A 238,150-nucleotide genomic window follows, 5' to 3' on the forward strand; every position below is an offset into this window, starting at 1 on the left:
TTAATAAGAAATATATTGAGTGTTCCTGCTATTTTGCTAGTGGGTCTGGCAGCCTTTAAAATTCAGGTTTGCAAGCTTACCTCTATAATAAACGATGAGTCAATCTTGGGGCTAGAGTTTTAAGAGAAGCCCTAGAAAGTCTGTGAGTTGCAATAATATCATGAGAAGTAGCAGAGGGATACACTATTTTTGCAGACTGCAGCCTCATGCACCACATTCCCACCATGTGGCGAAGCAAAGGTAGCAAGGGATCATTCGTAGCATGCTAGAGGACATTTCCTATACTCTGTGTAAAGTTTCCTTGCTTTGATAACTCAGCTAAATGCCTTCCCATGATGTGCCAAGATACTTTCTCCACTGTCTGAGAGGAGAGAGAGGGAGAGCAGGATGCATTAGGCTACAAGGAAGGGGGGAAATGTGTTTCCTGTCTCCCCACTGGAATGAGCTCTGCCCTACTCCTATCCCTGGGGTCAGAGGAGGGACAAGAAATGGGGAGATGGACAGATGGACGTGAAACCTGTGCTCGCACAAGCAGCACAGTCTGCATCATGGGCCCACGTTAAAGCTGTGTGTTTCCCTCTTTCTGCAGCTGCTGCAGGTGGGAAGCTCGCTCTGCCTGCCAGCCCCTGTGCAGCAGCACCTCCTGCTTCTGGCTGGGTGACAGGACCTGGACAGGAAAGCCTGTTTGGGTGGCCCTGTGAGCCCACCTGGAAGTGTTGGCAAATGCACAACTAACCCTGCTGTCTGAAAAAATGCAGAAGTTTGGGTAAGCCTCCAAGCTTGTCAATGCTGAGGTGTTCCTGGCTATGGAACCATGTCTTAAAGTTGGTAGGAGACTGTTGTGAATTAACCCCAGCCGGCAACTAAGCACCACACATTCGCTCACTCACTCCCTCACAACGGGATGGGGGAGAGAATCAGAAGAGTAAAAGTGAGAAAACTCGTGGGTTGAGATAAAAACAGTTTAATAGGTAAAGCAAAAGCCACACGCACAAGCAAAGCAAAGCAAGGAATTCATTCACTCCTTCCCATTGGCAGGCAGGTGTTCAGCCACCTCCAGGAAAGCAGGGCTCCATCACGTGTAACGGTTACTTGGGAAGACAAACGCCATCACTCCGAATGTCCCCCCCCTTCCTTCTTCTTTCCCCAGCTTTTTATCGCTGTCTATTAAACTGTCTTAAAGCAGCTCTTATGCATTACCCTGAAAGGGAAATTAAAATTGTAACTGCTCAGCAGTGGTAATTTGTGACTGAGGAATGATCTGGCACAGAGGGCAAGAAGGCCCAGCTGCAAGAAGGGGTTAAACTGGCTGGAAATGGGCTTCACATTTGCTAACCTCCAGTCAACTGGGACCTCCCCAGTTAGCCAGCACTGCTGATAAAGGATTGAAAGTGGCTTGGTGAGCACTTCTGCCAGCTCCCTCAGTACCCTTGGGTGGATCCCATCTGGCCCCATAGACTTGTGTGTGTCTATGTGATATAGCAGGTTGCTAACCAAAATGGCTGCCTGATGTTATATTCCTAAAACCTTATTTAAGCTTTAAAGCTTTAAGAGGTTGGCTAGAGGCAGACATCTTGTGTGGCATCCCCAGATGTTCTAAAACTATTCATAGTTATTTTCTGACCACAAGCATTGGTTTGAAACAAGTGTATATGCACTTCCTGGGGCCTCAGAAAACCCAGCACGGGCCATAGAACGAGGTTGCTCTGCTATGAGCATGCTCGTGTGTGTCTGGGAGAGTTGTATCAGGCTAGCTGCACTGCATCATTAGGGGCTGATAATTTTCTTGCCCAAGGTCACTCTTTTTGTGTGCTTGGACATGAGGAAAAGGTAATATCTCCTCAGGAGAGCATGTTCCTGCTTAGGGGAGGCCCCAGATATCCTCCCCTGGGGCAGCTGTTAGGAAGCATAACACTAGAGTTTCTAACTCTCCAAGAAGATGGCTTTTATCTTCCTAACAACAGGGGGTTCTGGTGGGCTTTGGCCCTTCCACACCTTTTTTCTACTGTTGGAATGGTCTCTGGTCTCATTTTCCATCCCCCTGTGGTGGGTCACAGAACTGCCTCAGCTCACTCTTGCACTTGGTCGCTCATTGGGCTGGGGTGTCTCCTCATGCTGCCACTCTTCCAGCACCCCTAGCTTCTTGAGCCCTGGTGGAGTCTAGATGCATCAGGACGAGACCCTAGGCAGACCCTCTGGCTAGCACATCACAGAGGACAGGACCTCGCACCAGCTTCCCATCGCCTGTGTCTGCCACTGATGACCTGAGTTCACCATGGCTTAAAGCACATCTTTTCCTGATGTCAACCAGTTAAGCTGTAAATCTTCTGGCTTACCATTTAACTCTTCAGGATCTTGCATGGGTGCAAACAGACACACAGATATAGCAAGGCACTTCATAAGATTTTCGAAGGCACCTTTGTTTTTCACTTTACAGCTCAAGAGTTGCACAGATCTGTACAAAACCAACTAACCCTCCTTGCACTTAACTGCCTCGGTTTTCTGATTATCTTGCAGAGTCCCTTCAGTCGACTGTAAGCCCACGGTTTGTCTTTCTTGATTTTGGTGGATCCCATTGCTAAATCATCCACCCTCACTTCACTGGGACATTCTGCCTGCTTGTCCTTTCTTACTCAAAGTTGGGAATCTTTTCTGATGTCTTTTTCTTTGGTGGTTGGGAACTTTCTGTCTCCAGCCTTCTGACTGGAAATAAGATAAAAATGGGGTTTCTTGAGCAAGAAACACCTGTTGTTGAGACAGTTTTTATCCTAGTAGATCACTGTTCTCATCTACCCATTTGTAATTTTCTCTAGTCTAGTTCTATATGTTCAAAATTCCAACATATTCAAAATAACAGCAATTCAAAAATAGCCTCATTCCAAGGTATCTGTCAGAAGCCGCCTGTTCCTTCCCTGTTATCCTTTCCCTCTTACCCTTCATTCTCTTATCTTCCACTCACCCTATTAGGCAAAGCAAGTACACTAGGGCCAATCTCACAGAGCAATGGCATGAGGAAGGTGGATGGAGAAGACACTAAGTTTGCTGGTAGCTGGGAGGAAAGAGGGAATTTCATTATCAGATGTGATTTGATGACAAGAGTTGATGCCAGAAAGAGCAGCTCTATGAGTGAGGGCAGTGAGCTGCACAGATAGACCCCTCAGCAGAAACCTGCCTAGAGATATGGGGTCCCGAGCAATAAGCTAGGAAGCACTTGGTGTTGAGTGAGAACTTGGCATTAATCAGGCAATGTTTACTCTGCAGATGAGATGTAAATATACTAGAAAAACTGGGGGACTTGACTAAAACACAGTGGAACAATGAGAGGGAACATGAGCTAAAGGAGTTTGCAGGTGGACCCCTGCGAGCAGGAGCTGGGGGGCACAGGGGACAGTGCGACCTGTTCAACAGATTGGATGAAGATTAGGACTTATGTGAAGGGAATATAAATTCAGGAGTCACAGTAGGGTTCAAACTAGCACAAGGGTGGCTGTGTGTCTAGGAAAAAGCAATACCCAGACAGTAATATATCACGATATGTGTGAACTACTACCCCCACAATTAAGATGGATCATACGGGCTAAGATTGCATGGCAAACTAATAACAGCATTCAAAAGGCACAGACACTGTTTAACAGTTTATACAGTGAAAAGTCAAAAGAAAAAACTTTACCCCATGCTAAAGGGCCAGCGTGTAAGCTGCCACAACACAGCTTTTGGTAGGGCAATGTCTAATCTTTCTCCTGCAGACTCCTAAAGGCAAAATCTCCAGTGAATTCTGTGGGATGGAGACAACTATGACTCACCAGTGCTACTGAGGGGATATTAATGAAATGCTGTGGTATCGTTGTCCATTATTTTATCAAAACTGAAGTAATTCTCTCACAGTTTTAGTAAGTGAAAGGAAATAAACAGAGGGAGGGGGGTAAGACCATGTCACAACAACTGAGATATTCATGAATATAGTGTCTTGAATATTTATTCTAATAGCAAAAGGAAAAAAACTTTCAACAAAGAATTAAAGAAGCAAAATCCACTTGGTATACGGAAGTCACATACAAATAGAATATCCAATGGAATACACATGGTCTCTACTTCCACATAGAATTAAAACTCTGCACATGGATAAAACTTGTACTTCACGTTCAGACAAGAGCTCCCATGGATATATGCAGAAGATTCACAAAATTTGTCACCCAGCAGCATTTTAAACTAACATATTTTTTAGAACCACAGTCACTATATTGCAGTAATAGTTGGGGGAGGAGGGACAGATTGAGTCTCACCCCCTCACAAATGTATCCTAAGCAAGTACTTCTTTTCTTCAGGAACAATTCAGCAAGTAAGTTAGCTTGAGGGAGCCAGAACAGCTACATATTTTCAAGGTAAGTATTTATCTTTGTGTATGTAATCACATGTCTATGAGGAATAATAAAAATACTAGGTAAAATTATCTGCCGGCCCCTGAACAGTCAGGTCACTTAGGAATAAAAAGTTTAGGTAATGCATCCTCAGTCCTGTAGCAGCCTGCATATCTGTATTTAAGTGGTACCTCATATTATGACTGTTAATTTGTCTGCTGCTCAACTATAAAGATAGCCAGAATTTCCTTTTTTATTAAGCAATACCAAATTTATCTCCAAATACATTTTCATTTCACTCTGGTCTTTATAATTTTGCAGAAGTTTTCATGGCAAAAGGTATAAAACCAGGAAGAATTTTAAGGGCTGCTCAAGTCATTGCAAGTACCTTCCTGTGCTACTTAATGCAATTTGGCTACTTTGCTTTCACAGAGAAACTATTTGATGACATAGGAAAGGAAAACCATGCTACTGGTTTCCAGTAGGCCTTAGAGTTTGATTCTTTGTCTGATCAGGCTAAATTAAAAAAAAATCCAAACCTAAATCAACCTTGTACATTGTCACAAAAATGCATCAGATGATCAAACTAAAAATCTACTTATGTACCTTTTAATGTGTTACTAACGAAAACAACTTGTTATGAAAACTGTTCAGCAAAAACAGTTACTCTCCTTGGCCCAGACTCAGTGGCCCATCTCTATTTAGCAAATTTCCAAGGTGCATGACATGTTCCTTTGAAATCAGAGATGTAGCAAGAATTTGCAGAATGAGCTTCTCCTCTGCAGAGTCCATAGGCACAGCTGGGAACCCATGGCAGATCAGTGATTCAGGGTTTAAAGTCCCAAATGTACCCAAGGGTTTTGCTGAATAACGATGGCCTTGCTTGTGTGCTTAGAGAATTATTAGAAATATGCAAGGATAACTGGAAAGGAAAAAGAAATTATTGGATGTCTCCTTTTACTATCATGGTTAGGTAATGGGCTGAATTTTGTTTCCATTTATACTACAGCTTTACTGCTAACAGTGGAGTTGTTCAACATTGAGGGCCATGTAACAGTTGAGTGAAGAGTCTGGGTCAATATATTTAAGGATGTATCTTCCATCTTTAGGATCTAGAAAAGTTAAGAAACTTAATCAGCAGAAGTGACTAATTAAGGTCACCATCCACCATGCTGGACCATTTTGACTGTGGCCTTCAAGCTGTTCCCAAAAATGTTAACTCAGTGCACCAACTAAAGTTTTCTGAGTTATCTGCAAGAGTATTGGGTATTCCTATTTAATATTTCAGGTAAGTATTATGAGTTAACTGTATCAGATTAAAGAAAACATTCCCACATGATATTATGCAATACAGGCAGACAGAGCATGTAACTGATTCTTTAAGAATAAATAACTCACTGTAACTGCTGAGCTCTAGGAGGTTCTTTTAATGCTTCTAGAGAACATGCTTTAAAAATATAGGCAGATAGTTTAGAAATGGTTACAAGCATCTTCTGACCGAAAGCGCTGTCCCACTAGTGTTGGTGTAATGCGATCATTTTCAAAAAGGACACTCACAAGTCTAAAAGTAAAATTGACATGCACTTGCAGTAAACATACAGCTATCTTTTACCATCATCTCATATATGAAAAATAGCTCAAATGACTTAAGAATAGAGTATTCTTACACTACACTGGTAAAGCATTTACTATATAAATTTTACTACAAGACACATACAGCTACTGGAAATCTTAAGCCACGCAGGCATCATCAACAGGTTATCACACATACATGACACTTCTCCCTTTCACACAAGTTTATATACACTAAGTCATTAAATATTGCACTTATTGGCCCATGATTCCTCAGTTTTGAGGTATTAAAAATAGAAAACATATCTATTTTTATAACATATTTTCATGCAACATTTTGGACATTTCAGTTCCACGAACACTAGTATATAGGTTACACATTCTGACAGTCCAACTGAGCCATGACACATCTGACATTACTGACGAAATATTAAACAGGCGTTACAGCACAAACATTTCATTTAACACTAGTTGTGGGTACATGTCAGAATTACTCGAGGAAATTTATTGCCAGAAGTGGTAAGCAATCCCTAGCTTTCATTTCTGCATGTTATGCATGATCTTGAAGTTACTGGAAGATTAGGACTTATGCTTCCCCCCCAGATCAAATACCAGGTACCTTATTCTATAAATGACAAGCCATCTACACCTGCTGGAACCATGGATAATAAACCTATGGTCTGAAAATGTAACCCAGCTGATTTCTGGTGCTAATGAGCATTTATGGATAAATTCCACTGTGGCATTTAGGGAAGGCTGCACTGAACATGAACAAGTAGCAGTGGGAACTGAATGAGTGTCAAAGATGATGTACTGCTGTGTATATGTGTATACTATATGTGTGTAGTTACAATTTCTGCTTCAATGAACATCCATGGATAAACAAAGTAAAAAAAAAAAGAAAAAAAAAGAAAAAAAAAGAAAAAAATCTTAAATTGCAAAGATGAACTACATTTACCTCTTCTTAATAAAGAAGACTGGTAGAAATCATTCAAATAATTAAACGAGTTGCCTCTTTAAATGAGACTTGACAAATGATGAACCTTGGAGAATCTGGAGTCAGCATGTACCGAAGAGACTATGCATATGGATTAAATGGTGTAAATCAATACAACTCACTCCCCTGTTGGCATAAGTGAAGATCTGTTGCTTTACACCCCCGAGGGTTTAATCTGTGAGGATTTACATACTCATGGTCTCACACCGCTAAATCTGTCATCCTAAAGAGGAACTAGGCACATATACTGTGTGTCTGTCTATATGAAACAGGCCAAGGAGGAATCTTTCCTAACAGTCAGTCAGCAGAACAGTAATTTAGTTGATGCCCTTAAGAATGCAAGTAATAAAACTTGCCTCTCACAAACAAATATAGAGAAGAGTAGTTGGGGGGATTTTTTTTGGGGGGGGTGTTTCTTTTGGAATGCAAATCAGCATCATTCATCTGCTATTGAAGAAACAAAGGCATCATCATCATATGTAGAATTTGTACCACCATTTTTTCCCTAAAAATGGCAATTAATTAAACTCAAAGCATTCTCAAAGTTAGGATCAAACTCCAGCAGATTTTGTGCACCCTGAAATAGCACTTCATTCCTAAAATAAAGAAGGTGCATGTGGTATAGCTAAATATACAGAGCTGAGCAAACTGAGAAGAAAACTTAATCTTTCAGACTGATGCTCTGGAAAGGCCACATAGATGTAGTTGCTCAGGTAGTTTTTCTAGGCATTACATTAAGTATAAGCACAAAGGAACAAACAGTTCCAGGTAACAGTCACGTACACAGCTGTTCAGAGAGAGAGAGTATTTTTTGACAGAAAATCAGGCTAGTTCATATGTAATTCAAACACCAATCAAACAGGTCTAAATAAACCCAGCAACAACAACAACAACAAAGTCAGTAATAAGTTAGGTGCGATATAATGATCAGAACACTTGTGAAGATAAACTCTTATCACAATTGAAAACATGCATCTGAAGGTTCAGCCCAGCAGGGCTTGCTAGCTGTTTGGTGGGTTGGTGCCAGGAGGCACCACAGGAGCCAGTCACATCCCATGCTCCCAAGGCATTTTCTGAGCACTAGTTTGATCATGCAGCAAGCAAGACACTGTGAGAGCATGATAAGGCTGTGCATTAGCCATGCACAGGATTAGTCTGATGCTAAAAGCTTTAGTCTAGATCATAACTTGGAAAATGGGTTGTGTAGTATTAGTTCAGCTGGTACTATGGAGCTCAGGACCCTCTGTCCAAAGGCATCTAATCTCTCATAAATTTAATGTGCTCTGTGTGTCAACTGCTGTATCCCACCAAGTGCCCTAAATCTCAGCTGAAGAGGTTATCTGTGGCTGGCCCAATAAGGCTCCATGACATTCAGTCCTATTTCTGTGCTGAGAGTAACAACAAATTAGTGCAAAGTGTGTGAGTACTTTTGCACCAAGAATTGTGATGAGGCTGAAAATAGTTTTGGATTTCCTATCCCAGGTTTCAATTTAATGTTCCAGCCCTCTTCCATCACTAAAATATATCTCTTTTCAGCCTGGTACTTTCTCTTGCCAGAACTGTGCTACAACAGTGGATAGATCAGGGATCTAACCAAATCCTGCTTGTCTCCTCCAACAACTCATAATCAGTGACTACTGGATATATGTGAAGAACGAGCCATTGATTGTTTAAATTTTGGCCTTTGATCAAGTTGGGATGGGATTTCCAAAAGTGCTCATTATTAGCCTAACTCTACTTGCATTTAAGAAAATTGCAATTCTATCAATCACATAAGTCAATAGGAGCTGAACTAGATTGACACAGGCTGCTTTTGGAAATCCTACCCTATGAAACAGGTCAAGGCATAATTTTAAATAGAATGAAAATCCCAATCCTGCTAGTTCCCCCAGAATTCAAACTAAATTTTTAGAATGTTTGGGGAAGGGATAGTAAGCTACTACCCAAAAGCCTTTCTGTCTTTCATGTTTCTCTACAATAACCAGGTTCCAGCTGAGAGAAGTACTGAGATCATGATGCTTCTGATCTAAATCCGACCAAACTTTATAGCAGAAAACTCAATAATCCTGTGAAACACGTGGCTCTGAAAGCCAACCCGTGATGGAAAATCAAAGCCTACTAACAGTAGCTAACCCTGATTGTTCAGAAAAGGTCTACTTGAACTTCCACACATAGGATAAATTGGGTTCAATGGGACATCAGCAGGTCATCCAGCCCAACCTCCTGCTCAAAACAGAGTCAACTAAAAGGTCCAATCAATTTGCTCAGGGCTTTATCCAGTCTGATCTTGAAAACCTCCAAGGATTTGATGTGAACACTTTAAAAATTAATCTGACTAATTCTGAACTCTATGACAATGTCTGAGTGTCAATAAAAAGATCCTAGGAGTTTTTAATCTACTGACTGGTTCTGCTGTTGTACTTCAGATGAACCTTTTCATTATAACACATGGCTGGCAGTCTAATGACCAATGTTACTCTGACAGCTGCTTCCCCCATCCTCCCCATCCCATACAGAAGATCAGACATTTTGGAGGCCTGGGTGGTTAGTTGTCTCAGAAATCCAAAGGAGAGATTCTCCCTCTTTGATTTTGCTATTATTCTTCTGCCTGGTCTCTTGATGCAAAATGAAAAGCAATTAATTAATCTTAATTAAATAAAGAACTATCTATCACTCAATTTCTTTAAAAAGGTATATGCTAATAATGTATTGCCACCACTGATTAGACTCTACATGGTCATAAAGAGGCAGGGAGGGTCTGGAATTCATTGCAATGGAGTACAAGCAAGGTGTGGCTGTAGCAAGGGGCATCTTGGGGTCTTTTTTCCTTGTTACAACATGCACAGGAGATGACCATTTTGCAGTTAGCATCCCAGAGCAAAGCTGGGAGAATATTTGCACTTGTAGCTATGCTGCATGATCCAGGATATGCCCAAGCTCATGTAACATGTGACCATGTCTTCCTCTCTCCTTGCCTTGCCTGAGGATGGCTCAGACTAATAATACAGCCTAAACCTTTTCTAAAGGACTGAGGGCTGCAGCTGAGTGCTGTCTCAAGGCTTCCCTGCTCCCTTTTCTCCAGCAGGAATAACTGCACATAACAAGCATAGGGTGGAAAACTGCCCACCATCTCACACAAAGCTTCCTCAGCTTCTTATCACTTCTTTTTCCAAAGCAGCTGGTACCTAGTGGGTGAAGAGGTATCAATGAAAGTCTCTCAGCACAGTTATCAACATGCTACCTTAGATGGGGGAGACAAAATCAGCATCCCTGGAGAGAGACAGGGTTATGGTTGGGGTAGCACATGCCTCTTCCGCCTGGCTGCTCATCGGCCCAAAGAGGACAGTGCTTTCCCTTCATGGAGGTAAACAAGTGAAGGTTCAGCCTCCATGTCTACTAGGAAAACAAGCGCTTAAGGAAGCTAGCTAATAGGACAGACATTTGTTTAAAACCCCACAGTGAAGAAAGAACATTTATTCATTTAAGTTAGGCAGCCAATGTAGCACCCTGATGGCATATCCATTTTACATGTGTCTATATGCCTTGTCTGAAAGTCGTTTTTACTGTGTCAAAGTTTATGTAGGTTATTTAACCAGTAAAAAAGTGTGACCATTTTCTCTTAGTGTGTTTCAGGAGCTTATATAAATTACCTTTGAAAAAAGGTAATGTGCATAGAGGGATTTCTTTGCAGTTGTGAGCAGTTTGCAGTACCTTGTGTTCCTTTTTTAAATTTGTCTTCTAATTTTTCCCATTGCAGACATTTTAAGAAACGTCAGCCTTGTCCTAAATCCTGTCTAATAGGAACAATAAAACAGTTAACGCTTCTTCAATTATGCAATTTAGTTAAAAAAATGTCACTGTGACCCAAGTAAAGCAGTTGTACAAAGTACTCCAGGGCACAGATGCAAGAAACTGCCACCAAGTACTAGAAGAGTACTTTTAAAAACTGTGAAATATGAATATTTTTTAACACTTTATTAAAAAAGAATTTGTGTACTTTATTCTGCTATCTTCACAGCCTTTTGCTGATCTTATGAACGTATTCAGCCTAACTCCAGAAATGTTGACGATTTTTTACTCCTAAAGTTTTTAAAAATCTTGTGAATTTCTAATTGTCTTGTCAAAAAAAGATATCCTCATCGAAGTAAGTAAAATTGAGGTAAAACTCCAGTTCACTGACAACAGCAGCGCTTCTGCAAGAGGTCTGAGTGAAATACAAGTGTTTGTAGCCAGTGTGGTGATGGTTGTCTCAGTGACTGAATGGGAGATGAAATTCCTGAATGCTTAAGTATGCAGGTTTGACAGCAACATGACAAGACAGTTTTTGGCTATGAACTACTGAATGTAATGGATTTGGTTCTGCCAAGGGTAATATCAGAACTGTATGTTTAATATCTCATGCAGGTAGAAATGAAAAGAGCTAGTCAGCCCACAAGTACTGGGGCAGGTACTACTGGGATCTCTGTAATGATCCAGTTTCAGAAAGGTATTAGACAGACATGCAGCTTCCATGGAAATGTAAACATACTAGCTATTCAAACAGGATGCAGTACCTAGTATCTCTGAGGATCTGCACTGAACACCCACATCAGTTGGAAACTCACAGGGAAGTTCAGTAGCTTTGGGTCCAGGAAGGCTGGAGGTTTTTCCTTTCTAACTTCTGTAATTTCCAAGCAGCCATGATGTGTAACATAGTGAGCGTAGATTTGCCAAGGCAATACACTCCAGGAAGTGTCCCTTATACAAATGATCTGGACAGAATGAGCGATTGGCTCACTAGAGCAATATTTCTAAATTGATTTTTAGTCAGCAGAAAATATAAGTGACATCAGGAAGCTTATTCTAAAACACCTTGGCCACTACCCTAAGGTTTCAACTATATAATTTGAAACCCATGAAGCAAGAGTCAATTCTAGGCAAATGTGGTCTGAGGACATGGCACCAGCTGAAGTAAGTGTAATGTAAAGCAGTAAAAAGAAAAGAGAAACTAATAGCCATCCTGCATGCAAAAGCCAGATGCAAAAAAATGGATCGTCCTTTCAAACTAATAACATCTCCATCTCCATACACATACTCAACCAGCTGCTGATGTAGAATAAAAGACTTTTCTCCCAAATAAATTAATAAGACAGTATAAATAAAGGCATATAGACCATTCATAAATACTCTGTTGGCAACGGAACACACTGGAGCTGCCTTTGTTGATAGTTGCATTAACAGCCGCAGTTGGGCTGCTGTGGAGGAGGGGTGTCCTTTAGCCGTGTGTTCTGCTTGCTGGCAGCAATGGTGGGATCTATCTCCAGACTTTCTGACATTTTGTCACAGATGATATCCACGAGTCGCTCAAATGTCTGCTTGACGTTAATGTTGTCCTTGGCACTTGTTTCAAAAAATTCAAATCCTAAGAAAATAAACAACACATTTATGTTTGATGCATATCCAACATCTCCAATAAATATACAAACTTCTCTTGGGCAAGGAAGAGTGGAGAGACACACAGAAAGGAAATACATGAGAGCACAAATATAAAAGAGTGATATTGCAAGAGCAGTTAAAATTGTAACAAAATCAGAGTAACTACATTAGTGTTATTTGCTTTATACCAAGCCATATGAAATCAGGACTGGCCCAAATACATTCCCTTAAACAAATTCTACTTTAAAACAGTTTAATCTAAAAAGTGATGCCAGTTTGAGAGTGCTATTATTTTAGAAATGCCCTATATAACCAGTCATTGTGAAGGAATAATCTACTGCTCCATCTCTAACTATTATGTTCCTCTGAGCATTATTCAGCTGGAAACAGCCACTTCCATCATGACATTAACCTGGTGCCAAAATAGACAACTGTGTTTGGAAGTAATCAGGAAAAAAACAAGCAAGGCAAGAAAAGATTTCTGCAATTCGATATCTATTTAAGATAGAGGTAAATCCATGAGAACAAAGGGGCCCCCAACCCCCCAAACCAAACTAATAAACAAATACACAAACGCACATATTTTTCTTCCTTAATTAATTTATATAGAAGGACTTTTTATCTATCCATTCCCAATGACTACCCCAAAGGCAAAAATTACAGCTATCCTTAACCCAGAAGGGACACTGGAAGCCTTTATGGAGAAGATCCAGCTTTCCTAAGCTCTCTTCTCTGCCCCCATTTGTCCTACATCTTATCTCCCACATCTGCCTCCTCCATCTGGGCCAGGTTTGCAATTTGCTGGTCAGTCTACAATCCAGCAGGCTTCTGCCAGCTCTGGGTCTTCCCATGTTCTTACTTCCTTTGCAATTCCTTTGTCTTTTTCATTCGTTTGTTTTCTAAGCCTTTTCTGACATGCTCCATCTTTTCCCACAGTTACCACATTGCTCACCTGAGGGTTCATTGGTAATTTAAAACTTTCTCCTACTTCTGTCTTTCCACTGCCCAAAGGTTCAATATTAAGACAGTTTACAAAATGTCTAATCCACTGGTAATTTTACAGAAGTGGCTTAAACTTTGCAGAACTATTTTGATTCTTTCTGATTAACTCTGAATAACAATATGCAACTACCACTGTGTTTAATTATGAGGAAAATCCCAGTAAGAAAATGTCAGTCACTTGAAACTCTTGGCAGAAGGGAAGAAAAAAGCTCTTTTTTTTTTTTTTTAAATGTTATGTGCATTTTCTAGTGAACGGGCTAATCTTCTATTTCCAAAGGCCGCTTGAAATTTAAATGCAACTACTTTGATAACATTAGCACTATATATTCAATATGCCATCTAAACAAGATGTAATGTGCACATTCAGTCCTATAACTGCTTACCATGTAGCTTTCGCATGTTTGAGTACTAGCCTAGACTTACAGCAGATAATTATATTTAGCTTGGTATGATATCCCAGCATGTGCTAATAACCAATGCAAAAACTTAATGCTGTATTCTGAATTTTCTTCATATTTTTAATTTACATAAGGTGCCTTGTGTTGAAATAGCACAAAGTGCTAAATTGTTTAAATGCATAGGAGCTAAACACAGGCCAAAGTTAGTGTTCATAGGTAGTTTATACAATAAGAGATATAAACATTGTACAGGGATTTAGTCATACAACTTCTGTTAATATCAGCAAGAAGTGTGAGGATAACCTCACAGGTATGAGTATACATTGGTGTGAAAACTTTTCCTTTCCACATTTCTCTGGAAAGCAGGAAAACCATGCATAATAAAAGACCATATACAGAAATCATATACTGGGAGGCGGTTTGAATCTATATGTCATTGTTTTAGTTTAGCTTTGCTTACACGTCTCCTTTGTTGTAAACTAGAAGGAAAATAGGGAAAGCCAGTGTAGCTTCACTTGCTGGTGGCTTCAGCGCTCCCGCAGAGCTCCATGCAGGAGAAGACTGTTCAGATCTCTTGGGGAGGGCTTGGGGGAAGGAAGATCCTCCACATTTTCAGTGCTCTGTGTTGAAACCCAGCTGCAACCCTGTAGCACAGCAACACAGTCAGATTCTTCCACAACTGTTAGCGTCTGCTCCACAGGAAGCAGAAGGAAAGCTTCTGTTCCAAAGAGGAACAAGCAGGACCAGAGGGCAGAAGGTTTGAGGGACAATGAGGGGATGACTGAGAATTGGAACACCAAAGCCTTGGAGAAGATGACAGGAAGAAGAATGAATCTTAAGGACATTTTGGAGAGGAGCAGTTTTTAAAGATAAGAAGACAGAATAACTGGCACATGAGATGATCATGAAATGGCACATATGACAGGTACGTAAGAGATCTGGACAGAGAAAAGCAGAAAGTGAAAGGAAAAAAGTCACAAAAAAGAGAGGAGACCGATGTCAGGAAATACTGTAACATGGACAGGATCAAGAAAACAGGTCCACTACCACGGTGAGGATGTTCTGCATAAGAACACCATGAAAAACTGAGGCACCCATTTTCCAGGTAAAATAGTGTGCTGGCTTTGGCTGGGATAGAGTTAATTTTCTTCATAGTAGCTATTATGGGGCTATGTTTTGAATTTGTGCTGGAAACAGTGTTGATAATACAGGGATGGTTTCGTTATTGCTGAGCAGTGCTTACACAGTCAAGGCATTTTCTACTTCTCACACCACCCCACCATTGAGTAGGCTGGGGGTGGGCAAGAAGTTGGGAGGGGACACAGCTGGGACAGCTGACCCCAACTGACCAAAGGGATATTCCATACCATATGACGTCATGCTCAGTATATAAAGCTGGGGGAAGAAGAAGGAAGGGGGGGACGTTCAGAGTGATGGCGTTTGTCTTCCCAAGTAACTGTTACATGTGATGGAGCCCTGCTTTCCTGGGGATGGCTGAACACCTGCCTGCCGATGGGAAATAGTGAATGAATTCCTTGTTTTGCTTTGCTTGTGCGCATGGCTTTTGCTTTACCTATTAAACTGTCTTTATCTCAACCCATGAGTTTTCTTGCTTTTACTCTTCTGATTCTCTTCCCCATCCCACCGGGGAGAAGTGAGTGAGCATGTGTGATGCTTAGCTGCCTACTGGGGCTAAACCAATATGAAAGTATATCCTGCAACTGCAGCTATGGTAGCAGATCTGGCTATGCTGTGCTGTGCTTTGTAGACCAGCTGGATGGGACCTGTGCTGTCCAAACAAGCCCAAGGACTAGACTACGTTAAGAAAAGTATTAAAACAACATTAAGCCCAAAACAGGGCTTTGCTATAATTATCTCAGCAAAGAGCAGTGCTTTATCACTATTCTGGATAGAGCTAATATAAACATTGTTAACAGAAATGCTAAGATATTTATCCATCCTTTAGGGTGGCCAAATTAAAAATTAAAAAAAAAGCTAAAGGGGGACTCTCAGCTGTGACAGAACAGACAGACACGAGGGGCAGTTACTAGTAACGTGCTAGAAAACACCTTCTTTTCCAGTCTTTCAGAACAGAAGGTTTCCATATAAATTCCAGTTGTACTGATTTTGTTTGTGGCTTCCAGATACCTTTTGAAAGAGTGCATTTAGTGAATAAATTAGAGTCCTGTCAAAGAAATTTTTGTTTGTTTGTTTGTTTACATGAGACATTTGGTGAGCAAAAACAATCCCTTGCTTCTCATTGTCATTAAGTAACTTTCTTGTAACATAGCTCCAAGTGCATGAAAGCAATGGCAGGTTGGCATTTCTCCCCTGTAAAAAAACATCCTGGGGACAGGAGCCTTTAATTGGTCTGCCAATACCCTGCGTGCGTTGTAACTAAACAGAAGACTGGTGTTTGTCAGTGCTGTTAGTCTGTCTCTTTCCTCTGGCACTAACCTTTGCTCTTTAAAAAGAGCTAAAACACAATGAAGAGTGGAACTATGAACAAGCATGTTCCTGCACAACCCAATTATTTTCATTTTTTAATGCAAAGTTAGACGCAGCCATATGTCTGTGCTCTTGAAGCTGCTGACGACCCTGCCTTCTGCACCATGGCCTCCAGCCAGCCACAGAGGCAAAACAGAACTTGCAAGCTGTGTGCTGAGGTGCCAAGTCCCACTTGATTCCCAATTTAGATGCCAAAATTACAGCCCTAAAAATGCCTCTTCGGTTGCTGCCTAAACTCACAGATGCCTAATACCCCCAGTGTACCCACAGATGCCTAATGTACACAGATGCCTAATACCCACAGAGCTCATACCCCAAGGCATGTGAAGGTTCACCCCAGTCCTGATGCTGCAGAGCTGCTGTCTTGTGCCCCAGCCCTGGCAGGATTCAGAAACCAGCCATGTTCCTGCCCCATCTCAGGAGCAGGCATGGTCTTGCAGGCTTGGTCAGATCACACAGAAGTGCTGGGTGCCAAATTACACCCTGTATAAGCACACGGCACTGACAAACACTCTGCTTTCAGGCTTGCTGGGGTGCTAAATGGGTTTAATTTGAGGAACTCTAATCACCCCTGAATTGGGTCTCTGGGATCTCCCCAGTACAACCATTATGTATATACATGCCTGAGCCAAGAACAAAGTGAAAACAAAATAGACAAGGCAGGCTGATTTTGGTTTGAAGTGAGAAATTTTCTTCTTGGTTTTGGTGGAACATATTTTCAAAGCACTGGGAATCAAGAGAAGGAAAGAAAGAAAAAGATGAAAATAAAGACTTTAAGGAACAAATGGCACAAAAGAGGTGAGAAGAGAAAGGATGGAGAGAGGAAAAAAAAAGACCCAAAAATATGCAAAATAAGGTATGTGTTAAAATCTGAGGGATAAAATGACCACCTCTGTGAGTGACAAGCTGTGGACGCACACTGAAGCTCTGGGCACTGCTGACGCTGGGGCACGTAGCATTCACAGCCCTTTGCAGGTGCCCTGAATTCAACATGAGGGCTGGCTTCTGCCTGCCCTTGCAGAAGGGAATGTGAGAGATCACCCAGAAAGGGCCCATTTCGTTTTGCTTTCTGACATTGGTTGGTGGCCTCTGGGAAAAACAGTGTACCAGGATACATTTGCAAAGCAGGTGAGCGCACCCTAAGACATGCTCAGAAGTTCTGGGTGCTGCCAGCCATGGGTGACCCTGGGTGGCAGAGAGTAAACACACAAAATCTGATGGGAAGGGCACTGCCCTGAAAACTGCTTGATAGAACATGGAGTCAGAGGTGGATTTTAGTGGGACATCACACTAAATGATCACCAGAAGTCCCTTCCAACTAATGTTTCTATGATACAACAGCTCCGTTTCCCAGAGCCTTAACCAACCCGAGCCAAAAAGGTGGGATAGGATGAACGGGACCTTACAGCAAAGATGGACACACATTTGGGGCAGATCTTGCAGTATCCCCCTAGTACCTGGTGCAGCATGAGCACAACAGGCATAGTTTGAACCTATGGCAGGACTGTACTTCTACAGAAACCTTGTCTTAAAGATATAATACACCCTATAATGACAGAACTTGCAATTAAAAACTAATTAGTGTTTAAATAATTTGTAGCATACACATAGAAAATAGGAGTTGTACAGAAGCACATGAACAACCAAAGGCAAGAAAACATAAAATTATGTACCTAATTTGCAGGCACAGCCAAATGGCATAAGTAAATGGGGTAACTGTATGTCAAACTACATATGCAACCATCCATTTGCGTGTGCAGTTACTCAGTGTCTATTCAAAGCTCTGCGCACACCTCTGCCTGCTAAGCCTTTGCCAGAATGTAGATCACAATATATAATGCAGACCACAAATAAAAGGAATCAAGAAATTCATGCCATCTGTGAGTCATTCTTTTTATTTCTATTCTGACAAGTAACACCAAACTTTTATGAACGTATGAAGCTTTGAACTCAGCTGAGATGAATATGTTAGAAAAGCTGTGTGAGTAATGCAGCTGGCAAGTGTGCATGCATTTTGCTTGCAAGAAGTTCCAAGCCTTTTCTACTAAAATGCTTTAAAGCGTGTAAGTAAGTGCTGACTATATCAGGGTTTCACTTGATAGCCAATGCATGTAGTGCTCAGAGTAAACATTCATGAAGTGACAAAATAGCATAAGCATTTTGCTCTACACCCTTTTTTTAGTGATTAGTGAATAAACCTGTTTTAATGTGATTGCTGTGATCCCCACATCAATTACCATTACATTAATTTGTTCTCTCTACTGGCTGATTTGTCACATTTCTATATTTTCTTGGTATGACATCTCTGTGAAGTAAAGTTGCATGACTCAGCTGAATTTATTTGATCCTGTCTGTTTTCATCTGTAGTAAAGATAAGGGCTGGCGACCGGAAGATCACGTGCTGTACGGAAAGAGTTAAGGGTCGACCCTCCCTTGTCTCCGCCCCTTATAACATGACACACCTACTGCTGGGGGTATAAAGTCCGTGTTGGCTGGAGATCTGGTGGGATAATTTTGATGTGTAGTGTTTGCTACACAGTGGTGACCCCGGCGTGATCAGGCAACAGCGATGGAGCTCGCGGAACTCATAAAGGTACTAAAGTCGGTAACGACAAGGGTGCTCAAGAGGGGGTTTGCGGCAAGGCGGCGCCGACCTGCTGCACGTGGTGTGCTGATGGGGCAGGAATCTCCTGGGAACGAAAAGCCAACAAGTTTAGTTTCGGAGGGGACACAGGCTGGCTGGGAAGGAGTGGCCTGTGGGACACAGACGGAACCGTTGTTACTGGGGGCTGAGCCAACGGAGGAAGGGGAGGTGCAGGGAGACTATGGTGCAGCGGGAACAAAGGACTCGGGAAAGGTGTTCCCGATACAAGTGGGGAGTTTAGAGCGGCCGCCCACGGAACCTTCGGCACCTCCTGCACCGGCGGATCTGCCACTTACTCAATACCCCTGGGGCGAGTTGCAACAATGTGTGGAAAGGGAGCTGACTGATAGGTTGCTGGATTGGGTCCTGGGGGCCGATGTGGGATCCCAGCAGTATCGTGAACTACGTGAAGGAAGATGGTGGGAAGGAGAAAAAGAAGGCAAAACACCTGAGGACGCCCCATTGTATCCCAGTGATTGATGAGTGCTGGACACACAGAGAGCGGAGCGCAGGACATCGAAGGGGGGTGGTAGGGCTCCCCCGGCACTGTCAGTGATACCTGAGCCACCAGAGGGAACCCCTATCCCTGGGGCAATGGGAAATCAAACTGGTATTCCCTCACAGTGGAGGGAGCCTGTACACGATTACCCTATGAGCTCTGATAGCAGTGAGGGCGAAGGGGGTGACGAGGGATCCTCGATTGTTGCTCATCCGCCCCCGCTTCTGAGACGGACTAACGAGGTTTCAAGGGAACTTGAGGCATTGATCAGCCGATTGAGAGGGGTGGTGGCAAATGTGGAAAGTCTTATGCCAGGGGGAATGCCGAAAGAGAGGGCAAACGGGACGGATTGGCGGATGATTGCAAAAAATTGTGTCTTGGAAGGAGTGCGATTCCAGGCCCCTCCGATTCAAGCATTTCCTACCCGGGCAGCCCCAGGTGGAGGATATGAGTGGCAACCGTTAGATGCGAAGTTGGTGAAAGAATTGGTCACAACAGTGAAAAGTCATGGATTAAATTCCCCAGGAACCCAAGTCCTACTAGACTGTGTTTCTGCAACGCCGCTTGCACCTTTTGATATCATTCAGTTGATGCGGGCTGTATTGACCCCCTCGATGATGGTATTGTTTAGGGAGGAGTGGAGGAATCGGTGCACCCAAGTTGTTATCGAGGCGCAACAGGCCAACCATCCCATGGCAGGAGTGACTTTAGAGCAGTTGATGGGTGAAGGGCAGTTCGCAACTCCTCAGGCACAGGCTCAGCGAATGCGGGGGCGCGATTTTGCTGCATCTTCGAAAGCTGCCCAGGAAGCGATACGCATCATCGCGGCTCTTGATAAAAGGGAGCCTCCATGGGTCCAAATACAGCAATCGTTAAGTGAGCACTTCACAAAGTTTTTAGACCGGCTGCAAGCGGCGCTCCAGGTTGCTCGACTTCCTGAGCAGGCTAAGGAGGCGATATTGCTTGACTGTGCACGTACGCAAGCAAACCCACAAACTGCAGTGTTGCTAAGACAGTTACCCATAGGGACCACGCTTTCACAGATGATTCGTTACGTGCTGGAACAGGAACAGGCGCAAAGTATGCAACTGGTAGTGGCCGCAGTCCATGCAGCCTGCCGCGGCGCACGACTTACGTGCCATAAGTGTGGGGGGCAAGGACACATGGTGTGACAATGCCCTTGAAAAATAAACACCCCCGGAACAGGGGAAGGAGAGAGAGACCTATGATGCTGGCGCTGTGGGCGACTAGGCCGCAGAGCTCGACAGTGCAAATCGGGGAGTCAGCAAAGGAGACCAGGCTGGGGAAACGAGAAGAGGGGATGGCTGAGGGCCGTGCCATCCCCACCTGCCCCAGTGATCAGCTCAACAGGCCCGACGACAGCAGCGCAATGTATGGCACAGGGAGTCTCTCCTTCCCCGGGACCAGCACAGTCGCCTGCGGTCCCAATGATGCAATATCCAACTCAGCTGCCTTGGGGAGATGGGAGCGCGCAATAGAGGAGGCTGGGGATAGAGCCTCGCCGTATGTGGCACTCACCCTAAACATGACCACATGACCAGAAGTAGATATTATAGTTACCCCATGGCTCCCAGAGTTGGGGGGAACACCATGCCTCGTGTTAAGAGCCCTTTTAGATACAGGAGCGGATGTTACAGTAATCCCATCACATCTATGGCCAGATGATTGGCCACTCGAACCGAGAGGTTCGCTGCAAGGCGTGGGAGGCATGCAGACCTCGCATCAAAGCAGGAACCCAATGCAAATTATGTTGAAGGATCCGGAATCCGGACAAGCTAGGGTAGCATGGTGTAACCCCGCCATTGCTGAGTTACCCATTGTCATCTTGGGACGATGTTGCTTGCAGAAGATGAATATAGTGCTGCGTACAAATTTATCATAATGGCCACTGCCTGTGTCCGCCCATTAAAAGTCACCTGGTTGACAGATAAACCAGTGTGGGTAGAGCAGTGGCCATTGACAGAGGAAAAGAGGGCGGCTGTTCGACAATTGGTACAACGAGAACTTGACGCAGGACACATCGAACCCTCTACAAGTCCCTGGAACACCCCCATTTTCGTGATAAAGAAAAAATCGGGAGCGTGGCGACTGCTACATGATCTACGCGCAGTTAATGCATGTATACAAGACACGGGTCTGCTACAAGCGGGCCTCCCTTCTCCGGCCATGATTCCACCTGACTATCAAATAGTGGTTATAGATATTAGAGATTGCTTTTTTAGTGTTCCCTTGCATGAAGAAGATAGAGTACGCTTTGCCTTTACTGTTCCTGAGCCTAACAATCAACACCCATGTGCCAGATATCAATGGAAGGTGTTACCCCAGGGCATGAAAAACTCACCAGTCTCGTGTCAAATTGCTGTAGCTGCTGCGATACGCCCTATTTGAGAAAATTTCCCTACGGTCATCATTTTCCATTACATGGATGACGTGTTATTGGCGTCCAACCAAGAGGAGTTACTGGAAAAGGCACGCGTGCAGCTGATAGTCAGTTTGGAGCGACATGGGTTACACATTGAGCCTCGGAAAACACAGGTAGGGCGTGCAGTAAAGTATTTAGGTACTCAACTGAGGCCACGAAGCGTGACAGCACAATCATTTGAAATTCGGACTACAGTGACAACACTCCATGAGGCACAAAAATTAATTGGACAACTATTGTGGCTTAGAAACTTTATTCCAATATCTGAGGCAGAAATGACTACCTTATATCAACTCCTGAAAGGAGGAGATTCCCCCCTAGCTGCAAGGACTCTTTCAAGAAACCATCAGGAGATTCTTAGGACAATTATGGAGCGAGCCCAGCATTGGGGTCTCGCTCGATTTACACCTGAACAACCGGTCACTGCCCTGATTTACATGACCGATACTGCTGGCCGTGGTTTACTAATTCAAAATAATGGTGAAAAAGGCTGGCCTTTTGCTTGGTTGTATCAAGGCAAACCAAAGACGGCTTTAATTTCTTGGCCAACATTATTATCCCAGCTTATTCTCCGCTGTCGGAGGCAAACTCAACACTTAACAGGGAAGGACCCGGAGGTCATCGCATTGCCCTGTTCTTTGGCACAGTGGGAGTTGGTACTTCCACAAGTGGGGCTCCTGCAAGCGGCGATAGCTGAATTTACGGGTCGTATTGAAGGTCTAAGACCACACCCCTGTGGGGAGATAATCCAGGTACTCCATTTTTTGCCAGCTAGTGCCATAGTTGAACAACCCACCGGAGGCGGCACAGTTTTTACCGACGCGTCATCGATTACTGGGAAAGCTGTCGTTACATGGCAGGAGGATGGTCAGTGGACCCACATTAGTTATCAAGATCAAGGGCAATCCGTGCAGTATCTTGAGGCCAAAGCGGTATGGATGGCTCTCACTCAATGGCCCGAAGAGGCCTTGGATCTAATCACAGACTCTTGCTATGTATATAAGTTACTGAAGAAGTGCCGATGGGCACTTGGGGCAACGTCAGAGATTGCCGGAATGTTGCTCACCGCACTGCAAATGAGAACCGCTCCTGTCTGTCCTATCCATGTTAATAGTCATAGTTCCATACCGAGTTTTCTTTCTGCTGGGAATGAAGTAGCGGACAGCTTAGCAAAGAGCGTACTGGCGGTTGAAGAAACTTCTAACCTAAGGCGAGCTTTCCGCCTGCATGAGCTCCTCCACTGTGGAGCTCGCGGTTTAGCTAGGCTCGCTGGCGTTACGTTGCAAGATGCTCGCTCTGTGATTGCTGCTTGTCCTGTGTGTTCCAAAGGTCCCCTCTGGGAGGCAGGGGTAAACCCTCGAGGGTTGCAGCCCAACCAAATATGGCAGTCTGATGTTACGATTTATGAACCCTTTAATCCACGTAAGTATCTGCATGTCACAGTTGATACCTGCAGTGGAGTTATTTTAGCGACTATGCATGCTAAACAAAATGCTCTCGCAGTTATTTTACATTGGCAGGACTGTATGGCGCAACTTGGCATCCCACAAAAAATTAAAACAGATAATGGAGCGGCATATGTCAGCAAGAAGACAAAGGACTTTTGCGTGCGCTGGGATATTCAGTTGAGTCATGGCATTCCCTACAACAGTACGGGCCAAAGCATTGTAGAACGCGCGCACCGCACATTAAAAGGGTTACTCGACCGACTTAGGGAGGGGGAAAAGATAAGCCCAGGAACAGGGGTTCCCCCTCCCCTTGACCCTCCCTTATTTCGGGCACAGTGTCTGTTGATGACAGCACTAATTACCTTAAATCATACCATTCGAGGGAACACCTATAAAACCCAGACTGCAACCCAGGCACATTTCCGGCTCGATGAGAACGAAGGGCCTTACCCTTTGGTTCAAGTACGGGACCTGCAAACCCGTGAATGGGGGGGGCCTTATTCCCTCCGTTGCTTGGGACGTGGGTATGCGTGTGTGCAAACCGAGAAAGGGACGCTAGAATGGGTACCCAGTCGAAATATTCGACCGTATAGACATTAATCAATCTATTGAGTCTTATCTTGACAGGTTACCATTTCCCTATGCATCCTGATGGTGTGGGGGAGCAATGAGGGAGCCGCGACGAACTACTGGCTGGACTGGGCAAAATCCATGAACGTAACAGATGCGTGTCTGTATAAGTCTTACCATATATCGATTATTTTACACGTAGCTTCCCCAGCAAGATCCAGAGCTACTGGAGCTAAGGGAGGGGGAAATGTAGTAAAGACAAGGGCTGGCGACCGGAAGATCACGTGCTGTACGGAAAGAGTTAAGGGTCGACCCTCCCTTGTCTCCGCCCCTTATAACATGACACACCTACTGCTGGGGGTATAAAGCCCGTGTTGGCTGGAGATCTGGTGGGATAACCTTGATGTGTAGTGTTTGCTACATTCATCTCATTCTAACATTACTCTTTTAATGATGCTAATATGTTAAACAACCATGAACTAATCTCTCAAAAAAAGATGTACCACTTAAAAAAGTACTAAATAGGGTGACAAGGAATGGCTAAGGTGTGAGATGGTCTTTGCGTCTGGAATGATGAAATAGTCTGGGAATTTCAGCCTGGAGAAAAAGGAGGGGTACGATAGAGGTCTCTAAAGCCAGCAGTGGTACAGAGCAGGTAAGAGGAAACAATTGTTCACTGCCTCTCAGAATATAACAGATAACTCGGATAAACTGTGTATATTTAAAAGATGTTGTGGATGGTAAGATTTTATATGATTTCACAGACATCATTGGACAAGTCCATGGAAAAAAATCATGAAAGGGCTATTGAGTCAGGAGGCAGACCTGAAGGGCAAAGGAGTCCAGGAAGGCTGGATGTTATTCAAGACGGAAGTCTCAAAGGCACAGGAGCAGGCCATCCCCATGTGCCGCAAGTCGAGCAGACGGGGGAGAAGACCGGCCTGGCTGAACAGAGAGCTTTGGGTGGAACTCGGGGAAAAAAAGGAGAGCCTACCACCTTTGGAAGAAGGGGCAGGCAACTCAGGAGGACTACAAGGATGTTGTGAGGTTATGCAGGGAGAAGATTAGAAAGGCGAAGGCCCAGCTGGAACTTAAACTGGCCACCGCCGTTAAAGACAACAAAAAAAGTTTTTACAAATATATCAGCGACAAAAGGAGGGCCAAGAAGAATCTCCATCCTCTGTTGGATGCAGAGGCAAACATCGCCAAAAAAGGATGAGGAGAAGGCTGAGGTACTTAATGCCTTCTTTGCCTCAGTCTTTAATAGTCAGACCAGTTATCCTCAGGGTATTCAGCCCCCTGAGCTGGGAGATAGAGATGGGAAGCAGAATAAAGCTCCAGTAATCCAAGAGGTAACAGTTAGCGACCTGCTCCTCCACCTGGATGCTCACAAGTCTATGGGGCCAGATGGGATCCACCCAAGGATACTGAGGGAGCTGGCAGAGGAGCTCGCCAAGCCACTCTCCATCATTTATCAGCAGTCCTGGTCAACCGGGGAGGTCCTGGATGACTGGAAGTTAGCTAATGTGACACCCATCTACAAGAAGGGTCGGAAGGAGGATCCGGGGAACTACAGGCCTGTCAGCCTGACCTCGGTGCCAGGGAAGGTCATGGAGCAGATCATCTTGAGTGCCATTATGCAGCACGTGCGGGACAACTGGAGGATCAGGCTCAGCCAGCATGGGTTTATGAAAGGCAGGTCCTGCTTGACTAACCTGATCTCCTTCTATGGCAAGATGACCCGCTTAGTGGATGAGGGGAAAGGCTGTGGATGTTGTCCACTTGGACTTTAGTAAGGCCTTTGACACCGTTTCCCACAGCATTCTCCTGGAGAAACTGGCTGCTCACGGCTTGGATGGGTGCACTCTGCGCTGGGTTAAAGACTGGCTGAATGACCGAGCCCAGAGAGTGGTGGTGAATGGAATCAAATCCAGTTGGCGACCGGTCACGAGTGGTGTTCCCCAGGGCTCAGTACTGTGGGAAGTTCTCTTCAATATCTTCATTGATGATCTGGATGAGGGGATTGAGTGCACCCTCAGTAAGTTTGCAGCCAAGTTGGGTGGAAGTGTTGATCTGCTGGAGGGTAGGAAGGCCCTGCAGAGGGACCTGGACAGGCTGGATCGATGGGCCGGGGCCAACTGTATGAGATTCAACAAGGCTAAGGGCCGGGTCCTGCACTTGGGTCACAACAACCCCATGCAATGCTACAGGCTGGGGGAGGAGTGGCTGGAGAGCTGCCTGGCGGAAAAGGACCTGGGGTTGTTGGTTGGCAGCCGCCTGAACATGAGCCAGCAGTGTGCTCAGGTGGCCAAGAAGGCCAATGGCATCGTGGCTTGTATCAGGAATAGTGTGGCCAGCAGGACCAGGGAGGAGATAGTGCCCCTGCACTTGGCACTGGTGAGGCCGCACCTCGAGTACTGTGTTCAGTTTTGGGCCCCTCACTACAAGAAGGACATCGAGGTGCTGGAGCGTGTCCAAAGAAGGGCAAGGAAGCTGCTGAAGGGTCTAGAGAACAAGTCTTATGAGGAGCGGCTGAGGGAGCTGGGGTTGTTTAGTCTGGAGAAGAGGAGGCTGAGGGGAGACCTTATGGCTCTCTACAACTACCTGACAGGAGGCTGTAGTGAGGTGGAGGGTCGGTCTCTTCTCCCTAGTAACAATGAATAGGACGAGAGGAAACGGCCTCAAGCTGTGCCAGGGGAAGTTTAGGTTGGATATTAGGCAAAACTTCTTCACTGAAAGGGTAGTCAGGCATTGGAACAGGCTGCCCAGGGAAGTGGTTGAGTCTCCATCCCTGGAGGTATTTAAAAGATGGGTAGACGTGGTGCTCGAGGACATGGTTTCGTGGTGGACTTGGCAGTGCTAGGTTAACGGTTGGATTCGATGATCTTAAGGGTCTTTTGCAACCTTAACGATTCTATGATTCTATGAATATAAAGATACTGCCCACAAATCTAATTTGCTACAGTCTGGGAAAGTATCACTATATATTTGCCCTTTTATACCTTTCCCAAGGCACCTACTTCTGGCCATTACTGTAGGTAAGGTCGTATGCTGCTTGCAGCTATGATCTGTGGTCATATCACCATTGTTATGCTCTATGTCATTAATAACAATCTTTAAAAAAATATAAAATGGAAATGAGACAAATTCTGTCTTCATAAACATTCTGTTAATTTCCCTTCAAGGTCGGATCTGGTTTTATTAACCATTCCGTCTCTCTTTTGTGAACTTCCGTTAGTGTTATGAGGAGAGCTACTCAGAGCTACCACAGGATACTTGACTAGTTTTGCCAGGCTAAGGGCCGGGTCCTGCACTTGGGTCACAACAACCCCATGCAATGCTACAGGCTGGGGGAGGAGTGGCTGGAGAGCTGCCTGGCGGAAAAGGACCTGGGGGTGTTGGTTGGCAGCCGCCTGAACATGAGCCAGCAGTGTGCTCAGGTGGCCAAGAAGGCCAATGGCATCGTGGCTTGTATCAGGAATAGTGTGGCCAGCAGGACCAGGGAGGAGATAGTGCCCCTGCACTTGGCACTGGTGAGGCCGCACCTCGAGTACTGTGTTCAGTTTTGGGCCCCTCACTACAAGAAGGACATCGAGGTGCTGGAGCGTGTCCAAAGAAGGGCAAGGAAGCTGCTGAAGGGTCTAGAGAACAAGTCTTATGAGGAGCGGCTGAGGGAGCTGGGGTTGTTTAGTCTGGAGAAGAGGAGGCTGAGGGGAGACCTTATGGCTCTCTACAACTACCTGACAGGAGGCTGTAGTGAGGTGGAGGGTCGGTCTCTTCTCCCTAGTAACAATGAATAGGACGAGAGGAAACGGCCTCAAGCTGTGCCAGGGGAAGTTTAGGTTGGATATTAGGCAAAACTTCTTCACTGAAAGGGTAGTCAGGCATTGGAACAGGCTGCCCAGGGAAGTGGTTGAGTCTCCATCCCTGGAGGTATTTAAAAGATGGGTAGACGTGGTGCTCGAGGACATGGTTTCGTGGTGGACTTGGCAGTGCTAGGTTAACGGTTGGATTCGATGATCTTAAGGGTCTTTTGCAACCTTAACGATTCTATGATTCTATGAATATAAAGATACTGCCCACAAATCTAATTTGCTACAGTCTGGGAAAGTATCACTATATATTTGCCCTTTTATACCTTTCCCAAGGCACCTACTTCTGGCCATTACTGTAGGTAAGGTCGTATGCTGCTTGCAGCTATGATCTGTGGTCATATCACCATTGTTATGCTCTATGTCATTAATAACAATCTTTAAAAAAATATAAAATGGAAATGAGACAAATTCTGTCTTCATAAACATTCTGTTAATTTCCCTTCAAGGTCGGATCTGGTTTTATTAACCATTCCGTCTCTCTTTTGTGAACTTCCGTTAGTGTTATGAGGAGAGCTACTCAGAGCTACCACAGGATACTTGACTAGTTTTGCCAGACTTTAGCAGGTAATGAGACCTATTGCCAGTTGATCTAAACCATTTGTTTGGGATTATACTTGAGAAACAAACCAGCACTGAGATTTAAAGAAATGATTGATTATACCTCCTTAATAAAATTGAAGGCCACACTTTTCAAAGAGGTCAGCAGCCACAATTTACAATAACACTGTTCTCAACAGGACACCATGTTTCCCAGAGGGCTAAAAGCCCGGTGTTCTTTTTGACCTTTTGAAAACCCTGCCCAAAATGTACACGTGTTAATTTTCTCAGTGACTTCAAATAAACCAGGGCTAAAAATAAAACCACACTTGAGAACAGAGTGTTTCACAATATGTTCTTTGTACAGCATTCACGTGTTGTGCTTGTTTGTAATTGCGGCTGTAACCAACATTGCAGACCATGGCATTCAAAGGGCCCACAGTCTTAAAATGTCTTGCTGGACACAAAAATCTATATTGTTATTTTTAAAAGTTGTCCACAAGTGATGTTATCAACTCATGGCAGAGAAAGACGTTATCAACTCAATGGCAGAGAAAGAAAGAAAAGACAGTCCCAAGTGCTTGACACAACTCGTGCCCTTCAAACTGGCCAACATGGCCAGAGCACTTACTACAAGTCAGGGAAACTCATTCTTCTGCTTTTCCTGACACCACCTCCCACAATCTCTGAGCAGATTTAAGAAATGATTGCAGCTGTACAGAAAAGATATAAACATTTCTGTGTGCAGTCTGAGTACAGTAATTGACATACTGGATCAGAGCTACAATTTATCCAATACAATAATCTGCTCTTGAGATAGCCATAGGACATATATCTGAGAAAGGAAAACCCCAGAGTAGATAAAGATGGAGATAGAGGATAATCAGCTTCCATAAAGACTGAATTCTAAATCCCAGGAGTCAGAGTTCGCTTTAAAGCCTGAAACATGAGTTTTGATATCTATCTTATTACCCTTCTTTTTTTTTGCAAGCATTGGTTATTACACCTGAGGATTCTTGACTGTACAACATGCAAAGTTCATTCTCCTCCTGCTAAATTCATGACCTTGGGAATTGTTTGTCAACTCACTGCATTAATCTTTCTATAGGAAAATAGTTTGAGGAATAGAAATTCAGGTTAGTTATGTGACTTAAAGAAAAATCTTCAAACTCTACATTGCAGATTTACAGAGTGCCAGGCATTTTAGTGCCTGGTCTAAATTTGGGGTAAAAGTATACACTTACAAATTTTTTATCTCTTTCTCCATTGAATACACTTTCCTAGCTCATATTAAAATGAATAAATATTAGAAAAGCTCACAGAGGGAAGAACAGATTATAGAAATATATATAATGTGACAGGCATTTATTCAAAGAAAACCATCTTCTGTTAAAGCAGGTGCAATGGCAACCATTTTGGTTTTGTTGCAAACAGTTTAAAAAACTCAGTTCTTCACAAATGCTGGCAATTTTTCTGGACATAACTTGTTAAATCTTTTCTGTTACCTTTCAAGGACTAATTTATGGCTATTTTTAATGGATACTTTTGAGGTGTGCTTTTACACATATGTAATGCTTATTTAGACAGATGCGATAGGAAGCTATGTTATTCTGATGAAATTATTTACCAGGACAAGCAATTGTACAACTAGAAAAAAATATTTAAAAAAAAAAAAAGGTCAGCGAGCTATGAAAATACATAAATTAAAAACCACCAGCATGGAATTAGATGTAGCACAGGTGGTATACTGTGAAATGTCACCATCTCTTTCTGTTTCCCATGCAGTCATTCTTATAATACCCTTTCCCCTAAACACCTGTATAAGAATAGTGACAAGGAGATCTTAGTTACACACATGTTCACCAGAAGCCAGACTGAGCCTTTACCACAGTCAGTTTTAAAAATAATAATAATAACAACCCCATGCCCAGTACAGCACAGAAATTGACCTCCAATGATGTCAGGGTTTGATTTGCACACCTGCTGAACATGCTCTCCAGATATCAGCAAATTTGGAGAAAAAAACAGGCCAGGTAGTGTTATTATGATACTCTGGAGCTTTTCCATTACAGTTTGGCCAGTGTCGCCTCAAAAACATTTCATGGTATGAAAGGATATCACTGCTGGCCAGAAACAGAAAGAACACAGATGTTCACAGCTCCGTAATTTCCTGTGTGGACAACATTTGCCTCCAAGAGGGAGACTTTATGAAACAGAGGTTCATCTTATTTACACCTGTGTAAATGTGCAGCAGGTGAACTGATAGCAGTGGGAGTTGGATATTGGCGTCTTTCTGTTTTGGATTATTGTATTGGAAATCACAACCCAAATGTTCTCAACTTTCATAAAGGTCTAGTTCACATTTTGAGTAAACTGTTTCTTCAATCTCTCTTCTCCTCTCCTTCTCCTATTTTTTTTTGTTGGTTTGTTGGGGTTTTTTATTTTTTTTCCTGGCTAGAACATATCTGCCTATGGCTATAACTACTTAAACATATTGTGTATATACATATGCATACCTAATCTTGCTGCTTATCACAAAGGCCATAATGTACTTCCTATCTAAGGAGCAGCATAAGGAATGTTGTATCAGATATGTCTTTAGTCTAAGTCAGCCTCTGAACCAGCACTGGTCTTGTGGACACTTAGATGACAGACATGTCACAGCTCTGCATAAGGTCATCCCTGGACACATGTCCATTCTAATGATGTTACAGTTTTAGTGATATCAACAAGGACAGTTCAGACCTCAGCCTACAGAAACAAAAGGGAGGTGGTGTATGATGATTTCTTTACAGTGAGTGTATCACAAACATTTCATTACAAGTACTGTAGCAATTAATGACATCGTGCATTCTCACAAGCAATCATAAAGCTTTTGTAATTTCTTTTCTTACCAAGTTGCTCTGCTAAATGTTTGCCTCTCTCAGTGAAGATTACCCGTTCGTCCTCCATGTCACATTTGTTACCGACCAAAATAACCTGGGCATTCTCCCAAGAGTATGTCTTGATTTGAGTTGACCTTAAAAGAGAGACAGAGAGAGAGGGAGAAGTCAAAACAAAGCAAATTCCCCTTAAATCAAACAGAATTGCAACAAGGCAAAAAAGACAATACTGATTTTGACATCTAGGGTAACGTGATTCTGTTTAATTCTGGATTTCAAATAAACTAAGGATTATCTGTCAGGAATTATTATTACAGGAATATCATCAACACAGGTTTTGCTTTTTCTTGTTAAAACAAGACAGTCTTTTAGCATTTTCTCCTGCTATCAGCATTCTTCCTATATTTTTAGAAAGAAGCAGTGACACATTCTCCCACACAATTAAAAAAAGCATTTTCACATTTTAATGCAAATCTTATCATCTAAACCCAGAGCTTTGAAACAAAATCAACAGCTTATTAATTTCTTATCTTTCACCTTTTAAAATCAGGATCTAAATTTATCAGCAAAACTTCAAAGAAGTCATTCTGTCTTCCTTCTGTTGTTTCTCTCTAGCACATTCCACTATAGCTCTTTGATCTACCAGAACAACATTTACATTGTACATTAAGCCATCGACAGGGGCCGAGTTTGAACTTTAATTTACCTTCCGTTTAAATTATACAAGTATCTGAGGCCTTGAAACACCATAGGACCTTGAGTGCTGGTGGTAAAACAGCTCACCCTACAAAGCGCTCTTCTGCAATTTGAATGTGATGCAACCAATGGGCAACTTAGGAGCACGCTTGTAGGACCTCTCAGCTGCTGACTGCCGCCACTCTGCTGATACTCAGACCTGCTCTGTAGGAAGGAAAGATCCACGTCCTGGCTCCAGGCTCAGCCAGGAGTGATGCTGCTGGCTACCACCTTCTAACTACCCTTGAAAGTAGCGTAGGGTGCAGTAACCTTACTCTAAGCACTTACACTTTGCCTTGGACTTGTGACTATGCCTGGCTTTAGGCTCTGACTCAAGTGCTTGGTAGGATATGAATATCTCGTCTGTCCCCATATGCTCAATGGAGAGAGAAAGACATGTAGAGAATATCTCTTTCTCTACTTGGACAATACAGGGTGCTTAGGAAAACTGCACTGGTATAGAAACTAGCCTGCTTAACTAGACATTTAGGAGAGAGTACTCTGGAAGGGAATCCTGGTGTGTATCAGAGCCCTACATCTCTGTGAGAAAAGATGAAATAGCTTCAAAAATCTGTCACCTAAGTGTTTTGGAAGCTGGTCTGTGTGGGTGTTAATTTCACTAATGACCCCTTCTCATAACACAGCCGTTATCTCTACATATTCAGATCCCTGTCTGCAAAATGCTTAATGCACAAAAAAGACCATAATGTAGTCTGACAACCATTTCTAGTGAAAGACAAAAAATGGATCAAATCTCCCCAGATGGCTTTGCTTAGTGTGAGACCAGAGGGATGGACACGGGCAAAAACTGCTACAGGCTATCTTTGTACCCCTAGGTCCAATGACAATGCCCACAGGCCCAGACCCCCCTAGCATGAGTCAAAGCAGCCTACTGTAGTTTACCTTTAAGCCATGTGTGATGGGTCTGCGGTGCTGGGCAGAGGAATTTTAAAGGGAAGGATCACACTGCCTTTACGGTTGTTTTACTTCATCAGAATGACCAAAAAAGAAGCTGAAGCAAGCCCCAGGCATTTTGTGCTGTAGATTGTTCCCTTGGGCCTGTCCAGATATTTCCTTCAAGAAATGGATACTGTGCTATTTTAAATCTGCTTAAAAAATTATAGCAATTTGACTAGGCTATCATAAGGTACTGTGACCAAAGAGGAGGTCAGGCTTCCTTTACACTTATATTTTACTAAAGATATAATTGCTCTGAAAAAAGGGCACCATGCATTCATTTTGGTAGAAATGTACTTTTGGAATGATGCTGAGTTCTTCTGGAATTTGTGGTTAAACAAGATATGATTACTGTTTTTTAACCAGACCTATATTTGTTACCATAGCAAATTTGCAAATACTAATAATTCAAATGTCAGAGGATCTTAGTCCATTAAGGACTCTAAAAGAGTTTAGCTTTGAAAAATTATGAGCTGAGGGTCAATTGGTTCCCCTTATGTCAGCAGGATATTGAAGACGTTTGAAAAGCAAAATATACAGTAAAAATATTAAGCTTCACTGAAGGAATTAATTGCGTATTCTGCAAAGGTGAAATATAAGAAATTGATGAATGAAGAAATACAACCTAGAGAAATATCATCACACCAGTGTAAAGAGAACTCATTCAGCTTTGTTTTGCAGACTTTTGCTCCAGAGCCTTACCAGAGTTTCTTTGCTTAAGAATGTAAACCCCTTCATTTTACTGCAGCCAGATGTGATTTTTCATTCTATGAACTATGAATCTGTGCATTCAAATGCTTCTCATTACCAAAGCCACTTATTTTATTCTTAGACTTTTTTATCTGGTTTGCTTATGTCTCATCTTCTAGTTACAAGGAATTTTTTAAGCAACAAGAGAAGAGATGTTGTCCTTGATAATGATTCCAAAGGTTTATGTTTTGCAAAAGACTCTGTAGTGCAAAAATACAACTGACGAACTTTGAAAATCGGTCAAATGTATCCCCACCCAACCCCACTTCAGTAGGAGCTTGGATTCAAAGAGTATATGCCGTGGTTTAATCCCAGCCAGCAACTAAGCACCACACAGCTGCTTGCTCACTCCCCCCCGGTGGGATAGGGGAGAGAATCGGAAGGGTAAAAGGGAGAAAACTCATGGGTTGAGATAAAGACAGTTTAATAGGTAAAGCAAAAGCCGCGCACGCAAACAAAGCAAAGCAAGGAATTCATTCACTCCTTCCCATGAGCAGGCAGGCGTTCAGCCATCTCCAGGAAAGCAGGACTCCATCACGCATAATGGTTACTTGGGAAGACAAACGCCATCACGCCGAATGTCCCCCCCTTCCTTCTTCTTCCCCCAGCTTTATATACTGAGCATGATGTCATATGGTATGGAATAGCCCTTTGGCCAGTCTGGGTCAGCTGTCCTAGCTATGCTCCCTCCCAACTTCTTGTGCACTTGGCAGAGCATGGGAAGCTGAAAAGTCCTTGACTAGTATAAACACTACTCAGCAACAACCAAAACATCAGTGTGTTATCAATGTTATTCTCATCCTAAATCCAAAACACAGCACTATACCAGCTACTAAGAAGAAAATCAACTCTATCCCAGCTGAAACCAGGACAGTATAATAGGCTTATCACTGTTATGTTTTCTTTTAGACATACATTTCCACTGATGGCTTCTGTAGATTTTGATTCCCACAATTCTCCACAAAAGCCAACACACAAAAAAAGATTTTGCTGTTCCTTGCATATGTGACATTTCAAATGGCCGAGGCTTTTGATTAATCCAAAGCACATAACATTGTCCTTGTAAAGAACTTTAGCCTCAGGAAGACTGAAGACATGAAAAGGCAAAGCTGATGCTTGCAGTAAGCTGAATACGGCAATTCTTGTTCACTTTCACTGCCCTAGTATATGTCAATAGCAATTTACCCTGTAAATCTTTCACATTCTAGTTGTATGGTAGGCAGGCAATCTGCAATATGCTTGAATTTTTATAATGTATAGATACCAGAGGGGCAGATTAATGCAGGAATTCAGTGATCCATTACTTTCAGTGATCAACACAAGACTCATTCTCCCTGTACATATTCCTTGTCAGAAAAGAGCACTTGCTGAATGCTAACTAAAGCAATTCTATTTTCTCATCTTAAAACAGTACTGTATTTTCCAGTAATGGTTAAAAGTACTGTAAAGTTACATCAATAAATTTCCAAAAGAGTTTTGGACTATTATGACAGAAGACTCAAAGATAATATGTAGGCTTTTTCCTTTGTTTGATGGAATGAAATACTATGTGAAAAAATGTTCAAAATGCAGTTTTTCAATCCTACTTTCTTTGAAATGAACCCTGAAGAAAAGGCAAAGTTAAACAGTTCACACTGGCATATGTCCATATGCACACTGCTTCAGTACTAGCGTGCTACCTAGTTCTGCTCCTAGGAAATGCCTTGTAATACTTGTTAGTTCACAAAATATTCTTCTGAAAATTTTGCTTATTAGTTCCATTTAGTATAATGAGATTTTTGTATTTCTGCCACTTCTAACACTGTCATTTACTGAAGTAGAGAATAAACCCAGTGTTGCCTAGGCAAAGATATCCTCTGTTACCTCGTCTCATGAGCACACAGGTTTCAAAGTGAATATTACAATGCTTAAAATGGTGAACACAACATTATAAAGACCAAAGACACTATTATCATGCACTACCCTCTCCAAGTCTGCCAAAAAATTAAATGTCAGTTATGGTTATAACCAAGCATAGTGAAATGCACCTTCATGACCGAGATGAAGCAGTAGGTAAAAGGTCTATGTTGCAGCACATTTTCTTTTGGGAAAAGATCAGGTATGAGCTTAAAGGGCTACATCTATTCTCAGGTAAGACTCTGCTTTAGGTCTATAAAAGAATCAATTGAATAAAGAACTTGGTTCTAGCAGGGAGACTGAAACCAACCACGAAAGAACAAAAATTTCAAAGAAGCAGGAAACTAAACTTCGTGAAGCAGTGTGACCCTGTACCTCTGAACATGCAAGAGCTTCAAGTAATTGTCCAGGCAACAATGGTGGGGTGTGTGTGCTTGTGTAGGCAGCTTACAAGGAGTATTGCACAGCATGATGGAGTGGGATTCAGAAATACCCAGCCCTAGCTGGCTGAGGTAGCTGAGATGCTGGAAGCCAAGGTAGCTAGCACAGAGCAATATGGGAGCACTGCTGTGATGTTACTGTTGTGCAAGCTAGCTTGTTCACGTTAAATTACATGATAAAAGCTCATCTGCACATCCACAAAGGAGTACAGAGAGACAATGGCAGGTGAGGGAGCCCAAATAATATCCTGGCACTGGTTGCTTCCAGGCCTATCTCAAGAGCTATCAGCCTGTCAAAGGCCCACTTCCATAAGCCCAGAGGAGCATGGGGGCACAAAAGCTGGAGACAACCCAAATTAAAGACTCAGAATAAGGAACACCACATCCAGGCCCCTCCCAGGGCTGTCCCAGGAGAGCCTCAACCTCACTGTCCAGGCATAAAAACCATCACCATGAGTCAACACTGGAGCACCTTTTGGAATGAGTTGCTGCCTAGGGGTATGGGACACATGATGGGATGCAGAGGAAGAGCATTTCGGGATTGTACAGGACATTATGGCATGTTTAGGGGAGGAATCAAAGGCAGGGAAGGGGAGGGATTAAAGTAGAACAAGTGGGTTAGAACAAGTGTGGGAAAATAGAGGGGTAAGAGGCTAAAATGTGTCAGTTGTGTGTAAGGAGCTGGCTGGTCAGTACCCTTGTCTGGCCATGCCCTGAGCCTGATCAGCACAGGCTGTCCTATCTTCTTATTGAATTCCTTTCTAAGGGTTTCTCTAAGGGCGGGACCATGGGGGAGTTGCTACTGAGGAGCAGGGGAGTCCCGGCCAGCTCTGAGTGTGTGTGTGTTTGTGTGTGTGTGCATGTGGGATGGTCCATACCAGCAGCTGGAGTGGGGCTGTGGCCTCAGAGGCTTGTATGTCCATATACCAGCAACTGGGGAGACTGGGATCCAGGGGCAGCTACTGGGCAGTCTGAGTGTCTGAGCCCAGCTGATGGAGGGATCCATGCTGTATATATGACTACACATATATATATTCTTGCTAGTGGACCTCCATCCTGCTCTGCCAGGGAGGGGAGCAGGATGAGGCTGTTGGTGCTGTGTGTGTTTGTGGGAGTGCTCTGTGTGTCTGTCTGTGATCTGTGTGGCTGGTCATGTGATGTATAAGTGTGCGCTGTGTGCATGTGCCTCCTAGGAATACATCTTCAGGCTCACTGCTGGTTGGACTTGGGGCATAGAGCTACAGCAGCCTCGCCTCTCTCAGGCTGTCAGATCCAGTGTGATATATTTTCCCCTAAGAGTTCAGACTTAACTCAGCTACGCCTGGGTAACACTGCATTGTACCATGGAGATACTGCTACAGAAGCCAAACCTGCTACTTGTTGTACTTGATACATTTCAGGTTGCACCCACTGATTGGCATCTTAGAATTCACTCTGAATACATCTCCAGAAGATCACTTTTTATTAACTCATATATGTCCAGAACAAACATTAATCTAACCTGGAATAGACTGTGTATATTCTCACCTACAGACAGTAAAGATGGCAAACAAATATATTAGATAAAGATATGCCCATATAGTAAATACATCAGGAATATGAACTTTTAGAGACAGCCGCAATCTACACACTACTCTTTGGACTCAGAGCCCTCCAAGGACGCCTACAATCCCTAGAGGGGCTGGTTTCTATGGGCTTTTTAGATTAATTATGTAGTAAGTAAGTCACATGCACTGACAGCAGAGAATCACTCTAATGAAAATGCTCCAGAGGGGGCCATGTATAATGTTTATTCCAGCAAGTTCAGGGAACATGTTGTATTTCTGATGTTCTGGCTTCAGAAAGAAGTATGCAATTAACTGGAGTGCATCATCTTGCCAGGAAAACAAATAAAACAACAAAAAAAACCCCAACCCCAGTCCAAATAAACAAAACCCCTGTCAAAACCTTTTTTTTTTTAAGTTACTGTTATGTTGAGTTCACTGACTGGTTGATCTGAAAAAACTCTCTCATCTCTGTTTCCAGCATGATGCCTCCAAAGCCTTTTAGCTGAACTATCAGGGGCTGCAGGGTAGTGATGGGACCTGCAGTGGAGTCCAGGTTATCTATTCTAAAACTTTCTCAGTTTATTGGAGTATTTGGTGAGGGGGAGTGTCAGAGAAGCAGCTATGAGTTTGGAGGTGTGTCCAAAAGCATTTGGTGCCCCAAGTTGAATTTCCTCCCTTTATTTGCAGGTGAGAGTGCCGAATGCCTGGCTACCTCTGAGCAGAAAGGCTGGCTTTCCAACATTTTCAGGAGACATAATTTTCCTTCTCTAATTGAGGCAATGGAGGGTATCTTCCCACAGTCCCCTTCCTATGAAGTGGGAAGGTATGGCACACCCCCTCCAACCCCCAACACAGACTGGGATGGTAAAGGGAAGATCTGCCATTCCCATCTTTTCAGGGGATTGGATCGTTTCAGGAGCCCTTTCCCACCCTCATTGTCTGGGAGGAGCTCTGTCACTCTCCCCATTCAAGCCATCTTTTCCATGAGGTTAGTCTGAGGTCTCCCTCATGCTACCAAGTGTCTTTTAGATGTCAGTGTGTACCGTATGCTCTATTCCTTTCCCCATGCCCTCCATTACATCTCCTAAGCCCTTATTATTCCCAGCAAGCCTGATATGTGCCTTAGGAATGCCCCTATATCTTGGAGTTTTCCCATCTCCTCTCTCTATCCCACTCACCTTGGGGATATGATGGAGATGGGGCCTCTAGAGGATTATTCTATACAGAATCATAGAATCATAGAATGGTTTGGGTCGGAAGTGACCTTTAAAGGTCATCTAGTCCAACCCCCTGCAATGAGCAGGGACATCTGCAATTAGATCAGGTTGCTCAGAGCCCCCTCCAACCTGACCTTGAATGTTTCCAGGGATGGGGCATCTACCACCTCTTTGGGCAACCTGTTCCAGTGTTTCACCACCCTCATTGTAAAAAATATCTTCCTTATATCTAGTCTGAATCTACCCTCTTTTAGATTAAAGCCATTACCCCTTATCCTACCGCTACAGGCCCTATTAAAAAGTCTCTCTCCAAGCACATTAATTGATGGCAGTGCTCAATCTTGGTGGCCATTTGGAAGCTGGCTCTGTACCAGCTGCTCTGCACTTGGCACTCAGACCCTGCCACAGGGAGGGCAGGGAGAGAGGTGGCCTCAGGCTTTCCATCTGTTCTCCAGAATAACCCACTGATAGTGGGAGATGAGCCATACAAAACTATATAAACCTACCAACCAAAACCCCAACTCAACTTTCTAACTGGGATTCTGAAAACAGTGCTAGAGGTTAAAAATTTGAAGCTCTCTGAGCAAAAACAAGACAGAAGAGTCTTGGCTCTTCAGGCTTCTGAGTGATTAGTTTTCGATTCTTGGAGGGGGGTCAGCAAAACCACTACCTTGGACTTTTGGAGGGCAGACTTTGGCCTGTTCAGGAGCCTGGTTGAGAGAGTCCCTTGGGAGGCAGTCCTGAAGGGCAAAGGAGTCCAGGAAGGCTGGACATTCTTCAAGAAGGAAGTCTTAAAGGCACAGGAGCAGGCCGTCCCCATGTGCCGCAAGTCGAGCAGGCGGGGGAGAAGACCGGCCTGGCTGAACAGAGAGCTTTGGATGGAACTCAGGAAAAAAAGGAGAGCCTACCACCTTTGGAAGAAGGGGCAGGCAACTCAGGAGGACTACAAGGATGTTGTGAGGTTATGCAGGGAGAAGATTAGAAAGGCGAAGGCCCAGCTGGAACTTAAACTGGCCACCGCCGTTAAAGACAACAAAAAAAGTTTTTACAAATATATCAGCGACAAAAGGAGGGCCAAGAAGAATCTCCATCCTCTGTTGGATGCAGAGGCAAACATCGCCAAAAAAGGATGAGGAGAAGGCTGAGGTACTTAATGCCTTCTTTGCCTCAGTCTTTAATAGTCAGACCAGTTATCCTCAGGGTATTCAGCCCCCTGAGCTGGGAGATAGAGATGGGAAGCAGAATAAAGCTCCAGTAATCCAAGAGGTAACAGTTAGCGACCTGCTCCTCCACCTGGATGCTCACAAGTCTATGGGGCCAGATGGGATCCACCCAAGGATACTGAGGGAGCTGGCAGAGGAGCTCGCCAAGCCACTCTCCATCATTTATCAGCAGTCCTGGTCAACCGGGGAGGTCCTGGATGACTGGAAGTTAGCTAATGTGACACCCATCTACAAGAAGGGTCGGAAGGAGGATCCGGGGAACTACAGGCCTGTCAGCCTGACCTCGGTGCCAGGGAAGGTCATGGAGCAGATCATCTTGAGTGCCATTATGCAGCACGTGCGGGACAACTGGAGGATCAGGCTCAGCCAGCATGGGTTTATGAAAGGCAGGTCCTGCTTGACTAACCTGATCTCCTTCTATGGCAAGATGACCCGCTTAGTGGATGAGGGGAAAGGCTGTGGATGTTGTCCACTTGGACTTTAGTAAGGCCTTTGACACCGTTTCCCACAGCATTCTCCTGGAGAAACTGGCTGCTCACGGCTTGGATGGGTGCACTCTGCGCTGGGTTAAAGACTGGCTGAATGACCGAGCCCAGAGAGTGGTGGTGAATGGAATCAAATCCAGTTGGCGACCGGTCACGAGTGGTGTTCCCCAGGGCTCAGTACTGTGGGAAGTTCTCTTCAATATCTTCATTGATGATCTGGATGAGGGGATTGAGTGCACCCTCAGTAAGTTTGCAGCCAAGTTGGGTGGAAGTGTTGATCTGCTGGAGGGTAGGAAGGCCCTGCAGAGGGACCTGGACAGGCTGGATCGATGGGCCGGGGCCAACTGTATGAGATTCAACAAGGCTAAGGGCCGGGTCCTGCACTTGGGTCACAACAACCCCATGCAACGCTACAGGCTGGGGGAGGAGTGGCTGGAGAGCTGCCTGGCGGAAAAGGACCTGGGGTTGTTGGTTGGCAGCCGCCTGAACATGAGCCAGCAGTGTGCTCAGGTGGCCAAGAAGGCCAATGGCATCGTGGCTTGTATCAGGAATAGTGTGGCCAGCAGGACCAGGGAGGAGATAGTGCCCCTGCACTTGGCACTGGTGAGGCCGCACCTCGAGTACTGTGTTCAGTTTTGGGCCCCTCACTACAAGAAGGACATCGAGGTGCTGGAGCGTGTCCAAAGAAGGGCAAGGAAGCTGCTGAAGGGTCTAGAGAACAGAACAAGTCTTATGAGGAGCGGCTGAGGGAGCTGGGGTTGTTTAGTCTGGAGAAGAGGAGGCTGAGGGGAGACCTTATGGCTCTCTACAACTACCTGACAGGAGGCTGTAGTGAGGTGGAGGGTCGGTCTCTTCTCCCTAGTAACAATGAATAGGACGAGAGGAAACGGCCTCAAGCTGTGCCAGGGGAAGTTTAGGTTGGATATTAGGCAAAACTTCTTCACTGAAAGGGTAGTCAGGCATTGGAACAGGCTGCCCAGGGAAGTGGTTGAGTCTCCATCCCTGGAGGTATTTAAAAGATGGGTAGACGTGGTGCTCGAGGACATGGTTTCGTGGTGGACTTGGCAGTGCTAGGTTAACGGTTGGATTCGATGATCTTAAGGGTCTTTTGCAACCTTAACGATTCTATGATTCTATGAATATAAAGATACTGCCCACAAATCTAATTTGCTACAGTCTGGGAAAGTATCACTATATATTTGCCCTTTTATACCTTTCCCAAGGCACCTACTTCTGGCCATTACTGTAGGTAAGGTCGTATGCTGCTTGCAGCTATGATCTGTGGTCATATCACCATTGTTATGCTCTATGTCATTAATAACAATCTTTAAAAAAATATAAAATGGAAATGAGACAAATTCTGTCTTCATAAACATTCTGTTAATTTCCCTTCAAGGTCGGATCTGGTTTTATTAACCATTCCGTCTCTCTTTTGTGAACTTCCGTTAGTGTTATGAGGAGAGCTACTCAGAGCTACCACAGGATACTTGACTAGTTTTGCCAGGCTAAGGGCCGGGTCCTGCACTTGGGTCACAACAACCCCATGCAATGCTACAGGCTGGGGGAGGAGTGGCTGGAGAGCTGCCTGGCGGAAAAGGACCTGGGGGTGTTGGTTGGCAGCCGCCTGAACATGAGCCAGCAGTGTGCTCAGGTGGCCAAGAAGGCCAATGGCATTCTGGCTTGTATCAGGAATAGTGTGGCCAGCAGGACTAGGGAAGTGATCGTCTCCCTGTGCTTTGGAGCTGGTGAGGCCGCACCTCGAATACTGTGTTCAGCTTTGGGCCCCTCACTGCAGGAAGGACATTGAGGTGCTGGAGCGTGTCCAAAGAAGGGCAATGAAGCTGGTGAAGGGTCTAGAGAACAAGTCTTATGAGGAGCGGCTGAGGGAGCTGGGGTTGTTTAGTTTGGAGAAGAGGAGGCTGAGGGGAGACCTTATGGCTCTCTACAACTACCTGAAAGGAGGTTGTAGCGAGGTGGGGGTTGGTCTCTTCTACCAGGTAGCAAGCATCAGGATGTGAAGAAATGGCCTCAAGTTGTGCCAGGGGAGATTTAGATTGGATATTAGGAAAATTTTCTTCATGGAGAGACTGGTTAGGCATTGGAACAGGCCGCCCAGGGAAGTGGTGCAATCACAGTCCCTGGAAGTATTCAGAAAACGTGTGGATGTGGTGCTTAGGGACATGGTTTAGAGGTGGACCTGGCAGTTAGGTTAACGGTTGGACTCAATGATCTCAGAGGTGTTTTCCAACCTTAATGATTCTATGATTATTTGAATACTATACTTTTTCTGGCCATGATTATTGGCATAGTGGGAATATACTAGCAATAATTAGTAATAACATCAGCAAGAATAAAAAGAAGATCTTGATATTTGCCAGATTTTAGTAGAAATAATGAGCAGCTGGGGGAATACACAGCCCCAAGAAAAAGAACTAGCTTTGAGACACAGCTCAGGATATTTCCTCCTTCAGTTACTGATGATTGTCGTGGTTTAACCACAGCCGACAACTAAGCACCACACAGGCGCTCGCTCACTCCCCCACAATGGGATGGGGGAGAGAATCGGAAGGGTAAAAGTGAGAAAACTCGTGGATTGAGATAAAGACAGTTTAATAGGAAAAGCAAAAGCCACGCACGTAAACAAAGCAAAACAAGGAATTCATTCACTCCTTCCTATCATCAGGCAGGTGTTCAGCCATCTCCAGGAAAGCAGGGCTCCATCACGCGTAATGGTTACTTGGGAAGACAAACGCCATAACTCTGAATGTCCCCCCTTTCCATCTTCTTCCCCTATCTTTATATTGCTGAATGAGTAAAATGGCCAGTACTTTATACTGACTCATGGATGGTGGCAAATGCTCTCTGGGGGTGTCTACAGCAATGGAAGCAGAGCAACTGGAAGTGCAGTGGCAAACCCATCTGGGCTGCTGCATTGTGGCAAGATATTGCTGCCCGGGTAGAGAACCTGGTTGTAAAAGTACGTCACATAGATGCTCCCATGCCCAAGAGTCAGGCCACTGAAGAACATCAAAACCACCAGCAGGCTGCTAAGACTGAAGCGGCTCAGGTGGATCTGGACTGGCATCATAAGGGTGAGCTATTTATAGCTTGATGAGCCCATGACACATCAGGACATTTAGGAAGAGATGCAACATATAGATGGGCTCGTGATCGAGGGGTGGACTTGACTATTGATGCCATTGCACAGGTTATCCATGAATGTAAAACATGTGCCATAATCAAACAAGCCAAGCGGCTAAAGACTTTTTGGTATAGAGGACAATGGCTGAGATATCAATATGGGGAAGCCTGGCAGATCGATTTTATCACACTACCATGAACCTTCCATGGCAAGCACCATGTGCTTACAATGGTGGAAGCAACTACTGGAAACATACCCTGTGATCCATCCCATGCCACTGCCTGAAATACTATCTTGGGCCTTGAAAAGCAAGTCTTATGGCAACATGGCACCCCAGAAAGAATTGAATCAGACAATGGGACTCATTTCCAAAACAACTTCATAAACACCTGGGCCAAAGGGCATGGCATTGAGTGGGTGTATCACATCCCGTATCATGTACCAGCCTCCAGGATAATTGAACGATACAATGGACTGTTCAAAACTACGCTGAGAGCAATGGGTGCTGGGACATTCAAGCATTGGGATACACATTTAGCCGAAGCCACTTGGCTAGTTAACACTAGAGGATCTGCCAGTCGACCTGGCCCTGCCCAATCAAAACCCCTGCGCACTGTGGAAGGAGATAACATCTCTGTAGTATATTTAAGGATCTGATTGGGAAAAACAGTCTGGGTTATTCCTTCCTTAGGAAAGGGGAAACCCATTCGTGGGACTGCTTTTGCTCAAGGACCTGGGTGCACTTGGTGGGTAATGCAGAAGAATGGGGGAGTCCAATGTGTATCTCAAGGGGATTTAATCCTGGGTGAAAATAATCCATGATTTGAGTTGTATGATGGCAGTATTACATGATGCTGTATGCCACCACTGCTGTGGCTGCCATATGTCAAAGGTATTATAGCAGGAACCTCTCACTGCTATCCAGGCTAGAAGCAAGAGGAGGAATTCATTGCAATGTTAAAGTTTATGGCTTAGTCCAAAGGGACCAGGGGTGGAGACTGTAATGGAGACCTTTCAATTGTTGTAGCCCATGATTTGAGTTGCATGTTATAGGAAGTACTACAGCAGAAACCACCTGAACCAATGAAGGACGAATCTCACAAGAAGCAGTGCAAGTGCATCAGTAACTTGACTTGAGCTGGCTTTGGTGCCCAATAACTCCATGCAACACACCAGCTCTCCTGTCCTGAGTGAATATCATAACAGATGGAGCCCAAAGTCATAGACCAAATGAACTCAATGAACATTTTATAGATATTTATGGACATTTCACAAACATTTTATGGAGGAAAGGGGTGGTTAATGAGGATGTATTACAATAGGGTGGGACTTGAACGTGACATAAATGGTATGGAATAAGGGGTGGAGAATGTGCTGGTTTCAGCTGGGATAGAGTTAATTTTCTTCATAGTAGCTAGTATGGGGCTATGTTTTGGATTTGTGCTGAAAACAGTGTTGATAACACAGGGATGTTTTAGTTATTGCTGAGCAGTGCTTACACAGAGTCAAGGCCTTTTCTGTTTCTCACACCACCCCACCAGCGAGTAGGCTGGGGGTGCACAAGAAGTTGGGAGGGGACACAGCTGAGACAGCTGACCGCAGCTGACCAAAGGGATATTCCATATCATATGTCATGCTCGGCATTAAAACTAGTGGGGAGGTTGGCAGGGGGGCTGCTGCTCAGGGACTGGCTGGTCATCTGTTGGTTGGTGGTGAACAATTGTTTTCATTTGCATCACTTGTCTTTCTTGGGTTTTAGTTCTCTCTCTTTGATATTTTTCTTTTCATTACAATTATTATTATTATTTTATTTCAATTACTGAACTGTTTTTATCTCAACCCATGAGTTTCCTCACTTTTGCCCTTCTGATTCTCTCCCCCCATCCCGCTGCGGGGGAGTGAGCGAGTGGCTGTGTGCTGCTTAGTTGCTGGCTGGGGTTAAAGCACAACAGGAATGTTTGGATATTTGCAACTTCTAAATTCAAGCTATTGCTACTTATTTAATCATTCTGGCATGCTCCAGCTGAGGGCCATAAAAGCTCGATTATTATGGCCAATACAGATTTTTTTACCTCTTGCCTTCATGAACCCCTTTGTAATTATTGAAGCAGTTAGTGAAAACCAAGAAAAGCCATCAATAAAGGACATAATTATCAAAATAGAAATCTGAGGTAGATGAACCTGTGACAAGAATGGGGAAAATGCACAAGAGGTATGCTCTTCTCATAAAGGATTTACATCTAGTGGGCATCCTAGCATCTCCCCTTCTATTCAGAGTAGACTCATAATGCATTTGCGATGCTTTTTTCAGTGATGGTACCAGATAGAGAGTAGGCTAAGATGTCCCAGCAACACAAGAGTATTGAACATGGATGGAGGGGGCAAAGAAAGGGAAAAAAATGAACAAAGTAATTTTTTTCCATCCTCAGTATCACAAAGCAGCAAGGGAAAAGGATCCAGGGAGAAGTGGATGTAATAGCAAGAATGGTATATATCAACCTCTTTACTCTTGCAACAGACCTGGATACGTGAATATTGACCGGGACTGACCGTATTTGGTGTGTCAGTTATTGTTTATACAATATTATGTTTTCTGTCTGGATTGAAGGGCAAATTAATTGAAAAATGCCTTATGATTGTGAAATAAGCTGATATTGAAGAAACCGGAAGAATACCAATGACTCACCACTTCCTTCTGACAGGCTTTCTCTTCCTTGTGCAGAGCCAAAGAATGCACACCATGCAATGAAAGGCTACACATTTAACCTTCCCTTGGAGGAAGATAAATCGATGATGGAGAAGCTGCATGACAGGTGTGACACTAAGAAATTTCTGGTTCATTTACAGCCAGAAGGCTAGTCAAAATCAGCATTACCCAGAGCATCACAGGTTTTCAGTGGTTCGGTAGGAACTGGGTCTACTTTAAGGAAAATAAATTTAGCTTTGCCGGTGAACAAAACACAAAAGCTACCTTAACAGAAGATTCCACTACAAGTTTCTGAGGCCATAACTTTGTTTTAGAAAACCACATGCCACATTTCAGTTTTGACAGGTTATAAAGATAATCAAAATGAATCCAGTTCTTTTGGATGGTAAAAGTGAGCTAATATTTAATGTATAATTTTTTATAACATTATGCAAGGAAATATGACATATCATTTTGCAAAAAGTTGTTACTCAAAAAAAAAGAAAAAAAAAGGAGAGAACAGGTAAAGATGTAAGAACTGATATTCTCTGTGTATTTATGACATTTCTTCTTATGTAAGTAATTTAGTGATAATCCATTACCATCATTGTATGGAGGAAGTGTATGCTTGCTCAATAATGTCCACTCTTGGGAATGCCCTGGGTCTGTATTTAACACAACACAATAAGAACTGACATGGCATTGATAACTCTGTAATTGTGTGGTGCCTAAGATGGGAGATGATAGGCTTCACAGAGATTCATCAATCAGAATTTTCTTTCTTTTTAATCAACCATTTCTAACTGTTCTTACCTGGCACACAGAAGTGCCTTCCCATCCACAATCCTCTGCTGAGTACTTTATTGAATTACATTCTATTTTTAATGTAATATACAAGTAATTTTCTTAGTAGTCCATGAATTAGCTTTGGTGCCTTTTCTGTACGGTGTTGTTTCAAATAAGAGTACTAAGTGTCTGTTGTTGTCAGAAGAAGATTCTTTTCTGACACTAAAATGCAAATCCACTGGATATGGTATCAAATTAATATACTGTGGGCAAAAGACATTCATGTTCAAACTGTAATTCTTATGTATGTCCCTTTAGTTGGAGTTACAATGAAGGACTAGAAGACTGCAGGGCATACTTAATTTGTATTAATCAGGTTGCAGAGGTCCTCAATTTTTGCATCTTTGGCACAATCTCTGCATCCTGCTTTCTTCCCAGCTGTCAAATATACCTTGAAACTACTTTCCAATTCCAGTGTAGCAGGAGTCCAATTATGCACTTACTGCATTTAACAAAAAAAAAAAAAAGGCTGTGCTCTAAGTTAGAACAATACTCTGTATCCCTCCTCCCCAGTAACTCCTCTGCCTGAGCTCTAATGGCCATCTCTTTAGAAGAAAAGCCAACCAGGTGAGGTGTTTTCCTGTACCTGTACAGCCAGCACGCCGCAGCTGGCACTTAAACACCTGGTAGTAACTCTAAAAAGAGCATTAGTCAGAGTAAGGTCCTGACATTCAGTACATCACCGTGATGTCGTGCACCCTGGAAGCTTTTTTGTCATGGAGGCAGATGACAGAGTAGTCATATAGAAGCTCCCAACCTGCTCCCGGGCAAGGTGAACTTTACTGAAGGTGTGCAGAATTAATAAAAGACAGTAAATTCCTTGTCAAAGTCAACTGCATTTCTTTCCTTTTCTGATGTGTAGTATATACTTCTTTTCCAGGCTTTTTGTTTAGAAAAGTTGAACAGATGATTACACAGACAGTGAAGAAGAGACAACAAGTACTGTGTTAGACATTAAGGGCAGAGAGATCTTCCAGCCTACTTCTTTGTATTTTGTGTCATGATAAAACAATATGAAATACATTTCAATATTTAATTATTAATCCTACAACAAGGTTTACTTATGAGCAGACCAACTAACATAACACATTTTTCACAGTGGGACAAAGTAACGATACATGTTAATGAAGTGTTTTTATGTCATGTATAATGCCACAAGCTGTGTCATACTGTGGGAAGTGATTTAGCAAATAACCACACAGACAAAAGGCTGTACATTTTAATTTTCTCCCCACTGAGAAACCCACCATTAAATTATCATCCTTCAAAGCTACTACTAGACATGCACAGTGCACACAATCATCAAAAATTAGGATTTGAAAGGAGATTGGAAAAAAAGTATTTACAGGAAAATAATATTCATGGGAACAATAAAAGGCAAAATACAGTCTGCACTTGCACATCTTTTGACTATCCCCATGGTTTCATGTTCCAGATGCTTCCAAATAAATGATCCTGTTAATCACCAATTTATGTTGATTGAAGACTGTTGCTGGAACTCTGAGTAATGACCCTAATCAGTGCAGCTGATCCTAACTCTGGTATCTGAAAAACATAGCTGTGAAATAAGGGGATACTGAAGTCATTTACTAAAGCAACTACAGCATCTGTTTGAGTATATTACACTTTTAAGTAAATGAGCAATTTGCTGTCACTTTAAAATATTTTTTTTTGCTTGCCATTTTGTATTCATATATATATATATCAGGAAACAGATACAGACACATACATATGTGTCCTCACATTTGCTGTTTTTCTTTCTTGCAGTGATGTGCTTTTGATGATTTAAAAAAAAAAAAAGATAGTTAAGCAAGCAATATTGATGCTGAACAAGTCCTTTTAGTCCTACATGCTTCTATCTAATACTTCTCTCCTCACTGCACCAGCAATGGTCCCTTAACCCTGGACTGCACTACTATGCCGAAGAGCCTCTCTTGCACTTCTGCGGTTACCTATTATTCCCCCCTCCCCCCCTTCAGCCTCACAGAGCACTTGCACAGCAATGGCATTTTGGAGGTAGCAAAGTTTTTACAGGCAAAGTAAAGTTCTTTTGGTTTATAACAATGCTGATAATCCTGTAGCTATAATTTAGCTTGGTCGCACAGGGTGATTTATTTTGCCTTTTTTCTTAAATAGCAAATCCAGATTCATATTTGCAATATATATGGCAAGTATCTGGCAACAAGATGTCCTTATTTCAGGGAATTTCTCATTAAACAATTCTCTAGAATTCTGGATTGACTCTGACTTTTTACGGTCATATCTCATTATGAAATTTGTTGCATATTTGTGGACATTAATCCCTTTTTGCCTGTTTTGCCAGGAACGCCTTCCAAGTTTCTCTCATTTCTCAAATTCGCTGCTTTGGATTTTATTTCCTCTATTGTTTTAGCTTTCATTTTTTTTAAGTATAAATGAATTCTGCTATTGCTTCTCATATCTGATCTTGTTAGATCATTTTGAGTTATTTTTCTCATTCAGTATTTTGCACAACCTCTTTCATAAACAACTCAGTCTTATATGCACATAAATTGTGTTCTGAAATGCCTGTGTCCATGTTTTAATGAAGGGGTTAAAACTTATTAAGTCATAGAAGCCACCTGTGATAAATTATCTTGGACTATCCTTGTTAAGGATTCATCCAACTTGCAAGCCACATGTTAGGGCTATCATATGAGTCATTTTACTTCTCATTGATAAGATAGACAGCATTGTTTTACTACAACATCAAGGATATGTTACTTTTATAATACTACATTTTACACCAGAACTGGTATAAATCCTATCAGCATGTAACGTCTTATCTCCTGGAAGCAAAGCAAAGGAAATATTCAGAGCTATACTTGACCTCTAGACATAAAAATGTGATTCCACCATTGTGTCCTTGCACCAATACCTGTTTGGAAGTAATTTCCCTACATGGCTGTACACTGCAAGCACAAAAGATTTGAGGTCTGAAATTTTGAGTCAGAATATGTGTGGCCTAGTTTTCATCTGAACACTTGAGCTTCTGCCTTTTTTTTTCACAGATACCTGAAACTGGATTGGCAAAATGGCAACTGACTTAATCCCGCTGTTAAATGATACTGGTTAATCAGACGAGTATGAGTTATATAATTGTACCTTTCTTTTTTTCTTTGAAGCCCTGAAGGTAAGTTTTGAATTACTCTGGTCACACTTTGCTTTTGAGACACTGCTGAGCAAAATTCATTTTGTTAGGGCTGCCAGGAGCCAAAGACAACAGTAACAACCATTTCACTGTCTACATCCTGCCTGGCACAGGGTGTCAGGATTGTCCTGCTGACTCACCCTGCAAGCAAGTAAACTGCAGGTTTATTTCTGTTGACACACGGAAGCTGATCGGAGGCATTAGACTTTAGATTTTATTTCTAGGATTAAAAATAAAGCAAGAAAAAAATTGTAAAATAATGAAAGTCTTGTGTATTCATTCAGAATGTCAGTAGTGCTGCTACCTGATTCACAAATCAAAAGACTGTGTATATATATGTATACATATATATATAGTTGCCTCTCAAGCCCTAACTTTTATATATTTGAATTTTGTTCTCCATCACAATTCTTAAAATAAAAGTATAGTGCTTGTCCCTGACCCCAGAAGCTAGAGCTAAAAGGAAATCCTGAGTATAGTGGAAGCTGTCAGCAACATATGCAGGCATGAATACAACTTTTCAGTAAAAAATTTGGAGATTAGATTTAAAACTTTCTAACACTTTTGAAAACTGAACACAGATACAGCCTAAACCTCTCCTAAGGCTCATGTTGAACTTTCATAAATTAAAGTTTATCTCACTCTGCCTGTGAACACTTTAAAACATACTGTTTAAACCAGTGATAAAAACAGAGTGTTTAATATTGTCTTATTGACACTTCATCATTGACTTCAGCAGGTAGAGACCTAACATGTCCTAAGTAGGACATAACTGTGTGCATCAAACAGGTCCTTGGGTAGACAGGAATCTTTGGATAGAAAGCTTAGAAGGGCAAGAATCACAAAATCAGAAGTTCATCAGTTAAATTGTTCTGTATCCCCAACACAGTAGAGGATTACAAGATATAAGATTCCTGAAGTGATGTACTGGAAAATCAAGAGAATAAAGCATTTCCTATGCACTGTTCCAGAAATGAAAGTCTACAATTGCAAACAAGCAAGCATGAATGAATGAGTTGGACATCAGGTCTTTATAAGGCATGGAGTACAGGAAATGACTGTGCTTTACCAGAAGGTGTTTCCAGTGTGGACATAGCTATATCAACAAAACTGTATTTTGCCCTGGAATGTAATAAGCTATCATGCACTGCCAACTTTGATCCTATAGCAAATCAAAATAAAGCAGTAAAACTTTTGCCCATATAACCACATCTCTAATAGAGATGTCTATTGGCAGAGCTAGACAAGTTAAGGGTCACAACTCTTCACAGCTCTGACATAGATGGGCTGGCAGAGGTCTTTTTGGGTGCAATTCATCTGGTCTATTCTAGACAACTACTTTAGAATGAGATGAGTAATGAGCTAAAAGTGTCTGTTTCTTGCCATTGACCAAAAGGGATCCTTGTATGTTTAATTTGGATATGGATGTCTGCAATGTAGCAGCTAAATTTATTCTGAGGAGTCTCACCCACAGCTTTGGATCTTGCCAAGGTCTCCAAGGTTTCAGAACTCACTAACAGACTACAAGATTTGCCTACAAAACAACATTATCAGGTGAAGGTTTCCCATACACCTCTACTTTACAGATATAAACTAGCAAATGCATCCAAGCAGACTTATGTCATACCAGAGAAAGATTTCTGTAGAGCTATAATACTCAGAAGATCATTTAGCTAATGAACTTATATAAGCTTTGTGGGTATGAAACATTTCTAGCCAAGGCTGAACCCCTAAGGCATGTTCACTGCCTGTAACTCAAGAAGGAAAAACACAGGACTTTTAGCCTGTGGCAGACTACGAGAACAGCTGAGTACACCTGTGTGTGTATTTGTCGTGGTTTAACCCCAGTATGCAACTAAGCACCATGCAGCTGCTCACTCACCCTCCCTCACCACAATGGGATGGAGGAGAGAATTGGAAGAGTAAAAGGGAGAAAACTCGTGGGTTGAGATAAAGACAGTTTAACAGGTAAAGCAAAAGCTGCGCATGCAAGCAAAGCAAAACAAGGAATTCATTCACTACTTCCCATTGGCAGGCAGGTGTTCAGCCATCCCCAGGAAAGCAGGGCTCCATCACGCATAACGGTTACTTGGGAAGACAAACGCCATCAATCTGAATGTCCTCCCCCTTCCTCCTTCTTCCCCCAGCTTTACATGCTGAGCATGATGTCATATGGTATGGAATATCCCTTGTTCAGTTGAGAGTCAGCTGCCCCATCTGTGTCCCCTCCCAGCTTCTTGTGCACCCCCAGCCTACTCACTGGTGGGATGGTGTGAGAAGCAGAAAAGGTCTTGACTCCATGCAATCACTGCTCAGCAACAACTAAAACATCAATGTGTTATCAACATTATTCTCATCCTAAATCCAAAACACAGCACTATACCAGCTACTAGGAAGAAAATTAACTCTATCCCAGCTGAAACCAGGACAGTATTGCAGAACTGCAGAAGGGTTACAGTCTGGGGCAAGATGACACCATCTCCTGCCATCCAGCTTCCTTTCCCCCTTTCCTGTACAGTCCCCACTGTCTGATCTCTTTCTCAGAAGGAGCAGAGAGCCTCTCCTCTTTCATCTCTGCTGCAGACAGAATTATTATTCTCCTCATATTCCTTCATATGGCTTCAGTCTAAACCAAGCATCCCCAGGGAAGGTGGAAAAAAACTGTGATGGGTGGACATGAATTCTGAGGGGGTCTGGGCACATTTCCTAGGCTGAGCAGACAAGAAATGCCAATGTGACAATCTTCTGTCATATGGAAATCCTATGGACATCATCCTGACCCTGGGCCAAGTTGCAGGCCCAGCTTTGCCTTTTCCTCACCATTAGAGATGTGTAGAAACCCCAGTCTGGAGATAGAAGGACAGTGGGTGCAGGGACCTATATTTCCCACAAACCAGGTGCTGGTAGGGACTCTGACTTAATTAAGAAAAATGGGATTCTGTGGATCACTTAAAATCAGTAAGAATTCCTTGTGAGAATCCTAAATGCTGCAGCAATTAGCTCTGTATGAATCATTTAACTATTTATGTCCAGAAAGAGCTGTTAAATAAGCACTAAACACACTCAAATGTAAGCACATGTATTTAAAGAGAAGGCAAATTGTCTGTCTTTTTTTGAAAACCCAAGAACTAACCCAACTGCCACAAAACAGATCTGGAAAAAAAAATAAAAAAAGAAAAAGAAACAGAACATATAGATTTAAGAGGTTAACAAACCTCTTATTTCTTCCCTTATGTTTAGTTTGGCTATATCAAGCCAGTGACCACTACTTAAGATGCAGTGACTCTACTCATTGTTTCTGAAGCTTCAATTTGCTATGCAGAATCTCAGCATTCATTATTTTCTTAAAAAGGTAAAACTTCAACCAACAGTTGTTAAAACTCCTGGCAATAGAAGGCAAAAGCAATGCTACTGCTTGCATATGCAGGGAACCAGAAGCTCAAGTGCTACTAATAGCCTCACTCACCTCTGCTGGATGTAAGTCAGAAAGGCCTATTAGAAAGTCCATGGGGAGGAGAATTCCTCATCTGACCATTTGTCTGTGAATGGCACCACATTGGACTGTGATCGTATTTGGGGGATAACCATCTGTTTTCCTATGCTGATCAGTAGAGCTAAGAAAGGCTAAAAGGGAGGAGTGATGTATCTGAAAAGCCTGGATGGTATTAGCCACCAGGTCCCACAACAAAGAGAGGCTATGGCTGTCTTCATCTAGGAAAGTTCCTAGATTTCACTGAAGCTAAATTTTGTATAGCAACATTTGAAAGTGAGGTCTCTGTTGTTCACAGCTGAATGGGAAGTTACAGCAAACCTGGCTTCATTTATACATGCCTTTGTCAGAATATGATGGGACTAGAGCAAGAAATCTCTTTGGGTATAAAACCTTTACACCTCAGAAACTTCAACTAGCACTCATTGTCATCTTAGCAATGTGTGCTGCTCTGAGCTTATTTAATCCTATAGACATGGGGGATGCAGGTCAGAGTTACAAAAGATATTTAAGTGGTTAGTTCCTAGCTCCAACAAATTTTACTGTGGTCTGAGTGTTGATCCTTTTTTTTGAGATTTTTCCAAGACAGCTAAAAGATCATCTCCAGATTGTCATCTAACATGAGGACTTTATTGATAGATCTGCTCACAGACACAAGGTGTCCTCTGTAAGTAGGCTTTTGTACTGCGGATTGTGGACTTGCAGATTGGGGAACTGCCAGTGGGACCCATCAAGTGGTAAAGAGAAGGTCAATGGTACTCTATTAACAGAAAAGAAGAAGTTTCAAGCAGGTGGTTCAGTCTCATCAGGGTTTGTGTTCAAAGACACAAATGATGACTACCTCTCAGATAGACGGTCCATAAAAAGGAATGTATGCAATCCAAGGCCAACCTGAAGCACAGAGGTGGGAGGCTTGGGATGGAAAGTAGAATGAACTGCAATGCAACTGAACTACTCTCTTGAGGGCCACAAAGCCCCTGGGGAACATGCAGAGAGCTTCCAGAGGAACAGGGCTTGTCCCATGGACCTATGCTTCCCACAGCAATCCCATGACCTCCAGGTGAGCATCGATCGCTTCAGTCTTCCATACAGAAGTGGAGAAAAGAATTTGGATGACAAGGTATAAATCTATATTGTCTTTTCTGACTCGTCACAGCAGTGCTGAATGGATCAATCATTTCATAAACAAATTTAAACTTCTACCCCCTATACATCTGGCAGTGGAAGGCCTTAGAATGGAAGAGAGGATGTGACTGAGAAAGAAATTATGAGTTATCTGAAATCAGTCCAGTAAAGTAAAGTGGGATATGCACGAACAGATGGATAAGGGATAATCAAGTACCTTTTCTAACATTTGTGGCAGATAATCTCTGAAGGCTGAAGTGCCACACTCTCCTTAAACAATTTAGAACAGGAAAGTAAATCAGATAAAAAACAGGGACCACCGAAAGTGACACAAAAGGTTCTATTAATCTGTTGTAAACTGCATGTTACATATTTATATATAATGCATGAGTGAGTGAGCGAGTCTGAGAGAATAAACAAACATCCCTAATGTTACTAAAGCCCAGAACAAATATGCTATATTTTTGTTAATATAATGATTGCTAAATTAGAAAATCTTTCCTCCTTCTCCTCAATTTTGCCCTGAAGGTTTTTTTTAAATTTTTGAATAGTATTAGAAAGCCCTCAAAACCTAAACAACAGCTGCTTAAAGAGAAATCTGATGAATAACCAATATTAAGCAAAAAGAAATGTCTAAAGGCAGAAGACACCTATCAATGATATAAATCCTTAATATAACCAAAGCTCATTTTGCTGATTCACTTCCCATTTACTCACTCAGAGCTAAAATAAACATTAAAAAGCAAGATAAATTAAGAACATGTTCTCAGTCGGTGTGAAAAGAACTTAAAGATAAACAACTCATCTGAAGACAAGAGATACAGGAGAGGGAGGTAGCTGCTACACTGCACACCAAAAGGGAGTTGGGCCTATAGCATATATAAGCAATATGCACAAAGCCATCTTTGGCTGCCTTCAGAAGAGAGGCAGGGGTGCTGCAGGAAGATACCACAGAATCCTTATATGGAAAGAAGACAGTGTGGAGCAGCATGCAAAGCAGGATGAATTAAATGTGCTGCTTAAAAGAACAGCTTGCTTTTGTACTTCAGTGAAGTTCAAAGCTTTCTGGCCAACCACTTTAAGGATACCTAGCAATCAAATAAATGACTTATGTTATAAAACCTTCATGCAGAGAAACAGTAGGTAATGCAAAATCGATCTCTATATGTGTGCTGGTTTTGGCTGGGATAGAGTTAATTTTCTTCATAGCAGCTAGTATGAAGCTATGTTTTGAATTTGTGCTGGAAACTGTTGATAATACAGGGATGTTTTCGTTATTGCTGAGCAGTGCTTACACAGAGTCAAGGCCTTTTCTGCTTCTCACACTGCCCTGCCAGCGAGTAGGCTGGGGGTGCACAAGAAGTTGGGAGGGGACACAGCTGGGACAGATGACCCCAATTGACCAAAGGGCTATTCCATACCATATGACATCATGCTCAGCAATAAAAGCTGGATGAAGAAGAAGGAAGGGGAGGATGTTCAGAGTGATGGCATTTGTCTTCCAAGTATCTGTTACGAGTGATGGAGCCCTGCTTTCCTGGAGATGGCTGAACACCTGCCTGCCGATGGGAAGCAGTGAATGAATTCCTTGTTTTGCTTTGTGTGCAAGCCTGGCTTTTGCTTTACCTATTAAACTGTTTTTATCTCAACCCACGAGTTTTCTCACTTTTACTCTTCTGATTCTCTCCCCCATCCCGCTGTGGGGGGAGTGAGCGAGCTGCTCTGTGGTGCTTAGTTGCCGGCTGGGGTTAAACCACGACAATATGTCTCTGTCCCTTACCTTTGTTCAGGGCTTTAAAAAGAATACATAATACTTTTAAATGCAGGTATAAATGCTAAAGGCTGGGGGAAGGGAGAGACCCTCCACTGTATCGCTGTAGAAAGAAGCTGAGGACAACGCCCTCTATCCTGACCCCTGGAAGATGGGGCAAACCGGTTTTCCCAAAATTATACGTCAGGCATCCTGCCAGCTCATTCCTTGTGTGCAGACCTTTAGCTAAGGAATTCATGGTAAAACAGTCAGTATTGCCTGCCCTGTTAAGTGTATGTCTCTAAGCAGCAGGACACCTGGGCTCCAATCCTGATTATAAGAGTTTTATTGCTGACTGCAAAGCCACAGCAGGGAGTAAGGTGGCACAGGTCATCCTGAGGACTCACGGTGAAGAGCAGGATGTCTAATACCTTTGATTAGAGGGGAAAAAGGAAAAGCAAACACACTAGAACTTGACTTTTAATTCTCAGACTGACGACGAGGAAGAGGAGTATTTTTACTTGTAATCTGAAGTATTGATACATAAATCACTGACAGATACTAACTGTAGCATCCTAGCATTTTTTGTTTTGGTTTGATTTGTTTTTTTAGCAATCTATTTTGTGCTGTAACACTTCAAAGCTGATGACAACGATTTTCAGAGAAAGGACATCTAAAATTTGGAGTCACATTGTCCTGAGCTTTGAATTTTTGTGTTGAGTTCTGTTAAACTAGGTTGGTTGTTCAAGTGCCTCAATGTGGATTTACAAGTCTATTTTTGGACTGCCAATTAGAATAGTCACAGAATGGTTAGATCTATGCTCTGCTTGACTTTTCACAGATACACTAAATGGATGCAAACTCTACACTGTCCTTCTTTCTGAGCTTGCCCACAAGAGATGAGAAGAACTGCAAGCCTCCCATTTTCAGTGCCTCCTAAGGGTCTCCAGCACAGTGTGTGATATGTGGATGTCAGACATCCACATATTTGATCTTGAGGTGATCTTGACATGATCTGGCTCATTCTTTCAGTACCAAAAAAAAACAAATGGAATAAAGCTGCTGTTTCTTTCTCTGTGTCCTGGTTTCAGCTGGGATAGAGTCAATATTCTTCCTAGTAGCTGGTATAGTACTGTGTTTTGGGTTTAGGATGAGAATAATGTTGATAACACACTGATGTTTTAGTTGCTGCTAAGTAGTGCTTACACTAGTCAAGGACTTTTCACCTTCCCATGCTCTGCCAGGTGCACAAGAAGCTGGGAGGGGGCACAGCCAGGACAGCTGACCCAGGCTGGCCAAAGGGCTATTCCATACCATATGATGTCATGCTCAGTATATATACTGGGGGAGTTGGCCAGGGGGCAGCTATCGCTGCTTGGGGATGTGCTGGGCATTGGTCAGCGGGTGGTAAGCAATTGCATAGTGTATCACATGCTTTGTATATATTTAAACCACCCTATCCCTGTCCCTGAGTGAGCTGTGAGATATGCAAAAAAAATTCAGCTGTCGTCCAGGTGAGCACAGTGCCACCTGGCTGCTCTGATGCTGGGATAATGGGGCTAGTAGCCTGGAATTAGAGGGTAGGGAAGCCAAGCAGCTGGGATCCCTTTCTAGGGAAGGGGACATTGACAAAGCAATTGGAAAAAAGGCAAAAGTCCTCAGCCTCTGGAGGTGACTCATGTCAGGTGTGAAGGAAAGATATCCCTTCAAGGAAGATCTTATATGTCACCCAGGCAAGTGGACCACCATGGAGAGAGGTATCCAGTACCTGAGGGAATTAGCCATGCTGGAGGTGATTTATAATGACCTGGACAACGAGCAGTAATCCAAAGATCCAGATGAAGTCCAGTGCACACGACCCATGTGGTGGAAGTTTGTACGGAGCGCACCACCATCACACGCAAACTCTTTGGCAATAATGACCTGGAAAGATGAAGAAGGACCAACGGTGGATGAAATGGCTGGCCAACTTCGACAATATGAAGAAAGTCTACGGGCCTGCGTCTCAGCTGTGGAGAAACTGCCTGACGTGCTAGCTGAGAAATTATCCCGGGAGTTCCAGCGATTCAAAGAGGACATGTCCTACTCCTCGCCTGTACAGACCAGTATCTCAGCCATTAGGAGTAAGTGTCCCTCTGCTCAAGAGAGAAGATATAGTGGATACACACCACGGGGCACCCTGTGGTTTTATCTGCGTGACCACGGAGAGGACATGAGGAAGTGGGATGGAAAATCTGCCTCGACCCTAGAGGCATGGGTACGTGAGTTGCAAGGAAAAACAACTACAAAAGGGGGTTCTCCCAGGAGAGCTGCGGCTCCAGTTTCCAGCGAGCAGTTCCCCAGACAGAGTAGAAGGGCTGATTTTGCTTCCGATCTTAATAAAGGGGTTTTTGATTCGCATTTACAAGAAGTGAGTAACGAATGCTATGACCAGGACTAGAGGGGCCCTGCCTCCAGCCAGGTGGAGGAGAGGGACAACCGGGTGTACTGGACTGTGTGGATTCGATGGCCTGGCACATCAGACCCACAGGAGTATAAGGCTTTAGTAGACAGCGGTGCACAGTGTACCCGAATGCCATCAAGCTATGAAGGGGTAGAACCCACCTGTATTTCTGGAGTGACAGGGGGATCCCAAGAGATGACTGTATTGGAAGGCGAAGTGAGCTTAACCAGGAAGGAGTGGCAGAAGCACCCCATTGTGACTGGCCCAGAGGCTCTGTGCATCCTTGGCATAGACTACCTCAGGAGAGGGTATTTCAAGGACCCAAAAGGGTACTGGTGGGCTTTTGGTATAGCTGCCTTGGAGACGGAGGAAATTAAACAGCTGTCTACCCTGCCTGGTCTCTTGAAGGACCCTTCTGTTGTGGGGTTGCTGAGGGTCAAAGAACAACAGGTGCCAATCGCTACCACAACAGTGCACCGGCGGCAATATCGCACCAACAGAGACTCCCTGATTCCCATCCATAAGTTGATTCGTTGACTGGAGAGCCAAGGAGTGATCAGCAAGACTCGCTCACCTTTTAACAGTCCCATATGGCCAGTGCGAAAGTCTAATGGAGAGTGGAGGCTAACAGTAGACTATCGGGGCCTGAAGGAAGTCATGCCACCACTGAGCGCTGCTGTGCTGGACATGCTAGAACTTCAATACGAACTGCAGTCAAAGGCAGCCAAGTGGTATGCCACAACTGATATTGCTAATGCATTTTTCTCAATCCCTTTGGCAGCAGAGTGCAGGCCACAGTTTGCTTTCACTTGGAGGGGGGTCCAGTACACCTGGAATCGACTGCCCCAGGGGTGGAAACACAGCCCCACCATTTGCCATGGACTGATCCAGACTGCATTGGAACAGGGTGGGGCTCCGGAACACCTGCAGTACATTGATGACATCATCATGTGGGGCAACACAGCAGAAGAAGTTTATGAGAAAGGGAAGAAAATAGTCCAAATCCTTCTGGAGGCCGGCTTTGCCATAAAACAAAGTAAGGTCAAGGGACCTGCACAGGAGATCCAGTTCTTAGGAATAAAATGGCAAGATGGACGTCGTCAGATCCCAATGGATGTAATCAATAAAATAACAGCCATGTCTCCACCAACCAGCAAAAACGAAACACAAGCTTTCTTGGGTGTTGTGGGTTTTTGGAGAATGCATGTTCCAAATTACAGTCTGATCGTAAGCCCTCTCTATCAAGTGACCCGGAAGAAGAACGATTTCAAATGGGGCCCTGAGCAATGACAAGGCTTTGAACAAATTAAGCAGGAGATGATAGTTCATGCAGTAGCTCTTGGGCCAGTCCGGGCAGGACAAGATGTAAACAAATGTGCTCTACACCGCAGCTGGGGAGAACAGCCCTACCTGGAGCCTCTGGCAGAAAGCACCAGGGGAGACTCGAGGTCGACCCCTAGGGTTTTGGAGTCGAGGATACAGAGGATCCGAGGCCCGTTATACTCCAACTGAAAAAGAGATATAGGCAGCACATGAAGGGGTTCGAGCTGCTTTGGAAGTGGTTGGTACTGAAGCACAGCTCCTCTTGGCACCTGGACTGCCAGTGCTGGGCTGGATGTTCAAAGGGAGGGTCCCCTGTACACATCATGCAACTGATGCTACATGGAGTAAGTGGGTTGCACTGATCACACAATGGGCTCGAATACGAAACCCCAGTCACCCAGGAATCTTGGAAGTGATCATGGATTGGCCAGAAGGCAAAGATTTCGGAATATCACCAGAGGAGGAGGTGACGCGTGCTGAGGAGGCCCCACTGTATAATAAACTGCCAGAAAATGAGAAGCAATATGCCCTGTTGACTGATGGGTCCTGTCATCTTGTGGGGAAGCATCGGAGGTGGAAAGCTGCTGCATGGAATCCTGTACGACAAGTTGCAGAAACTACTGAAGGAGAAGGGGAATCGAGTCATTCTGCAGAGGTGAAAGCCATCCAGCTGGCTTGAGATATTGCTTAATGAGAGAAGTGGCCAATGCTCTATCTCTATACTGACTCATGGATGGTGGCAAATGCCCTGTGGGGGTGGTTGCAGCAATGGAAGCAGAGCAACTGGCAGCGCAGAGGCAAACCCATCTGGGATGCCACATTGTGGCAAGATATTGCTGCCTGGGTAGAGAACCTGGTTGTAAAAGTACATCACATAGATGCTCACATACCCAAGAGTCAGGCCACTGAAGAACATCAAAACAACCAGCAGGTGGATCAGGCTGCTAAGACTGAAGTGGCTCAGGTGGAGCTGGACTGGCAACATAAGGGGGAGCTATTTATAGCTTGGTGTTCCCATGACACCTCAGGCCTTCAAGCAAGAGATGCAACATATAGATGGGCTCGTGATCGAAGGGTGGACTTGACCTTGGACACTATTGCACAGGTTATCCATGAATGCGAAACATGAGCTGCAATCAAGCAAGCCAAGCGGTTCAAGCCTCTGTGGTACGGAGAACAATGGCTGAAATATCAATATGGGGAGGCCTGGCAGATTGATTATATCACACTCCCACAAACCCGCCAAGGCAAGCGCCATGTGCTTACAATGGTGGAAGCAACCACCAGATGGCTGGAAACATATCCCGTGCCCCATGCCACCACCCAGAACACTATCCTGGGCCTTGAAAAGCAAGTCCTATGGTGACATGGCACCCCAGAAAGAACTGAGTCAGACAACGGGACTCATTTCCGAAGCAACCTCGTAGACACCTGGGCCAAAGAGCATGGCATTGAGTGGGTATATCACATCCCCTATCATGCACCAGCCTCCGGGAAAATCGAACGATACAATGGACTGTTAAAGACTACACTGAGAGCAGTGGGTGGTGGGACATTCAAACATTGGGATACACATTTAGCAAAGGCCACCTGGTTAGTCAACACTAGGGGATCTGCCAGTCGAGCTGGCCCTGCCCAGTCAAGACTTTTATGTACTGTAGAGGGGGATAAAGTCCCTGTAGTGCACCTAAAATATATGCTGGGGAAGACAGTCTGGGTTACTCCTGCCTCAGGCAGAGGAAAACCCATTCATGGGATTGCTTTTGCTCAAGGACCTGGGTGCACTTGGTGGGTGATGCGGGAGGATGGGGAAGTCTGATGTGTACCTCAAGGGGATTTGATTTTGGGTGAAAATAGCCAATGAACTGAAGTATATAATGTTAGTTGCTGTATAATACTGGATGTCATCACTTCTGTGATTACTATGTGCCATATCAACAGTATACAGTAAGAATCACCCAGATTAATGAAGAATGAACTTTGAGGAAACCGAGCAAAGTGGAGCGGTGATGGAACCAGAACTGGCTTCAGCATGCAACAATCCAATACCACACACCATCTCTCCTGCCCTGAAAGACTGTTATGACATGAAGCTCAAAGTCATGGACTAAATGAACCCAATGAACATTTTAGAGGGATAGCCCATAGACTAAGGGAATTATATCTGTGTGTGTGTGTGTGTGTATATATATATATATCTCAAAAGACTGGAAAAGTGGTGGTGATTAATTGGAATGTATTGGAAAGGGTAGGACCTGGGTGTGACGTAGATGGTATGGAATAAGGGGTGGATACTGTCCTGGTTTCGGCTGGGATAGAGTTAATTTTCTTCCTAGTAGCTGGCATAGTGCTGTGTTTTGGATTTTGGATGAGAATAATGTTGATAACACACTGATGTTTTAGTTGTTGCTAAGTAGTGCTTACACTAGTAAAGGACTTTTCAGCTTCCCATGCTCTGCCCGGTGCACAAGAAGCTGGGAGGGGGCACAGCCAGGACAGCTAACCCAGACTGGCCAAAGGGCTATTCCATACCATATGGCATCATGGTCAGTACATAAACTGGGGAAGTTGGCTGGGGACGTGCTGGGCATCATTTGGTGGGTGGTGAGCAATTGTATAGTGTATCACTTGCTTTGTATATTATTATTGTATTATATTATTATTACTACTACTACTACTATTACTACTATTCTATTTCATTTTACTTCAGTTATTAAACTGTTCTTATCTCAACCCCCGAGTTTTCTCACCTTTACTCTTCCGATTCTCTCCCCCATCCCACCGGGGGTGGGGAGTGAGTGAGCGGTTGTGTGGTGCTTAGTTGCTGGCTGGGGTTAAACCACAACACACTGAAATCCCAGATTACTGCTTCTGGTTGGAATACTTCTGTACAAACCCCCTCATGTTTCCCATATTTCATCATGCCACCAAATCTCATCTCTGCATTACTGATAGCTCCAACCTGTATGTCCAACATTTCACTTTTCTAACAGTAACCTCCACACATTCTCCCAATCTGTCCTTTGTAAAAAGCAGCATGATGTTATCCTCCTTTGAATCTCTGCTGAGAAACAACCTGTTTAGTGATGTCTGTTTAAGGAGTAGCCAGCTGGGGTGCTGTGAATGAAGTTATTACACTAATTCTCACTGTTTCACTGGTATCCTGTGTTTCTTTCTGTTGCCTTATATCTTTATTCCTTATGCTTTACTCATACTTCTTTGGTCATGGATTTTTAAATTTTTTTATATTCATGTACAGCAATTAAAATAATGGTATGTCACTTACTCAAACTCGATAATAACAGAGAGAGCTGCAAACAGTGAAGGAAAAGCCCAAGGACTAAGTCAGACAGCAGGCTAGAGCAAAACACTTGGGTTTACAATACAGTATTGGTTTGTAGCTGTCTCACTCTTGGGGCCAGAAAAGAGTCAAGAGAGGAAACCAAACCCAGGCCTAGATGAAGGAGGAAGACATGAGAATTTTATGGACTGATACACATGAAGACCTCTGGCTCCTGTTTGTTTCTACTGTGTTCAGGGAAATAGGATACTGCATGCTCATTTGTAAATGAAAAAGATTATATTTTACCTGAATAATATAATAAATTTCTCCATCACAGAGAAACATCTGTGCTAAAGGCTAAATATCAGCTAACTGTGTGCACCAAGGAAAAAACAAGAATGATATTAAAAGAGCAATGCATCAATATTTAAAGTTAGTCCTAATTATTGCTGTAAAAGAATCATGTAGGGTGCTTTACAGGCATCATAAAATACCCCACACACTTCATAGCATTCTGAGGCTTTGGTAATAAAATAAAAACAGAATATAAACTCTTGTTTATTGTACTTTCAAGGATTTTATGTGTAATTCTACAAGGTCAAAGAGAATAACATTTCTTTTGCACATAAATTATTAAGGAAAAATTTTACTCTGCTCAAGTGCTCTGAAGAAATGTTTTCTATAAAGCTCAAGAATTGTTTTCCTCTTAGTTGTGAACCAGTTGGTTGACATAGTTTATTTGGACTGCTAAAAAGTTTGAAACTCTTTTTTAAGAAGTTTGTAAGGAGGAGGATTTGGACACATGAACTCCCAGTTGTTTCTCCACTCTTCCTGCTGGAGTTTTAGTGTAACAGACTAAACATGATGTCTCTCGATATTTACATCGACAGCAACATACAAGCTTATCTGATGATGAACTATGGCTCTGGGCTGCGAGCTGGTTGAGAAGCAGGTATATGTTTTATTTTGTTGAGTTGTGTATAGCAGCAATAATATGGAGGAAGAGCAGTCACAGATAGTTGAGGCATGGAAGTAGCATGTCAGGCTATTGCAGCTGTTTGTCTAGTAAACACAAGTAGGAAACTAAAGTACAGGACAAGCACTAAAATATCATCTAGAACAGGAGCTGGCTAAGAGACACAAGACACAGAGGGAAAGAAAACCAACATTTCATTTGGTGAAAAAAGAGCAGAAATGCCTCCAATTTTTGTGAAACAGTAAAAATAACATTCTGAAAAAACAAGGTAAAATGATAACACGCGGATATATCAGATAGGATAGTCAGGATGGAAGATGACTGAAAAATGCATCTTCTCAGAGGAGCACATTTAATGTTATTTTCTTTTTGGGGTTTGGCTGTTTCTCTGTCTTCTGCCTGTAAATACATAGAATAGGTTCCACCTTACCTAACCTGAGACATTTACAGTGTAAGTGTCCATGACTGTGGGTCAGTCACTGCTGACTCCCTCACTGGAGAGAGAAAGGCACTTTTAGGGCACAAATCACACAACCCATTTTAGATGTCTGTCTTAGGATGAGACAAATCATGTGACAAAAGTACCCAGTTCTCTGCACTGGCTGTAAAGTGAGCCTAGAGTAACTAGCACAGGGCAGATGCTGACATCTTGTCAGATGAATGCCAGCCTTACGAATCATCAACAGCTCATGATCCCAGCTTAATCATAACTCCTTTTCTTTCTTTTCTTTTCTTTTCTTTTCTTTTCTTTTCTTTTCTTTTCTTTTCTTTTCTTTTCTTTTCTTTTCTTTTCTTTTCTTTTCTTTTCTTTTCTTTTCTTTTCTTTTCTTTTCTTTTCTTTTCTTTTCTTTTCTTTTCTTTTCTTTTCCTTTCCTTTCCTTTCCTTTCCTTTCCTTTTCTTTTCTTTTCAAATACTGCGTGTAAGATATACATTGGCTAGAAAATTTCTACGTTTTAACTAGCTTATTCCAAAATGGGAATTTTTACTGGTTCTTCCATTTGTTTTTAATGACATATGGCCATCATATCAATAGCATAGTTTCACCTGACCTTCATCATAATAAAGCTTAACTCCAACATATAAATTGTTTGCAGAAGCTTTCTTGGAACAAGATGCTGAGTTCTAGTCACTCTGGCACAGAAATGTATAAATAAAACCAGCCTTGAGATGTAAATAAGACATGAGAAAAAGCATACTGTATGATATGGAAATTGGAATTTTTATGTCCTGTGAATAGTCAGTGTCCTATGTTCCTAAAACAAATAATGGCTTCATTTACATTTATTTTTGGTTCAGACAAGTGAATTTGTTAGCTTCACTGATAGAAACATGTAGCAAAACTGTTCAGCTATTTTTTAAATAAAAAAAAAGTACTAGAAAGTATTCTGTTGTCTTATAGTGGGTCGAATAACTGAGTACACTACAGCTGCCTGGTACTTGGATGGAAGCCTGTCCTGGGGTTTCAGGTGTCATAGCTGCAAGCCAGAGTTATGACCAGTTTAAGGCACATGAACACAAGAAGCTGAAAATCTTCATTCAGTTTGTTGCAACTGATGGATGGAAATAATAAAAAAGAATCTTTATTTAATAGGTAGCAGATGGAAGCCAAACAATAATTTTATGTGAGAAAAGCATATGAGACTTACAAATTGTAGGCCTCAAAAAAGAATATTTAAAGATAGTCTTTCCAGACCTCAGCCCTTTACATGGAATGAATTCTATTTTTCATGGTCAACATCTAATTTTTCCCGTTAAATACAATAATGATTGCCATACACAAAGTGGAGATGTCTTCTTGGGTACAGCACTGAGTAAATCAAGGCCTTCTGTTAAGTATAGATAATAGGGATGCTTTTAACCCTCCTTTAGCCCAGTAGTTCTTACAAAAAAACAAAGCACTGAAGGGACAAGTTTGCAAATAATTGTGGGTTAGTAGAACGGGCTTTATAAAAATCTTTGAATCCATACACAGCAGAAACCTGATGTTCTCTGAAGATGTTAGGAAGGCGAGCTTGAACAACTTGCCATGATAAAAGAGCTAGAGGGCATGAAGTTAATGCCTTCTTCAGATGTCTCGCATAGATAGCTATGGGAGTCAGAGAAACACAATAAAATCCATCCTGCAGGGACTTGTTTGGTGTCAGCATATTTTTAGGACAGTTTACAGCAAATAAATTGAATAGTGGGAGAGGATCTTTCTGATTTAATGTTTATGTAAGTAGACAAAGTATGTTTTGGGTTTTTTTTTTCAGTTTGCTGACCCTTTCCTTTATAAATACTTATAACAATGTTGTCCATTTTAAACATATCTATTTGCATCCTACCTTACAGTGGCTTGAATTTAGAGTGAGTCAGGCAATCCAAAGCCTTCTCTGCAATTTTCAAATATACTGAGTGGCTTAATAAAAATTAACACCTTTACATATTGATGTCTCTCTACTTATGTCTTTAGACCACCACAGTTACAACAACACTTGTACTATTCCCTGTGAATGATGGAAAATTTGGTTTGTGATATGTGTATAAAAATGAAGGATTTACTCAGACCTTCCTGTCTTTCAGTTTTGACACTACAAGTGATTCTACTAATTATGCAAAGAATTAGGGAACAGACAAATGCATAAATAAAACAGATTTTCTGTAGGAGGACTAAGATATTTTGAAATGAGTATTGTGATGTAACATATGTAGTCTTTCTCCAAAATTATTTTTGTTTAGGTTATGACATTCCTACACAGAGAAACTGGGGGAGGTAGAACTGTTAAGTAGGATGAAGAGAGATATGTCACCAACTTCAAGTCTGTCATAATGGGTATGTCAAAGTCTTCAAGCATTTTGGCTAAATTATCTTTGTTAAATCAGAAATGGATGGAAAACTATGCAGACCTACGGAGGACTGCTCATATGTGTGAGCAACGCATACTAGTCAAGGCATTGCGCTCCTCCACACACCCATCACACATCAGTATTTTATGATATCCCTTGGCAAGAGGCTTTGAAGCCAGTCATCTCAAAGTTTTACCATTGTGCCAAGATTTTATGTACAAAGTATGATCATTGTGACTAGTCTCAGTCAAAAATCAGTATTATTACATGCATTCAACCCATTCACATTTTTCTGTGAAGAATATCTGATAATATAAAACATAAGATTCAGCAGATAGGGTTGTTTTACAATAAAAAATGCATATTGATTCACAAAATAGCAGAGGCGGTGACTCTCAGTCACTCAATCAAACAGCTGTTAATTGACCAGCCAAGTACAGTACAGGGTTTCTCATCTACCCAAGTGGCATTTGTGTCTCTGAAGACATAAATTTGACCTTAAATTAGGTAGTGCATTAAGACGATTCTTTGAATAAGTTTGCAGTAAACATGTTTTGGAAGGAAAGATTAAATCTGTCTGAATGTCCTGAAGGGCTCTAAGAAGCTTAGTTATAAAAGCTAGCATTTTCCATCAGAAAACTATTTTGTCCCTAAGGAATAAAACCTAAGACAAAAAATACTCCAGGTGAAAAAAAGCAGGTGTATCAGGAAAGCATCTACAGAATGTCAGCTGCATACAAGGAGACTGCCCAATGAGGTAGTATCTTTTATTAGGCCAAGTGACAGAGCTGGGTAAACAGAAAAGCTTTCAGCCACATATATCCTTTTTTAAGTCTTCAGGAAAAAAGCCTAAAATCTTGTCTCTTTATTCCAACTGTATTAGTTTGTCCAATAAAAGCAGATTTTATTTGCATTCAGTTGTAACTTGATTTGAGTAAGGAGTGATTTTGAAAGTTTCCTCATCTAAGGCGGAGAAGAATCTAAAAACTGAGATCCTGGTGCAGCTTAATAAAAGTGCTTAGCTTCCCAACATGTTTTCCAGAGTACCCAAAAAGTAAGAGAACATATCTGCACAGAAACTGCATTTGCAGAAATGCCTTCAAGTGATTGGTGATAAGCAGAAAGGTGTTTTCCATGGTACAAAGCTATGAGTACCTACCTGAATCCTTCTGGTTCTGTAGGAATCTGATTCTTACAAGGAGCAAGAGTTGTCTCATACAGTTACGGAGGGATATAAAAATAATGACATTCAAATAAAAAGTTCTATGTATGCATTAGAAGTAAGCTGGAAAAAAGGGGAAATATAGAGCTGCTGAGTGAGTGGGGAAGAATTATGATGGCTTGACAAACTCCAAGTGTTCAATATCCTGTACTTCATACCTTATTCAGTCTTTAAAATAAAGATTGGTTCTCATGCATAATGCAAGTTTAATAGCAGGAGAGAAGTGCATGCCAAAACAGCAAAGATGTTAATGAATGTTCAGGCAATTTAGACGTATTTAAGTCAGCAGAGCCTGATGCTTCCTAAAGCTTTACAGAAACTGTTGAAGTATTCTCTAAACTATTAGCAATTATCTTTGAGTACTTCTGGAGTAGGTCCCAGGAAAGCTTAGAACACTTTAAAAACAAACAAACAAACAAACAAACAAACAAACAAACAAACAAAAAGTTAAAAGCAGAAGCTGAGAAATTATAGATCAGTAAGCCCACTTAATGGCTGGAAATATTTAAAACCAGAACAGTTTCCTGGCTCTTTAGGTATAACAAGTTCATAAGACATAGCCACCATAGATGTGTTACTGACATTGCTATGTCAATAACAAACAATGTCAGACCAATCTAGTTGCCTTCATTGATAGGCTAACTAACCTGGCACTTCCAGGGGAGAAAATGAATGAGATTTCTCTTGATTTTAGTAAGGTTAACATGCAGTAGGAATTTTCAATACAGCAGCAAAGGAAATATGTGGAAGAGAAACAGAACAAAATTAAAATCTGCCCTCAGATTAGTTATGAATCACTGTCAAGCTAGAAAGGCACTCTGAATGTGGTCTGTCAATGCATTTCTATTTGCTGCTGTATTAATGACTTGGATGACAGAATAAGGAAGACACTGATCAAATATGAAGACACCAAGCTGGAGGGAAGTATTTGCAAGCACTTCAGAGAATGGAATCAGAATTCTAAATGGTCTTGATAAGACTAATGGAGCAATCTGGAATCAATGAGATGAAATTTAATACAGACAAGTGAAAAGCGCTACCTTCTGGAAGAAGAGAGCAAATGCATAAATATGAGCTTTGAAATAACTGACTAGATGGTGTTTCTAAAGAAAAGGAGTCTGGGGCTGCAGTGACCAAAAACTCAGTATGGGTAATGTAGTGATAAAACAAATCTGACTCTCGGCAGAGTTAAGAGGTGTTATAAAAAACAAGGTTTATTCATTCTACTCAGCATTTGCAGGACTTTTGCTCTGTTTTGCATGCTACACTTTAATAAATGCACAGACAAATTAGGAAGATTGTAGAGGAGAAAAACAAGACAGATCAGAAGTTTAGAAAATATCATTTGTGAAAAAATATTAAAGGATTATAATTTTCATTTAGAAAGGGTGGTAGAAGAAACATAATAACAGTATTCTAATACTTAAACAAAGATACAAAGAAAAATAAATGATCAACCTCAACTGGAGACAGATCAAGAAACAATTTGCTTAATTTGCAATGAAGTAACTTTTTGCTATTAGGGCAAGCTTTCACACTGTAAAGATAAGATAGACAATCAATGAAACAGAGAGTCATGGAAGTTATGGGACCTCTTCTCTAGTGACTTTTAAGAATAGGATAGATAAACATTTTTTCAGGAACGAGCTAGCTCAATGATTCCCTAACTCTAGTTTGGGGCTACAATGACAAATTGTATAACACTAAGTGACTTTGTCAAATGTTTCACTGCTAGCTTGTAAAAATAGATTACTTCAGCATGCTTAAAGGCTGGATGATAAAAGTTGCATAGCCCATGAGAAATTGTGAGCGCTGACAGTGGCCCATGGGGAATATCTAGCACAGGGCTATGAACTAGACACTGTTCTGGGGTTCCCACAGCCCCTGTTGGCAGGGAGCATTTTGATTTCATGCTGCTTCTTTCTTAGTGATGTAGTTGACAAGCTTGGCTTACTATGAAAGGGTTAAAGGCAAAATAGACAAAGCCACTGCATCAAAATGCCTCCTGAAAAGCCTAGGGGCAAGGAGGATATTTAAATATCTTAGTCACTTAACTAAACAAAAGAAAGGCCTTTGTGATTTAGGGAGTAGTTAGAATGGTTGTAAGATAAGGGGCCTCCGGGATAATCCCATCTCAGACAACTGGGCCTTGGGAGAACAAATGCAGGGAAGATAGGAGGTCACAAAAGAATGACGACAGCCTTGAAGGACACAGTTTATGTAATGCTAGGACTGAGTTTGCGCAGAAGCAAAGGTCAATCAGCGAACACAGTGAAGAAGACTACGAGCCTTCATCTGAAGACCCCCAAAGACCACCTGAAGACCACCACGGGAGACGACTGCGCATGCGGATCGGACATTTGCATATATTAATGAGTTCCAGGAAATCTCATGTTTATGTAAATGATTTCTCGGAAATCCTGTGAATATGTAGGACTTTATAGTATATAATCTCTGAAAGTCCACCAAATCGGTGGAGCACTTATGGTGGAGAATCCCCAGTGCTGCCTAGCGCTGCAATAAAGAATACCTGCTTAATAGTAACTTCGTTGCTATTGAGTTTCATTTCAGGGACTCTCTGAATACTCCGTTTCTCCCTTGGGGGATTCGGACTGTGAGGAGAAGCATCCCTGAATTTTTGTATCAGTTTTGGCACCCCAGATGGGACCCTCTCTGTTCGGCTGCAGGACCCGTTGAGAACGGGACTCCCTAGGGTACCCCCGGAAAATTTCCGGAGGGACTCCTTGCCTCAATCGGATCGCTGCGGGAGCAGACAAGGACCGTCTTCGGAAAAAGGTATTCTTTCTTAAATTTGGTTTGGGACTAGTCATCTGTCGGAAACCCCTGTAAGCCGTGAGTGGTTCACGCTTGGTGGAGTATACCGGGCTGCTAGCGCCTTAAAGGTATACACTGGGGAGCACTTCGGTGCTCATCTGGGGGCACTTCGGTGCCCATCTGGGAGTACTTCGGTGCTCATCTGGGAGTCCTTCGGTGCCCATCTGGGAGCACTTCCGTGCTCTTTTGGAACGCTTGCATTTGGGTATATTGGATCTTGGCTTTGGAACTCGGTTATTTGATTTTGGGATTGTGTTTGGCATGGTATAAGGACAAGTAGTTGCTCTGTGTTTGCTTTTAGGATTTTTGTTCATTGTATTGGTATGTGAGCTTTTTGTTGTCAACAGTGTCTATACTGTCCTGCGCGTCTGTGAATGAGACGTACTTTGTATTGGTATTTGAGTGTTTTGTCGTCAAAAGTGTGTATGCTGTCCTGTGCGTGTGTGAATGAGACGTACTCTTAGTACAAAGCGAGTGCGGAGTCCTGATCCGCGGTTTCGTTGTCCCGCGAGGGAAACGGCCGGAGACGGACGAAGCGAAAGAAAAAGATTGTAAGGATGTAAAACAGTAACTCTGTAACCCTCTAAGTGGTAAAGTGTGGACCGTGGAACTAACTGTTAAGATACTGCGGGAATACAGGAGAGAACTAGGACCAATAAAATGGGAGGGTCACAACAAAGTAAAGAGATACCAAAGAAATCTCCATTAGGTTGCATTTTATATCACTGGAAGGACATAGGGGGTCCTCCTGGAGGAAATGTGAATAAGAAAACTCTAATTAAGTATTGTAATCAGTGATGGCCATTGTATAAATTAGATGATGAAGAAAAGTGGCCTTTGAATGGGACTCTGAAGTATAATGCCTTGCTGCAACTCCTGTTATTTTTAAGGAGGGAGGGAAAATAGGACGAAGCTATGTATGCGGATATGTTTTTCACCCTCCGAAATCACCCTGAGTCCCAGAAAGATTGTGGTTTTAATGTTGCTCCCCAAGATCCCATGGTGTTGGCTTTGGAAAAGGAAAATCAGAAAGAGTTAGGGAAGTTGAAGCGATGTTGTTCAGCATGTAGTATTGGACAGAGGTGTTTGAAGGTGAAAGAGAAACCCAGAAAGGCGGAAGAAGAGTGCCTTTCCAGATGGATGATGTGGATAAGTGGAAGGATGCAGTTAAGAGGTACAGGGAGGACCCAAGTGGGATTGCAAAAAGGTTTGAGTGGATTACTAAGAATTTGGACCCGGATTGGAAAGATGTGGATCTTATGCTAGGTGCTATGACTGAAACTGAGAAGCAGCTTGTATTAAAGGCAGCCCGAGCTCATGTAGAAACATAGATTGAGGGACGAGTGTTACAGGGCACAGCCGAAGATCATGTGCCCTCCAGGGACCCAGGTAGGGACCCTAATGATCCAGCTCAGTACCGTTTGTTGCAACGATACCGAACCTGGATCAAATTGGGAATAGAACATGCGATCCCAAAGGCAGTTAACTGGTCTGCTCTGTATGCTGTCAAGCAGGGGCAGACTGAAACGCCCACGGAGTTTTTAGATCACTTACGGGCTGCTGTGAGAAGATTTACTACTATGGAACCGGAGTCAGAAGCTGCCACGCAGCAGTTGGTATCTCTGTTTCTGGGACAATCCACTAATGACACCAGAAAGAAACTTCAGAAACTTAGGGAACCAGATATAAGGAATTTAGAAAAATTGCTGGAGGAAGCATGGAGAGTATATCGGAATGGGGAGGGGGAGGACAGAAGGAAACGGGGAAAGGAGATAGTGGCTGCATTAGCCACATTCTCTGTATTGAATCAAACCTTGTTACCTATAAGTAAACAAAATGTTAATGTTGTGGGAGCCACTGGGCAGGTTGAAAAAGCTTTTTTCTTGAAACCGTTAAAATTTAGAATTGGGAAGAGTGTGGGGATTCACAAATTTCTCTACCTGCCTGAGGCTCCTAGACTATTACTGGGAAGGGACCTATTAGAACAACTAAATCCCGAAATAAAATTTAGAAATGGGGAAATTGAGTTTAAAATACCAGACAAAAATCACATTGGAATTTTAAGCTTGGTTCTTACCGAACCCCAAATTAAAGAAGAAGAAATTATACAAGAAATAAAAGACCAGGTATACCCAGGAGCGTGGGCCTCAGGAATACCTGGAAAGGCTAAAAATGCTGAATTGGTTGTTGTTAAACTCAAAGAAGGGGCACGACCTGTTAAGATAAAGCAATACCCCTTGAAATTGGAAGATAGGTGAGGGGTAAAAAGTATTATAGAAGAGTTTATAAAATTTGGACTATTAATTGAATGCTCTTCAGAATATAACACTCCCATTTTGCCCGTCAAAAAGCCTGATGGCAAAACTTATCAATTGGTGCAAGATTTGCGGGTAATAAATAGTTGAAGATTTGTATCCAGTAGTGGCAAACCCATATACTCTGCTGACTGGTTTAAAGGAAACCTATGAATGGTTTACTGTGTTAGATTTAAAGGATGCATTCTTTTGCCTTACCTTGGCTCCAGAAAGCCGCAGTTTGTTTGCCTTTGAATGGGAAAACCCCGATACAGGACGAAAAACCCAACTGACCTGGACAGTGTTACCCCAAGGATTTAAAAACAGCCCTACCATTTTTGGAAATCAATTAGCTAAGGAATTGGAGACCTGGGGGAGGCCCCCAGGAAATGGGATTCTTTTGCAATATGTGGATGATATCTTAATAGCCACAGAAAAGGATGAAGAGTGCAAGGAATGGACTGTGAGCTTGTTGAATTTTCTGGGATTAAGTGGTTACCGAGTCTCATTACAGAAAGCCCAAATCTTGAAGAAGGAAGTAATATACCTGGGATTCGTGATTTCCAAGGGACAAAGACAGCTCGGGAATGACCGAAAGGAAGCTATCTGCAGAACTCCAGAACCGACCACGGTAAAAGAGCTTCAAACCTTTTGGGAAATGACAGGTTGGTGTTGATTATGGATCTATAATTATGGACTTTTGGTTAAACCTCTATATGAACTGTTGAAAAATAGCCAGACACAATTAATATGGACTGATGAAGCTAAGAGGGCATTCAAGGAAGTGAAACTGGAGCTAATGAAGGCTCCAGCTTTGGGCCTACCAGATGTAACGAAACCTTTCTGGCTGTCCTTGTATGAAAGGCAAGGAGTGGCTCTGGGAATTCTGGCCCAGAAGCTGGGTCCTTATAAACGAGCTGTAGCATACTTCTCTAAACAACTGGATGAAGTAAGCAAAGGATGGCTGGGATGCCTTTGGGCAGTGGCTGTCATTGTTTTGATTATCCAAGAAGCTGGAAAATTTACTTTGGGACAAAAGATGATTGTGCACACTTCCCACACTGTAACCTCCGTTTTAGATGATATAGAAGTCATAAGCGATAAACAGGAAATGGAGACTGTCCTGCATGATTGTATAGAAACTATTGAAACTGTATACGCAAGCAGACCAGACCTGAAGGAGGAGCTGCTGGAGGAAGCCGACCAAACCTGGTATACTGATGGGAGCAGTTTCTTAAAGAATGGAGTTCGAATGGCAGGATATGCTGTAACCACCACAGACCGACTGGTGGAAGCAAAGTCACCCCCTAAGGGGCACATCTGCACAACGAGCTGAAATAATTGCCCTAGTGAGAGCATTGGAGCTGGCCCAAGGGCTGTGAGTAAATATTTGGAAGGATTCAAAATATGCCTTTGGTGTAGTCCATGCCCATGGAGCAATTTGGAAGGAACGAGGACTCTTAACTGCTCAAGGGAAAGGTATAAAATATGCTGATATAATTTTAGACTTTTAGATGCTGTACAACTTCCGTCAGCAGTGGCGATTATGCACTGCAAAGGGCATCAGAAAGGTAACACTGACAGGGAAGTGGGAAATAAATTGGCTGATTATGAGGCAAGACGAGCTGCGGAACAAGGTGAGGTATTAAATATAATTCCTGAAAAATCTTTGCCATTACCTGAGACAAACATATGATTTAGATCTTTGTGAAACCACCTTTGACAGTATCTTATGTGGACAACAGTCTCAATTATATGAACCATGGTTATTAGAACATTCTGTTAACAATTGCAAATGGATGATCCTGTCTCCTGATGTGTTTGTAGAAATTAATGCCAGACGTGTGTGTTTAGTGACTAATAACTCATCGGTAGTTGAAGAATATCACCTAATCACTGCCTTTATGTGTTCGCATATACAGAAGAACAAGTGGCAATGTTTTGGCTTAAATATAAGTCGTGCAAACATATCTCTGGAAAAATTAAACAAAATCTTGAACCAATAATAACTAAGGATAAACTTATTGAACTGTCTAGTCAAATTAAAGATGATACCTCCCATCATTGGTGGGATATCTTTTGGGATACCCTCTGCAGAGAAAACTTTGAACGTTCTAGTCCACCCACTCTTGATATTATTGGTGTTTGTTACTATACTAACAGTTGTCAATTGCCTTTTGTGGTATAAGCTGAAGAAATTGGCTATGAGAGTTTGGGCCTTGCCTAAGGTGATAAAATATGAAAACTTAAGACCTTTGTAAAGAAATTTACAAAGTTTAAAGAAAAGGGGGGAATGAAAGGGTTAAAGCCAAGATAGACAAAGCCACTGCATCAAAATGCCTCCTGAAAAGCCTAGGGGCAAGGAGGATATTTAAATATCTTAGTCACTAAACTAAACAAAAGAAAGGCCTTTGTGATTTAGAGAATAGTTAGAACGGTTGTAAGATAAGGGGCCTCCGGGATAATCCCATCTCAGACAACTGGGCCTTGGGAGAACAAATGCATGGAAGATAGGAAGTCACAAAAGAATGACGACAGCCTTGAAGGACACAGTTTATGTAATGCTAGGACTGAGTTTGCGCAGAAGCAAAGGTCAATCAGCGAACGCAGTGAAGAAGACTACGAGCCTTCATCTGAAGACCCCCAAAGACCACCTGAAGACCACCACGGGAGACGACTGCGCATGCGGATCGGACATTTGCATATATTAATGAGTTCCAGGAAATCTCATGTTTATGTAAATGATTTCTCGGAAATCCTGTGAATATGTAGGATTTTATAGTATACAATCTCTGAAAGTCCACCAAATCGGTGGAGCACTTATGGTGGAGAATCCCCAGTGCTGCCCAGCGCTGCAATAAAGAATATCTGCTTAATAGTAACTTCGTTGCTATTGAGTTTCATTTCAGGGACTCTCTGAATACTCCGTTTCTCCCTTGGGGAGATTCGAACTGTGAGGAGAAGCATCCATGAATTTTTGTATCACTTTGGCTCCTTCCATAGTCAAAGCAAAGGCACAGGGCCTGGCAGAGAGCAGTTCATTCAACTGTATAATGACCGTGAAAGTTTAGTAGATGAATTTCTCCTCCCAGGTTGTAATTTCTCTTCTTTGATTATAAATAGAGCCTTGGTGACTGGCTTAGATTAATATCTAATTTAAAGTTAGGAGAGATCGATTCTATTATAACTGACTGATCATATTGCTTAGTCATCTATATATACACAGATCAAAGGGTCCAAGTAAGACAAATGAACATTGATTAATATGTAATACATATAGAAAGTAAACAGACTTTTAAGAGGTTGAAGATGCTAGATACGACGAGAAAATATCGATAGAGAAAATTAACTTTGGACTAGAAATATAAATAAAGATCAAAGGCAAAAAAAAAATCCAGCAGAGACCTGAGCAATTACCAAGACAAATGTTTACTGACAAGCTCCAAAACTCCTCCAATGTAGGAATCTACTGAACATGAAGTACATGTTCTGCAACATCTGTATAATCAAGATAATAAGCAGCTTTCAAAATAACACAATTAATAGACCTTCTCTTGTGACCAAGATGTTAAAGGCTATTAAACAAGACCTAAACAGGATACTGCTATATTGATACAAAAATTCACAGTCCGAATCTCCCCAAGGGAGAAACGGAGTATTCAGAGAGTCCCTGAAATGAAACTCAATAGCAACGAAGTTACTATTAAGCAGGTATTCTTTATTGCAGCGCTGGGCAGCACTGGGGATTCTCCACCATAAGCGCTCCACCGATTTGGTAGACTTTCAGAGATTATATACTATAAAGTCCTACATATTCACAGGATTTCCGAGAAATCATTTACATAAACATGGGATTTCCTGGAACTCATTAATATATGCAAATGTCCGATCCGCATGCGCAGTTGTCTCCCGTGGTGGTCTTCAGGTGGTCTTTGGGGGTCTTCAGATGAAGGCTCGTAGTCTTCTTCACTGTGTTCGCTGATTGACCTTTGCTTCTGCGCAAACTCAGTCCTAGCATTACATAAACTGTGTCCTTCAAGGCTGTCGTCATTCTTTTGTGACTTCCTATCTTCCATGCATTTGTTCTCCCAAGGCCCAGTTGTCTGAGATGGGATTATCCCGGAGGCCCCTTATCTTACAACCGTTCTAACTATTCTCTAAATCACAAAGGCCTTTCTTTTGTTTAGTTAAGTGACTAAGATATTTAAATATCCTCCTTGCCCCTAGGCTTTTCAGGAGGCATTTTGATGCAGTGGCTTTGTCTATCTTGGCTTTAACCCTTTCATTATCAACAACTTGAATTAAGCAATATTGTAAAATAAATACTTTAAAAATAAATATGCCCATGCACAAAGGATGCATTTTGCTTTCCTGATGATTTAGGCAGAAATAACCTATGATGTGTTTTATGCTGATTGTTATAAGACATTTTCCAGAAGAGGCAGTTAGAGAAACACTCAACACTTTAATAAAAGAAACATGAATCCATTTCGCCACTTCTCCTTGAACTGTGCACCATGCACTGAGACTCTGCAGAATTTCCATTACAGATGGAAATGCTTCTGAAAGTCACCCTCGCTAGAGTCACCCAAAGCAATCGCAAACATTAAAGTTTACTCATGACAGTAGCTTTCTTCTTCTAATTCTGACAATAGAAGACTAATTACAACACTTTCTCAAACTGAAGTTTAAGATGATCCTTGGTGTTACAAATTAAATTGAAGGCATGGATATTTGAACAGCACTGTATTCACTCATATATAGTTGAAGAGACCTTGACAGAATTTTATTTGGTGAATCACCTGTTTCTTTTATTTGAGACACTGTCACAGGTAGTATCTTTTATTAAGCTGATTTATCTAATTGATACAACTGGCCACTTTTCAGACAACAAATTAAATTTTCAAAAGCTAAACAGAAAGTGTGTATCAGACTGCATGGAAATTATATTATGAATGACTTAAGGCAGTTAGACATTCTTTGATTAATACTAGTGAATTATATGATTAATAGATTACTAGAGCTAGAGCATTTCTATTGGATTATTGTCCTAGTTTCAGCTGGGATAGAGTTAATTTTCTTCTTAGTAGCTGGTATAGTGCTGTGTTTTGGGTTTAGGGTGAGAATAATGTTGATAACACACTGGTGTTTTAGTTGTTGCTAAGTAGTGCTTACACTAGTCAAGGACTTTTCAGCTTCCCATGCTCTGCCCGGTGCACAAGAAGCTGGGAGGGGGCACAGCCAGGACCGCTGACCCAGACTGGCCAAAGGGCTATTCCATACCATGTGACATCATGCTCAGTATATAAACTGGGGGAAGAAGAAGGAAGGGGGAACATTCGGAGTGATGGCGTTTGTCTTCCCAAGTAACCGTTACACGTGATGGAGCCCTGCTTTCCTGGGGATGGCTGAACACCTGCCTGCCGATGGGAAGGAGTGAATGAATTCCTTGTTTTGCTTTGTTTGTGTGCGCAGCTTTTGCTTTACCTGTTTAACTGTTCTATTTCATTTTATTTCAATTATTTAACTGTTCTTATCTCAACCCACGAGTTTTCTCCCTTTTACCCTTCCGATTCTCTCCCCCATCCCACCGGTGGGGGAGTGAGCAAGCGGCTGTGTGGTGCTTAGTTGCTGGTTGGGGTTAAACCACGACACTTATTATATAGAAGATCATGTTTTATATCTTTATTAAGTCTTCTATTAGAGTGAGCTATGGATTTGACACATCTATTGTGTCAGAACAGGAGCAGTTTCTGTCTTGCAGCAATTGCTTTGTTTTATTTTACTCTGAGACCCGTTTAGGAAATTCTAAATTGCTTGTATGGTCAATATTTAAATAAAACAAAAGCAAAATAAATTATAATTGGACATGCTTTCTATAAAATACTGGCAACATTCAGAATGTCCTTAATGAGGTATCATTTCCCTGCTTTTTTCCAGATAAAAGAAGATATTTTTGCAAGGCTTTTTTCATTGCCTCCCTCCACTCTGTACTTTTGTGTGCTCTCCTGCCATACATTTTGTGTTCCAACCCTCCCAAAGCCTTAGTGTCTCAATAGGAAAAATCATTTTAAGAAAAAAAAGAATGATCTTTCAAACTTTTTACAGGAAATATTTTAATGTGTGTGGAATGTGCAAAGAGAACTCTCTAAAATGAATGTTCTGCCTTTACATGCTGTTATCAGATGTGTGGAGCAACTATCTAATGCAACAGAGAAGATAGCAATTTATGCATTAAATGGTATTATTAAATATCATTTGCCTCTATTAACACATCCTCATTACTCTCTATAAAATACAGTACCCTTCCTAGCCTATATAGAGAGCAGAGAACAAAGGAAACTACAGTGACCTGACATCCAGATACCCAGGAATTCATCCAAAATTAATCTGCCTTTCCTGTAAGAGCAATTTGTTCAAGTGCTGCTTGGCACCACTTACAATACCTCTAAAAATGTGCTACTGAGACACCTGCATTTACAGTTTAAATATTAACCACATCCTATTTACTTTTGTTGTCTCCTTTGTCATAGTGGAAAGAAAGCAGCACGTGGTGTGTGTGTACGTGTGTGTGTTAAAGTTCAAACTATATCTCAGGAAATGAAAAAAAGCATTCAGCTTCACAAAAAGGTGGAAGCACAGCAGAGATTTATAGAGGATGGGATTGGTTACCTTGGAAACAGGTTTGAATTCTTTCATCAAACAACAAGATGCTCAGTGATGACCTATTTCCAACTGCTGTGTATGGATTTAAGGTGGAACTTTTTGTAAAGTTTATACTAAAAGGTCTTCCTATCAACACTGAGTATTTGTGTACTGCTTAAGTGCATTACTTTGTTTCTTCTACACTTCTAAGCCCTTAAAGTGAGGAAGATATTTGAGAACAGAAAAGCAAAAGTGTAGAAGTATGTGATAATCTCCTTGACAAGAATTTGTTTCCAATGTATTTGAAGTGAACACTTAAAAACATTTTGGCCAACATATTATCTTCTTTACAATAACTACTTAATGAATATAGGTGAACAACTGCTTATGGAAAGAAGCCACTCATCATCCTATTACAGAATTTAAAAACCTGAGATAAAGTTCCGCCAGATATTTAGCATTATTTTGTCTTCCATGACCTCAGCTCCAAAGATTTGTTTTATTTTTGCAAGAACTGACATTTTACATGGCATTTTTGCATGAAGCCTATTACAGCTGGCACTCAGTTCTGATAAGGCTTTTAATGCAGTGCATTAACAATAGAAGGGTAACTGTGTCTAAAAATCTACCTTTCTCATCATATCGTATTAAACTTCAGTGTATAGGAAAATGAAAACGGAAAGGATCATTAATGTAGGGATGATACACACAAACATACAGATGGAGCATGTGTACAGCACCATGTGTTACTAATTTAGGGATCCTCCTAGGTAGTCTGGATGGCTAAGTGGTACAATGCAACACAGCATCACACAGAGACGTGACATCAAATCCCAGAAGCAGTCAGTATTGTCTGGTGTGTATGCCAATTATCATCTGTTCTGAACTATTTTGGGGAAATTTACTCTCTGTTCCTTGGCATCATGGAAAGCCCAAGTTGGGGAATGAGCAGAAAGAAAGGAAAGCCAAAAACTCACCAACTGAAATTCAACTGAACCTGATGAAGGAAGAAAATAATAGAGGATTGCATAAAGCAATACTGTGCAAATAGAATTGGGCTGCATTCCTAATGTACGGTTAGTTCATATCATCATACCTAAGTGATAATGTGATTTTTAGAGCCATTCTTAAAGTCATTGTATATATCATATTTTCTGAAGTCTTCCATTTTTTAATAATTTCCAGGGAGAACAGATGGATTTGTTTGTGCTAGGGCATGTTTCTTGCAAGGAAATATATTAAAAGGTTATATGTTTGCAGCATTCTAAATGCCAAGATTTTATTTCTCTTAAAAATTCTCATAAAATTCAGCATTTTCTTTGAAATACCAGCTCTTGAGATTGTGATATTACATGTAATTTTAATGTATTTTTTTAAAAAAGCAAACAAGGGATATTATTGGCTCTCATGGTTCTTGGTAAAGGTCTGAAAACATTTAAAACACAAAAAAAAGGTGTAAAGGTACCTCAGAACCTCAACTTACTACAGATCACATTAACTGTCTTGGGGTCAAGAGGCTTATCTTCACATGCGATACTTCTGTCATTCTTAGCAGTGAAATGAACTCGGGTTGTGAGACTGCTTAGGTTTTAGATTCTGGCTGGAAGGCCACTTATCTTTTGGGGGAGCAGTGGTGGTGGTGGAAGCAATTTGGAGCACAATTCTCTTCCAACTTAGTTGGTAGCTACTCCAGCACTACTACTATTCTGGAATTAAAAGACACTGAACTCTTTTCAGAGAAAATGTATAACCATAGTCCTGTTTATTTGTGGCATTGAGAGGCCTATGGCAAATGTCTTTGCACATCTTTCCTGTTCTGAGCGGAATTGTATTAGTTTATTTGCCTAAAATAAACCTGAAACATTTAGTGGTTTTTCAGCTTTGTTGAATAGCCTTAATTATAAAGACTTTTCAGACTGAATTCACAAGCCAACAACAAGGAATACTCACCTCTTTTCTCAGGTGAATTGTTAGGGCTATAAGGGCACCAGGGTATACACTTTTATTTTCATTCTTTGATTCTCATAACACAAAAATATATATTGAATGCATCTTATAAAAAATCACATCAACTTCTACAAAAGGTATGAAAAATACCTTTGGAATATCCCACAGTACGGCAGTTAGGACACACCACTGAGAACAGCAACCAATGTAGGCTCAAAACTTCTCACATAGAAAAAGGAATTAAATCCAGCTGCCTACATGAGTTGCAAGTGCTCTAAACACTGGCCTCTATGGTAAAAAAGGATCCCTGCCATTGAAATTGTTAGTTTGGGAAGAGCGCCTAATTCCTTCTCTTTATTTCCATTGCAAATGTACAGGTGGAAACAAAACAAAAAAAAATTGAGTCCTTTGCAAGCCACACAGTACCTTTCACCACAAAGTATTACCAGTTTTAAGAGAGAACAAAATATTTTCTTCACTCTGATATTTTTCCTTCCAGTTCTTGGGTAATAATATTCTTTTGGAGACAAAAGAGAAGATTCTTGGACTGACTGAAATATTTTGTTTTAGTTTGACCACAGAAACAGGACTTGCCCAGCCCAATGATTTAGCCAGCTGCAGGTCAGATAGGATATGCTCCATACCTGTATACAGGAACCTACTTCTTGTCTTTAAAATGCTGGGCACATATCTGGCAGACCATAGCTGAAAATGATTATCAGAGCATTTATTTCTAGGTCCTTCTTCAGTGTATACTGTGTTCAGATCAGATAATTATAGACACTCTTACAATAAAGTTTAAAAATCCACCATAAAATCATTCATATTGACAAAGTGTCAACAATTAGGCTATAATGTCTTTGCAGTTCATAATGCCCCCAAAGTCCAATTGTCTGCTTTTCCTGTTATATATTGACACACAAGTATAAGTAATATATTTTACAGACCTCATTCTCATATTCTTCCATTATTCTAATTAACTCTGTCTAGTTGAAGATTAACACCTTCCTTCCTAGGACATCTGTCAACTGTGTAACATCACAGATCGCCTTTTACCTAAACCAGAAATCTTTTGTAAGTTAATACAAATGATTTTGTGTCTCCATTCTTCCCTAGATTTTTTTTTTCTTTTTTGTTAATAGCTCAGTACAGATCAGCAACATCAAAAATCAGGTTGAAATATATGCGGGAAAACTGATATTGGACAGGCTGCTCATCTACAGCACAGTTGCTTAAGCTGAAGAGCTGAAACCCAACTATTTCTTCAGTTCTGAATCTATGAAAAATGGTATTCTACTGGTAGATCTTCCAAGCACTCCTTTAACAGTCATACACATTTGAAAATGATAATAAAGCACTGTGGATATATAATTTATGTGAGGTATAGCCAAAGTAATTACACATTATTAATGCTGATCTATAAACAAGCTACTTTAAGTTTTAATTTGCTCAAGGAATACAGTGGCAATGTCCTTTTAATCATCCCAAGAAGCAACATGCTGGCTGAAGTTTTTTTAGATACTTTAAAACCCAGTGTATCCGTCTTCTTTAATGTGTGTAAGACACCAAACATGAGACGTGCTTTGCTCAACAGACATTCTGATATTTGTTATGTTTATAGTTTATACTATATTTGCCACCTGCTCACTAAGTTACAGATATATGATTACATAGAATTGTGTTTAAATAAATGGATATTATGAATTAGCTGCTGCAATGAATTAATACACCAAGCAAAGCAATAAATGTCTGGAGGAAGAAACAAGCTCAGCTCCAGTGTATTTCATTTTCATTTTTCATCTCTGCAGTTTTGTATATGTCAGGAGGCATACATTTTGACATATTTTTTACTGTGAACATGATATTTTGGCTTAGTATATGTCTGGAATTTGTTTAAAACTTGACAGGCTTATATTCTTGAACCCTATCCCATGCAGGTCTAAAGCTCTGCTGAGAACATCAAGGACACCAGTGCTCCAGGAAGCTTGCCCAGCCCTGGCATGTGCCCTGGCTGAGCAGACAGGTTCCTGCGGCTTCTAAATAAATAACTTGCTCTGGCTTTAAACTGTCCCTGTCCTGGAAGCTGAACAACACTTCTTTCGCGTCACGGTGAGCTAGCACAAAATGTGCACCACTTGTCAGCCATCAGTGAAGACATGGGGAGTTTCCCAAAATGGAAAATGGCTGGAACGAGTACAGCCAATGCTCCTGACTTGATGAAAGCCCATCAGAACCACTTCATTTCTCAATTCACTTTCTTCAAAAAAGTGAAATTATTCTTACCATTGTTTCCTATCCTTCTTGAGCACAGTATCTCACTGTTCAGACTCCTAACCCCCCTTTCTTATTAGCCATTTAATTTGGGCCTTTTATTTTGCACTCATGCTATTTTCTAGTTTATTATATAGTTGTCTCTCAAAAAGCCAAAGCCCAAAGAAATAATCTACATCCTGAAATGTCCTAATTTATACCTTTTAGTGCCCAGAGAACAAGCAGAAAAACACAACAAAATAATTAGTTGCTTGATTTAATAGAAAAGATTCCATCTCATTTTCTTCATGCCTTTTGCTTCTTTCCCCCCCTATCCAAATCCTAAGCAAAACTGAAAGACATTCCCAGCAATCTTCATTCCTAAGGCTCAGAAGGAAACCATGTACTCCATGGTAAGGTATGTATACATTCTTTTCAGAAATTCTCATTCCTGTCCCTTGGGTTTTTTTATGAATGCAGAATTCAATTTTAAAAAAAATCACTACAAAATGGTAATCAAAAGGAATGCTATAAATGCTAATTAATTGCTGAATATTAAATAAGCAATATTCCAAGCATTCATATTTCTCAAGCACTTAATTAGGAAGGACTTACTGATTTCATCCTTGATAGCCTTAGCTATATATGAAAAAGAGAAAGCAAAAGACATTTAAAACTTGATTTTTAATAGTGTGGAGGACTTCAGCTCTCTCTGCAGCAGATTCTTATGTGTATGATATTGGCCATGGCTGTAAAAAAAGGAAAAAAACAAAAAGGAGAGCAACCAATGTAATGAATCAATAGTTTTCAATGAAGTATACCTAGGAAAGTACCACAGTGCCTTCAGGATAAACAAAAAAGTCCAAAAACCAATACAGTAAAAATGAAGATAATGAAATCTGTATTGACTGATTGACTTAATAATGCTTAAAAGCGAAACCAAACACTTGTGTTTATGAGCATTTCCCCCCTAGGATTCCTATGCAGAATGTATTGAGTTTGTTTTTGTGTTCAAATCTTACCACATAAGAAAGGAGTGCTGCATTTCCTGGAGTTTTTAATTAATAGTCATATCAGTGATCTCTAATAAAAACAACTTAAATATATTCAAATATTGAAATAATTATTTTATGATGCCATTCACCTCCTTGTGACTTTTACTACTAGAAGAAGATCCTTTTTTTCAAGATCGAAATCAGGATCTTTATTTCAAGTCAGTCCAAGTCTAGGAGAGAGCAGTATTGACTCCATTACAAGATACACTATTAACAGGGTGAATAAGCATAGGAAATATAGAAACAAATGGATGTGTACATACATCATGGAATAAGACAGTTAATGATTCAAGTATTCTACTAAATAAGAATGAGCCTACATTATTTTTATTTTATTTATTATTTTAATTTCCCTTAACAAGTTTTGCAACTTGTAAAGCTTCATTTTTATTCATTTCCTCCAACATCTTTATTAAAGAAAATGAAATCTAGAAACTGGTTTCAATATACTGTATTTTGGTGAGACTGCTGCACATCACAGTAAGCCTGATTAAAGTGACACAGTGAAAACTTGGTCTCACTGAAGTCAGAGGGAGTTTTCCATTTTGCTTTGCATTCAAGTCAAAGCAAAACTTGCATGGGTCTAGGATCCAGATACCCTGCTTAAAAAACTTCCAGGTTTTGTTAAGAGGAAAACAAAAAGGTGTAGATGCAACGGGAGACAATAAAGCAGAAAAGGACTGGGTGTCCCACATGATCTCAGCTATGTAAGCAATATTCCACTATGAAAACAGCAAACAACAACAAATTCAGAAGATTTGCTAGAGTATGAAAGCAGGTAATTACTCAGGGGTAACAAGATTATTAGGGCAATGGGAAGCTATGCCACTATATCCCAGCAAGAAACCATAAAAGACCTTTGCCATTACAAAGGCAAAAACCATTTGCAAGTAATAAAGCTGTGACAGGGATCCATGCAATCTGTAGGATTCTACAATAACATTTTAATCCAACATGCACATACAGTGCAACTTTACACTTCAAAACTCTCCTCCAGTTCTGTCTGACTGGCTAGGCACAAACAGAGGCTAGTAAGGTCTGTCCATGGCTGGGGAATAAGCAGTCTGCATATGAGGCAGCTTTAGTCTGCTTTCATAAAAGCAAACTTAAGCACTTCCTCTATATATGATAATAGTATGGAGGAACATGGGAGACAGTGTCCAGCATACCTCATGGAAATATGAACTGCCTTAACCTACCCAATAACATAAGCCTTTACTTTCATCACCTTTCTGTAACTCATGGGATGAACTTGGACTTAGTACTTGGACTTCTTCCTTCAGAAAACAGTGTGGGTTGCCAGCCACACTCAGGGAGAAGAGCTGACTATGTTCTTACAGTAGGGTGCTGCTCATACAAGTGGGGATAACTGTGCTCTTCCAAGCCATTCCAGCACTACTTCTTGGATAGCACAGTTCTCTGCTATTTTAAGCTGAGTGTGCTTTGAAAGTGCATTCTAGCCCTTAGTGCTCAGGACATGATTTTGTGGAGAAAGGGCTGTCATCATCAGCTTCAGCTTTGTGCTATGAATATACAAGATCAATATTGAAACACCCTTGTTTGGTCTTTTGCTACACTGTTCTCAAGATAACCTTTGCTGTCAGAAAAGTAAACTTCAGCAGTTTATTATATAAAATCAGACTGAAATGCAAGAGAGCTGCTTCAGAGACTTTCTAGCTGTGTCCATGAGTGGGCTCTGGCAGACCCTAAGTGAAAACAGAACCATTCCAAGACTTGTTCAAATATATTTTACAAACCTCCTTCTACTTTATGCAGTGCTCTTATTCTGCAGCATTCTCCTTCTTCCTAGCAAAAGCCTTTTCCCTTCCTCCTTCATCCCTTCCCATGAAGCCTTTTGCCAGTTAAGTGAAGAGGGGATAAACCCCATTTTTGGAAGAAGAGTCTCAAGAAGATGCTGGTGTTCTGGACTCAGGAGAAAAATGAAGAACACCAACAAAAATGAAGATGTCAATATGCTAGAGGGTATGGAAGATAGCTCAGCCATCTTCTTTCTCACAGAGTAGTGAGAAATGATTTTAAAAGAGCTGCAGTGGAGACTAGGGAGAGAAATCAGCATGGGGGGGATGTATGAATTAAATAAAGATCAATAACAGAAATATCAGATAAAGATAGGCTTCCAGCAGCAGTTCCCCAGTGATTTTGATGTGTGAGCCCTCCTGCTCCATCCCACTCACAATCTGAGGACGTGCTCAAGCAGTGGGGGGTGATCCTTGCTGCCTTGTTCCCCAGCCCTCACTCAGCCCCCTCTGATTAGTGGCATCTTCTGGTTCCCACAGGTCCCTGTGATACCTCCCACAGACCTGTGACCCCCTGCTGTGAGGACTGTGCCCCTCAGCAAGAGCTGCTGCCCTTCACCTACTGCAGAAGTAGCCTTAAGGAAAGCTCCCTGAAACCTACTGAAAACATTTTATGATGGGGTTTGAACTTTTAAATCAAAGGTTTACTATTTTCAAGATGAAAAACACTTGGATAAGGATTTGCATAAATTTCCATGTGTAATATGCATATTTAATTTCAGGGTTTAGCAGAAAGAAAAAGATAAGAAAATTATCTTCATCAGAGCAATGTTGTCCAGGCTACTGTGTTGTTTAAGCCTAACACCAGATATGAATATGGGCCAACAGTGTGCCCTGGCAGCCAAAAGGGCCAACTGTCTCCTGGGTGCATCAAGCACAGCATAGCTAGCTGGTCGAGGGAGGTGATTGTCCCACTCTACACTGCACTGGTGCGGCCCCACCTCGAGTACTGTGTGCAGTTTTGGGTGCCTCAATATAAGGAGGACATCAAACTATTAGCGTGTGTCCAGAGGAGGGTGACCAAGATGGTGAAAGGTCTCGATGGCAAGACTTACAAGGAGCGGCTGAGGTCACTTGGTTTGTTCAGCTTGGAGAAGAGAAGGCTGAGGGGTGACCTCATCACAGTCTACAACTTCTTCGAGGGGGGAGCAGCGGAGGGGGAGGTGCTGATGTCTCTCTGGTGACCAGCGATAGGACACAAGGAAATGGTATGAAGCTGCATCAGGGGAAGTTCAGATAGGACATTAGGAAAAGGTTCTTCACTGAGAGGGTGGTCGATCACTGAACAGGCTCCCCGGGGAAGTGGTCATGGTACCAAGCCTGTCAGAGTTCAAGGAGTGTCTGGACGACGCTCTTAGTCATATGGTTTAGTGTTAGGTAATCCTGTGAGGAGCAGGGAGTTGGACTTGATGATCCTTATGGGTCCCTTCCAACTCGAGATATTCTATGATTCTATGTTATCAGGAAGAGCCTTTAAAAAAACAGGCATATGTTCTTTTTCGTCACTGAGAGTTGTTTTCCAGGCAAACCTAAAGCCATGTTTTGGCAATATCAGTAATAAGAGAGGGTAATACGTTAATTTCTGCCACATCCAAAACTTCAAGAAACCAATAAAGATTTTAGATGATGTTGAATATTTTTTGTTGGTCTGTCATGAGTGTTAAGAATGATCTGATGAAAATTATAGAAGCCTGTAATGAAAAATAAAAATATAGATTTGAAACATTTTCCTACTATCATAGATTCCTTTTTTTGGGGGGGAGAATCAGTTGCAGTATATACTGCTCCTCAAATCTCTAGGGATATGCCCCGCCCTTGACTTTGAAATGCAGGGATACTCTTTTTTTTGGAAATGCTGGGACAAACATTTTGGAAGACTTTGGAGTGGGTCTATGAAACTGGAAAGCATGTAGGTGGTTTGAGCTGGCACCAGTTTAGAATTTGTGAGCCAAACAAAATTTGATGACAAACTGTCATGGTTTAACCCCAGCAGGCAACTAAGCACCACACAGCCACTTGCTCAGTCCCCCGCAGCGGGATGGGGGGAGAGAATCGGAAGGGTAAAAGTGATAAAACTCATGGGTTGAGATAAAAACAGTTTAATAATGGAAATAAAATATTATAATAATAATAATAATAATAATAATAATAATAATAATAATAATAATATTGTAATGAAAAGGAAAATAACAAAGAGAGAAAAACAAAGGAAGAACCTCTGAGGAAGAAACAACCCAGACTCTTTTTCCCAACCAGTTCCTTAAATGTACTACGGGGACCTGATTGACTTCCACAGTGCGCAGGGGTTTTGATTGGACAGGGCCAGGTCGACTGGCAGATCCTCTAGTGCTAGCTAGCCAAGTGGCTTTGGCTAAATGTGTATCCCAATGCTTGAATGTCCCAGCACCCATTGCTCTCAGTGTAGTCTTTAACAGTCCATTGTATCATTCAATTGTCCTGGAGGCTGGTGCATGATAGGGGATGTGATACACCCAATCAATGCCATGCTCCTGGGCCCAGGTGTTTATGAAGTTGTTTTGGAAATGAGTCCCATTGTCTGATTCATTTCCTTCGGGGTGCCATGTCGCCATAAAACTTGCTTTTCAAGGCCCAAGACAGTATTCCGGGCAGTGGCGTGGGTCACAGGGTATGTTTCCAACCATCCAGTAGTTGCTTCCACCATTGTAAGCACATGGTGCTTGCCATGGAAGGTTCATGGTAGTGTGATAAAATCGATCTGCCAGGCTTCCCCATATTGATATCTCAGCCATTGTCCTCTATACCAAACAGTCTTTAGCCGCTTGGCTTGTTTGATTATGGCACATGTTTTACATTCATGGATAACCTGTGCAATGGCATCAATAGTCAAGTCCACCCCTCGATCACGAGCCCATCTATATGTTGCATCTCTTCCTAAATGTCCTGATGTGTCATGGGCTCATCAAGCTATAAATAGCTCACCCTTATGATGCCAGTCCAGATCCACCTGAGCCGCTTCAGTCTTAGCAGCCTGCTGGTGGTTTTGATGTTCTTCAGTGGCCTGACTCTTGGGCATGGGAGCATCTATGTGACGTACTTTTACAACCAGGTTCTCTACCTGGGCAGCAATATCTTGCCACAATGCGGCAGCCCAGATGGGTTTGCCACTGCACTTCCAGTTGCTCTGCTTCCATTGCTGTAGACACCCCCGGAGAGCATTTGCCACCATCCATGAGTCAGTATGAAGCACTGGCCACTTTTCTCATTTAGCAATATCTAAAGCCAGCTGGATGGCTTTCACTTCTGCAAAATGACTCAATTCACCTTCTCCTTCAGCAGTTTCTGCAACTTGTCATGTAGGACTTCACACAGCAGCTTTCCACCTTCGATGTTTTCCCACAATACGACAGGATCCATCTGTAAACAGGGCATATTGCTTTTCATTTTCTGGTAATTTGTTATACAGTGGGGCCTCTTCAGCATGAGCCACCTCCTCTGGCGACACTCCGAAGTTTGGGCCCTCTGGCCAGTCCATGATCACTTCCAGAATTCCTGGGTGGTTGGGGTTTCCCATTCGAGCCTGTTGCATTATCTGTGTGACCCTCTTACTCCACATAGCATCAGATGCATGATGTGTACAGGGGACCCTCCCTTTGAACATCCAGCACAGGCAATCGAGGTGCCAAGAGGAGCTGTGCTTCAGTACCAACCAACTTCTGAAGCAGCTCGAGCTCCTTCATATGCTGCTAATATTTCTTTTTTAGTTGGGGTGTAACGGGCTTCAGATCCTCTATATCCCCGTCTCCAAAACCCTAGGGGTCGACCTCGAGTCTTCCTAAGCGCTTTCTGCCAGAGACTCCAGGTGGGGCTGTTATCCCTGGCTGCTGTGTAAAGCACATTTTTTACATCTTGCCTTGCCCAGACTGGCCCAAGGGCTACTGCATGAACTATCTCCTGTTTAATTTGGTCAAAGGCTTGCTGCTGCTCAGGGCCCCATTCAAAGTCATTCTTCTTCTGGGTCACTCGATAGAGAGGGCTTACGATCAGACTGTAATTTGGAATATGCATTCTCCAAAAAAACACGACACGTAAGAAAGCTTGTGTTTCTTTTTTGTTAGTTGGTGGGGACATAGCTGTTATTTTGTCGATCACATCCATTGGGATCTGACGATGTCCATCTTGCCATTTTATTCCTAAAAAATGGATCTCCCATGCAGGTTCCTTGACCTTACTTTGTTTTATGGCAAAACCAGCTTTCAAAGGAATCTGGATTATTCTTCTCCCTTTCTCAAAAACTTCTGCTGCTGTGTTGCCCCACACGATGATGTCATCAATGTATTGCAGGTGTTCAGGAGCTTCACCTTGTTCCAGTGCAGTCTGGATCAGTCCATGGCAAATGGTGGGGCTGTGTTTCCACCCCTGGGGCAGTCGATTCCAGGTGTATTGGATGCCCCTCCAAGTGAAAGCAAACTGTGGCCTGCACTCTGCTGCCAAAGGGATTGAGAAAAACGTGATAGTTATATCAATTGTCACATACCATTTGGCAGCCTTTGACTCCAGTTCACATTGGAGTTCTAGCATGTCTGGTACAGAGCACTCAGCAGCAGCGTGACTTCGTTCAGGCCCTGATAGTCCACTGTTAGCCTCCACTCTCCGTTAGACTTTTGCACTGGCCATATGGGACTGTTAAAGGGTGAGCGAGTCTTGCTGATCACTCCTTGACTCTCCAGTCACCAGATCAGCTTATGGATCAGCAATGGAGACCAGGGAGTCTCCATTGGTGTGATACTGTCGCCAGTGCACTGTCATGGTAGCAATTGGCACCTGCTGTTATTTAACCCGCAGCAACCCCACCACAGATGGATCCTCTGAGAGACCAGGCAAGCTAGGCAGCTGCTTAATCTTCTCCGTACTCAAGGCAGCTATACCAAAAGCCCACCGGTACCCTTTTGGGTCCTTGAAATACCCTCTCCTCAGGTAGTCTATGCCAAGGATACATGGGGCCTCTGGACCAGTCACAATGGGGTGCTTTTGCCACTCATTCCCAGTTAGGCTTACCTCAGCCTCCAACACAGACAGCTGCTGGGATCCCCCTGTCACTCCAGAAATGCAGATTCATTCTGCCTCTTTGTAATCTGATGGTATTAGAGTACACTGTGCACCAGTGTCCACCAGAGCTTTTTTACTCCTGTGGGGCTGATGTGCCAGGACATTGAATCCACACAGTCCAGTAAACCCGGTTGTCCCTTTCTTCCGCCTGGCCAAAAGCAGGGCCCCTCTATTCCTGGTCGGAGCATTCATTACTTGATTTTTGTAACTGCAAACCAGAAGTCCCTTCATCAGGGTCTAAAGTACGATCAGCCCTTCTACTCTGCCCAATAGACACTGGAGCAGTAATTTTCCTGGATGGATGCCTTTTGGCTGTTGTTTTTCCTTGCAGTTCCTGTACCTGAGCTTCTAGTCTCCAGGTAGGTTCACCATCCCACTTCCTCATGTCCTCTCCCTGCTCACGCAGGAAGAACCACAGGGTTGCACGTGGTGTGTGCCACCGGTACCCTCTCCCTTGAACAGAAAAAGGCTGACTCTTAATAGCTGAGATCTTGGCTGGAGTGTGTGAGGAAGACCTATCCTTCTTGGTTTGCTCGGACAGTTTTTGGGTCAGTTTCTCCACAACCGAGATGCAGGCCTGTAGGGAGGAAGTGATATTATCTTCGTATTCTGAGAATTGTCTGGCCAATCCATCCATAGTTGGTGCCTCCGTGTCTGTCCAGCTCATTATTGCCAGAGTGTTGACATATGACATTGGTGCATTTCGTACAAACGTTCGCCACATGGACCGCGTGCACCGGATTTCATGCCGGTCTTTGGATACCTGGTTGTCATCCAGGTTGTTATAGATCCCCTCCACCATGGCTAAATCCCTCAGATACTGGATACCTCCCTCAATGGTGGTCCGTTTGCTTCGGGAATTTGCAAGTTCTTCCTTGAAGGGATACCTGTCCTTCACACTCGACAGGAGTCGCCGCCAAAGACTGAGCGCTCCTGCCCTTTTTCCAATCCCTTTGTCAATGGCCTTATCCCTAGCAAGGGATCCCAGCTGCCAAGCTTCCTTACCCTCTAATTCCTGACTATTGGCCCCAATATCCCAGCATTGGAGTAACTAGCTGAGAATTAGCTCGCCTGGTTGACAGCTGAAATCTTTTTGCATATCTTGCATCTCACTTAGGGATAGGGTAGTTTCTGTCTCATTTATGATTTCAGTCTCTTCCTCCTCCTGTTCTTGTGACTGCTCTGCTGCAGAACAGGCTGCCTCTTCTGTTTCTTTCTCCTGCTCCCTCTTAGGAGAAGCTTCTTCATCCCTTACTAAACGAGTTGACTTCCGCTTCCATTGTTTCTTTTTAGTTATAGGGGCAACTGATATAGTGTCTGGTTTAGCCATAATGCCTGTTGGCATGTTTTCAGATCCAGAGACCCTCTCTTCTCCTTGAGGGTGCTGCATAATACTGAGCAGTGTTTGGTAGATGCTAGCCAGGCCCCAGCACAGTGCGGTAAGTTGTGCCTCTTTGGAATAGCCAGGGCGTTTTTTCTTTCAAACATTCTATCACTTCATCAGGTTTCTGCACTTGTTCAGGAGTGAAGTTCCAGACCATTGGAGGTGAGAAGTTCTCTAGATACCTGCCCATATTCTCCCGCATGCCTTGCCACCCATGACCATACTGTCGTGGAGCCTGGGTCATGTTCCTAAATAGCTTGTTAACCTTAGACAAAACCAAAACAATAATCCTAAGAAATGCCAATAGAAGTATTTTAACTACTCAAGGATGTTCAAGATACTGAAAAGTTATTATAACGAGGGAGAAAATGTCAGAGAAGGAAGTGGTAAAGGTGCCATTCTATATTTCCTCCACAAAAAACCTCTCAGAGAAAGAAGTGTAATTGCTAATCATCTCCATGCGATGGTACCCGAAGTATGAATATGGTTCAGTATAATCAAAGATGTATATCATCAAATCTGTTATTATCTCAAAACCTTCGTGCCCCACGTTGGGCACCAAAAAAGGACTGTCGTGGTTTAACCACAGATGGTAACTGAGCACCAAATAGCTGCTTGCTCACTCCCCCCGCAGCAGGATGGGGGAGAGAATCAGAAGGGTAAAAGTGAGAAAACTCGTGGGTTGAGATAAAACCAGTTTAATAATTAAAAGGAAATAATAATAACTTTTAAAATTTGTAAGGAAAAGAGGGAAAAAAAACAGAGAGAGGAAAATAAAACCCAAGAAAGACAAGTGATGCAAATGAAAACAATTGCTCACCACCAACCGACAGATGCCCAGCCAGTCCCCAAGCAGCAGCCCCCCCTCCCAACCTCCCCGCTAGTTTTAATGCTGAGCATGACGTCATATGGTATGGAATAGCCCTTTGGCCAGTCTGGGTCAGCTGTCCTGGCTGTGTCCCCTCCCAGCTTCTTGTGCACCCCCAGCCTACTCGCTGGCGGGGCAGTGTGAGGAGCAGAAAAGGCCTTGACTCTGTGTGAGCACTGCTCAGCAATAAATAAAACATCCCTGTGTTATCAACATGGTTTCCAGCACAAATCCAAAACATAGCCCCATACTAGCTCCTATGAAGAAAATTAAGTCTATCCCAGCCAAAACTAGCACAAAATCTTTTGAGGGAAAAGATAAGACATCATCTCAGAGAACTAAGTTTTCCATATGCAATTTACAACATCAGGAATTCAGTACCAAACAATGGGTTAAAAATGGCTAAGCAAACTGACCTGGGATAGAGAGTTTTGTTTAAATATTTTAAAACACATTTGTTCCACCAAGAATAAATTTTGATAAATGTCTTGATACTAAGCAGGTACACGGTGCACTGGGTGAAGAACTGGCTGAATGACAGGGCTCAAAGGGTTGTAGTGAATGGGGCTACATTTGGCTGGTGACCAGCCACCAGCGGTGTTCCTCAGGGCTCAATCCTAGGGCCAGTTCTGTTCAATATATTTATCAATGATCTGGATGCAGGAGTTGAATGCACCATTAGCAGGTTTGCTAATGATACCCAACTGGGAGGTGCTGTTGACTGTCTCGAGGGACAAAAGGCCTTGCAGAGACATCTAGATAGACTGGAGCATTGGGCAAGCATCAATGGCATGAAATTTAACAAGTCCAAATACCGGATTCTGCACCTGGGATGGAGTAACCCCAGGCACAACTATAAATTGGGAGAGGAGTGGCTGGAGAGCAGCCCCGCAGAAAGGGATCTGGGGGTGCTGGTTGACAGCAGGCTCAATATGAGTCAGCAGTGTGCCCTGGCAGCCAAGAGGGCAAACTGCATCCTGGGGTGCATCAAACACAGTATAACCAACTGGTCAAGAGAGGTGATTATCCCTCTGTATTTAGAGTTGGTGCGACCTCACCTTGAGTATTGTGTATAGCTCTGGGCCCCACAATTTAAGAAGGATGTTAAGGTCCTTAAATGCATCCAGAGGAGGGCAACAAAGCTGGTGAAAGGGCTGGAAGGCATGTCCTATGAGGAGAGGCTAAGGACTCTGGGTTTGTCTAGTTTGGAGAAAAGGAGGCTGAGGGGCGACCTCATTGCTCTCTACAGCTTCCTGAGGAGGGGAAGTGGAGAGGGAGGTGCTGAGCTCTTTTCCCTGGTATCCAGTGACAGGACATGTGGGAACATTTCAAAGCTGCATCAGGGGAGATTCTGACTTGACATTAGGAAGCATTTCTTTACAGAGAGGGTGGTCAAACACTGGAATAGGCTTCCTAGAGAGATGGTCGATGCCCCATGCCTGTCAGTGTTTAAGAGGCATTTGGACAATGCCCTTAATAATATGCTTCAGGTCAGCCCTGAAATGGTCAGGCAGTTGGACTAGATGATCGTTGTAGGTCCCTTCCAAATGAAATATTCTGTTCTGTTCTGTTCTGTTCTGTTCTGTTCTATTCTATTCTATTCTATTCTATTCTATTCTGAGTGGGAAAAAATATTTTGGTTTTGAAGCATATCTAATTTGCCACTGGCCTTAATTCTTCTTACAGGAATAAAAAGTGAAAAGGAAAAGTAAAATAAAGCAGGTATTCACAGTTTATGAAGAAGCAAAGAATTTTAGTGTCATTTTGTGCATAACAGAAGTCCATTACCAATAGTGAACATTAAAAGGGAAAACTGTAAATTTCATGTAATTGCAACCACTAATATTTCAAATTGTAAAATGTGTTTTGGTTTCCTATATTTAAGTCTGTAAAGAATACCAGTTCCCTGATGTTCATCCATTGTGCAGAAAAAAGACTTAGATAGAAACAAAAAATATTCCAATCTGTGATTCCTTTGAAATATTAAACCTTAAATTTCACTCTCTTCTTTTCACTGAATATAATTTGTGCAATATTAGTGTTTCTTTCTTTTGTTTTATATAGGAGAATGCCATGAAACTATCCAACAACGTGCAACTTCTTGCACCTGCTTGGTGTAAGCTGACTCTAAGTTGCATTGTTGAGTTGAGGTTGCTGTTGGCTGCCTGGCAGACACTCAGTTTGTGTGTGGATTACCAGCGAACATGATGCAGCTCATGTCTGGACACAGCCCCGTGGGACAGAGCTCCCGAGGACGTGCACAGGGAATGGCATACACGGCTTGAGTCTGCTCTCTGTGCAGCAGAACCGCACAAATTGTGCTGCATGTCAGGTCATATGTTTTGGCAAAGATGGATGGAGGCTAAATTTGCCGAGAAGCACTTTCCAGATTTGTATCCTGATATATAGCAAATAATGGATTTTTCTTAAATTATAGAACTAAGTTCAATATTGAGAGGTAAAAGAAAAATAGCCTGTCTGTAGTTCAAGCGTGTGCTGAGCATGAATATTAGACTGACATTTTCTAGGTGGAAGCAAAAAGAAGGTACTCTTTAGAACGTATGCACTTTAGAATTGCATGTAGCAGTACTGACATTCACTTAATAGGCTTAATTTGCTTTGAGGACTTTTTACATTTGCCCATTAACATGCTAATGTATTTTCCAATTTTATTAATTATTTCTCTTAATGACAATTCAAAAAATGCCATCGTGTCTCTTATTACAAGAGAGACACGGCAGAACACAGAAAAAATTTCTAGTGCACTGCAGCCATAGCTGCTAACTTGTAGTTCACTTGAGGTACTAAAAGGAAAGAAAAAGCTAATAGTTTGAAGAAATGGAACAATTTTTTTCACAATGTTGTCCAGAATGACAACTGGTACTGGTATATCCAGTAAATCCAGCTGCCAAATGCCATGTTGTAGTGAATGTTCATATTTTTTAAGCCTTAATTCTGATTATCTTGAATTGATAGTAGCATAGTCACTTTTTAAGGTTCTGCTTTAACAATCTCAAATGATACTTTGAAGAATTTAATTCAAGCCATGTATACTATAGGGAAAAAAAACCCAAACAACATTTCTGGTAATGGCTGAATGCATAATATTGCACAGCTCAAGATCTACTCTGGATGTATCTGATGGCTACTGTTTTATTTCTGTTTTCTTTGCCCAGACCCAATTCCCAGTAACCATCTCCCATGTGTTATAGGCACTGATGAAGGATGCAAAATTAGAATTTCATTCTGTTGGCTTTAATTTGAAATTAACTTAATTTTCATGTTGTTCCAAGCATATTGGTTAGCACTACATTCTGCAAGAAGTTCCTATGGAACTGTACAAGTAAACACAGCACAACAGAGTTCTTAAATCAGAAATTGCCTGCTGTGTCCTAAGCCTCTGTCTCCTTCAAAAAATAGGCAGATTATGTACCTTCTGCCAGCTGATTCCTTCCCAAAGGTGATGAGCTTGAGCAGAGTGAAGATGGGGAGCCCTTTAAATGACATTAGAGAAAAAAGCAAGAGAAAAAGAGGAAAAAGAAGCATCTTTCATGGAAGACCCTCTGAACTTCTTAAGAAGATCTGTAAGCATACTCCTTTCCAACAGGGACATTAAAAAATATCCATCTTATAATTTTTAAGAAATACTTTATTTTTTAAAGAGTGTGGGCAATCAAAGTTTTTCCTAGGATGCTGTCCTCCCAGCTCATCCGGAATGCAGGAAGAACTGGTTCTGTAGACCTTGACAGGCTCACAAAACACAGATCATCTGAAAACTTTAATAATTCAGAGGTCTTAGGCTCCTTCAGCCTTGTGTGTCTCCTGAGGAAGCATCCCTGAATCTGAGACTTCAGCAATGTGGAATTCTCAGGTTTTGAATTCCTGCACAAGGAAGCCCTCCACATCAGTGCTTTCAGCAGTCACCAGACAATGATAAAGATATTGCCGGACAAACACTTGAAGTTGGGACAACATTTTCAGGTGCAGAGGAGCAACTTAAAGTGAGTGTAAACCACTATACACAATGTGCTCTCTGTCCCTGTCTAGCCTTCAGACTTTGCAAAGTTTCAAGTCAAGCCAGCTGGGTTTCAACCTAGAACATAAAAATTCAGTCTTTTAGATCATGGTTTACATTTCTGCTGTTTCTGACCTAGCTGGAGACACTGCATTAGAAATATCCTGAGTATAAATAACTCTTCAACCCCAAACCAGTCATTAAAAGTCTAGAAAGGTTGTATTTATAAAAAAACAGGTTTAACTTCAACTCAGGGGCATTTTTTTCCTGTTGTTTCTATAGAACTTAACATACTGAGTTGATAGCATTTGCAAAGAAAGTACAAAGCCTTCAACCTCTCCTTTCTACCGTAAGGAACCACTGCCATAAAGCAGTGGTCTACACCTTATGTGGACTGAACCACTAAGAGGAAAGGGGGCATAAAAGCTCCTAGTGAAATGTAATGATGAAAAAGGCTAAAAAATGTAAATGCTACAGGTGGTAGCATAAAAGAGGAATGAATGCAACCACTGTGACATTATAACTGAACTAAAAGAAATATGCATTCAAGTGGCATGAAGCCATTCTCAACATTCACTTATTTCCTCTTCAGATTTAATAAGAAGGAATTTGTTAAAGAAAATCAGATTTCACTAGACCAGTTACTTGAAATGTGTGGATGCTATCTAAAGAATTCAGCTCAATGGCATGTTTTGGTTATTGCTTGTTTCTAATTTAGACCTCAGCCAGGCAGAAAAATTATGCTCTACAAGTGGTTCCTATTTATAAGAAATAAAGCTGTTCCCAAAATCTGCATCTTTTTAGGGTGGCATGATCAACATGCACCAAAGCACTGCAAGGTACACACTTGACACTTGCAGCATTAGCTACATTTCTAAAGGAAAAAGCCTCCTGGAAAAGGCATCTTCAAATTCTGAGCAGAGCTCCATAGGAGATCTGCTGAGTCAAAGCATGTTTGCTTTGCTGTTTCTGCTAGCAGCCAGATTTTCAGCACACATCTACTCTCACTGAATAGAAACAGAAACTGTTGGTCTTTGTGAATTTCTGAAAATCTGTATCTATAAAGGAGAATATTGTTCAGTGCTGTGACTACTGCCACTGGCATTTTTTTCAGAGGAAACACATTCAGAGACTGACCTAGCATTGCTTCCTAGCCAGCAGTACTGGCTTGTTCAGGCTGTCCCGGGAAAAGGGTCATGTACACAGGTTGCTCACCTAACCTGCTACCAGAGGCAGAAGTAAGAGCTAAGTGAGAGAAACTAACTTCCTCCTACCTGAGTCAAATGAATACTCTTAATAATGATCCTTTCTGTCTGAGGAAGACAAATTCTATTTCCCCATTTTGTCTAGACCTATAACATTCATTTGGAATTTCAGTATTGTAAATAATACACTCCAACTGTTTTCCATCATAGAAAAAGTTTACGCAGATACTGAGTGTTTCCTTTGTCTTGATGCATGAACAACTACAAATATTTCACAAAGAAAAATAAAGTGACAAAAAAACCCGTTAGCTACAAAATTAAAATTCAAAATGCTTCTGAAATCTAGATCAGGAAAGTATTTTTGCCTGTTACTTTACTGTTTTCATTTCATTTTAGCATTCTCTAAAGAATTGGAAATACATACTTAAAAATACAGTCAGTTTGGAGAATACTAGCAGAATACACTGCAGAGATAAAAGTAGGTGACTGGTTCTTCTTCAGGAGAACTAGTTAGAAGATTAGCACTGCTCCCTAAAACTAACATACAGAAACAAATTAGTCCCTGAAAATGATTACAACCTGAATTAGCTCTCAATGGAGAAATGGAAAAGGGTAATCATTAACTTGAGACGTGGCTAGGGGTCCTGTATAAATCTTCTTGGAGAAATACTCGTCACTTATTTTATCAAAGTTTTTAAACATTTAGAATAACTGCTGATAAAGTCTATAGATGATGCAAAAAATGTCCAAATGGTACAAAATTATTAAGGACCTGTCAATTATGTAGGTCAGTCTGAACTGTCCACCAAACTAGGCTCATTTAAACAGTATCTGTTGTAGTACACCTGAAACTATACAGGGAACATCATAGCTATTCAGAGGACACAGGTTAGGTGAACATACCCTAGAAGTTAGCAATTCTGAAGTGACTGAGCAATTATAGGACATGAGAACTGGCAGTGTATTCTTAGCATCATCCTCTGGATGAGACTGAAAGCAATAAATCACTGGGTGTACATACAGAGGAACTATCAAAAGGTAGAAACTCAAGATTTCTCATGCCAAAAGTTTTTGAATCTCAAAAAAAATCTCTATTTAGGTTACAACTTTGTTGTTACCATCATTTGTAATCTTTAAGTTTTTTGATTTTACTTAGCGACGGTAAGATATAAATGTTTCCTGAAGCATCTGCAGTATGGTTGAAATTTATTGGACCTTCAAGTCATTTAGCCAAACTCTTAGGCAAAAAACTTTCTCAGTCTCACAGAGTGGTGGACAAATGCTTAGCTACTATACTGTTGCATATATTGGTGTTAATCGTTTAGATAAAATTAAAGACACTAATTTTTTTTTAATGTAAAATGTTAATAGTCAAATTAGATATAGCATTTCTCACAGCTGAATAGATTCATGCTGATCTAGGTATGGCATCTGGAAATACGACTATCCATCTGTTGTTATAAAGGAGAAATGTCAGCCAGACTTCAGATTGAAAAAAATGCCTTTCAGTATGAATACAACAGCTTTGAACAAACTGCTTTTAAAGAAGCATCCCAACACACATTTGAAATCAAACTCCTTTATCCAAATCTGAAAGGCACCTGTAGATTCATTGTCCTGACTGCAGTGCAGTTTCTAGATCAAGCCTTGAAACTGATGGGATTTGAGCTTGGATTTGGCCAATTGTGCATGTATATGAAATGGCACTGCTGTCTTCACAGGCACATTTATCACAGGGAAAAGCATTTTAAGCCCCAGAGAGGCTTAAAAGCTCCCACTCCCTCCCCCCATATCTTTCACAAATGCACAGACACATGTGCGCAGTCATGCTTGCTCTTCTGCAACATTGGTAATTGTGAGTTTTCTTTAACTTCTCTCACATTCAGAAGCAAGCTGTAGTTTTGTAATTACTATCAAAATTGGAGCATGGGCTAATCAAAAACAATTATCAGCTGTGAGATGGGAGGAACAAAACAGAGGAAGAACAGCAGGGCGGCAACTGGGCTCATGAAATTAAAAATAAAAGCAAATCTATGTCTCATCCTGACAAGTGAGGCACTCTGCTGCTCTGTCATCCCTTTCATCATGCACATGACTGCTCAATAGCTTTCAGCACATAATCATGCAATCTCTCCTGTCCACCAAATTTTTATAGTAGCTACCAACTGTTTGTAGAGCTTATAGATATATTGATGGAAAAATAATATTTCACAAACCTATTTAAGAACACCATAGCTTTTAAATATTTTCTTGTTTCATTTTACAGGGATTTATTTATTTTTTAAATTAGTATGAAGCCTAGTTATTTTTCAATAGGAGAGAGAGTGCCAACCACACCAGATCTAGGAGGCTGGAAAACAAACAGGTGGGAAAATTAATAAGTACTCATATTTACACTTGCTATAAAGAAACCTTTGTATCAGAGGAAGCTAGATAATACATGGCATGGCATCTAGTTTGCACAGAGATGGGGTAATGAGATTTGCAGATTACAGCTGGTCCCAGACAGCTATTATCACCCAGTTAACCCAGTGCTTGAATGAAATCAGCCCATGGACAACGGACAGCAGAGGCAAAGCAAGAAAGTGCATCAGCTAGCAGGCTTAGGAAGTAGTGGTGTTGGCAGGCTCAACTGCAGGTTCAGCTGGGAGGCCGGGTGTACTCCTTGATTCTCTGGTTTTGCTAAACTTTCATAGCAGCATCTACAAATAAGACTTTCAGCTACCTCCTGTTAGGTAGGACATTCTGTCTCATGCTGTTGAACAGAGCAGTACTCACAACTGTGTAACAGCAAGCCCTCAGCATGATGCCTCCAGCTTTTACAAAATGGGCAGAACATCCCTTTGGCGTAACAAGTCACAGTGAGCAAATGTGTCTTCCCCTTTGAGTATCAAGCAGAGACTCCTCTCAGATAAATTCAGTTGTCCAAAAGCTAGTTGTCTGGTCTATACTAGTCATGTAAGCTTATTGATTCTCTAGTAAATGGAAAGAGACACTTGTAAGAGCAATTCAGTGTAGAGTCGTACAGATAACTGATGGGGAGAAGAAGGTGGGACACACTCTGGAGTTGTCCCTTTCCCCTGGAGGAGTGTGAATGACTACATCCCTAGTGCTTACACAGGAAATGTTAGGCAACCCAAGATCCCATTTCTTGTAGAGCAGAATCAAGCTAAGGTTCTCAGTTCTTATTTTCAGAGAGCTGAATGTTTGGGTATAGGAATGCTTGAGCACGGCAAATGAGTGATATCAAATATTCTCTGTGATATTTAATACGAATTACAAGTTTTACTTACCAGTCCTGCACAGCATTGAAGGATTCTTCATTCGTGATGTCATACATTAAAATGAAGCCCATTGCACCCCGGTAGTAAGCCGTGGTAATTGTTCTGTATCTCTCCTGACCTGCTGTGTCCTGAAACAATAAGAAAAAAAATTTTTACATGTTGCAAATAAAATGACAATTTCTTTTTCTTTTAAAATAGGAAGAAAACTCTGACAACAGTCATTGTACAACTCTGCAATCCTACTCATAAAACTAATCAAGGGGAAGAAAATTGAGAATAACAGGAAAAAGGAGAATTCTGTGCTGGATCATAATAGGAGGGACACATCCATTCTGTCATGAGGTGAGAGGGGAGAGAAGCAGAAAGGCATGGCCCTGTGTCAGGTCATATAACAGGAGTCATTCACTGATTCATGTCATGCAACAACCTGAGAGTCGGGTGAGAACCTTGTCTCCTGCTCCTGTCTTGGAGTTTGCTAGCAGTTCCTTACCTCAAACCAGTTTTCTCCCTCATTCTCTGTATCTCATCCTCCTGCCTTTAAAGTGAGAAATGTAAGTCTTCCTTTCTCCTACTCCTTGCTTTATTTATTTCCATTAAAAAATCTTCAGGGCAGGAACTACCTGTTACTGCATTTATATGCAATGTCTCGAATAACCACCCATGTCTGTACTAAGATCGTGAGACACCAGCGATAACTAAAATACAAGAAATGCATAACTATTTCCTGTTCCAACATACCTATTTAACATTTTTAAACCATAAACATTAAAAGCTTTAGATGAAACATACATAACATTTCAGTGCAATACTGTAACTGTCTAACAGATCATCTGTGCATATTCAATTTAAACAGACTTTGAAACTTAACTGCATTATTTCAGATTTTTTGAGTGGATAAGAAATAGTTTACAATATGAACAAATTTATTTAATTTGTCTTCCTACAGAGACAGAACAATAACCAATGATAGATAATGTTTTATTTGGATTGTTTTCTGAAATGGTTCCTGGGCTAGTAGCACTGCCTTTTGAATAAGAGAAAAAAAGATTAAGTGGGCCGCCTTCTTTACACATATATCATTGTGCTGGTTTTGGCTGGGATAGACTTAATTTTCTTCATAGGAGCTAGTATGGGGCTATGTTTTGGATTTGTGCTGGAAACCGTGTTGATAACACAGGGATGTTTTAGTTATTGCTGAGCAGTGCTCACACAGAGTCAAGGCCTTTTCTGCTCCTCACACTGCCCCGCCAGCGAGTAGGCTGGGGGTGCACAAGAAGTTGGGAGGGGACACAGCCAGGACAGCTGACCCAGACTGGCCAAAGGGCTATTCCATACCATATGACATCATGCTCAGTATATAAAGCTGGGGGAAGAAGAAGGAAGGGGAGGATGTTCGGAGTGATGGTGTTTGTCTTCCCGAGTATCCGTTACACGTGATGGAGCCCTGCTTTCCTGGTGATGGCTGAACGCCTGCCTGCCAATGGGAAGGAGTGAATGAATTCCTCGTTTTGTTTTGCTTGCATGTGCAGCTTTTGCTTTACTTATTAAACTGTCTATCTCAACCCATGAGTTTTCTCCCTTTCACCCTTCTGATTCTCTCCCCCATCCCACCAGGGGGGAGTGAGCGAGTGGCTGTGTGGTGTTTAGTTGCCGGCTGGGGTTAAACTACGACAATCATTCATCTTGTAAACTAATAAAGTAAAAAAAGGAGATTCTACATACATCAGAAACCACTTGCAGAATAAGAAACATAACAAAGTCAGTTACTGAAACCAAACAAGGTCTTAGGTAAAATATATGGATTCTGTTCATTCTGGATTACAGCTGCTACTGCTTTGATGTAGTTTCACTGATCCAAGACGGAAAGCTAATGTAGAAGTTAGATCCTAATAGGTCTCACAGGAGGTTAGGCTATGTCTTTGCAGGAAAGGCCAGACAGACCTAAACTTTTTCTGCTTATACTCTGAGCTGGGCAAGCCTATACCAACTGTGGTCTGGAGGTTAGATAGCTGCATTAACAGAACTGCTCCCAAACTTTTTGGTGGTATTACTGAATATTAAGGTATTAAGACTCTTGCGCTAAGCCTCTGCACATTCTAATACTCAGAGGTCAGTTCTTTCTCAGTAGGTCATAGTCTGTAAATAAGAGGAAAGTATCATTGAAATGTTGAGTAAAATAATTTATTAGCAGAAGAACAATCACCTGTCATTATTTAAAACAATTTATTTTTATTTCTTTTATGAAATAAGGTTTACTCTCACATGTTTTGCTGGCTTAATTTATTTGATTTGATATTAGAGAAAAGAGCTGGGAGGGACAGAAGGAAAATATGGCCTATAGCAAGCACACAACACAGCCTTTCTGTACAGAAGAGAGATGATTTTCAAACAAGTTTTGTCAGTGTCTATCTGCTTGTTTGTCAGACATGTATGGTTGGAAATATGATGGCATGACAAGCAGGAGCCCACTGCTACTGAAGCAAAGCTTATTTTGCTGTGGGTGATTTCCACTGAAGCCTGTCTGCAGATAAGAGTGAACAGCCCTAGCAATAAAGCAGTAAGTCAGCGAGGCTTCCTATCCAAGATACCAACTACTTTCTGCGCAGTGTTAAAGGGAGTTAGTATGGGCTTAGGCATTCTTGATTAAAGAGAAAAAAATGAGTGTAAAGGAAGACAAATCAAGATAAAAGTTCTTAAATCATTTTCCACAAAGGGAAATGAAACTGCAGATGAGGATCCAAACATTGACTGACTTTGGGATAGGAGATGCTCTTCTGGACTTAGGCATTTGGTTTGTGTCAGTCAGGGAAGGAACCAGGTATTTGGGGTTGCTCTCAATACAGGCATCTAATAGGTGGCTGTAGCTAATGCTATGTTAATGAGATGATAATAAAGAAGATTTTCTAAAGTGGTATTTCAGTGTATGGCATAGATGGATGACCATGAATAAAGTGGAGTTTATTAGTTTCAAATGTTGATAATCACATTCCTGTTGGTACTATTTTCAATTCACTTGCTATAAGAAGCAACTGAAATTTTAATTGGCCTAACATACAAATTCTGCAGTAGAGTGTTTATGATCATGTAAGAAATGAACCCAAATATCAGTAATCAATGTTGTCAAAACTTTTGTGTTCCACACATTCATAAGCAACTCCTTTGTATTCTAACTAGAATATATTCATAAATACCCTAAAGACAGCTCCTTTTGTGCGACCTTTAAGGAACTCAAATATCATTTGTCAGGAGGCATAGCACATTAGAAACATCAAATACTTTAATATTAAACATTCTATTTTATTACAATGATTTAATTTATTTGAGACAGATAATGCAAAAATGTAAGTGTCCTTTCTCTCTGCTTATTAGCTTTTATTCTTATGGAAGAACTGAGCAGAAAAGAACTAATTTCCATATTTCATCATATTTATATCTGCAAATCACTATGATTTTTATCCTCAGGTACTGGTTTGTACTTGAAGAAAACCTTTTCCAATTCAGGTATGGTTACTGGCGGCTGCTGTTATCTTAGCCCTTTTTGCAAGACCATGGAATTGATCTGATGACCATCTTTTTAGGTTTAAATTCTGAAATATGATGTCCGTATTTTCACTGAATGATGTTTACTTCTGAGCAAACTAAATAAAATATGCCTGAGGAAGAATAAAATTTGACATGTTATTGACTAGCATTTTAACCAAGGCAGTTCATTTCCATCTTTGATGGGCAGAAAACAAGACACACAGATCATCTTGGGGTCCTTTTAATTCATGTAGGTAATGTCTGATAAGGACAACTGACTGTTCATTAAAGAAGTAGAGTGGAAAAGCAGAAGGGAATGAATGGCAGTGAGGGAATGCTTTATGAAAAGTTCCATGCAAAGAAGAAAAATAGGGGTATTTTACAAAACTTAATCAAAACAAAACATAAAGGGTCTCAGCAGCTGCAAGGAATATTTTCAAATATCATATTCACTTTCATAAATTCTGTTTTTAATAAAGCTCCCACAATTCCATTAGCTTCTGGTTAGGTGATCCTATCTTAGTGAATCTTTTTTAATAGGCACCAGATTTTAGATATTAAATCACAGAACAATGAGGTTCAGTGGACATAGTACTTTAGAAATTATCCAGTTTCTGAGCACTGTATGCAGCATGCTGGCTAATAGCCCATGGTCCTGAGTATTTGGAAGACTACGAGACTTGCAGTTTGGCCTTGTGTGCTCTGATGTCTCTAGTATGTTTTGTTTGGGTTTTTTTCCCTTAATTCTTTCATCTATGATTGAAATTAGGTATTTGCAAACATTTTTATGCTCCATATCCTGATATGTATAATTTCATATTACAAAAATTCATTGCTTTTTGCCAGAAATTTGATAGCCAAAAGGACCAGTAAAGATCTTGAATAGGGCATGTATATCTGTAGGCAGTGAAAGAAGAATGGTAGAGGTATAGACTGAGTGCAAAATGTCTATTTCTGGCTCAGGGTGAAGATAGCAATCTGGTACATATTTGGCCAACTGTCCTTTCTCATATATGTATCAAATAGGATCTGGAGATAGATAATCCTAGATTACCTTGGCTGTTCATTTGCGTTAAACTTAAAGCTGTGAATTTGACAGTACAATAAAGCTTAAAGTGAAGATACACTAGTTATTTTTACAGTAACTACATGAACCAGGTTTTTGTCATGTGCTTCTCCCTTGAAGCCACCCTTTAATAATATTATGGGAAATTTCCTACAGATTCTCATTATTGCCACGTAACTGCCATACCACTGAAGGCCTTAGTGTATGGGGAATGCACCAGCTGCTGACAACAATGCTCACAGAGGAATGGAGAGATATAATGTAATAGCCATCTGCGCAAGTAGAAACACTTAGAAATAGCGAGCTAGCTGATTCTAGAAGAACCCGTATTCCACATGAAGAGTTTATGGGGCTGGAAAGTTTCAAAACACAAAACAGAGAAACCAATGTTCTGATAGTAATCTTGAAAATAGTAACTATCTAGGCTTGCAAAGTATGGTTAGCTGAGTTAACTTAGCAGAATTAAATCCCCCTTACTGTCAAGTCCTGCTAAGCTAGACTTCATCCAGAGTGTGCCATACTAGCTTAGACTATACCAATGTTTTTGAGCAATACATTAAATCAGGCCCTTCTTGAATTCATTTGCTGAGTGTGTGCTCTCCCTCCCACCCTTGCCTAGCACTGCACCACTGACAGGAACAATACTTTATGTAGATAACTTCCAAGTGGAGTTACTAATTTTTAATGCAGACAGTTTTGAAGGTGAAAGCAAACAGCATTTGACAGCAAGAACTTTTAATGAGCCTGTCATGAAGGAATTCAGTCTGCAAAACACAAACTGATTTTGTTGCACACTCACGTGACTCTGTGCCTCTGCATTTCTGTCCTGTATGCTAAACATCATACAAATATCATTTTAGATCCATCCATTTCCCCACATTACAAGTTTTACTCATATCACAATACAGCTTGTGTTATGTGCCAAAAAAACTGGCTGCAGTAGAGGAGGATTTCTTGGACAGCGTCTATATCTCTGCTGCACATCCACAACATTTGAAGACAGGCAAACAGAAAGATAAAATTAGAAATGTGAATTGGGTGAATTCTCGCTTTGCAGGTCAACATTTTCTGTTAAGGTAAACAAAATTGGCACAGCAATCAAGAACTGCAGCTCCTTTATGAGTTTCATGTTTCTTTCCTGCTGTTGCTTCCCAAAGGTTATTTATATACTCCATCAAAGAGACTAATTTTTCTAATTTCTCCTATTGATACATAAAAGGACTCGAGGCAGTAAGTGAATGAAAATCTAAACTGGCTCTTTTCAGAGCAGCACAAAAGACGTATCTGATCCTTCCTCAGGGATCTCTGGGATTTCAGGGAAGAAAGGATAAAAAGAAAAGTATGACAAAAACCCAACCAAAACAGTAAGAAAGCTGTTCAGGGAGGGGCAAGGGACAACCTCTACAAGAATCCTCTGAGACGGAGGGTGGACAGGGGTAAACCCACCTGAAGCCTGCAGCTAGCCACCCAGGAAGATCAGCTATGGGTCTATAGCAGAAGCAACTGGGCAAGGCACAAAGAAAGGAAAGGGAGGAAAGCTACTGGAGCAGGAGGAGCTGACTATCCTGGGAGCATCGTTTCTCAACAAACAGCACTTCCAACAGAAAGTGTTAGGCACATAGAAACACAGACATATGAACATTTACAACTAGGAATGGAAAACACAGTTCAAAACAGTTTCTTTATTTAATGTATGCACAAAAGATGTAACACTGCATATCGCCAACTCAGTCTGCTTATGTACCTATCTCCTGTCAACAGCTCTTTCCAGACTTCTCATGGCTTTGGTTTCCCTGGAATTCTGTTCTTTTATATACATATGTGTGTATGCATGTGTGCATGTGATTGTAGAAATATACATATACGTATATTAAAAAAAAAACATTTGGAGCTTGAAAAGCCAGCTACTCAGCTTGCCAGTACACATCTGCTAGAGCTGTATGCTAGTCCTTAGAACTCATCCCAAAATCACAGCTGACAGTTCATTCATTGTATGGGAGGGATGTGGGAACATTGCAGGGCCAGCTGGAAATAGCTGGGGCCAGAGCACCAGGGAGAGGCATTATTCCAAATGCAGCTAGTAAAATGGGCCTGGGAGGGCTGTCCTGGCAGGCAGAAGGTGGGGCAGAGCTTACCCTAGAGGGATAGTTTGGCTCCCAGAAAGTCCAAGTCAGGGTTGTAAAAGTACTTTACTGCCAGATTTGCTTCCTCTCACTCCATCCATGCAGCTGGTCACTGTGCCTGAAGTTCATTTTGTCGTGGTTTAACCCCAGCCAGCAACTAAGCACCACACAGCCGCTCGCTCACCTTCCCTCTCTGGTGGGATGGGGGAGAGAATTGGAAGAGTAAAAGTGAAAAAAACTCATGGATTGAGATAAGAACAGTTTAATAATTGAAATATAATTATAATAATAATAAAATTGTAATGAAAAGGAAAACAACGAGAGAGAAACAGAGAAACAAAACCCAGGAAAAACAAGTGATGGAACTGCTCACCACCCACTGACCGATGCCCAGCCCATCCCCGAGCAGCGATCACTGCCCCCAGCCAACTCCCCCAGCTTATATACTGAGCATGACCTCATACGGTATGGAATAGCCCTTTGGCCAGTCTGGGTCAGCTGTCCTGGCCGTGCTCCCTCCCAGCTTCTTGTGCACCAGGCAGAGCATGGGAAGCTGAAAAGTCCTTGACCAGAGTAAGCACTACTTAGCAATAACTAAAACATCAGTGTGTTATCAACATTATTCTCATACTAAACCCAAAACACAGCACTATACCAGCTACTAAGAAGAAAATTAACTCTATCCCAGCCGAAACCAGGACACATTTCCTTTTACATTTTCTATTTTTCTCTTTTCCTGTTCTTTCTTCTCTCTCCTTCTTTATTTTTAAGACTCACATAAATCTTTCATTCTCTGCAGTCCAACTGCCATGCCTTCCTGAAGCACAAAGCTTAGCAAAGCCATGGTATCACTGCCTCCTTTCTAGCCCAGTGTAGCTTGACCTCAGCTGTCGCCTGTTCTGGATACGTTTTGAGTCCCTCAGCCATTTTAGTGCAGTCCTCTCTTTCCCTGCCACAAGCTACAGCTTTCTCCTTGTCCTGTCTTCACTTTGATTGTGGCCTGTCCTGCTCTGGGGGAAGTGAGGATCAATTTCTCTGGTACTCTTCCCCATCTTTGAACATACTTTATAAAACATCTGTCAGATCAGTGAGACCTGGAATTCTCTTCATAAGTAAAATAGATTAATTAAAGTACTACTTAATATTTTAACTAAACTTCATGTTAGGTCTTAAGAAGGATTTCTGTTTCTGGAAAGACTCAGGTTTTACTTTCGAGATATCTTTTTTCTTTTATTTTATGAAGTGTTGCAAAATCAAACATTAAGTACAGCTCAAAAAATGTATAGTGGAAATCATGAATTTACAAAATATTCTAATTTGCAGTTCATATAATAAGGCAAGTATTTTTTTCTGAGTAAAATTAAAAGGCAAATTAATATTGGAGCTCAGCTTGTAACTACAGCTAGGGAAAAATCAGTTGAATAACTTTCTATTTATTTGTATTATTTTTAATTACTTGTAAATCAGACCGTAAAAATTTCTCGTGTTTCTCAGAAAAAAATGAGACAACAGAGAGCTATTCTGAAAAAATATGTTCTATACAAGCAAAACCAGCAAAGCTATGATAAGGATCTTTGCTCTACAGGCAGCTATTACCATACAGGAAGCAGCACTGGAAAACCATGTGATATTCTTAGTTTTGTCATATTTAATTTTTAAAGCTCCTGCTCCCAGAGTCCTGTGATTGTGCGACTTCTTTTTTTTTTTAATCTTTGTAGTTAGAGACCAAAAATGTGGCCCAGTGCATAAGGAAAAAAGAAAAGGCATTTAATATGGACTGAAATTACTGTATTAAGAATAAAACTTCTACTAAAACCAAAATCATTTAGAAATTCTGACACCTGGTACTGAATTCTGGCAAAGCTTGGAAGGATCAGAACAACCTGCTTTTGAGTGAAAGGGACACAAAAGAATATTAGATCTATAATAACAGAAGGAATGGTAATCTTAGAAACCTGACACTCAAACACACTATGGACAATTTTCAAACTTGACAGAAAGTCTCCTTAACCTCCAGGAATTTACTTGATACCTTTGAAACTAAACAAACAGTGGTCATCATACTTACAGTGGGATGAGGATAGGTTGCAACAGAGTCAATCCTAATGTTGTGAGACTTATGCCTATTAGGAAAACAAGAAGCAGAGCTGTTTCATCCGTATATGAAGCTGACACTAAACACTTGGCTTTGGTGACTGCTAAAGGTATTTGCAACTTGATGGTGTTTCAAACTGGCTCTTCCATCCACAAAGCACTTGGTAGCCTAAAAATAGGTGTGTTCTTGCCCTATGACAAAAGTGGTAGGTTTTTTGTTTTTGTTTTTTTTTACAGCTGTGCTAAAGCTTTTACATCTTTGTCTGATCTTCCACCATTTTTTAAAGGCATTTGTCTTTCATTTAGCAGAGATGGGAAAAAGCACTGAGCTAAAATATAAATTCAAAGATTTTGAGTCAAGCTGGCTATTATCACATAAACAGAGCAGCGTCCAGGTGTATTGCAATGCCACAATACCTTTCTCCCTCTTCCCATTTCTGTACTTTGATTATATACTTATAAATCTTTTGGATTAACTACTCTCTTGAACTTGTTATTCGTAAAATATGAGTAATAAGCTTTCAGTTCTCTCCCTTGTAATTCTGTCTTATTCTGTATCTTGAAGACAGTTTTCTCTATTAATATTCATTACTCATATTTAATTAACTTACCCTTATTATTCAGAATGAGGTGGGCTCCATGGATAGAGGAAAGTTTGACCAGCCATTTTGATAATAGCTCTATGTTAGTGGCTTATTGCACTGCAAAAATTTGTATAATACTGTCATCATGTTACAATATTATGCAAATCCTTCTCCACTGATTAGCTAACAGTACCTCTTAGCTATTGAGAGCTATGAACATAATTATTTCCTCATGACACCACTGATCTTAGCACATTCTTGTTCTGGGCCTTTTTTAGGAGCACAGTTTTGCAACTCACCAGTTCCAATAGAAAAGAGAATTAGTGGTATAAAGGACCTTTTAAAGCCATAAACCAATCACTCTTGCCAGAAACTCTCTCTCTCCACCTCTGCTTTTCCTTGTGATAAAACCCTGTGTTTAAATCTGCAGTGAAGTTTCTCTAATTTGGAACAAATTACAGGAATGTTCCTATTAAACATTATTAACCTTCCAAACCTTCCCAGGAGTAAAAGAATGCATTTCCGTGAAGAATATTAAGTTTACAAAACACATTTAAAGGCTCATTAGAATTACTATCAATTCATGCTTTTTACATAAAAATGTTTTAAATCTCATTTACCTATAAAAAGGAAAAGAAACATTCTGCAATAAAGAACAAGCCATATTTTACCTATTTTAAGCAAGAAACTATAAATGCAATATTTCTGGAAGAGTTCAGGCATGGCTGAAGTTCAGTCCCATTCAGACTAGTATAAGGCGCAGCTTAGTGTTTAAAAAAAATACAGAATAAAAGTACCAGACTACAGCGTGGTCTGTGCTAAAACAGTTTCCTCTTGCTTTGTCAACATAATGTTGGTTTAGAGCTGTCTGGAAGATTCCTTGTGCAGTGATCTGTAGGTAACTTTTGTATTATCCTCTTTCTATGGCTGTGGCAGACATTTTCTGTGGCAGACATCAAAGATACCTGAAGAAATTCTGGTAGGTCTTTTTATATCATACCTTAGGCAGGTTTTTTAGGATTTTAAGGCTTAGCTGAAAAAGCAGCTGGTGCTTTCTGGAGAACTTCACCAGCGATGTATCGAAGGCACACAATGCAACCACCTTTTCTCAGCTGGCAATGCAGCTCCTTCATGCCTTTCAGGGAGCTGCTCCCTCCCTTGACACAAAATTCTGGGGTGCAACTGGTCAAGAGAGGTGATTATCCCTCTGTATTTAGAGTTGGTGCGACCTCACCTTGAGTATTGTGTATAGCTCTGGGCCCCACAATTTAAGAAGGATGTTAAGGTCCTTAAATGCATCCAGAGGAGGGCAACAAAGCTGGTGAAAGGGCTGGAAGGCATGTCCTATGAGGAGAGGCTAAGGACTTTGGGCTTGTCTAGTTTGGAGAAAAGGAGGCTGAGGGACGACCTCATTGCTCTCTACAGCTTCCTGAGGAGGGGAAGTGGAGAGGGAGGTGCTGAGCTCTTTTCCCTGGTATCCAGTGACAGGACATGTGGGAATGGCTCAAAGTTGGATCAGGGGAGGTTTAGACTTGATATTAGGAAGCATTTCTTTACCAAGAGGGTGGTCAAACACTGGAACAGGCTTCCTAGAGAGGTGGTCGATGCCCCATGCCTGTCAGTGTTTAAGAGGCATTTGGACAATGCCCTTACTAACATGCTTTAACTTTTGGTCAGCCCTGAAATGGTCAGGCAGTTGGACTAGATGATCGTTGTAGGTCCCTTCCAACTGAAATCTATTCTATTCTATTCTGTTCTGTTCTGTTTTGTTCTATTCAAAATTTCTTCCAAAAATGGAGCAATAAGTGAAGCAAAGAACAGGTATCAAAAGAAGGATATTAACTAGGAATTTTTCCTCCTATATTTCAAAAAGCATCAGGCAATCAAAGTATCAGCAAGATGTCTACACATGAAGGAATAGGGTTTGAAGTTTTACCAGTGCCTATGGAACTTGACAAGTCCAGAAGTCCCCACACAGAGAAGTAACTTCCAACAGGAATTCAGGCTTTCAGGTGCTTTGCTGGATGAGGACTAGTATGGTAATCACATTCTGGGATAAAATCTTAGATGAACAAACATTACTTCTTGGACTTTTAAGGAAATCTGATTTTTTTAGACTTAGGTAAAGAAAGAGAGGTGAGGGTTAACATAATTTGTAAAACTAACACTGTTTAGAAATTTATGAAAAGAATGTGAAACTGCTGATGCTTTATCATTTACAAGTGATGACCATTTTTAACTATTACATATGAATAACAGTTTCCTGACTACTCACAGACAGTAAATAATATGAAAATATTATTTGAAATATGAAATATGAAAAAAATCAAATAAAATTCACTAAAAATACTCATTATATTAGTGCTAAATTAACTGAAGAAATAATAAAGCCAGTTTTGATTTTTGATGCAATGTTATTTTACTGGAAAATGCTGAATTATCCAAAATGAACTTTTGCTGAAGTTTATGCTTGTGTGTAAAATTTTGTTACAGCAGGTAATTGGATCAAATCAAATCCATCAAGGAATTACTGGCCAAAACTATAAAGTAACTCCCACCAGAAACAGGTACTAGGTCATAGGTTGTAGAAATCCACGGAGTAACAGAATCATAAAAATGTTGGCTGGAAGGGACTGCTAGGTATGGTGGACCTGACTCCAAGCGCCCAGGCTATCTTCTAGTTCACATTTACAAACTTATAGAGCACAACATACACAAAGGCACAAGAGATGCTATATCACTTTAATTTGTGCAATTATTTTGAAGAATCACTTCTACTACATCACCCAAATACAACAGATCCTTTTAGCATCCAAGTAGATAGATTTCTCAGTTTTCTGAGAAACTCAGTTTCTAGTTTTACACTACTGATTTAATTTTCCTTTGGTTTATTTTTTAAATCAGCAAGTGAACCAGTGGATTATGGGATCCAATAACATGAAATTTTCAAGCAGAGTACAATTAGAGAAAAAAGACTTCTTGGTTCTGTAACTCTAATAGTTACATTATATCCACGCTTGTTTTTCTTTAAAATAACAAAATGTATGTTTACAAAGGCAGAAATCCTAGATCATATAATTAGTAAATTAATTAACCTTTTAGCAAGGTTAATTACCAAAACCATTTATGCTGATCAAGTAAAGGGGGACAATTCTATCAATCATCCCTGAAACTGCAGTGTCATCACAAGATGTCAAATCAAGTACCAAAGAAAAACAGAATGAAAAAATTTTGACCAGTTAAGGCAGAAGGCCTGATTGAAATGCACCTTTCTTTCCAAAAATATTCTGTAATTCTTATATATATTACCAGGCAGAATGATTGACATAGGTTATTTGGAAAGTTTTGAATGCAAATATTTCAATAAAATAAAACATACTGTTATAAAAAATTTCTAAAGGTAGGATTTAGATCTCATATGATGTACTATAATTAGTGTCATTCTTCAGCTGTGATTTTCAAACTACAAGTATTTTTCCAGTAATCAGAGTTCTTCTGTCTTAATGCATCATAAAGGAATAAGAAAGTATAGTCTAATGGAAGCAGAAAAATGACCAGCTGTGAAATCTGTAGCAAGTATAATTATAATGAGAGCTAGATTAAAGCACTAGCTACTACAAAATTTGGCTTATATGCAGTCAAAGAACAGTCTAAAAACAAATTGAGTGTAAATAACTTTCAAAGGGATTCGCTGCCTACAGTGCAGCACTGACTACATTGGAGCAGTAGATGTTCGATGACAACAATTCTGCTTTAATTTATACACTGTGCAATTTCTTCTCTAATTTAAAATTCAGTAAAACTAAGATGCAGCTTCCTGGAAGCCACCATATTCTACTACAGCTCTATCCCATTTCTTCCCAGTCTTCTAACTGTCACATAATAGCGGTTTTATAGTAGTAGTGGTGTTTGCTAATTTGTAAACAATATAGTCTCACAGGTGTATGTTTCTGTGTATATACACAAATGTATAAATATATATATGTATATAATATGACCATATGTATATAAAAAATAAAACATATATGTTCTACTATTCCTATTATGATAGAAAGATTTTTTTGTGAACTTGCCCTAAATATTATGTCTTTATGTAAGGGATAAAGAAAGAAAATTTTTCACATTGCAAATTTGTGCTTACAGTCTCAGAATTCTGACTGACCTCATCAGAGCATGAGGAGAAGAAAATGTATCTATTCATAATTGTTCCCATATACATTTACATTTCATTAATTATAAACAAAGAGGAGAGTTACCTTACAGAAGAGTTAAACTCAGGAGTATGAATCAGAAATGCAAGCATACTAGGATATTATTTACCGAAGAAAATCAAATATAAAGTTAAATGTAAAAGATGATAGCCAATCAGATGAATCTTTTTCAATTACAGATTAGACTAAAAATTTCAAAAGTCAAGTTAAGAAATCCCTTGATAGAGCAGCTGTTAAGTACACAGCAGAGTTAACATAATTCACGTTCCTTAACTGTGCCTCTCCAGGCCTCTTTCACTCCAAAAGACATCTTTTTGGGTGCACGTGTATTTTCCCTGCATGCAATCTCTGCCTTTGGCTGCTGCAACCTGAATAGAAACCCCAGTAATCTTTTCACGGAATATAACACTGACCATCATATTAACTGGAAATTGCATTATCAGACACCCCATGTGTTCTTTGATCCTAGATAAAAAATTTCTACCCTGATTTGATTAAATTGCAGTACATATTCTCTCGTTGTGCAGACATAACTGAATCATCATCCATCAGCTGACAAAATGCTACTGTGACTGACAAGACTTGAATAAAGAAAGATCAAAGTGAGATTTTTGTCCCAGAAAAGAGGTGGGGTTTTTTTCTTCTAATATACTGGGAAAAAATAATAATAATAAAAATCTCAGTTCTGGTCATTTCACATATAAGCATGCTCAAAGACTGTTTCTTCAAGGAAGTAAGAGGAGGATAATTTACCAGAGTTGTTTATTACTCAGCTCCACACAGGCTCCCAGGGGTTCGTGTTTCAGCCCACAGCACATAGCTCAAACAGAAGTTGTTGATTTTGCTAAATCTAACTGATGCTAACTCTGTGTGTGGTCCTTCCAAACATCTGCCATCACAAACAGCAATTTTAGAAGATGACAGAACTCACTACTTAAACCTGGAAATTATATTCAATCCAAAAAGCACTGAAATGTGCTTTGGGTTTCAAAGTGACCTTTACTGATGAGTGGAGGCAGCAAATGAATGTGGGGAACACATGATTTTTCTCCCATTTTTTTCCCTTTTAATCTTCAGAATGATGAAAATATGATCTGTAATGACACACAATTTTGGCTAAAAGATGGCCGTACTACAATCCTTTGTTTTGTACTACATTTTCTTTGATGCCAAGTACCTGCAATGCCCAGTAACTTTGATGGAAGTTACATGTTCTCCAAATTTACAAAAATCAAACTTCTCTTTTGTGCCTATACAGGAGTTTCTGAGTACTTCAGGTACCCAGTCTTCAAAACTGTGAATAAGGACAGCTCCATAGGACAGCATCAGGAGTTCAAGAAGGCTGAAGATGTAATTGACGCTAAAGAAATAGCAATGATTAATAGGATTTGAAATGCAAAAGGAAGGAGGCCAAATTCTGTCCTTAGATACACAAAATAATTAAACAAGCACATATACCTCAATGAAATCCAGACTGATGCAAACCAAAGTGAAGATCTAACTTCCCAAATTAAAGAATTAAAATTTTGAGTATTTTATTCCTACTGACATTGGTTTCACCATAACATTTACCTTTCTGTATAATGTGGTGATGTATTTATGTGTTTCTATGTTTTAATTATATTAACTTCCTAGTACTTCCTGAAGAAAAATTATGTGGGTTTTTTTTTTAAGTGTCTATTTCAGTGTTAGACCTTTCCCAAAGCAGATATACCAGGAGGAAAAACAACTCAAGTGTTTATGGAAAGATTACACAAACTGTTGACTCATCACCAGATACTATATACGAAAAGTTCAAGTGGTTCTAGCATGGATATTTCATAATAAAGTATTACATATACTTGACAGCGCAATATAGGGAAATAGTAGAGTCAATCAATAACTAATTAATACTTTTATATCACAAAGTTATGGTAAGCAAAATACACTCAGTTTAGTCACTTCATATATCTAAGCATGATCTTAATCTCATGGCACAATTTAATTGAACTTGGAGCAAAATTACTAACCACAAAAATGATTCTCCTCTGAAATGTTTTATTAGACTTACCATATGCTTATCTAAAGTAGAAAAGCTGGAATGTCAAAGTCACTCAGTATTTTTTCAGAACATGCTGTCTTTGGAAAGACTGCTGAAAATAACCTGTTATCCATTCCAATGTTTAGCAGAAAAGTGTATAGCAACAAATCTATCTTTTTAGACCACAATAATTTCATTTTTTCAGAATTATAAAAATAAGTCCCTCCTTTAAAAAAAAGTATACAAGTTCAAACATAAAATTGTTAATTCCATTTTTATATAGGATAATTTAGGCTAAATCCTACTAAAAAGGGGGATGGGGGAGGAATATACTGTCTATGGTAGGTGGTATACTTTCAACCTGTGAGGTCCAAACAAGTATCTATCTACTCCTCCAACTATCACCCCAGAATCCATGTACTATGATTAGGGCTAGTGAAGGTTGAACTGACTGAAGTGTGACATGAGGCATGAGCAAGGATATGGGTCATGAGGCATCAGTGACAATAGATGAAATATGGGTCCTGACCGATGAGCTAAGATCATTCATATTCCATGATGGTGGCTCAATAAAAACTCACTTAACTTAGGAAGTTCAGATTTGTTTGGGGTTTTTGTTTGTTCGTATTTTAATTCAGTTAATAGTATAACAGAATGCTGAATACTAAAGCAAGAAAAATCTGCATGGTGCAGTTTCTTTCTTTCTTTCTTAGTGCTCAATACAACAGCTATACTTTGCAGTTTAAACACGATGCATTGTCCTCTCTGTCTTCTCTCTGACTCTTAAAGCTCCTTTGTGCATATAATAACCTATTTATCACTATAGTACGATGAAATAGGTAAACTGAATACCTGCCAGGTGGAGTGTCTGAAACACAGAAAAGCTTCAGCGAGTTGTCCATGTATAGCGGCACAGAATATTAAATCCAAGACCTCTTTTAACCATGCCAGCTTTCCTCTTCCCTTCCAACTCTCTCTCTTGCTGAGAAGAGAGACTGAATCCTTAGTACAGTGTTCATTTGCTCCTAAAGCAGTGAAATCTGCTGTGTATTATCATGACATATCTTCCCTCTAATAAAGAAAACTCAATCACAACACAATGCCTGACTGCAGAACAAAGATACCTCCAGCTATTATATTATTTACATATATACTCAGAGATGCGTAATGGGTATTTCACTGGTTTATATGAGAGAGTTTGGTAGTGTTAATAAAAATAATAAACATAAGGCTAAGGACTGAATTTTAAGAAAGATACAGTTAAAAATATTTATTTCTGTGAAAATATAGATAACTGTTTCTAATAGGTATCTAGTATTCCTCTGCATTTTTTAAGTTACTAACTACACAGAATAAACTTATAAATTAGATCTATGTCATTAAGAAACAACAGCACAGATAATATCCTGTGTTATTTAGTATATAAAAATGCATGCTATATTAATCCAACCTATAACCTAAACCAAAACTTAGACCAGATAAGACAACTCTTGATTTTCAATGAATTTTTAAGAATTAATCATGACGTCTTTTTTTAGTGAAAAACCTATCACATTATTTTGCATTTTTCTTAAGCAGGGACAGGGATTATAACTGCTACATATTTTTATGTGGATTCACTACCATGAGTAATTTGGATTTGAAATTTTACTAGAGCATTGGACAAAAAAAAAAAATTGACTCTGAACTTAAAAGACAGAACTAAATGTTCTTTTTTAATACTGTTAACAGGTGCAGCAGACTTGATCAGTATCAGTCTTCTTACCTTATTTACATTAAGGTAAATATGGATCTGTTACTTGAATGGTTTAACTCATGATATATATTTGTGTCTTTCAGTAGGCTTTTCTATTCTGTGTTACATATTTTTGGATTTGGTTGATTTTGTAAACACAGTCCCTATGAACTAATCATCTGTCTCATTTAATGTTTTTCCTTCAGAGCTTCCAAGCCAAAGCAACATTTTCAAAATTCTCAAAAGTAAAAATTTTGAAATTGCAGTTCCCAGAAATTTCTAGCATAGATTCACTAGCACGTTCATCCAAAGCAACTTGTACGGAAGGTAGACTTTTAGATTTATATTGTTTTCTTATTATTTAGTGTTAGACTTGTATTGTTTTCTGACCTACAGTGGATATTTACTGCACTAACACACCAAGTATTGTGATGTGAGTTTAGCCTAAGCTAAAGAGGTCTGGAAGTCATTACTTTGTATTCTCATGAGATATTGCAAAGTTTTATATTTATGCTGATTTCTAGCAAGACTCCCCTCAAGTCATGGGAGACATGGGTCAGTTTGTAAGGGCTGTAGAATTAGACTTACAGCACTGTCAGAGTAATTTTAATTATGTCAAATTGAAGCAACACCAACTCCTTTGTATTTTTTTTTCCATTTTAGGAGTTTGTTTTTTTAGTTCCTCAAAGAACATATCAAATGAATGAGAATTCTAGTATAAGGGCACACTATTATTTTAATTGGTTTACTTTCCTAATGAATTTTTTTAAAGGGGGAGCTACATGACAGCCCTCCTGGCTGCCAGGGCACACTGTTGGCTCACGTTCAACTTGCCGTCGACCAGAACCCCCAGATCCCTCTCCGCGGGGCTGCTCTCCAGCCTCTCATTCCCCAGTCTGTATGTACATCCGGGGTTGCCATGTCCCAGGTGCAAAATCCGGCACTTGCCCTTGTTAAACTTCATACGGTTGGTGATTGCCCAGCTCTCTAATTTGTCCAGATCTCTCTGCAAGGCCTCTCTGCCCTTGAGAGTGTCAACGGCTCCTCCCAATTCTGTGTCATCGGCAAACTTTGATAACAAACCTTCAAGTCCTGCATCCAAGTCCTTTATGAAGATATTGAAGAGCACTGGCCCCAAGATGGATCCCTGCGGAACCCCGCTAGTGATTGGACGCCAGCCCGATGTAACCCCATTTACTATAACCCTTTGAGCCCGACCTGTCAGCCAATTGCACACCCATTGCATTATGTGTTTATCCAGCTGTATGCTGGACATTTTGTCCAGGAGGATACTGTGAGAGGCAGTATCGAAAGCTTTACTGAAATCCAAAAAGATTACATCGACTGGCTTCCCTTGGTCAACTAGGTGGGTAACCTTGTCATAGAAGGAAATCAAGTCAATCAAGCAGGACTTTCCCCTCGTGAATCCATGCTGGCTTGGACCAATGACTGCGTTGTCTTTCAGGTGTTTTTCAATAACTCCCAGAATAATCTTCTCCATGATTCTGCCAGGCACGGAGGTGAGACTGACAGGGCTGTAGTTACCAGGGTCATCCCTGTTGACCCTCTTGAAGACTGGGACAACATTTGCCAGCTTCCAGTCAACTGGGACCTCCCTAGATTCCCAGGAGCATTGAAAAATCATTGAGAGAGGTCTCGCTATGACATCAGCCAGCTCTTTCAGTACCCTGGGATGAATCCCATCGGGCCCCATTGACTTATAGGGATCCAGCTGGAGCAGAAAATCCCGCACAAGTTTGGGGTTGGTTGGGAGTTTGTCGTTCTCGCAGTCATGGTTCTCTAGCCCAGGGCTCTGGGGGTCCCAGAGCCCATCATCGGTGTTGAAGACCGAGGTGAAGAAAGCATTAAATGTCTCTGCTTTGTCTACATCTCTGTTTGTGAGGTGACCGTGCTCATCAAGTAATGGGCCAATGTTATTTTTGGCCTGCCTTTTGCTATTTATATATATAAAAAAGCCTTTTTTATTGTCCTTCACAGTAGTGGCCAGCTTCAGCTCTAGTTGAGCTTTGGCCACGCGTATTTCCTCCCTACAGTGGCGAACGGCATCCCTGTAGTCATAGAAACATAGAAACATAGAATCATAGAATCATAGAATCGTCAAGGCTGGAAAAGACCCTTAAGATCATCGAGTCCAACCGTTAACCTATCACAGCCAGGTCCATCACTAAACCATGTCCTCGAGCACCACATCTATTCGTTCTTTAAATACCTCCAGGGATGGAGACTCAACCACTTCCCTGGGTAGCCTATTCCAATGCTTGACCACCCTTTCAGTGAAGAAGGTTTTCCTAATATCTAACCTAAACCTCCCCTGGCGCAGCTTGAGGCCGTTTCCTCTCGTCCTATCACTCGTTACTAGAGAGAAGAGACCGACCCCCACCTTGCTACAACCTCCTTTCAGGTAGTTCTAGAGAACAATAAGGTCTCCCCTCAGCCTCCTGTTCTCCAGGCTAAACAGCCCCAGTTCCCTCAGCCTCTCCTCATAAGACTTGTTCTCTAGACCCTTCACCAGTTTCGTTGCCCTTCTCTGGACATGCTCCAGCACCTCGATGTCCTTCTTGTAGTGAGGGGCCCAAAACTGAACACGGTACTCAAGGTGCGGCCTCACCAGTGCCGAGTGCAGGGGCACTATCACCTCCCTGCTCCTGCTGGCCACACTATTCTTGATACAGGCCAGGATGCCATTGGCCTTCTTGGCCACCTGAGCACACTGCTGGCTCATGTTCAGGCGGCTGTCAACCAACACCCCCAGGTCCTTTTCTGCCAGGCAGCTCTCCAGCCACTCCTCCCCAAGCCTGTAGCGTTGCATGGGGTTGTTGTGACCCAAGTGCAGGACCCGGCACTTAGCCTTGTTGAATCTCATGCAGTTGGCCCCGGCCCAATGATCCAGCCTGTCCAGGTCCCTCTGCAGGGCCTTCCTACCCTCCAGCAGATCAACACTTCCACCCAACTTGGTGTCATCAGCAAACTTACTGAGGGTGCACTCAATCCCCTCATCCAGTTCATCAATGAAGATGTTGAACAGGACCGGCCCCAACACTGAGCCCTGGGGAACACCACTCGTGACCAGTCGCCAACTGGATTTGACTCCATTCACCACTACTCTCTGGGCTCGGCTGTCCAGCCAGTTTTTAACCCAGCGTAGAGTGCACCCATCCAAGCCGTGAGCAGCCATCTTCTCCAGGAGAATGCTGTGGGAGACAGTGTCAAAGGCTTTACTAAAGTCCAAGTAAACAACATCCACAGCCTTCCCCTCATCCACTAAGCGGGTCACCTTGTCATAGAAGAAGACCAGGTTAGTCAAGCAGGACCTGCCTTTCATAAACCCATGCTGGCTGAGCCTGATCGCCTGGTTGTCCCGCACGTGCTGCATAATGGCACTCAAGATGATTTGTTCCATGACCTTCCCTGGCACCGAGGTCAGGCTGACAGGCCTGTATTTCCCCGGATCCTCCTGCCATCCCTTCTTGTAGAGGGGAGTCACATTTGCTAGCTTCCAGTCATCTGGAACCTCCCCGGTTGACCAGGACTGCTGATAAATGATGGAGAGTGGCTTGGCAAGCTCCTCTGCCAGCTCCCTCAGTATCCTCGGGTGGATCCCATCTGGCCCCATGGACTTGTGCGCATCCAGGTGGAGGAGCAGGTCAGTGACTGCCACCTCTTCAACAACTGGGACTTCACTCTGCATCCTATCTCCATCTCCCAGCTCAGGGGCCTGAAAAACCCGAGGATGACTAGCTTGACTATTAAAGACTGAGGCAAAGAAGGCATTAAGTAACTCAGCCTTCTCCTCATCCTTCGTGGCAAGGTTACCTTCTGCATCCAACAAAGGAGGGAGATTCTCCCTGGCCCTCCTTTTGTCACTGACATATTTATAAAAACTTTTTTTATTATCTTTAACGGCGGTGGCCAGTTTAAGTTCCAGCTGGGCCTTCGCCTTTCTGATCTTCTCCCTGCATATCCTCACAACATCCCTGTAATCCCCCTGAGTCGCCTGCCCCTTCTTCCAAAGGCAGTAAGCTCTCCTTTTTTTCCTGAGTTCCAGCCAAAGCTCTCTGTTCAGCCAGGCCGGTCTTCTCCCCTGCCTGCTCGACTTGCGGCACATGGGGACGGCCTGCTCCTGCGCCTTTGAGATTTCCTTCTTGAGTAACATCCAGCCTTCCTGGACTCCTTTGCCCTTCAGGACTGCCTCCCAAGGGACTCTGTTAACCAGACTCCTGAACAGCCCAAAGTCCGCCCTTCTAAAGTTCAGGGTAGCGGTCTTGCTGACCCCCTTCCTTACCTCTCCAAGAAGTGAAAACTCTATCATGTCATGTTTGCTGAGCTCAAGACAGCCTCCGACCACCACATCACCCACCAGGCCTTCTCTGTTCGTAAACAGCAGGTCCAGCGGGGTACCTCCCCTGGTTGGCTCGCTTACCAGCTGCGTCAGGAAGTTATCTTCCACACACTCCAGGAACCTCCGAGACTGCTTCCTCTCTGTTGTGTTGTATTTCCACAGATATCTGGTAAATTGAAGTCCCCCACGAGAACAAGGGCTAGGGATTGTGAGACTTCAGCCAACCGCTTGTAGAATACTTCATCTGTTTCCTCATCCTGGTTGGGTGGTCTGTAACAGACTCCCACCAGGATATCTGCCTTGTTAGCCTTCCCTCTGATCTTTACCCATAAGCACTCAACCTTATCATTACCTTTGTTGAGCTCTAGACAGTCAAAACACTCCCTAACGTACAAGGCTACCCCACCACCTCTCCTTCCTAGCCTGTCCCTTCTAAAGAGCTTGTAGCCATCCATTGCAGCACTCCAGTTGTGTGAGTCATCCCACCATGTTTCCGTGATGGCGACCACATCATAGTTTTCCTGCCGCACAGTGGCTTCCAGCTCCTTCTGTTTATTGCCCATGCTGCGTGCATTGGTGTAAATGCACTTCAGTTGGGCTATAGATCTCTTCACCAACACAGGCATGCCACCCCTAGGCTCATCCCTAGCAAGCCTGGTTTTATCCCCTCCCCCCTTCGCATCTAGTTTAAAGCTCTCTCAATGAGGCCAGCTAACTCCTGGGCCAGGATCCTTTTCCCCCTTTGCGACAGGTGAACCCCATCTGTCTCCAGCAGGCCTGGTGCCATGTAAACTGCCCCATGGTCGAAAAACCCAAAATTCCGCCGCTGGCACCAGCCTCCGATCCATGTGTTGTTGAGGTGGGTCTTCCTGTTCCTTTCCATATGCCTCCCGGCTACTGATGGGATGGAGGAAAACACCACCTGTGCTCCTGATCCTTCAAGCAATCGCCCATGTCGTCCTCCCATGTCATCTGAATATGAGGCAGTTTAGGTTAAAACAACCATTTTTTAAGACAGAGGTATTCCTGGATTTGTTCCAATAATTTTTTCAGGGTGAGCAGGGTAAAGGATTGATTTCTTCATGCTGCAATATATCTACCCGTAGCTTCCTGCTAAGGTAGGGAAAATGTTTTAGACAGTCTCCATTAAACATGGGTGATTTTTTCCAATTCAGCACCTCCACAAAAGCTCTTCTGTAAAAATCTAAAAGCTGTTTCAATTTCCTGAAAAACATATCAACATAATTCTCAGCTTAAATATTAAGGCTACTCCACTGAAATACTGAATTTCTGTATTTCCATATATGAATGAAACCTATATCTAAGGAACATTAAGACAATAATACACACTTGCAGCTTTTTTTTTAAGAGAAAACCCCTGAAGGTCATAAGCAATTTACATTACACTTCTCTGCGTCTGTCCATGTCCCAAGGACAGTAACAAATGAATGCATTTTCATTGCTTTCCTCAGTGATCTTAAGACTGCAAAGGTAGTCTTCTGGTGTATTATAGCTTGATGTTTATGCAAAATCTGTTTTATCAAGATTTGTGGTATATACATGCAGTTATCACAGCAAATGGATTCTGCCAGAAAATTTGTCTTTTTCAGCTATATTTTAGGAACTTCTAATTATATGCTAATGACATTTATGCTTCCACAAGTATATGGTGTAGGGCACGAGAAGACTTTGTTACGGTAACCTGGGATAGTTCACTTCTTCCCGTCTGAGTATGTAGAGTCCCAAGCACGTTTTATCTTGTTGTCATGGTAACCCAGAATAGTTCGCTTCCCCCCCTCCATCTGCACCCATGGCTGCCAACATGGCGGCCAGCTGCAGATCTCGGAAGTCGGACAACAGCACCTGCATTACATCAGTGAGTTTGCTAATGAGCAAAACAAGACATTGCATATGTATGATGTTAATCAGCACAAGTTTTATTATGCTTCCCTGCGGTGCTTTCCCTTGAGCTTCACCCCCAAGCAGAGCTCCACTGCGTCAGGTCCCCATTTTGACTAACATTGGTGTCCTGGGGCTCCCACCATGGTAATACTACACTTTCAATAAAGCCAAAGCTTTCACTCACTGAGTGTCATGCCTCGTCCCTGAGGAATCTGCACCTGCTTTTCACTCATAACATATGGGAACACACTGCAGTATAAATTTGATCCAGATCCAGAACAGGCAGCTTGGCACATTTTTATTGAATTAACCAGAATGCACCCTTGTAGTAATTAATTTGACATTATGCTTGTATATCATTTGCACAATGACAGACATTATCTGATTCAGTGTAAGGTTAGAGTGACTCAAGTAAATATGATATAAAGCTGTCTCATACAAAGGGATCTCAAGTATTTATCAAACAAATTTGATCCGGCAGAAGAGTTTATACAAGATCAGTGCTTTCTATATGCAGTGATGCGGTGGCAACTGTGATTCAATACTCTACTCCATCCAGCATTGTTTTCTCAGAAAACCACAGTCTATCCTGAGAAAAGAGTGGAATTTGATAATTTTATCATCTCTCAGCCTGGAGCATTTCCCCACTTGAGCAGAATTAGACTTTGTGCTTAATGTTGGTCTAAAATAAACTCTGAAGTGGACAGACAATGCCTGAGAGCTCATCCACATTATAAGGCTCTCTTGTACATGTCCTGCTGGGCCTGAAAAAGTTTTTAGAAGAAATATTGAGAACACTTATGGGCTTGCTGCTATGAAAACAGAAAAGGCCTGAAGAAGATCTGGTGAATATCTGGACAATTCATAGATATATGCATATAAACAGTCCTTCTCCACACAAATTTGCTCAACTTCCTCCTTGTTTTATCTTTTAAACAAACACCTATGTCCTCTGAGTTTAGTCCTCAGTTACTGTTGGAGTTGGGACTTGAAGGCTAACTGACAACACAAATTAAGCTAACACTTGGGGATGGGAAACTTCAAGTGTCAGTGTGCTCCAACTTGGATATAGGACCTATAGAAGAAGCAGGAGTTAAAGTGTGGCCACATCAGAAAGAAAAGGTAAAAGGTCAAGCAGAAGAGCAATGAGAGGTTTGGCTAAGGTGCACAAGCAGAGGTGTACACATGCTGCAAGGCCAGATACAGTTTGAAGGCAAGTAAAAGGTGAAGAACACCAACCACAGAGAAATGCAGGGTCTGCAGCTAGAAGCAGGCATGACAAAAGAAAGGCTAAGAAAGCCAGTCAGAAAGAGGTATCAGGATCAGTGTAACAGTAAACAAGATCAGGAACAAGGATGAAGTTAAGAACTAAGCAGGTTGGGAGAATATAGTACAGGAGCTGATATACAGATCAGGGCTAGAATAGACAGGAGCCAAAGACAGGGACAATAAAATAAAAGATGAAGATAATGTAATCCAGAAACTGGCTGAATAGCAATGGGAAACAACTGAGATTCCCTTATACATTAGCAGGGAGACAAAGTCAGGTGCATAGGCCAGTCTTCAGCTGGTAGGGATTTCCTAGGCTGTCAGCTGCTAAGGATGCTAACTGCAGCTAGCTGAAAGGCTGATAGCTGAGTTAGAGCCTGATGGAGACACTCTTTAAATGGAAGAAAAAATATAGCACACAATTTTCATGTTCCACACAGTGTTGCAGAATTATTCTTCTGAGGGCTTCTTTTTATTACTGTAATAAAACAAGGATGCTTTATAAACAGAACATCATATCCCATTATTAAATTCACTTCAAAGAATGATGCTGTTTCATCTTAAGTCCCATATATTGGCTTCCTTATGGGAAATGAATGCCCCACATTAACTATTCATTCAAAAGCAGCATTGGACTACCATATGCAAAAGGTTAAGGGAAAGGAAGCTCCTGCTTCCTTGGGACAGCTAGCAACAGGAACTCTGCAGAGAAATTCTGGCTACATAGAAATAAGGGCAAAACTTCCACTGACTTTAAAGGGCAAGCATGTGCCTTGACGATAAACAGCTACATGGAAAGACTTGCACATGCCATGATGTTATTGTAAAATGGGTGGACAGAAAATGTTCAGATAGTATTGGCTTCTACTGTTGGATCAAATGATAACTGTGTGCATCTCTCCTGCTAATGTTACACATAAGATGGATCAGGCCCTAAAACATTGCAAGAGTATGACTTATTTTTCTGTATATATTTAATCAAATATTTATATTTAATGTGAATAACTTTGCTCAAGAGAGCCATGCTAGACCTCCCTGAAATTCAAGCAGTAGTATAGATGGATGTACATGATGGGTGCACAGTACATTAAAAGCCATGACAATCAGGCAGTAGCATAGGCAAAGAAAATGGTGAAGTTCCTAAAAAGTTCATTAAGGAAAGCAAGGAAAACTGCCACAGCTCTCATGTGATTCCTCCCAGCTAGAAAAGTCTGTTACTTGCATTCAAGCATCAGCTATTAAATACAGTTGATTGTGAGAATTAAGCACTTATTTATGATTCTATTGTTTCCTGTACCACTTAGGAGCTGGAACACTAAAATTCTGAAGTTACAGAAGTATAGAGATGAAAAGCGTTTCATAAGATCTAGGTATTCTCATTGTTCCTGTCCTGTAGGACTTTAAAAAGCTGAAAACTGTGGTGAATACAACCACTGGTCAGGTGTGGCAGCCATATCATGAATGTAATCTACAGTCAGTTTGATCAATTAACTAGGTTCCAGAAGACCTGCAGATAATCCTCTTCTATATAATTTTAAAATAATTCTTTAGGAAAATATCTGCTCACTTCTCATGCTGCAGAAATAAGTCAGTTACTCATACAAAAATGAATGGCGGACTCCAAATATTTTCTTCTAATTAATACTGCATTGCTAAAATGTAGTGTTTTTTAACTGGTCTAAGTCATATCCCTTTATACGCTCTATAGAAAAGAAACTTAAAGTTAATATACACACAGGATGAAAGAATCTCTACTGGAGGGTTCTTCAGTAAGGCAAAGTATATACCTCATAGGTCTCAGGGGAACATAGGAGAGATTTAGATTCCTATGATTTATTAAACCGAGTAGATCCTCTGTGGTTTGAATCAGATTTGCTATCTCAGCAGAAAAGTGATGTTACTTTCCCCAAAATACTTTCCTCAGTCGCCTAGCTATAATCCAGCTGATTTGTGATTTTTCTCTTACTGCATCATAGAATCATAGAATCATAGAATCATTAAGATTGGAAAAGACCCTTAAGATCATCGAGTCCAACCGTTAACCTATCACTGCCAAGTCCACCACTAAACCATGTCCCTAAGCACTACATCTACCTGTCTTTTAAATACCTCCAGGGATGGGGACTCAACCACTTCCCCAATCAGCCTGTTCCAGTGCCTGACTATCCATTCGGTGAAGAAGTTTTGCCTACTATCCAATGTAAACTTCCCCTGGCACAGCTTGAGGCCATTTCCTCTCGTCCTATTGCTCGTTACTAGAGAGAAGAGACCGACCCCCACCTTGCTACAACCTCCTTTCAGGTAGTTCTAGAGAACAATAAGGTCTCCCCTCAGCCTCCTGTTCTCCAGGCTAAACAGCCCCAGTTCCCTCAGCCTCTCCTCATAAGACTTGTTCTCTAGACCCTTCAGCAGCTTCCTTGCCCTTCTCTGGACATGCTCCAGCACCTCGATGTCCTTCTTGTAGTGAGGGGCCCAAAACTGAACACGGTACTCAAGGTGCGGCCTCACCAGTGCCGAGTGCAGGGGCACTATCACCTCCCTGCTCCTGCTGGCCACACTATTCTTGATACGGGCCAGGATGCCATTGGCCCTCTTGGCCACCTGAGCACACTGCTGGCTCATGTTCAGGCGGCTGTCAACCAACACCCCCAGGTCCTTTTCTGCCAGGCAGCTCTCCAGCCACTCCTCCCCCAGCCTGTAGCGTTGCATGGGGCTGTTGTGACCCAAGTGCAGGACCCGGCACTTAGCCTTGTTGAATCTCATGCAGTTGGCCCCGGCCCAATGATCCAGCCTGTCCAGGTCCCTCTGCAGGGCCTTCCTACCCTCCAGCAGATCAACACTTCCACCCAACTTGGTGTCATCAGCAAACTTACTGAGGGTGCACTCAATCCCCTCATCCAGTTCATCAATGAAGATGTTGAACAGGACCGGCCCCAACACTGAGCCCTGGGGAACACCACTCGTGACCGGTCGCCAACTGGATTTGACTCCATTTACCACTACTCTCTGGGCTCGGCTGTCCAGCCAGTTTTTAACCTAGCGTAGAGTGCCCCCATCCAAGCCGTGAGCAGCCATCTTCTCCAGGAGAATGCTGTGGGAGACAGTGTCAAAGGCTTTACTAAAGTCCAAGTAAACAACATCCACAGCCTTCCCCTCATCCACTAAGCGGGTCACCTCGTCATAGAAGGAGACCAGGTTAGTGAGGCAGGATCTCCCTTTCATAAACCCATGCTGGCTTCCTTACTTCTTTTCTTACTTCTTTACTTACTTACTTTTCTTACTTCTTTACTTACTTACTTTTCTTACTTCTTTTCCTACTGCATCCTGCAGGAAGCCATTACTGTGAGAGAAACTTTTCCTTCCCTCTGCTGCCCAGGAAGGAGATCTTGGCACTGACAGCAGCAGAGCCAAACCCACTACTCACTTAAGTGGAAGATTTCCAGCTCTTTACCTTCAACAGTTCTTTCCTCCACATTCTTCGCAGAGCACAGCTTTCCCATCACGTGGCAAGGGAGAGTGGTAAGCAGAAAGTCCTCATCAAGAAAAATCAGAAGGATGAGAAACATTGGGGTCTACACCTAGTCAGCGTTAGGAAATCCAAACCCCAGCTCTTGTCAGTTTTGTGGGTTTGCAAGCTAAGGCTAACAAAAATGTCAGTGGATCTCCAAGACCTTCATTCTCAGGTATCAGAAGCAGTTTCAGGATCTGCTGCTTCCCATTCATCTCAGCCACCCACAGGATATTAATAATTAGTTTAACCTTCCTTTCTGCCAGAACAGGCAACTATTTTCTGTAAGCTCATTGTCCACAGAGATGTTTATATTCCCGTAGAGTTATTCAGTGGTTTTCCATTGAAACTAAACCATAAAAGTTCACAGCGGAGATGGCCATCTGCACATGCAGAGCCAATATTCAACTCTGCAATATATATGTATATTAATTAAAAGATTAGGACTTTCCTAAGTTGTTAATTACTGAGGAGCAGATCTGGAACAATAGTAAAAACAGTTATTCACAAAGAAGTTAAACTGAATCAGACTGGAATGCAATTGCTTCTGTTCTCCTTTTACTGCCTCTTCCACAAATGTCCTTAAACTATTTTTTTCTTGGAAAAGAAATGTCATTGCTATGAAAATGGTTCAGTATCACATGAATATGTGTGAGGAAAGTATACTCATATATGAACTATGGCACTGCTTGCTCAGCTAGCTTTGTGTCTTCAGGCATGTCCTCATTACAAAATAACCATTTGGGAAAAGCAGCACTTTACTACCACCTCTGAAAAAAACAAAACCAAAAAACAAACAAGCAAAAAAGGATAAGCTCAGGGAGAGAAGATGCACAAAGATTTACTGATTTCAAGCATGAGTGGGGGCCAGGACCACACGGACAGTTATTTAAGAATTCAAATCCATTTTCCTGTTATTGACCTACAACCGTTGATTTTTCAGCAGTGATTCCTCATGGGATGATGTTTACCAAAGAGAGAGTGGAGATTACCAAGAGTATAATTGAGGCATCTGAAAAACAGACAGCATCAGTCAAAAAATGAGATTTAGTGTAGCCTACAGCATGTTTCCACTCATAGTGAATTAAGAGCATCAATTTCACTGTATCCAGAATGCTTTCCACTTATTTATGAATGCAGAATATATTTCTGGGTCAGAAAAACAGATACAAAGTGTATCTTTTGAAAGATATCCCTGTCCTGCATTGCTAGTGTTCTTGGGAACATTCAGTATCTGAAGCAATGGAATAATACTGGGGATTGGTCTTCTGCCACCAAATAACCTCTTTTTGCAGAGTTAACAGCAAGAAATGCCTCTGAATCAACATTGACCAGCATAGATGAACCAGGATGGACAACGTTGCCTTGATTAAAAGCACGTTTTGCATTTATTAGCAAAGAGAAAACATTTTAAAACTTTCATAAAAGTGAAAAATACTAGATCTCCACTGAAATAATGATAATACAAAAAACCTAAATCTAGTGTAGAAACATGAGGGAAGGAAGCTGAATATCTTTAATTCAAAGTATCCCTTGTACAGTGGAAAAAAAGGGAAGAGAAAAATCTATTGTTAATTGCTTTGAAATCAACTGAAAATCGTCTAGGTAGCATCAATACAAAACAAGCCTTTTGAACTGGGTTTGCATGGCAAGGTTTTGGTAGTGGGAGGGCTGCAGGGGTGGCTTCTGTGAGAAGATGCCAGAAGCTTCCTCCATGTCCAACAGAGCCAGTGCCAGCTGGTTCCAAGATGGACCTGCCGCTGGCCAAGGCTGAGCCAATCAGCAACAGTGATAGCACCTCTGGGATAACATATTTAAGAGGGGGGGGGGGGGGGGCGGAATCTGTGCAGCTGCAGCTATGAGAGAGAGGAGTGAGAATATGTGAGAGAAACAACTCTGCAGACACCAAGGTCAGTGAAGGAGGGGGAGGAGGTGCTCCAGGCACCAGAGCAGAGATTCCCCTGCAGCCCCTGGTGAAGACCATGGTGAGGCAGGTTCTCCCCCTACAACCCATGGAAGTTAACAGTGGAGCAGATATCCACCTGCAGCCCATGGAGGACCCCACACCAGAGCAGGTGGATGCACCCAAAGGAGGCTGTGACCCCGTGGGAAGCCCATGCTGGAGCAGGCTCCTGGCAGAACCTGTGGACCCATGGAGAGAGGAGCCCACGCTGGAGCAGTTTTGCTGGCAAGGACTTGTGACCCCACGGGGGACCCACGCTAGAGCAGTCTGTTCCTGAAGGACTGCACCCCATGGAAAGGACCCACACTGGAGCAGTTTGCGAAGAACTGCAGCCCATGGAAAGGACCCATGTTGGAGAAGTTCGTGGAGAACTGTCTCCCATGGGAGGGACCCCACCCTGGAGCAGGGGAAGAAAATGAGGAGGAAGGAGCGGCAGAGGCATGTGTGATGAACTGACCACAACCCCCATTCCCTGTCCCCCTGCACCACTCAGTGGGAGGAGGTAGAGAAATCAGGAGTAAAGATGAGCCCAGGAAGAAGGGAGGGGTGGGGGGAAGGTGGTTTTGGTTTTGTTCTTATTTTCTCATTACTCTACTCTGATTTGATTGGTAATAAATTAAGCTAATTTCCCTGAGTTGAGTCTGTTTTGCCTGTGATGGTAATTGATGAGTGATCTCTTCCTCTCCTTATCTCCAACCCACAAGCCTTTCATTATATTTCCTCTCCCCTATCCAGCTGAGGAGGGGGAGTGATAGAGAAGCTTGGTGGGCACCTGGTGTCCAGCCAGGGTCAACTCACCACACCTTTTAATTTTCATGATTATTTTTTCAAGAATTAAAATGCCTTTTACTTCTGGGACACTGATGCAATCAGAGATTTAGAATATAATTTTGTCTGATTGCACTGATTGCTGCTTGCTCTACACATATTGCCTCAGAACAGTTTTCTGACACATTGGGATTGGCTTTCTTTATATGCAAGAATATTTTTGGTTAAAGCTTAAAGAACTGTATTTTCATGTACACAAGCCAGTACAGCAGACAACATGAGTGTCTTTAAAAGTACCAAAACCTGAAATAAGTCCTCGGATAACACATGTAAAACAAGGAAGAAAAAAATAAAAGTAAATGGAGTCTTAGCAGAGAAGCAGGCCTTCAGAAACCAGAGACATGGTCAGGGAGTTTAATCTTTCCCTGTTACTGCCTGCACACTTATAAAACTTGCACTGCTGCTGAATCCCAGACTTTTGGAGTGTTTGGGTCTTCTTTTGTTGCTTTCCCCCCCCCTTTTTAAAACACATAACCAATTGATATACTGTAAATAGGGATTAGGTTTTAAAATAAAACTCATGGTTTTTTCTTGCTGCACAAGCATCTTCTGAAAAAAAGTTTCTGAAATTTGTGAAATCCATATAATAAGGATGACAAAGTCTTAATTCAAATGAAGAAGATGAGAAGAGAAAAATTATTCCAAGTTCCATGCTCAGGTGATGGAAGAAGCAACATCAGCACAATTGCTGGGGAGGATGCAGGGGAGAGTGTTCCCATAGATTCTATGAAACTGCTACTGCCTGCACTATATGCGATATAAATTTTATATATATATATATATAACAGGATTAAATATGCAGGTGTATGCCCAACGTGTTAGAAAGATGTTTTGTCTCACATTATGAAAATATTCAATTCAGAAAAGAACCTACAAACAGAGACCAGGTGAAAACAACAAAACTTATACTTCAAATTTTGACAAAATGGACCAAAATGCCCCCAGCTGAATTTTTTCTTTATTCTTTATCTCCTGGACAAAAGAACATCAAGAGAATTACAAAATACCACCAATATTTCACTTTGACTAGAGAATGAACTGTTGCTTTCCTACACTTACATTTTCCCAAGAAACATTACACCCCCAAATCCAAATATGATTAATTAAAATACAACAACAAAAATGCCCTTCTGGAAAGAGGTCTTCTCTACTCTATAAGGAGAAGTCAACTCAAAGGGTTAAAAGACCCACCCACTGCATCAAGCAGAGAGCCTAAAGATCTTTCCAAAAGAAAGTGTCCTTATACACAGGGCAAACGAGCAGGACAGCTGCTTCTCAAAAGGAAGTGACAAAGCTGGAAACAGAACCAGGCTTCCTGATTTGTAAGCCATCAAGTCTTATTTCACAGCTCTTTGTGACTAAGCCAACAGTCTTTTCTATCACTTTATTCCGATATTGCTTACATTAGGTAGATTTTATTAATATAATGAAGTCTAAGTGGCTCAGCATGAATAAGATGGTAGTCTGAGAAGGGACTTAGATAAATCTTTAATTAAATAAGATGTTAAATAGAGTTTGTTGCTAAGAGGAGTTAAGTGCCTCTGTGTGACATACAGCATACAGGAACATTCTTATGAACCTTATCAATTTGGGCAATAAACTTTGGTTCCTACAGCTCTTTCCACTCTTCTGCTTTATCTGTTTTCCTATCACATGCCACTTTCCCTTCCTTCTATCTGTTTGTAGCCTGCCACATGGTCCCCTGCTCAAAGGTCGTTCTTCCATCCCCTTCAAACACTGCAGGTGCCCCTGGATGCTGTACTATCCATATGGGACATATGCATCATGATTCAGTGGGCAGCTTGGCACCAAAACCATAAATCTGCCACTTAGGAATCTCAAATATTGGTGGGTATGTAGAAGGATTCCTGCAATACTGTTGAGTCAAAGTTCAAACAGTAGCTATTAATTCTGTACTGTTATGGACAAATTGGAGTTCTTAATCTGCTAAATTTGCTATGTTCAGTGCACATTTCCCACACACACTTTTCAGAAAACACTTTTGTTTTTAATATGAAGATACACACAACTGTTCTTACTGCTCCCTGTCCCGTGTAACCACAACAGCTGCAAATATTCACCACATAATAGAGATATTTCTTCCTTTGTAATATGCACTTAAGTCATCCAGCCAGGAAGCGGAAATAATACTAGTGTTACTATAGTGTAAATCAACTGATAGAGCTTACATTGATAATACTGATTTTATTTTACTGTAACAGTTGACTGAGGTGTAGTACTTCTCATTTACACATCCCAAAAGGATTCATAACGATCATTACCAGTGTCTCCATTCCACAGATGCCAGGAGTATCTGCTATACAGTCCCAGAGAGCAAAATTTCATCTTTTTTGTGAGCCGTGTCAGTACAAACTTAATTAGACCCATCAGGCAGTAAGAGAAATAGGGCTCATCCCTCCTCACATAACAGTTTCAGTCTGATTTGCAGAACATATCTACAGGGACGGACACAGAATTCAGATAGTTCTACAGTGCTATACCTGAGCAAATACATCCTGTCTTTTAACCCGACTCTATAGGCATATCCTTAGTCACTTTTCCCCACTACACCATAGCAACATTAGTATCCTACAGCAGGAAAAATACCATAGCAGAGCTCCTTTACATGCACACTGCACATAACAAACCAAGGGGCTTATCTGCTGGAATGCCTATTCTTTATCCAATTGAATACTCCCAATGTAGCACAGCTCTATCCAGGACAAGGGTACTGCTGGGATATTGATGTTAGCTGAGAGCATGATAATAAATCACAGAATCATAGAATCATTTAGGTTGGAAAAGACCCTTAAAATCATCAAGTCCAAACGTTAACCTAGCACTGCCAAGTCCACCACTAAACCATGTCCTCGAGCACCACATCTATTCGTTCTTTAAATACCTCCAGGGATGGAGACTCAACCACTTCCCTGGGTAGCCTGTTCCAGTGCCTGACTACCCTTTCAGTGAAGAAATTTTTCCTAACATCCAACCTAAACCTCCCCTGGCGCAACTTGAGGCCATTTCCTCTCGTCCTATCGCTTGTTACTAGAGAGAAGAGACCGACTCCCACCTCGCTACAACCTCCTTTCAGGTAGTTGTAGAGAGCAATAAGGTCTCCCCTCAGCCTCCTTTTCCCCAGGCTAAACAGCCCCAGCTCCCTCAGCCGCTCCTCATAAGACTTGTTCTCTAGACCCTTCACCAGCTTCATTGCTCTTCTTTGGACACACTCCAGCACCTCAATGTCCTTCTTGTAGTGAGGGGCCCAAAGTTGAACACAGTATTCGAGGTGCAGCCTCACCAGTGCCGAGTACAAGGGGACGACCACTTCCCTAGTCCTGCTGGCCACACTATTCCTGATACAAGCCAGGATGCCATTGGCCCTCTTGGCCACCTGAGCACACTGCTGGCTCATGTTCAGGCGGCTGTCAACCAACACCCCCAGGTCCTTTTCCACCAGGCAGCTCTCCAGCCACTCCTCCCCAAGCCTGTAGCATTGCATGGGGTTGGTGTGACCCAAGTGCAGGACCCGGCACTTAGCCTTGTTGAACCTCATACAATTGGCCTCCGCCCAACGATCCAGCCTGTCCAGGTCCCTCTGCAGGGCCTTCCTACCCTCCAGCAGATCAACACTTCCACCCAACTTGGTGTTGTCTGCAAACTTACTGAGGGTGCACTCAATCCCTTCATTCAGATCACTGATAAAGATATTAAACAGAACTGGACCCAATACTGACCCCTGGGGAATACCACCTGTGAACGGCCGCCAACTGGATTTAACTCCATTCACCACCACTCTTTGGGCCCGGCCATCCAGCCAGTTTTTTTACCCAGCAAAGAGTACGCCCGTCCAAGCCATGAGCAGCCAGTTTCTCCAGGAGAATGCTGTGGGAAATGGTGTCAAAGGCTTTGCTAAAGTCCAGGCAGACAACATCCACAGCCTTCCCCTCATCCACTAAGCAGGTCACCTTGTCATAGAAGAAGACCAGGTTAGTCAAGCAGGACCTGCCTTTCATAAACCCATGCTGACTGAGCCTGATCCCCTGGTTGTCCCGCACGTGCCGCGTGATGGCACTCAGGATGATCTGCTCCATAAACTTCCCCGGCACTGAGGTCAGACTGACAGGCCTGTAGTTCCCTGGATCCTCCTTCCAGCCCTTCTTGTAGATGGGCATCACATTTGCTACCCTCCCTCCAGTCAGCTGGGACCTCCCCGGTTAGCCAGGACTGCTGATAAAGGATTGAAAGTGGCTTGGTGAGCACTTCTGCCAGCTCTCTCAGTACCCTTGGGTGGATCCCATCCGGCCCCATAGACTTGTGTGTGTCTACATGGTGTAGCAGGTCGCTAACTATTTCCCTTGGATTATGGGGGCTTCATTCTGCTCCCCGTCCCTGTCTTCCAGCTCAGGGAGCTGGGTACCCTGGGAAGAACTGGTCTGAATACTAAAGACTGAGGGAAAGGAGACATTAAGTACCTCAGCCTTTTCCTTGTCCTCTGTCACTGTTTCCCCCCACATCCAATAAAGGATGGAGATTCTCCTTAGCTCTCCTTTTGTTGCTAATGTATTTGTAAAAACATTTCTTGTTGTCTTTTACGGCAGTAGCCAGATTAAGTTCCAGCTGGGTTTTGGCCCTTCTAATCTTCTCCCTGCATAACCTCACAACATCCTTGTATTCCTCCTGAGTTGCCTGCCCCTTCTTCCAAAGGTCATAAACTCTCCTTTTTTTCCTGAGTTCCAGCCAAAGCTCTCTGTTCAGCCAGACCAGTCTTTTTTCCCGCCGGCTTGTCTTTTGGCACATGGGGAAAGCCTGCTCCTGCACCTGTAAGATTTCCTTCTTGAAGAATGTCCAGCCTTCCTGGACTCCTTTGCCCTTCAGGACTGCCTCCCAAGGGACTCTTTCAGCCAGGCTCCTAAACAGGCCGAAGTCTGCCCTCCGGAAGTCCAAGGTGGCAGTTCTGCTGACCCCCTTCCTTACTTCTCCGAGAATCGAAATCTCTATCATTTCATGATCACTATGCCCAAGACGGCCTCCAACCATCACATCACCCACAAGTCCTTCTCTGTTCACAAACAACAGGTCCAGCAGGGCCCCTTCCCTAGTTGGCTTGCTCACCAGCTGTGTCAGGAAGTTATCATCTTCCACACACTCCAGGAACCTCCTAGACTGTTTCCTCTCTCTTGTATTGTGTTTCCAGCAGATATCTGGTAAATTGAAGTCCCCCATGAGAACAAGGGCTAGCGAGCATGAGACTTCTCCCAGCTGCTTATAGAATACTTCGTCCACCTCTTCATCCTGGATGGGTTGTCTATAACAGACTCCCACCATGATATCTGCCTTGTTGGCCTTCCCCCGATTCTCACCTATAAACACTCAACCCTTTCATCACCATCATCAAGCTCTAGACAGTCAAAACACTCCCTAACATAGAGGGCTACCTCACTGCCTCTCCTTCCTTGTCTATCCCTTCTAAAGAGTTTATAGCTGTCCATTGCAGCACTCCAGTTGTGCGAGTCATCCCACCATGTTTCTGTGATGGCAACTATATCATAGTTTTCCTGCTGCACAATGGTTTCCAGCTCCTCCTGTTTGTTGCCCATGCTGCGTGCATTCGTGTGGATGCACTTCAGTTGGGCTATTGCTCCTGCCACCTTTTTGGGGGGAGAAGCCCTAGTTCCTATGTGAACATTCTCAGGTGCTTCCGTGGTTTCTAACACATCCATAGCCCTTGTGTCTTTGCTGCTGCATGGCTCTCCATCCCCTACCTCCACTGAGACGGCAGACCGAAGGACCTTGCTAGCACACTGTCCCTCAAATGCTGGTGTGCTACCCCCAGGCTTATCTCTAGCAAGCCTGGTTTTACCACTTTCCCCCTTTTTGTTATATCAAAATTTACGTGGGTTTATGAGACGAGACCTTGGAGGAACAAGCCAAGAAAGAAACCAAGAAAAAATACATCAACATTAATCCTTAGTGATTTGCTATTATTAAGAGTGATTGCCCTGCATTATTACATGGGTACACCTCTCATTCATCAAGAGCTGCATCCCTGTGGCAATGGGCTGAAGTTTGAATGTTTCCCAATACATTCAACATAGAAACAAAATATATACCTTTGAATGAGTTGCTCAGGTTCTAGCAAATGACAGAGAGAAGTATCTTAGGTTTGCCTACAACAGTCTAACAGGAGCAAATTTTAATGAATCAGGCTCTACAAGCCTCTACTTCCCCATGAAGTAAGATCTTTCAGTAGCTTATTAATATGACAAATTTACCTTGTCCTTGTTTTGTTAGTATAATTTGAAATGGTGAGCAATTCATTCTTTTAATGACAATTGTATGCCTTTTTTTCAAGTCTAATAATTATGTCTAAAATAAATTGGCCCTTCAGAAAGTCTATCTGAATCTGAAGCTGCTACCTGCATAAATAATACACACTGCTCCATTACAGAGAAGTATAAACTTTAATGTTCACAGTTTTTGGAATTACTCGGAGGCAATGAGGAATAAGGAAGATTGTGTTCAAGCATATTAGTTGATTTGTTAATTGGTACTGGACTAGATCCTATCCTCACGTAGGTCATGGTAGCTCCACAAAAGCCAAAGGAATAATACAGACTTATCTCAGCTGGTCATCTAGCATACTACTGTAAAACTGTGTGTTGCATAAAATAAAAAAAGCAGTCCTAATCTGCATCACTCCTGGACAACTGATGAAAGAATTTGGAAACATCAAGAAAAAATTTCTATAGTGAAGCTGTAACTAAAATGCCTTGAAAGAGTCTAGAAAGAGCAAGGCTGAACAGATTTTACAATAATTGGGTAGTAACTCCAAACCATTTATAGCTCTGTGTGGATAATGAACCCACTTGTCCAGATAGATTGATTTGTTTTGTCAGGAATATCACTAATACCATATTTTTTACAAGGAACTTATAATATTCCTCTGACAGAATAAGCTTAAACTCCTTTGACAGAATAAGCAGTGATACTCATGCCACACTGACTGTCCTGAAAGTTTATAAGGGATCTGTGATGCCATAGGGACTGTCAGTATGTCTCTTATCTACCCCATACAGAAGGGATATTTGTTTATATCAGGTGATATAAATAACTCTTTCCCAGCTGTCAGCAGCTTCACACTAATCTCTACACATTGCTGTCCCAAGCTCAAGAGCTCCATAAAGATGTCCTGAGGCACCAGTTCCACTGAAGCATCTGCACACTAGGCTTGTTCCAATTGCTTCCTCCTTGAAGACAACGCACACAAAAATGTACCTGTGTCATTCACAGTTCACACAAACCATCACTCCATATCCCAGTAACAGAGAGGCTTTATCATGGAGCAGATCATATTGAGTGCCATCACGCGGCACGTGCGGGACAACCGGGGGATCAGGCTCAGCCAGCATGGGTTTATGAAAGGGAGGTCCTGCTTCACTAACCTGGTCTCCTTCTATGGCAAGGTGACCCGCTTAGTGGATGAGGGGAAAGGCTGTGGATGTTGTCTACTTGGACTTTAGTAAGGCCTTTGACACTGTCTCCCACAGCATTCTCCTGGAGAAGATGGCTGCTCACGGCTTGGATGGGTGCACTCTGGGCTGGGTTAAAAATTGGCTGGGCGGCTGAGCCCAGAGAGTGGTGGTGAATGGAGTCAAATCCAGCTGGTGGCCGGTCACGAGTGGTGTTCCCCAGGGCTCAGTATTGGGGCCAGTCCTGTTCAACATCTTCACTGATGATCTGGATGAGGGGATTGAAAGTGCACCCTCAGTAAGTTTGCAGATGACACCAAATTGGGTGGAAGTGTCGATCTGCTGGAGGGTAGGAAGGCCCTGCAGAGGGACCTGGACAGGCTGGATCGATGGGCCGGGGCCAACTGCATGAGATTCAACAAGGCTAAGTGCCGGGTCCTGCACTTGGGTCACAACAACCCCATGCAATGCTACAGGCTAGGGGAGGAGTGGCTGGAGAGCTACCTGGGAGAAAAGGACCTGGGGGTGTTGGTTGACAGCCACCTGAACATGAGCCAGCAGTGTGCTCAGGTGGCCAAGAGGGCCAATGGCATCCTGGCTTGTATCAGGAATAGTGTGGCCAGCAGGACCAGGGAGGTGATAGTGCCCCTGTACTCGGCACTGGTGAGGCCGCACCTCGAGTGCTGTGTTCAGTTTTGGTATTAAATTTTTTGTTTTTTATTTTAGCACAAAAACAGTTCAGAGAATTTTGCCATTCTATGGGAAATCTTTGGGAATTTAGCTAGAAATTCTTCACTAATTAAGTAGTCCCATGTTCTTCTGATATCAAGCTGTCATTTTAGGATTAAGACTGATATTTATCCCTATACAAAGAGCTATCACAAGATCTACACACTGTTTAGGTACACCTAACTTATACAGAATCCATTATTTTTTGATTTATTATTGTCATCTAGCATGTTCTCTGCAGCAACAGCCTAGGGAGAAATATTGCTTTAAGTAGCATTTATCAAACTTCACCACCAAACTAAGTACTCCCTGCCCACTGAATTCCCTATTTTAAAATAACATTAGGGAATTTTTCTCACTGCAAAGTTATTAAGCCACGGTATTTAATAAAGTGCTTGCAGGTAATTAAAAGCCCAGTGTAAAGTAAGGCAAAATCACATACAACTGTAATTTTGTGCTGTAGCTTTTAATAAGCTCATTAGCAATCACACAGGAAGGCCATATGCTGACTACTTCACAGATGTTCTGAGAAATTAATGGCAATGGGAGGAAACAATGTCAAAGAGCAAGAGGAAAGCTGAGGAATGACAGCTTTGCTCTGTAATCCTGGGCAAATTGTGAGAACCTTCTGTGCCTCAGTTGCTTTGTCAACATTGTGGGGAAGATACCACTATTTACCTTATTGCCAAAAGCCCGTTCCCAGCAACTACAAGGATATTCCAAGAGGTTCAGTGATATTTGTCATAAGAGTGGAAATTTCTGCTGATTCCATGTTTCACATCTGCTAAGTGCTGAAAAAAACCTCTCCTTATCCAATGTAACATGAGGCACTCATAGAGAGAAATAGTAGTGAGAGAGAAGACACTTTAATATTTGAACATATTTTAAGAGAGAAAAAAATGCCACAGCATACTTCTGCTCCTGAATATGGTTTGCTCTCTCTTATTCCACCCTACCTAGCTGCCATTCTGACTTTCTCTACCTCTTTTTCTGCAAAAAGAAGGTCCCACCCTAGCCCTATTCTACATGAACAGGTGATATGTGTACACACAAGAAAACTAACATGTCTTGAAGATGTGACAGTCTGCTGTGAAAAGCAGTAGGTTTCTCTAGTCTGCAAGTGCACCCCTCAGCTAATGTTATTCCTCCTCCTTCCTTTCTCAAAAACTCAGTAGAGAACCCAAAGAGCATTAACATACCTCACAAAACATAGTAACTTTTTAGGACAAGTAACAAGAAGAAAGGAACATATATATTGATCTAACATGAATATTTCAGATATTCCATCAGTAGACAGGACTTACAAATTAGACACCCCAGAAATATAAGATCTCAATATGAATTTTTCTCCTATTTCTGAAGATCCTTAGGCATTCTTCTCCTTCACAGAGTAGAAAGTAGATGCTTTCTCAGTGTTAATTCTTCCTTATGATTTTTCTTTATACAGACTCAATACTGTACAGATCATACTAAATAGACAATGTAACTGATCACAGGTAGCCCTGTATGTAATAATGAGGGTCTCTAAGCGCTTGGACTGTAATAACATTTCCAGGTCTTCTGTTATAATTAGCTACATGTGTTGCAGGCACATGGGTACAGAATGTGATTTGAGAACAGGCAGCTGCCACCAGGAATTAATTGTTACTAGGCAGAAATACATTTAGCCATAACTCAAATGAGATAAGCTGATGGTAAAATTTGAAGCTGAATGATTGCAGATACAGACCTCTAAGGGGTAATTAATATGGACCTGGTCTTTCAGTCTTTATTTGCCTGAGTAACCTCTTTATTTGCAATAGTCTAATTCACGTGACCAGGAATCACTCACATAAGTGCTGCAGAACTGAGATTTAAGATTGAAAATTAGGATTTTTCACTTGCAAGTTATTTCTATTCTCAAAGCTCCTGACAGCAGGAGGGACTACAAAAACAAAGAACACGGTTTCTCTTGAACACATACTCATGGATGGTAGAGGCAAGCATGTTATTTTCATACAAGTGAGCAGCTTACTGACATGGAGGCCAAATCACAAAAATGAGTTATAACTCTCCCCTTTGAAGAGCCCCATAAAAAGACACAGGAAAGTGCAGATTTATGCCAAAGCCTATTACAGACTGAAAAAGAGAAACCCTAAATGATTAGTATCACATGCAGCTCATTGTCTTAAGACATGCTGCAAAATCTTGGCTTGCATTCAAGGGAAATGCCTGGCTTTTAGGAAAGAAATACTATTTAAGATTTCTAATGCAGAAGAATATAAGGGACAATTGAATTACAGTCCAGATAATTAACAGTAAAAAGAATGGCAGCAGGCATTATAAAATTTTCTCTGACAAATGTAAACAAATCAGAAAATGGATTGGTGAGTAGAACTCACCACTGTGAGAATTAATTACATATCTTTTTCCTAAACTATGGTTATAAAGCACAGATTCCTGCTCACTCCCACAGATAACAGGAAAAAACAAGGAAATTCTTGCCAGGTACATTTTGAAGTTCTTTCTTGATCTCGGTTATTGCTCCAGAAGTCCTTTGGCTGCCTGGCTCATGTCCCATTGGAGGAAAAAAAAATAAATCTATGTGATCCTTTTCCAAACACAAAACCATACCCATTTGTAGAAGATTTTGGGGAAAGAAGACAACTCTTAGAAGCTGTTTTAAAAATGGCCATTTAAAAAAGGCTTAAGAAACCATATAGCCTCCTTAGCAAGTTCTTTATAAGGCACTACGCCACTGACTGTAACAAAATAGTTTTTGCTTATGAAAAATCATGCCCAGAAATGCTTGATAAAGTAGCAAATTTAAGAAAGTGCAGCCTCTTTGTCCGTGGGAAGCATCCATCACAAACAACACCTCTGGAAATGATTAGCAGTGTACAGAGGATCTTAAATCTATCAGCCTGCAACAGGTATTATGAGCTATGTTCAAAGGACTGGAAAATATCACCTCAATCCAAAACAAACTGTATGAGCTCTATTCTCAGTTCTCTACCTTTTTGTAAAAATATAGCATCAGCAACTTTTTCTAGACCAAAAATATAGAGACTTTCTAGAACATTCTGAATCCTGACACAAAGGTTTTTTTCAAGATAGACCCATGATTACAATAAAACTCAGACAATCATTTGGTCTCCATAGAGACATCAGACCAAACACAAAGATAACTTTTTCCCATAAAATGGATGTAGGGATCTATCCATACACAGTGGGATGAAAAAACTTTATTGTTTTGCTCAAAAATTCTGCCTTGATGGCCATTCTCTTTCCCACCCCCTTTCTCAAAAATTTAACAAAGCTGGCATAGTCATGTCTTTGCTCTCTAAAATTTCCTGGCTAATAATTATTAGTACTCATCTTAATTTTCCTTCTGCAAAATCCTTTTCTTCACCAGACAGTGAAATTCAGAATGAGAACATAGGCATCCAGTTCTAATAAACAAAAAATGCCTTAATGTTATTAACCACTGTTATCATCTCAGCAATGACATCCATCTAAAGGAGGCTTCTGCATGCATAACACCAATTCATCAGTTAACATCTGCCTCCTTAATATCATTTGTGCTACTCAGAACCTGCCCGAAGTGCTCTGGTGGTCATTAATTTACAGCATACAGATTTTCGCAAAAATTATGAAAAGCTATGTGTCGTGGTTTAACCCTAGCTAGCAACTAAGCACCACACAGCCGCTCGCTCACTCCCCCACCGGTGGGATGGGGGAGAGAATCGGAAGGGTAAAAGGGAGAAAACTTGTGGGTTGAGATAAGAACAGTTAAATAATTGAAGTAAAATGAAATAGAACAGTTAAACAGGTAAAGCAAAAGCTGCGCACGCAAGCAAAGCAAAACAAGGAATTCATTCACTCCTTCCCATCGGCAGGCAGGTGTTCTGCCATCTCCAGGAAAGCAGGGCTCCATCACGCGTAACAGTTACTAGGGAAGACAAATGCCATCACTCCGAACGTTCCCCCCTTCCTTCTTCCTCCTTCCTCCCCCAGCTTATATACTGAGCATGACGTCATATGGCATGGAATAGCCCTTTGGCCAGTCTGGGTCAGCTGTCCTGGCTGTGCCCCCTCCCAGCTTCTTGTGCACCGGGCAGAGCATGGGAAGCTAAAAAGTCCTTGACTGGTGTAAGCACTACTTAGCAACAACTAAAACATCAGTGTGTTATCAACATTATTCTCATCCTAAACCCAAAACACAGCACTGTAGCAGCTACTAAGAAGAAAATTTACTCTATCCCAGCTGAAAGCAGGACAGTATCCACCCCTTATTCCATACCATTTACATCATGCTCAGGCCCCACACTATCCAATACATCCTCATTACCCACCACCCCCCTTCGCATCCTTTGATATAATGCATACATATCATTCCCTTAGTCTATGGACCACTCCTGTGAAATGTCTGTAAAATGTCCATAAATGTCCACAAATGTCCATTGAGTTCATTTAGTCCATGACTTTGGGCTCCATCTCTGATGGTGGTCGCTCAGGACAGGAGAGGTGGTGTGTCGCGTGTAGTTATTGGGCACTAAAGCCAGCTCAGGTCAGGTCACTGCTGCACTTGCACTGCTTCTTTTGTCCTCCATTGGTTCAGGTGGTTCCTGCTATGGTAATTCCTATAACATGCAACTCAGATCATGGGTTACAACAATTTAAAGGTTTATCCATTACAATCTCCACCCCTGGCCCCTTTGGGCCAGGTTATAGGGTTTAACACTGCAATGGAGTCCTCCCCTTGCCCCTGCTTTGGCATGGGGTCCCTCCTACGGGAGACAGTCCTTTATGAACTTCTCTAATGTGAGTCCTTCCCACAGGCTGCAGTTCTTCACGAACTGCTCCAGCGTGGGTCCCTTCCACGGGGTGCAGTCCTTCAGGAACAGACTGCTCCAGTGTGGGTCCCCCACAGGGTCACAAGTCCTGCCAGCAAAACTGCTCCAGCATGGGCTCCTCTTTCCATGGGTCCACAGGTCCTGCCAGGAGCCTGCTCCAGTGCAGGCTTCCCACGGGGTCACGGCCTCCTTCGGGCATCCACCTGCTCCAGCATGGGGTCCTCCATGGGCTGCAGGTGGATATCTGCTCCACCCTTAACTTCCATGGGCTGCTCTGGCATGGGATTATCCACGTCCACAGATGCTTCGGGGTGTCCTGCTCCCGCATGGACTCATCCACAGGTCACAGTCCCTTCGACTCGAGTTCACACTGGAGTTCCAGCCTGTCCAGTACAGCAGTACAGAAACAGCAGAGATGCCCTGGCCATCTGCCAGCCCAGGCGCGTGGCCATTGCTGTTATCAAAATGTTCCCAGGCACAGCAGAGTAAGATGATGAGCAGTACAGCAAGCAGCAAAAGCAAAAAGCAGTCACTAACGAGTGCTAGACTCTAATATACAATAAGGCAAGCAAGCCCCGTGGCAAGCACAGAAGCCTGCCGATTAATAGCTAAACAGCAATAACATCTATAAATTCAATCTAGCGCATTCCAATCAAAACTGTCATTTTCTTGAACCCTTCGAGCCCCACGTTGGGTACCATCACTCCGAACGTCCCCGCCTTCCTTCTTCCCCCGGCTTATATACTGAGCATGACCTCATATGGCATAGAATAGCCCTTTGGCCAGTCTGGGTCAGCTGTCCTGGCTGTGCCCCCTCCCAGCTTCTTGTGCACCCGGCAGAGCATGGGAAGCTGAAAAGTCCTTGACTAGTATGAACACTACTTAGCAACAACTAAAACATCAGTGTGTTATCAACATTATTCTCATCCTAAACCCAAAACACAGCACTATAGCAGCTACTAAGAAGAAAATTAACTCTATCCCAGCTGAAACCAGGACACTCAGTTACAACAGTCACAGCACTGGATAAAACTGTTAGATCTTGAACTTAATATAATATTGTCAAACTCACCTGTTTCCTTGATGTAATGAATCTAAAATCTTTCCTAAATCCTTACTTCATTTTAGGGAGTTTGGCTATATTTGTGTACAAGAGATGCAAATGATAGGGTAATTGCTAAGTTGGATTCACAGGTAATTCAATTCTGGATGAAGGACTGTCAATCAGTTAAATTAAGACCTTCAAGGACATGAACAGTTGTTAAACTTATTTCTTTCCTCCCTAGCTTATTCAAAGCCAGACTCCAAAATCCTTTCCAGAAACAGAAAACGGAGCCTATTAATCTCCAAAACGCTAAAAGTCTGGCAGCCCTGGAGATATAATTTGGGTTACCAAGAGGATGGATCACAGTAATTCAGCATCAATTCTTTCAGACTTGGAAGTGGTTTGCCATAGAGGAGGATTTGTTCTGTTATTACAAGCTATATGTGATAAAAAACTACGAAACAGTCAACGACATTTAAAACCCTTGTTCATACACCACTGACAGAATCCACAAGGCAGAAAAAAAAATCCTATATTACTTAGTTTTGGAGTTATATTTAATGAGACAAATCAATGGAAGATATACTAATGGACATTTTATGTGGGTGGCCCTACCCACTGTTTGAAATTGCTAAGATAAAAGAAACTTCCAGCATTTAAAATTTATTCTACATAGGACATGTTTATAAACACACTAAACAAGATATCCTTGTGTCACTGGACTATACCTGTGGATTTAACTATATGCTTCCAAAAGAAACAGCCATAGTAAAAGATGAGTGCCACTCTTGAAAACTCAAGTTCTCACAAAAGACAGACACTCATTTTGGTCTGTTGAAAGTTATATTTGGGCAAATCATTAACACAGGCTCCCTTCTGCATAATCAGAAAGAAACCACTGTAGGAAGTGAATTCTCCTGCCCTACAGAATGTTCCTATTTCCTAAGAACTTCTGTACATAAGGGAAAAAACAAATTTACCTTTGCACCCAGCAGAATTTATCTGGAGTTGGGCTGTAAATTAGGCAAACCTACTGGGTACTCTTTATGTTCTCACTGTACTACATGGAAGTAAATCAGGTAAAAAAAACAAAAGGGAAAAGAAAAAAGCTCCCAAACTTAAAAAGGCTTAGAAAAACATTGCCTGTTTCTGCTATGCAAGGGCTGCCATGCTGTGCTCCTGTGTAATTTCTTTGTGTTTGAGACCCTTTGTGTGGTAGCACACTGTGTGCTGGAAACTCTGCTTTGCACAGTGATTGCACTGAGACAAAAGATGTATTAGATGAACGTGTCCATCATTGTCAACAGAGACAGACTCTAGCATCTTTCCAGAACATGTTCAAAATACAACAATCATCTCCTTATCCAAACCTAAGCCAGTCTTCCTTGAAAACCTTCTCCCATTCTTATAAAGAAGGTGTCTATATTTACTTATTCTTTTATACGCAAAGAGAAGGAAAGTCATACAATTCTATTTCACTTCCTAGCTGGCAACATAAAATGGAAAATATCAAAGAATTAAGTAAGTCCCAAAGGCTGTGCTGTGGCCAGAGTGAACTCCATAGTTTATACAAAGGAAGAAGAAAAAAGAAACTAAGAGCTCAAGAAAGAATGGTTACTGCAAGTCAGGTAGGAGATAGTATCACTCCTACGTTTGCAGAGGGAAAACAGGGCTTTCTAAGTCGAGGTTACTCAACGTATTTTTCAGAGATGCCCCACAAGAGTTTTTATTTCTATCCAAATACAGGTTGGGCTAATAATGTAAACTACTATTTTTCCCTCATTTTGTTTCTTTGCTTATATGTGTGAGAATGTATTTTTTTTAAATCTGCGGTCATTTAACAGACCACGTCTGGCTGTCCTACAGGACACCATGGACTTGAATATGAATGGTTAAGAACCACTGCATTGGGGCCTAGGATTTCTAAAGGAATTTATAAAGGAATAGATTGTGATATATGAGGTTTAAAAAGAAGTAAAGACATTTTATAATTTAGCAAAAGAAAGCTAGTATGTAATCTATCAGGAACTACAAGATAATTATGCCAACTTTAGCTTCTTAGCAATCCTTTAAAAATGAGAATTAAAGCACAAATATTACCATAAGATTTCCTGGAATCTACCCAGTTCCTGGCCCTGCATCCATCACCATGATGAAACAAGAAGACTGCAGTCCTGCCATGCCTCACCTCCAACCTCTTCTGGGATTACTTGTGTACTACTACGATAGCTCTCAGAAAACCTTGTTGCAAGGGATGGGCAGGTAAAATTCCTATTTCCCCAGATCCTGTTATTTTCAAAGTATTAAGGTTCATTTGTACATGACAGAGGCCTGAGTATTAAAATGACTGACTGAATTTTCTTCCACTTTTCTAGCTGGGAAATATAGATCCATAAAAAGCAGGGAAGCTTTTCCTGGAAGAAGGCAAAGAACTGATCTGTTGTCCTGGTTTCAGCTGGGATAGAGTTAATTTTCTTCTTAGTAGCTGGTATAGTGCTGTGTTTTGGGTTTAGGATGAGAATAATGTTGATAACACACTGATGTTTTAGTTATTGCTAAGTAGTGTTTATACTAGTCAAGGATTTTTCAGCTTCCCATGCTCTGCCAGGTGCACAAGAAGTTGGGAGGGGGCACAGCCAGGACAGCTGACCCAGGCTGGCCAAAGGGCTATTCCATACCATATGAGGTCATGCTCAGTATATAAGCTGGGGGAAGAAGGAAGGGGAGGACATTTGGAGTGATGGCATTTGTCTTCCCAAGTAACTGTTACATGTGATGGAGCCCTGCTTTCCTGGGGATGGCTGAACACCTGCCTGCTAATGGGAAGGAGTGAATGAATTCCTTGTTTTGCTTTGCTTGCATGCATGGCTTTTGCTTTATTTATTAAACTGTCTTTATCTCAACCCACAAGTTTTCTCACTTTTAATCTTACAGTTCTCTCCCCATCCCACCAGGGGGGAGTGGGCGAGCAGCTGTGTGGTGCTTAGTTGCCAGCTGGGGTTAAACCATATCATCTGTTTTACAGGTAAATAAACATATATATAAGACCAGTCTTGCTGGGTCAGACCAAAAGTATATCTAGTCATTATCCTCTGTGACAAGGTTGATGAGTAAATGCTTAGGGAAAATTGTAACAGCAAAGTGGACAAATATGCTAGTTCTTTTTAACATCCCCCTAACCTCCAACCACATGCAGCTCCATGATTTCCTGAGCTGGATGCAGTTTCTATGTCTATAAGTACTCTCAATGAATCTCTCTTCCATGAATTTGCCCAGACTTCTTTTTATTCATGTAAACTTTTAGCATGTGCAATGTCCTTTAGCAAGGACTTCTATTGCTTATCTACATGTATGGGACTGACAGAATGTATGAAGAGATTCCAGGTTTTCTTCTTTCTATCCCTTTAAAATCACAGGCTCATTCCTCTCATATAGACCAGCTCTTATAATGGCTGGTTTACAACAGCTGGTTTACTACATTCTGTAGGCAGTCTTAGCCTTTCAAATAAAGCAAGAAGTGCTCATGATTTTAGCTCTAAATATATATGGGTTTAATCCCCAGAGCTGATGTCCAATTAAGGGTGTTACATACAAATGTCATCTTCTATCATTGTTTCTTCCATTTAGCTTTTAAGACTTCTGTTCCTGTGCGGTCATAATGGCATTTATTATCTTAATCGTAGAAGCATTTCTCCTGGACTGACTTTTCTGTAAGATCTTTTTATCCTTCAGGCTGTATTACTCTCTTGCTTCAAGTCTGACATTAATTTTCACAGGACTCCTCATATATGCTTCAATCACATCAGTTTTTTCTCTCTTCCCCTCTAATTAGCACAGTACTGGTTTTCTCAGCCTTTCCATTTCCCAGCCAAAGCAACTATAACGCCCCTTGCCATTATATGATCTTTTTAATGCCTTTCTGCCTTGATAGACTCTATACTCCCTGCAACATGGCAAACAGACACGTTCACACTCACCTGTTGTCTAGTGAGTTTCTTTGTCTGCGAGACTCATTATATCCAATGACCAAATTGATTTCCTGTTGATCGCCCTTGAGTCACACTTCTGTTATGAATCTTCCTACCTGCCACCAGCTCTATCTTATGGGATGCAGCCAGCTAATGACACTATTCTGTCCCTCTCGTTTCGTTAAACTGCCTGAAGCAGAGTGCTGTGAATAAAACATTCTTAGCACCTGCACGGATGGACTTTCCAAAAGGAATTTAGCCTAAATAAGAACAGGAAGAAGGATGGTGGCTCACAGACATGAAGCAAGACAAATACCTGAGTCCTTGAGATACCGTAAGACCACTGCCATATTCAAAATATCATACAAGCATTAATTTCTGCTGTATGATTGGGGAGGAAGCAATTGGGAGCATTCAGAACAGTGCATGTGCCATTTGTCAGCCCAACTCCACGCATTTTCTAAGGCAATTTATGAATGCCTTTGTCTTTTATACAGCCCATCAGTGCATATCCTGTTCATTTGTTACAGGTTTCATCTTACAGCACATTGATGTCATGTAAATAACAGTCCTGCCTACACATTTTCCCATCCAAACTGTTTCTCAGTGGAGAATTGTGGGGTTTGGACAAAATTAAGTATATTTATTGAAAAAAAATTACTTTGTCAAAAAACAAAGCACTACTCTTGCCTTTGTTTTCTAGAGTAAAAAAGCCACACTTTTAGCTTCCTTCTATCTCCTTTAGTTCCTCTATTCACTACCATAGGGTTTTTCTGCACCTGTTTTCAGTTTGAGTTCCTTTTTCCATATGAAGTATCTCCAGTGCAGTAGATAATGGTATAGTCCTAGTTCCTCTGGAAATATTTCACCAGGCACAGGCAAGAGCCATATTAACTGTTTTTCACTGGATAGTTGGTAGGAATCTGTTCTCTTCCTCATATACCCAGATTGTGCCTTTCTTCAGTGGTTGCTAACTGAATAACTTCCAGTTTATAAAATAATTTCTTATCGTTGTTCCCAAAGTGCACAATTTGGTACTGTTAAATTAAATTCCATTTATATTAAACCACACTTGAAAGTCATTATTTTTTTCTGTATGATATAGTGATCCTCTTCCATACTGGTAACACTTCCCAACTTCCCATCATTAACAAGTTTTATTAGCATATACCTACTGTGTATTAAGATTACTAACTATTTGAGTCCTAAAACCTTTCCATAATGCATTCTAAGTCTGATGTCCTCTCCTTTCAAGACAGCTTGTCATCAGTTCCTTACTCACCCTTCTTTTCATTACTAAACTCCACCTTCTCCAGGAAATTTCCTCGACTCCTTTTGTTCACACAGTTAAAGAATCTTACATTTACATTCAGCCAACTGGGATGCTTCCACACTTCATTCTCTGGCACTTCTAGTTCACAGCGCAGGTGAAGCCATCTCATGTGTGATCATATCCACTAAAATCTAGGAACCCTGATCTTATATCACAACTCTGTGGCACTAGTCATTGTACAGGGAAGACACAAACAGATTTCTCCAAAGAAATTATAGTAAGTAAATTGCACTTATTGCTGTTAAAAAGTCTCCTATGATGACTAGAATTTGAATATCTTTTGGAGAAGAGGTCAGAAATATGCAGTCCCAGAAGATTTCAGGAGTGTGCAGAAAATGAGAGTCCTAATTATAGGTGAATATAGAATTATAAAATATTACATTTCCAGGCTTTTTTTAGCTCAACTCATCCTAGAATGATTCATTAAGCTGAACAAATATAGGCCTTGCTAGCCAGTGTGACAGACTAAACCATCTAGAAAGGAAAACCAGAAACCCCTATGAGAGGTTACTTCACATTCCTTTCTGCAGAGTTGGCTTTATTTCCAAATAAAATAAACCAAAGTCAATAGTATCCAATCTATATGGGGCAAAAATGTCTACCAAATATCATTCTTGCTGTCAGAACAGAACAACTGATTTCCTGCGACAGACCTAAATTCCTTTTTCTTTTTTATAAATACACATAAATAATAACCTGATGGGCAGGAAAGTAAGAACTCTTTATACCCAGGTACCATCCTAATTTTAGAGTAAACAAGTTGGCTAAATTACACCATTGATAACTTCCATCTGAGTTGCTGACTGAATTCATTGAGGCAGAATTCTCTGTATTTCTCAAACTGCAATTAATGAATAAATAAAGTCATAACAGTTAAAAACTGTGGAAAGAATTTGTTTAAAACTGTGGAAAGAATTTGTTTATGTGCAGTGAGTAATAAAACAATCTGGGTTAAACCAGAAAATACCTAGATGATTACAGAACAACAATATATTTATTCAGAAAATATTGAAGGAGATTAGCCTTCAACTACACTGAAAAGAAATAAAAGTAGAAAAAGCAGCTTCTCTACTAGAAAAAAATGCAACCAATATCCTAACTGATTTTTCCTAGCTGACCAATGCAAGACATCATAACAATGTAAATACAGAGCTAAATCCTCCAGGGATGCTGTTTTGCTTGATGCTATCATTTCATGTGTAAAAGCTGGGTGCATTGTCCATAATGTGTTAGCTACAACAAACATTATCCATTAGCCCCGTATGGCTCTGGCTTCTAAAGATATGCACTTAAGCTTACATCCAGAATATAATGCAAATTGGGTAGTGTTAAATAAAAATGAGTTGCTTTTGTGTGACCCCCATGCTCCTTCAGTCACTTGTGCCCCTCTCAACCCAGCATAATTTCATAATGACCTCAAGCTGTTCTAACACAGCACAAGGAAACAGCTTGCACTGAGCAGTAGAAGGCAAAAGTGAGCTTTAAATACTGTTTCTACACTCCCCTTTTCATGGTATTTACATTATGGCTCCCATCCAAAGCTCTAGTCCTCCAATTTCAAAGCAACAACTGCACAGCAACAGTGCAACACTGCTCTAATCTACAACATGAATCTTATTAAAATGCAGTGAAGAGCCTGCATGGTCTTGTTTTTTCTTTGTAGATTCACTGCAGCTGTACAGATGTCTTAAATGTGCCATTAAAATGGTTCACAGGACCTGGCAGCACAGTTGATTTCACTTTAAGGAATGCTGTCAACATTAATTTCCTTTTAGAAATAGACTTATTCTTGCTTCTTAAAATGATAACTTACATCTCACAGTTTAAAGTATACTGACAGATTTCTCCGGATTTTATTGAGCCTGAACAATTAAAATAGCTTATTTGTTTTTCAACGTTAGCCCAAGGTTATTGTTCTTGCTTCAGTCCCCTATCACAGTGTGGTGGGTTGACCCTGGCTAAACGCCAGGTGCCCACCAAGCCGCTCTATCTACTCCCCTTCCTCAGTTGGACAGGGGAAGAAAAATACAATGAAAGGCTCGTGAGTTAAGGACAGGGAGACATCACTCAAAGCACAGAACTTTGTAAAAGAGTAAAGTCTTTGACCTAATATTACAGAAGGCTTTCCCAAAACCATTGGAATATTGGGAAAAATAGTGGAATTTAATGCTAGTTGCAGTTGCAGGATTGACATTTACCTCTCCAAAATATGAGGCCAAGAGTTTGCAACCACTTTGGTGCATATGAGTGTAAGAGCAATCACATGGGATCAGGCCACAGGGCTCTCTAGCCCAGTATCCTGACAGTGGCCAAAAGCAGTTGCCTAAGAAGGAGTGTTAGCAAATAGTTAATTGAGGCTTTGAATATTATTGTGCATTTAAGAATAGTTATTGTACAGGGTAATTTAGAAAAGATAAATTACATGACTTGTATAACTACAGGTGTTTTATATTAATCTAAGTCCATGCTATACTGCTCATTTTGTCCCTGTATAGCCCTATCCCATGACTGGATTAATCACCAGCCGAGTTAATCAGTAGATAAAGATAGATGTAGTAAGAAAAGATGAATAATTGAACAGCTGATTAAGACATTTTAACTGATGTAGACATTAGATAAGAATAAGGGTAAGGTAAGCATTTATAAGTTAAGAGATCAGATTCTTAGAGTTTAAAGACGGTTTTAAATAGAACATTGTGAAACTAGACATAGAAGGGAAATAAATGACTTTTATGATCTTGCATCAGATCAGTGGTTGAAGTGGTCTACGTGGTCAATAAACAAGAACTGAAACGGAACGCAAAGAACTGGTTTACCGATGGAAAATCAAGAACTTCCTGCTGACCAGAAGAATGAAGAATTGAGAACATAGTGGAAACCTTAGGTGGACTTTGATAATCATGTAACTGTTATAGAAACATATATAAGGTGACAATTGTAACACTTAGTTGCCACTCACTGAGGTGATGGCCCAGCTCTGAGTTGTTAATAAAGCAAACCTAGAGATACCCACTTTCTGGTGAAAATTCTTCAACAAGGAGTATAGAGCAAGTACACATAATACTTCCCCAAGTATTCTCCTAACACTTGTGGCTCAGGAATTTTGACATAGATAACATTAAGCATATGGCTAAAAACCAGTTTTAAATCTAAAAGAATCAGTACGATAATGCATGTTAAGAATGTGCAGAAGTGTTCGCAACATCAGAATTCCAGATAATTTTAGGAGAAGCAAAGTGGACATGTTAATTAGAAACCAGTCTAAGACTGCTGAACTCATTTCACATAGATTAACGAAACATCCATCAGAAAGAAACAGCAGTTGATCAGTTCTGACCTGGATTTAAATCACATTCCTGGGGCTGCAGGGCTCTGTATATGGTTACCATTCCCAGAACCATATAATTCCTTAGCAGCACAACTTTAATTGGAAAACAGAAAACCAGATGGTCCAACGGAAAGACAATCAGAAGTCCCAGTATGCATTTACCTAAGTAGACAGATTCACAGACTAGAAGTAGAAGCAGCAGGAGGGGAAGGAACTGAAAAGAAACATGAAAATAACCACATTGTTTATAGCTAAGCAGTAATAATAACATTATGTCTTCTTGCAGCATTTAAGCAACCAAGGGGCTTTATATGCCTTGATGCTTTACACATCTTGTCAGCTTTCTCAGATGTAAAGATAAGAATGTCTTTCAATCCATCAGTAGAAACTGCTGTTGTGATAACAAAAAAATTAAAGAAATTTTAAAATCACAGAAAAATAGCAGTTTCAGCAGTGAAAGCCAGGGTGCTAAAGTGATAGGACCATCCTTTTTTTTGAGATGGGTTTAGAGCAAATGTTTGAAACCCTCAAGACGTGCTTTTTATAGCAATAAGATTGCAATGTCACACAGATATTAGAATAGCCAGTGGTACTTTTTAAATAAATGCATATCATTTTTTAAAAAGTGCCATCACTAGCCAATGTGGCCAGTCTCACAAAGCGAACAGCATTTGCTCTTTGCACTGAAGTCCATCTGAACTGAGTATGCCTTTTACATTGCCAAGATCTTCTTTGGCACTGAAGACTGGGCCCTGGCTCTATACAAGAAATACATCAAGTAGTTTTACAAGAAATGTATTGTTTATAAGGGATGCATCTATATTTTACACCCAGAATAGGTCCCAAGGTAGCATTTCTTGCACAAAGTTTTATAGAGTTCAGTTTTGTCTTTTCAAGTAAAGGACTGCAGTGTCACATCTTTTACCACTTTTGCAGTGTGATTTGCAAGGAAATAATACAAAGCATCACATTTAGTATCTGTAACTGTTTCTGAATTTTTACATCATTTATGGTGCCCTCTCTCATAAACTCTTGGTCCCATTCTCACTCAGACTCTTTGGTGCTTTCTCTCACATCATGCCTCATTGTATGAGCAATTGCTGTCAAACTTCAAATAACAGCACACATTATCTTTTCAGTCTCTACTTATATTTGCTTCTGCTCTGATGCCTTTAAACTTTAAACTATAGAAACTATTTACATTATGTATACATTATATAGATTATATAAACTACTAGCATCTACTAAAGTTCAGAGAAAAGGCAAGCTGTCTTGTCTGCTCTTTAGGTAACCAGTTTTCTTTTCCCAACAAATATCTACATTAGCCATCTTCCCTTCCCACCTGGTCATTCCCACTTGACTGGCTAAAAGTGAACTAATCGACCATTTTTTTCTTGGCTATTTACCTAAAACAATGGAAACCTGAGCTGACTTGGATCCATGGGTGCAACTTTAATATAAACAAAAGAACAGGTACAAGAAACAGAATACAGAATAAACAAGGCAAAGTAAAGAAAGCACTAAGAATCCCTGAATTAAGGAAATTAAGGTTCCCAAGATATATAAGGATGAAGAAGAACTGGCGGTTCCCTGACTGAGATCTGAACACGATAGTTCTGTCTGTACTATAATGGGCTTTCCCTTGGCTGTGCAGATCTTTAGCATCTGTTGTTGAAAACCCCAGGTGTATTGTGTAGAAAGGAGAGAAATAAACAAAAGAGAGGGAGGGGAATTTTTTAGGCTAACAATATCTGACCACAGCTTGTATAACATTCACCTGTCGGAGGGCAGCTTAAACCATGACAAAAGCTGCCCAACATTTCACCTTGTTTCAGCTAATAGGGGAGGTCCAGAAAGAGTTTGTGTTCTGGCCATCACAACCACATACCTCATTAACCATCTTTGCCCGGGAATGGTTCCTTTGGAGCCTTCTGACAGAACAGCATTTGTGAACACATTGCATTGCTTATCACCACAGACAGGCCAGCCTAACCCGAGGCTGGCTGGAGCTGCTGCCCTTTCAGGCTATACTTATAACAGCAAATTAAATTGTGCCAGGGAGCATTTCTAGGCTATGGAATTTGTCTACACCGTGAAACTGTCAGCATATTTTCTGGCACAGTTTTGACCCAGGCTTGCTAGCACTCTGCCAAACAGCTCCTGGGCAAGGTTCAGGAGTTAGCACAGGCCAGAGACCGCTACCAATACAAAGTCTAGATGTAGCCATCCTCTTTCAGAGACTAAAACAGTTTAAACGTATGGAAAAAAAGCTATTCCATGCCACCTGGACTCAGTGCCAAAGGACAATCTTGGTATGTTTAATTTACTAGTACAGATGGATCCAGAGAAATCCCAAATCCCTGCAGTTTTGAGCCTTCTATATTGCTGTCTTCAAATCACTTGCTGCCTGGTATATTACTGGATACACATTTGATTTTCATGCTGAGATGAGGAAATTTAATTTTCAATATTAGATTTACTATTCTCATCTAAAAAGGCTGTGTATTCTAAGCAGCAGCTACACACTGTCACCAGCACCTGAGAAAGGAATCCTGAAATAAACTCTGATGGGGCTATCATACCAATTAAAAATACTCAGATGAGTCAGATGTAGCAAAACCAGACCCTGAAATTCCTGTGATGAAATATTTGCTACATTCACTATCCTCTATCTCCACATGCTACTCTTAACTCCCATTTTGTTGCTTCAGCTTTCACTACCTTTCTTCTGAACCAGTGTATTTAGTGATTCTTGCATTCATGCTATAGTCACTGTTACAGGATATTTCTGGAATATTGCACTGCCTCCACACTTGCAAGTTACTGTAGGATTCCCCTTAAAGACTCCAATATCAAGGCAATTTTCATTCATACTGGTACTCCCACAGACCCCTCTGACACACACACACAAAATTATTTTCATTTTAACTGAACCCCTTTTTACTGCTAGAGCACTGTTAGGGAGCTTGTAGAGCAAAAAATCAGGTGCCTAACATTTATTGATATTTTTTAAACAACTACTACTATATTTTTAATTATTGAATGATGAAATTGGATTTCCTCATTCAGCTTATAAAACCTAGTCCTCACTTGGTCCCTAAGCCCTATGACAATTTATAGAAAACAGTTGATGTGAAGACAGCAACATTTTGGGTATCAAATGAAACTGTCACACACAGTTCTAGGAAGGATATGCTGACACAAGCAGCTCTCACACCGTCTTCTCTAGGAGGATATCTTTTATTTGTGTGTGATCATTGTATCTAGTCCATGAAGTCTATGGCTAGTTCCAGGGAAAAGCCATCTAAGCAGCAAAAGGCAGTGCAGTGTTCTTATTTGATATTTGCATCAAAGTGCTGTAATCAGATAGAAACTATGCAAATATTGCTGTATAGAACATTTATAGTTAGAACATTTTTATGTAATAAACAGAACAGAGAGGGAAAACTTGATGCTTGATTCCTCAAACAAAATTTGTACTGAAATAAATTAGAAATCACTGAGAGTTCTGATCAAGTACATTTTAAACAGGAGTTAAAGATGTGGCCTGGATACACTGTCAGTTAAACAAATATGTTGACCTGTCTTTGTAAATCTTCTATTTTCTAGAAATCAATATCTGCACTTTCCCCCCTCCCATTTTTTTTCCTATTCTAATGATTTGACAAATGTTAACTAACAAATTCTACTGTCCAAGTTTGCCCATATTTTCTCTATAAGCTCTTGCATTCTGTTATTTCTATTAAATAATCGACAGTGTTTACAAAAGTAATGCAAACCTTTATGGCATCACAGCTGCAGGCTATACTGAATGTAGTGCTTTATACAGTGAATACAGTGATAGATTTATAAAGTTAAACTTAATTTTCTTTTCTGATTTGCACCTCTTTGAGGTTTTAATCATTTTCCTTAGAGTATATTTTTGTCAGCATTGGTATTGACAAGCCATGTATTTTTTTATTTGACATAATTTGAAATCTAGAAGTTTAAAACCAAAATAATCTTATAGCCTTCCAGTCCCATCTCTTTAATATTACTAGCTCAAACCAAATAGAGGAAAAATGTATTGCTGTTTATTATTTGACACTGTAAAGCATCCTAAAGCCCTCTCATGGACTTTTATCCTATGCACCTATGTCCTGCATACAGACAAAATTCCTTTCCAAAATTTCTTATAGTCTTTGTTGAGAAATCAATACCTTTTTGGGTAAAATGCCTTTTTTATGGATTTTTCTCCTTTAAAAGGTAAAAAAACTGTTAATATGCTGTCTTTGTAATGTCCGTACCAGGGTTGTCACATTTATAAACAAAATTTCAGGACCAGCTGGTGGCCCTATGACAAGGTAATGTGCTATCACTAATGAATATAGCACCTGAACTCTGAGCCTCTCTCAATTCCAGTAAGAAATACTGTGGAAAGAAGGTGTTTGGCTCAGAAGAAAAAAAAAAGCAGACCTTACAGTGCTCCCAGCAGGCTCTTTCTGACCATATGAAAAAGCAATAATGATAAGTACTAGAGAGAGCCACATCCTCCCTGACTTGAACAATAAAAGAGGACAATTCAATTCAGGTTCTTTGAATCCAAGAATAAGGCACCATTGCCTCAAAGCAAGAAAAAAACCTCAAACAAACAAAAGACCTGCAGGGCATCCCAGTATATAAGACAGCACCTACTTCAACCTGTTAACCCTTGCTAGTTCATCTGTAATAATCATACAGTGAATTTTATTAAGAAATAATGACTCTGCTTCCTCGGGTGCCCATGCTGACTTTCAAACAAACTGACACACTTCACTGGTAAGCATATAAGAATCTTATTCTGAGGAAATCAGTGCTTCAAGCTCCAACATGCTTCAAGTTGAGCACAAAGTATCATGCTGAAATGGCTATTAAACAAGAAGTTTAAATGTCTACCCCCAAAAAAACATGTACAAAATTGTAACTGGAAACATGTTGGATCAACCGTGTCTCTAGCTAGGGAATTTTAGTGACTTTAACAGCATTACTATTTACACATTTATGCATCTTACTGCCAGGCAAAGACAGCAGAACAGCGGCATTCCATGTATTTCTTCACTGCAGTACATGGAAAAGTAATTTAGTACTGATCTCATAATTCAGAACACATTTTAAAGTTGCACTTCATTTCCAGTTTCTTCTGACTATTCAAACCTGTGAGATTTTTCAGAATGTTTTATTTCATATATGCTGAATATCATTTATCACATGATGTCACCAAATACTTTGCCAGTGATTTTGAAGGAAGTGTTATAAGCTCATGCATGTTTCTACTCAGAATTAACATCAACTCACACTCCCTCTGATTCGTTCAGTTTTATATTTTATACAATATAAATGGTCTTTCATAAATGTAGTTTGAAATAGAAATGGATATTGCAGGAGTGCTATTCATTTTAGAAAGACATTTGAATAATCAAAGAAAAGTAATAAAGTATAATATAGACAGGTGTTACATATACAGATACTGCATATTATGAACAATACAGCTGTTGATATAGCTTACAAGATGGGGTAATAGTGCTCTATTTCAGATTTTGTGCACTAGAATAGCTTTCTGAGATACTTAACTGATTTTATTTAAGGTCCTAGGGGTGCAACAGTCAACAGATTTACTCTAGGAAGCATAACTGCAACACAATGCTCCAATGCAGAATACTCCATCTAAAAAGTGCAAACAGCAATAGTGAGCTGTTGCAATTTGAGTTCATTTGGCAATGACAAGGTTTTTTAAGAACTGGCATTAAAATTTTAATGGGAAAACTATAATGTGAAAACAATTTTATTGCTCCGTTATAAAAAAAATAAGGTAATGTCAATGTGAATTACCATGTGATCTCCAACATTAAAGTACTACAATGAAACTAGCATGTTATTGCAGTGAAAGCACACACATGACACATAGTTACATAGTATGTAGCATTGCTATACTCATGATAACAGTAAGAATCTAAGCTTAAAAATGTAGAGAAGTTGAGAGGCAAAGTCTGTGTTCCAGTTCCTAGAGGGCACAGAACAACAAATGATTTGAGATATCAAGGGCTGCAGCCTACCTAAAAAGACATGAATGAGATATAGCCTAGAAAACTCTGGGAAATTCACCTTTGTGCCATATTAAAAACATATTCACTTTATCTGCTGTTCAAAACATGTTAGATGACCTGGTTGTATTTGATCCACGGTTTCCCATGTTTTAATGGCTGTCCATCATTAAATACATTTTTAAATGACTTGTATTGATGCACCAAAAAAAAAAAGAAAATTTTTGTTAATAAGGCTGTTACAAATATCTCACAAAGGAAACATTGCTCAAAATCTTCAAACACCCAAGGAAGATGGCAAAGACCTGAAGCTTTAATTCCAGATCCCACACTGTTAAACATTCTGCTATCCTCCCCTCCTTTAAGTGAGTATCACCCTATCACCCAAGGATTAGGAGATGTGAGCATCAGCAGCTCCTGCATAAATAAGTTTTGGCTATCCTTTATTTCTGAGGAAAATTTGCAGAAAAGAACACCTATTCCCTGGCATCACACTTTCCTATATTTGGCATCTTTCTACCATCTCTAAGGTGTAGGCAAGGGATGAGGGTTTTTGTACACTTGGGCAATACAGCTGTTGCTACACTTTCTCTTTCCGCACGTTTGCTTCCTCAGCAGAAGAAGGAAGATTTTTCAGGTGATCAGAATGACAAAGATAACTGACAGAGCAAAAAATTATACCTTCTGTTATGCATCCACTATCATAGTTCCTACATGAATTTATATTTTTTGTGGGAGGAAACCAGATCCTAACTAGTATTTCAAAATACTCTTTAATAACATGTATCACTTTCAATAGACTATAATTGCACAGTTGTTTATACCTTGCTGCACAGATATCAATATTTGTCAACCTGTGTTATTTCTTAATGGAATTTAATTCAGAATATATACTCTGATGTACTTTAATACCTTAAAAATACTGTCTACACTCTATTATTCAAGATAGAAAAATGATGCAGGAAAGAATTAATTGCTTTTTCATTACTATGCCATATGTGTGTGTATATATATATATATAAAGGTTATGACATTCAATGCAAACCTACAGTAGCTTAAATGCTAACTTTCAAACTGCTACAGCTTGCTTAATTCATAGAATTATTATTTTTGGCTTACCCAAATCTGTAGCTTAATTCTTTTTTCATTTTTGAAAACCGTTTTTACTTTGAAATCGATCCCAACTGTGCTTACAAATGCAGACGTAAAGGAATCATCAGCGTATCGGAACAAAAAGGAGGTTTTCCCAACACTGCTGTTGCCAATAATGAGCAGTTTGAACATGTAATCAAAGTTCTGGTCAGATGTATCTTTCTGGCCATATCTGGAATCTTGAGCAGATGCCATCTGTAATTTAAAAAAAAAAAGAAATAGTTTATTGTCTCTTGTATCATATAAAACTGGAAACATTTAGATTTTATTGGAATTTTTGATAACAGATATGAATGAACTCAAGAAGTTCACAGAGGCTTAAGTCTTTGTTACGATTATTGTATCCATGGTAATAGTTCCGGTTGCAAAAGAGGATGTATCAAAGGTAAACATCACTGGTGACTGGTACCAAAAAAAAAAAAAATCTAAAAATCCAGGACAGTTCTTGAGTATACCATTAAAAAAGATCTACTTTCAGAAAATGTGATGAATGAAATAGATGGTGGAAATATAGACAAAGATACTTCACATGTACAAGAAGGAAATAAGAGATGAATGCTGGGTTATGATATAGAAGGTATATTTCCAAGCAAAAGCTTAATCTGTTTTACATCTGATAGAATTCTTGAAACATTTATTTTACTACAAATATGATGCAGTCTTTGGTAATGCCTATAACCTTATTCAAAGCATTTTGCCATTACCAGCTTTCAGTTATCACACCATTAAATAGTGAGTTGGGTTATATACCTCTGAAATAAGGTCTTGATTTTTTCCAGTTCTCATCTCTTCTATAGTTTTGGAATTTGCAATGTTAATGCAACATCATCATAAGCGAAAGTTGCAAATGTTTTCAAATTTGGGTCCTTAAAATACAGCTTCTAATCCATATAAAACACCTGAATAAGCACAGATTATTGAATACTGCTAAATAGCAAGCTTATTTTGCTCTAGAGTACAAAGATCATGGGTTCCGTTTATAAAAAGTACACTTGTAGCTTTCAGGAGGGTTGCAGAGATTAACTTGAAAACCTGACCAAAATTCTACCTGGGAAGCTCACAAAGCAGATGGCAAAAACAAAGAACTTAGAACTAGGTAGTGTTTCACCTCATATGCTTTTTAAGAAAAATAAGTATTTTGGGAGCCTGTCAGAATTTTAAATTGTTGGAGTTTGGCAATACATTTGCACACTGATTTCAGACAGAAAGACAGACAGTATATCCTAACATAAAGGTCTATGGAAAAGCAGCCCACGTCAAAGCTTTCTAAGTTAGACATCTCAGAGTGCATTTGGGCAGTCAGAGAGGACAGCTGGAAACAGGACTTTGCAGAAGGGTGAGGGCTGTACACTAACCCACCTTCTCAGCAGAATTTCAATTGCTGCATAAATTTTCTGAGCTAATTCTGCTGTCTCATAGTACAAATAACAGTATGCCAGCTTCTTTGGACTACTGAAGAGGCGTATAGAAGTGGAGACAAAAAGTCCTGAAGGAGACAACGGAAGTAGCAAGCCTTTGAGAGAAAATTCTGTGTAAGATTTATATTTCATAAATAATGCAGTAGGGAGTGTTTGATTTCAGAATTACCCTTTTATTTAGCAGTGACTAAAGTTCTTGATTAAATGTAGTCTTGGGTACCTACATGTTTGCATCCTGAGTTTTTGCATTGGCCTTAATATTTATTCACTTCTTTCACAGACATGCAACAAAGAAGCTTTAGAACAAAACCCTAAAAATTACCAAGCATATACATCACTAATCTTTCATCTTTCTGATTTCTACAGCAAAAGACAGAAACAAATCCTGTCCACCTTCACTACTCTCCCTTACTGTAAAACTATTTGGGGATATTTTGTTTGGAACATGAGAAAAAGAAAATCAAATGCTATTTATACCAGTCTAATGACAACTGGCTATAAAGCAGTAAAGAAGAGAACGCTGTTGTTGTGTACAATTTGCAACAAGTCCAGCAGACAAAAGACCGTGCAGTGGCTGGGGATGCCAGTGTGTAGCCTGTGCGCTTTCCCCAGCAGCCTGTTCTGCTGCCCTTCTGGCTAATCTCTGTAATGCAGCAGCTGAAACCAGTAGTTATCACTTCTAGAAAGAAGAAAAATAATTTTCTTTCTTGATTTTATCTCCTAGGAAGCCTTCCATGTAGCTTCTTCAACTCACTTAAGGTTTACAAAAAAGAGTTTTAGCTTTTATTTCATTTGCTGACCTCAGTCCTATGTGCCTTACAATTCATCCCTATGTACTTTAATGCCTAACACTTCAGAAACAGTATGATTCAGTGAGCAGAGGAATCAGGAGTCCTGGATTCTAATAATAGTCTTGCTAAATCTTGTATGTATGTTATGTAGCCTTCCTGAGTAAGAACCTGTTTCCTGTGGATTGTTTTAAACATAGACTTTCCCCACAAAGAAATTTCAGTGCTCCTCTAAATTAATGTGTTTATGTGCATTACCCATGCAATAGTTTCCTTAAAAGTTCTTAAAAACTAATAAAAAATTAAAAACCAACACCTTCACTGTGTCTTGAACTTATAGATTCATTACTTGCAGTACCATAGGCAGAATTATGGGCAAGTTGAACACAGAATTGCAGCCAGCTTTTATTTCAGGAGTAGGAGTATGTCTGCCTATTACAGGATGCAGAAGGCATAGGAAAGGCATGGGAAAGGACTAATTTCTCCACCTCCCACCTGGGGAATCATGAGATGATTAGTGAGGTATTGATAATAATTCAAACTGTTTGGAGAGACTAACTTTAGCCTAGAGAACCAGTATCCCTAGACTATTGATAGTCATCCTTTCTCGTGTCCAAAACCCAAATGAGTTTTAGAAAAGTACTAATGCCTGCATTAGTCTGAAGAAAAATCAAACTCAATACTGGTGCTAACACTTTGCCATTATTTCCCAAACTCACTCATTCTGTACTAAGCACAGAGACAGATTCTTCAGATTACAATTCACATCACCTACATCAGGCTCCCACTCTAAATGATACTCTTGAGGAGTCTCTATTTTTCTGTTGACTGTAAGGGAAACCTAGATGCTTGGTCCTCTTGGGCTTTGTGAATACACCTACAGTGCTTCTCTTTCTTAAATGCAAGCTGCTGACTTCGAGTAAGTATGGGATGCACTGTAGCCCACTTCCCGGTGTATTAATATGTCCGTTCACTCCTAACAGGACTTGTCTCTACTACGGAGGAATTTGACAAAGAAATGTGAAGAAGCTAGCGCTGATGTTATGTTCCTCCTTTGGAAACGATGCTGGAAATAATCACCAGGAATGCCATGTTCAGGCCTGTTAATTAAATATTACATACATGGATGGGAACCAAATAAACATGCCAACCGTGCTAATGTTATGATGTTCTATTTCCAAGAAAGCAAAAACCTTACCTTTATTTTGACAGTTCTCTTCTCAAATGATTAAATGGATATATTAAACATGCATCACTTTCAGCAAAACACACTTAGCATGGCATCAGTAGTCCTCTTTCTGTCACTACCCCTTTTTGGAAGTGTACTATGGAAGCTCACTCCTTTGCTGGTTAGATACTTTCTAATCTCCAACTCAAAGACACTCAGGACTAGTATATACTCACTTCTTACTGTCCAATGTCTGCTCCAGTATACACTTATGACTACTGACGCCAAATGCAGCTTGATCAATTTACAAAAAGGTGTATATAACTTGCTCTGTGGACTCAGTGGCTTGGCAGGCTCTTCCACTCCAGTGCTTCTAATTTGAACCAAGACTGATATATCTAATAATTTTGCTGAGTGATAGGAGATGAATTGCCATGCTAACTCCTGTGTCTAATAGCTTTGATTTGGCTTTTTTCATTATAATTTTAGAATAACCTCTTAAATATCTGGAAGCAGCCTTTTTGCTTGCTTTTGCCCTTCTCCATTGTGTTTGGATGTGTCTGTTATAAACCTATTTTGTCTGGGCATAACCATTGCCAGTGACAACAGGATATGGAAAGCTAAGAAGAAAATGTTCTCATTTATTTCCTTGGCAAAGCATCAGAAATGTTCATAGTGTATTTACAGATTATTTCCCATTTCCTACTTTTCCCTCACCTCTATGGCCTCAGTCACCTTTGAAATGATCTGATGCCCTGGCAAATGAAAGAGAGGGTCTGTAGAGATCTGGCAGTTCCTACAAACTGCCACCATTAATGCCCATATGCTCTGGTAAACACAAAGAACAGGTTATCCACACTAAATTCTTTTTCATTTTGGCAAAGTGCAGGAATGTGGAAAATTTGCATGCTACAATCAGATAAAGAGCAAAACTTGAAGCGAGTTAATCAGTGTGTTGAATCACTGAGAATTTCCTATTGAATCTTCACTTTTCAAAGTACCACCAAAGCCTTAGGGGAAACTACTGAGAGATACACAGACATTTCAACTAATTCAGACCAATTCTCAAAAGAACATGCAGAAACCATACACACTTGTATGTTTCACAGAAAAAAAAAAAAGAGTTCATTGCTTTTGACTTCTAAACCAAAGCCCTCTCCATGGCCATAAGCACTACTAAGATTTATATCTGTTCTTTGAAAACGTGGCTAGAAAAATGAAAAGTAGTCACAAACTCTGACCCAGATCAAATTATATCCAGCAGATGACAATAGCAAACTTTTACACTAGGTAACTCCCTCTCTGGAAGGACTGTTTGGGCTGCCTTTCTGGTAATTTTTGGCCCTTCTTGTCGACAGAGAAATGGCATGAGCTTGAGATTGAAACAAAGAATTCATAAATATAGAACAACAGTGCCACTGCACAGGCCCTTTTTCTCATCCTGCTAAAATATTTTAACTTCTTGGTTTTCTTTTTAATTATTGCTTCGAACAATTAATTATTGCTTTTGAACATGCATATTGAACATGCAGATCTTCCCTTCAAGCATGAAAAATATTAGCTAACAGAACTGCAGTTCATAACTTAAATCACAGCAGACTGCAAAAGTGCTCTTTGCATTGTATAAAATAAGCGGGATTGATTGTTACCAATCCACTGGTAACATGACTGTTCTTCTATTAAAAAACAGTCATGTGTTCAAGTGTATAGTCTGGGGCCCCCAGAGCTCCTGCATGAGATTATAAAATAGGTCTTAATAAATAACTGAAGTACAGTACACCAGCATAAACTGTTTTGAAACAACTACCTAGAAACTGCTAAAAACTGTGCATAATGCAACTTGTATCTGTATATCATCTGTTTCTCCAGTGCTAAGGGGCATTATATTTTTCCATATATAAAAACTGCTGAAAGGGGGCCACCTCTTTGCTACCCTTGATTCCAGCAATGAGCCATCTTTCCCTGGTGTAGATGGATAACTGCTCCTTGAATAAACAGGTGGAGATATCGTGCCAACTTCCTGCGCATCTAGGTAGGACCTCGTTACATCTCATCACCTAACAACTTACATCCTTTCACTCCCAGGGGAGCTGCGATCAACGCTCAAAGGGCAGTATCTGTAAAAGACTGTTCGGTTTGCCCGTATGAGACCTGAAACCCACCCGCGGCCATCGCGGTGGGGTGGCGGGCACCGCGGTGGGGTGGCGGCCACCGCAGGGCCGTGCCGCCCAGCCTCCCGCTCGGGCTGCCCCTCGGCCCGGGGAGCCGCGCTGCGCGGGGGACGGGGCGGCCCCACCGCACCCCCGCCCCGCGACGGGCTGCGGTCGCCCCCCGCCCGCCGAGACCGCCCGCCGGGGACCCCTCTCACAGGGACGCGACCCGCCCTCCCCCCCAAGCCCACTCACACACACCGCGGAGCCGCCTTACGCACCCCCCAGGCCCCCTCACGCAAGGGGCGTCCTCACCCCCTCCCCCCTCACACTCCCCGGCCACCAGCGGGAGAGCCCGTCCCGGCGGCCCCGCCATGCCGCCGCAGGGCGGAGGGGCTCCTGCCCCGTCCCGCGGGCGCCGGGGCGCCCAGCTCTCGGCCGCGCTGCGCCTGCCGGCCCCCTCGCCGCTCGCTCGGCTCCGGACCAGGGACCGACCTGCATGGGCGCTTCGTGCCTCATCGCCGGGCGCGGCCCGCCGCTCGCTCCGCTGCCGCTCGCTCGCGCACGCCAACTGCCACCGCCGCTGCCCACCGCCCACCCGGGCTCTGCTGACAAACCAGCGTCGCGATCAGCACCGGAGCTGTCCCCACTCCTCCCCCGGCACTGCCCCTTCCTCCCGCGCACCCTCGGGAGCTGTAGTCCCCGCTGCCCCGCTTCCGCCGCCGCCAGGGCAAGGAAGAAAGACTACAACTCCCGGGATGCTCTGCGTCCGGCGGCCCGCCGCCGCTGCCGCCGCGAAGGCCGGCGCGGGCGGAGGCGGTGTAGTTAGCCCGGCGGTGGGGAGAGCGCGGCGCTTTGCAAACTCCTCTTGGGGCTGCGGAGAGACGGCGGGACTGGGGAAAGGCCGGGCGGCACGGGGCGCCGTGGCGGGGGGGTGCGGCGCGGTTTGCCCGCGCTGAGGCGGAAAGCAGAGACGGAGCTAGCGGAGCCGGGCGCCGCCGGTTCAGCGGATGCGCTTCCCTCTGCGGCCTCACCGGCCCAGCCCAGCCCGAGCGCCGGCAGCCGCGGAGGAGCAGCGTCGGGCTGGGGGAGCGAGGGTGGCGGCGGGCCCCGGGCAGGGCAGGGCAGGGCAGGGCAGGCAGTAGCTCCCACGCGGCTGCGGGGAGTCGCTCGGCGACGCAAGAGCCGCGGAGTGGGGCAGACACCCCTCTCCTCCTGTGCCGTGCCACTGCACCGCGCCTCCTGCGGGGTCGGCCGGGAAGCGTCTGTGTTGCGCTGCCATTTCACGTCCCATTATCCCTGCACCCGCAGCCGACCTGGTCCCGCTTCGGGGCACGGCGCCGCTCCGCCCCGCCGGCAGGGGGCCCGCACCACCCGCCCCGCCCCGCTGCGGGCCTCGCGCCAGCCCGGTCCTCGCTGCCAGCTGGGCCCGCCGCGGAGCGCCAGCAGTCCAGCGGGAGCTGGCGAGGAGGCCGGCCCGGGGGGCACCCGAGGGGAGGGTTTGCGGTGGCTGCAGCCCTGCACTTGCGGGGTTCCCGCAGCATCCGCCATGCCTCGGTCCCTCTCCCACCTCTCTCCTCCTTCCTCACAGCCGGCCAAAGGGCTGAGCAAGGCCGAGCACCCTTCAGCGTGGCAACCACTGATAATGTCGTTATTGTTGTATAATAACAGTCCCTAAACGCTCCATGACTTCTCCTCTATCATATCCTACTGTCTATTCCTGCTTTCTCTTTCCTCACTTTGATTTTCTCTGGCCTTTGACAAACGGCAGCAGGCAGGTGCCGGACCATGCTGCTGTACGATGGCAGCAGCCCTGCGCAGAAATGGCAGCATTGCTTCTGGGTGGTGGCACTCATTTTTGAGAGCGGTATCGAGGTCATCATAAAGTAATGCCAGTAAAACACCAAAAAAGCAGCACACCTATGCATGTGTCCCCAACACTGTTTTTTATTGTCCAAGAAGATGTTATAAACACATTTCTTGGCACTTTTTCCATAACCCCATCCTCTAATGCAGAATCTATACTTATCTTGGGACCAAATATACCCTAGTTGGTAGGAAAATGTATAATCAGTTTCGTATTCAGATTTAAGATTTGGCGTGTTCTCTACTGAATGGGTGAAGACGAACCATGGGCGTGAGCAGCATGGGTAACTCACTCTGGGGATGTTTGCCCGAAGTTTGAGAGCTGAGCGTTGTCTGGGCAGAGAGGGAAGGGCAAGGAGAAGGCAGGTGCAGTGGCCAAGTCAGCGTGAAAACAGCAGTCTGTCCTGTGGACTACACACTTCATATGTGGCATGTGTTGCGTAAAGTAAATCACCTATAGGAGCTATGACATAGACAAATTGTATAAAGGAGACATGAATATAGATTAAAGTGTTTGTCAGAAGTAATTTCATTCTAGCTCTGCAGGTTTTTAATTTCATTTACAGCTATTTAAAGCTACCTCACTATAACATCAAAATAGGAATTAAGTGAGGTTTTTTTCAAAGACATGACACATGCCATCATGCATTTTTGCAGCTGATTTTTCTTTCCTGCATGAAACATTGAATGTTACTCTTTCTGCCACTGTGGGCATACAGACATCATGAATTTGCTCAATACTTACATTTTAAACCATCTGTGGGTGTGCATGCATGCATGAGCATGTTAAGAGTTGATTTTTTTTTTATGCATGTGATTTATTCTTGCTATTGATTTTAGGTGAATACATACCAAAAATCATGAGTAACAACCCATTTTACTCTGAAAACAGGGCACATTATATTTGTTATCAATTGCAAATAGGGAAAAACAGAGAGATTCTTGCTCTATGAAAGTATTGTTTTACAGAGTTTTGTTTTAAAGAAAGTATTAGCAATATAGTACACAGTCATGAATATATTAAACTATAGATTTCCATAAAACAGTTCTCATTTTGGAATGGCATTTTAAATCTTAGCTGAACAGATATTTGAAACAGTAGATTAAAATATTCAGAGCAGCTTTTGATTATAGAATTGGAAAGCAGATACTCTGTATTTATTATTCTATTAAATTTTTTAAGTAGATTTACTGCAGATACTGTATTAGAAATTACAAGACTTAAATGATGCTGGGTTCCCAAATGTATCTCAAGACAAAAATCTTCCACATCTTTTTATCATATTGGCATTTATATTAGCATTGAAGTCTCTAAGCAATCTCTCACCTAAAACCTCCGTACAGGGAAATATCAATAGAACATGAAGCAGGATTACTTTTTAGATTGTCGTATGTCCTTCTTCAAAGTATCGGATCATCTTTTTTTTTTTTTAAAAACTAAAAATGTTAAGGTAAACAGTATCTCTGCATAAACAATACTTCTCTGTTTCTTTGTTTAATTTTTAAAAGGCATAAAAACTCAAGAAGTAACACTGAGATTTTGCTTTGTATGTTGGTTGAAGAGATGATACTATTTTTTTTTAATTCCTCAGGTTTTGTTCATTATTTATCTTCTGGCAATAACTTTGTCCTTTTCTTTCTGTCTTCTTCAGAGACTTTTGAAGATGGTATGGGAACATTTTGTACCTCAAGCATCCTAGTCCAGTGGTATGCTGTGACAATACTCCTGAATACTCTTGTCCGCAAAGCACTGCTTTCATGGGGCAGGATTTTCTGTTGATTACTAATCACTGGGTTACAATATGTTAACATTTTTGGAACATGGTGTGCTTGAAGCTCTCTTTTGTACATAATTACTATGAACTAGCTGTTTTCACCAGGTGCTAACATACAAGGGACCCAGTTTAGTAAAATATCTAATTCTTGATGATGAGCATGCTGCCTATGAGATAGCTAGGAGTCAATCTGGTTTATCTAGATGTAGAATAGTGTGATTTTAGGACATATTTCAGTCTTTGTAACACAGAGGGTTTTTTTTCCCAAAACATTAATTTTACAGGACATAGAAAATAAACAATAACTTTCAGGGCTGCATACTACATATAAGAAATCTTGTATTAATGGCATCAGGAGACAGCCGATTTGTATGCAACTGAGTTGTTTTGGATGAGTGAATTCTGCAATGACGGACACATTGTTAACAAAGGCATTTCTCAATTTCTTGCTAGAGGCCTACATAAGTAAAAAGAATATACACACAAAGTCACAACGTGACTTTGTCCTGTTTTCAGCTGGGATAGAGTTAATTTTCTTCCTAGTAGCTGGTATAGTGCTGTGTTTTGGATTTAGTATGAGAACAATGTTGATAACACACTGATGGTTTAGTTGTTGCTAAGTAGTGCTTACTCTGGTCAAGGACTTTTCAGCTTCCCATGCTCTGCCAGGTGCACAAGAAGCTGGGAGGGGGCACAGCCAGGACAGCTGACCCAGGCTGGCCAAAGGGCTATTCCATACTGTATGACGTCACGCTCAGTATGTAAACTGGAGGGAGTTGGCCGGGGGGCAGCAATTGCTGCTCGGGGACATGCTGGGCATCGGTCGGTGGGTGGTGAGCAATTGTATAGTGTATCACTTGCTTTGTATGTTATTATTGTATATTATTATTATTATTATTATTATTATTACTACTACTACTACTACTACTACTACTACTACTACTACTACTACTATTCTTATTTTATTTTACTTCAGTTATTAAACTGTTCTTATCTCAACCCACGAGTTTTCTGAATTTCACACTTCCAATTCTCTCCCCCATCCCACTGGGGTGGGGGGAGTGAGCGAGTGGCTGTGTGGGGCTTAGTTGCTGGCTGGGGTTAAACCACGACAGTCCTTTTTGGCGCCCAACGTGGAGCACGAAGGGTTTGAGATAATAACAGATTAACCAGAGTGTATTAAGGAATTTGTATCTGTGAACAGTTGCCGGTCGTAATATTGATTCATCTGCTCTCGGTATTAGTCTACCTGATCTGCACCATGCTCTTGTTTTTGCAGTACGTGTTAAAGATTGGTGTTGGGTGTTGCAGTTTGCTGTGCTCTGCAGTGATTAGTGATGTTTTTCCTGGGAGATCTGTTATTAAAACACTGACCTTGAGCGTTATTTGGTATTTGGGTTCTGTACTGAAGCCATTACTGTACTTAGGGTACCACCTCATGGAGACAATTAGCAATTATACCTCTTCCTCTGAGAGGTGTTTTTATGGAGGAAATACAGAATGGCACCTTCACTGCCTTCTTCTATGATGTTGTCTCCCTCATTACAACAACTTTTCAGTATCTTGAACATCCTTGGGTAGTTAAGATATATCCATTGGCAGTTTTTGGGAATAGTGTTTCAGTTTTGTCTAAGGTTAATAAGCATTTTAAGAATATCATCCAGAGATCTGCCCCAAGGCTGGATAGTTACAAGTGGCAGGGTGTGTGGGAGAGCATGGGCAAGTACCTAGGACAGTGGGCCCCTCCAGTGTTTTGGAACTTCACCCCTGAACAAGTGCAGAATCCTGAAAAATTAGTAGAACATTTGGAAAAAGTATGCTGTCACCCTGGCAATTCTAGGGAGACACAAATCACTGCAATGTGCTGGGGCCTGGCCCATGCCTACCGAGCCCTATTCAACACTATTCAGAACCCTCAAGGGGAAGAGAAGGTCTCTGGATCTGATGACAGAACAACAGGCGCAGCAGCTACGCCAGCCCCTGTAACAGGTGCTGCAGCTATGCCAGACCCGGCGACAGGTGCTGTGGCTATGCCAGCCCCCGTGACAGGCTCTGTGGCTATGCCAGCCCCCGTGACAGACGCTGCAGCTATTCCAGACCCCATGACAGGCGCTGTGGCTACACCAGAGAATCAACCCATGCCAGTATCAGTCACCCCTATACAGAAGAAAAAATACATGAGAAAATCAACTTGTTTAGTAAGGGCTGATGATGAGCCAGGGCCATCACAAGAACAGGAGGAGGAAGAGGCAGAACCCACAAATGAGATGCTAACAACCCGATCTCTGTCCCTGAGTGAGCTGTGAGATATGTGAAAAGATTTCAGTCGTCGTCCAGGTGAGCGCATCATCACTTGGCTGCTCCGATGCTGGGATAATGGGGCCAGTAGCCTGGAATTAGAGGGTAGGGAAGCCAAGCAGCTGGGATCCCTTTCTAGGGAAGGGGGCATTGACAAAGCGATTGGAAAAGGGGCAAAAGTCCTCAGCCTCTGGAGGACTCCCTGGAGCCTCTTGATTCGCATTTACAAGAAGCGAGTAACGAATGCTATGACCAGGGCTAGAGGGGCCCTGCCTCCAGCCAGGTGGAGGAGAGGGACAACTGGGTGTACTGGACTGTGTGGATTCGATGGCCTGGCACATCAGACCCACAGGAGTATAAGGCTCTAGTAGACACCGGTGCACAGTGTACCCGAGTGCCATCAAGCTACGAAGGGGCAGAACCCATCTGTATTTCTGAAGTGACAGGGGGATCCCAAGAGATGACTGTATTGGAGGCCGAAGTAAGCTTAACCGGGAAGGAGTGGCAGAAGCACCCCATTGTGACTGGCCCAGAGGCTCCGTGCATCCTTGGCATAGACTACCTCAGGAGAGGGTATTTCAAGGACCCAAAAGGGTACTGGTGGGCTTTTGGTATAGCTGCCTTGGAGACAGAGGAAATTAAACAGCTGTCTACCCTGCCCGGTCTCTCGAAGGACCCTTCTGTTGTGGGGTTGCTGAGGGTCGAAGAACAACAGGTACCAATCGCTACCACAACAGTGCACCTGCGGCAATATCGCACCAACAGAGACTCCCTGATTCCCATCCATAAGTTGATTTGTTGACTGGAGAGCCAAGGAGTGATCAGCAAGACTCGCTCACCTTTTAACAGTCCCATATGGCCAGTGCAAAAGTCTAATGGAGAGTGGAGACTAACAGTAGACTATCGGGGCCTGAACGAAGTCACACTGCCGCTGAGTGCTGCTGTGCCGGACATGCTAGAACTTCAATACGAATTGGAGTTAAAGGCAGCCAAGTGGTATGCCACCATTGATATCGCTAATGCGTTTTTCTCTATCCCTTTGGCAGCAGAGTGCAGGCCACAGTTTGCTTTCACTTGGAGGGGGGTCCAGTACACCTGGAATCAACTGCCCCAGGGGTGGAAACACAGCCCCACCATTTGCCATGGACTGATCCAGGCTGCACTGGAACAGGGTGGGGCTCCGGAACATCTGCAATACATTGATGACATCATCATGTGGGGCAACACAGCAGAAGAGGTTTTTGAGAAAGGGAAGAAAGTAGTCCAAATCCTTCTGGAGGCTGGCTTTGCCATAAAACAAAGTAAGGTCAAGGGACCTGCACAGGAGATCCAGTTCTTAGGAATAAAATGGCAAGATGGGTGCTGTCAGATCCCAATGGATGTGATCGACAAAATAACAGCCATGTCTCCACCAACCAGAAAAAAGGAAACACAAGCTTTCTTGGGCATTGTGGGTTTTCGGAGAATGCATATTCCAAATTACAGTCTGATCGTAAGCCCTCTCTATCAAGTGACCCAGAAGAAGAACGATTTCAGATGGGGCCCTGAGCAACGACAAGGCTTTGAACAAATTAAGCAGGAGATGATAGTTCATGCAGTAGCTCTTGGGCCAGTCCAGGCAGGACAAGATGTAAACAAATGTGCTCTACACCGCAGCTGGGGAGAACGGCCCTACCTGGAGCCTGTGGCAGAAAGCACCAGGGGAGACTCGAGGTCGACCCCTAGGGTTTTGGAGTCGAGGATACAGAGGATCCGAGGCCCACTATACTCCAACTGAAAAAGAGAGATTGGCAGCATGTGAAGGGTTTCGAGCCGCTTCAGAAGTGGTTGGTACTGAAGCACAGCTGAGGAGGCCCCACTGTATAATAAACTACCAGAAAATTAGAAGCAATATGCCCTGTTCACTGATGGGTCGTGTCCTCTTGTGGGGAAGCATCGGAGGTGGAAAGCTGCTGTATGGAGTCCTGTACGAAAAGTTGCAGAAACTACTGAAGGAGAAGGGGAATCCAGTCAGTTTGCAGAGGTGAAAGCCATCCAGCTGGCTTTAGATATTGCTGAGTGAGAAAAGTGGCCAATGCTCTGTCTCTATACTGACCCATGGATGGTGGCAAATGCCCTGTGGGGGTGGTTACAGGAATGGAAGCAGAGCAACTGGCAGCGCAGAGGCAAACCCATCTGGGATGCCACATTGTGGCAAGATATTGCTGCCTGGGTAGAGAACCTGGTTGTAAAAGTACATAACATAGATGCTCACATACCCAAGAGTCAGGCCACTGAAGAACATCAAAACCACCAGCAGGAGGATCAGGCTGCTAAGATTGAAGTGGCTCAGGTGGAGCTGGACTGGCAACATAAGGGTGAATTTTTTCTAGCTTGGTGGGCCCATGACAGGTTATCCATGAATGCAAAACATGCGCTGCAATCAAGCAAGCCAAGTGGTTCAAGCCTCTCTGGTATGGAGGACAATGGCTGAAATATCAGTTTTGGGAGGCCTGGCAGATTGATTATATCACACTCCCACAAATCCGCCAAGGCAAGTGCCATGTGCTCACCATGGTGGAAGCAACCACCGGATGGCTGGAAACATATCCCGTGCCCCATGCCACCACCCGGAACACTATCCTGGGCCTTGAAAAGCAAGTCCTATGGTGACATGGCACCCCAGAAAGAATTGGGTCAGACAACGGGACTCATTTCCAAAACAGCCTCATAGACACCTGGGCCAAAGAGCATGGCATTGAGTGGGTATTTCACATCCCCTATCATGCACCAGCCTCCGGGAAAATCGAACGATACAATGGACTGTTAAAGACTACACTGAGAGCAGTGGGTGCTGGGACATTCAAACACTGGGATACACATTTAGCAAAGGCCACCTGGTTAGTCAACACTAGGGGATCTGCCGGTCGAGCTGGCCCTGCCCAGTCAAGACTTTTATGTACTGTAGAGGGGGATAAAGTCCCTGTAGTGCACCTAAAGATATGCTGGGGAAGACAGTCTGGGTTACTCCTGCCTCAGGCAGAGGAAAACCCATTCATGGGATTGCTTTTGCTCAAGGACCTGGGTTCACTTGGTGGGTGATGCGGGAGGATGGGGAAGTCTGATGTGTACCTCAAGGGGATTTGATTTTGGGTGAAAATAGCCAATGAACTGAATTGTATAATGTTAGTTGCTGTATAATACTGGATGTCATCACTTCTGTGATTACTATGTGCCATATCAACAGTATACAGTAAGAATCACCCAAATTAATGAAGAATGAACTTTGAGGAAACTGAGCAAACTGCAGCAGTGATGGAACTAGAACTGGCTTCAGCATGCAACAATCCAACACCACACACCATCTCTCCTGCCCTGGAAGACTGTTATGACAGATGAAGCCCAAAGTCATGGACTAAATGAACTCAACAAACATTTTAGAGGGATAGCCTATAGACTAAGGAAATTATATCTATGTGTGTGTGTGTGTATATATATATATATATATCAAAAGACTGGAAAAGTGGTGGTGATTAATTGGAATGTATTGGAAAGGGTAGTACCTGGGCATGGCATAGATGGTATGGAATAAGGGGTGGATACTGTCCTGGTTTCAGCTGGAATAGCATTGATTTTTCTTCCTAGTAGCTGGTCTAGTGCTGTGTTTTGGATTTAGGATGAGAATAATGTTGATAACACACTGATGTTTTAGTTGTTGCTGAGTAGTGCTTACACTGGTCAAGGACTTTTCAGCTTCCCATGCTCTGCCTGGTGCACAAGAAGCTGGGAGGGGGCATAGCCAGGACAGCTGACCCAGACTGGCCAAAGGGCTATTCCATACCATATGAGGTCATGCTCAGTATATAAACTGGGGGGAGTTGGCTGGGGGGGCAGTGATTGCTGCTCGGGGATGTGCTGGGCATCAGTCAGCAGGTGGTGAGCAATTGTATAGTGTATCACTTGCTTTTTATGTTATTATTGTATTATATTATTATTATTACTACTAGTACTATTCTATTTCATTTTACTTCAATTATTAAACTGTTCTTATCTCAACCCACGAGTTTTCTGAATTTCACCCTTCCGATTCTCTCCCCCATCCCACTGGGGTGGGGGGAGTGAGCGAGCGGCTTTGTGGTGCTTAGTTGCTGGCTGGGGTTAAACCATGACAAACTTTTATTTCACAGGTTCATTGCATGTATTGGGAGCAAATATTTTCTGTGGTTTCAAAACTTTCAAAGTGTGGGCCATGCTATAAAATTAACGAATAATTAAAATTCAGAAGTAGAAGAAACCTAGGTTAAGAGGGAGAAAAATAAGGCAAAGAGAGTTAACTAATGATCGTTGTTCCTCTCTTGTGATTTTTAGACTGAAATACAAATCCTTTCTGTTTTTGATTTAAGAAAATAAAGGTTCCTGCTAGGTAAAAAATGCCAGCCATTTTGAAATATCTCTGTATCTTGACAATGTTTTCTTTTTTGTTCTCTTCCTTAATGTCAAATAGCTTTCTTTTTTCCCTTGACCTTTTAGAACACAGTATTTCTTTTACTCTTGCATGCCATTTGACTTATCCTGAGATTAGACTTTGGATGCAGAGAAAAGAAAAAGAGGATCACGGGTCTTTCACTAAGTAATAAAGGACTCAGTCTGTCATGTTTGCAAGTCTGGATTATGCTTGCGAAATGTAAATGTTGAGGTATGCCCTCTTTAGAATTTTCTTTAAAAAAAAAGGTATGGAATCTTTATATTTGACTAGGTAAACAGGAAACGTATAGAGCAAGAAAATGGTGGTTAAAGGTCTCGGGGATGTTTCTTTCCAGTGACAGTTTTTAACAATATTTCATCCAGAAGGCAAGCATAAATTGACAAAATACAGTTCTGAAATTAAACTAGAAATTCTGTTGAGAGCAGATGTGGCATTAAAACAAAACAAGATTTGTTTCAAGCACAGATCTCAGATACCCATTGAAAAAAAATCTGTTGGAACTTCTTGTCAGGCTAGAAGACAAACTACACAGAATCTTGTCATGGGGTAAACCATGGAAGTTGTTATATTTGCAACAGATGAAGATGCTTCACTGCTGTATGGATGCTTGATTTTGTGACCTTGCCAGATTCTGCAAGTCCTTAAAAACCCAACAGACGAGACTCACATGTCAGGCCGCATGACAGCACGCTGCTGGAACTGAAAGTGCCACAGTGGGGAATGAGAAAGCAGTGGCTAAAAGAGCAAGTCCGATGCTCAGCACAAGACTTGACAGGTCTGCATTACAATGAAAGACAAGTAAACAGTTCCTGTCAGTGATTTTTTTTTCTTCTTCTGTTTCTCAGTATAGAAGATACTGTCGGTCTCTTCCCTGTTAAACTTTGCAACCACTAAAACTGTAACACAGAACTGAAATGCAGCTTTTCATTTTGCGGATAAGGGACTAGCATAAATCACTACAGTTCTGCCACTGATGGAAATGAGCACCAGGTCAATCTGTCTTTGCACTGTAGTTGCCATGGCTACCAGGTCACAGCACCAGATATGGCATCACATTTCCTGCATCCTCAGATACTACATGCAATGGTTTCGTTGGAGTATAGAAAAGGGAAAACTTGCATTGTGTTCTTCATTTTCTATTGCATAGCACACTGTCTTGTCTCCAGTAAGCTCACCCTGGTCCATGGAGATCAAACAGGCAGTTCATACAGGTGAAGGCATCTCCCTTTGATACATGTCCTGGGGCTGCAGAAAACAGCCTCTTACCCTTGTCTCCAGTCACCACCTAATCTGAGCACTCACACCACCATGCATCTACATGTCCAGTGACCTCTGCAGGCAAGGGACAAGCTGCCACCTGGAGCTGAAGCTGGAAGTACTTTAAGTAAGTCTTTCAGCAAAGTCTTTGGTTCAAAGTGTAACTTTAAAAATCTTAAAAACATCTGCTCAGCTGTTTCCTGAATAAGGGCTTTACGCTCTGAGTCTGCATATCATTCAAGAGGAAGACCAAAGCAGTGTATATTCATCATGATGGATAGTTTATAAAGGTTATAGAAATCATGGAACTAAAACCCATACTTGGAATTGTACATATATCTGTAGAGATATTTAGTAGCAGTGCATGCATCATCAAATTAAAAAATGCACTTAAATTACAGATTAAATGTATTGCTTATGTAATGCTTTTGCAACAAGCTTTCTATTCATGGCAAAATATCTTCATCCTAAGTTTTCTGTATATCAGAAGAATTATTCTTTTACTGTCCATGCATTTCTATACTATTAATCACAAGATCCGTCCTAGACAAGAGGAAGCTCTGACAGGAGAAAAAAAAAAAAGCATCCATTAGTTTCTATCAAGCATGAAAATTCTTAAACATAGCAAAAAAAATAGAGTTTTGTCAGATCCATGACACATGTCACATCACAATTCTGGACAGTCATTAGATGACATTGATGGCTCACTACTGACAACAGCTCAGATAATCAGATGACCTAGAGAGAAGGATTCTGAGGCTACTGCTCTGGTAGGAATTTTCACACAGTTCCTCTTGTCAAATCATTTCTGCACTGCCAAAATAGTTGTTAAAACAGCATAGCAGCAAATGCTGTGTAATGAAATCAGCTGTATTAAGTTCTGCAGAACAGCCAAGGGAAGCAGCAGCCATAAAAAATGGGTTTTAGGCTTTCAGACCAAGCAGACTGATTCTTTTTCTACTCTTGGTGAAAGGCTGGTTGGTTAAAGAAATAATCTTACCAATTTTATCAGATATACATACAGTCAATGGGACTTCTAGGGGTGTTGTGTTCATTCATTTTGCATCTGACTTGTCTGTCTTCCCTTAGTATGATGTTAGCATAAAAATTCCGATAATTAATGGAAATGACAGTTACAGATATTGCTGCAGTTCACTAGTTCTTCTGCAGTTCACTAGATTTTCTTTTGAGAGTTTCTTCTACAGTAACTATAGACTGAAATAAAAAAATGGGGAAAAGAAGAAACATTTAGTTAAAAGAAGTGCATGTAGTCAGATTGCACATTTTTCAGCAAAAAAAGTAAAAATGAATGAGGAAACAAATATATTCACATCTAGCTCTAATATAATTTAATTTTGCTTGCTTTTTGTCATCTAATAAGCATTTCAAGATAGAAACACAGTTGCTGCTAATGATATCATGGTGATTTTATAAAGTACTTCCCATGCATACCGTGCAGCTGTGTTAGAAGAGGCTGTTATGGCAGGAAACAACCTAATAGCTATTTTTGGGTCCCTTAGCTATGCATGACTCAGGAAAAAGAATCATTACTTGTTGCGGTCAGTTCATCACACGTTTCTGCCTCTCCTTCCTCCTCAGGGGGAGGACTCCTCACACCCTTCCCCTGCTCCAGGGTGGGGTCCCTCCCATGGGAGATAGTCCTTCATGAACTTCTCCAACATGGGTCCTTCCCATGGGCTACAGTTCTTCATGAACTGCTCCAGCATGGGTCCTTTCCATGGGGTGCAGTCCTTCAGGAACAGACTGCTCCAGTGTGGGTCCCCCACAGGGTCACAAGTCCTGCCAGCAAAACTGCTCCAGCATGGGCTCCTCTCTCCACAGGTCCTGCCAGGAGCTTGCTCCAGCACGGGCTTCCCACAGGGTCACAGCCTCCTTTGGGCATCCACCTGCTCCAGCGTGGGGTCCTCCATGGGCTGCAGGTGGATATCTGTTCCACCATTAACCTCCATGGGCTGCAGGGGGACAGCCTGCCTCACCATGGTCTTCACCAGGGGCTGCAGGGGAATCTCTGCTCCGGTGCCTGGAGCACCTCCTCCCCCTCCTTCTTCACTGACCTTGGTGTCTGCAGAGTTATTTCTCTCACATATTCTCACTCCCCTCCTCCGGCTGCACTTGCGCAGTTTTTTTTTCCCCCCTTCTTTAATATGTTATCACAGAGGCGCTGCCACTGTCGCTGATTGGCTCAGCCTTGGCCAGCAGTGGGTCCATCTTGGAACCGGCTGGTATTGGCTCTGTTGGACTTAGGGGAAGCTTCTAGCAGCTTCTCACAGAAGCCACCCCTGTAGCCCCCCTGTTACCAAAACCTTGCCATGCAAACCCAATACATCTGCCTAGGTACTTACAACAGCAATCACCTGGCCTACTCAGACATCAGTCCTGTTTCATCAGGGAGATGAAGAATAAGCCTCTGGAGCTCAAATGTGAGGATGTATTTATGTGAGATGCTGATCCCCTGTAGATCTCATTAGTTTTCAGTTAGAGGCATCCACCTTCTCTCAGGTCTGAGATCTTATGCTGAAATTCAGAACCAAGGAAGGAGCCCCAACTTGGCCTTAAATGTCACATCAACTTCATAAACATCATTCAGAGTCTCTGAAAGCAGCCAGTAATTTTTTCACCAGAGTAGAGATGTTGAGTGGTCAGCAGATTCTAAACATGATTAATGACATATTGTCTGCCTCCATTTTACTCCATATTTCCAAGTTAAATGCTTCCACACTTCACCACCTTCCTTGTTATACACGTAGTACATTATCATGCTGGGGAGCTGGCAGTAGCCCCTAGCATTAGGTCACCATTATTTGCCATTAAAGGAGAGCTTTCTAACTGTTTCAGAGAAATCATCACATCATATCTCTATTGTCTTCAACCATCTCTTAATCTGTTTGGAAAAAGCATTGTGGGGTTGTGTTCCATTTGAGTATGTCCATATTTTGAATGTCTGTTTCCTTCTGTTGCTTGTGCTCATTGCAAAATTGTACATCTTGCCAAAATAATAACTGAACATGAACATCTGAACCTAAGGGCAGGTTCAGCCATAGTAACATGATTTAGCTCATTTTGCCTGGTAATCCCAGAGGCACACTCATTTGGCACGCAGGACTGAGGGTGTGGAAGAATTAATCAGGAAGGGAATTGGGCTGTTTGCATACGTCTGTCTCAAATGCTCTGGAACCTACAAAATATGTAGAAAATGAGGCCATAAAGGCAGGTAAAGATGGGATATGGTAGATGAAAGTTTTGCAAGAGAACCCAGTTCTACCACCATGACTTCTGTATAAGGTACCGAGCAAAATATTGGCAGTTGGCCACAGAGTCCATAGTTAGATATTCACTACAGAAACAATTGTGTCATTTTAAGACATTGCACAGAGCTGGCCGATTTCCGACCAAAATTGATGATGGGCACTCACAGAAGTCATTCCATTAGCTCTTCCCCAGCAGTAGCAACCTCTAGCAAGGAGGAGTAACATGCAGTCCTCAGGGAAGGATCCCTTACACTGCTATGCTGCAGTTAAACGCTCAGCACAGTCAGCTTCCATGTTCCTCATTTTTAGTGTGCCTAAGTGCAGTCTAATCTGCATACATATTTAGTTCTCACAAGTGCAATCAAAATGTCAAGCTGCATGTTCTGGAAGAACAAATGTGGTCTGGAAATTTCTTTGAAAGTAGGTTTTGGTTCTGCCTTTACCACTGATTCATTGGGTGGCTTCAAGGGAGTCTCTTTGTCTCCATTTCCTTTTCTGTAAGACAAGATAGTATTTTTATCTCATCTTAATTGATGCAGGTTTTGGGGGTGTTAGGGAGGGGAAAAAAACCAAGAGTTGGGAGGAAGAAAAAAAAAAAACCAACAAAAGAGACCTTGAGGAAATTAATAAGCTTATGTTCTTTGAAAATGGTGCTTAATATGCTCCAGTAAAAGAGAGCTACTTACCAAATAAGGATAAAAATAATAACCAGACAATTATTCCTGAAGCAGCATCTATCTATACACTTTCTGAAGAAGAGAAAATAATTCTACAATTGTAACTCTATACTATGAGAAGCTTGTTCTTATATTTCTTGTAACTGTATTGAAATGCAGAGGAATGAGAATTAATGTTATGCTGGCAACACATTTTAATCTTCTTTTGGATTTGCTAACATTCTCCGAGATAGTTTTTCAGACAACATTTTGCCAGTTCAAATAACTTCAAGTCAAAATATTCCTTCAAGAAAATGCAAGATTCTAGAAAATGTTGTTATATTATGTTTTTTAATATTTCTCAAAGTCTCACTACTAGCTTTGCATAGCAGAAGGAAAACAAAAGTCTCCATGGCATACACAGTTCCAAAATTATCTACTGAGATATTCTGGTTAGTTTTCAGCAGGGCCTGATGGTTTGTGTTTAAAATTTCTTCTAGTTTATGAATCATTCTTTATGTTCTTGGAATAGGTACATTCATAAGAAAGGATTTACTTTAAGCTGTATCTGCTTCCTCAGATTTTAGTACATTCTGGTTAGAAACACAAAGCAAGGTCACATGGCTCTACTTTCAAGAATAGGAATTGTAGATTTGTTGCTGTTAATCTCATTTGTCACTAGGATTGCCTTTATAATTACTCACCTGTCAGGCTTGTAAAGTATGTACTGCAGTAATGTCAACCTCTGTCTTCATCCAGTGTCCCAGATCATTCCAGCCCTATGACAGCTACTGAAACATATGACAAGTTCAGTCAACCAACAATGGCAATGAACACTCTAGTTAAGGACACATAGGCAAAGAATTACGTCAAGAACTCTACTGTTCAAACATATTTTTAGGGTGGCCAGAGCTACATCAGTAAAGAGGGAGAAAATACATTCAACGGAGAAACACATACTGTATCTTTCATGCATGGATCTTTTGGCATCAGGCCTCCGAGCTCTAATAGCTTGCAAGAAGCTAGGGCAAAGACTTTCTTTGAACAGAGCTGAAGAAAGAAGTCATCTGTGTATTGGGTCTGGCTGAGATGGAGTAAGCTTTCCCCATAGCAGCCCTCATAGTGCTGTGCTTTGTATTGGTAGCTAGAAAGGTGTTAATACACCAGTGTTTTGGCTACTGCTGAGCAGTGCTCCCACAGCATCAAAGCTGCCTCTCCAACATCCCCCCCCTCACCCCCAAAGACCAGTAGGCTGGGGGTGGGCAAGATCTTGGGAGGGGACATAGCCAGGACAGCTGACCCAAACTGACCAAAGGGATACTCCATACCATATGACATCCACTCAGCAATAAAAGCTGAGAGAAAGGAGGAGGGGGGGGGGGGGGGGGATTTGTTATTAAGGCATTTGTCTTCCAGAGCAACTGCTATGCGTACTGAAGCCCTACTTCCCAGGAAGTGGCTGGACATCGCCCGGTGATGGGAAGTAGATAATAAATCTTTTGTTTTTCCTTTGCTTCCACGCCTGGCCTTTGCTTTTGCTTCATTAAACTGCCTTTATCTTGACCCACGAGTTCTTTTCCATCTTATTTTCTCCCTCCCTGTCCTGCTGAGGAGGGGGAGTGATAGAGCAGCTTGGTGGGCACCTAACGGCCAGCCAAGGTCAATCCACCACAGTCCTTTTTTGGTGCCCAACATGGGGCATGAGACAGCGGCAGTTTTGTATTAAGCATGCTATAGCTATAGTAGTTATTAAGTGGCAAGCTTCTGTGTGGGTCATGGAGTTTCCCAGCTGCACTGCTTATCTCTTTATTTTGCTGAACTTGGGAACATGCTAGTATAAACAACGGCTGTGCACTTTGCCCTGGCATTGATGCCCTTATTGTGCTGGGGGAGCTATCTTGTGGAGAGGATGAGGGAATACATCTCCCTCTTCCTACCCGGGACTGATGTGGGTGGTTTTATTATGCAGGCTCCCGAGGTCCTTGTTCACCCTTACGTGAGCTGTTTAATACTACTAATTAACAGTGTTGGCATATTATGGGGTTTGTGGAATCTGGTGTCATCCTGGTGTAAGAGAAGACAACTTTGGGGTGAGGCGATACTGAAATGTGCCCTGAGGCGGCCGGTCCCTGTGTGGCAGGGTGTGTGGAAGGATTTGGGCAGGTGCCTAGGGTGGTTATCACCTCCCATAGCCTGGGACTTTACACCTGAACAGGCAAGTAACCCTGGCAAACTGATGCACCACCTGATAGAAGGGTGCTTTGCCTACCCCAATGAAAACCAGCGGCTTCTAGCACTGTACTGGGGCTTGGCCTGTGCCTACCGAGCCACAGTTCAGTACTATCAGAGGACTGTGGTTAAGGCAGGGACCCAAACCACCTCTGAGAATACCTTGACTGAGACCATGATGCAAACTACATCTGAGGACATGATAGTAGAGATAGGGACCCAAACTGCATCTGAGGACACCATGGTTGAGATAGGGACCCAAACAACAACAACAACTACAGTAATTGCCCCAGTAGTGAAAAAGAAACAGTGGACAAGGAGGTCAACAGGTCCATATCATTGATTACTAAGGGAGGAGGAAGAAGAGGAAGGGTTTGATCAAGAAGCCAGTCCTTCAGCAAAGAAATTGGAGGAAGGAGTGAGAGAAATCAGACAGGAGATGGAAACTACCCGGTCCTTGACCTCATCAGAACTTCGAGACATGCGGAAAGATGACAGCCGCCAGCCAGGTGAGCAGATTGCTGTCCAGTACCTGAGAGAATTAGGGGTGCTGGAAGTCATCTACAGTGATCTAGACAATGATGAGGTCTCCAAAGATCCAGAGGATGTCCCGTGCACACAGGCCATGTGGAAGAAAGTGATTCAAAATGCCCCAGCGTCATATTCTAACAGCTTGGCAACAATGTTTTGCCCAGATATGGATACACCAACTGTGGAGAGAGCGTCTTCTTGGCTCCAAAACTTTGAAGAAAATCTCTGTCCCTCCTCATCCCTACAGGCCAGTGCCTTGGGGTGCCCTAAGAAGTCAGTCCCCTCTTGCCCCGGTCAGAAGGAAAGGGAGCCCCAGGCTCATGCCACGTGATGCACTCTGGCTCTTCCTGCGTGACCAGGGAGAGGACATGAGGAAGTGGGATGGTGACCCCACCTTTAAGCTGGAAGCCCGTGTACGCGAACTGAGAGGGAAGAGAGCTGTTAAGAAGGGGCCACCCAAGAAGGCTGTCAGCTTAGCTGCTGTAGAGACACAAGAAGGCAATCAGCAATCTCCCAGACATAGAAGGACTGAGATCACCTCCCTTGATCCTGGTGAGGGGACTTCTGGTCTGGCACTGCAAGGGTCAGACAGTGAATACTCTGACCAGGAACAGGAATAGAGGGTCCCTGCCTTTTGCCAGGAGGAGAAAAGGGATGACCAGGTATACTGGACTGTGTGGATTCGATGACCTGGCACATCAGACCCACAGAAGTATAAGGCTTTGGTAGACACTGCTGTACAGTGTACGCTGGTGCCATCAGGGTATAGGGGCACAGAACCCATCTGGATCTCTGGAGAGACAGGGGGATGCAAGAAATGTTTGTATTGGAGGCTGAGGTGAGCTTAACAGGGGACAAGTGTCAAAAGCACCCCATTGTAACCGGACCAGAGGCCCCTTGGCATAGACTACCTCAGGAGAGGGTACTTCAAGGACCCAAGAGGGTAGCGATGGGCTTTTGGTGTAGCCACTGTGAACACAGAGAAGATCAAACAGTTATATCTACCCTGCCTGGCCTCTCGGAAGATCCCTTCGTTGTGGGATTGCTGCAAGTTGAAGAACAGCAGGTGCCAATTGCTACCGGGACGGTGCACTGGTGGCAATATCACACAAACTGAGACTCTCTGGCTCCCATCCATGAGCTGATTCACCAATTGGAGAGTCAAGGAGTGATCAGCAAGACTCACCTTTTAATAATCCCATATGGCCAGTGCAAAAGTCTGATGGAAGGTGGAGGTTAACAAGACTATCGTGGCCTGAATGAAGTCACGCCACCACTGAATGTTGCTGTACCAGACATGTTAGAGCTCCAATACAAACTGGTGTCAAAGGCAGCCAAGTGGTATGCTGCAATTGACATTGCCAATGCATTTTTTTCAATTCCTTTGGCAGCAGAGTACAGGCCACAGTTTGCTTTCATGTGGAGGGGTGTCCAGTACACCTGGAATCGACTGCCCCAGGAGTGAAAGCACAGCCCTACCATTTGTCATGGACTAATCCAAACTGCACTGGAACAGGGTGATGCCCCTGAACATCTACAATACATCAATGACATCATTATGTGGGGAAGCAAGGCAGAAGAAGTGTTTGAGAAGGGAAAAAGAGTGATTCAGATTCTCCTGAAAGCTGTTTTTTCCATAAAAAGAAGCAAGGTCAAGGGACCTGCACAGGAGATTCAGTTCTTGGGAATAAAATGGCAGGATGGACGTCATCATGTGCCTATGGATGTGATCAATAAGATAGCAACTGTGTCTCCACCAGCTAACAAGAAGGAAACACAAGCTTTCCTAGGCTGTGTGTATGTAGCAGCTCTTGAGTCAGCCATGCCAAATGGCATTCAAGAGGCTGGCATCCCTGCAATGACTTTATGCAGAAGTTGATTGTGTTTGCCTTTGTTATGGGCACAGCGGGGGGGGGGGGGGTAATACAAGAAAGGAAAGAAACATTAGAAACATTATTGCCCAGAGGCTGGTGAACACTTTGCACACATATAGCCAGAACTCATAGAGGGAAGAGATCTTACAAAATTTTCATGACCCCAGGATTTTTCTTTAAAAGAATTTTTGATGCTTTCTGGAAAAAAAAGACCATCTGATGCTGAGAACAAACATAGTTTGTAAGTGCCATACATCACAAGTAAAACTATCCCAGATTCAAAACCAAATACTTACACTAGTGCCCTCTACTTCACAACATTTTTCCATAAGAGAACAAATCTGGTTACCCACCATGCACTTTTTTTGCTCCTGCAGATTTTAGCTATATCTGAAGTGGTCTGCTTTTCACAAGTTCTTAGCTATGCACTCCAGGGTTTGAATATGTAGTCTATAGCAATATTTCATGCTCTGGGCAGCTGTCCTGGTTTCAGCTGGGATACAGTTAATTTTCTTCCTAGTAGCTGGTACAGTGCTGTGTTTTGGATTTAGGATGAGAATAATGTTGATAACACACTGATGTTTTAGTTGTTGCTGAGTAGTGCTTACACTGGGCAAGGACTTTTCACCTTCCCATGCTCTGCCAGGTGCACAAGAAGCTGGGAGGGGGCATAGCCAGGACAGCTGACCCAGACTGGCCAAAGGGCTATTCCATACCATATGACATCATGCTCAGTATATAAGCTGGGGGAAGAAGAAGGAAGGGGGGGACGTTCGGAGGGATGGCGTTTGTCTTCCCAAGTAACCGTTACGTGTGATGGAGCCCTGCTTTCCTGGACATGGCTGAACACCTGCCTGCCGATGGGAAGGAGTGAATGAATTCCTTGCTTTGCTTGCATGTGCAGCTTTTGCTTTACCTATTAAACTGTCTATCTCAACCCATGAGTTTTCTCACTTTTACTCTTCCGATTCTCTCCCCCATCCCATTGTGGGGGGAGTGAGCGAGAAGCTGTGTGGTGCTTAGTTGCTAGCTGGGGTTAAACCACGACAGCAGTGTAGGTAATCTTGTTGAGTGCATCTAGTAATAAGGAATACTTACTAGTGCAGCATAGTTGGCAGAGGAAGAATGAGTGACTACTGTCATCCAGCAGCTTTGATCTATATGGTGTTAAACTCCAGCCATGGTCTCTAAGCTTTCCCCATGATTTTCTCTAGGTCTTCTCTCCTTAATAACCACCTTCAGTTGGTTCTTGGTAAAAGCACTGAGAACAGACAGAATTAAATTCTGAAGGCATCTTCAATGTGGGAGATTTTTCTCTGTGCTAACCAGAATTGCATATAGATCAGATATACATTATTTTGAACAGACACAGTGGAGGTTTTACTTTACATTCATATTGCGTGTCTGTGTATAGCAGATATCAGTCTAAATAACAGAGGTCAAAGTTGGCAGCTCTCTGTTATACAATACTAGCAGCTGAGCTATATTTATTCTGCCATAGATTGTAGCATTCATTCTAAAATCGGAAGTAAAAAAGGCAATTCATAACATTGAGCTATTCATAGCTAATTTTCCTATACGATGATGATATAGGTATCTTGCGTATCCATTACAATCTCAACTGCTTGAAGACAAGAAGATCAAACTATTAAGAGCATCAAAAATCTTATCTTTCACACACAGGAAGCAAGCATAAAAGAAGTCTGTGTTTCAGGATAACTTAAATTAATGCTTATACTAGTTTAGTAAAATGTGATTAATATTAGCATCAAGTCAGCAATATCTCAAAATAAATACTTAGCTATCATAGGATATTTCCTATTTATTGGCTGGCATTTTTGATAAATTGAACAAAGACAATGTCATTAACTATTATAATTTACATTCAATTTACTTCAATTTAAGGAAGCCAATGTTTACTTACTGGGTACACAAATAAAGTGTATGTTTCCTTTTCAGAATTATTTTGGCTAAGATATATATATTATATAGATTATTAATGAAAGGGGTGTTCATTTTGGGTCAGAGTCAAGTCATTACACTGTGATAAACATGCAAGTGCTGTCAGTATATTTTTTATATAAAACATAATTGTTTTGAAAATTGAGATTGAAGATGATTTAAGCCTCAGGGAGGGATTGCAGGAAGACTGAGTTTCTTTAGGATACTTTAAAACACAGTCTTTATCCTCCTCATTCCCTTCCTGCCAGCCCTTTCCCAGAACCCTGGTAAAAGCTGATGTCACATCTGGGCTGACTAATGTCAGTTTCACAAGGGATTCAGTCTTCATATCTAACTCCTTCTGTGGCTTTGCAGGAGTTAACTACTTCATACAAATCCCTGAATGCACAGAAAGGAAAATAAACAGCTCTTTCAAGCTGCTCTCTCAGACTCTTACTACTCCATTTCCACTACCATCTCTTTCTGCATTTGCTAACAGAAAACATTTGTGTTTACTTTCAAATGGATGCTGGAAAAGCTGGCAAGTCCCTTCTCAAAGACTTTCTCTGAAGAAACAGTGACAACAGCATAGAGCTCAAAAGAGATTGGAAGTGGGCAGTGCTGGATCACGTGTGCTGCCTCTCTTTAAATACTCTCACCCAGCAGGAAATGAGAAAGTAGCTTAATATTACCATTCCTGAACACTATGAGATATTTGTCTGAATCTGCATTACCTTAACTGTCAGCAAACTACCAAGCAAGGTCATGACTACATCTACCCATAATTCACCCCGAGCAATCAGAATTGACTTCTCACATATAATTATGTCCAGGTGTCGTGGTTTAACCCCAGCCAGCAACTAAGCACCACAAAGCCGCTCGCTCACTCCCCCACCCCAGTGGAATGGGGGAGAGAATTGGAAGGGTGAAAGTCAGAAAACTCATGGGTTGAGATAAGAACAGTTTAATAATTGAAGTAAAATGAAATAGAATAGTAGTAATGCTAATACTAATAATAATATAATATAATAATAATATACAAAGCAAGTGATACACTATACAATTGCTCACCACCTGCTGACCAATGCCCAGCACGTCCCCGAGCAGCAATCACTGCCCCCCGGCCAACTCCCTCTAGTTTATATACTGAGCATGACGCCATACGGTATGGAATAGCCCTTTGGCCAGTCTGGGTCAGCTGTCCTGGCTGGGCTGTACCCCCTCCCAGCTTCTTGTGCACCTGGCCGAGCATGGGAAGCTGAAAAGTCCTTGACTTAGTGTAAGCACTACTTAGCAGTATCTAAAACATCAGTGTGTTATCAACATTATTCTCATCCTAAATCCAAAACACAGCACTAGACCAGCTACTAGGAAGAAAAATCAACTCTATCCCAGCTGAAACCAGGACACCAGGATATATATTTAAGTTATCTGCACTGTGCCTTTGATGGCTGCAATTCAGCCTCACATGCTGTATCTCTTTTAGTGGACCCTCTGGTAACTGACAGAGGGAAATTGGTTGGAGAAGTGAACAAGAAAATAATAAGCAGCTAAACTAAGCTCTTGGCTTGTGTTAACAGATATAATTTATGCCATAACAAAATGTCCCCTGCTCAACTGTTCTCCTCCTGAAACTGAGATAAATGGAGAAAAAAATATTTGAGTATTTTAATCTTATTATCCTTCAATGATGCCCCCCTTCTATTTCTTCTTCCTAGGATCCTGAACTCATTGTTCAAGTGCTGTGTAATGCTGATTTTCAGACCTGACTTTGACACTTTGTTTTGTTTGTGCCTTTCCATCTAAAGAATCCTGCCTGAATAAGCTGAGGGAATGCTTAGTTTATACAGGCTAAGCTACATAGGCTTGTATAAACTAAGCCTTCCCTCAGCTTCAGACTGTGCAGTTAAACATAATATCCAGAGGTTTGCAGTTTGCAAGCTGTATCTTTGTGAGAGTTAGCCTCCTGTACTTAAATGGATCAATTACTTTGCCCTTTTTAGACTAAGCTAACTGGGGCTTTAAAAATAATTTGCACCATTTCCTCACTCCATTTGTTTACTCCTTGGTCAGCAGAAGCTCTTCCAGGTAGGCAGGCTAGAAACACTTTTTGGACAAGATTTGTTAGGATCTTAATCATAAATGTCAGTGGCTGTGAAGATGCCTTTAGTGTAATTGGTCCCTTGACTTTTCATATGCCTCAGTTCCCTTGGTACATTTTTTGTGTTGCAGAGATCATTCCCTTAAGAAGATGCATTAAAAAGCATATGGAATTCTGCTTTTGAACTAGTGCAAGAATTACTTCAGATAAGCAGCTGAAGTGTTGGAGACCTTCAATGAATTTCAGGTCCGTAAAAGTCAATAGTTTTTCCACCAATTTCCATGGGGTCAGCATGTCTTTGCTACTGAACAGCATCTTTAGAAATGTGCTCAGGACTTGTTTTCTTTTACTTCTAATCAGCACTGCAGAATGATTTTACAGAATTAACCAATCTCTGCTCTCATGCTGTTTGCCCTTTGAAGCCACAGGGATCTGTTTCACAAAGGATTCACTCTTCATACTCCTTCTGTGGCTTCGCAGGAGTTAACTACTTCATACAAATCCCTGAATGCACAGAAAGGAAAATAAACATGCCCCATAGCCTCCGATTATATTTGGCTCAATCTCATTATCCAACTTGTTTACATTGTTTCAAATTAAACACACACTAAACCAAAGTCTAATGTCTCCAAAACAGTTTTAAGTATTTGCTACTGTTCACTGCAATTTTAGCTACTCAACAAATGTTCTTCTCTTGAAAATATACCTTCAAAGTACTCAGTTCTGGTGATGATTACATGAGATCATCAACAGTTTTGTACCATTTGCACCCTCCTCTTGTCATATATTACTTTCATGTACTCATGTTACTTTCTCCTTCAGAATATTCCCTAATATTTACTTCAGAATATTTCCTAATATTGTTATTCAGAGTTCTTCATTATGAGATAATGAAAAGATTGATATTAGCACTGTGGCACCACATCACATTTTAAATATACATTCAGGCAGCTTTTTAACTTTCCTTTTTATGACAGTTGTTCCCAAGTTTAGTGATGGAAGGCCCTAAGCAGAATCTCTCCCCTCCATCCCAGGCTATACAGCCAGGTGGAAATCAGAGGGGTGGACATCTGTGCCACTTGCATCTTTTGATCTCTTTGGCATGTTAATGTTTCACCTAAAGTTCTTATTCATAGATGTTTTGCATCATCATAATTTTTCATCAGATTAAATCTGGCCCTCAGATCCTACACAATTTTAAGAGTTAAGAGTTCTCAGCTTTGCGTGCATTTCCATGTCTTGTCACCAAATGGGCACTGCTTCTCAGCTATCCTTTCTGAATAGCTATGTTGCTGTAGCTAAAAGGAACCAAGAAAGGAATCTCAATACAGAAATTTCATATGTATGGAAAAACTACCACATTAAACCCCGAACTGGACAAATATTTTAGCATATTAGCCAAGGCTATACTGGCTGGCTTTTCTCTTTTCTTCATTTGTTTTTAACTGTCTAGTTTTGCAGCAACCTGATAACTAAGTAGCTTTCTGCTATCTCTCTTCTTGCATGCAGTCTGGTGTCTAATTTCTGCTTTGTGAGTAATTACTGTTCTATTGAATCCTTAGTTAGGAGACTGATTTTTCACAAATCTATTAGCAAATGTGTTCTGGGTTTATTCATTTCTTGCTGGAAGTTAAATGTGCACAGGGAGTATTGCCAGTACAGTACTTGCTAAAAACTTACTCCATCTTCTGGATCAATCACTAATAAAGAACTGAAATTCAGCTTGGCATGACAGACTCTCGGAGGAGAATGTTTTTCACACACACATGTATACATACACACCCTCATCCAGGCAGTTCTGTCATCATCATTTGTTTACAGACATGCAACCAGTTTCTTTTCATTTAACACTGCTCTTTTCTGAGGTGTTTTTAATTAAGTTTTCTGTTAAGTTTTTGTAAGGCACTGAATCAAATAACTATTAAAGTCCAGATTGCACTGACCAAAGTCACTCCTTCCATTCCTCAGGGTTGACCACATTCATCCAGTATCTCTTCTTCATACACTGATACTGTTTATTTTTAGTTCTGTTAACTTTGACAGACCTAATCTTCCTACCGTCATGTATGCCTGACCTTCAGGGGAGGCAATGGAAGTTTTCTGAATATACTTTAGAATTAAATACACCTTTTATGAAATGTTTTTTTTTCACCTTAGCTTCCTCCTTACGATTAATTTAATAGCTTTAAAAATTATCATCCTGCCTAGTTCATGCTATCTTTATTCTTTTTCAGTCCTTGATTATCTCTTATTTTCTTAATTAAAACACTGATTCTTGTCCTTGCAGTTTGATCCCCCTACACACACATCTCTGCTCTCCATCTTTATTACATTTTTCCCCTCAACTGTCCTCTGACCACAGACCCTGACGTAAGTTCACTTTCCTCCTTGCTGAGCTTCAGATCTGAGAGTGTTTGATTCTGCCCCCCCTCCTTGGGCCCTTCATAGCCCCCCCAGGCTTCCAGGCCTGTGGCTGAATTAGCCACAGTTTCCAAAGGTGTGAAATGCAGGAAAACTTATGAATCATTTCTAACAGCAAGAAAATACAGGAAATCCAGGACGGAGGGACAGGCAAAATGAATAGACTCATTTGTACAAATTACTCAATCAGATCAAAGAGTAGCATACACATATGGATGTATTAGATACCCAGCATGTCCCACAGAACCATTAGATCTCGCATCTTCTGAAGAAAGGTTTTCTTTCAGGTCACCATACTACTTGGAAAGGCCATTCCTTCCTTTTTCATGTGCAATTTATTTACTTGATAACATTTGCAATTAACACTTTCTTACTTTAAAAGTAGACTTTTTCCCTTAGACAACTCATTCGAGGGCTGCACTTCTGTTTCAAATCTGTGCTTACAATATGTTGTAAAAATGGCAGACTAGACATACCTGCCTGTCTTAAAAGTCCTGTTACTATCCTTAATCTCCAACCCTCTAAAATTAGGTAAGCAAGAAGTCCAAACCAAGGCACACAATAAATTAGAAAACTGCTCTTATGCTTCTAACATGGTCATCCAATTTTGCAGTATTCAAGTTTTGAAAAGTATTTCTAACCCACCAAAAGTTCTAAAAGTCCATCTTGAAAGTGGTCAAGTGCCTGTGTCTGATGCGATATCATTCAGCAGTAAAGGCTGCCATTTCTTTGCAGCTTTGCACAGTATGTACTCATTTCAGACTAGATATAAGGAAGAAATTTTTTACTATGAGGGTGGTGAAACACTGGAACAGGTTGCCCAGAGAGGTGGTAGATGCCCCATCCCTGGAAACATTCAAGGTCAGGTTGGACAGGGTTCTGAGCAACCTGATCTGGTTGAAGATGTCCCTGGTCATTGCAGGGGGGTTGGACTAGATGACCTTTAAAGGTCCCTTCCAACCCAAACTATTCTATGATTCTATGATTTATACCCACTGCTGGTGGTTGCACAAGTGCAGCCAGTGATGCAGACTTTGAATGAAGAGAGAATCAGATTCAGCAACTCTCTGACTGCTACCCCAAATGCCTCTCTTAATTTCTCTAGCTGAACTTAATTATGAGAAGCTTATGCAGTAAATTAATTTTATGTATTCCATTTTCTCAGAAATACTCAGCAAAAATAGTTCAATATGCGACAGGATATAAATTACTCTAGCTCAAAACTTACTTAGCAGGAAAACACTTAGTCCACGATTTTCAACCTGAAGGGTATCTCAACCACTAAATTTGGAAAATAGTATCTTTAAAAAAGCCTAATTACCAGCAGGCTTAAACTCCCTGTGAGGCAGTCTGTCCATTCACTAAAAAGTGCTGAGATGGTCTGCAAACATAAACAATTTGAAAGGTAAAGATGATCACTTCTCCTCCATGTGCATAATCCCATTTTTCCTTACCCCGAACAAGAATTTTTCATTTAAGACAAGGAATTTGCTCACAAAACAAAAACACAATGTCATGGTTTAACCCCAGCCGGCAACTAAGCACCACACAGCTGCTCATTCACTCCCCCCCAGTGGGATGGGGGAGAGAATCGGAAGAGTAAAAGTGAGAAAACTCGTGGGTTGAGATACGAACAGTTTAAAAGGTAAAGCAAAAGCCACGCTTGCAAGCAAAGCAAAACAAAACAAGGAATTCATTCACTCCTTCCCATCGGCAGGCAGGTGTTCAGCCATCTCCAGGAAAGCAGGGCTCCATCACGCATAATGGTTACTGGGGAAGACAAACGCCATCACTCCAAACGTGTCCCCCCCTTCCTTCTTCTTCCCCATACTGAGCATGATGTCATATGGTATGGAATAGCCCTTTGGCCAGTCTGGGTCAGCTGTCCTGGTTATGCTCCCTCCCAGCTTCTTATGCACCTGGCAGAGCATGGGAAGCTGAAAAGTCCTTGACTAGTATAAACACTACTTAGCAACAACTAAAACATCAGTGTGTTATCAACATTTTTCTCATCCTAAATCCAAAACACAGCACTGTACCAGCTACTAGGAAGATTAGTTATGCCTCATCACTTGCAATCTGCTCTCTGTTCAGCCAGTGAGTATTTCTGGGCAAGTCATAGTATGTTCTGCTGCTTTTGTTTTCTTCCTACCACTCTGTCCAGCAAAAGTAGAAAAGATTTTGCCTTCATAGAATCATAGAATCGTTAAGGTTGGAAAAGACCCTTAAGATCATCGAGTCCAACCGTTAACCTATCACTGCCAAGTCCACCACTAAACCATGTCCTCAAGCACCACGTCTACCTGTCTTTTAAATACCTCCAGGGATGGGGACTCGACCACTTCCCTGGGCAGCCTGTTCCAGTGCCTGACTACCCTTTCGGTGAAGAAGTTTTTCCTAATATCCAACCTAAACTTCTCCTGGTGCAGCTTGAGACCGTTTCCTCTTGTCCTATTGCTTGTTACTAGGGAGAAGAGACAGACCCCCAGCTTGCTACAACCTCCTTTCAGCAATAAGGTCTCCCCTCAGCCTTCTCTTCTCCAGACTAAACAACCCCAGCTCCCTCAGCCGCTCCTCATAAAACTTGTGCTCTAGACCCTTCCCCAGCTTCCTTGCCCTTCTTTGGACACGCTCTAGTACTGCGATATCCTTCTTGTAGTGAGGGGCCCAAAACTGAACACAGTACTCAAGGTGCGGCCTCACCAGTGCCGAGTGCAGGGGCACTATCACCTCCCTGGTCCTGCTGGCCACACTATTCCTGATACAAGCCAGGATGCCATTGGCCTTCTTGGCCACCTGAGCACACTGCTGGCTCATATTCAGGCGGCTGTCAACCAACAACCCCAGGTGCTTTTCCGCCAGGCAGCTCTCCAGCCACTCCTCCCCAAGCCTGTAGCGTTGCATGGGGTTGTTGTGACCCAAGTGCAGGACCCGGCCCTTAGCCTTGTTGAATCTCATACAGTTGGCCCCAGCCCAACGATCCAGCCTGTCCAGGTCCCTCTGCAGGGCCTTCCTACCCTCCAGCAGATCAACACTTCCACCCAACTTGGCTGCAAACTTACTGAGGGTGCACTCAATCCCCTCATCCAGATCATCAATGAAGATATTGAACAGGACAGGCCCCAATACTGAGCCCTGGGGAACACCACTCGTGACCAGCCGCCAACTGGATTTGACTCCATTCACCACTACTCTCTGGGCTCGGCCGTCCAGACAGTTTTTAACCCAGTGCAGAGTGCACTTATCCAAGCCGTGAGCAGCCATCTTCTCCAGGAGAATGCTGTGGGAGACAGTGTCAAAGGCCTTACTAAAGTCCAAGTAGACAACATCCACAGTCTTCCCCTCATCCACTAAGTGGGTCACCTTGTCATAGAAGGAGACCAGGTTAGTGAAACAGGACCTCCCTTTCATAAACCCTTCCTTGCTAATCAGCCAGTACCTGGTGTCACATTAACAGCAAAGCACAAGAAAAGGCTCTGGTTAAAATATACTCTTTTAAGAAGTGTAAAGAAGGAATATAGACTAAAGAAAAGCACAAAACAGGGCACATCTCTGTCACAGAACTGTTTGTTTGTTATAAAGGTCTAAAACTGGTAATCTCTAAGTCCCTCCATATTAATCATGCTATTTACAGCTCACAGTGTCCATCTCAAACAGGACTGTTGACTTAATAAACCTTTTTACAGTTTTATTGAGTAATGTGTTTCTTGTCCTGCTGAAGCTTAATGTCCTTCCTTCACACAAATGTGCTTTCTTTTGTGGCGGTGTTAGCACAGCGAGAAATGACTTCATCCTTTATGTGTTATGACATTCCCAATAACTCATACCTCTTCCACTTCTTATTGTTGGTCTGATTAGCTCAAGGACTCTCTTCTGATTTTACCAGCCTTTCAAAGTTTTGCCGGGCCATTTCAAAGGGTTACTTTGATCCTGAGCAAGGTGTGAGTCGTTTGAAAGAACTCCTCTCTCATTTAACTACAGTCTTGAAAAGTCATTTAGTCTCCAGTTTGGATCCTATCTTAATTGCTGTATGAATATTATAACAACACTAAAGACCACAACAGTGATAATTAATTTCCATAGAGACAATACACGGTTTAAAAAAAAAAAAAAAAAGGCGACACCTGAGAAACACACGGTTTTTCTCGTCGTCACTTGTGTGTTGTGAAAGAGATAGCGAGCTGTGATGGCATGGGTGGCCAAGCCTCACTCCTGGCATTCAGGAAGTAGATTTGGAGAATAAACTAGTCTTTTTACAAGGCAAAGGGATCCTTTTTCTTCTGGCAGCTGCTTTTCTCAGTATATCAGTACATCCGAGGCCCTGCCCTCTAGAGCTCTAGAGATGCTAGACCAGCATCATACACTGACATGCTATTATTTGAAAAGCATCCAGCACAACAAAACCCTAATTCAGATTGAAGCTCTGGCATAGGGGTAACAAATAATTGTAATTCAGTGTGAATCCCCTTCCCCAAGAGTATATTATGTACTTTCTACTCTGGTAGGTCATCAAGTGACTCTTACGCTTTAACTAAGCACTCACAGTAAATATTTGCAGGTCTGGATCCCCATTTTATGGCAGATCCAACCTAATTTACTTTGTTCGAACTGGGGAGGGACATAGAGCAGTGCTGTGTATGTGCCCTGCTGCTGCTTCTCCCACCTGGGTCCCGGGGTCCCCTTCTGCTTTCCAGATAAGGTGCCTTGAGCACTAACACCAGAAACATTATAAAAGATCAGCGCCCATACTTCAGTTTAAACAACTGAAGAAATATGATAAAGAATTTGGGGAGGAGGGAATGAAAAGAAAAAAACATGCCTGAGAGAAGAGGCTTTAATATCAAGGGTGTTTTTTGAATAACACAGCAGCTGAGAAGAGACCAAATCCTGTCAGAGGTGCTTGACACAGACACTCTGAATGTTGCTTCTCAGTTAGGTGGTTTATGATTTTAATATTTCCCCTCTGGGTGCACTAAATCAAACCAGATGGATATTCTACAGCCTCTTGGCTCAGATGGTCTCCTAGACGTGAAGGGCCTCTAGTGGCTGATGGTCTCATACTATTAAAAATAACTCCTAACTCCGCAGGCTTTCAAAGTAACATCAGGCATTTTAATGTGACACTTTCTCTCCGCCTGCTGTCTTTTATACAGTCTTAAGGAACAAAGAAGCAGCCTGTGGCAGAAGGAGACTAAAATGTAGGATGCTGATGCTATTCTACATGTGATAGAGTGATATGGAAGGTCGGAGAATGAGTTGCACCATTTCAGGCCCTGAAGTATTTTATATGCATGGGTCTCCCCTTCACAGTCTTCCTGTATCCTTAACATCCCTCACCTGTACTGGGTTAGACAACCTTACTTTTCAGAAATGTTCAAAAAAAAATTTTTTTTTTTAAATGGCTGACATGCCTAATTGTTTTAGCTTGTGAAAGAGGGTAAGAGATGATTTAATCGCACTCTGCAGACATGGCTAACAGACAGCTGATGGTAGCACATTATTTCAGTATAGCAGAGAAAGGCAAGGTATAAGAAGTTTGAAGCTGAAGTCAGCAAAGCTCAAACTGGAAATAATGCAGGATTAACAGAAAGAACAATTAAGCCTTGAAAGAGATAACAAGATACAAAAAATTCCAAGTGGTGGAAAACAAGCATCAACACTGTCTGACTTTCTAAAATAACCTAAACCCAGTAGTTCAAGCAAAAGCTAGTTAGGGCTAAATGAAACATCACTAGGCAAAATTCTCTGATCTATATTTTTAGGACAGGAGAGACTAAATGACCTTTTCTGGGCTAAAAAACATAAAAATGTTTATTATCATCTGAGATATGAGATCAGTGGTAGGAAGGGAGGAAGAAAATAGGAAAAAAAATCAAAAACACAGGGGGGACAAAGTATTAGGGAATTAGCAAAATACAACAAGCAGATAAACCATAGGTTTATTTATCCCAAGAAAGGCTTCAGCAGGTGAACTGTCATTACCAGAGAGTAGAGAGTATTATATGAAGGGACAACAACATTCACTTCATTTTGAGACAGTTTATAGGATTCATCATCCCAAGATACAAAAGTCAACATGTCTGATGTAAATGCCTTGTAGGTTAAAGTGTAGAATTAGAGCTCATCTCTAGCCATTATTATTGACACTATGGGAAATAAGCAGACTCTCACACATGATGATCTTACTCAGCAACCGCTATGGGGCAGCAGTTGGACAAGGCACCAAAAAAGAGCATGCAAAGAAACCATGCCCAACAAGAAAACATTGGTGACCAAGTTATCTTTTCTTCCATTTTGCCAGTTCGAGGGAAGGGGGTAGCCAGAAATAGGTGCATAATGCATATCAACTCCTGGCTACGTGGCTGGTGCCGTCGAGAGGGTTTTGGCTTTTACGACAATGAAACGTTCTTTGATGACTATAACATGTTAGGGAGGGATGGAATCCACCTGTCTAGAAGGGGCAAGGGAATATTCAGCAACAGTCTGGCTAACTTGGTGAGGCAGGCTTTAAAATGAAGGACTTGGGGGGTGGGGTCCAAAACAGAAATGCTCATGCCATCACATCCAACTGGGGCGTAAGTCAGGCCAACCAGGGCGGCGACAAATGTTCCTTAGCTGTCTCCCAAGATGTGAACCAGAAGAGCAACCACCTCAAGTGTATGTATACAAATGCACACAGTCTGGGAAACAAGCAGGAGGAACTGGAGCTCCATGCCCAGTCAGAAGGTTATGATATCATAGGAGTAACTGAGACATGGTGGGACGACTCACATGACTGGGGAATCATGATGGACAGTTATAGGCTGTTTCGCAAAGACAGGCAGGGAAGAAGAGGTGGAGGAGTCGCACTCTATATTAAGGAAAACCTCAAACATATTGAAGTCAACTACGGTGATTGTGAGTGCTCTATTGAATGCCTCTGGGTTAAAATCAGAGGGGTCGTCTCCAAGCAGGACCTTACAGTGGGCATCTGCTACCGACCCCCAAACCACGATGCTAAAGCCGATGAAGCAATATTTGGGACACTAAGGCAAGCTTCTGGTCAACAGAACCTGGTTCTCATGGGTGACTTCAACTACCCAGACATTTGCTGGAAGAACAATACAGCTGCTCGCATGTCATCCATCAAGTTCCTGGAATGCGTAGAGGACTGCTTCCTCTTACAAATGTTAGATGTGCCAACCAGGAAGGAGGCGCTACTGGACCTGCTATTCACAAACCAAGAAAACCTGCTTTGCAATATCTCGGTCAGTAACAACCGTGGCTGCAGTGATCACAGTATTGTGGAGTTTGGGATCTGGCTGAGCACGCTGAAGGTTAGCACCAAGACAAGGGTTCTAGATTTTAGAAGAGCAAACTTCAGCTCGCTCAGAGCTCAGTTGGGAGGGATTCCGTGGGAAGCTTCCATGGAGGATAAAGGAGCCAGCGAGTGCTGGGAGTTCTTCAAGAATGCTCCCTTGGAAGCACAAAACCAGTTTATCCCCTATAAAAGAAAGGGAAGGAAGCAGAGCAAGAGGCCCCCTTGGCTCAACCATGAGCTCCTGGGTCTGCTTAAAACCAAAAAAGAGATGTGTACCAGAGATGGAGAAGTAGAAGATTATCCACTGAGAACTACAAGGGCACTGCCAGAGTGTGCAGAGATGCAGTTAGAAAAGTGAAAGCTCAGCTTGAATTGGAACTGGCCAGAGACGTCAAAAATCACAAGAAAGGGTTCTTCAGGTATGTAAATTGCAAGCGGAAACAGAAGGAAAACATGGGCCCACTATTAAACAATAGAGGTGAATCAGTCACCAACAATGCTGAAAAGGCAGAGGTTCTCAACACCTTCTTCACCTCTGTCCTTACCAACTCTGTTGGATCCCAGGCGTTGGGAATGAAAATCCAGGAGGATCCAAACATAGACCCACCATCAGTGAAGGAGGAGTTAGTACGTGAATTATTACAGGAGCTTGACCCCTACAAATCGATGGGCCCTGACGCCATCCACCCGAGGATGTTGAGAGAGCTGGCTGATGTCATTGTGGGGCCACTCTCCATAATCTTCGAGAAGTAGTGGAGATCGGGGGATGTCCCAGAGGACTGGAGGAAGGCGAATGTTACTCCTGTCTACAAGAAGGGCTCAAGGGAGGATCCGGGTAATTATAGGCCCATCAGTCTTACTTCAATCCCCAGGAAAGTTATGGAACGGATCCTCCTGAGGGCCATCACGAGTCAAATGAAGCACGTGATTGGGAAAAGCCAACACGGCTTCACCAAGGGCAGATCGTGCCTGACAAATCTGGTGGCCTTCTATGATAAAGTGACCTGCTCAGTTGACATGGGACGTTGTCTACCTGGACTTCTCCAAGGCTTTCGATATGGTTCCCCACAGCCTCCTCCTGGAGAAACTGATGCGTTATGGCCTGGACAAGTGGTCTGTGCGGTGGGTGAGGAATTGGCTGACAGGACGCACCCAAAGGGTGGTGGTAAATGGCTCTTTTTCAAACTGGCAACTCATCACAAGTGGGGTCCCCCAGGGATGGATATTGGGCCCAACGCTATTCAATATCTTCATAAGTGATCTGGATAACGGGATCAAGTGTAGCCTGATGAAGTTTGCAGATGACACCAAACTGAGTGGGGAAGTAGACACTCTGGAAGGGAGAGCCACCCTGCAGGAAGATCTGGATAGGCTGGAAGAGTGGGCTAACAAGAACCTCATGATGTTTAACAAGGTCAAGTGTAAGGTCTTGCACCTGGGAAAACATAATCCAGGAGTGCAGCTCAGACTGGGATCCACCTGGCTAGAGAGCAGCTCTGTGGAAAGGGACCTGGGGGTCCTGGTGGACAGGAAGCTCAACATGAGTGAACAGTGTGCTGCTGCAGCCAAGAAGGCCAATAGGATGCTGGGTTGCATCAACAAGGGCATCACCAGCAGAGATAAAGAACTCATTATCCCTCTCTACTCGGCGCTTGTCAGGCCACACCTGGAATACTGTGTACAGTTCTGGTCCCCGTTATACAAAAAAGATGTGGACAGGCTGGAGGGGGTCCAGAGAAGGGCCACCAAGATGATCAAGGGTCTGGGAAGCCTGCTGTATGAGGATAGGCTGAGAGAACTGGGCTTGTTCAGCCTTGAGAAAAGGAGGCTTAGAGGTGATCTCATCACCATGTACCAGTACTTAAAGGGTAATTACAAAGTAGATGGAGACTCCCTTTTTACAAGGAGTCAATCATTGGAATAATCTCTCCAGGGAAGTGGTTGACTCTGCTACACTGAACACGTTTAAGACTCAGCTGGACATGGTGCTGGGCCATCTCATCTAGACTGTGCTCTTGCCTAGAAAGGTTGGACCAGATGATCCTTGAGGTCCCTTCCAACCTGGTATTCTATGATTCTATGAAGAAAAGGATAACCATCTCTGAGCCACCAGGCTCTTTCAGGCTAACCTTGTTTTAAATGCTCCCCCAGTTGCAGAAGTTTTTTTAGTTAAAAGGTCAGGTCTGCTCTTTTTCAAAAAAGAAAAAGAAAAAGAATCCTGCTGAATACAGTAATAGTTAATAAAAAACAGCATACACTTTACAGATAAGGTATTATGGCAGCCAAGATGTGAAATCCTGAAGGTTTCAGTACAATTCTCTTATTCACAAATACAATTCCTTTCCAAAAACCACAAGCAAAATGTTCCAAAATGTATTTGGTAAGACTAAATCTATGAGCCCAGACATTTAGGACTCACCTTTGTGTTCAAAGGGTTCAGAATACAAACATGAAGGATATATATGTATATATATATTTTAATAAATTCTGGTTTTCCACTCTGGAAGCCCTGTTTGTCCTGACACTTTTGTCATTTCAGCTTAGATTTTTTTGTACTTTTTTCTGCATGTCTGCTGAATTAACAGCATCCTTTATGGAAATTAAATTACTATCATGGATCTTAGTGGGAGTGACAGTTACTGGCAGAGGATGGGGGATATATTAACCCTCTACTTATTTCTGCAATTTTAAATGGCTGATGGTTGCTAAGTGGACTGTTACAGCAAGTCAGTCTGGGCTATTTTAATCACCTGCAAATGCAAAGAAAAGTGTGTCCTGTAATAGTCCACTTTTAGGGGAATTGGCCTTGAACCTTTAAATTGATTTAAGAACAAAGCAGAGAGCTATCTGGTGCCATCACATTGTAGGTCACTGTAAGTCCTGGCTAGCAGAGGGTAGTAAGCTGACTTTATAAGCCAGGGTAAAACACATCTTTACCTACAAAAAGTTGCACTGTGAAGGAATATTTAGTCTTATCCTTCCAAAACCAGGATTCAGGTTACAGCTGTACAGCTCCTTAGTCATGATTATCAGGGAGTTTTTGAATGGTAAGTTAGTCAGTAGTACAGCAGCAAGTAAGCTAGCAAACATGAAAGGGATCTGCAGCTATATCTTTGCGACAGACCTAACAGGGCTAGGCCATGGGGTCTGGCCACCCCAAGTGCATAAGTATTAGTGTGCTCCCTGGCACAGCCAGCCTGCACCCCTAAGGCAGTGCCCTCGCGTGGCATGGGGGAAGGCACAGGCTAGGGACCCTTCATGAAAGACTATATATGGAAGGCCATGTGGTTTCACTGGTAGGATGGGAGTTTTGCAGTATAAAGATCCCATCTAAACCCCAGACGTGAGCTCCATGTTTGTCTGTGGAACATCACCACAGACAGAGACGACAGTGTGCCTCTTCCTTGATCTCAGTTCTGTCCAGGATTACCCCAAGCAGTGCATTCTCCAGCATTTACAGCTTGTTGCCCTAATGTGAGAATACAAAGTTATGAAAGAGGGTTTTTTCCCCAATTATGCTATTGAAAATATCAGCTGTGAAAATTGTGCAAAGTGTTCCCCCCACACACACACACTACCCCCCAGAAAAAAAAACAAATTGGACTAAATCAACTGAAAAAACAGGATGGAATGAGTGAAGGGAAAGCAGTAATGTCCACACATGGAAATAGGAGCAATCAAGAGCACAGGCTTACAAAATGTGCTGCACTTCTACAAAAGAGTATCCAGAGCATAAAGAACATCAAATGATTAACACCACCATAAAAAAAAAGAGCAATACTTTGAAAAATGGGATCAGCTAAAACATGAAATCCAGAGCACGGCCGAGGAAACATATCACTGCATTGGGTTTGCGTGGCAAGGTTTTGGTAGCGGGGGGGCTACAGGGGTAGCTTCTGTGAGAAGCTGCTAGAAGCTTCCCCTATGTCCATATCATGGATGAATGGTTAGGTCGCTTAAAGAATTACATATTTACAAAAAGTGATTTTAATAGAAATTTATAAAAGTGTGATTTAACAAAGTTCAATGGCAAGGTTCACTCTATTACTTATTAAATGAATGGAATAGATATAAAGAAAAAAAATCAAGGTAGAAGCTATTTATACAGAGATTGAAAATACAAGGGGGTAAAGGAGGCCTTCCCGTTGAGTCATGAGGTTCAAAATGAACCCCCTTGCTTTCTAAACTCCTTCTCAGAGAGGAGCCTAGGTGTGGCTGAATCCAGACTTCACCTTAGACTTTATCAATGGTTTATGTCTAAGGATTATATATGTCTAGCAGCAGTTTAAGGTTTATTCACAGTTAAAGAGAGAATCACAGGAATTTAGCAGCAATTAATCATTGGTTAATTTTAGCATTTACAAAGTGATTAAATAGGATTTACTACAATATTTGAATCTATTCACACACACAAACAATATGCATATAAAGGTACCTGTTAAAAATTCCCCTCGAGCTAAGTGAAATACTCACGTCAAATGATTGTCTCAACAGGTGAAGGTTGAGCCTCAAGGAGTGAGGGGGGGGCCCCCCAGAGTTCAGCCCAGGTCCTGTCGCCAGGCCTCTGAACTTTGCAGAGAACTTAAGAGTTTGCAAACTCTGGGAAGCATCCCACTCAGAAGGAGATACTGAGCGCAGCCCACTGCAGTCCAGGAGAGCTCAAAGGGTCTCACTTGGTACCACTGTTTATAGGGTTGCAAGATGATTGACTTCAGACATCAGTAAATTTCCATCCTGGCCACAATCTGGGAATCCGGGTCGGTAATTACTGGAGTTCTCAAAAATTCGAGTGACGCTGGTACAGAGCCACCCAAGTTACGATCCAGATATGTTCCAAGGCTGTCAGGGGGCAACTGATTATTCCTGGTATGGTCAGTGCTACTCCCACCTTAGCCATGCAAGAGTTCCTGGTACAGTCAAGGGACGCTTAACCGCCAAACTCATTGCACAAAAGCCAAGTCTTGACGGGAATTACTGAGATCATAAAGTGGTCCAGGAGGTGGGGAGAGGGAAATGCACCACCACAGTCCAATAGAGCCAATGCCAGCCAACTCCAAGACAGACCCGCCACTGGCCAAGGCTGAGTCAATCAGCGACAGTGGTAGCACCTCTGGGATAACATATTTAAGAGGGGGGGGGGGGGGGGGGGCGGAATCTGTGCAGCTGCAGCTATGAGAGAGAGGAGTGAGAATATGTGAGAGAAACAACTCTGCAGACACCAAGGTCAGTGAAGGAGGGGGAGGAGGTGCTCCAGGCACCAGAGCAGAGATTCCCCTGCAGCCCCTGGTGAAGACCATGGTGAGGCAAGCTGTCCCCCTGCAGCCCATGGAGGCTAATGGTGGAGCAGATATCCACCTGTGTAGCAAACACTACACATCAAAGTTATCCCACCAGATCTCCAGCCGACCCGGGCTTTATACTCCCAGCAGTAGGCGTGTCATGTTATAAGGGGCGGAGACAAGGGAGGGTCGACCCTTAACTCTTTCCGTACAGCACGTGATCTTCCGGTCGCCAGCCCTTGTCTTTACTACATTTCCCCCTCCCTTAGCTCCAGTAGTTCTGGATCTTGCTGGGGAAGCTGCGTGTAAAATAATCGATATATGGTAAGACTTATACAGACACGCATCCGTTACGTTCATGGATTTTGCCCAGTCCAGCCAGTAGTTCGTCGCGGCTCCCTCATTACTCCCCCACATCATCAGGATGCATAGGGAAATGGTAACCTGTCAAGATAAGACTCAATAGATTGATTAATGTCTATACGGTCGAATATTTCGACTGGGTACCCATTCTAGCGTCCCTTTCTCGGTTTGCACACACGCATACCCACGTCCCAGGCAACGGAGGGAATAAGGCCCCCCCCATTCACGGGTTTGCAGGTCCCGTACTTCAACCAAAGGGTAAGGCCCTTCGTTCTCATTGAGCCGGAAATGTGCCTGGGTTGCAGTCTGGGTTTTATAGGTGTTCCCTCGAATGGTATGATTTAAGGTAATTAGTGCCGTCGTCAACAGACGCTGTGCCCAAAATAAGGGAGGGTCAAGGGGAGGGGGAACCCCTGTTCCTGGGCTTATCTTTTCCCCCTCCCTAAGTCGGTCGAGTAACTCTTTTAATGTGCGGTGCGCGCGTTCTACAATGCTTTGGCCTGTACTGTTATAGGGAATGCCATGACTCAACTGAATATCCCAGCGCACGCAAAAGTCCTTTGTCTTCTTGCTGACATATGCCGCTCCATTATCTGTTTTAATTTTTTGTGGGATGCCAAGTTGCGCCATACAGTCCTGCCAATGTAAAATAACTGCAAGAGCATTTTGTTTAGCATGCATAGTGGCTAAAATAACTCCACTGCAGGTATCAACTGGGACATGCAGATACTTACGTGGATTAAAGGGTTCATAAATCGTAACATCAGACTGCCATATTTGGTTGGGCTGCAACCCTCGAGGGTTTACCCCTGCCTCCCAGAGGGGACCTTTGGAACACACAGGACAAGCAGCAATCACAGAGCGAGCATCTTGCAACGTAACGCCAGCGAGCCTAGCTAAACCGCGAGCTCCACAGTGGAGGAGCTCATGCAGGCGGAAAGCTCGCCTTAGGTTAGAAGTTTCTTCAACCGCCAGTACGCTCTTTGCTAAGCTGTCCGCTACTTCATTCCCAGCAGAAAGAAAACTCGGTATGGAACTATGACTATTAACATGGATAGGACAGACAGGAGCGGTTCTCATTTGCAGTGCGGTGAGCAACATTCCGGCAATCTCTGACGTTGCCCCAAGTGCCCATCGGCACTTCTTCAGTAACTTATATACATAGCAAGAGTCTGTGATTAGATCCAAGGCCTCTTCCGGCCATTGAGTGAGAGCCATCCATACCGCTTTGGCCTCAAGATACTGCACGGATTGCCCTTGATCTTGATAACTAATGTGGGTCCACTGACCATCCTCCTGCCATGTAACGACAGCTTTCCCAGTAATCGATGACGCGTCGGTAAAAACTGTGCGGCCTCCGGTGGGTTGTTCAACTATGGCACTAGCTGGCAAAAAATGGAGTACCTGGATTATCTCCCCACAGGGGTGTGGTCTTAGACCTTCAATACGACCCGTAAATTCAGCTATCGCCACTTGCAGGAGCCCCACTTGTGGAAGTACCAACTCCCACTGTGCCAAAGAACAGGGCAATGCGATGACCTCCGGGTCCTTCCCTGTTAAGTGTTGAGTTTGCCTCCGACAGCGGAGAATAAGCTGGGATAATAATGTTGGCCAAGAAATTAAAGCCGTCTTTGGTTTGCCTTGATACAACCAAGCAAAAGGCCAGCCTTTTTCACCATTATTTTGAATTAGTAAACCATGGCCAGCGGTGTCGGTCATGTAAATCAGGGCAGTGACCGGTTGTTCAGGTGTAAATCGAGCGAGACCCCAATGCTGGGCTCGCTCCGTAATTGCCCTAAGAATCTCCTGATGGTTTCTTGAAAGAGTCCTTGCAGCTAGGGGGGAATCTCCTCCTTTCAGGAGTTGATATAAGGTAGTCATTTCTGCCTCAGATATTGGAATAAAGTTTCTAAGCCACAATAGTTGTCCAATTAATTTTTGTGCCTCATGGAGTGTTGTCACTGTAGTCCAAATTTCAAATGATTGCGCTGTCACGCTTCGTGGCCTCAGTTGAGTACCTAAATACTTTACTGCACGCCCTACCTGCGTTTTCCGAGGCTCAATGTGTAACCCATGTCGCTCCAAACTGACTATCAGCTGCACGCGTGCCTTTTCCAGTAACTCCTCTTGGTTGGACGCCAATAACACGTCATCCATGTAATGGAAAATGATGACCGTAGGGAAATTTTCTCAAATACGGCGTATCGCAGCAGCTACAGCAATTTGACACAAGACTGGTGAGTTTTCCATGCCCTGGGGTAACACCTTCCATTGATATCTGGCGCACGGGTGTTGATTGTTAGGCTCAGGAACAGTAAAGGCAAAGCGTACTCTATCTTCTTCATGCAAGGGAACACTAAAAAAGCAACCTCTAATATCTATAACCACTATTTGATAGTCAGGTGGAATCATGGCCGGAGAAGGGAGGCCCGCTTGTAGCGGGCCCATGTCTTGTATACATGCATTAACTGCGCGTAGATCATGTAGCAGTCGCCACGCTCCCGATTTTTTCTTTATCACAAAAATGGGGGTGTTCCAGGGACTTGTAGAGGGTTCGATGTGTCCTGCGTCAAGTTCTCGTTGTACCAATTGTCGAACAGCCGCCCTCTTTTCCTCTGTCAATGGCCACTGCTCTACCCACGCTGGTTTATCTGTCAACCAGGTGAGTTTTAATGGGCGGACACAGGCAGTGGCCATTATGATAAATTTGTACGCAGCACTATATTCATCTTCTGCAAGCAACATCGTCCCAAGATGACAACGGGTAACTCAGCAATGACGGAGTTACACCATGCTACCCTAGCTTGTCTGGATTCCGGATCCTTCAACATAATTTGCATTGGGTTCCTGCTTTGATGCGAGGTCTGCATGCCTCCCATGCCTTGCGGCGAACCTCTCGGTTCGAGCAGCCAATCATCTGGCCATAGATGTGATGGGATTACTGTAACATCCGCTCCTGTATCCAAAAGGGCTCTTAATACGAGGCGTGGTGTTCCCCCCAACTCTGGGAGCCATGGGGTAACTATAATATCTACTTCTGGTCATGTGGTCATGTTTAGGGTGAGTGCCACATACGGCGAGGCTCTATCCCCAGCCTCCTCTATTGCGCGCTCCCATCTCCCCAAGGCAGCTGAGTTGGATATTGCATCATTGGAACCGCAGGCGACTGTGCTGGTCCCGGGCAAGGAGAGACTCCCTGTGCCATACATTGCGCTGCTGTCGTCGGGCCTGTTGAGCTGATCACTGGGGCAGGTGGGGATGGCACGGCCCTCAGCCATCCCCTCTTCTCATTTCCCCAGCCCGGTCTCCTTTGCTGATTCCCTGCTTTGCACTGTTGAGCTCTGTGGCCTAGTCGCCCACAGCGCCAGCATCGTAGGTCTCTCTCTCCTTCCCCTGTTCCAGGGGTGTTTATTTTTGAAGGGCATTGTCGCGCCATGTGTCCTTGCCCCCCACGCTTATGGCACATAAGTCGTGTGCCGCGGCAGGCCGCATGGACCGCAGCCACTACCGGTTGCATACTTTGCACCTGTTCCTGTTCCAGCACGTAACGAATCATCTGTGAAAGCGTGGTCCCTATGGGTAACTGTCTTAGCAACACTGCAGTTTGTGGGTTTGCTTGTGTACATGCACAGTCAAGCAATATCGCCTCCTTAGCCTGCTCAGGAAGTCGAGCAACCTGGAGCGCCGCTTGCAGCCGGTCTAAAAACTTTGTGAAGGGCTCACTTAACGATTGCTGTATTTGGACCCATGGAGGCTCCCTTTTATCAAGAGCCACGATGATGCGTATCGCTTCCTGGGCAGCTTTCGAAGATGCAGCAAAATCGCGCCCCCGCATTCGCTGAGCCTGTGCCTGAGGAGTTGCGAACTGCCCTTCACCCATCAACTGCTCTAAAGTCACTCCTGCCATGGGATGGTTGGCCTGTTGCGCCTCGATAACAACTTGGGTGCACTGATTCCTCCACTCCTCCCTAAACAATACCATCATCGAGGGGGTCAATACGGCCCGCATCAACTGAATGATATCAAAAGGTGCAAGCGGCGTTGCAAAAACACAGTCTAGTAGGACTTGGGTTCCTGGGGAATTTAATCCATGACTTTTCACTGTTGTGACCAATTCTTTCACCAACTTCGCATCTAATGGTTGCCACTCATATCCTCCACCTGGGGCTGCCCGGATAGGAAATGCTTGAATCGGAGGGGCCTGGAATCGCACTCCTTCCAAGACACAATTTTTTGCAATCATCCGCCAATCCGTCCCGTTTGCCCTCTCTTTCGGCATTCCCCCTGGCATAAGACTTTCCGCATTTGCCACCACCCCTCTCAATCGGCTGATCAATGCCTCGAGTCCCCTTGAAACCTCGTTAGTCCGTCTCAGAAGCGGGGGCAGATGAGCAACAATCGAGGATCCCTCATCACCCCCTTCGCCCTCACTGCTATCAGAGCTCATGGGGTAATCGTGTACAGGCTCCCTCCACTGTGAGGGAATACCAGTTTGATTTCCCATTGCCCCAGGGATAGGGGTTCCCTCTGGTGGCTCAGGTATCACTGGCAGTGCCGGGGGAGCCCTACCACACCCCCCCTGATGTCCTGCGCTCCGCTCTCTGTGTGTCCAGCACTCGTCGATCACTGGGATACAACGGGGCGTCCTCAGGTGTTTTGCCTTCTTTTTCTCCTTCCCGCCATCTTCCTTCACGTAGTTCGCGATACCGCTGGGATCCCACATCAGCCCCCGGGACCCAATCCAGCAACCTATCAGTCAGCTCCCTTTCCACACATTGTTGCAACTCGCCCCAGGGGTATTGAGGAAGTGGCAGATCCGCCGGTGCAGGAGGTGCCGAAGGTTCCGTGGGCGGCCGCTCTAAACGCCCCACTTGTATCGGGAACACCTTTCCCGAGTCCTTTGTTCCCGCTGCGCCATAGTCTCCCTGCACCTCCCCTTCCTCCGTTGGCTCAGCCCCCAGTAACAACGGTTCCGTCTGTGTCCCACAGGCCACTCCTTCCCAGCCAGCCTGTGTCCCCTCCGAAACTAAACCCGTTGGCTTTTCGTTCCCAGGAGATTCATGCCCCATCAGCGCGCCACATGCGGCAGGCCGGCGCCGCCTTGCCGCAAACCCCCTCTTGAGCACCCTTGTCGTTACCGACTTTAGTACCTTTATGAGTTCCGCGAGCTCCATCGCTGCTGCTTGATCACATCGGGGTCACCACTGTGTAGCAAACACTACACATCAAGATTATCCCACCAGATCTCCAGCCGACCCGAGCTTTATTCTCCCAGCAGTAGGTGTGTCATGTTATAAGGGGCGGAGACAAGGGAGGGTCGACCCTTAACTCTTTCTGTACAGCACGTGATCTTCCGGTCGCCAGCCCTTATCTTTACTACATACCTGCAGCCCATGGAGGATTCCACGCTGGAGCAGGTGGATGCCTGAAGGAGGCTCTGATCCTGTGGGAAGCCTGTGCTGGAGCAGGCTCCTGGCAGGACCTGTGGACTCGTGGAGAGAGGAGCTCACGCTGGAGCAGGTCTTCTGGCAGGACTTGTGACCCCGTGGGGGACCCACGCTGGAGCAGTCTGTTCCTGAAGGACTGCACTCCATGGAAAGGGCTCACGCTGGAGCAGTTCATGAAGAACTGTAGTCCGTGGGAAGGACCCACGTTGAAGAAGTTCGTGGAGGACTGTCTCCGATGGGAGGGGCCCCACCCTGGAGCAGGGGAAGAGTGTGAGGAGTCTTCCCCCTGAGGAGGAAGGAGTGGCAGAGACAATCTGTGATGAACTGACTGCAACCCCCATTCCCCATCCCCCTGTGCCGCCCAGTGGGAGGAGGTAGAGAATTTGGGAGTAAAGTTGAGCCCGGGAAGAAGGGAGGGGTGGGGGGAAGGTATTTTTAAGATTTGGTTTTATTTCTCATAACCCTACTCTGATTTGATTGGTAATAAATTAAGCTAATTTCCCCAAGTCAAGCCTGTTTTGCCTGTGATGGTAATTGGTGAATGATGTCTCCCTGTCCTTATCTCGACCCCCGAGCTTTTTGTTATATTTTCTCTCCCCTGTCCAGCTGAGGAGGGGGAGCGATAGAGCAGCTTGGTGGACACCTGACGTCCAGCCAGGGTCAGCCCACCACAACCACACAGTCCTCCCATTGCATGCTGCACTTGTGAAGCTTTGGTTGGAGCCCTGACACAATGAATCTGCTTCCAGAAATATATAGACAAATTGGAAAGTATCCAGAGGAATCCAGACAGTATATATGGGCAGAGGTCTAGAATATGTGTAAGGAAATTTTAAAAATAATGGGTTCATTTAACAAAGAGGAGACTGGGAGGCAATACAACGTTCTTCAAATATCTGCAAAGCAATACAACGTTCTTCAGATATCTGCAAAGATTGAAAGTAAGAAATTCTTCTCTGTATTCACCAGGAATGGGATTGGGAACAATAGGCTTATACTGCAGCAAAGTTTATACCACGAGGAAAACTTACAGAAAGGCTAGTTAAGCATTAGCAATATCTGTCCCAGGGGTCTATGAATAGGTTGGACAGTAACCTGCAAGGAACAGTCTTAGTAGTTGATTCACTTCATAATTGCAACTGGTTCCAGTTGAATGTTACTAACTACAGCTCTGCCATAAAGCACAAGTTTGAAATTGGCCCTACAGATAGTACCATGAATGCATCTTTACTAAGTATGGCACTATTTGCCTCCTTCAACCTTAATTTGACCCTTAGGAGCTATTTACAGCTTTCCATAACCTAAGCCAGGAAAAAAAAAAAAAATGTGTCTTTCTCAGGCAGGTGGCTCACCAGCTGAGGCTGGAAGGGAAGAGTAGCTAAGGCACAATGTTCAACCAGGATTGCTCTTGTTACAGAGAGTATGATGCTGTGAAAGTAACTGGCCATCTTTTCAATCCCTGGTCTTCAGGCTAAAATGCCCATTTCAGTAATTTTCATGCTATACACATGTTTACTGGGAACCAGAAAATGAAGCTATAGATGTTTATTTCATTGGTCTTATATTGAAATATGAGGAAGAAAGAATATAATTTGTACTTGCTTTTGATAGCCTGCCACTTTTTAAAATGCCCCCCCCCCCGCTTTATTCTTTAACATTATAATCTCTTGCTGAAATTAGATGTTTTCCTCAGTGCTGTTTGCTTAAGGTCTTAGAGCTTGGAAAACTCTGCTTAAAGAGAGTTTTTATCACTGTCAAGGTCATTGAAGCTTGAAGAAACTGACTAAATTTTTCCCTTACCCTAAAGGAATGTACACACAAAAGGAACAATTGGAGCAGCACAGCTGAAGTACATGCTCCAATATGAAGGGAGGTCAAATTATACATCACAATTTGATATAAAATATGAGCAGATCTGTCCTTGTCATAATTTTAAATCAGAGCCATTTTGTCACCTTATTAAAAGCTGAGAAAAACAAAACAATCTGGGCAGTTTTCAAATGCTCTATTTAAATCGCTGTCCAGCAAAAGCAAATAACACCATTTTGCCTAATATTCTTTGTACATTTCCATAAGATGAGGAGATAGATAAAAAAATCTTATTTATGTCTTTCGGCAGCACAACAAACGTACCATCTATAGATGTAAATGTAGGGAAGCCTGGGGAATATGCAAATTTCAGTTCAGGGTGAATTATCTGGAAGCTCATTTTAATATCACTGACTCTTCTCTGTATACTGAGCAAAACCAAAGAACATAACCGGCATACTTATCCTGCCCACTATTTGCAAAAGTGTTCCCGCAAGGTGTCAGAATTTATTTAGACACCTGGAATCAGGGCAAAGGGCTCATGATGTGCACCAGACAGCTGCAATTGTTATTCCAGCTCCCAGGCAACAGAAGCAAACTTAAATCTGATGAGGAATCTGGGTCACAGCTGGGCTCAGTAAAAAAAAAAAAATCCCAAAGAAAATAAAAAACCTGAACATTTCTTATTCTCCAGTCGTGTTTCATCATAGTTGCCAATGACTTCAAAGTAATCTGAGACTTGGAAGCTGCTTCTAAATAAACAACTGAGCCATTGCAAACCACAGAGCTCTGCATCAGGAGTCCATCTTGTATCAGCAAAGCCACCAATTCCTTTGGGCTCTGAGTTTTCCCTGTAGGGAGCTTGTCCTTGCAAATAAAGCTCAGACAGATATTTACAACAATTAGTAATGTTCTTTAAGAAAAAAAGAAAAACAACCACCAACCTTTCTTCATGAGAACTGCAGATCAGCCTGCTAAGGCAGTGTATCCTGAGGGTGTAATGTCAGAAAGGAGGTCTGGGTTTTGCACCCTGGGCATTTTAGCAGGAAGATCAGGGACTGGCAAAACAGCCAATTCCCACCATTAGAAAAGGGATTAATGGGAGAGACGGCACCCATGATCACACCTAGATTATCTGGGGATGCAACTGAATCACCAGGCACTGCAAAATAAGATTTAGCTTCCCTTTATAAGCTGTTTGGCATTGTGAAAATGCCTGTGAAAGGCTGGTATTTGACAAGACCAGGGTGCTGAGGAATGTTAGAAATAGGAATTGGGAGGGGGCTGAGGCACAGGAAAGGTTACAGTGCTCGAAAGACCTATTGCTATTGAATGGTCTAAGGAGAAGCGTCAAGTGTCACAAGTCCAAAAGAAGGGGCAGCAGGGAGAATCACAGCATTTGGAAGTGTTACAACAGCACACGTATTCTGCCCTTTAATTTTTCAGTTAACCCCCTTTAATAACCAGCTTATATTTTGAAATAGATCAGGCTTCAGAACCTTCTACCAAATCTTTCCCTAATGATTTATCTATTTTTTTAATTACATAATACAGGTTTAAGTAAGAGCTCACTAATTCTGCCAAATGAAACATAATGCATGACTAAAGTACACTACATCTTGTGTTTTGATCACATAATTAATGAAGCCTTCATTACCTAACCACAATGAAAGTTAAGACCATTCAGGTAGACTGTCTTTTCCCACCCAAAGGTCTTTATTATGGGAGATCTTCTATTTCATACAGGGAGGGCATTATGGACACAACCCTTTGACATCTCTTCATCTGGGACCTAAATTATGTGCTGTAGAAGCCTGCCATAATACTGAACTTCAACAGAATAATGGCATCATAGTGAAAGCTAAGTTTCCTGGTTTGCTTGTTGATTCCTCTTCCTCTCCCCTGATTTGTTTATTGCATGCAGACAGCATGCTTTGCTATGTACAAGTTTAGGTGAGAAAGCCCCTTTTTCTTCCCTTCAGACTTAGTCTGCCCTGCCTTTGAAGTAAACATTGGCCTGCCAGATCCAGTTCAACCCTAAAAAGCCTGAAGCGATGTTCAAGTAAGGTTTAAAGTTTGTAGGTGGACAAATTTCATCTACACAGAAAGGGCTACAACACCAAATCCTGATGTAGGTATGAATCCAGTCTGAAGCTGGGGATTGTTTATATGTGGCTTTTTGTGAGGTGAACTGGAAGTAAGATATCAAACACTGGCAAACATGCAAGCTGCTACTCAAACCACTGCTATCCTGAAGACAAAGTTACTGCCTGAAATGGTACCAAGACCTCCCTCACAACCTGTTATGCCTAAACTATTGTATGGCATATGGTAGGAGGCATAGCTTGATTTGGAGACTGGTTTTAGTAAGTCTACTTACAGTAAGAAACAATTCCTGAAGGAGTCTTTGTATCAGAAAGGCCTGTGAAAGATTTTGAGTGTATCCACATCTCTTTCTTGTCTAGCCTCAACTACACCATAAATGAATAGAATAAATTTTTCTATTGAATTAACGATTCAAAAGTGTAAGTTGTCTTACACAAAAGAAGAGCAATATAAAGCCAAAGTACTAGCCTGGCACTTGGGAGATAGATTTATGCTCTTGGTTTGCTACACACTTCCTTTCTACAGTTAAGTCACGTTCAGTGTCACCCTTACAAATAAAAAAAAAAAAAGAGAAAAGAATAAATGAAACTTCATTATCTTTGGTGGGGTTTTTAAATTTTAAAAAAAATAAATTTTAAAATAATAAAAGGCATGAATTGCTCAGGATATAGCAGCATATGCAGTTCAAAACATGACTTTAGCATTTGCAGCCTGGAAGTATCAGTATTCATGCTTTAATTGATTGTCCATATAGAAGTACAAGCTCCCTCTCAGTTACCATGTGATGAGATCACTGCAAATTCACACTGTAGCTAACATCTTAAAAATGGTTTTATAGCCAAACCCTCATCTGCTGTTGCAACAGGGATAGAAAAATACATGTTCTTAAGCAGTTTCTCCTGCAATACCAGGAGACTCTACCAGCTTACTATATTTGCATCCTGCTGTCTGCATTGGACAAAAACTTTTAGGAGGAATCTGGACATTGAAGTAGAGAGGAAGCAGATTCCCGGTGAAGAGGAAATCTGTGCTCTCATTTGGGCATTTTTTTCCATTACAGGCCAAACAAAATGTGGTGTGTTAACACTCTTCCTCTGTGAAGTCCAAACTGTAGTTTAGGATTTGAGTTTTGCCTCTCCTAATCACATTCATCTTCTCACCTGTACCTTTCACTTTCTGTCTCTAACAACCCCAAGTGGTTGCAAACAGCTGGTCACCAGCAAAAAAATACAGGATTGAGTAATCTATATATCTGGCTGTCTTATAGGAGGTCTAAAATAAAAACCTTTCAGCTAAATATCCTCTGCTGACTATCAAATAAAACCTAAACCTCTGATCTGAACATTAAGAAGCAAATCTTAATCCTATAGGCATTCTAGGAAGCACGATTTCATATAAAGATTGCTTAGTCTAATGCATCCATATTTGGATAAAGTATGAGGTATACTTCAGTATAACTTTGGGCAGTTTTAAGACTAAGACCCCAGGGGCTAGATTAGGTTTCATGGGGAGAAAAGTAATTCTTGAGAAGATAATTTTCTACCCAATATCTCTTTTATATTCATATCGGATTTTCAGGTAAAGGGCAATATGCATTGGATCAGATGTTTTTAATCCTAGCTACTCGGAAGAGGAGGGAGCTCATTTTGATGATACCTGCTGGTGAGCAGGAAAAAGAACTGTTCAAGCCTATCTGAGAAGTCCACACAAATGAACACAGATCTCAGACTGGGAGACAACCTTCTCTTGGCAGCTTCCAGCAAGCAGAATACAAATGAGGTCTAGTCCTAAAGTCAATTACTTTAAATTCTATTCAGAACTGTAACATACCTTTATTTTCTTAAGTTTTGAACGCTATCATTGTGAAAGGATTAAAAACAAACCAGGACATTTGAATAACAACATTATTTGACAAAATTTCTACAACTGCCAATCTTCAAATACAAGAAATAAAAAAACATTTTCCCTGCTTCACAACAGTTAACAAGAAAGGTACATTAAGCACACCCAGGGGCTCTTATCACAGTCTGGAGCAACAGGGTGAAGGAGCCCTGGACAGAGCAAGAGGCAGGAAGGGAAGCACTCCAGTTAAAACGGAAACCTTGATATAACTGCTGTGTCCCTGAAAAAATGAGCTGGTACAAAGGCAGTGAATCAAAGTCTGTAACACAAAGACATCTGAAGTGGTGAGCAAACCAAGACCAGTCACCTGAGTGAAAGCTGCCCTAAGCAAAATCACAGCTGTATCTGTGCTCACTATTACCCTGCCACAACACACCATTAAAAGAGATTGTCCTTAGATTAGACATCATCATCATCCATAGGTAGTACATCATGGTGCTGTACAGTGCAAGAGAGTGATATTGCCTCTTGCTCTCAGCCATACTGGGGAAACTGTTTCAATACTATTGCCAGCATGACAATACTGATGACAGAATAAAACCAGTAGTGTAAGCTCAAAGCCAGATTTGTATTTCCCTCACAGTAAGATTCATTGGTTTTAAGCCTCTAGACTCATCCTTGAGATTAGAGTGCTGCTTGCTATAAGTGCTGTCCTGCTACCCAGACTGCTAGCTAGGTTTCTGGCTACTGGCAGCTAGGCTTTTGGAAGAAAGCAGCAGATAATCCAATTTTGAGACATACATATAACCCTCCTGCTAGGTGCTCCTGATAGTTAAAAAGTCTATTTCCTTCTCTCCACAACCTTGTTTAGATTTAGATGCTAAAAAATCTTATACCTAGTCCCCATGAAACGTGTTAATTACAATTTCATCATACCTTTGATTTCTCTTAATATTATTATCAAAATAGTTAATTCATATTTGACTATGTTATTATACTTTGACTATAATAGTAAAAAAAGCCAAGCCATTTTAAAACAGTGACTAATACAGCACATATCTTTCTCCCTGTGCTTTCCTCATTACATCTATAGTCTATTAAAAAAATAAAAGGCTTATTTGTTCTCATGCAGGGTATACACAAACACTGTGAACACAAGCATCATTTCTGCTTAGAAATTATGAGTCATTCCCACTTTAAAAGAGAAGAAAAACCAAAGCTGTGAATAGATATACACACTGTAAGAGACAAAGCACTTCAAAAATTGTCAGACTAGTAGTTAGATAGTTATATCTTATCTATCCAGAAATCTTCTTTTTCTTTTCTAATCTTTACTTGCCTAAGAAAAATAATGCAATCATTCCTTTTTCAAAACTTTTATCTTAAATGTAACTCAATCTATTACTTGAGCCTCTACACACCAGTAGACTGCTAAAGAAAACTTGCTATAATTGAGTCCCTGTAAAGACCCAGAAAAAAGCACTGCTATCACTTTCTAAGTTACCTGCTAAGCAGCTCTCCTTAAATATATGCCTACTTTGCATGCATGTGTTACTAAGGCGCTAATTGGCAAACATATAAATAGCCCTTAATAGTCTAACAATAGAGCTCCTGCATCAGAAGCACTCTGGTAAATAAATTTATGTTATTGCTAGCTATTATATCTGCTTTGCAGTTGAAAGAGACTATTTATTCATTAAAGAATAAGTTTATTATTTTTTTAAAAAATTAAAGTTATAGTTTTCTAAGACAAGTCTGGATATTTCAGCAGAGAACTATAAGAGCCTAGCAAGCCCAGGGACAGCACCTATCTGAGCAGCCTCCAAAAACTAATGTTCTGCAGTAACTAACCAGATATGCTTGTATTTAAAATCTTTAGTGCTTACCTAAGCTATTCTTTTATTTTTACCATAAATAATTGAACTTGGTTGCTGTAGTTAAAAGTATTGACTGCTGTACAGAGTGAACATACATTAGCTGTGCTGTACATATTGTAATTTTGTAGCTTTATCTAAACTACCTTTTTTGCTGCAAATTGTATCAGAAAGGGATTTCTGTCCCTTGTTCATTGACACGGCAAGCTGTAATCTTTAGTGATAAAATATTGATTCTGTTTTAGCCTGGTTTATTCTTCATTTATGTGGAACAGCAAGCTGCTGGACATCACTAGCAACCTTGCAATGTAGAGTGAGTGCTATTAACAGGAGTGTGGCTGACTGCTGCAAAGTGTTCTTTGTACTATTGGACTTGTATCACTTCCAATTGTAGTTAATAACAAATAAATTTAGGAAGGAAAGAGCTGAATAAACAAGCTAAGAAATGTTATTTTAAAATGTAGTTATTTAAACAATGTGAAGCCTGATAAGGAGCAAACTGTACTATTCATGTTGCTGCATATCTTACAACAAGTTCTTGTGTCACTGTCCAAATTATTGCCTGTTAAAAATAATCTCTCTTCTACCTTAGCTTTTTTTTTATAACATAAAGGATGTTTTCTCTACTTTTCCTCTTCTGCTACTGATGCAGCAGATAGTGCTTCCCTCACAGGTGTGCTATCTGGAATGGCTCTGTGCTGGCTGCATCAGGTGCATAGCAAGGGAAAGAAGGGGGTGGCAGTTCCTAGGAGGTCCTGGCAAGTGGGGGCTGCTCTGATCAGCCTCACAGAAAAGATGGGCTTCCCAATGGGTCCCTTGTGCTAGGATTAGCAGAGGTCTTTTAAAATGGCATCACTCTTGCTGCTGTGTTTTTGATCAAAGCACAAAAATCAGGGTACTGGAGCTTTGATTAATGTTTGTATGAGGTAAAACATAGGATTCCAAAGCTCACCAAAACTGGGGATCTAAAAGCAGATGTTTATGTTCCAGACATCATTCTCACTTTTAATGCACTGCAATAAACAGGATTGCACATGTCAAGCTGTGATCATCTTCTCAGACAGCTCTTGTTTAATAATGTGTATTAAAGTTGTTCTGTGCCTTGATGAACAAGGGATATTGCATGAACATTGTAAGTGTATGTTAATCAATGTTTTCCAAAGTGCTGGGGGGACATAGATGAAAAAAGCAATTAAAGTGATTAAGTGTAGGGCTGTTTGGTGTGACTGCTGTGATTGTATTGGGCCTCACACTGAAAGGGAACCCCTTAGCAATGCCACCTATTCCAGTTTCACTTGGAGAGTCAGGAAACAGGGTCTCTAAATCCACTCTCCATCTCCAGGTGAGATGTCCAGAAAACTACTACTGCTGCTTTCCCCAGCTCATCCTTTTCCAGACTCTGGGGAGCCCCAGCTGGCATGCTGCACCCATGTACAGAGCAGGGGCTGTGTAGCAACAGCTGAATGCTGTTCTCCCCTCTTGCTTAAAGCTGGCTATTTTTTTCACAGTAATATCCTACTGTAAGTCTAGTTTAATAGTGCTGAATATTTCCAAAATGTCTTAACACTTCTGTCATGATAGCAGATTTCAGGGATGTTTGAAAACACTGAAGTCAATGCTGACAGTCTTTAATGCTCTGCTTTGAATTGTGGGTGATATAAGGGAGCAGGTACCTGATGCTAGCAGGTAGTCTGCCTTTCTGTGCCAGTGAAGGATAGAAATATCTCTTCCTGCTTTTACTGAGAATTTGCTATGTATCAAAAATGGCACATCTTAAAGGGACTTGAACAGCATGGTTGTGACTTGGAAATACTGAAAAGGGGAAAAGAGTAAAATAAATGCTTTTATATATAAAAGGACAGTGTATACAGTTACATACTGCAGGACAAAACCACCTCTATCTTGGATGACTGAATAAGCTGAAATCAAACTGGTGCAATGTATACAATTTGGAACTAATGGTTAATATATGCATGCAATAGCTTTATATTTTTAAAGCTAATATATGCATTTAAAAATATACAACCAACTGTCTCTTAATAGGGCTATTAATCTTTTCCACCTCACTTGTGGGATCTAAGTGTATGATTTAAGTGTAAATATCTGATTTTCACTAAGTTTCTCTTTCAAAAGTATGAAAAACTCAAACACTTAGATTACTATCCCCAGACAATGATGTTATAAGTCAGATGTAATATGAGTTTAATAGAGCTGTTATTAAGAAAAAGTAACTTTGCAGATATACACATAATAATTTACTGGTTTCTTATCTGAATGGAAAGGAATAATCAATTAGCTGTCAGATCAATAGCTGCTCTGTTTTCTTCCCCTTTGGTTTTAGAAGATACTAGGATGATGTGATAAGAAGTTTTTAATTAAAAATTAATATTCATCTGTAGTAATGTTTTAATGTTTAACTTCTTAAAACTTATGAAGAGATGCTATTACTTATTGTGGCTATAGTTACCTTTATAAAAATACTTGTTGGAGTGATGAGTATGAAGGTGTGGAAAACACTGCTCTAAGAAGTTGAGGAGACTGGAAAAAATAAAACTGTTTTATAGTAATTCTTTGTAGTAACTCGCTTTTCTGTGTATCTTCTAAATGTGAGATAAGTTTGGGGTTTGTAGAGGGAGCAGGAGGAATGGACTTCTCAGGTAAGAGTACTGGAATCTCTCTCCTACCTGTGGGAGGCTATGTATCAAAAAAACCCCTACACTTGTGAAAGTTATATCTGTTAAGGAGATCATTATATTGGAAGCTAAGAATTCCTTGGGAACTGCTTCATTTTCAAAGGCTTTCTCACTTAAAGATTCTCTGTATTAAACATTTTTAAATTAAAGCAGATTACCCTTGAAAGCTCATGTGTTTCTGAAATAATATCTATCTATAAGGGTTAGAAATTGCCCTTGTAACAGCAACATGTAGATTGTAGCAGTAGCCATATTCCTTAGTAAGGCTGCCTATAAATAAATGATCACCAATCCAGGGCTGCACATTCTTACACAATTGTTATCCTTAATGTGGCATTACTGCTGAGACTTCTCCCAGCAAATACGGGCTTATTCTGGATTTTCTGCATTATTTGCAGAGAAAACCCTAGTGATTCAGTGAGTGAATCCTTTGCCTTGGTCTATTCTTGCTTAACACTGTCTGCTCTGAGTATTTCTTAGTATTAATGAGTTTTTCTGCAAGTAAGTGGAAGCAATAGCCTGCAGATACATGGTTTACAATTGAACTGTAAGTTGCTTTGCTTGTAGTAAAGTATGAGTGCTTGCTAGTCAGACTTACAGGAATATTTCTCTGTTCCTTTTTTATAAGCACTATCTCATGAACTAAACCTTTCAGGAAAAGTAGCTTACCTCTCAAAAGTTATTCTCTAATGTCTGTGCAAGGTAGAACCTAGAAACATTATTTAGTAGGTGTCACTGCTTTGTTTTTAATCTCCTACTGTGTCTTTTCCCCTTTTTGAGCTCCATGTACCTCCATCTGTGCAGTGTCTTCTTGATGCCAATATAGTACTTCATGCAAATATTGTGTCAGGTCCTCTAATATTGCATGAGGTTTTTTCCTGGTACAGCTCAAGCCATTTGAGATCTATTTGAGCACCAAATGTGTTCAGCCAGACAGATATTCAAAATAGTTGCAGGGCTAAGCCCTAGCTCTAACTTCTTTGTGTATTGGAAAGAAAGGTAAGTGTAGTCAATTATGAGCTAAAATTGCACCTGTAATACCAAGCTACAACTTTTAACACTGCTAACTGTAAAAACTTCCTTTAATCTTCCCTCAGGGTCCACATAAACATTACTGGCTAAGAAAAGAGTAATTTGATTTCCATCAGTCCCAGTTCCCATAATTCATGTAAAGAGATGAATAACATCAGTTGAGCTGTTTGGAGGCATTAAAATTAAAGAAATATATGACCTGTGGGCACTGGGACTATTAATTACATGAGCATGAGCCACTTGTTGAGGATAGAAGTATACCTTCTTTTCACAGACCTCCCAGCTAAGCAGCTGGAAGGAAGTGATGTGCTTGTTACAGGAATGTGCTGTGTTCTGCCTCTCAGTACAATGTTCCACTCAAATGTAGAGAGGCACAGTCAAAAAGGTGGACTCAAGGCATTTATTCATGCCTTGAAATGGATTTGAATTCAAGGTGTTGAAGATGGATGATTTGACTGCTGCCATAGGAAGTTCCTGCATTTCCAGGAAGCCAGAAGGCCTTGCTCCAGTCCTGGACTAATGAGTTGTTCATGTGTCTGTGCTTCACAACAAGGAGAAGCATTGGGCCCTATTTCAGAAACAGGCAGCTGAAAATACTCAAGCTGCCTGTCTGCCTTTGCTATTTCCAGGCACCAGAGAGGGAGAATGGACTCTGGCTTTCTTGCCCAAAGGAAAGTGAGAAAGAGAAACCTCTGGTGTTCTCACCCTGGAAATGCCTGTACTTCCTGATAAGCTGAAGAAAGGGAGAGTGGGCTGACACAGGTGTGTCTACATCTATTTGGAATAATTTACAGAAAGACAGTTCTTAGAAAAATTACTAGTGGCTCTGTCCTGTCCACTGATTGCCAGAAAAATATTCCTCCTGTGGATGACCTTGAGAAGAACAGTTGCTCATGTTTGTGGTTATGGCTTTCATGAAAACATGTATGTTCTTTAGAACTGAGCACAGCTGAATTTCTTGTGCCTGGATGAGTTCATACAAATGTAGGGGTTTTGTGGCATAGCCTGTAATGGATTTTTTAGTTACATGTTAAGAGTTCACAAGGGTAATGTTAATGATAAGTTTTTAAATGGTAGCTGGATGTTTTTATTGGACTTGTTTGGAAGCAGCATTGCCAAGCATCATACACCTAGAGCTGGAGATTAACTGTCATATGCTCATCTTGGGGAAATAGTTAAATGACATTGCAGTTCAGCTCTTTTTGAAGCCATTATGTCTGCCAAAGGAGATAATTGTTAGGAGGGAAACTGCAGAGATATCAGTGGGAATCACTCTCTTGCGGACTGTCATACCCCAAAAGGGTGGGGGTATAAATTATACCTATTTGTCTTTAGATAAAAAAAAAACACATGGAAAGTCTCTTAATGCAAAGGAAAATAAAAATTATGCTGTTTCTTCTGTTAAAGCATTTTCAGTGTGCTTTAAGAAGGCTCTTGGGAGTTGCTGGCTGAAGCCTATTGAACCATGGCCCTGGGTGCATGGGGAATGGAACAGTCAAACTGGCTGAATGGCACTAGTGTGCACTCCTTCAATTGCAAGGAGGTGATGGGGGGGAGGGGGTCACAGCCATGGACCTGGAAGAAGCAATGCCTGAAGAAAGGAACAGAGGTTTAGCTGGTCTGGAGCTCAACACAGTTATGGAAACAGCATATATCATAGTTATTCCTTTTTCATACTGTTTGAAATAGGGTCCTGGTATAATGTTTTGCACCTAGCAAGAAGATCATAGACTCATAGAATCATTTAGGTTGGAAAAGACCCTTAAAATCATCAAGTCCAACTGTTAACCTAGCGCTGCCAAGTTCACCACTAAACCATGTCCCTAAGCACTACGTCTACCTGTCTTTTAAATACCTCCAGGGATGGGGACTCAACCACTTCCCTGGGCAGCCTGTTCCAGTGCCTGACTACCCTTTCAGTGAAGAAGCTTTTCCTACTATCCAACCTAAACTTCCCCTGGCTCAACTTGAGGCCATTTCCTCTTGTCCTATTGCTTGTTACTTGGGAGAAGAGACCGATCCCTACCTCGCTACAACCTCCTTTCAGGAAAACATCCACAGCCTTTCCCTTATCCACTAAGCGGGTCACCTTGTCATAGAAGGAGATCAGGTTAGTCAAGCAGGACTTGCCTTTCATAAACCTATGCTGACTGGGCCTGATCCCCTGGTTGTCCTGCACGTGCTGAGTGATGGCACTCAGGATGATCCCTCCTATCTCTCCACTGCCCAGTGAATGAACTCAGCCTGTGTTAACTCCAAACAGCCAGGTGAGTTTCATGATTAATTGTTTTGCACCCTCTATGTCTGGGGAGCTGTGCCCCATTGTGTGCTCACATGCTCTCTCTGGCCCTGGTACAATGTAACTCAGATGTCCTGAGCAGATGAGTCAGCAGATCTTTGCAGGTGCAAACCTTTCTCTCCAGTTTGGGAGGAAAACACTCTGATTTTGGCCACAAGGCATGCATACAACAAAATGTAACTATAGGTATACACCTTACAACTTTCATTCCCATATCAATCTCTATCTCTTTTGCAGTCTCTGAGAAAGGAGTTGCTCATAATTTCTCATAAGATTACAAAGCAGGTGACAGATTTTATTATCCCCTCTCCCCTGCAACTAATTAGAACATTAATGAATCAAATCTGTTGGGAGAACATGCAGTGGATGAGTATCTTCATAATTGTTATTTGGAGTATCTCAGCTCCCTCACAGGTGCTGCTTTGTTCCCTTGATGAAATGGCTGTTTTGTAAGGCACAGGATGATGCCTGGATAATGAGCAACTGTATAATGTTCATGGACTAAGATGATTGCCAGTTCCTGAGCCTGATGCTGTTTACTGAGGTGTGTGTGCTCCCTCCCCATAATATTCTTCTCTTTATAAACTCCTTGAAATTCAGTAAATGCTGCTTGATGCAGCATCTCAGGAGGACTGTTGAATACACTGTTCCTTCTCGGACAGTAGTGAGAGAGAGAAAGCACCTAGGAATTACTTCAGACAAGATGACTTGCATCCATGAACTACTTGATCCCAAAACTTGTTAACTTTAAAATGCATCTAGCTTAGTGTTTGGGCTCCAACTTCTTGCAAAGCAGCAACTTCTAATACAGTCTCTCCTCTGGACTTATTGCATTGTTTTGTTCTTTCCACTGGCTATACAACTTGGTTACTCTCCCTTCCTCTCACCATCAGCTTAATTTTCTGTATGCTTCTACACATTCTGTTTCCTGATGTTGCCAAAGTTTGTTTTTTGCTGCTGAGTGTGACTTTTTCTCCACTTGAAGATGCTTCTCTTCAACTTTGTCCCAGAGCAAAGTGAACAGGTTGAATTAATGCAAGTGGAGAGCCCCAGGCAGCTGCTGGAAAGGGTTTAGGCTATGCAGAAGGGTCTGAAAGCTGCCTGAGAGACTGCTTCATGGAAGGCCAGCTTATCTTAAGAAATTAGTGAAGCAGAGGATATCACCCAACTAAAAATCATAAGAGGGACACAGTGACTAAGAGAACATAAGATAGATTAAAAGCATCAGGAAAAAAAACCCCACCCCCACCCCCCCACACCAAAAAAAACCCCCAACAAACCCAACAAAAGAACTGTCACAGATGGGAGAAGCAGAAAAAGATTAGGGGATAGAATTGTTATTTCCAAAGGGTTTTTTCCTATCAGTTCTAGCAAAGAAGTCCTAATATCTAAATATCTTTCTTGACCAGGAATGAACGTATGTCAGTCTAATGCAAATTCCAGGTGTTCTTTCCCTAATTTCTTCAGAGAAAGATATAATACAGTTTGTTTTATTTTTCCCTTTGGTCAATTCTTTGTTCTCATCACTGATGAGACTGTGCATCGAGTTCATCACTATGAAAAGTCTCAGTTATCTGGCAGTAATCTATAGGGAACAGTGATGTAAGAAAACACAGTTTCTCTGAGTCTGAATTAGACCTGTGCTTGTAAAGCTGGAACAAGTCCAGTGAGGTCTGTAGTCCTTAAAGTGTAGAGACTTGGGCATCTGTACTTCTTGGTCAGAGACCTTGTTATGCAGTTCATCTGTTCTGTTTCTCTCTTTACAAAGACATGCTTGGGGACTCAGGATAGCTCTAAAGTGGGTTTTTGATGCAGTGCTCTGTGTGGGACTGAAGTGTGTTTGAAAACACTTGTTCCAACCACAAATGGCCATGTATATTTAATGTCTTGGTACATCTTTTTAAAGCACTCTAAGGTAGTTGCAAAATAACATTCACCACATTGTTTTTCACATAGGTGACTCTTTCCTGCTTTTAGTAAAGCACATACGAGTGTGAACAGCCCCTCCGACTGCTGAAAGGGCAGGAAACTAGAGTTTCTCATAGCTGGACTTCTTAAAGCTGCTCACTTTCTGCCCCTCTCAATCAGTATTGCTCTTCTGGAAGCAGCTGTGTTTCCTTAAGCACTGTACGTCTAACCAGAAACACTGCCACCAAGGAGCCAAAGGGCAGGAAACCAAAGTTCTAATTTTTAAAAATAGATATGTTTTGTGCAAATGAGTATTGGAGGATTTCCTTCATACATTTCATTCATCAAATGGGTATTACTTGAAATCCTGACCATGAGTCCCTGTCACCATTTGACAGGTGACTGAAAGCTGTCCATGTCTGTTATAGAAGTTTGCTGATTCCATGATTCTCAAATCTGTCATTTAAGGATCACAGCGATGAGCTACTTAACTAAGAAAAAAATCAGTAACCTTGTGGTGGCAGTATCTTTGCCATGAGAATCTAAAGATATAAACCAGACAAGGTTTACAGGGAGGGGTAATATTTTTGGTTTGCTCAAGTTGATGCATCTAAAAAAAGACAGGCCTTTCAGCACACAAGCCTTCCTGGAAGTCTAAAATAGAAGCAGGAACTTTTAAAGCTAAATGCAGACTTCAGTAGGAGAAACCTCACAGTTAGCTGTGAAGGTCACTGCTACTCTTTCACTGGAGGAAGTGCCCTGCTCTACTTGAAATGAGAGCTAAAATTAGCTCAGCCCCATCTCAAAAGTCCAATAATCCATGCTATGGACTGAGCTATCACACCCTGTTGCTAAACTTGTATTTGCAATATTTTACTTCCTTTCTGAAGGCTTACTCTTTGCTAAGTATCACAGCTTCTCTTGGTATCACAGAGCTGCAATAACTATTTGTGTTCATGTTTTTACCTTGTCGTAAGTTCAGTTGAGCATTATCTTTGTGTTATTTTGCATTTTAGACATGAAAATGTGATGTACTTGTTACACAATAAATTTGCTGCAGTTGATCTGAGCCAATAGTAAAAGCTCTCAAAACTTAAACAACTGCCCACTTTAAGTAATACAGAATATTAAAGGCCAACTGAGACTCCACAACCCAAACCTGCTTAAAATGTCAATAGAACTAAAATTTCCCAAAATATCCCCTGTGCTGGACAAAATGCCTGGGTCAGTTTGTAGCTGTGGAACTGAGTTCTCATTTTCCCTTTTGGTACTCCTGACTTTCTCTTATTAATGCAGATGTGCAGAAAAGCATCTGTTATGGTGCTGGGAAGCATACATATTTGTTACTCCCCAGCATGTGACCAGTCTGTGGGGTCAGTGACTGCACCCGCATAGATTCTGTGTGTTTAGAGGGCAGTATTTACCCTTCTGCCTAGTGGATTTAGTAATTTTGCCAGCAGGTTTTTGGTCATAGTTCTGGCTTTGTTTTGCACTTGTCAAATACCTTCCCCTGGGTTTTTATTTGTACTGATGAGGAATGTTATTCAAGGTACTGTCTTCCCTAGTTAAAAAAGCAGATGTCCAGTTACTGCCTGAGGTCTCTGGCCATTGGTGGAGTACACAGCTAAGCTCAGGAGGAGGAAAGTACCACAGTGGCCTACCTACCTTCCCTGGGTGTCTGATGCTAATAATAGCTTCAATCAGAAAAAGATGCTAGAATGAAAAGATCGAAGTGAGTTGCTGGAAAAATCTAATGGGGATTTTCCCTTTCACACCTAGCTATTTAGGGCATGCTTTTTGTTAATCTTTTCTTTTATCCATCCTGTATTAACCAACACCTGCTCTCATTTCTATTTTTAAAGAGGCCAGCAGACTAGATTTTATATGTCTCTATTACCTAGATACCTGATTAGAAGCCATTTTTATGTGATTTTTTTTTTTGTACATGCAGTTTACTAATGACATGCTTTAACTTTTCAGATTAGCAGTCAGGACAAGTGTAACTCTAAACTAAATGTAGTGCCAGTCACTTCTAAATATTTACATAAATATAGAAAGTATTCTTTTGCCTGGAAAAGCTGTAGTGACCTATGTATAAAACAAAATGGAGGTAAGAAACACTTAGAAAAAAACTTCTAATGTATGCAAGACAGAAACAGCTTATTGGAAAGAGTGGTTCTCAAAGCTTTCCTCAGTCTCTGAACATGTGCCTCTCATGTCGCATCTGATGAATAACAACATATGATGCTAAATCTTTATACACTTTTTAGTTTAAGCCTGTGGCTTTGATATTAGAGTGGAGGATAGAAGAAATCTAGGAAAGGCAAGAAATGTGAACCGGGTTTAATCTAATCCCAATGGGAAAAAGAGTGCAGGATACGCTTCTTGTGCAGATGATGTGGCGGCTGCTTCTTTCAGAAGATACCCTTCTGAAAGATGGTTTTGCCATAAAACAAAGTAAGGTCAAGGGACCTGCACAGGAGATCCAGTTCTTAGGAATAAAATGGCAAGATGGACGTCGTCAGATCCCAATGGGTGTAATCAGCAAAATAACAGCAATGTCTCCACCAACCAGAAAAAAGGAAGCACAAGCTTTCTTGGGTGTTGTGAGTTTTTGGAGAAGGCATGTTTCAAATTACAATCTGATCGTAAGCCCTCTATCAAGTGACCCGGAAGAACGATTTCAGATGGGGCCCTGAGCAATGACAAGTCTTTGAACAAATTAAACAGGAGATAGTTCATGCAGTAGCCCTTGGGCCAGTCCGGGCAGGACAAGATGGAAAAAATGTGCTCTACACTGCAGCCAGGGAGAACGGCCCTACCTGGAGCCTCTGGCAGAAAGCACCAGGGGAGACTCGAGGTCAACCCCTAGGGTTTTGGAGTCGAGGATACAGAGGATCCGAGGCTGGCTATACTTCAGCTGAAAAAGAGATATTAGCAGCATATGAAGGGGTTCGAGCTGCTTCGGAAGTGGTTGGTACTGAAGCACAGCTTGTCCCGGCACCCCGACTGCCAGGGCTGGGCTGGATGTTCAAAGGGAGGGTCCCCTGTACACATCATGCAACTGATGCTACATGGAGTAAGTGGGTCGCACTCATCACCCAACGGGCCCGAATAGGAAACCCCAGTCGCCCAGGAATCTTGGAAGTGATCATGGACTGGCCAGAAAGCAAAGATTTCGAATATCGCCAGAGGAGGAGGTGACGCATGCTGAGGAGGCCCCACTGTATAATAAACTGCCAGAAAATGAGAAGCAATATGCCCTGTTCACTGATGGGTCCTGTCGTCTTGTGGGGAAGCATCGGAGGTGGAAAGCTGCTGTATGGACTCCTGTACGAAAAGTTGCAGAAACTGCTGAAGGAGAAGGGGAATCGAGTCAGTTTGCAGAGGTGAAAGCCATCCAGCTGGCTTTAGATACTGCTGAAAGAGAAAAGTGGCCAGTACTTTATCTCTGTACCGACTCATGGATGGTGGCAAATACCCTGTGGGGGTGGTTGCAGCAATGGAAGCAGAGCAACTGGCAGCTCAGAGGAAAACCCATCTGAGCTGCTGCATTATGGGAAGATATTGCTGCCTGGGTATAGAACCTGGTTGTAAAAGTACATCACGTAGATGCTCATGTACCCAAGAGTCGGGCCACTGAAGAACATCAAAAACACCAGCAGGAGGATCAGGCTGCTAAGATTGAAGTGGCTCAGGTGGATCTGGACTGGCAACATAAGGGTGAATTATTTCTAGCTTGATTAGCCCATGACACCTCAGGCCACCAAGGAAGAGATGCAACATATAGATGGGCTTGTGATCGAGGGGTGGACTTGACCTTGGACACTATTGCACAGGTGAATGTGAAACATGCGCTGCAATCAAGCAAGCCAAGCAGTTCAAGCCTCTCTGGTATGGAGGACGATGGCTGAAATACAAACATGGAGAGGCCTGGCAGATTGATTATATCACACTCCCACAAACCCACCAAGGCAAGCACCATGTGCTCACCATGGTGGAAGCAACCACCGGATGGCTGGAAACATATCCCGTGCCCCATGCAACCACCCAGAACACTATCCTGGGCCTTGAAAAGCAAGTCCTATGGCACCCCAGAAAGAATTGAGTCAGACAACGGGACTCATTTCCCTAACAACCTCGTAGACACCTGGGCCAAAGAGCATGGCATTGAGGGGGTATATCACATCCCCTATCATGCACCAGCCTCCGGGAAAATCGAACGATACAATGGACTGTTAAAGACTACATTGAGAGCAATGGGTGGTGGGACATTCAAACACTGGGATACACATTTAGCAAAGGCCACCTGGTTAGTCAACACTAGGGGATCTGCCAATCGAGCTGGCCCTGCCCAGTCAAGACTTTTATGTACTGTAGAGGGGGATAAAGTCCCTGTAGTGCACCTAAAAAATATGCTGGGGAAGACAGTCTGGGTTACTCCTGCCTCAGGCAGAGGTAAACCCATTCATGCACCTGGGTGCACTTGGTGGGTGATGTGGGAGTCTGGGGAAGTCCGATGTGTACCTCAAGGAGACTTGATTTTGGGTGAAAATAGCCAACGAACTGAAGTATATAATGTTTGTTGCTGTATAATACTGGATGTCATCACTTCTGTGATTACTATGTGCCATATCAACAGTATACAGTAAGAATCACCCAGATTAATGAAGAATGAACTTTGAGGAAACTGAGAAAAGTGTAGCAGTGATGGAAGCAGAACTGGCTTAGCATGCAACAATCCAACACCACATACCATCTGTTATGACAGATGGAGCCCAATGGCATGGACTGAATGAACTCAGTACACATTTTAGACGGTGTCGTGGTTTAACCCCAGCCAGTAACTAAGCACCACACAGCCGCTCACTCACTCCCCCCCCGGTGGGATGGGGGAGAGAATCGGAAGAGTAAAAGCGAGAAAACTCATAGGTTGAGATAAAGACATTTTAATGGGTAAAGCAAAAGCCGCGCGCACAAGGAAAGCAAAGCAAGGAATTCATTCACTCCTTCCCATGAGCAGGCAGGTGTTCAGCCATCTCCAGGAAAGCAGGGCTCCATCACGCGTAACGGTTACTTGGGAAGACAAACGCCATCACTCCAAACGTGTCCCCCCCTTCCTTCTTCTTCCCCCAGCTTATATACTGAGCATGATGTCATATGGTATGGAATAGCCCTTTGGCCAGTCTGGGTCAGCTGTCCTAGCTATGATCCCTCCCAGCTTCTTATGCACCTGGCAGAGCATTGGAAGCTGAAAAGTCCTTAACTAGTGTAAATTCTGCTCAGCAAGAAAACCAAAACATCAGCGTGTTATCAACATTATTCTCATCCTAAATCCAAAACACAGCGCTCCACCAGCTACTAAGAAGAAAACTAACTCTGTCCCAGCTGAAACCAGGACAGAGGGATGGCCCACAGACTAAGGGAATTATATAGAATCATAGAATGCTTTGGGATGGAAGGGACCTTCAAAGGTCATCTAGTCCACCCCCCCCCCGCAATTGGCAGGAACATCTTCTACTAGATCAGGTTGCTCAGAGCCCCCTCCAACCTGACCTTGAATGTTTCCAAGGATGGGGCATCTACCATCTCTCTGGGCAACCTGTTCCAGTGTGTCACCACTCTCACTGTAAAAAAATTTCTTCCTTATATCTAGTCTAAATCTACCCTTTCAGTTTAAAACCATTACCCCTTGTCGAGGACTGTTATGGAACCAGAATTGTCTCGACATTGCCGTTCTACCGCCATCTTCTGGTTTCGACATCTAGCCCCTGACAAAACCACCACAGGATGCCCATGAAGAGATCAGGACATGACGGGCAGGACCATGAACTGCACGCACGCCTGTGCGGAGGCCAGGACGCGAAAGGCGGGGCCATGGACTGCATGCACGCCTGCGCAGACACCAGGGCGTGAAAAGCAGAAGTGCAAACTGCATGTACGCAGACCCATTCTCCGCATGTGCATGGCCCTATAAAAGGACCGCGTGCGCCTTTTGAGGCTCTCTTCTCGTCCTACCCTGCGCACCTCCTTGGAAGCTGCCTCCTGCGGACACAGAGACTGGACCAACTGGACCTTTGATCGACAGGACAACGCTGGACTCGGAGTGGCGGTAGCTAGTTCCCCTACGTGGCTCGTTTCTCACCTGCCTGAGCACGCTCTTTCTTTCTCCCTTTTTTTTTCTCTCCTTTTCTCTCTTTCTTTTCCCCCCCCCGTCTTCCTACCCGGTCCTCACCCCTTCGTTTGCCAAAATAAAGTCAAAAGGTTGTACGGCATTTGACCTCGTTTGCATCTTAATCTCGTCCTTGGGATCGTATCGAAACCTCCCCCGACATTGGATTGGGACACCCCTTGTCCTATCGCTATTGGCCCTGCTAAAAAGTCTGTCCCCATCTTTCTCATAAGCCCCCTTTAAGTAATGAAAGGCTGCAATAAGGTCTCCCCGCAGCCTTCTCTTCTCCAGGCTGAACAACCCCAGCTCTCTCAGCCTTTCCTCATAGCAGAGGTGTTCCATCCCTCTGATCATTTTTGTGGCCCTCCTCTGGACCGTCTCCAACAGGTCCATGTCCTTCCTGTACTGAGGACCCCAGAGCTGGACACAGTACTCCAGGTGGGGTCTCACCAGAGCAGAGTAGAGGGGCAGAATCACCTCCCTCGACCTGCTGGCCACGCTTCTTTTGATGCAGCCCAGGATATGGTTGGCTTTCTGGGCTGCGAGAGCACATTGCCGGCTCATGTCCAGCTTTTCGTCTGTCAGTACCCCCAAGTCTTTCTCGGCAGGGCTGCTCTCAATCCCTTCATCCCCCAGCCTGTACTGATACCAGGGATTGCCCTGACCCAGGTGCAGGACCTTGCACTTGGCCTTGTTGAACCTCATGAGGTTCACACAGGCCCACTTCTCCAGCTTGTCCAGGTCCCTCTGGATGGCATCCCATCCCTCAGGTGTGTCAAGTGCACCACTCAGCCTGGTGTCATCTGCAAACTTGCTGAGGGTGCACTCAATCCCGCTGTCTATGTCATTGATGAAGATATTGAACAGCACTGGCCCCAGTATGGACCCCTGAGGGACACCACTTGTCACTGATCTCCATCTGGACATCGAGCCATTGACCACTACCCTCTGGATGTGACCATCCAGCCAGTTTGCTATCCACTGAACAGTCCGCCCATCAAATCCATATCCTTCCAATTTAGAGAGAAGGATATTGTGGGGGACCATGTCAAAGGCCTTACAGAAGTCCAGATAGATGACATCCATAGCTCTTCCCTCGTCCACTGATGCAGTCACTCCATCATAGAAGGCCACTAAGTTAGTCAGGCAGGACTTGCCCTTGGTGAAGCCATGCTGGCTGTCTCGAATCACCTCCCTGTCCTCCATGTGCCTTAGCATAGCTTCTAGGAGGATCTGTTCCATGATCTTCCCAGGCACAGAGGTGAGGCTGACAGGTCGGTAGTTCCCAGGGTCTTCCTTTCTACCCTTTTTAAAAATGGCTGCAATATTTCCCTTTTTCCAGTCCC

The 238,150-nt window shown here is 42.2% G+C and overlaps 1 protein-coding gene and 1 long non-coding RNA gene across 2 annotated transcripts; one reads left to right on the forward strand and one right to left on the reverse strand.

Annotated features, from left to right (window-relative positions):
* Nucleotides 1-4,325: 4,325 nt before the first annotated feature.
* LOC148055203 (ras-related protein Rab-3C-like) lies at nucleotides 4,326-170,617 on the reverse strand. The gene is made up of 5 exons (XM_087762383.1): nucleotides 170,493-170,617; nucleotides 164,441-164,668; nucleotides 103,377-103,495; nucleotides 31,161-31,285; nucleotides 4,326-12,328 (listed from the first exon to the last, which is right to left on the reverse strand). Exons 1-5 carry the CDS (start codon nucleotides 170,514-170,516, stop codon nucleotides 12,141-12,143), a joined length of 684 nt encoding a protein of 227 aa, XP_087618509.1. The 5' UTR covers nucleotides 170,517-170,617; the 3' UTR covers nucleotides 4,326-12,140.
* Nucleotides 46,262-57,832, forward strand: LOC148055204 (uncharacterized). Its single transcript, XR_015705777.1, has 3 exons — nucleotides 46,262-46,353; nucleotides 50,102-50,223; nucleotides 57,448-57,832. It is a non-coding gene; the product is annotated as an uncharacterized LOC148055204 (long non-coding RNA).
* Nucleotides 170,618-238,150: the final 67,533 nt, after the last annotated feature.

Source organism: Nipponia nippon, unplaced genomic scaffold (genome assembly GCF_047370975.1).
Source record: "Nipponia nippon isolate SJK-2023a ecotype South Korea unplaced genomic scaffold, ASM4737097v1 scaffold_26, whole genome shotgun sequence".
NCBI lineage: Eukaryota > Metazoa > Chordata > Aves > Pelecaniformes > Threskiornithidae > Nipponia > Nipponia nippon.

What these genes read in the sequence shown, in the direction of transcription:
- LOC148055203 (XM_087762383.1), bottom strand. Translation starts at nt 170,516, where the DNA reads ATGAGGCACGAAGCGCCCATGCAG. An exon ending in GAATTAAGCTACAGATTTGG is followed by an intron (nt 103,496 to 164,440) that starts GTAAGCCAAAAA and finishes TTATTGTTTCAG; the next exon opens with GACACAGCAGGTCAGGAGAG. An exon ending in ACATTTAGCAGAGCAACTTG is followed by an intron (nt 12,329 to 31,160) that starts GTAAGAAAAGAA and finishes TTATTTTCTTAG; the next exon opens with GATTTGAATTTTTTGAAACA.